At 39.2% G+C, this 262,295-nt stretch overlaps 1 protein-coding gene across 1 annotated transcript; it reads right to left on the bottom strand.

Annotated features, from left to right (window-relative positions):
* Nucleotides 1-105,075: 105,075 nt before the first annotated feature.
* efna3a (ephrin-A3a) lies at nt 105,076-242,427 on the bottom strand. The gene is made up of 5 exons (XM_057827925.1): nt 242,049-242,427; nt 118,520-118,821; nt 117,503-117,571; nt 115,881-115,958; nt 105,076-109,368 (listed from the first exon to the last, which is right to left on the bottom strand). Exons 1-5 carry the CDS (start codon nt 242,165-242,167, stop codon nt 109,247-109,249), a joined length of 690 nt encoding a protein of 229 aa, XP_057683908.1. The 5' UTR covers nt 242,168-242,427; the 3' UTR covers nt 105,076-109,246.
* Between the last annotated feature and the right edge of the window lie 19,868 nt (nt 242,428-262,295).

The raw sequence follows: 262,295 nt of genomic DNA, 5'->3' as shown, positions 1-262,295 counted from the left end.
TTAATTGTCTTAAAGCTTGGTTGTGCTCCTTTCAATTTTGCATTTCACATAAAATAAAAGAACTCCAATTCAAAATACTTATCAATATCAATATAATAAATACCAGGCAGGGCCGGCCCAGCCTATACGCAGTTTATGCAGCTGCTTAGGGACCCTGACCACTAGGGGGCCCCCAATCTGGCAATTGTTTAATTTATATTCTATTTTGTTTACTACAGTTTGCTTTATTTGACTTTTGATACTTGATTACAAGCTTAAAAAAATAAAAGTTCTTCCTTAACTTCTTTCTTTCCTCTTTTAGAAAAAGGTTTGGCGCTATCTACTGTAAGTACTAACAATCATTTGGGGTGAGAAGTTTGAAGTATGCAGTGCAACAAAATCTGATTAATATACAAAATATGGACGTATGGGTTGGATTGCATGTATGGGTTTCACAGTACACTGTGACGAAATGGTGGGCCAAAAATATGGGCCCCTTTGCATTATTTTGCTTAGGGCCCCAAAATTGCCTGGGCCGGCCCTGATACCAGGGGTCCTCAAATACAAATCTTGAAGGTCCACAATTTTCTTTTTCATACAAGCATGGGTCCATTTATTAATATCAGTCATGTACAAGGCAGGTCGAAGGTGGTAAAGGTGGTTTTCGTTTGACCAAACAAAAATACAATGTACATTCTAATTAAATAAAAATAAATTATCAAAACATTTTTTTGACTGAAAATAAAAATAGGAAAAAAAAAAAACATGCAAGTACAATGTTTACACATGTACATCAAATAATTGACAAGATTTGTCATTAAGGTGCAAACAATAACTATTGACAGTGCATTTTGTAACTGCTGGACAAAAAAGAAAACATGTGCAAGTAGTACAGTACATGTTCACTTGTTCAGAACATAAATTGCAAGCTCTGTCATTAAGGTGCAAACATAACAATTATTGACAGTAACTTTAACTGTAAAACACTGCTCAATGAGAGAAATGGCATTTGGGGGTCACAAAGCTGTTTACTCACATCATCAGCCAGTACTTCAGTGTATTTTGTGGTTGATGAATCTGAGAGTGAGATTTGTTTGATTTTTTTGGGTCATTTCCTCCTTTTCTTTCCCTTTGAACATTGCTGTCATCACTTCAGTCATGCACTCTTTTATTATTTCTCCATCAGAGAACGGCTTCTTATGTTTGGCCAACACCCACAACACGCTAAGTGAGCACTCCGCTGCAATTTGTTCTTGTGTCATAGACAGTGTTGGGAATAACACCGTTACATAACGGCGTTATTTTTTCAGTAACGGGGTAATCTAACTGATTATTTTTTCGCCGTTACCGTTACTGACAGTCAAAAGCGGTGCGTTACTTACTCTGAATAAATTAAAGAAACTACCAGCCGTAGCGAGTCTACTCTGCTCTGTTTGTTTGTCATCCAAGCCTTGGGGTGCGTTCAGGTTCGAGAATAGCGCACGTACTTCTTACGACTCCAGGCTGTTTCTCCCTGCTCATTCAATTAGACAATGCTTTCCAAAGAATGCTAACGTTTCTGTGTTTGCTACACCTGAATGCTAGCCAGCAAGAATGCTGCTTCCATCTTGAGGACGGCAAATGCTTTGAGGGTGACGGGAGGAGTAGGGCGACGAGGCTACCTGAATGCAGCGCCTGGATAGATGCGATGGAAGTGATTGTGATTGGCTGAGGATTAGAGTCATGTGTCATGGTAAGCCAATCAGAGCCGGTGTTTTCACACACAAACCGGAACAGCGTGTGCGGCAAACACACACGCAAAACAGATGCAGAGGGATATGATGGCAGAGCATTCAGAGGAAAATTTGTCCTTTATGAGGTGGAGATATAAACACCATTTCAAGTTGGTTTAAATTAAAGGAAAGAACGTGCATGTAATGTGTAATTTATGTACCGGGACAAAGCTTTTGTCGACATCTGTCGTAAGCAATTCGAATCTGTTTATTTTTGTTGCACTTCAAGTGTAGGATAAATCTGTTGCTGGTGAGGTGCAATGAATATTACAAGGTTCTATAACACAACTACCTGTCTGTTCTTCTCTATTCAACTGACTCGAATACTGCTCAGAAAATGTCAAATTCTTTAACATACAACAACTTCTTTTTAAAGTAACGGAAATAGTTACTTTCCCTGGTAATTAGTTACTTTTATTATAGAGTAATTCGGTTACTAACTCAGTTACTTTTTGGAAGAAGTAGTGAGTAACTATAACTAATTACTTTTTTAAAGTAACGTGCCCAACACTGGTCATAGATTTAACAATAACCTTGCTTGACTCTTGTTATGACTGCTTCAACCAGTTAATGTCTTGCCTTCTCAATTCTGATTGAGGAGGAAACTTTTCTTCAAAACAGCTGTGCTCTTTAACATAATGGCATTTCACATTTTCACTTTTTATCAGAGCAACTGTCTTTAAGCATATTAAGCACACAGGTTTGGTACTTGCAGTTGGTAAAATGGACGCATATTTGTCATTCCATTCCTTATTGAAACCGTGATTTTCGTGGTCCACTTTTCTTCTCTTGGTCAACTTTGAGCATACCATTTTGTCTTTTACTGGTGGCATGTAAACAAACAGATTGCAAAGTGTCTGGTGCGACTCGTGTTTCACACTGCTGCGGTCCGTCCACACTAGCTAGCAGCATGCAGGCTCTCTCAGCCAATCAGCGCATTGTTGTCAAAGAGATGACAACAGAAGTGGGAACATGGAAGATATTTGACTCAAAATGAAACAGAATTTAGCTATAGAATAGTAGCGCGTAGCGATAGATCGGCGATTCATACAAATATGTTGAAAAAAGTTTTTTTTTTTTCGTTTTTTTTTTTTTTTTTTTTCGTCCGTGGGTCCACAGAGGTGTGCTGTGGTCCGGTCGTGGACCATGGGCCGCCAATTGAGGACCCAGGATATATACAATATACTGTATATCCCTGCAATAGCATGATTGCCAAGTTCAGGGCCATTGACGATAAATGCACCTTCTGTAAGTCTGAACCAGAGACAATTATACATCTTTTTTACTTCTGTCTCGTGACAACTGCATCTTGGAGAGATTTTGGGCATTTTTTGGGGGGGTGAAAAAACTGAGCATACAATTGTCATTGAATAAAGTGTGATAACTGTAAGATTTAGGTCTGATGTTAAAATATTATTCTTTGCAGTTAATCTGATGTTGCTGCTTGGTAAATTTTACTTGCACAAGGGAAGAGTTCCAAGGTCCACGCCATATTTTCAGCTATTTCTTTTGGAATTTATTTCTTGATGCACTTAAGCATACAGAGAACACGAAGAGTATTCGTACCAGTGTTGTTTTTGGCAGCCCTTTTAAATTTGGTCTTAGTTGTTCGGACAATCATACTTCTTAGTTTTAGTCATATTTTTGTCATCTCAAAATGTGTTTGCCTTCGTCTAGTTTTTGTTGACGAAAACCCAAGACAAATTTCGTGTAGTTTTAGTCTATGTTTACTAAAAATGCTTTTGTCTGTAATAACAAATAAAATAAATAAATAAATAAATATTTTGAACTATTTCGAATCAACCTTGACAGACTGACTGGCTTGGTGATAATAAACACTCAGCCAAAAAAACCAGTACATTATTTTCAATTAATTATACCCACCTGGACGCCATTAACTGTCTGTAAAATAAGTTGTCCGAGAGTTTAAGAGGACGCTCACTGTTAGCATTAGGCTAATGCTAGCGTGAATGCTATGCTAATGCTACGAGTTACATTTAGTGTGTGATGATCACTCGGCACAAACCTTTAAAGGCTAAAGCAACATTACCTATACTCTCTGGGTAACATATGAAAAAAATTCTTACCATGTGTGCAAGCCATGAGAGGAGACGCTGCCGAGTTGAGGGTGGGGGCTCAGCACATCCCATGAGTGAGTGACACAACCAGACACTGCTACAATGCAGGCTAACTACATATAAAATGTCACACATTGTGAACATGTGACGGAAACTGTTGTGCCTCGTTAGACGTTCTCGTCTTGTCAGACGAAAACTAGCATTTGTCTCGTTATGTTTTAGTCTCCCAAAAACACGTTTTTACCTCATTTTGTTGTCATGGAAAAAGTGTCCGTTGACGAAATATTACTACATACTAAATACTACTACAATATCTCAGGGATTTGTCTATGATTGACTCTCAGTGTTGTGTATATTTATTGTTTTTTAAAATTTTGTTCTGCTTTACTAATGTGACAATTAAAGTGCCTTAAATTGAATGACAATGAAACAATCTTTCAATGCTAGCCACTGTAGTCTATGACTATCAATGGCAGCCAGTGAGTTAATATTACTAAGCATTTTAGAGGTTCCACCACATGAGTGTTACTTATGATTGAGTCATGTTTGGAAATTCATCTGCCACATAAATGCTGATCATATGATTTTTTTCCCCCCTGAGTGAAATGCAGAGAAATAGCAATTATGTGCAGTGAAATGCAAGTATTGAGCCATTAAGCAGAAGCGCGTGGTCGTCTGCTCACACTGTCACATTGACGCCGAGCCCCCGTTCTCATTTTCGCATCAGTTGACATGGATAATGTGGTGAGCGCGAGTAACTTATAAAGCCGTCGGGTTAGTTTTACCAAACATACTTCTGCTTGACGTGACGTTTTATGTGCCGTGGCATTCAAAGGCAACTGACCAAACAACAACAAAGGAAAACAGAGCTAACTAATTCTTATGAAAACACGTTTGAAGATGAAACTGACTCAAGGCGAGGGCCTATTTTTTTCAAACTCCAAGCACAACTGGTGCAGTTGATGTCAAATGCTTAACTTTGATTTTATCTGACCAAAGCATTTTTCCCTAGCCTTTTCGGAGTCATTTAGCTGTAACTGGCAAAAATGAAGGACAGTACAAAATCATCACTGACTGGTAAGTATTTTCATTTGCGAATAAATAAGAACAGCTGGTGAATGTACTACTGAAAACGATAATACACGATAACAAAATCACACACTGCTGTTGTGTTCTGTGCCTACCCTGGAAAGAACAATTCTCGCTCTTTCACTTATCCATTTGGTTTTTCAACCATTTGTTTATTTCATTTTTCCTTGCACAATTCGCCTGTTTGGACTGTCCATGCGAGCTAAGGGTTTTATTTAAACTTCGTTGTGGTTCTAATGAAAATATTTTCTGACTCTTAATAGTACTACTGTCCCTTTAACTAATCATTAAGGCTACGTCTACGGTATGACGGATAATTTTTTGTCTTTTAATTTAGACAATAGACCCTACCCACGTGACGTCACAACTCCGCTCTCCTGAATGGTACCGCCCAATTGTCCGTCAAAACATAGTGTTAACCTGTTACGGCTACGTACATTCCTCCTATTTACGGCGTGTTTTTCTGCTCCTTAACATTAATAATCAAAATGGTGAAGGCATGTGTGGCTGTTGGTTGCACTAACAGAGAAGATGGAAGGAGAGACTTGAAGTTTTACCGTATTCCGAGGGATCCAAAGAGGAGAGCGAAATGGACGGCTGCAATTCGACGTGAAAACTGGGCACCAAAAAATCACCACAGACTATGTAGTAGTCATTTTATATCCGGTAAGATGCATTTAAGATATACTTAGAGTGTTTTGGGCTGACAAATAACCACAATTAAGATCATTGCTAGGCTAATCGCCGACAACATACACGTATGTATGTAGTGAGAGTGCTATCGCTAAACCATATAAACATTAAAAGCCTTAACTCCATTGACAAACGACATGAAATACATTAGACTTGACAGTGGATGTTAGCAATAACAAAAGATTTTGAATTGAAAATTTCGTAACTCACCTTTCCAAGCACAAGATAGATTCCTGCCGAATTTTCGTGGACGAGGACCTGTTTCACCCAACCAGCAACGAAGTATTTATAAGCCTCCAAGCTCTTGAAGTTTTTCAAATTTTCGTGAGAATAGGCTGATTTTGTGTGGACAAGATAATTGTAAATATCAGCGTAGCAGATGTCAGGCAGACAGGGCGAAGACAGTGGGTCGAAAAACATCGATTTGGGCATCAAATATGGATCTGGCGACTGTATAGAACAAAGCTTTTCCACATAACGCCTTTTATGCAACACATCCAGTGAGTTTACGGCATCAGAAAGCACCGGGGCTTCCATGAAATGCATTTTAAATTCCTCGATCAATTGAAACCAATGCTAATACAGAGACAAAATGACGGACAAGTGGGCGGAACCATACAGCGAGCACGTGGTTTTGTGACGTCGGTGGGTAGGGTCTATATTATATAACTGTCCACACTATGTTTAAGCTGTGTTTGTATACGCCATGCTCCTGCACAGGCCGCCTGCATTTGTGCAGACTAGGCATGCGCAAAAAGGAGTGGATTCGTGTGTGCAGTCATCGTCGGCGCGGGTCACCTCATAATCTGAAACTTATCATTTTTTGACGATGTTCGATGTCTTCTCCAGACATATTCAAGAATAAGATTTACAAGTATTTTTAGTTGTAAAAAGAGGAGCAGGAAAGCCGTGTCCGTACCAGTAGCCTCCTTTGTGTGCAATGCCGTAATGCCACACAAAAAATGGCGATGGCGTCACTTCCTTTGTATCCAATTATTATACTGATACTCGGCTATACTCGGTGGCGGGTCTGTAGGTTATGAAATTACACGTCCGTCTACCCAGTGTAATAAAAAGCTTGTTTTTCGCGCTTAATGGGGACCAGAACCCGCCGCGATAAGAGAAAAAACGCGAAGTAGTGCCCAATTTCCCACCCCGCTAAAAAAAATTTATCAAATTTAGCATTGGAAAGAGATACAGTACATATAAGAAGGACAAAAAACTAATTAAAAGATATTTTTTTAAAACCGTATGTATATATAATTTAATAAGTTGTTTTTAAGCACTTCAAATGTAATTTTGTGATTATTATAATTTTTTTCAACATGTTACTGTCCCACTGAATTATTTTTAAACAAGAATAAACATGCTTGTCTTTATTAAATGCTTCATTGAGTGAGTCCACTCAAATCCGCTCAAGCTGCTCATCTACAAACAATGAGTTGCCACAGCAACTGTTTAACAAGTTAAACGATGATTGACGTATGAGGTGCTTTGAAGTTTCTCTTGTCGACTTCCTCTAGTTTTCTTCCGGTTTCACAACAATGCCAACGGAAATGGAACACTTGAATGTGGATCTTCAGCTCATCAACATTGAACAACAAATGTTGATCATACAAATGTTGAGGCACAGGCGACGCAGAAGACAGCAAACATGTACACAATAAATGATAAAGTGCACCAACCAAAAATACGACAGAGTGATAAAAAGCTGACAGTTTTTGGCCGATTGGGTCACCGCTTCGTGTGGCCATTCGCTTCTGTACACACACATACTTGTCTCGGAGGTTCATCCATTTTTTTTGTGCAATCACTGACCTGCAGCCCCATATTTTCAGCAATCTCCTTCCACGGATTGCTTACCATTTGGCAATCTTTATAATGTCTTGACGAGACATTGTAGAGGTTGTCATACTTGCGGACCTCTTCGATGACACTCTCGTTGGCTTGGTCCATTTTTGCGTGTCGCACAACAATGTTTCAAAATGGCGGTGATTTTGCGCTGAACCGGAAACAACATTTTGAGTGGACCAATCACAGTCCATTTGCGTCACGTCACTACGCGTTGAAGTGACGGCCAGTCCGGATTCTGTCGAGGTGCACACCAGTTTGAGATGGAGGGTCGTAAATCGGGTCTGCCTTGACGGCGTAGGTCACCCGCAGAAGCATAAACCACCCTTGAGACTATGTGATCGGATCGGGACATCTCATCTCTATTTATTAATTTATTTTTTGATTGAAAAAAAAAAAAAGAAAAAATCCGTGATGGACTGAGGGTGCAAAGTTCCAAGTGTGAAGTAGCGAGGGATCACTATTGTCTAACTAATTACACTTTTAAGGCCATTATTCGTACTAGTATAGACGTAGCCTCAGAGTACAAGAAAAAAAATCACAATCATTGCACAAAATCAGTTATCACGATCTTTCAAATCAGTAACCAGGGGTGAAAGTGGCTAGAATTTCTTGCCGGTGTAGGTTCACTATCCTCTTCCCCTCACTATCCACTGGCTCTCGCTATATGATTGGCCAAAGAGTCGAAATGCTCTCCCGTGAAATGCCTGTTTAAAAATGTTCCCGTTGTTACTTCTTGCGTTCACTTAAAAGTGCCCATTTAAAAAGTAAAAGCGATGGATGATACTACACACAGAGCGTATTATTAACAAATGTTAAAGTTGTATAATCATATAGTGAGAATAAGGAACGTCACTGACAAGCGCAGGCCCCCCGAGTGGATAGTGAGGGGAATAGGATAGTGCACCTACACTGGAACTCCCCGATGTGAAGGTCACCATGGAGCCAGAAATGTTATTTAATATTATTATTTTTTTCTTTCATTTTATTTATTTATTTTTTAAATGTTTTTTGGGGGGAGGGGGATAACACTTCTTAAACTACTGAAATGCAAAGAAAAATGTTTAAACGTAGTTATTTCTATAACACATACAAAAACTGATTTTCATTCAAAATTGTATTTTTTTCAATGATTTGCAAAATAAAAGTTAACAAAAACAGCAATAACCCCAACCTCCATTTTTATTTTCCCTCATTGTCTCACATACTAAATGCCAGATCTCAATCTTAACTACTTAAGAATATAGCATGTATCTTAAAATCGAATTTAATGTAAACATTTCCTTTTAAAAAATATATATATTTTATTTTTTATAATAAAGATATAAGTAACATACATTCAGAAAAATAAGTACAAATTACTTATATTATGGAGAGTGAAATGGAATATATTTTGAACTGCGCAAACATTGACTTTTTTTGAATGAATAAGTAGACTAACATAAATGAACAAATATAAGTCCAAAGTTCACATTGACAGCTAAGATGTTCTGAACCTCCCCATCAGAGCAAATAAAAACAAACATGATAAATAAGCCTCCTCAACTCTTTCTTTGCTATTAAAGATTTGATCCATTTTATGTTGCATTGCCCTTTTTTTGTCGCATCAATTCAACAACCAACGACAACTTTTTTTTTTGCTGTTCCAGAAAACATGCCCATTTCAGTACGTCAGCCAATTGAACGATAAATGAGTCCAGGCATTTTGCTTTACTGCATGCATTCGCATATTGACGTGACTCATCATTGTCAGACTCAGATAACTGCAGCAGCTGGGGAAACCTCCATGCCGTCCGTGGAATAAAATAAATAAGAAATATCGGTGGAAACGGATTATGCTACACAAGCACTTTATTATGCTTGTTGTTAACGCTTGTGTATGTAAATCTGATGTTGGTAGATTGTTTTCTTCTTGGAGATGAAATGCATGTGTGGCTGCTTAGCATTTTTTTTTTTTTCCCCATAGCGTTTTGACAGTTGCTGTCTTATTTTCGGAATCAAAGCACCGTGTACCGGAACAGCATTCCGGCCCTGAATCTTATACAGGAACCGTGTTCCTGACCGTTCTGGCCCACTTTCACCCCTGTCGGTAACCAACCTCTATGAAGGCTTCCTTGTAAAATCTACTGACCTGATCACTAAAATCATTCTCACTGATGAGTTTCCTGACATCAAGTAAGGTGAACATATTTCACGTTCAGCACAATCGAAGCTTAATTACCCATAAGAATCAGAAGAGCAAACACATTTGAGGGCATGCAAAATGAGTGAAGATTTATCGTCATTGACTGCAGTAGAAATGACCTAACTGAGGTAGAATGTGCCCAACATGTTTTTTTTTCTAGAAAAACTTGATTCTGGGCAAGTTTTTCATGCAAGTTTCTTGCTTTTGCCGGCATATAGGAAATATCTTGATTGGCAGTCTGCTATTTTTGTGTAAATGCTGCTTGTCCGCTTTTCGCTTGAACTTGTCAGTTGTCACCCAGCCTTTTGTTACACAATCCAATAACGTGCAAGTCTACAATTTTGTCCACGACATTTTTGACAGCTTTTTAGTCTTGCCAGTGACGGAAGCGAGACTCTGTTGTAAGTACTGCAGTGATATTTCTATAACAGCCAATTTCTGTGAGTCAGAATTTTAGCTGAAACCTTAAACAAGCATTCATCGATTCATTTAATGAAGGAAACTACTTGGAAAAGTAATCTTTATAATAGTAGCTCTGATGAATCGCAGGTGTCCGAAACAAAATAGTTGAATTTATGTCAAACAGTTATTTTTCTCCTCTTCGCAATTCATGCGGGTAACACATCCAACTGCCATTGTCGAGGACACATATTCAATGCTTAGGGGGCTCTCCATTTTCAAATATTTATGTAATCTTCAATCAGAAAAAGAACAGACAAAGCATTGCAGCAAATGCAGAAAGACACATATATATATATGCTAATTGCACACTATTGGATGTCAAGCGGGTCAACGCAAGTAATGTGTTTGTATTCCGAGGGAAAAGCGCTTATCCCTTGCGGGTCCCTCGCCGTGTCCAATTGTTTTCACAAGCTGAAGTGGGAAGATGAGAGGATGAGAGGCAGCACGGGGCGTAATTGTTATTTGCGCTGCAATCAAACGGAATTGTGGCGGAAAAGCTTTCCGCCACAATGGACAGATTGCTTGTTGGAACCCATATCTGCAGGAATGGACTACATTTATAATTGAACAGCCTATAAAATATGGAATATAAATGTAAAGTCAGACCAAACCTGGCAGCAGACATACTATCATTATTTCCTAGCCTTTAAACTCATAAAATCCATTCACCTCAAACCCTTAAAGTGTTCTGCGGTTCAGAAATAAGATGATAAATGTAGGTTAGAGAAACGTGACAATCCATATGAATATAGTATTTTTTTCTCCATTTAAACCAGTCATCAGATGATGTCATCGACTTGCACTCTCAGTGATCCCTACGTAGGGTTGAGTAAAATACAGTTTATCTACCATCTGCTGTCGTACCCCCATCTTAAGCATTAGGTCCTTTTAAAAACAACCCGAGAAGATTTAAATGTTTTTTTATTTTATTTTATTTCATTTATTTATTTATTTTTTCTTTTTTTTACAATTTTTAAAGCAATCCCTGTAGAGTGGAGAAGGAAAATAGAAATGTTTAAATGTGCATGCTAAGCCACTAGAACTCTTCCTTTAGGTTTCGCAGTCTTTAAAGGGAACTACGGATAAAAAGACTTGTAGTTCTTAAAAGATAAACGCTGATAGAAAACACTGGGTTACGCTGCCGGGCTTCCAGAGTATGACTCTAGCGACATAAACATCTCATTTGTTGAACCCTTTCAATTTGAACCCGAGAGGAACATTAATGAGCATGACAGCACTGTCGATATTTCACAAAACGAACAGCAAAACCAAAATTAACAGGAAAGACAGGATGAGACGAGACGAGAGTAGGACAAAACCTGTGTGCTATAGGAAAATACTTAAACGTCGTAATATCAAATAAGAACAATTGTGGCTTGTTAGAGCCTACAAGTCTTTAAGTCCAAGGTTCTCTTTAAACATACCATAATTTTCAGACTACTGTATAACAAACTAGTGTAAGTCAAATCAGACAAAAGAGCCACAATGACGACAAAAAATGCACCCCTTACTTTTCTGTGAAATTTGACCGTCGACCAAGCATTCTGTGAGGTTAAAAAATTGTTCAGACAGTAGGCACACACTTTTTCTCGCGACCTACCTGTGCATTATGTCTCGGTCTTTCTGTCTGTGAAGCCTGTTTCACTTCCTTAGCCAATTAAAGCATGAGTTGGCAATTGGCTATGCATAGCACAGTGGCTAGGCAATGCTTGACAAGCAGTTGGGACAATCTGAGAAACGAACATTTGATTGGCTAACATAGTAGTCGCATTAAAAAATATCTGGCAATGGCTATTTTGCCACTTTCTGGGACACATTGGCTTTTTCTTGTCTTCCCTATTGAAAACTAAAACTAAATTCGGTGTCATTTAACTTTATTAAACAAGATTCTATCCGCTGGGGTGCACTTGATCAAGATCTTGCTCTTTAATGAAACATAGTGACAGTTATTCTGATAACTTGCGCTTCAAACTTCGCACCTTCAATCCATTGCAGATTTTTTTTCGATACAATTAACAATACTTTTTGTTCGTCAGGCATTGTGGCACTGCACTAGAGTTGCTTAATAAAGTTAACGATGTTAACACGAACTTTAACTCATTTGCTCCCAAATCCGTATAAATACTTTCTATTTTTAATTGTTTCAGTGTCCCAAAGACGTATTTATACGTCAATTTTTTTTTTTTTTTTTTTTTTTTCAAAAAAGACATCTCTGAGTCGTGATTCAATTGGGCTCCAAAGCACAAAGCTGAAAATCCATTTGAAACCAATATAACTGGCCACTGGAGGTCAGTAGCGCATTTGGTAAGACACGCAACCCGATTCAACGGCAACGAATGGCCAAGCCGCATGGCAGGGCGCCAGGGGAAGACAACCGAATGGATGCCAGGCGGCGGACGACCGAGCAGAACAAGCGGTAGGACGCCCGGGATGCCAGGCGCTGGATGACCGAGCAGAACGAGCGGGACCACTAGTGCAGCGGACGATGCCTTTGAGTCCGTGCTGCTCGCGAGCATAGCCCACAGAGACTAAAAAAAAAAAAATCATCTTTGTGAGACAGACGTTTAACCGACTGTCGCAGCCAGAAAAGAGTCATCTTTCAGTTAGTTATGTGTAAATAAATTGTTACTTTGCGATCAAAATCTCTATTTGTCTTGTTTTTCTGTGTTATTTTGTAAAAGGAAAACATTATTCAGATGTTTGGGATGTAACTAAAGCAAAAAATAGCTGTGTAGAAGTCAAAGTTATGTTTGAAATGTATGCTTTAATTTTTAAATTTAATTTTACTTTAGCAATGTCTTTAACCACATTAGGGCCGAGCATCTCGCTGACAATGACTTTACAGACAGGTAATATTAATGTCCCTGCTACAGTATGGGACATTTTGGATTTAGCAACAAGTTCAGCAACATTTACCTTGTAGTTCTTCTCCAAAACGTTGCCTATTTCTCTGTGTTTTCACAAAGGCGAACAAAATAGTCCATAGTTTGAAGTGACGGGTGTTTCGTTTGGAGATGATGTTTAACCTTGCATGGCACCATGGAGCTGTTGGCTCGTGTCGCGTTCAAGAACTGCTTGGATTTCTAGCCATCAGCCACCTTGCACAAGGGAAGGATTGACGGTCATCACATATGGAGAAAATAGAAAGGACACTTTTGTGTATATCGACACTTGACGAGTCTAATCAAATGAAATGATGTACAGTAGATGTGCTGGGTGGTCGCGGATAGCAAGGTGGCTGATGGCTAGATATCTGAGCAGTTTTTGAACGCAACACGAGCACTACCTCGCTCATCTGCACACGACAGAGAACATTCTACCTGCTCCTTCATTCCTACTGCAACTCCACCCAACGATGGAAAAAAAAAAAAGTGATATTGGATAATTTTTCGCAGCACACCTGACGATCTCTCGCGGCACACTACTGTCCTGATACATGGATACGGGAATTTTATGTTCATGAAGGCAGATGTGGAACGAAGACAGTGCCACTCCAAAGCAATAAAAGGTACAATTATGTTTCTATTTGACTACAATTCTGTGTGTTGCATCACAGCTGAGACATCATTAGCTTTGCTAGTTGTAGCTATACAACAATAAAGAAATGGAAAACAAACACTCATCTACTACAAGTCATGCATGGACATTTTTTTGTTCGTTTGCTTACAGGTGGAAAACTCTGTTAGGCAATGAAAGACAACTTGATGTGCCTTACAACAACACTTATGTTGATGGATGTATATCGAGACTACGTGCATTCTACCTTGATGATGGAAGGCTCGATTTATGCTCCACCTTCGTTAATATTTTTCTAATAAATTTTTAAATTGCTATTTATTGACCTGTTTTGCACATGCACCAATTGTTATAAATAAGAAAGGGAATCATGTTGTCCAAAAGTTTTATTGCGATCAATATCTGCAAATTAAAAAGAATGACATACTATTTATGCTTACATGTACATGTGTGATGAGCTCATAATACCATAACTATAATCTAACCAGGTGAAAAATACCTTGTGGTATTTCCTTGTAACAACAAAATCCGTGTCAGCAGTTCTGCATTCGGCAACTGTAGTATTATTTGTAATTCTGCCTCATTTTGGTCAGTCAAGTGGCCGGCGTATCAATCTATACCTCATGTTGACACAGGCTGCTCAGATTGTTAGAATTTTGTCCATGAATGATGGGCGAAGTGCAAGGCTGGCCCAGCCTATACGCAGACCATGCAGCTGCTTAGGGCCACCACTAGGGGGCCTCCAATCCGGCAAGAACATTTTATACGTTGTTAATAGAGCATCGTGAATAATGTGGCGCGCATTGATGTTTATCTATGCAAAAATCCATTTTCTTGTCATTACAATCTGGCAACCTGGGGAGTGAGGATGAACTTGCTTTGCGATGATTGGTGCTCAAACTTGATTGGAAAATAGATGCACGAATATGTCGAAGAGAATTTATCCTTTGGAGCAGAGAAACGAAAGAAGAAGAAAATCAGAGAAGAAAAGAAACAACAGTATCAAGGTAATATAGCATAGCATGTTGTTGAAGTTGTTGTTGTGCAAGACACTTCGACTTGAACGTTGTTGTCAGCTGAGCTTGTCAATATGTCGTACTGGTAATTGCCATTAGCCGCAGTGCCCCCGCCGCCTACGCGCCGCCTAATATGGACTGCTGTCACAGTACAATATTCGGATACTCAGCAAGGGACGTCATGCCGTCGCTGTTTTTACTGCGGCATGACAGCATCGTAAACAATGGAGGCGGACGATCACGACGTGGCATTCCGGCTCTTTTCTTTTCCACATATTTTTATTATTAAACGCACCTTAAATGAAGTGTGGAAAGGTAAAAAAAATAGTCGGCAAAATACCCTGGAGATAATTATCTGTCTCATTGCATTTATATCGCACATTATCATCAAGTAGTATGCCATGTATCAGCCTACGGTGAATCTACTTAATTAGTTGAGCATTCCCCACAGTACCAGTTTTTGATGACGAATATTTTCCTGGGCTGAATTTTGTTCCACGTAATCATATGTTGTACTTTGGATGATTCAAAGGAGCTATTGAGAAGTATCTCAGTTTGGAATTGGAGGTGGAGTGCCGTCCTCTTCACAAGATGATGATTTTCCCAAATGTACAATTCAAGGTAATGCTTGGCAATGTCGTGTACATAGTTAAGAGATCAAGAATCAAGAAAGATGCAAATAAGGTTACAAGTTTAATACATTTTTACAAAAATATGGGCCCCTTGTGATTATTTTGCTTAGGGCCCCCAAATGGCCTGGGCCGGCGCTGGCGAAATGATAAGAACAAACATATAATCTTTTAGGTGGATCCTTTAACTTTAAAGCAGCAAGCCACATCTTTAACTGATGGCTGATCAAAACATTCCACTTCCAACCATATATATAGGTTCTTCCAGGAGTTTACACAACAACGCACAGCACAGAAAGTCGTGGAGCCTCATCTACGTCGTGCTGAATCCATTTTTGGAGATGCCGTGGGTTCCTCTGGTTTGATTTTGCAGTTAAACTACACTATCTGCACACTGCTAACTTCAACCGCACTTCATGTTGTTCTGTCTAAACCGGAAGTCCATAGCAGAAAATGTCAAAGTTGGTACCACTCATGTTTCGCTCAAAAAACTTGTCTATAGTCAGGAAAATCTAAACCTATTCCAAACAAATAGTGAAGTAGTACCTCTTTAATAAACTAGCTTATTTCTATTCACCACCATGCCTTTTGTGTAAACAGTGTTGGAAAATTGTGATTAAATCGTTTAATAGCTCAGCCCTACACTTCACATGACATGAGTGATTAATTCATTTCTCACGCTTCTGTGACAGTTCGTTAATACAAAGCATATTGTGAGCTGGGCCAATAAGGTAACAATGTACTGTGACGGAAGCTCGATTTCTTGAATGGATTCATTCAATTTCCATTCATTTTTAATAGGGGGAGAATTAATTTCAAATCAGAACATGTCAAGTTAAAAGTACTCTGTAATTAGACTTTCCTCCACCGCCATGTAAACACGCTGACTCTGTCCTCCATTTATGCTGCAGAAGCTTGTTTTCACTTTCCTCTCGCTTGCCTCTCAAGTTGGAACAATTATAGGAGAAGTGGTGGAGTCTTTTTGGCACAGGAATACAAACGAGGGTTGTCGTGTCGCCCTGTCATTACGCTCCCATCCCCAAACAATCCCGCCTCGTATTTACATGAACTGCGTGGCTACCTGGGCCGCCATGCAGTGCAGTTGTTCATTGTTAGTCAATGCCAGCTCGGCGGGACGTGTTGCAGCGACTCGGAGTTCTTTTCTTTGCCAACAATACCCGTCAAGTGTTTCCTGTAATTAGCATTGCACATGTCTGATTATAAAATCGAGGTTGTAATGGAGGTTTGCCATTGCTTTTGATAGTAAAATTTGAATTGGATACATGATGTTGCATGGAAAACAAGGTTAATTAAAGCTGCAGGCAGAGATGAATGTTCCCTAACACCCCCCCCTTTTTTTTTTTTTGGCCAATCTCTGAAATGATCATTAAACTTTGACGCTATGCTTTACCCGCAATGAACTGTAGAGGCAAAAAAGCTCGGCAATTTTGCATCAGCCATCTGTCAGGAGTCATGACAATGTTTCCCAGCCTTTAATGAGCCTATTGCTAATTTCTTAATATACAGTAAAGCCTTCCAAATCCTCAAACTGGTCAAATATGTGCGTCATACCCAACCCACATTTATTGGCATAAAAAAGCTTGGGAATTGAGCATCACGAGCTCAGCTAGGCAAATTTTCTTGTCAGAGCATGCCAAAGTACAAAACCTTTAAGTCGCCCAAAGTGGCTACTTCAAACCTAAACTTCCTTTTCAGTTTCGGACATTGTTTTTAGTGAAAAAGCAACTGAATCTTTTGGAATTTCTCATATTTCTGCATAAAATCACCAAATGTGACCGAATCTTTGTCAAAATCACACAGATGAAAAAACATATCTGCTTTAAGTAAAACCACCCAAACCTTTATAGGTTTTCATATTTTCACGAAGATAATATGCAAACAATGAAAGAAGGGGGAAAACAAATAAGTGAACTATCACATTTAATATTTTGTAGCACCCAAATAACTTCAAGTAGACACTTTTTGTAGCTGCAGACCAGTCTGGCACATTGATCAGGACTAATCTTGGCCCATTCGTCTCTGCAAAACTGCTGTAGTTCAGTCATATTCCTGAGATGTCTAGGCATGAAACGCTGTCTTTAGGTCATGCCACAGCCTCTCAATGGGGTTCAAGTCTGGACTTTGACTTGGGTACTCTAGAAAGTGTATTTTGTTCTTCCGAAACCATTCTGAAGTTGATTTACTTCTGTGTTTTGGATCATTGTCTCGTTGCAGCATCCATCCTCTTTTTAGCCTCAACTGTTTTACAGACGGCCTCAGGTTTTCCAGCAAAACATCTTGATGAACTTTTGAATTCATTCTTCAATTAATGATTGCAAGTTGTCCAGGCCCCGAGGCCGCAAAACAGCCACAAATCATGATGCTACCTCCACCATACTTCACGGTGGGGATGACACCATTCTTGGCCATAGTTTTACATATAGTGGATGTGTGCACAGAGATACTGGACTGTGCCAGTGATTTATGTAAGTCTTTAGCAAACACTCTAGAGTTCTTTTTTACATCTCTGAGTATTATGCGCTGAATTTTTGGTGTCATCTTTGGTGGACGGCCACTCCATGAGAGAGAAGCAACAGTGCCAAACTCTCTCCATTTGTAGACAACTTCTCTGACTGTCAACTGATGAACATACAACCCTTAAGAAATGTTTTTTTCTATCCTTTCCCAGGTTTATACAAATCAACAATCCTTGATCGCAGGTCTTCGGATAGCTCTTTTGACCGAGCCATGATGCACATCAGACAATATTTTCATCAAGACAATTCTTACCAGGTGTGTGTTTTATAGTTGACAGGGCAGCTTTAAACCACTAATCAGTGATTGGGCACTCACCTGACTTAAATTGTTCGGTAAAAATTGGTTTGAACTGTTCTTTAAGTCTTAGGCAGAGGGTTCACTTATATTTCCCCCTTCTGTCATTGTTTGAATGCTATCCTCATTAAAATATGAAAACCTTTAAATGTTTGGGTGGTTTTAGTTGAAGCAGACACCGTTTTTTCATCTGTGTGATTTTGACAAACACCCGATCACATCTGATGGTGATTTTATGCAGAAATGTGAGAAATTTTAAAAGATTCAGATACTTTTTCATCCCGCTGTATCGCTGAAAAAAATATACATTTTCATTAATTTAAGATAGTTAAAAACAATGGTTAAAAGAAAAACTATAACTAATTGAAACTGTATTGTTTTCACTGAGCTAACCAAAACACATTAAAATCAAAGACAATAGTCTCTGTTATTTGGTATTTTATTTTGAGAGTCAATTATGCATGTCAAAATGACAATAAAACAAAATTCAAAATGACTAAACACACAAAAACATAAAAAAACAAAACAAAAAAAGTTTTGTTAAATTTTCTCAATCCTGCACCCGACAATAACCCAATGTATGAACAAGCATGAATGTGCAACATGCACACTAGAAACTATTGGCAAACTCAAAACCTAAAGGCAACATTGGCACCAATAAGTAGGCAATTGATTAATCAGCCCTAATATATATAAAAAAAATAAATAAATAAAAATCGAGCTCTGAGGATCGATAGTTACTGGCCTGTGCTACTTAGCTAAGTTTCAAGACACTAAATTCATGGATTACGGAACAGTATGACTTTTAAATTAGTGTCCACAAGAACAACAGCAACCTGTGTAGTGACTTGACAGGCCTTCAACCTGTAAAATCAAAAACTAATACAAAACTAAGAAAACTAAGGGGGGAAAAAATAGAATATGGGGCAAAAACGTCTAAATCCAAAACTATTATAACCTTCTTTCGTACCACTATAATCCATCAAATTTCACCAGAATACATTCATTTGCTAAAATTAGCATGTTCACAACCCCAAAGGTGATTTACAGCTTCAAATGATTAAAAGGAGGACTTGTAAAGCAAAAAAACAAAAGGTCAGTAAAGGTGAGTAAACAAGAGTTTAGAGGCTAGCTGTTAATTTACTGTTGTTAATTATGGGAGTTGTTGATTGGCACAAATAACATCAGTAATGGCTGGAAACTGAGGGTAGTGGCTTATACGACTGCTTGAGCATTTTAGGAAAGTGCACACACGCAGACACACGCACACACACATATATATTTACTACTCTACATCCGCCAGTACGAGCCAAGCCGAGAGACAAAGAGCAGCTGAGAAGGAGGCGGAAAAAGAGGACGGGAAGGAGGAGGAGGAAGGAACACACATTAGATAACAAGAAAAAGCGAGGAGGCGAGCAAAGACGAAAGCAAAGAGCTTAGTTTGAAAAAAACATTGAGTTAAGACAGGCGATATAAAACCAAACGAGGTGGAAAATAAACAAAAATCAGCTTTTTTGTCCACTAATTAGTCAACATGCTGACCGGTGACCCGTCATAATTGCTTCTTCTTTAAGGCAATTTAGGGTTTTCCGTCATGCGATGAATCATTTTACTGAGACGAATGATGCGATGAGGCATTCACAAACAAGTGCCGCAATGTATTACACCCCAAAGGTTGTATATTTTGAAAAACAGAAGACAAAGTTGTTGAAATGCACGACAAAACTCAAGTAAATTTATATTATTCATAGAGTACTGTACAGTATGTGGTGTAGTAGTTAGTAAAAGAACATTTACAATAAAAACACCCTTTAACAACAATATAAGTCTAACACATTTTGATTGGGAGGGGCTTGCAGCGATCAGCCGATCTGCCCCACCCTCCCAGTCGAAAAGGATTGGACGTCTAACCACATTGTTAAGACACCATCAAAGGATGAACTTATTCCATTTTTAAAAATACTTATACAATGGCAAAAAGTAAATATTGGAGGTACGATACAAGAATAAAGAAAAGCACCGAGAGACAACAGACTATTGCCTAAGCCAGGGGTCAGCAACCCAAAATGTTGAAAGAGCCATATTGGACCAAAAGAGCCATATTGGACCAAAAAAAAAAAAATGTCTGGAGCCGCAAAATATTAAAAGCCTTGTATAAGCCCATAATGAAGGCAACACATGCTGTATATTAGCTATATTAGCCTACGATCAAAAAGACTAAGTTGGCTACAAATACATAATGAGCCTTCATGATTAAATGCTTATTTTCCCAGCAGTGCATCCTATAGAGAAAGACACACCACATGGCTACTCTGTTGTACGATGCCGCCTCAAGTTAAACTTCATTACAATACTAATGAATCAGAATAATGTTTGTGTCATGTTTGTCCTCTTACAGAAACCATATTAAAACAAAAATATATTTCACATCTTTTTCCATTTTCTCAACATTTTTGAAAAAGCTCAAGGGAGCTACCAAGGCAGCCCTAATGAGCCACATGTGGCTCTAGAGCCGCGGGTTGCTGATCCCTGGCCTACGCAGTCAAATTCAAAGCTTTGCCATATTTGGTCGAGTGGGCACTCCCGTTAAGTATGAAACAAGTTCATGCAAAATTTCTTTTCTGGCCTTTGACCACATGACCCCAAAATTTAATCACCTATAGACAAGTTTCCTGAGCGAAATATGGGCGGCGCCATCTATGAAAATGTCTGCTCCGAACTTCTGATTTAGAAAGAACAACATGAATTGTGGTTGAAGTAAGCAGTGTGTTCACAACGTTAAAACTGCAAAATCAAACCAGAGGAACCCATGGAATCTCCAAAACTGGATTCAGCACGATGTAGATGATACTCCAACACTTTCTGTGCTGTGCGTCAACTCCTGGAAGTGCCTATATATACAGTCCCTGACATAAGTCTTGTCGCTTGTTCATTTTGTAGAAACAATTGCTAATAACCTGACTTTTAATTATTCAATTGGTTTCAGACATGGCTCATATGAAAGACCCTCCCAAATGATGTAGAATTTACAAAAATATATTTGTTTCACTGAAAAAAGATTGCTCATTTAATGAAGACATGAAGGTCAAATTTTGGCAAGACAAACGTTTTGTCGCCTACAGAAAGTAGTGTGAAAATTGACCAAAAAATGTACTTCAAATACAAAAATGTGTTACATAACACAAGCGAATTAAGTAGTGGTGCTGTGAAATCAAAATTGAATATTTTGTATGACTTCCATGGGCTTGAAGGACTGCATCCATGCGGTTTGGCAAGGATTCATACAATTCATTGATGAATTCATCAGGAACGTCAAAGAAAGCAGTCTTGCATTCCTTCCAGAGTTCATCAACATTTTTGGGTTTCGTCTTCCATGCTTCCTCTTTCATCCTACCCCAAACATGCTCAATGATGTTCATGTCTGGAGATTGGGCTGGCCAGTTCAGGAGGATCTTGATCTTTTTCCACTGCAGCAGAGCTCCACTAGAACTTGTCACCTGAAGTCCCTGTGTCAACTGTCAACCAGAACAGTCTGTCGAATTCTGTCTAGAAATGGCCTCCATGGTCGAATCAGTGCACAGAAACCAGCATTAAACAAAAGACAATTAAAAAAACATGTGGCATTTGCCGAGGCCTACAGCCTGTCAAAAGGATGGATGCTGGAAAAGTGGCAAAAAGTGGATTTTTCAGATGAATCTTTCATTGAATTACACCACGGTCACCGCAAATATTGCAGGAGACCTACTGGAGCCTGCATGGAGCCGAGATTCACTCAGAAAATAGTGAAGTTTGGTGGTGGCAGAATCATGGTCTGGAGTTACATCCAGTATGGGGTGTGCGAGAGATCTGCAGGGTGGAAGGCAACATAAATAATCTGAAATATCAACAAATATTAGCTGCCGCTTACATTCCTAACCATAAAAAGGGACCAATTCTGCAGCAGGATGGTGCTCCATCGCATACTTCAATCTCTACCTCAGAGTCCTTCAAGGCAAAGAAGATCAAGATCCTCCAAGACTGGCCAGCCCAGTCACCAGACATGAACATCATTGAGCATGTCTGGGGTAGGGTGAAAGAGGAAGCATGGAAAACGAAACCCAAGAATGTTGTTGAACTCTGGGAGGCATGCAAGACTGCTTTTCTTTGATGTTCCTGATGACTTCATCAATAAATTGTATGAATCCTTGCCGAACCGCATGGATGCAGTCCTTCAAGCCCATGGAAGTCATACAAAATATTAAATTTGGATCTCACAGCACCACTACTTAATTCGCGTATGTTATGTAACATATTTTTGTATTTGAAGTATATTTTTTGGTCAAAATTTCACACTACTTTCTGTGGGCGACAAAACTTTTGTCTTGCCAAAATTTGACCTTCATGTCTTCATTAAATGAGCAATCTTTTTTCAGTGAAACAAATATGTTTTTGTAAATTCAACATCCTTTGGGAGGGTCTTAGCTTTCATATGACCCATTTCTGAAACCAACTGAATATTATAAAGTCAGGTTATCAGCAATTGCTTCTACAAAACGGATAAGCGACAAGACTTTTGTCAGGGACTGTATATGGTTTGAAATGGAATGTTTTCATCAGCGACCAGCTAGTAGCTACAGTGCGCCAGTGTAGATCTACCTCGCCATACGCCTTAAATCGAAACCAGCTGCAGACAAGAAGTTAAGGATGTGATTTAAACCTAAGGATATTCCTAAAAGATTGTATGATTGTTCTTATCACTTTGTTGATCATTCATGGAAAAAAATTATAACAATCTGTCTTGTGTTGACATGAAGTGTAGATTGATACGTACTGATTAGCAACAGGCTAGCAGCCACAGCAGTACATTAGTTGTATTAAATAACATTAAAGGTCATCATAATTACAAACATCATCATAATAACAATTTCAAAGGCAACAAGTCGTTTTATGTGAAAGATTTTAGCTTTAGTATTTTTTGAGCACCGGACACATGACAATGCAGGGATAGGAAGAACATATATTCCATAACACAGAGGCAACATGGCTACAAAAACACCTGGTCTTTGTGGTGGGATCAGCTTGGTTCCACATCTGCCTTCATGAACATGTTGTCCCCCCCGTCGTAATGATGGCAGATGAATGCAATATTTCCAAATCGTCTTTTTTAAGGGATTTTGATGTTTAATATTACTCCAGCTCCACCGTTGTTTTATAAGGAGAAATTCTAAAACGGAAGTTGCTAGCAGACATGCGGAAGTACCTCGAAAACTTATCTATTCTGTTTCATGTTCCAAACATATCCTGCACTTTTTAGGCTCTGTTTATATGGTGACTCTACGATACTAAGACACAGCGATTGGGTTGCGGAATGGCCTCGCCTTTACACGGTGACGGTGAAAACGGAACTTTGATTCCGGCCTCCAAAGCAGAACGATTCGATTGCGGTGATTGCTCCGCAACCATATGAATGGAACGCTCTCGCTCTGATGACATCAGCTCTCGCACAAGTCACTTTGGGCATGCGCAGTGGCTGCTACTAAACATTCAGAATAGCAAACATGGTCGGCTTTAATTTACTGTTTTTATAATATATCTAATTCCAAATTTATTTTATGTTCGTGTTTCTGTGTCTTTTGAAGCAAAGGAAAAAATGGTGTGGACGCCATTGCTTCGAGTGGCCGGGTATGTTGTCTTCCGGGCTGAGGAAGTTGTTGTCAAGGAAGTGCATCATTGGCTGTCACCTTGTAAAATTGCACTGCCACCTAGGGCCAAGCATGAGTAGTACGTAGTTTTCAAGCAAAATTATGACATTATTCGAATAGAGACGGAACCAAGACAGAACCATGTAAATGCAAACATGAAAATCTCTTATGTTTTTTTTTCTTTTCCTTTTTTTAACCTCTTCTTTGCTTCAGCTTCTTTGATACGGAGAATGCGAACATGAGTGTCCTTCCGATCCGAACAGTTTTAATGTATCACATTGGAGTATGATATACTCCCGTTGTGATTATTCATTGTGTTTCATTTATTAGGAGAAAGCAGCAAGCAGGAAGGGGTCATAGGGAAACAGAAAGGAAAATAGAAGAGGAGGGACAGTGGAAGAGAAGAACAATCTCTTGGGGCATCTTTAACACAATTTTTTTAGAAAATAAACAACGACCAGAATAAAGTCTGTAAATTGTGGAAAATCAGGGATTTGTGCTGTGCATTTTTTAAGTCAAAATGATTTAATTTGGTTGAGGAATGACGACTTTGTGATCATTTGAAAATAAAATACATTTATGTAAGGGCTCTGGGTGAGCAGGGGACCAGAGCGCAGAGAAGGGAGCAAGGTGGCAGTGGTAACTGTAGTTTATTGCAGAATATGGAGGTCGTCTGAGTCCAAATTATCAGGCAGGCGAGCTATGCAGAAAGTAAGGTGAGCTGAATTGAAGCAATACAATTCTGAGAAGAAAGTGATCACTAGAGTCACAAACTCGTGGAGTACAGTTGTTGATTTGGCGATGAAGTGAGACCAGGGACTGACTTAAGTAAGCTGTTAACGATGATCAACTTCACCTGGTCCCAGGCTCACCCATCTGTCCAATCCTGCAATCAGGACACACAAGGAGGAGAAGCAGGGCTCAGGGGTCCTAACAATTTCTTTCCAATTAGGCTTGTTTTTCCCGTAGAAAATGTGGCGTTACAGGCAAGCAGGGCCGATCTTAAGAGGGTGAAAACACAGCAAGGCCTGGGCCTCTAAGGCAGGGGTCCCCAAACTTTTTCCTGTGAGGGCCACATAACTTTTCCTTTCTCTGATGAGGGTCAGTTTGCAACAGAAAAAGTGTGACAATTGCAGGAGTGCCTAAATGTAAAAAAAATATTGTTTTTGAGAAAGCCACAATCAAATAACCCTTTCTGGATTCTTCACAGAACAAAAGTAAATAGAATAAAATTAATAGTATAATAATAATAAATAAAAATAACACTATTAATTAAATAGATAATCACCAAATAACCCTCTCTGAGTTCTTCACAGAAAAAGGCCAGGAAATAAATAACACTATTGAGAAAAAAAAAAATTCAAAATGCTCTCTGGTATTGTTCAGGGGACCGGACCAAATGTGGAGGCGGGCCGAAGGAGTTGGGTTTGCGGGGGTAAAGTGGGGGTGGTTGGGCGACGGAAGGACTAAACAGAAAGGTAAAATGATGCACAGTGCTGAAATATAATGTTTGAGTGTTGGACGATTGTCTTCAGGGGACCGCGAATAATTGTCCCGCCCTATTGGACGGTCAACTCGTGGATGGTCTAGGATTGTTCCGATCATGTTTTTTTGCTCCCGATCCGATCCCGATTGTTTTAGTTTGAGTATCTGCCGATCCCGATATTTTCCGATCCGATTGATTTTTTTGCTCCCGATTCAAATCCAATCATTCCCGATCATTTTTCCCGATCATATACACTTTGGCAATGTATTAAGAAAAAAATGAATAAAACTCGGACAAATATATACATTCAACATACAGTACATAAGTACTGTATTTGTTTATTATGACAATAAATCCTCAAGATGGCATTTACATTATCAACATTCTTTCTGTGAGAGGGATCCACGGATAGAAAGACTTGTGACTTTGTATATTGTGACTAAATATTGCCATCTAGTGTATTTGTTGAGCTTTCAGTAAATGATACTGTAGCCATGCCCCAATGCATGATGGGAAGTGGAACCATGACTGTGCGTAGTGCTACCAATTGATATATCTTCTCTGCGTTGGGAAGTAACTTAAGGTGTTAAGAAAAAGATAATTTGCTCCCTTGCTTCCCCACATTGCTTCCCATGATATTTCTAATCATAGGGAGAGGGATTGTAAGGCTTTAGCCAATTATAAAAAGGCTCCAAAGGCTGCCAAAATTCACTCGACTCATTTTACGCTGCCTTGTATCTCTCTGTATAGGTGAGACGGCACCATTACAGATTGAGCTCGACAATACGTGAGTGGCTCGTGAAACGCATGCATTAATTGCGCTAAATATTTTAACGTGATACATTTTTTAAAAAATTAATTACTGCCGTTATTGGGATAAATTTGATAACCCTACCTTATACCTAATCTAAAGACTCTGGATGACTGTAACATATTATGTCCGTAACGTTAAATACAATTAGAAAACAATTTAATTAAAATATATATAATATATTAAAAAAAGGCATGGCCGATATTTTTTTGCCGATCCCGATACTTTGAAAATGACGTGATCGGACCAATCCCGATCGATCGGGACATCTCTAGTTTGTGCTAATCGCACCCCAGCAATGTTCAAATTTGTTCTGCCACTGCAGGCAAGAAAAACACTGTACTGAATAAGCACAGCATTATGATGACATTGATTTGATTTTGTGAAATTAAAAAAAAAAAAAATGTCAGTATGGAAAAGTAGTTATTTTTTAAAAAGAAGGACGTTTTTTTTAACATCCAACAAGGTTGTTCGATTTGAATTATTGGTGAATTTTGATTTAAATTTCAATAAGGAAAACAGAAGATTCTAATTCATATAACTAATATGGAGTCAAGAGTTTCAGGAATGTGAGAAAGATTTTAAAAATCAGCAGCATAATGCTCCTCGGCATCCACACAATGATACGACGCCCAGATGAAGCATAAGAGGATATAAAGGTGGAACGGAATCATAAAAGAGGCAGTAGGCAGAAGGCTGATTTGGAGAGCGGCAGCAGATTATTACTGTGGCGCTTTTGTAAGATGAATCAAAAGTTATGCCTGAATGCGGGGAGACGCTGCATTCGGAATCTGTGGGAGAGTCGGGCTTCGAGTGTTTACAAGTTCCTCTCTCCAAAATAGGAGCCTTCAAGGCACAGAGAAACGGTGTGAGAAAGTGGGCAGGTGGGAAAAGCGGCGAGAAACACAAGTTGAATGGTGAAACAAGTTTCTCTTTTTAAAGGACAAAATGTGAGCAGAAAAAGAAAAAAAAGATTGACACTCCAGTGTAAATAGACGGACGAGGGCGGACGCGGTGAAAGAGGCAGATTCGCTCAAAGGGTCCTTCAATATGTATGAGGGCTGATGAAAAAAAAGAGGAAAAGAGCCCTTCTGCTGTCAGTGGACATGTGGACCGTTCGTTCAGAGAAAAGAAGACCACCCAAAGACTTGTGTTTACCACCAAAAAACAACAACAAAACAACACACACAAAGGAAATGAGTGGCAGAAAAGAGTCACTTGACAATCTGGGAATTGCATAAAATGCGTACAAATTAGGGATTGCGCTGACAGTCAATTTCACTAATCGATGTCTAATGGCGGCACGGTGGCAGAATGGCTAGCATGTTCGCCTCACAGTTCTGTTCAAACCCGGGCTCCGGCCTTCCTGTTCGTAGTTTGCATGCGTGAGTTGCCTGCGTGAGTTTCCCAAAAACATGCATGGTAGGCATATTGGAAACTCTACCGTAATTTTCGGACTATAAGGCGCACCTGATTATAAGCTGCCACCCACCAAATTTGACACGAAAACAGCATTTGTTCAATTCAATTCAATTCAATTTTATTTGTATAGCCCTGGATCACAATAACGTTGTCTCAAAGGGCTTTGCAGAGGCAATATGATACACAATCAGAAACAGCAAATGAAGCAACAGAGATGAATAAATAAATTCAAGTCCTGGGTTTCCCCCATCCTTAGACCCTCCATGTCGGCAAGGGAAAAACTCCAAAAACTCCAGAGTCTTCGGGAGAAAAATGAGAAACCTTGGGGAGTACCACAGTCAGGAGAGATCCAGTCCCAGGACGGATAGACAGGAAGCCCCAGGACCGCTAATGGGAATTAGCAGGCAAAATTACAGTCCGTAAAGATGCAGTGGAGTAAAGGAACAAGAAGCGGTCCATCTAGCCAGATGAGACGGGGGTAGCAACGAGGACGTCCATCCAGCTTGGGGTCCGGACAGTCAGGAGGCTGCAGCTGAAAAATAGCCCCTCCCCAGAGGGGAGGTGGGAAAGGGGACACCGGGTGACTAGTGATGAAGAGACTAGACAACTAGATATTAACATTGGAAAATAGAAATAAAGTAAGAGAAGTGGTAGGGAGAGTGAGAAAAAGGAGATAGAACTCAGTGGCTGTACTTCCCCCAGCTTTATAGCTTCTAGTGCAGCTTAGACTACACTTTGAGTCTACTCCGACTTCAACTAGCCTGACCATAAGCTTTGTTGAATAGGAACATTTTTAATCTAATCTTAAATGTGCAGACTGTCTCGGCTTCTTTAATATTAGCTGGAAGCTGATTCCATAAAACAGGGGCTTGGTGGCTAAAGGCTGTAGCTCCGACAGTACTTTTAGAAACCCTGGGAACTACCAGTGTCTACTGGTAGTTCCCAGGGTTTCTAAAGGGTTTCTGCATTCTGAGAGCGGAGTGTTCTGTTGGGGCGGTATGGAACCAGAGCATCGGTGAGATAAGAACCCCAACCCATTAATGGTCTTAAATGTAAGAAGGAGGATTTTAAATTTAATTCTAAACTCGACTGGAAGCCAGTGAAGGGCCTGGAGCACAGGGGTGATGTGCTCTCTTCTATTGGTTCCTGTTAAAAGTCTTGCTGCTGCATTTTGGACAAGCTGAAGACCTTTTAGAGAACTTTTAGGACAAGCTGCAAGTAGGGCGTTACAGTAATCAAATCTCGATGTAACGAACGCGTGAATTAATTTTTCTGCATCGCTTTTACATAAAATATTTCTAATTTTGGCTATGTTGCGCAGGTGAAAGAAGGCCGTTCTGCAGGTTTGTTTAATGTGAGCTTTAAAAGATAAGTCAGGGTCGAATAAAACTCCTAGGTTTTTAACTGTGATGCTGGAGGCTACACTTAAATTGTCCAGAGTGACTATCTGGGCAGCTAAAGAGTCTCTCATACTTTTGTTCATAGATAAGCTGCACTGGACTATAAGCTATACATTATATATTTAAACCAAAAGAAATTAACCGATAACACTTTGACAGTGGCATCATAAGAGCAAATGAACCACCATGAAGCTTTGAACCAATTGGCAGCAAAGCTCCATTGCTTCAATATGCTTCATTTGACCATCACCGCTCCCTTGGGTGAGACAGTCAAACTCTGCTACCACTTGCTGTCAACACTGTTGTTGTCCAACATGCCTCCCAGCATGCATTGCCGTGCAACCGATGTAAATAACAATCAAAATTCATGTTCTGTGCTAATTATTTCTTGAGTTACTGTTCCAGTTGTTTCATTAATTGCTAGTTCTGGTATGTGGTAAACTTTATTTGACAGTGGCGCCATAAGACTGTCATTAGACAATCATAATTATGATATGAAACTGTCTTGAGCATTAATGAATGCTTATAACAGAAGTCATTTAGTGTTATCCATCAAATTATCTCATTTTTAAATAGATGTAACGGATCCAAGCTGGACATAAATGGAGTTAGCGACATAATTTGCCAGATGACACTTGATTACATCTGTCATCAGCATTTATTTATGCCCATGATTGTGTCATCATTTGATGTAACTAACAATCAAAATTCATGTTCTGTGCTAATTATTTCTTCAGTTACTGTTCCAGTTGTTTCATGAATTACTAGTTATGGTATTTAGTAACACTTTATTTGATAGTGGCGCCATAAGACTGTCATAAGACCATCAAAATTTTAAAATGACACTGCCATCTAGCAAGTTATCGGATTTTTGAATAGATCTAAAAGATCCAAGCTGGACATAAATGGAGTTAGCGACACTTAATGATATCTGTCATCAGCATTCATTTATGCCCATGATCGTGTCATATCATAATTATGATGATCTTATGGCAGTGTTATGACGCCGCTGTCAAATAAAGTGTTGTCTATTAACCCAAATATATTAATCATCTGACTATAAGCCGCATGATTCAAAATACAGGAAAAAAATAGTTTTATAATAAAAAAATTACGGTGTATTGTCCCTAGGTATGAGTGTGCGTGTGAATGCTTGTCCGTCTCCTTGTGCCCTGCGATTGGCTGGCAACTGATTCAGGGTACCCCGCCTACTGCCCATAGTAAGCTTGGATAGGCTCCAGCACCCCGGTGACCCTCGTGAGGCTAAGCAGCACGGAAAATGAATGATTGAATGGATATTTAACAGATAAAGTCAACTCATGTCTAATTATGAGTTTTCGGAATCGTTTTTAACCACAACATTTGGCCCCGTCAAATTTTGGCTAGCAAAACAATCAGCAGCTTGTAACTGGAAAAACTGCGCTCGATCTGCATTACAACTACTGAAGGAGCTTTTTAAAACAGCTGAGCTCTTCTCAACCCAAATGTGAGCTGACCAATAAAGACGGCCTCGTTACGCTCGCCAGCACAGATGCACCTGAGCCTCTCGTCAACAGAGTGAACTCACGCCGTTCAAGGCGCTAAAGGCGGCCATGTTTGCTAATGGCCTAGAGCGAGGCGCAGTGAAAGTGACAAGCTCCCCAAAGAGAAGCGACGTGTCCAGAATGCGATGACCTTCCGTCACTGACAGACCCCGAGGGGCTACCGTGAGGGGGTGTTGTTTGGAGCGTTCCCAAAATATAGCGGCATTTCGACCCAGCTGTCATGTTGCGCGGCAACAGCAAGTGATGCCGATGCTAACGAGGTATTGCCCTCTGCGTGAACATTTACTAGACGGCGCGCAAGTGCTGCATTACATTTTTTAGATTGTGTGAAACGAGGTTAAAATTGACATTGAACACTGTGCTTAAGCCCACCAAATTTAGACACACATCACCTATTAATGAATGACTTTTATGATAATTTATTCATTAGTAAGTAATTGGAAAATGCTTGTGTATTGGCATAAAAAGACAAACATTAATGTAAAAATAAAAAGCAAAATTAAATGATTGAAAATAATAATGAGAAAAAAAGTTCCATTAGCATAACAATAGATGTTACAAATACAATTTAAAAAATATAATACAGAAAATAAATAGGAAATAAAGATTAAAAAAAATAAAATGTAAAATTAAGATTCATTAAAAAAAAAAAAAAAAATCAAGATTCGCTCATTGTTTACCAAGAAATTACAAAAATGATGAAAAATGCTTCAACGTATTGAAAATAAAATTCAATTAAAAACAATAAAATATGAATACAATACAATACCAAAATGTTGTCATCAGTGTTGTTTTCGTCAATGACGACTATATCGAAAATATTTTGTCAACGAACTATTTTTTCATGATGATGACAATACGTGAAATTTTCATATTATATGTCAGCTTGCATCGTGGCAGTGTTTGGGTCATGTCAATCACGTGAGATGTGCTGCCTCTCTCCCTCCTCACCGGATTTTTTGGATGTGTCTCCAGCTAGGCTGCCCTCCAGCTTGCTTGTTTGGAACACGGTAAGATTTGTGTTCTTATCTTGGCAAGAGAGAATATACAATGTTGCTTTAACCTTTAAAGGTCTGTGCTAAGCGATCATCAGACACTAAATGTAACTTCTAGCGTTAGCGTAGCAATCGTGTTAGCATTAGCATAAGCTTCAGAATGACGAGCGTCCTCTTAAAACACTGGCCAGTCTAAAGCAGAATCACTTGGCTTTTCTGGTCCGTAAGTCTAAAGGATGTTAAACAATTTATTTTTCATTTATTTATTTATTTTTTTTAACATACCGTTCGTGACATTAGGTAAGTTTAATTGAAAATAATGTAATGCTTTTCCTGCTGAGTGTGTATCACAAAGTAGATGATGTCCTTGTAGACACTTCATTATGTGCTCGTTCGTCTATTCAAAATTGTTGCAAACCTTTATTTTTGGACAAAAACTTTGAATTTGAATTTTACAGACAAAAAACATTTTGAGTAAAGGCCGACTAAAATCAGACGAAATTTGTTTGAGATTTCGTCAACAAACTAGACAAAGATGAAAACATTTTGAAATGACTAAAATAGACTAAGAATTTTCATCCAAAAGTCTAAGGCAAAAATTAAAGGGCTGCCAAAAACAACACTGGTTCTCATTAACTTATTTGAAAAAGCCGGGGATTTTTAATTGGTTAAACACTATAAGAAGATATGTAACAACAGCAGCAAGACTAAAAATGAAAGCTACAACTAATTTCAATTAAATACAATTTTTTTCCTGGTAGGAGTACACTGAAAAGTAATTTTACACTCAATCAAATCAGAAAAATATAAAACAAATATTTCCATTTGCAATACATCGATTGATTTTTTTGTTTTTGTTTTTTACATAAAAGGACCCCTGTCCTTGTCCTCATCAGAATGTCCGAGGGGCCTTCCAGCTAAATGGCGACAAAATATAGCTGAGCTGGAAACTATGCAGCGTAATGGTGTGAACGTATAAACATAGGAATGTGTGTGCGTGAATCTCATGAGGTATCGACACAGATTGTGTGTGTCTGTGTGGTCCGCAGCATGTGTGTGCCAGAGTGCACCACTGCAAAAAAAAAAAAAAATCTGCTCTGGAGCAATTACTCCACCCTCCATTGACAACGGCACATGCTCCCACTCTGTGCTCCTTATAATGCAGGCAATAACAGGCCTCAGACCCTCTTTTCCATATGAAGAGGCCACCGCACTCTGCCAGCTCCTGAAAACCCCAAATAAGGACTTTGTAAATGAATTTTACAGCCCCGCTGGACAAAAGACAGCAGTTGCAGACTAAAAAGTCCTGATGATGCATTCAAGGACCTTCTGTCAAACAAAGCAACTGGTGGCACACTTCTCCACACACGTGGATTTTACAAGCTGATCCACATGCCAGGAACGAAGGAGAAAATCCATTTTACGGTACCCCGCGGCCAATAAAGTGGCACAGTGCAGGCTTGAAAAACAAAAAAATCAATTTTAGCTCGACCCCCAAAAAGCATGGTGGTGCATTCACAGGCACAGGTGGTGGCGGCTTTTGTACACGTGCGAGGCACACTTCTTCAGCCCGCATGCGAGGGGGCGTCACGAAAAGGTCACTTAAGATAACAGGCCCTTCTGCTACCACGCCTCTTCTATGAGATAAGATGAAGTCATTAGTTTGGAATTGTTCCCCCCCTTCGTCCTCCCACCTCTGTGCCTTTCCCCTTGCGGACTGTCCAAAGGGTGAGCAAGTTTGTTTTGCCCCTTCTTTAACTTTGATAAGTGGAAAAGTCTGATGCCTCTCAATGGGAGGTGAAACACTCGACATTTAAAGAAAATGTAACGCAAAAAAAAAAATTTGTAAGAGGAATTCAGATTTAGATAGCAAACAAATTCCTTCTGAAGAAGGCATGACAAGGAAAGGTGGAGTGATGTCTAGAGTTGAGATAATTGGAAATGAGATGATAAAAATGAATACTTTTGATATGTCAATGAAATTGTTTCTACTTTCGAAAACACGCACTCCTGATAAAGGCATATTAAGGAATTTTGGCCCTTTTTTCAAGTGGCAGAGAGAAGTGATGTTTTAAGCAATGTTGTTTTTGGCAGCCCTTTTGATTTTTGTATTAGTCTTTTGGACGATAATACTTATTGAGGCTGAGTTATGCTTCTGCGGGAGACCTGCGCCGTTAAGGCAGACCCGATTTACGACCCTCCGCCGTAGCCTGCCGTGCAGCTCAAAAAAATCTTGACTTGTGCAGTGTGTGACTTGTACATTTCGCACTTCAATTGAATGAGGAATAAAGCACAGGTTTGGTGTCAAAAGAGTTGTTTTATGTTTAATTTTCAACAACAGTCAGTTCACACACTTGATACATCATCACTGATTGAGAGTGCCTCGGTGCTTTTATGATAACGTGTTTACCATCAAGGCTTCCAACGCAGTTTGGGAAGTTCCATAGCCGCCAGAACTCTGCTATGGCTTCCCACTGGCTGGTTGTATGACACGGCAAAACAATTGGGCTGGAGGGCTGTCCACAATGCTTTGCTGACCTCGGACAAAATGCTGGACACAGTGCTAGATGCCAGTTTGAAGCTAGCCGCCACAGCTTGCTGGCTTCCCCCCGAGGCTAGAAGTCTCTTTGCGGCATGGACAGACCACCTCCAAAACAGTCTTCCGCGTCGCCTGCACCTCAACATTTGTATGTTCAACATTTGTTCAATTTTGATGAGCTGAAGATCCACGTTCAAGCGTTCCATCTTGGATTGTTTTTTTTTTTTTCTCCGTTGGCATTCTGTAAGCGGAAGAAAACTAAATCTCGTAAAGACATTATAAAGATTGCCAAATGGCAAGGTTAGCGATTGCATAAAAAATGGAAGAACCACCGAGACAAGTATGTGTGTGTTCGGAAGCGAATGGCCACCCGAAGCGGTGACACAGTCGGCCAAAAACTGCCAGCTTTTTATTACTTTATGTCATATTTTTGGTTGGTGCACTTCATCATTTTGTGTTCAGTCCCTGACAAAAATCTTGTCGCTTATCCATTTTGTAGAAACAATTGCTAATAACCTGACTTTTAATTATTCAAAATGAATGATTCCAAATGATGTTGAATGTACAAAAATCTATTTGTTTCACTCATTTAATGAAGACATGAAGGTCAAATTTTGGCAAGACAAAAGTTTTGTCGCCTACAGAAAGTACTGTGAAAATGAACAAAAAATGTTCTTTAAATACAAAAATATGTTACATAACATAAGTGAATTAAGTAGTGGTGCTGTGAGATCCAAATTTAATATTTTGTATGACTTCCATGAGCTTTGGCAAGGATTCATACAATTTATTGATGAAGTCATCAGGAACATCAAAGAAAGCAGTCTTGCATGCCTCCTAGAGTTCATCAACATTCTTGGGTTTCGTCTTCCATGCTTCCTCTTTCATCCTACCCCAGGCATGCTCAATGATGTTCATATCTGGTGACTTGGCTGGCCAGTCCTGGAGGATCTTGATCTTCTTTGCCTTGAGGAACTTTGAGGTAGAGATTGAAGTATGCGATGGAGCATCATCCTGCTGCAGAATTTGTCCCTTTTTATGGTTAGGAATGTAAGAGGCAGCAACTATTTGTTGATTATTTCAGACTATTTATGTTGCCTTCCACCCTGCAGATCTCTCGCACACCCCCATACTGGACGTAACCCCAGACCATGATTTTGCCACCACCAAACTTCATCCATGCGGGCTCCAGTAGGTCTCCTGCAATATTTGCGGCGACTGTGGTGTAATTCAATGGAAGATTCATCTGAAAAATCCACCTTTTGCCATTTTTCCAGCGTCCATTCTTTTGACAGGCTGTGAGCCTTGGCAAATGCCACACGTTTTTTTAATTGTCCGCATCCTGAGAGATAAACAGTCTATGGTAGTATGGTAGTCTGAAGACTACCAACACATTTTGCAGCATAATGTAGGGCCCAGTGTGAGAAAGCTGTGTCTCCCTCAGAGGTTATGGGTCTTCCAGCAATAATCCAAAACACAATAACCCAAAACACACTTAAAAAAGCACTAGAAAATGGTTTGAGAGAAAGCACTGGAGACTCCTAAAGTGGCCAGCAATGAGCCCAGACCTAAATCCCATAGAACACCTGTGGAGAGATCTATAAATGGCAGTTTTGGAGATGGCACAGTTGGCCAAAGAAGAATGATCTAAAATTCCAGCAGAGCATTGTAAGAAACTCATTGATGGATACCGGACGCGGTTGTTCGCAGTTATTTTGTCTGAAAGTTGTGCTGCCAAGTATTAGGCTGAGCGTGCCAATACTTCTGTCCAGCTCATTTGTGGTGTTTTGTGTAAAATGATAATGATTTTTTTTTTTCATTCTCTTTTGTGTTTTTTCATTGCAAGCAAAATAAATCCGAAAATATTACGACCAAAGCATTTGTAATCGAATCATTTTCTGGGAGAAATTGAGCATTATCTGACAGAATTGCAGAGGTGCCAATACTTTTGGAAGCAGTGTGACATGGGGTGAGGTGGTAGCAAGGAAGTGAAGGAAAGATATTTTGGCCTGAAATAATAGTGTGACAAGAAAAATAATCAAACTCTGGAAATATCAAGTGATGTTTTGGACTGGTGCAACGTGGTTGAGGGTTTCTATTCAAGCACACAAGTTCTTTCCAATAAAGGAATATTAAGGAGTGTTCTCTAATGTAAGTAAACTAACCATGCACATTTCTTAACAACCTATTAGAAATTTTAAATGCTATATTGAAAAAGAAAATCTAATGGCGTGGCCACCAAAAAAATGGTGATTAGCGATTGCTACTTGAATAAAAACTGTTAGAATCTAATTATTTTAAAGTAATTATTTGCTGTTTTGATGTTTTAAATTTGATCCCTGGCATGATGATGTGCCCACAACCTCTTTTACATGGCTGCACACATATCTGCTGCCCAGATGCTACCCACTTGCATAGCCCTCCCCGCTCCCACCCATCTGACTTCTCCAGCTGCTTCGCCTCCACTTGTGGGTACCTTGCAGCCCTCACCGCCGCTATTCATTAACAGCTTCTTAATGCTCCCAGATGGGACAGCTGCAATTTACGGTGGCCTCAGTGTCTTTTTAGGGAGCAAGTCCTTCTTGGAATCTCTGTTTATTACAATTCTTCGACAACATACCTGACAATGTAGTCTGAAACACAACAGGAAATCAGCTATTTTGGTTTGAGGTGGACCTTTTGCACACATTTCTAGAATTAAAGATTTGGCGAATTCACCATGGAGAAGAAACAATTTGACATGAAATTGGGTCGCCATGTCTACCCTTATAGAATGCATGAAAAACTCACAAGAAGCAGAAATTCAACCATTTTAGTTTGAAGCAAACATCTTAAATTTGATTTGAAGATCATTTGAAGGCTTCACCATGAAAAAAATCATCAGTTTCACAGATTGAACGAAATTGGGTGAGCATGTCCGTCATAACAAGATGCATGAAAAAGTCTTAAGGACCCATTGCAGAAATTTGTCTTGAAGCAGACATTTTATGTTTTCCTTATTACCATCTGAAGGCTTCACAATGAAAGAGAGTGGGAGCAGCTTGCAGCTTTATTTTCTTTTTTACATTTGTTTGCAAGTGAGAGCCTTTAGCCGTAAAGTCTATGCATAGCAAGCCAGACTTGTTTATATGTACAACTGATTATCTTAATTCAACGACAGCGCCTCCATCCAATTCCCGCTCAAGAGCAAACATATGCAAAATATGTCGAGCGTTGATTTCCCCGCTCGCCCCGCGCTTGACACGGCGCGGCGGCACGTATCTCTGAAAGGGCAGAGCGAGGACAGCAGATGAAGGCGCGCGCACATACTTCAGGTTTTGACAGGGCTGGCCTCCAAAACCTGACCTCAGAGGAAGGCTTTTCCACCGCTACTTTTTGGTGAATTAAAATGTCATGAGCCCAAATGGGAAGTCCCCCCGCATCCAAATGACAACATGTGTGCTGCTGCCGTGCTGACGTACAAAAGTGTTTGCCAAACCTCAGTATACGGAGGCGCTGTATCGATTGGTTGCTTTTTGCTCCGGGAGAACGAGGAAGGATGGAGGTGGAGGTTGCAATGTGAATCCTACAAATGGGCAGACAACTGCAGACGGATATGAAAACAAAAAAACAAAAAACAAAAAAACCAACAACGCACACTCAGTTTGATGATTAGATAACTGAAACACTACAAGAGCTGAAACACTGCATAACCCTTCAGAGCATATTACAGCAGTCAGCATTTTTGGATGAGTGAATCTCACTATTTGCAGTTTAACTCATTGGCTGCCTCCCAGTCGAGAGGGATTGGATGTCTATCACTGTCAATAGCACTAATACATGATTGTTATATGCAGGCCACGAGTGGCTAATCGGGAGGATCGGGACGAATCCCGGTGGGCAGACCGGCCAATCCGGGTTTTACACATTTTAAATACTGATATAATTTTTTTGTTTTGTATTTATTCATGACTGTGAGTATTACTTACTTACTTACTTACAGTTGTGGTCAAAATTTTACATACACTTGTAAAGAACATAATGTCATGGCTCTCTTGAGTTTCCAGTTATTTCTACAACTTTGATTTTTCTCCGATAGAGTGATTGGAACAGATACTTCTTTGTCACAAAAAACATTCATGAAGTTTGGTTCTTTTATGAATATACATACAGCAACACAAATTAGCAATTTCTTGTGAGTGATTATTGACTTGAACAATCATTGACTTGAATAAGTCAGGAAAGTCACTTGGAGCCAATTCAAAGCAGCTGCAGGTCCCAAGAACAACAGTGCAAACAATTGTTTGTAAGTATAAAGTGCATGGCACTGTTTTGTCACTGCCACGATCAGGAAGAAAACGCAAGCTATCACCTGCTGCTGAGAGAAAATTGGTCAGGAGGGTGAAGATTCAACCGAGAATCACCAAAAAGCAGATCTGCCAAGAATTAGAAGCTGCTGGAAGCGTGTTTTGCATCTCCATGGACTGAGAGGCTGCCGTGCAAGAAGGAAGCCCTTGCTCCAAAAGCGGCACCTTAAGGCTCGACTGAAGTTTGCTGCTGATCACATGGACAAAGATAAGACCTTCTGGAAGAAAGTTCTGTGGTCAGACGAAACAAAAATCGAGCTGTTTGGCCACAATGCCCAGCATATGTTTGGAGGAGAAAAGGTGAGGCCTTTAACCCCAAGTACACCATGCCTACCGTCAAGCACGGTGGTGGTAGTATTATGCTGTGGGGCTGTTTTTCTGCCAATGGAACTGGTGCTTTACAGAGAGTAAATGGGATAATGAAGAAGGAGGATTACCTTCAAATTCTTCAAGATAACCTAACGTCATCAGCCCGAAGATTGGGTCTTGGGCGCAGTTGGGTGTTCCAACAGGACAATGTCCACAAACACACATCAAAAGTGGTAATGGAATAGCTAAATCAGGCTAGAATTAAGGTTTTCGAATGGCCTTCCCAAAGTCCTGACTTAAACCCCATTGAGAACTTGTGGACAATGCTGAAGAAACAAGTCCATGTCAGAAAAATTTAACTGAACTGCACCAATTCTGTCAAGAGGAGTGGTCAAAGATTCAACCAGAAGCTTGCCAGAAGCTTGTGGATGGCTACCAAAAGCGCTTAATTGAAGTGAAAATGGCCAAGGGACATGTTACCAAATATTAGCGCTGCTGTATGTATATTTTTGACCCAGCAGATTTGATCACTTTTTTCTGTTCACCCATAATAAAGTTATGAAAGAACCAAACTTCATGAATGTTTTTTGTGACTAAGAAGTATCTGTTCCAATCACTCTATCAGAGAAAAATCAGAGTTGTAGAAATAACTGGAAACTCAAGAGAGCCATGACATTATATTCTTCACAAGTGTATGTAAACTTTTGACCACAACTGTACTTGCTGTTACCGTTGTCCCTGTGGACCATCTTTAAAAAAATAATATATATTTTTTGTTTTCAGACGCATCCTGATTTGTGCGGGTAAAAAATAAAACATGCAGCTTCTCCCCGTTATTCGGAGTCTGTTTTGAGCCAAATTAGCTACTAGCTCAGTGCTTGGATAATGGATAAAAAGAGCAAGAGTTGAGCCGAAAAAATAAGAACTACAAAGAAAAAAACACTCGTAAAAGACGCTGAAAAATGTGCAAAAATAGCATTTTTTTAATGCAACGAGCTTGCTGCCTCAAAGGACAGAGCATTACAACAAAAGTGGTAAGAATGCAAATTACACTATGCGATACGACAACAACACGTAACTGTGGAAACTTTGGCGTGTAGCACCTCACAGGTGCAGAGTAGGCAGGTAGGATTGCCATGTTCAGTGAGTGAATATTAGAATTAATATCATCAATTACGTGGTGTCTTTAAAGTGCCATAAAATTGACTTGAATTGATCAGAATGCTTCGTAAAAAAGGGAAAAAAAGAGAAAGGGTTGGGGGTTTTGTTACGTTACTGCCTTGGAAACTATATGTCTGGAACTGTAGTTAACTAAAGTATTTTAAAACATCTATGTGTGTTAATAAGGGGAAAAGCTATATGAACAAAATTTGTTAACTGGTTGTGCTGGATGGAAGCTCACCTAAAAGCGCAATATAAGTATAACACCATTTACCATCTACCATTCTATACTTATAGCTTGTAGCTCAAGTGAAGTGTGGCGTCTACATGGTATTTGTATACCGGCGTGCATTGTGCAGTTGTGTTGAATGCATGCATGCATGTTTTTTTGTTACGATTTCACAAACTTACTCCACATAAAAACAAGAAAAGACCAGGCCTTATGTTTTATTGGAGGACATTCAATGTTAGCGAGCTGTTGGGCAGTGCACATGGAAACTCACTGTTTTGGACAGTACACTTATATATTTTTGTATTTTTTAAGAGCTAAAAGATAACAAAATAATCCAGAAATACAATGGCATTTCCAAAAGAAAAAAATATATACACGTTTTATCCTCTGCAACACTCCCAGAAAAAGAGGGAGAGGAAGTACTGTAAAATGGTTGGAACTTTTGTTCAAATTTTTTTTTTTTGTATCGGATCCGGATTCTTTATCGGCAGACTCTCAAAATCAGGGGACTCAGTCGCAGATGCAAAAAAAACCATGCGATCCCTATTTTAAATAATATACAGTGAAGCAAATAAGTATTTAGTCAACCACTAATTGTGCAAGTTCTCCCACTTGAACATATTAGAGAGGGCTGTAATTGTCAACATGGGTAAACCTCAACCTTGAGAGACAGAATGTGGAAAAAAAAAACAGAAAATCACATTGTTTGATTTTTAAAGAATTTATTTGCAAATCATGGTGGAAAATAAGTATTTGGTCAATACCAAAAGTTCATCTCAATACTTTGTTATGTACTCTTTGTTGGCAATAACGGAGGCCAAACGTTTTTTGTAACTCTTCACAAGCTTTTCACACACTGTTGCTGGTATTTTGGCCCATTCCTCCATGCAGATCTCCTCTAGAGCAGTGATGTTTTGGGGCTGTCGTTGGGCAACACGGACTTTCAACTCCCTCCACAGATTTTCTATGGGGTTGAGATCTGGAGACTGGCTAGGACACTCCAGGACCTTGAAATGCTTCTTCCAAAGCCACTCCTTTGTTGCCATGGCTGTGAGTTTGGGATCTTTGTCATGCTGAAAGACCCAGCCACGTCTCATCTTCAATGCCCTTGCTGATGGAAGGAGATTTTCACGCAAAATCTCTCGATACATGGCCCCATTCATTCTTTCCTTTACACAGATCAGTCATCCTGATCCCTTTGCAGAAAAACGGCCCCAAAGCATGATGTTTCCACCCCCATGCTTCACAGTGGGTATGGTGTTCTTCAGATGCAATTCAGTATTCTTTCTCCTCCAAACACGAGAACCTGTGTTTCTACCAAAAAGTTCTATTTTGGTTTCATTCATAACACATTCTCCCAGTCCTCTTCTGGATCATCCAAATGATCTCTAGCGAACCGCAGATGGGCCTGGACGTGTAGTGGCTTCAGCAGGGAGAGACGTCTGGCAGTGCAGGATTTGAGTCCCTGGTGGCGCATTGTGTTACTGATAGTAGCCTTTGTTACTGTGGTCCCAGCTCTCTGTGGGTCATTCAATAGGTCCCCCCGTGTGGTTCTGGGATTTTTGCTCACCGTTCTTGTTATCATTTTGACGCCACGGGTTGAGATCTTGCATGGACCCTCAGATCATGGGAGATTATCAGTGGTCTTGTATGCCTTCCATTTTCTAATAATTGCTCCCACAGTTGATTTCTTGACACCAAACGTTTTACCTATTGCAGATTCAGTCTTCCCAGCCTGGTGCAGGTCTACAATTTTGTCTCTGGTGTCCTTCGACAGCTCTTTGGTCTTGGCCATAGTGGAGTTTGGAGTGTGACTGACTGAGATTGTGGACAGGTGTCCTTTATACCGATAATGAGTTAAAACAGGTGCCATTAATACAGGTAACGAGAGGAGCCTTGTTAGACCTTGTTAGAAGAAGTTAGACCTCTTTGACAGCTAGAAATCTTGCTTGTTTGTAGGCGGCCAAATACTTATTTTCCACTCTAATTTGGAAATAAATTCTTTTAAAATCAAACAATGTGATTTTCTGATTTTTTTTTCCACATTCTGTCTCTCATGGTTGAGGTTTACCCATGTTGACAATGACAGGCCTCTCTAATCTTTTCAAGTAGGAGAACTTGCACAATTGGTGGTTGACCCCACTGTAAAGTGGGCAGGTCAAAGGCGTGAAATTCCCGGGATGAAAATGAATCCTACTCCGGCCCTAGATACTGTATATGTAGGCCTATTGCGATAACAAATTTTCGTAGGTGATATATTGTATCATGAATTATTGCCGATATGTGATATTATTGTCAATTTTTTCTTAATCAATTCAACCACTAATGTAGTGACAATACATCCTAAATATATACATACATAAACAAATAAATAAATCACCCATTCAAATGCAATAAACTGTTATTCTTAAATAAAACACAAACTATATTAAAAATAATATTTAATTTTTTTTTTAAATCAACACAAAATTTATAACGAATTATTTGAAAGCTAGCTAAGCACGGAAAATGAAATAGGTGAGAAACCCAACGCAATTTTTGTTCTCAGCCAATCAGAGCTCATCAAGTGTTTATTTGATCCAAAATGACAGTCATCTTGTCCTGCAAAGTGTGCATGTTAGCAAATTTGAAGGCAAATTATTCAGTGCCAATCAGGTTTTTCATAATGCGTGTCATTTTAAAGCTATTTTTTTTGTGTAGAATCTGAAGAATATGAGATAAACTCCAGAAATCTTTATTTACATGTTGAATTTTACGTGCTTTTATTTTGAAATGTTCTCCTGAAGTTTGTTCGCACAGCCACTAACCATAAGCTTTACACTCAGTTATTTAAAAAAAAAAAAAAGGGTGCACTTGTCCATTTTCGTCATGCATGTGGTGTCAGTAATAGATTTTTTTTTTTTTTTCCCCGCATTGTTTGCAGATGCTGTAAACCAGCGAGTTTTGATGTTTGAAATGTAACCTTGTGACAGCAAATTTGCATTTTGGAGAAGACTGCCAATCTTTTATAGCAGGCTAAAGTTGGTACATTGTCTTTTTTTCATTAGCCTCAATGAAGCAATGCTAATATTTTACAATGGTTAACATAGGTGTGTCTGAACAATAATTCTACAGTGTTGATGACCAATAAACATCTGTGAAAGGAACTGGATTCTCATATGCAATCAACACGCACGTGTGCTGAGTGAACGCAGTGCACGCAAACACACGCACGCGGCGATAAATCGCAGCTGGGAAAATTACCGACCTCATTTTTATTTAACGTACAATTAAGTGGCATATCGCAACAGGCTTAGTTATATGCCAGCCATCTTATTGCTGTCAACAGCAGGGAATTTAACTGCATGTGTGTAAATGCGTGACTCAGGATTTTCAGCATTTTCACATTTTTCCACAATGATTGCTTGATCCGCATCATTTACACATAATTTGGTCCATTGAATGTTCGTTGATTTTATTATACTCTCAGCATTTCCAGGAATTTTGTATACTACAGCAGATTGAAGGCTATATTCTCAGCATTTTTTCCAATTTAAGGCACACAGCCAAATGCTTAATGTCCAAATTGCTTAATTCCCAGCAATTACATACACTTGTGAGTTGACAGCATCATTAACATTCTGACCGTGGATGCTTGATTCTCAGTATGAGGGTTTTTGTTTGCCTACACACTATTTGCGTGTTATTTGATGACACACCAACACAAACTGTTGCCATGTCAAGAGGCCGGCGTTGGCCTCTTGTACTTCCCAGTCCTCGCTGTCCTGCCTCTCCTCGTGGAACTCATGGCGGGGTTAAAAATAACTCGTCGGCCGCTCTCTTCGAGGCAAAACATAGGGTGCCCGCACCCTCCAGCGCCACCATTTCTATTTGGGGATACGTAGCCGCTCCAGGGGTGGGAATTGTTGCCTCACAACGTGGCCAAAAAGCAAAGATGGAAACAATCTTTTCAGAGCGGGTGAGGGTGTTAGTCTTGCACCTCTGAGCACTTATTTCAAATGATCCATATGTCGGTAATAGTTAGCAGGCGTTAGGTGACAACGGCGCTGATACATGAGGACAATGCTACCTTCACACTGGAATGGCTTAGCAAGAAAAACAGATGGAAAACCACATTCAAGGACATGATGCAAAAGACTCCCAGTCATTTTTTTTTATATAGAAAGCAGGCTTCAGAAGACATTAGCAAAGCTGGAAAGAATATTGCTACCAGCATTTTTGGGTGGCATATCAAGGGAAAAAAATGGAATAGGAAGATTAGGGCCATGACACTGAAGACTGAGTCTAATCACAAGTTTAACATAGTTAACAGATGGGAAGTGACACTGGTGATGCCAGATGAGGACATGCCTACTGCATACATGGGTGGCATATCAAGGAAAAATAATAGAATAGCAATTTGAGGGCCATTTAACAAGAAACTATGAGTCTAACTGCAATGTTGCTAATAGTTAAACAGGCATAAAGTGACATTGTTGATGGCATCCCGACTTGCACATTTGGGTGGCATAGCAAGGACAACAGTTGGAAAAGCAGGTTCATTGACATGAAGCTGAACGGAACGCAAACAGACTGATTTTTTTTGGGTATTTTCTTTTCTTTCTTTGCTTTCACCCGCACTCCGACACACATGTGTGCACACAGGCCAAGTATGTCCTCATCGGCAGCATAAGTATAGGTGTGTGCGTCCTCCAAGAGGCGACCACAATGCACAGCTGGCAAGGAGCGAGACCCCAGTGTGTCAGTAGTGTGGTCAAGTCAGGGGCCCCCGTCTCTCTCTCGTTCCTGCCTTGTTTTCAACTCTCTCTCAGTCACATCCTGGCATGTTGACACGTCTGTCTGCCCGACTGCTCCAGACAACGGCTTTTCCCAGCACATTTCCCAAAGCAAACTACTTCCAAAATGTCATATCTTATATATTACAACAGATGTCATAAAATGTCTGCTTCAAACCAAAATGGCTAAGCTCCTGTTTGGTTTCCGGCATGGGTCCTTGAGAATTTTTCATGAGACTGCTACAATACGCAGAGCCAACCCATTTCATGTTGATAGGTGAAACTGGTATTTTAATTTCAGATCAGCCCACATTAAATTCCAAAATAAAAGTACTTATCTCAGCTGTCTCCGACTACTGCGCTAATGGGATTTTCCGTAGTTATAACTTAATTTGCCCCACACAACCTCATGTCTATAGACAAGTTTCCTGAGCGGGAAACATCTTGGAAAATTTCTGCTCCAAACTTCCGGTTTAAAAAAATGTCATGAGTTGCGGTTTGAGTTAGCAGTGTGGGACTTTCTGTGCTGTGCGTTGCTGTGCGAACGCCTAAATATATGGTTTGAAGGGGAATGTTTTTATCACCGACCAGCTACAAAGCGCCACAGTGGATGTACCCCACCTTACGCCTTACAGTGGTATGAAAAAGTATCTGAACTTTTTGGAATTTCTCACATTTCTGCATAAAATTACAATTAAATGTGATCTTATCTTTGTCAAAATCACACAGATGAAAAGACAGTGTCTGCTTTAACTAAAACCACCCAAACATTTATAGGTTTTCATATTTTAATGAGGATAGTATGCAAACAATGACAGATGGGGGAAAAATAAGTAAGTGAACCATCGCATTTAATATTTTGTGCCCCCCTTTGGCAGCAGTAACTTCAACTAGACGCTTTCTGTAGCTGCAGATCAGTCTGGCACATCGAGCAGGACTAATTCTTCTTGAGTTAAGTCTTCCATTAATGATTGCAAGTTGTCCATGCCCTGAGGTAGCAAAACAGCCCCAATTCACGATGCTCCCTCCACCATGCTTCACGGTTGGGAAGATGAGGTGTTGATGTTGGAGAGCTGTTCCATGTAGACAACTTACCTGACTGTCAATTGATGAACATCCAGACTTTTAGAGATGGTTTTGTATCCTTTCCCAGCTTTACACAAATCAACAATCCTTGATCGCAGGTCTTCAGACAGCTCTTTTGACAAAGCCATGATGCATATCAGACAATGTTTCTCATCAAGACAATTCTTACTAGGTGTGTGTGTTTTATGTTGGGCAAGGCAGCTTTAAACCACTCACCAGTGATTTGCGCAAACACCTGACTTAAATTGTTTGGCTAAGCCTTCAAATCATTAGTCCAACTTTGACGCCATACACCTAAATTTGATGATTTAGGCAATTTTTTCCTTTGGGCAAATAGGGCGATTTGAAGTTGGGGACAAAATGGCCGCCTTCATGTAAATTTTTTTTGTGCTGTCATGCAGTATTATTATATATATACTAATAGTAGCGTATTTTTCGGACTATAAGGCGCAGTTTTTTTTAATAGTTTGGCTGGGGGTGCGACTTATACTAGGGAGTGACTTATGTGTGAAATTTTTAACACGTTATAATATCATTTCACATGTTATTTTGGTGATTTCGCTCACACGCCAGAAGAAGACGGACAGCTACGCAGCTTGAGTGAGTGGGCGAGTTAGCGAGAGAGAAACACGGCTGTGAACCTACGTTCGTTGTTTATGCTAGTAAAATATCTCTACAGAGGCAACGCCTGTGTGTATCATCTTTTCTGTTGTTGTTGTGTGTTTTCCACCCGCGATCGGACACTTAAAGCCAATTGTGTGGTTGTTTGAACGATGTGCTAATGCTATCGAACGCATGCTAACCGTTTGTGTCATTGCTGTAACAGCACCTAATTATCATTTATTTACGTTGATGCAAACCTGTTTGGTATTTAGGACGAAATTGATTCCGCAAATTATACGGATGTCAAGCATTGTCATTTGGGAGTTTAGCTTGATGTATAGCCAGGACCGAGCCGTAGCGTCCTGGTGAGGACAGTGTATTCGCATTTCGTTGTTCATGCACTTTACACTTATTCAGCATGTTTTCTCTATTGTATTTTGATATTAAATTGCCTTTCGAGATGACAGAGCTGTTCTACGTGTTGGATTTTATCAAGTAAATGTCCCCCAAAATGCGATTTATACTCCGGTGCGACTTATATATGTTTTTTTTTTTCTCTTCGTTGGGCATTTTATGGCTGGTGCGACTTATACTCAGGTGCGACTTGTAGTCCGAAAAATACGGTATGTTCCTAAATTATTATAAGCATTCAGACAAAGACCCTTTACGATTCCCCAGTACTTGCAAAGATGAATATGTACTAAAAAAGCCGAAAAACGCGGAAGACGTCAAATATAGCTGATCTTGCAATTTTTGCCGTGGGACTCTTGTCATGCGAGCGGCCACATTACAAACTCCTCAAACTAAACAGACGCAGTGTAATACAGAACTCACATGACCACAAGACACTGCAAAGCAGCATGTCTAAATAAAGGCAGGTCAGAACTAAATGGCCGGGTTCTGATTCAACAATGCAACACAGGGGGGTCACAAGTGGACAAACTGGACTACATTTGTGTGAACGCAATCCAACAATGAACAATGGACTACAGACTATTCTTTACACAGCATATTTTATGCATGAAGTCTTTTCAAACATGTTTTTTTGGGCCCAGACTATGCCTCAGGCCAATTGAAAAATAAATAAATAAATACCATGACAGACCATACACAAATCAGATTATACTATAAGAAAATACGATAAATTGCCCATGGCTTTGTGTCAGCGCACGTCAAATCAATGAGAGCCGATGGTCTAAAAAGTCATTAATTTGTCAATTTGAGGTTGCGAGGGTGGCACAAGGACACAAGCTCAAAGTCAGCAGCTTTCACTCTTTACAGAAAGAACATTTTTGAATTGAATAAATGTGACTCAACTCTTAATCATAGCTCCCTGCAAAGAATGCAAAGAACTCTACGTTTGCTAATCCAAAAGACCTAATAAGATAGCCACAAAGCTAATAATTTACTGCCTTTCTTGCTATGTGAATTCCAAGTTTCTACTAAAAAGCCTATTAAATATCAACTCTCTGACAACAAGCTTGGATGTGCCACGAGGAAATGGTCACATCAAATCTAATTAGCCCAGACGTTTTTTTAGCTAGGAGCGAACCACGAAAAGATCCCCGCTGTCAGCGGAATGATTTATTCACATCCGATTACAAATCATGCCTTGCCAAACATTTTTTTTTCGTCCATGGAATGACCTTAGCGAGGAAATTAATTGGCTGTATGTGGTCAATTGTACATGGAAACAAACTGGATACGCTATTAAGTATGGAGAGTGCAGCATTTGGGCTATTGGACATTTTCTATTTTTTTTATTTTAACTTTCACAGATGTGTTGAACATGATGGACACATGCTAGATGATGATTCAAGAACTTCCGAGAAATACATCATAATAATAACGTGGTCATACTGGTATTCTCTGACTCATCTGTGCAGTAGTTCTAACATATACACAGTTGCTCTGTAAATAGACAGCCGGGTTGATAAACATCACGAATGTGTGAAAACAAATCTGTCACCAAAAGTTGGGGGAAAAAAAAAATCCTCTGCCAATGTTGTTCTGCTAACAAGTAGATGGACTTTCATTTGTCCGTCAATATGTTGGCACTTGACTCACAGGCGGAGTTTGACTTTTGGGGCAGGGGGGGGCACAACATGTTGATGACCCCGAAACGCAGTGTCAGCAATAAAATTAACTTACAAGAATATTTATAATAATAATAAGTTGACAATGAGCGTTTTTTGTTTCCCATCATTCTTGAGGGGAATTCTAAATCATGCTGCTTAGGCAATACTTTTCGCCAAGATCGTCATCCATTGAAAATGGTACGCCCGCCGGTGTCCTGCCAATGTAGTTACCCCAGTTATATGGGGTCATATGGAGGTAGATTTGTGTCTTTATTATCCAATCAAAAAAAAAAGTTGCTTCAATAAAAAAGGTGCTTCAATCAAAAATTCAAAATATATATTTTCAATAAAAAAAGTTGCATCAATCAAAAAAAAAAAGTGTTTGAATGCAAAAATAAAATTGAAACTAAAAAAAAATGCATGTGAAAGCTATTTTTCTTTTATTTTTTATTTTTTATTAAAGCAACTTTATTGATTGAATAATGTTGATTTGTGTTTGGGCCAAATTTTGGCTAGGATGTTTTTGTCTTTATTATTCAAGCAAAAAATAAGTTGCTTCAAAAAAAACAAAACAAAAAAATTCAAAAAGAAAAATCACTTCAGTCAGAAAAAAAAATCAATCATAGAAAACATTTTTGAATGCGAAAAATATTTGAGGTTGAAAAATTTGAATTTGAACACTTGATTTTTCATTGAAAAAGTTTTCTTTGATTGAATAAATGATTTTTGTGTTTGGTTCATACTAGTGGTAGGACATTTGTGTCTAAATCATTCAATCCCCCCCAAAATTTGCTTCAATCAAAAACAAAAAATATTTTCAATCAAAGAAAAAACAAAAATCATTTGAAAAACAAAATTGCCCTACCCTAATTTTTTTTTTTTTTTAAATGAAAATTATATGCAAAGCAAATGACCGTCTAATATGTAAGACATTATCTGTTCGAAAAAACAATTTTGACCCATTATGAAAATATATTTTTCTGTTAATTTCATTCATTTTTGTTGCAGTTTTACTGCTTTACAACTTTTATATCTATATAGGAAAGTCAATTTCATGCAATGACACTTTCGGCCACCTCCCCCTTAAAATTCGCCTATGATGTGACTTCCTGGTTAACCAAGAATAAAGTAAACCGGCAGGGTTGTACCATTTTTTTTTTTTTTTTATTGTGGGTATGTAGTTCCATTGAAACTACAAAACTGTCATAAAAGAAAACAACGTGACACTATGTAACACATATTTAGTTCCCAGGTTCTAAGTGGTTTTTCCTAGTTTGTTTCGTCGCATTTACATATAAAAACACTTGTTTCCCAAAAAGTTTGGGTTTGTGTTCACGACTTTGAAATTCTATTTTCCACTCTTCTTTACTGTTTGACTTTCTAATGCTTATATATGCACATTTTCCTCCTTATTTTAAAGGTTTAGTTTAATGTGAAACAAAGAAATTACATTTAATATAAATATTTTCTGCATAAGCAGGACGTAAAATCAGAAATTATGAACATCGCCTCTAATTTTGGCAAAACCAGACTTTTACCTTTTTAGTTGCACTTTTTCTTTAGTTTGGACCCAGGCGACACAAATAAAATGATTACAAGCCAGGAACCATTTTTTCCCCCTGTAACATAAGCCCCTTTCATATATACCTGAACACCGTTTAAATCCCGGGAGTTAAACGGGCAGCCCTTATACAGTGCCTTGCAAAGTATTCGGCCCCCTTGAATCTTGCAACCTTTCGCCACATTTCAGGCTTCAAACATAAAGATATGAAATTTAATTTTTTTGTCAAGAATCAACAACAAGTGGGACACAATCGTGAAGTGGAACAACATTCATTGGATAATTTAAACTTTTTTAACAAATAAAAAACTGAAAAGTGGTGCGTGCAATATTATTCGGCCCCTTTACTTTCAGTGCAGCAAACTCACTCCAGAAGTTCAGTGAGGATCTCTGAATGATCCAATGTTGTCCTAAATGACCGATGATGATAAATAGAATCCACTTGTGTGTAATCAAGTCTCCGTATAAATGCACCTGCTCTGTGATAGTCTCAGGGTTCTGTTTAAAGTGCAGAGAGCATTATGAAAACCAAGGAACACACCAGGCAGGTCCGAGATACTGTTGTGGAGAAGTTTAAAGCCGGATTTGGATACAAAAAGATTTACCAAGCTTTAAAGTTTGCCACAAGCCACCTGGGAGACACACCAAACATGTGGAAGAAGGTGCTCTGGTCAGATGAAACCAAAATTGAACTTTTTGGCCACAATGCAAAACGATATGTTTGGCGTAAAAGCAACACAGCTCATCACCCTGAACACACCATCCCCACTGTCAAACATGGTGGTGGCAGCATCATGGTTTGGGCCTGCTTTTCTTCAGCAGGCACAGGGAAGATGGTTAAAATCGACGGGAAGATGGATGCAGCCAAATACAGGAACATTCTGGAAGAAAACCTGTTGGTATCTGCACAAGACCTGAGACTGGGACGGAGATTTATCTTCCAACAGGACAATGATCCAAAACATAAAGCCAAATCTACAAAAATAAACGTATCCAGGTGTTAGAATGGCCAAGTCAAAGTCCAGACCTGAATCCAATCGAGAATCTGTGGAAAGAGCTGAAGACTGCTGTTCACAAACACTCTCCATCCAACCTCACTGAGCTCGAGCTGTTTTGCAAGGAAGAATGGGCAAGAATGTCAGTCTCTCGATGTGCAAAACTGATAGAAACATACCCCAAGCGACTTGCAGCTGTAATTGGAGCAAAAGGTGGCGCTACAAAGTATTAACGCAAGGGGGCCGAATAATATTGCACGCCCCACTTTTCAGTTTTTTAATTGTTAAAAAAGTTTAAATTATCCAATAAATTTTGTTCCACTTCACGATTGTGTCCCACTTGTTGTTGATTCTTGACAAAAAATTAAAATTTTATATCTTTATGTTTGAAGCCTGAAATGTGGCGAAAGGTTGCAAGGTTCAAGGGGGCCGAATACTTTTGCAAGGCACTGTATGTGAAGGCAAGGCAAGGCAAATTTATTTGTATAGCACATTTCAACACAAGGCAATTCAAACTGCTTTACATCACATGAAGATCATAAAAATCACATTTAATCAAAAGAACGTTAAAGGCAATCGAAACTGGAAATAAAATTATACATTAAAATCACATTAATTTGAAATCAGAAATGGAAATAAAGCAGAAAAGGAAAAAAAGCAAATAGCTTGAAATATGTAGACAGTTATGGATATGCTGTGATAAACAAAAGCATTTTCAGCCCTGATTTAAAGGAGCTAACAATTTTGGCACACTTTTGACCTTCAGGTATTTTGTTCCAGAGGTGAGGAGCATACTGTAATAACTAAATTCTGGCTCACCCTGCATGGTTTTTGTTCTTGGAACATACAGTAGACCGGTTCCAGACGACCTTATGGGTCTAGATATTTCATAGGTGTCCAACAAATCAAGCATGTATTTTGGTCCAAGGCCCTTAAGTGTTTTGTAGTTGAGCAGTAGTATTTATAGTCTATCCTTTGACTCACTGTAAGCCAGTGTAACAATTTCAAAACCAGTGTAATGTGGTCCAATTTTCTTGCAACAGCATTGTGTACTAGCTGCAGCTTCCTGACTGATTTTTTATCAAGACCTGTAAATTTACCGTTGCAATAGTCCAATCTACTGAAAATGAATGCATGCATAAGTTTTTCCATGTCTTGTTGAGTCAAACCCCTTAATTCTGGCTATATTTTTAGGTGGTAATAAGCAGATTTAGTGATAGACTTTAGATAGCTATCAAATTTGAGGTCTGAGTCAATAATACCGCCAAGATTTTTGACTTGATTTGTAGCTTTAGTTGACATTGTCCTGAGGTGCGTGCTTATCTTTGACCTTTCCTTTTTTGGCCCAAAACACTTCTGTCTTGTCCACATTTAGCTGGAGAAAATTCTGGCACATCCATTCATTGATTTGATGAATGTATTTACTCAGGGAGACTAAGGGACTATAATCATGTGGGGACACAGAAATGTAGAGTTGTGTGTCATCTACATAGGTGTGATAGGAGATGTCATACTGTTCCATGATCTGAGCTAGGGGAAGCATATAGATGTTAAATAAGAGTGGTCCAAGGATGGACCCTTGAGGGACCCCACACGTGAATTTGGTTCGTTCTGACTGATGGTTTCCAATTAACACAAAGAAATCCCTAACATGTAAATAAGATGTGAACCACTGAAGAACAGTGTCAGTGAGCCCTACCCACCGTTCCAATCTGCTTAGTAGTATGTTGAATGTATGTGAAAGCAATCTCCCTGGTGGACTGACACGGAGATGACGCGGACATTTACCGAGTCGGGTCATAGTATAATGTCCGGGACTTTCCCGGGAAACTGTGTGTGTGAAAGCAGGCGTTAAATTCACTGGTCACAGCACGATGGCTGTTGACGTAAATATCATGGCAGGCCAATTATTATTTACTGTTTCTTCGCAGTAAGAAGAAAAGCGGCAAACAAACATCGCAATTATCAACATAGCAAGCTGGAAGTAGCTAAATGAAACTGAAAACATAACAAAAGTAAGTTTCTTAAGAGGATCCATCGTCCATCTTTGGAAATGTGTGGTTTATTTTGTTGCCGATGTGAGGTACAAGGTTGTACCTCAAAGCAGAAAACAATGGAGGGAAGCGTTCAATGGTTTATTAAATACAAACAAAAATACACGCGATCGCGGAAAAGGGGGAATAACACAATAGGTCCGTGACAATAGGTCGACAAGGAATCAATAATTTTAACCTAAGCGGTAGGCAGAGAGCTGATAAGACAACAAAACACACTCGAAAATCAGCATAACGAAGGGGATTTCAAAACAAGGGCGTCAGACGAACAAGCTAGCAAATGCACGAAATTCTAGAGTACAAGGTGTCGAATGGCGGCCAGCAGGTTAATATCTTGGTGCCGTTCTCTTGAATCGGGCTTAAATACAGTTTTAATGAGCTTGAATTGGCTGCAGATACAATTTCGGGAACGCTCCCACAACCATCTGTAACAAAGGGCGATTTTACCAACAGACAGCTGATGCTGACCAAAAATGACGTACTGTCCGGGTCATAAAATCGCGCCAGCAGCCCTCCCCGCACAGAGAGTGTCCAACCTGCGTCATTCCCGGGATATCTTTTGAAGTCAGTATGCATCTCGCCTGATGCAATCATGTCCATAAATGGAGCTGTTTTTGACAGAAAAACAGCTGACAGTTAGTTTTGCCTCAGATAATCTTGGACTTTAACTGCCAACAATAATCATGGACTTTTAACTGCCAACCGGCAAGGCTCACGACCTATTTTGTAAGATGAGTTAATCACCAAACAGACACACCTCCTTTTACGTACAATATAAGCAACGCTGAGCTCTCTGTTCGGTGTGCATTCCTCTACACAGCTTTGTTCTGTCATTGAATGCACCCAGAAATTTCTGAAATTAACACAGCGCAGTAACGATCTCTTGCCTCCAGGGCCGGCCCAGCCTATACGCAGACTATGCAGCTGCATAGGGCCCCTGACCACTAGGGGGCCCCCAATCTGGCAATTGTTTTATTTTTATTCTATTTTGTTTACTACAGTTTGCTTTATTTGACTTTTGTGAGTTTTGATACTTGATTACAAGCTTAAAAAAATAAAAATTCTTCCTTAACTTCTTTCTTTCCACTTTTAGAAAAAGGTTTGGCGCTATCTACTGTAACTACTGACAATCATTTGGGGTGAGAAGTTTGAAGTATGCAGTGCAACAAAATCTGATTAATATACAAAATATGGACGTATGGGTTGGATTGCATGTATGGGTTTCACAGTACACTGTGACGAAATGGTGGGCCAAAAATATGTGCCCCTTTGCATTATTTTGCTTAGGGCCCCCAAATGGCCTGGGCTGGCCCTGCTTGCCTCCAGTCTTTTACTTTGCAATCGAGTCTAGCCGTCTCACCTGAATTGAAGACGAACACGTGGAGGACCTGAAAAACTGCCTCCAACACTCTCCATGCGTGAAAGCAATGACGTGAGTAAATCCCTCGTTATCATACACAGAAATTTATCTGGATATGTGTGTGTAAGGGACTTTAGTGTTATATTCATACTAAAATAAACCAAAAACACTAAAAATAACTAACTAAAAAAACAGATTAGCATGAGTGCTTGCATCAGTTGCCCATTTTTTAGTTAGCAGGCCACTGAATGATATAATCCAGTTTTCATTGTTGGTCGTGGTTGAATGGTTCAATCAAGACTAAAACAAAAATTCCTGACATTGATAAAATGGAGCCTCATATGAATCTGTGCTTGTTTGCTAGCAGGTAAGTTCCTGGTGAACAAAGGAAAGAAATGACAGAATTTTGTTCCAGGGGGTTAGAGGAATGGTTCCACCGAGACTTAGTTGGCAAGGACATTTCCATTGGGACAAAAATGTCAAACTATGGAAATAACTATAGCAAACTGAGTTCAAAGTCAAACAGAAGCAAGGACTTTTAGAAACATTCCATGTTATTTGGGTCATACAGTTATGATTTAATGACATTTTCCCCTTTAGGCTGCTGGGCAAACCATTATGAAATCAACACAGTTTAATTTTCAGACTTTATTTTAGTTCTATGCCAGATGAAGACATCTTTTGTCAGGGCTTGATTTAAACACTCAAACGAGGTGCTGTTGAGTTATCGAGACACTTTGCTTGTAAGCAGAATCTATTAGCCTGAGGCAATTATGCTGATCCAGGAAGAATCGAATTCTTATTTTAGAGATGCGATGCAGCAGCAGTGTGCCAAAAAGACCAAAAAAAACCCTACATTAGCAAGTCTTGACTTTTTCAAATGACACATAGTATGTCAAGTCATGCAGTAGGATCGCTGTTGGTGATGATTGTTTGTTAATGAGGGCAGCGTATACTTAATACCCCCTCACGCGTAACCCACTTTGAATCAACGGCTGACCTACTTCTTACGCTTGACCTGCCGGCGCTAACGGCATCGCCACGCTAGCTTTCGTTTCCTACACCCCCCTACACACACACAGCACACTTGCACAAACGTGTGATTAGATGCAAATCCGGTCGAGGTGAAAATAAGCGATGCGTTCAAAAGTAAATATTTCCCACAGCGTTGAAAACATACTCTATATGCAGGGGTCTGATTAGTTTTGTAAACATTGAATGTCACATTACATTACGCGCTACACTCAGTGACCCCAACGAAACAAGAGTTTAGTAGAATCTGATTAGAAAATAACACAAAATGATCACAAAACCAATCATATGTCGGCTATCTTTGTGGAATTTCCTTATCGGAGATCCAGGATTTTGATTTATTTATCTTTTAATTGAGTCACTGACAACTTTTGTAGGCCAAATCCATTCAGGTCTTTTTGCTGGAGTAATGTAAAATGTTATGGATGCTCGTAAAACTTGAGTGCAATAGTGGTCAAAGTCCAAACATCCGTCAAATCTATCAATATTTCTTGAAAGGTACTAGATAACATTAACATATGCTGTAAGTGTTGAGTGCAATAATGGAATGATCCTTGTATGTCAAAACTTAACCTCCATTTAGACTATAATAAATTTGAAAGATTTGCCTTTTGTCTATTTGTTTCTGCTTTTAAATTAAAAATGACAGCTCTTTGGCAAATTCTGGTATCATATTTAATTGTAAAGTTCTATAAATTAGTCCAAGGGCGTAGGTTTGAATCGGGACGGTAGGGACATGACACTACAAACTTTTCAGGATACTCCAGTTGTCCCCACCAACGTTTAGGCAACTTTGTGTTCATGTTTAGACTTACATTTACCCCTTTTCTCTTGCTGAATGTGCCAGTCCATTTTTCCCCTCAAACGCACGTTTGATTGGCTGATGACACACTCACACGGAGCCGATAGAATTACATGTTGACGACATGCTGCCTCCTCCACCCCCGTCGAAGAGGAGGGATAATACACGTTTTTTTTTCCGCCCAGCAGCAGCAGCAGCAGCAGCAGCAGCAGCAGCAGCAGCAGCAGCAGCAGCAGCAACTGTTAGTAATGTAAAAAGACGTCAATGTTGTGGAGGTGGGGAACACACCACCATAGACTTCATAATGATATTGATGGGACACGGGGCGCGGGATCCCTGAATTCTTTATAGATATGGACATAAAAACGTCTCTATTCTTGGTTAAAAGCAAAAAAAAAAAAAAAAAAAAATCAAAAAACGTGCAGTTAGCATTCATTTTACGTAAATATGTAGAAGTACGATGCTAGTCTGTCAGTCAATGTGGCCGCCGCTATATGTAAACACAGCTTTTCCGGTGAAAATTCTTGTGAATAAATACTTAGATTCCCATTCCCAAATTCTTTATAGATACAGTATAGACGTAAAACTGTCTCGATTCTTGGTTCAAAGCAAAAAAAAAACAAAAACGTGCAGTTAGCATTTATCTTAAGTAAATATGTCGAAGTACGATGCTAGTCTGTTAGTCAATGTGGCAGCAGCCTTACAACATAGAGCTTTTTACGTTGAAAATTCTTGTGAATAAATGCTTAAATCCTCAAATTCTTTATAGATATGAATGTAAAACAATTTTGATTCTTTGTTAAAAGAGCCAAGAAACGGGCAATTAGCATTTATGCATTTATTTTACGTAAATATGTCGAAGAATGATGCTAGTGGCCGCAGCTTTACAACAAAGAGCTTTTAACGTTGAAAATTCTTATGAAAAAAAACGACAAATATAATAATTAGCTCTAATCCTCGAACAAATCACTCCTGAGACAATCCTTCCTGTTTGTATGCGGTGCAGCTTTCGAAAATTTTCAACATAAAATCCGGCGTTGTATCACCGCATGTGTCACTGTGACTGACTGAGAATAACTGAAGCGGATTGTGGGATAGCCCCGTACTTGAAGGCGTGGCGCATTGAAGGTCAAATCTGACTCGTTAATATCATTATCATGTCTATGACACCAGTAATTTTGCTATTTTAAAATCTGACCTGCATCAGAGTTAGCATAACATTAAACTGTGTGAATTTGCTAACCTGCAAAACCTGAGTAGAAAGCTGCTTAGAGAGAAGTGTCCTCCTGTATGTGTTTTTCTACTGTTAACATTAATGAAAATGTGAGTAATCTAGTGAACCAAGGTTTACCCCCTTTTCCCCAATTTTCATTTTTATTTTATTGTTGTTATTGTGTAATAATCTAAAAGTAACATTTATTTTTTTACATGATTTAATGCATTTTTATGTTTTATAAAAGATTTCAAATCTGAATTATGGGGGGGGGGGGGGTAAAAACGGATTAAGGGATTTACATGGAAAACGTGTCTCTACTTATTGAATTTTCAGTTTACGAAACCACTTACAGAACCAATTAATTTCCTCAGTAGAGTTACCACTGTATGGCTTTTTATTTTTTCTTTGTTTTGTCCTCTACTGTATATGGTGGAAAATATTCAGGTGACTTGAAGTTCCACTCTTAGACCCCCAATTTGGCCAAATTTCAAAATAGTCCGATATGCATGTGTGATAATACATCATTGGAAAGCTTAAAATCTCAATTTCTGGGGGAAGAAAAATTTTGGACAGAAGGGCATTTAAAAAAAAAAAGAAAAAAAAGAAAATTATTTTAAACAGCAAAACCCTAGCTGGAGGTGAGAGCACACGAGAGCAGAATTACAGACACCATGACTTATATATTGCGTATATTATCGCGTACTTACCTTGTTTCGATCCAAAAACTCCATCTCGCATGTATCACTGAGTATCGAGACATAGCTGTGAATGGCCACAGCTGTATTTTTGGGAGATTTTATGGGTGAACCATGGTAATATAACAAGGCAGATGCAGAAATCGTAGACATGAGGGAGTGGTCGAGATTTTCATTTTCATATATTTAACCTTTTAAGAGTTTTTTTTTTTCAATTTTTCTTTGTTTGGATCAATTATTTATCATCTAACATATCGGGGGAAATGCGACAGTAACAAAAAAATACAATTTAGCGATAGTAATGAGGTAGATATCCGTGACTTTTTCACAGATGCCATTTTTTTCCATTGTGACGTAATTTGTTTAAAAAGTTTCAAATATGCGAGTGAAATGTTTTTTTAAGTCGTTTTTTTTTTTTTTTTTAATTTATTTATTTTTTTACAAAATGTTAGACATCAATTAATGATTCTAAGCTAAAATTGACAGACATTTTGAATAATAAATGTAATTACTTACCTTGTTTGCATGGCTGGGTTGAAACAAAAACGGTTGCGCGACGTCTGTAAACGAGGGTTTCCAGGGTAAAACGGGCAAATTAAAGATAGTTTGGGGGCTTAATGTGCCATGAATCTGATATGGCAGCATATAGACATATTGTTCTATCAAACATAACAGTTGTTTTGGCTTAAAATACAGCAGTTTTTAAAGAGGAGTGCAAGAGCAGAAACTGCTTTTTCAGTCTTGTCTGTGTTTTCCGCCATATACATTACTGTCTCATGTAGGACTCAGTTTGAAAAACACAATGGATGGTTCTGTCATTAATTGAAGATATGTGAGCAAAATGCAGCATTTTCTGGGAAACTACTATTTTAGCACATTTTAAAATGTTAATGTTTGTGGAATGCTTTGAAGCTATTGTTGCTTGGATTTTAAGACACATTGTGAACACTGACTAATAATGTGGACTTTGCACAATTACCCAAATCAAAGCTCGACATGACCAACATCTGCATCCAGTTATGCACATACTGTATACAGTATATTTAAAACCTTTTGTCTGACTGCTACGAGGTTAAAATCCGCAGTCGTAAGCGGAGACGCATCACTGTCGTAGCTCACTACTCTCCAACCTGCTGGTGCAAAGTCATAAATCAGCCTAAAGGCGAACGCTCGCTCATGAGCTCATTGCTTTCATCTGTTTGAGGAAGTATTAGTCGCTCGTACAAGTGCTGTGATTGCTTATAGAAACAGATTTATGTCCCAAAAGAGGACGGCGGCATTGACAGCAGCTGGAAGCTAAAGGAAATATTATTGTGGAAGTTTGCAGAAAAAGGGGCCGCAAGGAGGAATTTAAAGGATGTCGGCCCACAGTTTTGAACTGTGAGATTTGTTAAAGCCAAACTAATGTGCTGTAGGTCAGTTTAGACACCCCAGAAGTTGAAGGAAAACCAAAGCATTGAGAAAACATCAATGCAACATCATTCAAACTCAATTACTGAACTGTCCCTCCATCCCTGCCAAATAGGCGCTGTAGGGTCTCTCCAGTTTGCACGCGAGTGCGCAGATGTATGAACGCTACATCCATACATACACATACAGTCCATCCTTGTTTGTGTGCATGCGGTGGGCGTGTTGTCACGTTGCGTGCTTCTCGAGAGTCCATGTTATTCCGTCTCCTCCTGGCCGCCTGGTTTACGGAGCTATTCTGGGAAAATCCAAATGATAGTCTTTCAGCATGTGGTTGGCCCGTTGCGGTTCCGTATTTGTACTTAAAACTCGGAGCCTCCTGACTGTGACTTCCCGCCCCGCTCTTCTTTTCTGGTGCATTCTTGATGTGACTTTTTGTGAATTGCATTTACAAAATTGAATTGGAGTGGGCAGTGCTTTACACTAGTGTTGCACACCCCGTACCCATTCCGAAACCTGGCTTTGTGGCATCGGCAGATGGTGATACTGTACAGATACATTTTTTGAAAAATATTTCCGAAATAGTTTTTTTTTTTTTTTTTTTTTTTTTTTTAAATAAAAAAATCTAATACTAAATTACTCCATATCCACTTGAATGTAAAATAATTGCTATCTTGGCTTAGACACTGCTTAAAATCCTATACCACATTAGTACGTTAGCTTAGCTCATGTGCTAATCACTTTTGCTGGCAGACTACACAAGTTTTCTAGCCTACTTCTCCCAGTTTTTTTTTTTTTTTTTTTTTAATAGTTGCTAATGTCAATGTCAGTGTTCTTAAAATGTAAAATTTTGGCTGACAGTACATTTATCCACCATGCACATTTAACCACCATATATGACCGCTTAATGAGCAAAATAAAAACTCCTCTCCTTTGCTCAAAACAACACAGGATCATTTTTCATCTAACCAAATGATATTCAACAACTTTTAGCAAATTTTTTTTCTACTGTTTTTGCATTGTTGTAATTTTTGTAATCGGCCATCTTAGGAAGGACTCTGCTTCTTTTATGGCAACGTTCTTGACCTTCGGGTTAAGGCGACGGGTCAAATTTTAACACATCTCTTCAAACACATCTTTGAAATTGTGATGTTTTTTTTTGTTTTTTTTTATCCATTTGGATGTTTATTCACGGAGGTCAAATTGACCTGTTTTTTTCCCCTATTCTGAATAGTTTAATGTTTATCTATTAAAAAGATTTTAACACATATTTTGCATTGAAATTATTAGTATCAGGATATTTAGTCATTGAGGTCAAATTGAACCATCTTTTTGTAAAAAAAAAAACAAAAAAAAACTAATAATAATAGTAACAATAAAATAAAAAATAAAAAGGTATTTTTGGGGTATTAAACGTGTTTTGCTGGTCTTAATAAGCAGGGGTCCCACAACCACAGGTCCACGGACCGATACACGAGCCACTGACACTCCATTGACACTCAAATATAGCGATCAGGATCCAACGGCACACTGCACCTTCGGGTTGCCAGATCAGAACTCTACAGCCAAATCACAGCCTAAAGATAAAGACGTTGGGGGACAACTCTACCACTGACCCACGCCATCCCCATGCACGCCATCCCCTATGCACTCACTTTGTATGCTCTCTTCATACAAAAAATATGACAGCACACTGTGAGTACATTTCAAAAACTCTTTTTATTTCCGTACCAGCGCCCTGCGAAAGAAGGAGCAACCTTGTGTCATCGTCCCGGTCACCTCTAAACCGGAAGCTTATCATTTTTCGGCATTGTTCGATGTCTTCTCCGGACATATTCAAGCGAAAATTTACAAGCTTTTTCAGCAGGAAAGCCTCATCTGTACAATTCGCCTCCATTGTTCACGATACCGTAATGCCACACAAAAAAATTGCGAAGATGATGATGCAGATTCTTTTGTGAGAGAAATCAACACGGGTTTCAAGAAGGTTAGTGCAGTTGGTGAAAAAAAAAAAAAAGGTGACGCTTAGTGACGCTTGAAATGAAGATGGAAATGATAAAAAAAATATGAGCGTGGTATGCGCGTGAACTTGCTCGACAATACGGCCGTAGAATGAAATCTCTTGAATCTCGACTGTCCTCCTCCGACCTCCATTCGCCAGTCTTTATAAGTTAAGGTGACAATGGCGTACCGCAAGCAGCACGTCACTTTTGCTCATTAATATTCATGACTTTAGCAACATCCCATTTGTCCCTAATAGTAAATGAATGGAAATAGCGTACGAACAATATTTTTACTGCGCTAAACCAACCAATTCTGCCCGAAAATGATGTCCCTGGTGCCAAATTCACTGGTAAGGATGTTGAAGAACATACACATGTTCAGTTAAACAGATGGCTTGAGTGTTGAGGGCTGAAAATGAGCCGACCTGATCCAGAGTTAGCTTTTTTATCGACACCTTTTTCTTGTGTGCATTACCTTACACCACAGACAATGACATTCTCCTGTTTCAACATTCTATCCTTCACCACCATATGCCCTGTCTTTCTTATATATTATATCCACCAGTTGTCTTACGTCTCCGACCGTTCTTGTGGGCAATTTACTTTGCTATTTATGTGGAGCGATCGCAAATGCTACTCGGTGACAGCCAACGAACACTTAGTTTTTTCATTAATAACAAATCTTAATTCTATAATTTATTTACACTTCCCCCTTACTAAAGCTGTTTTTTACAACAGAAAAGGTAACAGTGGCAGTCAGATACCATTTTAATTTTTTTCAGGTCATTCATTCTCAGACAGAAGCAGCACGGCAAAACGTCACGCTAAAAAGATAAGTAAAAATATCAAAATGGCTTACCTCCTCGTCCTCTGTAGGACAATAGCCCCCAACAAAATGTTTACTGCATATGAAATGTGAATGGCTTCACCTTGCTGGCGTTAAACTGGTCTTTTGGACGTCCGCGCAAGTTGATCCATTCTTCACATTTTTTCCTCCGAGTTTTTCGTTTCTGGAAACGTATGAAGAAAACATCCTTCATATGTCGTGATGTCTAGATTCGTTTCTACAAGTTTCATGGCAGCAGTGTTTGATCGGCATGTTCTTTTTTTGAAAGATTACCAGAGGAAAAAAGCAGAAACAAAATGGTCTGTATGCCAGGGCGTGTCTATAATGTACCACTTCCGCGTTACGATAGCGACGTCACGGTCTAAAAATAGCATTCGTGCTGTACGCTATTATTATTGTGGTAACATTGCCAAAGAAATCACCAGCTTCGTCAAGTTTTTAATCGTTTATTTTAGAACTTGTGCAACACAACACGCCTACTGTCTGCCGCAGTTGACGCCAACATCAAAACATTAAAAAGTAAAATCTGCACCACACCTTTCTCTGTCTGTCACGTCAGCCACGTGGTGCATTCAGATACAACACGCAAAACAAGTCCGCCACATTAGAACCCGTTTCGTCACATGACTACAGGAATTATTATTATTATGTTATTATATTGATTTTTATTTATAATATATTTGTTTTGCTATGTGTAAACGCCTTTTGTAATAGTACCAGCACTATTTATTAGGGATCCAGTGTAGGTTTTCGGGCTGTGGAACAAATTAATGGAATTGTAATGTATTCTTATGGGAAAATCCTGCTCGACATACAAGCATTTCGACTTACAAACAAGGTCCCGGAATGAATTAACTTTGTTTGTAGAGGTACCACTGTACTTGTATCAATGCAACATTACTTTATACGCCAAGCAGGGGTGAAAGTGGGCCGGAACGGTCAGGAACGCAGTTCCAGTATAAGATTCAGGGCCGGAGTGCTGTTCCGGTATAAGATTCAGGGCCGGAATGCTGTTCCGGTACACAGTGCTTTGATTCCGAAATGATGACGGCAACTGTCAAAACGCTATGTAAAAAATATAATAATAATTTAAACTGCCACACATGCATTTCATCTCCAAGACGACAACAATCTACCAACATCAGATTTACATACACAAGTGTTAGCAGCAACCATAATAAAGTGCTTGTGTAGCGTAATCCGTTTCCACCGATATTTATTATTTATTTTATTCCACGTTTCCCTGGAGTCTGACGATGATGAGTCACGTCAATGTGCGAATGCACGCAGCAAAGCAAAACGCCTGGACTCATTTATCCGTCCAATTGGCTGACATATTGACATGTGATAAGCCGAGATAGTTAGCTCTGATTGGTTCAAATGTGCATGTTTTCCGGAACAGCAAAAAAAAAAAAAAAAAAGAGGCAATGCAACATAAAATGGATCAAATCTTTAAAAGCAAGGAAAAAGTTGAGGAGGCTTATTTATCATATTTAGTTTATTTGCTCTGATAGGGAGGTTCAGAACATCTTAGCTGTTAATGTGCACTTTGGACTTTATTTGTTCATTTATGTTAGGCTACTTATTCATTTCCTTATAATTTAGAAAAGTTAATGTCTAATGTTGCCATTTTCAAAATATATTCCATTTAACTCTGCATAATATAACTCATTTGTACTTATTTTTCTCAATGTATGTTACTTATATCTTAATTATTAAAACAAAAACAAAAAGTAAATGTTTACATTAACTTCAATTTTAATATACATCCTATGTTCTTAAGTTGTTAAAATTGAGATTTGGCATTTAGTATGTGAGAACATGAGGTAAAAAAAAAAAAAAATAGGAGATGGAGGTTGGGGTTATTGCTGTTTTTGTTAACTTTTATTTTGCAAATCATTTAAAAAAATACAATTTTGAATGAAAATCAGTTTTTGTATGTGTTATAGAAATAACTCTGCTAAAACAGTCTTCTTTGCATTTTAGTAGTTTAAGAGGTTTGACCCCCCCCCCCCCCCAAAAAAAAAAAAAAACAATAAAATAAAATGTATAGACCCTACTCACATGACGTCACAACCACGCCTCCGCGCCATATTGTCCGTCAGCTCGTCGGGTTTAAGCATTACTGCTACGTAAATTCCTCCTATTATGGCGCGTTTTTCTGCTCGTTAACATTAATAATCAAAATGGTGAAGGCGTGTGTGGCGGTTGAATGCAATAACAGAGAAGATAGACGGAGAGACTTGAAGTTCTACCGTATTCCGAGAGACCCGGAGAGGAGAGCGAGATGGACTGCTGCAATTCGACGAGAAAACTGGGCACCAAAAGATCACTACAGATTATGTAGTAGTCATTTTATATCTGGTAAGATGCATTTAATATATATTTAGAGGGTTTTGGGCAGACAACCACAATTAAGATCATTGTGAGGCTAATCGCCGACAACATACAGTTTCAAATTCAAGATGCTTATTTCTTCCACCATCATTTTTTTTGGGATAATATTTAGCTGGTACCAAGTGAAAGAAGTTAAACAGGTGTGTCCGTACCTTTTGCAAAGGGGGCCAGATTTGGTGTGGTAAAAATGCGGGGGGCTACCTTGGCTGATTTACATAGAACAATATATTTAAACAAATTTTAGCAAGCCCTTCTGTGTGTCACATTTGCTTTCTAATTTTTTAAAATCATAATTTCAACAATCTCGTCTTTGTGGCGTTCTCTTTTGACACTCGGGCTCTTGCGAAATACTGCTGCTGTGAAATTAAACTAGCTTCAAGTTGCTATAATTTCTCGCTGAGTATCTTCCCTGTAATGTTGTCGTTCATGTCAGCGTGTCTTGTTTGGTAATATTGCGTCACATCGAACTCTTTGAAAACAGCGACCGTCTCTTTGCAAATGAGGCAGACACAGTTGTTGCATATTTTATTGAAGAAATAGTCCAATATCCACCTATCCTTGAAGCATCGGCCATCGCAGTCAACTTTTTTTTTTTGATTGATTTGTCGCCATTTTAGAAAATTGGAAGTAAAGGGTCACACGGGGTAATGTTGCTTAGAGTGCTGCTCTTAAAGTTTTTCAAACTTTCGTGAGAATAGGCTGATTTTGTGTGGACAAGATAGTTGTAGATATCAGGGTAGCAGATGTAAGGCAGAGAGGGCGAAGACAGGGGGTCGAAAAATATCGATTTAGGCATCAAATATGGATCTGGCAAATGGATAGACTGAAGCTTTTCCACATAACGCCTTTAATGCAATGCATCCAATGAGTTTACAGCGTCTGAAAGCATCGGAGCTTCCATGAATTGCACTAAAAATTGCACGACAAATTGAAACCATTGAGAATACGGATAAACACTGACGGACAATATGGCGGCCGGATACAGCGACGCGTCATTCTGTTACGTTGGTGAGTAGGGTCTATAGCTCCGTGGCGACCTTCATATTGGGGAGTTCCGGCAAGAAATTCTAGCCACTTTCACCCCTGATGCCAAGTGAGTAAGAAGCAAACAGGACAGGATGGGACAGGACAAAAAAGCCTTCACCTTCACCTGGACAAAATATAGTGTCAAAGCTGATCTCGCCTGACAGTGCTACACTCAGTGAGAAAGGGATGTGACAAGTAGCAAATAGAACAGGATGGAAAAGGACAGAACAGGAGGAGTGAGCCAAGCACTCTGTCTTTGTCCTGTCTCAGCCAGTGTTTTTGTGCACATGGAAGTCCCGAACGCATCTAAAAACATACTTAAGCACTTCCTGTCTCTCCCTCCAGGCCTTTTCTGTAATTGCTACCTTCACCTATGAAGCAACCAGAAACATTTTCGCTCCGTTTGACTAAAGAATGAGGCAAATGAGTCGAAAATCACTTTGAAATCTGCTCAGCAGTATGAAGTATCAGTCAGTGGATGAAAACACGCAGGGAGTGCACCTCCAATGTGCCGTCAGAGTCATTTGGCAGCACTCTATATTTTGAACTTTTCATCCCTTTTCACTTTGACCAAAAATACCAAGATGGATCACGCCGACTTGTTTGCGCTTCCCTCACAGATGTGGTAAACATGTTAGCGTTCAAAGGAGAGCGCACTCCGCTTGTCAAAACTGAGATCATCAGCTTTGATTTAGCTGCCTACCATATGTGCATCCTATACGCGCTAGTTTTCCCTCTGCATATACTATTTTATGCACACGTTGCCATTTATAGGATGAGGAGTCTTATTTGGTCACTTCAATGGCTGCCACGTCCCTCGCTATATAGAACACAGTGATTCCTATGGCCAATCAACAAAGATAATACAAACTGTAAAGCTATTTTAAAATATAATGATAACAAACAAACAAACAAACAAACAATTTGAACAATTATAACACATAAGTAAAATATTTTTTAAACATTTCATTGAGACAGATTTATACTTGTATGCATGCATATAATATACCGGTATCTAAACCACTTTCATAAAGATTTATCGAATAAATGGATACAAATGAATCACATCATGTATACAGTCATGTGAAAAAGTTAGAAAACACACAGGCTTTCATAGGGTGTCCTAACATATTTGGTCATACGGATATTTAATATAAATTTTAACAATCTTTAAAAATTCTCTGTAAAATGTCATTTTAAATAAATGCAATTTCTGTTGAAGAATAAATTAGGACACGCCCATATTCAATCCCACTTAAAATGGCTAAAATCACACAAGGGGTATCACATCAGGTGCAAATGATTAGAACATCATTACCCAGTGTTTTGAAGGAGGCTTGCCTTATTTAAACCTCACATTTAGTTTGGTGTGCCCCTGACTGTTAAAGTGAGAGAAAACACCACGGTGAGATCAAAGAAGCTGTCTGAGGCCTTCAGAAAGAAGATTTTAGATGCTTATGTGTCTGGTAAGGGATTTCAAAAGATCTCAAAAGAATATAAGCCATTCCACTCTCAGGAAAATAGTCTACAAGTGCAGGACATTCAAAACAACTGCCAGCAGAGCAGACCGCAAGATGCTTAAAGAAGTCTCAAAAAACCCTAAAATGTCATCACGGGACCTACAGCAGGCTCTTGCTACTGTTGATGTGAGAGTGCAATCTACAATCAGAAAGATACTTCACAAGTTTAATCTGCATAGGAGGTGTACAAAGAGGAAACCTTTGCTCTCCAAGAAGAACATGAAGGCCAGATTGAAGTTTGCCAGAGTGAATGTAGACAAAGACCAGGACTTCTGGAATAATGTTCTATGGACAGATAAATCTAAATTGAATTATTTGGACACCAGAACAGAGGACAAGTTTAGCGTAAACCCAATACAGCATTCAGGAAAAGAACCTCATATCAACTGTGAAGCATGAAGGAGGAAATGTCATGGTTTGAAGATGCTCTGCTGCAGCAGGACCTGGCCAGCTCACCATCATAGAATCCACCATTAATTCTATCGTGTATCAGAGGGTGCTTGAGGAAAATGTGAGATCATCTGTGAAAAAATTTAAGCTGAAGCGTAACTGGACCCTGCAACATGACAATGACCCAAAACATACCAGTAAATCCACAAAAGACTGGCCGATTCAATAACAACAATTCAACTTTGGTTTCATCAGTCCACAAAATATTCTCCCAAAACTTTTGGGGAGTGTACAAGTGCCTTTTTGCGAACATTAAACATGCAACATTGTTTTTGTTTTTTTGACAGCAGTGGCTTCCTCCGTGAAGTCCTCTCATGAACACTATTCTTGTCCATAGTTTTACATATAGTTGATGTGTGCACAGAGATATTGGACTGTGCAGGTGATTACTGTGTCTTTAGCAGACACTCTAGGGTTCGTTTTTTTAACTATTCTGCGCTGAACTCTTGCCGTCATCTTTAGTGGACGGCCACTCCTTGGTAGAGAAGCAACGGTGCCAAACTCTCTCCATTTATAGACAACTTCTCTGACTGTCGAATGATGAACATCCAGACTTTTAGAGATGGTTTTGTATCCTTTCCTAGCTTTATACAAATCATCAATCCTTGATCGCAGGTCTTCAGACAGCTCTTTTGACCAAGCCATGATGCACATCAGGCAATGCATCTCATCAAGACTATTCTTACCAGGTGTGTGTTTTATAGTGGGCAGGGCAGCTTTAAACCACTCATCAGTGTTACGCACACACCTGACTTAAAGAGCAATTGAAACCAATTTTTACAAAACAATTTAAGTCTCCTTAGGCAGATCGTTCACTCACGTATTTTTCCCATTTCTGTCATTGTTTGCATGCTATCCTCATTAAAATATGAAAACCTATAAATGTTTGGGTGATTTTAATTAAAGCAGACACTGTTTTTACATGTGTGATTTTGACAAAGATAGGATCACATTTGATGGTGATTTTATGCAGAAATGTGAGAAATTCCAAAAGGTTCATATACTTTTTCATACCACTGTATGTACAGTTGTGGTCAAAAGTTTACATACACTTGTGAAAAACATAATGTCATGGCTCTCTTGAGTTTCCAGTTATTTCTACAACTCTGATTTTTCTCCGATAGAGTGATTGGAACAGATACTTCTTTGTCACAAAAAACATTCATGAAGTTTGGTTCTTTTATGACTTTATTATGGGTTAACAGAAAAAGTGATCAAATCTGCTGGGTCAAAAATATACATACATGGATCTGAAAAAGCGAATCATTGACTTGAACAAGTCAGGAAAGTCACTTGGAGCCATTTCAAAGCAGCTGCAGGTCCCAAGAGCAACAGTGCAAACAATTGTTTGTAAGTATAAAGTGCATGGCACTGTTTTGTCACTGCCACGATCAGGAAGAAAACACAAGCTATCACCTGCTGCTGAGAGAAAATTGGTCAGGAGGGTGAAAATTCAACCGAGAATCACCAAAAAGCAGATCTGCCAAGAATTAGAAGCTGCTGGAACACAGGTGTCAGTGTCCACAGTCAAGCGTGTTTTGCATCTCCATGGACTGAGAGGCTGCCGTGCAAGAAGGAAGCCCTTGCTCCAAAACCGGCACCTTAAGGCTCGACTGAAGTTTGCCGCTGATCACATGGACAAAGATAAGACCTTCTGGAGGAAAGTTCTGTGGTCAGACGAAACAAAAATCGAGCTGTTTGGCCACAATGCCCAGCAATATGTTTGGAGGAGAAAAGGTGAGGCCTTTAACCCCAAGTACACCATGCCTACCGTCAAGCACGGTGGTGGTAGTATTATGCTGTGGGGCTGTTTTGCTGCCAATGGAACTGGTGCTTTACAGACAGTAAATGGGATAATGAAGAAGGAGGATTACCTTCAAATTCTTCAAGATAACCTAACATCATCAGCCCGAAGATTGGGTCTTGGGCGCAGTTGGGTGTTCCAACAGGACAATGACCCCAAACACACATCAAAAGTGGTAATGGAATGGCTAAATCAGGCTAGAATTAAGGTTTTCGAATTGGCTACCAAAAGCGCCTAATTGAAGTGAAAATGGCCAAGGGACATGTTACCAAATATTAGCGCTGCTGTATGTATATTTTTGACCCAGCAGATTTGATCACTTTTTTCTGTTCACCCATAATAAAGTCATAAAAGAACCAAACTTCATGAATGTTTTTGTGACAAAGAAGTATCTGTTCCAATCACTCTATCAGAGAAAAATCAGAGTTGTAGAAATAACTGGAAACTCAAGAGAGCCATGACATTATGTTCTTCACAAGTGTATGTAAACTTTTGACCACAACTGTACATATTGTGATGTAGAGAATAAGAGAATAAACTTGCATATTGTATTGTTGTTTTGACTGCTTGATTAAATACATTGTATCATTAATAAGGGTGCCTAAAACATTGAAGAAATTTATAAAAAAATGTCCGTATCTGACATAACAAAGGACATATCAGTGATACTATCTGGAAATGTGCCTTGCATTGCATTGCACTTTGAAGCATTGTGGACAAAGCTGAACAGAGTGATGACCACTTGGGCTGCTTTGCATTACATCATCACCAGGCTTCATCCCAAAAATAGTCCCGCAGAATCTGCCTGACACGTCTCATCGTTAGAGAAACTAATTTTAGAGCCTGTAAGGCGAGATTAATGGACTTTTCCCCCCCCCACCTCACATGAAAGCTCTCCTTAAATCATACAAATGTGTTTTTAAATCTCCCGTTCATCTCCACTGTCATCATCCGTTTCACTCTTTCCTTGCGTGTCCACGACTTCCTGTGTAAGCGTTTGGCCTCGGACGAAAACCAAACACCAACACAGGCTGACATTCTGCCACGGCTCGTTTTTGCGTTGATTTTTTTTAAAGGCCTCGTCTCCTTCCTCCTCCCTGAGCTACTAAAAAAGCCACTCTTGGTTCAGTTGCATGGTTACACACGATAAATAAATAAATATGCATAATTATGTAAGATGCCTTTGGTTCAACAGCGACCAGGAGTGCCACTGCCAGTGAAATGCTTTCAAACCTCGTTAAAATGGCATCTAGGGTTTTGATACAGAGTGCAGTTGAAATTGTCAAGTTGATGTACGTCAAAATAATCGTGAGATATGATCAAAATGAGTTGAACCACTTAGAACCAGTTGTTTTCATTTAGCAATAAAGTGATTTATGATTTCAGTTTTATAGCTGTTTTTGTGTGTTTTGTCAGATAAAATGATTTTCGACTTGGATCATATTGTTTTTATCCACAACTGACATACAGTGCTTGCATAACTTTCACTTTTAACAGGTGGATCCAGGTCCGTATCGTTTAGTTAACCTGAAATAAAAGAATCAAACTGATAAAAACACATTTGTGTAATACTGATCAAAGTCCAAACATCTGTCAAATATATCAATATTTCATGAAAGGTGATTCACATTATTCACCTGTACTAGCATGCAGATGGCAACACATGAATTGGAAATGGAAATTGGCCCAGCTGTTGCACTGATTAATGTAAAAAGAGTGCTATGATGGACTGCTAAAATTGGGAGTAAACATTGATTAGACTCTGATAACGAATTTCCCCGTTGTGTGGATAAAACACACATGATCTTATTTCTAAAGTGATGATCCTCAATGAATTGCCATGTAGAAAGCCACTGTTGTTCTCCAAGTTATCAATTTCTATACAAAACATAATTTGAAAAGTGTTTTACTGTGTTTAATAAACTTAACTTTGATTTGAACTGTCTCGTAGTCATTGAGAGCTAGTGTGGGCTAACTCAATTTAGTCATTGAAAAGTGAAAAGTATACATAAAATTCAGAAATTTGAATTTTATTCTAATCATTTTTTCGTCCCTATTTTGACTGGCTTCCTTATTGCACTTATGCTAATTTTTCAGTGCAACACTGGGCCAACTGCAATTTCCAAGAAGAAACCCCATGAAAAAAATCCAAGAAAGTGCACTCAGAGATTGATAGACGTCTTGTTTTCATCAACAAAGACGATAACGAAAATATTTCGTCGGCGAACCAATTTTTTCATGACGATGACAAGACGATAACAAGCTAAAACGTGTCTTGGAATACTAAAACAACATGAGGAATGCCCGTTTTCGTTTAACGAGACAACAAAGAATTGTAGCCATTGTTGGTAATAACGGCGTTAGGGTATAACGGCGTTATTTTTGTCAGTAGTGAGTAATACAGTGCCCTCCATATAGCTTCTAATATTTTTTTTATTCAAATAATATGGGACCTTAATGGAAAAAAAGAGAAAAATCCAACCTTCAATACAAGTGCATTCATTCAGTGGGGAAAAAATCCCACATAAAGAAACAATTATTTGACATCAAATAATGTGTGTCAGAATTATTAGCACCCCTGGTGTTGATACTTTGTACAACCCCCTTTTGCCAACAAAACAAGCTCTGGGGACTGAGATGGCCATGGAAGGAGCTTGATTTTGTGTCTGGTGAACCATTTCTGTGTAGATTTGGCCATATGTTTAGGGTCACTGTCTTGCTGAAAGACCCAGTGACGACCCATCTTCAGCTTTCGGGCAGAGGGCAACAGATTTTGATTTAAAATGTCCTGGTATTTCAAAGCATTCATGATGCCATCCACCCTAACAACTCAATCTTGGTCTCACACAAAAAATACACACGGTCCCAGGCTTCAACTGTGACCGTGTGCTTTGGTCAGATGAGACCAAGATTGCGCTTTTTGGCAACAAACACTCTAAGTGGGTCTGGCGTGCCATGAAAGATCGCATGCTGAAAAGCACCTCATACCCACTGTGAAGTATGGGGGTGGGTCAGTGATGCTGTGGGGCTCTTTTGCTTCCAAAGGCCCTGGGAACCTTGTTAGGGTGGTCTCGTGTCACATATGTTTTGGGATTGAAGGCGTGGGCCAGGCGGGTGGACATTGGAGCCGAGTGTTGACACGTTGCGAGGGAATGTTGATCTGTGGATATCCATGACTGAAGGTGAGTATTTTTCCTTCATTCTGGAGGGTATGAGCAAAAGGTTGGACTTCCTACATGCGCGGCCGTTTCGTAGCTTTGCTGTAGCAACGACAGCAGTCATCGCTCCAAGTTGGCAAGTTTTGTTCACATCATATGCCTGTTGCATTTATGCCATGAGGTGATATGTTCGTTTAGCATCAGTGGGATGTGTTGTAAGTCCGATTGAGTGTAAAGTGCTTAGTTGCCGCCACGTTTTGTGGCCAAATTGACCGCATGTGTGTTGAGAGGAGTACTTCCGAGTTGTGGACGCGCATCTGCGCCCGCCATCACCTTTGCAATTTTGTGCATTCAGTTTGCATTGTTTTACATTGGAACTGATATGCTGTTAACCATAACCCGAAATTCAGAAGTTCTGACATTATGCTTAATATTAAGGTTAGCGGGGTTTAATTGGTCGGTGGAGTTGATTTCAACAAATTCCAAGCAGTTTGTCAGATATTTGTTAGTTTCAGGGCTCCGGAGTGGCTAAGCTAGCGCGAAATTCTGACATTCCCCTTTAAATTCAATCATCGGAAAGTCAATTACATGTGATGACATTTTTCTGTTGTCATTCTTATGTTGAGGCGGCAAAGGGAGAAAAATGGGTAAAAAGTAACTGACAGATTACTTTTGAAGTAACTTAGTTACTTTGATAATGAAGTAATCAGTAAAGTAACTAGATTACTTTTTTGAGGCGTAATCAGTAATCACTAATTACATTACTTTTTCAAGTAATCTGTGACAACACTGACCTCGGTACGGGGGACACGTATCTGTCATGTTTATACTTTCAGTTGTTCTTTGTGACATGTTTGAGTTCTCAGTTGTTCTTTTTGACACATTAAAGAGCACACTGTCTTTATGACGCATTAGGAGCGCGCTGAATTAAGGACGCCTGGGTCAATCATCTGTATCGAGCGATTAACTTGCTTGATGCTGTGTGTGCCCTGTCCAACGTTTCCTCCAGTTTTATCCTACTTTGATCATTTTGGGTTTTTTTGTGCTCTATTTTCTATTGGACTTTGTTAAATTCGCGATCTGTTTGGCATGCTTCTTTTATTGTACTTTTTATTAAATACAAGATTATTCGCTATTTCTGGTCTCTGAGTCTGTGATTGAGATCCACATAAATGGCTTGCCGTTCATCACAGGTTCAGAGTGGGTTCAGTAACACAGGAAAATCTAAAAGGCTTGTTTTTCACAGCATTTGAAAGATAGTTTGTATACCACTACACTCTTATATAGGGGATTTTTTTTTTTTAAATGTAAAAAGGGTGAACTTTGTTTTTTTTAGGGGGAATGAAAAAGACAGTTCAGTTCAATCATTAATAGACAGTTCAATTCAATCATTAATATGACGTAATATGATAATGTGGCGTACTGCACCCTCACTCCGGTGTCTTCTCCAGGTTCCAGGCTTTCTTGTCTTGAAACACATGGTAAGATTTGTTTCTTTCTTTCTTTCCTTCTTTCTTTCTTTCTTTCTTATCTTGGCAAGAGAGTATAGGCAATGTAGCTTTAGCCAATAAAGCCTTTAAAGGTATGTGCTGAGTCACATCACACACTCAACGTAACTCGAAGCGTTAGCATAGCAGTCGCGATCTCATTAACATTAGCATTTAGCATGGAGGGTGTCATCTTAATCTCTCGACTTGGGCAAATTTTTTTTTTTTTTTTTTTTGCATACAATTCGTGGCGTCCAGGTGGGTATTATTCATTGAAAATAATATACTGTTTTCATGCTGAATGTGTATCATGTATCATGTATCATCACCAAGTCGGCGTACTCCTTGTACACGCCACAAAATGTGCTCGCCTGTCAATGTTAGTTCCAAATTTTTGGAAACCTTTATTCATTTATTTATTTATTTATTTATTATTTGACTAAAACTTTTTAATTTTACAGACTAAAACATGATGCAGTATGCGTCAACTAAAGCTAGACAAAGTTTTCGTCAGTGAAAATGACACCAAGACCAATACATTTTGAAATGACTAAAATATGACTAAGACTAATAAGTAGAGATGTCCCAATCGATCGGCATCCTGATCGATCAGGTCCGATCACATCATTTTCAAAGTATCGGAATCGGCAAAAAATATCGGCCATGCCTTTTTTTAATATATATATATATTTTTTAATTAAATCGTTTTCTAATTGTATTTAACGTTACGGACATAATATGTTACACTTACCCAGAGTCTTTAGTTTAGGCTTAAGGTAGGGTTACCAAATTTATCCCAATAAAAGCGGTAATTAATTTTTTAAAAAATGTATCACGTTAGAATATTTAACGCGATTAATGCATGCGCTGCACGACCCACTCACACATTGTCTCGCTGAATCTGTAATGGCGCCATTTTGCCTATATAGAGAGCTAAAAGGCAGCGTTAAATGAGTAGAGTGAATTTTGGCAGCCTTCGGAGCCTTATTTTAATTGGCTAAAGCCTTACAATCCCTCTCCCTACGATTAGAAATATCATGGGAAGCAATGTGGGGAAGCAAGGTAGCAATTGACCTTTTTCTTAACACCTTATGTTATTTCCCAACGCAGAGAAGATATATCTATTGGTAGCACTACGCACAGCCATGGTTCCACTTCCCATCATGCATTTGGGCATGGCCTTCAGTATCATTTACTGAAAGCTCAACAAATACACTAGATGGCAATATTTAGTCACAATATACAGAGTCACAAGTCTTTCAATGCGTGGATCCCTCTCACAGAAAGAATGTTAATAATGTAAATGCCATCGTGAGGATTTATTGTCATAATAAACAAATACAGTACTTATGTACTGTATGTTGAATGTATATATTCGTCCGAGTTTTATTCATTTTTTTATTAATGCATCGCCAAAATGTATATGATCGGGAAAAATTATCGGGAATGATTGGAATTGAATCGGGAGCAAAAAAAAGCAATTAAATCGGGAAATATCGGGATCGGCAGATACTCAAACTAAAACGATCGGGATCGGATCGGGAGCAAAAAAACATGATCGGAACAACCCTACTAAGTATTTTCAATCACAAGACTAAGACAAAAATTAGAAACAACGCTGGTGCCAGTCTGTCCACATGTTCATGTTGTTGGAAAAAAATATCATCTTTATGAAATATGAATTGATTTGATGATGTCTGGACCCAGACCAATGATGTGATGGACTTGTTTTTTTCTAATCCCAGTTTGGTTCTTTTATCTGAGGATGATGACAGCACCTCAGTTGTGAATAAAAGTGCAAGCAATATGAAATTCCAACATAACTCAAGTCCAAAATTATGGCACTTGGCAAAATCCCCAAGTTTAGAACAAACCACGCATTCTGTAAAAACAAGAATGCAGTACAAGTACTCATTGCTGTATAAATCTACGTGACATACAGTGCGATCCCCCCATATTTTTTGGCAACCATAAAACTTTAAATGACTTAAGAAAATGGAGTTGCCACACTCCTGTGCTCAGCGCTCAAACACTAGTCAAAGACAAAAACAGCCAAGAAGCATATTGAAAGCAACAGACGAGACAGTGACATTTGGGATAATCCTCACAAATGCTAGTTTGCGTGCGGAGGAAAAGGTCAAAATTCTTTTTTTCCTTTTCTTTTTGAAAAAGCAGACGTTTTCGAATATACCCGCATCGCGCGATCCAACAGGCTGGAAAACAACGAAAGAGACAAGACCTTCTGTCTGCCCGATTTCGCTCATCTCGGATCAGCGGACGATGGAATCGAGCGTTATTCGCCTCCAGAACATTCCGCTCCTCTTTTTTTTTTTTTTTGCCTTTCCACACTTCCCCCTGCCTCTGGTGCGTGTGTGAAAGGGGGCTTTATCAGAGGGTCTGAATGGCGCCGATCCACATGGAGCCGCCGACAATGGGCCCATCATCAGAGGCGAGCAGAACCCGTGAAAAGAGGAACAAAAGAGCCTTTGCTTGAGAGGGGCCCTCACTCGCCACTCTGTGAGCAGGCAGGTGCACCCCCTTGGAATTCATACAGTATGGATTTGCCACCCCAAAACGCCTTCATTTTGGGCTATGGTTGCAAAATGTATGCTCCTGAAGGCCATGTATGTGTGTGTCGTGTACAAGCGACTCCTCCCCCCGACATGCCCCTCAGTCAACGTCGGGTTAGCGGGTGCGCGCTAGCTCCCGTCTTTGGTTACCGACATGACAAAACATGCAAACCGTCACGGATATGTCCTCCTTCTCCAAGGGAAGAACTTTCAAAACAAGCGTGTGTTTATCTTTTTACATTTTCCAATACAACCAAGGATCCTGTTTTCTTAGGGAAAGCAAAAACATGTATAGCAAACTCAGTGAAGTTTTGACATCTTCCCTAAATGGCACCCGATTCAAAATGAAACTAGATGGGAATTTCTATGAATTTTTGTCGCTTTTAAACTTCTTAAAATTGATCATATGTTTAATACAGCAATCCCTCGCTTATCGCGGTTAATGGGGACCAGAACCCGCCGTGATAAGTGAAAACGGAGTTTTGATGCATCTGCTGTCATCTTGTGAGAGCTGGTGTCAATGACAAATAAATCTCTGAATCTGAAAAACCGCAAAATAGCGCCACCCCCCACCCAAAGAAAAAAAAATTTTTTTTTTTTCTTTTTATTGTGTGTTCAATGTACCGTATTGGCTCGAATATAAGAAGGTGTTTTTTGCATTGAAATAAGACTGAAAAAGTGGGGGTCGTCTTATATTCGCGGTCTAGACGTAATACCGATTCACGACGCTAGATGGCGCCAGATATCATTGAAGCGATGTTCTGTCATGACCAGGGGTCGCGTTTACCGAATATTTTCCGTCGTTGACCGGGTTTTTTAAATGGTGACGGAAAAAACTGAAGTCCATCCATCATTTTGACAGGTTGCAATTCACACCCCAGACCACAGGATGGCGAGTGAGCATATTAATAAGCTATTGTCTCTCTTGATGCATGACGTCGCTGGCCTTACTCGGAAAAATGTCCGAACTAGCATTCAGGTGTAGCAAACACGGAAACGTTAGGAAGCTTTGGAGAGCATTGTCTAAGGCTACGTTCATTCTACAGGTCTTAATGTAGGAATCCAATTTTTTCGTGTTTTTCCGACTCGAGTCAGGCATTAATTTGACGGTCTGAACGGGACAAATCGCATAGAAGTAGACCATTTCAAATCCGATCTGGGTCATTTTTTTATGTGGTTCAAATCCGATCTGGGCCACATTTTTCCAGACTGTCGCGGCGGTCTGTACCGTCCAGTGTCCCAAATCCGATTTCAGTTGTGCGTTATTAGCGCCTAGCTTGCAGTGAACATGGCTTTTGGGGAAGGGCCGGGCTTGACAACAGTCATAAAAAAATAAAAATGGGTTGAGGATAAGCATGAGAATGATTGGTTTTCTCTCTGCTCTATGTGAGCTATATTTCAACATTTCCTACACGGCCGAGAGTCGGGAGAGGGGTCTGGCTGCAGCCCGTCTTGAAGCGTCAGGGCAAACTGCCCGTATGTGTGTGTGACATGCACGGACAGTGCGTGCATGGTATCGATCCATATAAACTGTGAATATAAGCCTAAGCGGGGATTATTTATGTCTGTTATTTGTGTCCTCCTTTTGAAAAGCAAAATATGATAGCCCTGGAATGACGGATGACTTGTCATTTGTTTTGATGCTTCTGCGCACCGGCGCGTGTCGGACTGCGAATTAGAGGCCATGCGTAATACTTGAATGGTCTCAATGGACAAAGGCAGTCTGAACGGGCACGCCAAAAAAACGGATATGACAAAAAAATCGGATTTGTGCATTAAGACCTGTAGTATGAACGTAGCCAAATTGAATGAGCAGGGACAAACAGCTTGGAGTCAGAAGTACGTGCGCTATTCTCAAACCTGAACACACCCAGAGTCTTGGATGACAAATCAACAGAGCAGAGAGTAGACACAACATGGCTGGTAGTTTCTTCAATTTATTCAGAGTTGAGTAAGTAACGCACCACTTTTGACCAACACTGCTATTGAATATGTCATTATTATCATTTTTAAAATTTAAGTGACGGGTAAAAATAGATCATGACCGGATTTTTATGACCCTGTCAGTCAAAATGACAGACAACGAAAAAGTCTAGCGCAACCTCTGGTCATGACAGATCTCAGCTACTCTCAAGTTTAACTAGTTTGCATTATTTTATTGCAATGTTTTTCCTTATTCAGATTTGTTTCAAGACTACAGTTAAAGTTAGACTTCACTTTGATGGTTAATGCAGTTATTGCAATTTTTTTTGTTTTATCACAATAGATTGGTTTATTTACATTTCAAAAACCAGAAGCCATTCATTTACGAATGTGATTGCACTTTAGTTTACATATTTAAATGTTCAGATATTAAGATTTGAATGAGGCAAAATACCATGCGTTTTCTCATAAATATATTGATATAATCATTTGTTTCAGATGTTCTGTAATTATTTTCTGTATACAAATTAATTTGGTGTTCAAAAAGTCGTTTTTCAAACTTGAGTCTTGAAAAAGGGGTGGTCGTCTTATAATCAGGGCCGTCTTATATTCGGGCCGATACTGTATTTATCCAGATTTAGCATAGGAAAGAGATACATATAAGACATAATTTTTCACTTTTTCCCCAAAGTATAATAATTAAAAAAAAACAAAAAACTTTAATGTATATACTATATTTTAATAAATAGTTTTTAAGCACTCCAAATATAATAAATATAAGTTTTAAACATGCAACTGTCCCACTGAATTACTTTTAAACAAGAATAAAGTAGAAAAAATGCTTGGCTTTATCAAATGCTTTATTGAATGAGACCACTCAAATCTGCTCAGGCTGCTCACTTACACACAATGAGTTGCCACAGCAACTGTTTAAGAAGCTAAACGATGATTGACGCATGTGGCACTTTGAAGTTTCGGCTTCTAAGCATCTATGACAAGATCAAACCTTAACATCTGTCAATCATCGTTAACTTTAATAAGCAACTCCAGTCCAGTGCCAGACCTTAACGTCTATCAATCATCGTTAACTTTAATAAGCAACTCCAGTCCAGTGTCAGACCAAGAAAAGCAGCTGGAGGGAGAGGGAGACTCCATGATCAGATTGGGACAGCTTATTTGTATTTATTTATTTATCTTTTTAATTGGAAAAAAAATCCGCAATGGACTGAGGACGCGAAGTTTGAAGTGCAAAGTAGGTAGGGATCACTGTATATAAAATTTTTAGTATTTTTTAGACTATAAGTCACAGTTTTTGTCATAGTTTGGCCGGGGGTGCGACTTATGTGTCAAGACATTATTAAGGCCGTTTCAAACTAGCGCCAGCCTAGTGTGAAGGTTTTCAGCGGCAATCCATTCTTTGTCTATTTGGGAGGGAACATCTTTGCGAAAGTCAGAGGTAGATGGCCAGTTTGGGTGGAAGTTTGAATGAATTTGCACCGAGAGGTGGGCCCCTCTGACGTCAACAATGCATCCAATACCACAAGGGCCACCGTACAGATATCTGTGCTATCGGGCTGCTTTGGCAGACGGATATACTGTACGCGAACCACGGCTGGTGAAACCTTGATAAATGCGCTTTTTTAAAGTTTCGCGAGCTCTGGGACACTAGAAAAATAACTCTCATACCTCTCCTTGCTGAGCTAAATGGTACTTCGATGTGCGTTAATGGGGCAATGTAGTTAACGAACAACAACAAAAAGTATTCACCTTCTCACTGAAACTAGTAAAACTTTTCATACGGCTTTTATAATGCCCCCTACTCCTTGAAAAGTTGCTCTTTTCTTGTGCAACGATTAAAAATAAACGCATTGGTGATTGGGACTTTAGCAGTGGTTCTTAACCTTGCTAAAGGTTAAGAACCCTATGAGTTTCCCACGTGCATTAACTGAACCCTTTGGAATTAAAAATAATTTTTTCCCCCAAATCAAAATCAATATATAAGCTAGCAAGCTAAAACCTAACTGTATTTCCATTCAAAATTCTTTCTCATTTAGACAGCATGTTTTTAAAGTAGGCAAAAATTTATGTTCTTATCTTGATGCCTGCAGCATCACCAGACCCTTAAACCAGGACTGGCTAAATGCACATGTCTTACAATTTTTCATTCAAATTTGGAGGAATAGTTGTATTAACCTTGACCGTGCAGTTTCTTTCAGTTTCAAATTTAATGAAACACCCTGCACAAAATGATCACCAAATATGTACACATTGTCCTTATGTTAAAAACATATCTATTAATGTTCTCAGAAATCCAATAAACAGTGTGATTTCCCAATAAATATTTTTTCCTTTTCATTTTGCTTTTCACATTGGAAAATGAAATTAAACTCGATTCATTTCACACTGTTTCTTTTATTTTTTCATGTCGACTTTTTCATTGTATCGCATCCATGTCTCACATACTGTTTTCACGGCGTAAAATGTAACACAAATGTTGTTTTTTTATGTCAATGAAGTGCGCGCCACCTGTAAGTCTATTGTAATTCCTCATACCAAGTGAGAGTCAACCATCCACTGAGCAAACCAGGTTCTCCTCCCGTTTGATAGAGGAATAGAAGAATTGTATTAAATCCTGTAAACTGGAGACTAACCAGTCCAAAACCTGGTCTAAAACGCCACTTTGCCTTGAAGTCAGCGTTCAAAAATATGGCCTTGAGTGTCATAACTTTCACCAAACTCCTGGGGTTCGATCAAACCCAGGTTACGAACCACTGGAATATAGTATATATGCTTTTCACTTCCTGACAGCATCTACGTCAGGCTACGTGGCTCCGTTTTGCCGTGGACCGCTCTTCACACTCGGCTAACGCTAGTGTGATAAGCCTTTATATCATTTCACATGTTATTTTCACACTAAACCGCAAGAGGGCGCTCAAGGCCTGTGTTTCGACGTAATAGTGATGCTATGTTAAACATACCGTGCGTGTTCTCAGTTCGTCATTGGTGCGCCCTGTAACGTTAGCATAACATAAACTTATTCAGCCTATTGTTCTCTATTCTATTTTTATTTATAATGGCTTTCAAGATGACATGTCTGCTCTTGGTTTTGGATTTTTCAAATCAATTTCCACCAAAAATGCGACTTATACTCCGGTTCGACTTCAATATGTTTTTATACTCTTCATTGCGCATTTTTTGGCTGATGCGACTTATACAGTCGGTAAAATACATTTATATAATATTTCATACAATATGATGTTATATACTATTTTTCGCTGTTTGTTTTTAACAGTTTAGATATTGTTTTTAATTTTTTTTGCTCATCAAATCATTGGAGCTGCTTCCTTCATGCTTTTATTTCCAATTAGCGTTCTTATTTTATAATTTACATGCATTAATTAAGATTCATGCCTGTCCCCATATATAATTTAAGACTTTTCATAATATCATAATCCGATTAGTTTCTCAACTCAGGAACGAAAAAAAAAAAAAAAAAAAAAAGACATGGTCCAGCTCAGTTATTAAAACCGGTTGCTTTCTTGTTGAGGTATTCCTGAACACACAACAAGACCTCAACACAATGGGACGCTAGTCATCTGCACGTGACCCTTGGGGTCTTGTTTTCATTTTTTAAATGGTCATCTGTTAGCTCCAGCGACGTCTAATCCTCGCCGTTCGCCGCACAACTGGCACAACAGCTGGATGTCCCGTTTTCAGCCTTTTCCTGACCCCCCCTCGGCCACATATGGACACCATCGAGGATGATGGATTCCTCCCGGTGGGCTTTAGCGCGCGTACATTAAAGCTTTGTTCATGCCGCTCCAAATCATTACACTTGACTGTCGAAAATGGCATTAGCTAAGGATTAATCTGGAGTCCATGTTGGCCAGTGGGCTAGTAGGACTGGGGATGCTTCATAAACCATCCTGGCTGCTGACCTGCTATGAACAGACTGCGGCTGACTGATAAAAGCAGTGAGCTTAACTCACGTGCAAGGAGCAACTAATCAGGTCAGCAATATGTACAGTATGTATAGTAGTTATCAAAATCTATATTAAAAACAAATTGACATCTAGTGTCATCAGTGGTAGGCGCAATGAGTCCTCAAATTTGGAGGCATCAACATGAGCAAGCGTAAATGGCCTTGAGGCGATAAAGCGATGATTGTGTAAGCGGCGCTCTGCCAGGACAAGCAAAGACAGGTTCACTCGTTTGTTGATAAAGTGATTCTTTTAGCACTCATACACACACATTGTTTCCAATATCAATTTATAGTTTAATCTATGCTGTAACATGAATGTGTGTGCACTGTAAAATTTACCTCCCCTTGATCCCACTCTATAAAATCAAAGACAACATTAAAGCAGCTTAGCCACATGGGCACAGGTCACAGCAGCTGCAAAGCAACCCCCCAGTCTGACACACCCTTTCCTGGCTCACACTCCATATCTGGAGGGTCATATTATGTACAGTACGCTACGATATGGTGCTGTCTCTTTAAATCCAAGTGTTGTAACTTTCTGACTGTAAGCCGCTACTGTTTTCTAAACGAGCTTTGTGTTTTTTGTTCCGAATTTGTAAAAAAATGACCTTTTATTTTCATTTAATTTTGCCTTGTTGTGCTTCATGATGAACTTGCCATTTGAATCATAGTAGCTAACAATGTTCCATTATGACTAGTGTACTGATACAGCACTAAAATTACGTTATCAGTATCGGCCGGCAATACGAAGAAATAACACGCCGACTCCTCAAGATCACCCTCACCCTGAACAAGATGGCTGCCAGCTAGGCATGTGCCGGTATGAGATTTTCACGGTACGATAACCGTGAGCAAAAATACCGCGGTTTCACGGTATCACGGTATTGCAATTATAGCTCCAAAATTTTGAGATGTATGGGTTTAAAAAAAAAAGAAAGAAAAATCCATTGAGCAGGATTTTTTCAAAACATATTTGCAAATTGGAACATGAATATAATGTGAAAATAAATAAATTAACAAAAAATAACAAATATTATATAAAATTAAAATAAATACAACCTAGACTATACCCACAGCCACAGCTCAAGTTGCTCAATATTAGAGTAAGAACAAAATAATTGCTATAAAAAGTAAAAGCACTTCTAAATAAAATTACAAATATATACTGTATGACTTTTTTTTTGAGGGGGGAAGCTCAAGTGAAGTTTCGCCATTTTCAGCCACTGTGTCAACTCTAGTCTACATGATGCCATGCCTTTGTGTTAAAAAGAACAAAGAATTCATAAGTTAATAAGTTAGTTAAAATGTAAATATTGTTAAGGAAAGGTTTCATCTAAAAAAAAAAAAACAAAGTGAGGAGTGAGACCTCCTCTCTCAATTAGCGATCTTTGACGCGATTCTTTTTCTTTCCCCACCTCAGGCATGCTTTTCTCTCACTCAGCGGCTGTGAGACATAAAAGAAGCTGCTCTCCCAGTTTAGCCTAGGCTAACATTCGTCTTTGTAAGTTTTAGTTAGTTTGTATATTGAATTTGAAAGGAAAATGTGTGTTTTGTTTTTGGCGAACTTTTTAATGGTGCTACTGCTATCCTGTTGAAACTAATCACACGTGGAAAAATACAATTGTACAACGTTTTAAATGTTTTTATTTGTATATTTCACCACGATTTGAGAGCTCAATAAATTGAAGAAAAGTACGCCTTGTGTTTGGAGGATTTGTTTTTGGGTTTGCTGGCTGTTTAGTGACACTCACGGCAACAAACGGGAAGGGGTGAGCGGTGCCGCACCAAGCCACTTCGGCTGCATTTTGGCACATGAAAAATAGCGAATACCGTACTAAGGTGTGACGGAAAATTTTAGTGGTTTTGAAACCGCGACGTTTTCACACCACGGTAAACCATGAAACCGGTAACCGGCACATGTCTACTGCCAGCTACAGATCGTTGCACCATCAATGGCAGCAAGGGTGTAGATTTGGTCTCAACATTGGTAAGGGCGATATAGCACAGCATAACCTGCATGTACACTTTTTGCAGGGGACGGGATATAAATAAGACCCAACAGATTATTGAATAGGGGGTCAGGACTACATTTCACACTTCCAGTAGCAAAATTAGTGGTGTTTCCTCTACCTCCACAACATTGATATGTTTTTACAATACTTACAGTGGCTGCTGCTGGCCCAAAAAAATTATCCCACCTCTTCAATTGGGGCGAAGGAGGCGGCATGTTGTTGACATGGATCTGTCGGGGCGATGTGAGTATGTGTGTGTGTCTTTGTGGCGGGGTGGGGGGGGACTGGGCAAGTCATCAGCCAATGAAACATGCGTTTGAGGGGGGAATAAAATGGACTGGCACATTCAGCAAGTGAAAAGGGATAAATGTAAGTCTGGACATAATGAAAATAATTCACTTAATAATGGTAGGGTCTATTCTATCGTTACAACATATGCGAAGACAATCTAAATTACTTATATATCTGAAATCATTATATAATGCAAATAAAGTTGCTTAAAAGCTGTTGAGGACAAGTTGAGCATCCTGCAAAGTTGGTAGTAATATGCCCCTACTGTACCTATGCAAACTTACACCCTTGAATGGCAGCCAATGGGTTGAGCAGTGTTTCACCAAGTGATGATAGCATTTACTTCACATTCAAGTGAGTATGCAGTAATTTAGTATTAAGAGATTTAAAAAGTATGCATTTTCAAAAAACAGTCAGATTCCTGGAATGTCTGGCATGAATTGGAATCATGCCGCAGCATCTCAATGGAGTTCAAGTCTGGACTTTGACCAAGCTACTCCAGAACGTGTATTTTGTTCTTCTGAAACCATTCTGAAGTTAATTTACTTCTGTGTTTTAGATCAATGTCTTGTTGCAGCATCCATCCCCATTTTAGCTTAACTGTCTGACAGACGGCCTCAGGTTTTCCTGCAAAACATTCTGTTAAACTTTTGAATTCATTCTTGTTGTCCAGGCCCTGAGGCAGCAAAGCAGTCCCAAATCATGATACTCCCTCCACCATGCTTCACGGGGGGTTGATGTTGGTGAGCTGTTCCATTTTTCCTCCACACATGACATTGAATGTCACTCCCAAACAATTCAACTTTGGTTTCATCAGTCAACAAAACATTTTGCCAAAACTTGAGTGTCCAATTGCCTTTTTGCCAACATTAAACGAACAACAATGTTTTTTGTAGACAACAGTGGCTTCCTCCGTGGAGTCCTCCCACGAACACCATTCTTGGCCATAGTTTTACATATAGTTGATGTCTGTACAGAGATATTGGACTATGCCAGTGATTTCTGTAAGTCTTTAGCAGACACACTAGTTTTTTTTTGGTGTGTTTTTTTTCACCTCTCTGAGTATTCTGCGCTGAACTCTTGACGTCATATTTGGTGGACGGCCATTCCTTGGGAGAGAAGCAAAAGTACCAAACTCTCTCCATTTGTAGACAACTTCTCTGACTGTCGACTAATGAACATCCAGACTTTTAAGAGATGGTTTTGTATCCTTTCCCAGCTTTATACAAATCAACAATCCTTGATCGCGGGTCTTCAGACAGCTCTTTTGACAAAGCCATGATGCACATCAGACAATGCTTCTTATCAAGACAATTCTTACCAGGTGTGTGTTTTATAGTGGGCAGGGCAACTTTGGACCACTTATCAGTGATTGGTCACACACCTGACTTAAATTGGTTGTTAAAATTGGTTTCAATTGCTCTTTACTCCTTAGGGAGAGGGTTCAGTTACTTATTTTTCCCCTTCTGTCATTGCATGCTATCATCATTAAAATATGAAAACCTATAAATGTTTGGGTGGTTTTAGTTAAAACAAACAAACAAACAAACAGTTTTTTCATCTGTGTGATTTTGAGAAAGATCAGATGACATTTGATGGTGATTTTATGCAGAAATGTGAGAAATTCCAAAAGGTTAAAATACTTTTTCATACTACTGAACTGCAGTATTATAAATTTTGTAATCAGTTTGCCCATCTTAGGTTCATGATTAGGTGCCCATGGCTGCATTCTGCCATCCAATGTACGTATGCCTATGACTGGTATTGGATTGTCTGTGTACACATTTGCGGCACCATTTTTGTTGAAATCACACTCACAGCCACTGAATAAGGCGAATTGTGTTGACAAATGTATGTTAACTGGGAAAGCATTATATACATTATGATAAACTGTTTTATGGCAACATTTATGAAGGAATGACAATAAACAACCTGAATCAGTTGCACATAGTTTGAATATTTTGCTAAAATTGAGACCTGTTCTTAGAGTATTTTAGTGGAGGATTTCCGTTTTTTAAGTCCTGTTTGCAAATCAGGCATGAACTTAGTCATGTGTATATTTTTAACTCCCAGAAAGACTTCCTTTGATTTTATTTGCGCTCATCTGCAGCATGACATAACCACTGTTTTTTTCTTTTTTTGGATAACAGTCATTAGTTATTCTTGGGATTAAGTTTTGACCAGATGCCCAAAGTGTGGGCACATCTGCGCATACACATTGAAGGGAGGGGATTACTGTTAAATCTGCATGGAGAGGAAAGAAGAGGGAAGAGGAGGAGGCGATTAGCGAACATTGCGGTGACTCTCGGGAAGGAAACGACAGAGTTGATAATAAAAGGGCTGACAGGAAATGGAACCTTGTCATAGAAATATGGCGCTTGACAAGCAGGACCATAAGTCAAGAAAGCCTCCTTGACAGTCTTCATATTAAAGCTGTTACGTGTTCACGATCCTAATACCATAGCAGTTTTTCCCCTATGAAATAATATTATTACTTTATTGTTGTGGTATGTCAAATGTTACCACAGTATATGTGTTGCATAATTTTATATAGTCATAATTTGATTATTCTTTTCATTTTTGTAGAACGATTAGGCATTTTCCCCGCTGTCATAGTTAAATTTTATCTTGATAATACTTCAATATTATGGGTGTATAGATTATATATACACATGTACATATTTCATGAACCTATCCTCATTTTATTTCTGTAAAATGACAAATTTTTCTACCTCTTGATGGATAACATGGTTTTATTTGTGTTTTATTTCAACCTCAGTGCATCGCAGATTAAAAACATATAAATATTATATCAAAGTTCTAAAATATATTTATGTACTTATTTTTTACATCTACATATGTATGTACACTTACACCGCCCCCCCAAACACACGTATCATATGTGAGAGAGTGACTGAATGTACAATATGAATTATCTATATTATTTATACATGATTTCATGTATGTTATTTATATAATTAATATTCTTATTTACGTTTCGAACTGTTCTTTAAGGCTCTAATGATAACATATGCATTTACATATTACATAAAAGAGTTCTAAAAACATATGTACGTACTTTTTACATCTACAGTGCGTATGTATACTTACACACGTGCATGTAATATGAGAGGGAGTTAGAGAATTAATGTACAGTACATATTATTTATACATTTTTGTAAGTACGGTATGATATTCAAATTATTACTATTATATTTACATGTTTCAAACAATCCTATAATTTTCTAATAATAACATATGCATTTATAGGGTTTCATATACACTTACTAATAAAATATATACATAAATAATGTATGTTAAAGACTGTGTTGGATGCGCTACTTCGCGGTTTTTCACTTTACGCAGTCAGTTCTGCCCCCAATAATAGCGATAATTGAGGGATAACTATATTATCCTTGTTCTTACATTTAGTAGTTTCATTTTATTGATTTCAATTTGTGATATACAGTATATATACAGTATATGTGTGTGTATATATATATATATATATATATATATATATATATATATATATATATATATACTCCCCCATAATTGTATTGTACTATTCTTTATTACTATCCCTCCCACGTATTATTAGAACTATAACATTAAAAAACATTAATACATTCTTTTAATGGTTTTATATCAGAATCATTTTATTATTTTATTACACATAAATCATTAAATTATAATATATTTGTAATATTTCAATTATCTTATGTAACTTTATTCTCAATACACAGTGGTACCTTTACATACGAAGTTAATTCGTTCCAGGACCTTGTTTGTAAGTCGAAATTGTCTTATGTCGAGCAGGATTTTCACATAAGAATACATTATAATTCCATTAATTTGTTCTACAGCCCGAAAACCGTCACTAAACCCTTAATAAATACTGCTGGTACTAATGCAAATAGCAATTACACAGAGCGGAAAAAAAAAGATGAATAAAAATAGGAATGATAATATAATAATAGCAATAATAATAATAATAATAATAATGTAACGAATCGGGTTCTAATGTGTTTTGCGTGGTGTACCTGAACGCATCTCGTGGCTGACTTGACAGAGTGAGATAGGACTTTTTAACTTTCATTTTTCATGTTCAGCTGCAGCGGACAGTAGGCGTGTTGTGTTGCACAAGTTGATGGAATAAATGATTAGAAACCTGATGATGCTGGCGATTTCTTTGGCGATGGTACCACCATAATAATTGTAACCTAACTTATAACGACTGGCGAACTGAGGTCGAAGGAGGACCGTCGAGAGTAGACATTGTACGGCCATATTGTCGAGCCAGTTCACGGATGCGCATGCCACAGCATTTTATCATTGCCATCTTCATTTCAATGGTTAGCATCACCTTTTTCCTTTTTTTCACCACCTGCACTAACATTCTTGGAACCAATGTTGATTTGTCTCACAAGAAAATCCGCCCTGCGTTCGTCTTACGGGAAAACAAACTGAGGTGCTGTCGAAAATCGTCATATTTCGAGCATTTCGTCAGATGTAGAAACAAATGGCCAGTCAAATTGTACGTAGCATGTCGAAGAGATCGTGTGTCGAAGCAGTCGTATGTTGAGGTACCACTGTATTTCTTTTCAGAACCCCCACCCAAATGTTTTCTTCATATTACTTTTATTATCAATCAGGCGAGTTCTACAAAAGTCATAATAATTGAAAATTAAAGGAAAAAAAACTTTTATTTGAATTGAACATCCGAAATTTTCAAATGAAATCATATCTCTGCTCTGGGGCGGAACTTAGAGGGTGCTGGGGGTGTGACCGCAGCTAGGCCCGGACCTCTTAGGGGCCCGGTTTGCGGGCGTAAAGTGGGCGTGGTTGGGCAAGGGGAGGGTTAAACAGAAAGGTAAGATGATGCGCAGAGCTGTATAATAGTGTTTAAGTGTAAAAATATCTAGTTCTTTGGAGGGGCCCGCAAAAAAATTTCCACATGCACCCCTCACACACACACACCAAATGATCGTCTTGAGGGACCTGCGAAAGTGGAGTTTCCAGTGTTGTTAATCTTACTTTTAAAAAGTAATTAATTACAGTTGCAAATTACTTCTCCCAAAAAGTATTTGCGTCAATAACTCAGTTACCTGAATGTAAGAGTAATTAGTTACTCGGCAAAGTAACTGGTGGTAATTTTCATGACCCCCCCCCAAAAAAAAAAAAAAAAAAAAACTGGTTGCACAATGTGAAGTTTAAAGGCTTTTTTAGGACAATTGGCTCTAGCCCAATTCTTTACCCTAAATTTAACTAGACACAGTCGTATTGCGGATATTGTGATAACTAGATCGTAACCTTTGCTATGCGTGGAAGTCATTTAATGTTGTGAATCAACCGTTAAAGTTGTTAAAATTGCCCCCGTTATTGCATTAGTTCCCTTCTGTCTACTTTTGACATGTGTAAGTTTTAAAACTATTTCATCATTTAAAGATAGATTTAAGTCAAGATTTTGCCGATTTAGGAGCATTTTAGATAAAAAGTTACTAGGTTTGCTAGGAAGGTTCTCTACAACGGAGCCTTCCGGAGAAGTCTACTGCTTTAACATGGCGGCTGTTTACTAACGCATCTAGTTCTTTATTATACATGTTGCTAATGCAGCCGTGTCTGTCATTTGCATCTAGTTCTGTATATATGTGATATCTACCGAAGCATCATGTGGGCGTAGTTTGTAGGCTATCGGCTTCAGTCAGGTATTATTGGCGCCATCTAGCATAGTAGCATCGCGTTTGCAACGGCGTCACCCTCCCTTGCCACCTCCCCACTCCTGCTCTGCTCTCTCGTCTCCGTGAGTCAGTCTTTCTCAGACTTTTCTCGCGTCAGTCAACCAACATAGTAACGCACGCCTTTCCCGCCTCAGTAACGGTAATGGCGTTGCCAAGATGAGAAAAGTAATTAATTAGATTACTCACTACTGAAGAAAATAACGCCGTTAGTAACGCCGTTAAATTCAAACACCGTTATTAACAACACTGACTGTAATACTGTGTGATACAAATTGTCACGAGTAAACCCCCCACCGTTGGAGGGTCCACTCGGGGGGTCCCGTTTATGCACATCGCACCCGGGCCCTGCTCACTTTTGTTCTGCCACTGGCTCTGCACCTTCATTACGCAAATTAACACCGTTCTTGGATTGGCTCTTCTGTGAGCTAAGGATAAATTTAAAAAATAATATGAACTAGGCCTGCAAGCAGGACTGAACGGGCCCTCGCAATCTAGCGCAACTCGGACGTCACGCAACTCGGACTGTGTGCAGGTCAGGGTGGTGGCAGATCCTCCTCTCTAATCATCTCATTAGAACCTAACATGCTCGAAAGTCGCCTATTTACATTCCCACACCCAAGAGATAAAAACCCCTATTGGAGAGAGTACTACAAAAAAGGAGCCGCTACTGAGCTGTGCAGCCAAGCCCTTATTCAAAACCTAAATTAATCTTCTAACTGGGCCAATTCGACCAAGTGTGCCAACTATTGTGGCTCTATAAGCTCCCTGAGTCTCTGAAAAAAAATATTTCCTTTAAATGGCGGACAAAGGGTCGTCACGGCAACAGACAGAGACACGTGGACATGGGCCGTAAAAAAGTATTTTAATAGGTCTTGAAACTACAATGACCAACATGAAAAGAACTGGACATGTTTTGGAAAAACGAGTGACTTTATATCGCCACTAGTTGGCGCTGTAGGGTTGATGCAAATGACCCCTACAAGGCCCTTCAGGGTATGACTCTCAACAAGCACGGGAAGTTTGGCGCAGATATCTTGTATATCTGCCGAGTTATGACTGTTCAAAGTTTTTGGAGAGAAAAATTGTTGACAGTCATTTTCACTTTCCTGTTTGGACCCCTCCGCTTCAACGAAACTTCAATATTTTTCATCAGGCACCTGAAGACAGGTCTTAAGGTTTCCCTTATGCAGGTTTGAAGTAGATTGATTTTTTCCCTTTAGAGGAGGAGTGTGTCCCGTAAAAAAGGGCATTTCCTGTTCCCACTAGGAGGCGCCAGGCACAAATGGTAAATTTTCAATCCAGTCCTGCTCAGGCTGGTATACCTCACACACATGCCAGATTTAAAATAGATTGAACGTTGTATGAGGGAGTTATCAGTCATTTTCCGAATTCGGTGTTTTGGCGAAAAAATGGAAGAATTTGGCGCCCCGCCCAGGTCAGGCCCGTGAATGAAAACACACCATTTTTATAACTTAAGATTTCATATGCCTCATGAACAGTCTCACCAATTTTGAGAATGATCAAACTAATTCCCTAGGTGCCAAGGTGTAAAATGTGCACACTGTAAATCGATAAAAAGTTCACATTCAATCCAAAATACCCGATTTCCTGTAGGATTTGGAATGTGTGTGCAAGAGACTTTTTGGAGCAGTTTTGCACAAAGTTTTGACTCTCCAAATTTCATCACTCTATGTTAGAAAAACCTAAATGGAGAGGCCTTTTTGAAAATTTCAAGGGGGCGCCACTGAGCCATTTTGTTAAATTGTTTCGTAACGTTGCAAGATTATCGAAGGTTATCCAAAGCCGCATGTATGTGCAAATTTTGGTGAGTTTTTATGCATATTCAAGCCTCCAAATGTAAACTCTTACTGTGAACCCATGAAAATTTCACATTCGACCCAAAATACCCGATTTCCTGTTGGATTTGGAATATGGGTGCAAGAGACTTTTTGGAGCAGTTTTGCATAAGGTATCTACTCCCCAAATTTCCTTGCTCTATGTTGAAAAAACCCAATAGGAAAGGCCTTTTTTAAAACTTCTTTCTGTCGCCACTAGTTGGCACTGTAGAGTTGATGCAAATGACCCCTACAAGAACCTTCAGGGTATGACTCTCAACAAACATGGAAAGTTTGGCGCAGATATGTTGCATATCTGCCGAGTTATGACTGTTCAAAATTTTTGGCGAGACAAATTGTTGACGGTCATTTTCACTTCCAGTTTGGACCTCTCCGCTTCAACGAAACCTCAATATTTTTCATCAGGGACCTGAACACATGTCTTGAGGCTCCCCTGAAACAGGTTTGAGGTCAATAGATTTTTTTCCCTTGGAGGAGGAGCCTGTCTCGTAAAGAAGGCCATTTCCTGTTCCCACTAGGGGGCGCCAGGCCTAATGGGTAATATTTCAATGCAGTCGTGTTCAGGCTGGGATATCTCATATACATGCTAGAAATGAAAAAGATTGAACGTTGTATCACGGAGTTTTTAATCATTTTCTGAATTTGGTATTTTGCCCAAAAATGGCCGACTTTGGGACCACGCCCAGGTCAGACCCTTGAGTGAAAACTCACCATTTTGAAAACTTAAGATCTCATATGTCTCCTGAATAGTCTGACCAATTTTGAAGATGATCCAACTATTTTCTTCAGCGACAAGGTCTCAAATGTAAATCGATAAAATTTCACATTTGATCCAAAATTTCTGGCTTCCAGTTGGGTTTGGAATATGGGTGCAAGAGACTTTTTGGAGCAGTTTTGCACAATGTATCGACTCGCCAAATTTCATCGTTCTACGTTGAAAAAACCTAATAGGAAAGGCCTTTTTGAAAATTTCAAGGGGGCGCCACTGAGCCATTTTGTTAAACTTTTTTGTAGATTATCAAAATTTACGCAAAGTTGCATGTATGTGCAAATTTTGGTGAGTTTTCGTGCATGTTCAGGCCTCCAAATGTAAACTCAAACTGTGAACCGATAAAAATTTCACATTTGATCCAAAATATCCGATTTCCTGTTGGATTTGGAATATGGGTGCAAGAGGCTTTTTTGAACAGTTAGGCATAAGGTATCTACTCCCCAAATTTCATTGCTCTACGTTGAAAACCTGAGAGGAGAGGCCTTTTTGAAAATTTTAAGGGTCAAGGGGGCGCCACTGAGCCATTTTTTGACATTTTTTCAAAACGACACAAGATTATCGAAATTTACGCAAAGCCGCACGTTTGTGCAAATTTTGGTGACTTTTCGTGCATGTTCAGGCCTCCAAATTGGCCATTTTCATTTGCCCTGAAAAAAGAAGAATAATAATAATAATAATAATAATAATAATAATAATCCTTTGCAAAACAATAGGGCCTTCGCACGCTTAGTGCTCGGGCCCTAATTATGAAGTTTCTACATTTTGTGGATTTTTTTCCCACGCCTTATAAAGACCCTTCATACGAAGCCCCTGGGTGCCAGGGTAGAAAAAAATATTTTTCATAGTTAATCTATACACACAGTTTAGTAATTTGTAGGTACAGTTTAGTAATCTGCGGGTACAGATTACTATCATACTCCATATGAAGGGACTTTATAAAGCGTGGGAAAAAAATGCACAATATGTAGACACTTTGGTAGTAATGCAATCACTTCCTTCTTCCCATGTGGAGCAACGATGTCAGGAAGCTCCTGCCAGTTGACGTGACGTTTTATCGCTTGACTGGTCCAAATTTACAACAGCTGTGCTTTGAATCCATGCAGAGATTGAAGGAAGTTGCTTTAATTTACCCCTCAGAGCTGATAATTGCCACCGCCGGCGATGTGAGTCATGCTTAAAATGTAAATATGTGTACAGCACACGACAACGCTGTTGCCGCCCGGACACGTTGTTTTATGTGTGGGAATTAAATCAATCCTCCTCCAGGGGATTCCAATTCATTTCGCTTGACTGTGGCGTCGACGGGTGGAAGGAAAATTTACGGGCGAGTGCTGCGCTCGCATTGGCCTGATCTACAATTTTTAACTCATTCACTGCCATTAATGACCAAATCAATTTTAATCAGTTGGGCTGGCAATGATTATTTACTGTATCAAGGGAATAAGGTTATAATTTTGGGGTTTGGGAATAAGAAGTCAGCAATGAACTTTAGCAAAAAGAAAAATACAGCGATCCCTCACTACTGTGCGCTTCAAACTTTGCGCGGATTTTTTTTCAATTAAAAAAATTATAATACCAATAAGCTGTCCCTAGCCGATCGAGTAGTCTCACTTTCGCTCCCTCTCTCCTCTCCCTGCTCTCTGTTGGTCAGGCATTGAGTGCACTGGAGTTGCTAATTGAAGTTAACGATGATTGGACTTGCCAGAGAAGTGGACTTCAAAGCGTTGCATGCGTCAATCATCGTTTAACTTTTTAAACAGTTGCCGTGGCAACTCATTGTGTGGAAGTGAGCAGCTTGAGCGGTTTTCAGCGGACTCACTCAATGAAGCATTTATTACAGCCAAGCATTTTTCTGGCCTATTCTTGATTAAAAATAATTCGGTGGGACAGTAACATGTTTAAAATTTATCATGATTATTATATGGGGCTCAGATAATACGTTTCTTTTTTTTTTTCTTTTTTTTTTTTAAATGCGTTTCTTCGGCGCGCCGCACAGCCTTTGACTGATCGGCACCGTTCAAATATCGATATGACCAGAATTTTTGAGCGAAACAGGGACTTTTTTGAATGACCCCGAAAAATATTCCTTTCTCCTGTATGTCAATTCTATTGATGCCAATGTACTTTGATTCCATTGACGCATATGGAGGTCGATGCCATTGACGGCCATGGACGTCCAAATTTCACCATTCATTTTTAATGGCAAAAAAAAAACAATATCCCCAAATAAACAGGAAATGACCAGATATCAATAGGACGTGTCATCCAAATATCCCCGATTTTCCATTTGTTTTCAATGGCAAAAAAAAAAAAGTGTTCCCAAATCAACAGGAAATTACTAGATATCAATAGGATTTGTCCTCCAAATGTCCCCGATTCCATTGACACATCTGGAAGTCCATGCCATTGACGGCCATGGACGTCCAAATTTCCCATTCATTTCCAATGGCATTTACTTTGGTTAATGCCATTGATGGCCATGCATGTCAATTCTCTTGATGCCAGTGTACTTGGATTCCATTGACGCATTTGTCAGTCAATGCCTTTTACAGCCATGGACGTCCAAATTTCCCATTCATTTATCAACAGTACCTGTCCCCAAATCAACAGAAAGTGACCTGATATTGTCCCCGAAATGTCCCCAAATCAAACTGGGAGGGGCCAAGATCTGTATACCCCCCACAGCAAAGCCCCGTAGAAATTTCTCCAGAAATTGCAGTTTATAGTTACATTGGAAGTGCTTAACTCATTCACTCCCAGCCATTTTCACCGGTGCAACCCCCTTCGTTCCCGGCCGTTTCACTGGATTTTGACTGATTTTGCGATATCTTTTTCCATTCTTTAGAAATCAGCATTAGAAAATAGCTTAGTTTGAGCAATTTTTCAATTTCTGATGAAAAAACAGAGAAACTGAGCTTTTTGTGAAAGCACACATTTCAAACATAACTTTGACTTTAACACAGCTATTTTTTTGCTTTAGGTACATCCCAAACATCTGAATTTTGCAAAATAACATAAACAACAAGACAAATAGAGCTTTTGATAGCAAAGTAACAATTTATTTACACATAAATAACTGAGAGATGACACTGTTGTGGCCGCGACAGCTGGGTGGGTACACTTTTCCCTCATCGCCGCCTGTCTCATAAAGATGGATTTTTTTTAGTCTCTGCGGGGTCTGCTCGGCGAGCAGCACGGACTCAACGGCATCGTCCGCTACACTGGTGGTCCCGGTCGTTCTGGTTGGTCGTCCAGCGCCTGGACTCCCGGGCGTCCTCTATGTTGTTCTGCTCGGTCGTCCGCCGCCTGGCATCCTGGACGCCATTCGGTCGTCTTCCGGGGGCGCCCCGGCCGTGCGGCCCGGCCGTTCGTAGCCGTTAAATCAGGTTGTGGGTCTTATCAAATGCGCTACTGCCCTCCTGTGGCCAGTTTTATTTCTTTAAAATGGATTTTAAGCTTTGTGCTTTGGAGCTAAATTGAATCAGAACCTAGAGATATCTCGTTTAAAAAAAAAAAAAAAAAGAAAGTAAAATAAATAAATAATAATAATAAATAAATACATCTTTGGGACACTGAAACAATTAAAAATAGAACGTATTTATGCGTTTTTGAGAGCAAATGAGTTAAAAACCATTCATTTATACATATATACATATATAATTTTTTTTAATTATACTTTGGGAAAAAACGTAAATTTTTTTTTTAATGTCTTGTTTATATATCTCTTTCCAATGCTAAATCACAGCCCAAAAAAATGGGGTTGCTCTACTTTGCGTTTGTTCACTAATCGCGCCGGGTTCTGGTCCCCATTAACCGCGAAAAACAAGGGATCACTGTATTTGCAAGTGTGCGAGGAAAAAGAAAATTTTGATAATTTTTAAAATTAATCAATGTATTTATTTATTTTTGTTACAGAGGTAAATGTATTTAAAAATATTAAGTTTTTGACGTGAAACACTCCTAATTTAAAAGCTTAGTTAATTAAATGTTCAGAAATTATAGATGAACCATCAGGAAAAAAATGTTATGATAATAATGTCATGTAATATTGTAAATGTAAAAATAAAATCAACTAAGTCATTTGAATATGAAGAAAAGTTGAAAACTCAAAATATAAGAAACAAACAACTTCTTCAGTGTGCCAGTCTTTAAAACAACATGTGAAGGAGAATCTCACACTCGGCGCAAGAAAAGCAAAGAGGAACAAAAATAGCTGCGATTAGAACGCCGCCTCAGCCTTTGACTGGACTACAATCCCGGGTCAGCTCATCATTGCTGGATAATAACATTCTTTTAAGTTATTTTTAGGTTCACATCATGGCCCTGACAAATCTTTGCCGGCTTACTTCAATGAATTTTTGTATTTGTTTTATTTTTTCCCCATACCAGTTAAAGCTCATGATCTACATTAAGTCTGCCCAGCAACAAACAACAATCATTGGCTTTAACCATTTCATAAACAATTTTTTATTTATTTTTTTCCTTAAATGTTTTTGTTGCATTCATATTCACCTGTGGTCTAAAGTTTTGAGACACTTCCAATTGTATTACAGGTAGTTCCTGGTTTAAAACGTACTTGACTTAGGGTACTCACATTATCCTTTTACTTTATTAATACGACACGTTCTGTCCTCACTAAACGTGAAGTTGTTCGGCTTGACAGACAGCAAACAAGGCAATTGTGGTTTTTGAAGCTTTAGACTTCCTTCACTTTTGACAATTTGTAAAGCTGTAACGCACATACTGTATGTACACTTATGTTCAAAACGACATGCATTTTAACTATTAAACACTCGACGCAAAACAATTGGTGTTCAAACACCCATTCAGTCTGAACAATATGTAAATTTAGTCCATTAAATTAGCCTAATTTGCCTAATAAAAGTTCGCTAGCTTAAATGCTACGAATGTTAACGTATTTAGTTTTGATAGCAAATTACAAATTACATTCACTAGTTACACACACTTACTGGACTGTCTCAGAAAATTAGAATACACAATATTCTAATTTTTTGAGACAGTCCTGTGTATATATACAGGACTGTCTCAGGAAATTAGAATACACAATATTCTAATTTCCTGAGACAGTCAGGAAATTAGAATACACAATATTCTAATTTCCTGAGACAGTCAGGAAATTAGAATATTGTGTATTCTAATTTCCTGAGACAGTCCTGTATATATACACAGGACTGTCTCAAAAAATTAGAATATTGTGTATTCTAATTTTCTGAGACAGTCCAGTACATATACTACATACACAAACATATATTAGCTGAAACAACTTACAGCATTATGTGGGCCAAACCAGAGCACAGCTGTCCTTTACCCATGTCAGACGAGAGTCTGCTCCTCAGTCATAAGGCAACAGTCCAACAAGACCCGATGCTGTATACCAGAGGGCAGTGTATCCTCTATCATTAAACATCATAAAATACTTTTGGACTTTCGGATTGTTATTTTTGTATTTAAAGGGTGAATTCCAATTTACGCAGAAATTCAGGTTACGTCGCCAGCGTAGGAACGGAACTCGTTCGCAATCTGTGAACTAACTGTATTAGTATTATTCTTCCAAGTGTGTCAGCGCTCGACATTCCGCAAGGAGGACGGCAACATGACGTGCTTGTGGCACGCCGCCAAATGAATTTGTTCCCTCCTTTAAGTTTGGCACTTGCTGGCATTCATTTCATGTGACTCACACTCCATGGTTGTTTGATTGCCCCACTTTCATAGATCAACAATATTCCCCAACCTGATCCCATCTATGAGTTTAAACTTGTTTGACGACCGTTCTTGTGCAAGTTTGGTTAACTTGGAGGTCGAGCCTTGATTAAAAGAATAAACGCAACACTCCAAAGAACACGACGGCATTCTAATTTAGGGCGCCGTTAAGTGTGAGATCGGCCATCTGCGAGCGGTCTGAGAATTCCCTGGACGTCTGGTCGCCGACGACGGAAACAGATGGTTTGCTTGTAAATAAACCGTGTTTGACGCTTGCAACAACATGAACTCAGTTTTTCTATTGACTTTTACATATTCAATTTTATGAAACAGCACATAGGTGATTTTTTGTTGTTGTTGTTCGTTAATTTATTCTCAAAGTGTGGTCACTCGAATAGACTCCCTATAGTGCGGGTGTCAGCAACACGTTATGAGAGCCGCATGCGGCTCTTTAGCGCTGCCCTAGTGGCTACCTGGAGCGTTTCAAAAATGTTTGAAAATGGAAAAAGATGGGCGAGGGAAATATATTTTTTCTTAGAACATGGTTTCTGTAGGAGGACAAACATGACACAAACAATCTTAAAGTTTTCCAATACTGTAAAAATGTGCAGAATTAATATTACATTTCAACATTTCTGTCAACGAAGATTTGCGTCATAGCAAATCAGGGCGGCTGTTGTAAACAAACCGGCGGCTATAGGAAAGGGGAACGAGAAAAAAAAAACGAGAAGAGATGATTCAACGTCTCTTGGGCTGAATCAATTGATGGTGACTGGGAAATGAAGGTGTCATTCATCAATATATCAAAACACCTATTTGCAGACTTCAAAAACAAAACCGAGATCATACAGAAAATCAAATAAATGCCTCTCCCATTAAGACAGTGAAGGAAAGAGGCATAAAAATGGCAGGCAACATCACCAATCAGCAAATAAGGGACATTAATTCAGCAGCAGCATACCTGTGATGAGTCATGTGATGTGATCGATATTGAACACCCTTGCGCTTTATGCAGGTACGTGAACTTCAATTATATACTTTACCTTTTCAAAAGGGTGCTGTTTTTAAAAAATGCAGGCTGTGTTTTGTTGCACTATGTTTTTTGCCCAGATAAGGGGTACGCTTTTAATTTTTTGCTACTCCAAAAATATGAGTTTTTTGTTATTTTGGCCGAATATGGCTCTTTCAACATTTTGGGTTGCCGACCCCTGCTATAGACCCCAATCACGTGGCGTCACAACTCCGCCCCCCTGACTGGTGCCGCCATATTGTCCGTCAGCTCATAGTGTTTACATATTACCGCTACGTACATTCCTACTATTACTGCGTGTTTTTCTGCTTGTCTAAGAAATCACCACCTAGTAAACGAACCCAAAAACCTTCCTGACAATCGTTAACATTGATTAATCAAAATGGTGAAGGCATGTGTGGCGGTTGGTTGCAGTAACAGAGAAGCTAAACGGTCATTTTAGTAGTTGCTGTGTGCCCATTGTTAAAAGGGCAAATCTCGAAAGCAGCACGGTTTGTTATTCTCGGTCCATGATGCGTTTGTGTCGACAGCCGTTAGACAGCGGCGAAAACATCAATATCATGCCAACACGATCACAGACATCATCAGACGGAGACTACGAAGCTCGTCGCCACAGTCGCACAGCAAGAAGGTGAGCACAACAACAAGTGTTGTGCCGAAAAATAGCCGCCTTGCGGGAAATGTCCCCCCCTGACGGCAGCGGCCACACGGAAACGACTTTCTTGGACCGTGAATATGTATTATTTTACTCTGCTTGAACTAATAAATATAACCTGTGTGATTGTCATTGGGATATGGTCGTGAAAACCTGCAGACTAATACATTTCTGTTCAAAGATGGTTATGTGGCCCAATCCACGATTTGTTACTAAAATACATTACTGATATTTTATGTAATTTAATTATTTATAACTGATCTTACAGTCATAAATCCATTACTGTAATAGGTCCATGAAAACATTTGATGTTTTCACGTCAATAAAGCGATATAAATAAGCGCTCCCGGCAGTGGGAACATTTCACGCGGGGCAGTTATTTTTCGGCACACACCGGCCCGCTGTCGATCAAATTTCATTTTACAATCGTGACAACGGTGACGCTCAGCTGACCAAATGTCGGTTTATATTCGGGCCGGTGCCGATTTTGGGTACCCTACTCCTCATCGTGACATAAACTGGAGTATGATTGGAAATTTTGTGGTCTCAGGATGAGCTCTGATGCACAGGACGGGACCGTACGGGAGGAAACATCGGTTTGGGCATCAAATATGGATCTGGCGACTGGATCGACCGATGCTTTTCCAAATAACCGCTTTTATGCAAGTCATCCAATGAGTTTACAGCGTCTGAAAGCACTGGGGCTTCCATAATTTGCAAGGGAATCCACCTTTACAAACTACGATCATTGACAATACGACACACAATGACGGACAATATGGCGGCACAATACAGCGATCACGTGATTGTGTGACGTTGGTGATTGGGGTCTATAGTGGTACTTGAAAGAGACACTAGGACAGAAGGAGCCATATGCAAAGTTGGTGGCCAAAAATGGTACTGCAACCAGGATCAAAATATTGATAACTGTTATCATCATGTTGTTGTATGAACCGGACGTCAAAAATTGTATCCCCTGGGCGGAGCCACTGCGCTGCACTGATTTGCTTGATTTCCGTGTTTTGGTATTTTACTTATCTACGAGGTTTTAAATAATGGCCCATTTATAAAACATAAATGAATACATAAATAAACTTTTTTTTTCAGTCGTATAACGTAACATACATACTGATTTTTTTTTTTTTTTTTAAAGGCAATGTTTTACTGTTTTACACGTACGATGACCTATAACTAAGTCCTGTGTAAGTCCTGTATTGAGTTTCTCCAGTTTGATAAACATCGATGTCCAAAATATATAACTGTGGTTCTTTTCTGGCTTCTGGCCGGGGGATTAAATTTTTGACGGGGGTAACTACATTGGCAAGACACCAGTGGTGGCCTTGTTGTACAATTAACGTCTTTAGTGGGACAAACTGAAACTCTGCTCACCAATTTGGCGGTGCTCTCCGGCGTTTCATGGTTCACATCTTCACTCCTTGGTTGTCGTTCAGTAGTTGTAGTTACTTTTAAAAGCTTAGGTTTAAAAAAAAAAAATGTATCTTGCCTCTTTGTCCTCAGGTGGTTTTGGCTAAGCATAGCAAATGACCGTCTCTAAGGTGCTAGTCACATGATCTGTTCAAAAAATAATTTTGACCCATTATAAAAAAAAAAATAAAAAAAAATAAAATTTGTTTTGTTCATTTCAGTCACTTTTGTTGTTTGTTTTATTGCTTTACAACTTATGGACAACATTTTACCGGCAAAGTCTTAATTTTAAATTCATATATAGGAAAGTCAATTACATGCAATGACATTTTCGGCCACCAGGTGGTAGGTATATCTCCGCATATGACGCCTAACTACCAATTAGCAAGTGGTAAGAATCACTTTTTCCAGAGCACATGAAGACAACATATTACTAAAATTGGATGTTTAGGGGGATGCACAATACTGTCCTACACCCTTGTTCAACGGTTTTGCGACACTATCTCAACCAATTACATTAAAAAGTGTATAAAGTATAACAAGTCTCTCCTTTCCTACATTTTCCTTTTTTGCATTTCTCTTTTAATTTAGACATAAAACATTTTTTTAAAAACTTTTTTCTCGTACTAGTACTATGCATTTTCTTGCACTTCATGTGAACATAATTAATTTAAAAACTTCCCTTAAAAGTTAATATTCTTGTAAAAAATGTCCTTGTATTATTCATATTCTATTCTTCACCCGAAATAATTGTCCTCAATATTTTATTCATTCTGTGACTTATTCATGTTTTTTTTCGCTGTAAATTAAACATTTTTGTTCCGTTTATTCTAATCAGTCTTACACCTTTTTTAAATCAATTTCTGTGATTGTTTTCGCATTTAAAGACTCATTATCGTTTCATATTGTGATTGTTGGCCTCATATTATCAGGAATCTAATTTAAGTAAAATAAACAGGAGTATTTTTTTCTCATTAAAAGTGTCATAATCCCACTGTTCCTGTCACTTCGTAATACTTTCGACACCACTTCAAAAAAGGGCAAATGTCAACTGTTACACAGGTGTTAAAAAAAAATACACAATAACATCTTAGTCCATTTGCAAAACGACTTTAATCGTCATTATTTTGCTCATTCTTTGATCCATTTACAGTCTTTTTTTTTTTAAAGTCATTCAAGGTAAACACATTTCTGGTGGTTGTCGTCAACATCGGTAAATGCTTTTCATCCCTCCCCTCCCCACTATTAATAAGAGCACATTCTTTCGCTTGCATATTAAGATCCTACAAACGACTCATTAACAAATTTCTAAGTGCCACAAACTGGAAAAAGCGTGGACGATTCACGCGCGCACATACATACACACAGTGCACGATGATGATGCATGTGCAGTAAAAATCCCCCCAAAGTGGACATAAAATGGCACAGTAGCTTGTTGCGCAAAAAGGCCTACACAGCATGTGAACAATCACGAAAAAAAAAAAAAGAATAAATAATGTTAAATCAGTTGATATGTAAACACATTTTTTTTCACATTCACGCAACAGCCGAAGCCTTACTTTGTCAGTCAAAGTAAATAATACAAAGTAAAATCTCCTCAGGCTGGATGATGGGCTGGTTTCCACGGCAACCGGCCATCAAGCGGCCGACTGGCCGAGCATCTCTGTAGGCAGGTACGGAGCGGAGAGTGATTGGGCCTCGCCGAAATGAAGTAAAATGACGTTACAAGAATGAACGATTTTCTTGTTATATCACAATATTATTTTCATCATTTAGAAAAAGCACAGCATTATGACAAAAAGAGGATTGTTTTTCATCATTTTTTCTTGCCAAGTTTGTTCGTATATATTTTTTGTCATGATTTGATTTTTAATCCCATAAACATTTCTTATATTTCCAGTGGCGGTTGTTATTTTTGACCCAAGAAAACTTAAAAATAAACAGAAGGTGACCTGGAAATGATCAAAAATCAAGCGGAAGTGCCCCAAAATCAATCAGGAGTGACCCGGAAATGCCCCAAAATCAAAAGGAGGTGAAGCAAAATAAAAAAGAGTACATGGTATTGTCCCAGAATCAACAGGAGGTGACACAGAAATGCCCCCAAATCAACAGGAAGTGACCCAAAACATACAAGTTACACATTAAAGCCCCAAAAATAATGTCAGGTGACCAATAATTAACAGAAAATGAGACATAAATGCACCATAATAAACAAGAAGAGACCTGGAAATGCACAAAAATCAAAAGGTTGTAACCCAAAAACGATAGGGAGTGTCCCGGGAATGCCCCAAAATTAACAGGAAGTGAAATAAAATGAACAAGAGTGACATGCGATTCTCCCAAAATCAACAGCTGACACGGAAATGCTTCAAAATCAACAGTAAGTGACTGGAAATTCCCCTAAAATCAACTTAATTGACCCAAAATGAACAAGTTACCCATAAACGCCCCAAAATCAACATCAAGTGACCAATAATTACCGGATTTTTCGGACTATAGGTCGCAGTTTTCTTCAGTCTGGCCTGGGGTGCAATTTATACTCTGGAGCAAATTATTTGTGAAAATATTGACATATTACAGCTACTCCCCGTGTTACGACGTACGTGATTTCAACTTAACTACTCCGGAGTCTCGTCCTCCATTTTGTCTCCAGTCGTTTTTTTTAAGTCGCGTAAACAGCACCTTATTTTACCTCTCAGTACCTTATGTTTTTGCTGTAATTTATCACTGTTCTGCCCTTTGGCAAAATGGGTATTTGATTATGATGTTGACTTTTGTTTTGTGATCCATGCTTTTATTTTGGCGCAGGAAGCGTAGACCAGGTAGTACTTCTTCACATGAGTAAGAGCGCATGTACAGTACACACGAAGAAGAACGTATTTGTGTACACACGAAGAAGAGAGCATTTGACCCTACAAAGAAGTCACGCAGCTGAGTGAGGGAGGGAAAGATTACAGCTTAGCTCGCTGTCTAGCTAGCAGTGTTGTTCATCTTACTTTTAAAAACTAATTAGTTAGTTACAAAATTACTTCTCCCCAAAAGTAATTGCGTTAGTAACTCAGTTAGCTCATTGTAAGAGCATGTTCTACATGTTATTACTAGGGCTGTCAAAATTATCGCGTTAATGGGCGATAATTAATTTTAATTAATCACGTTAAAATATTTGACACATTTATCGCACATGCCCCGCTCAAACAGATTAAAATGTCAGCACAGTGAAATATCCACTTGTTACTTGTGTTTTTTGGTGTTTTGTCGCCCTTTGCTGGTGCTTGGGTGCGACTGAGTTTATGGGTTTCAGCACCATGAGCACTGTGTAATTATTGACATCAACAATGGCAAGCTACAAGTTTATTTTTTTTATTCAAAATTTTACAAATTTTATTAAAACGAAAACATTAAGAAGGGTTTTAATATAAAATTTCTATAACTTGTACTAACATTTATCTTTTAAGAACTACAAGTCTTTCTATCCATGGATCGCTTTAACAGAACGTTAATAATGTTAATGCCATCTTGTTGATTTATTGTTACAGTAAACAAATACAGTACTTATGTACCGTATGTATATATCCGTCTTGTGTCTTATCTTTCCATTCCAACAATAATTTACAGAAAAATTAGGCATATTTTAGAGATGGTTTGAATTGCGATTAATTACGATTAATTAATTTTTAAGCTGTAATTAATTTGATGAAAAATTTTAATCGTTTGACAGTCCTTGTTATTACGTTACATTCTATACCATTTTTCACGTCAACATTCTTTAACATTTTTCATTTTTCACATCAAATATGTTTATATCAGGGATGTCAAATTTATCGCGTTAACGGGCGGTAATTAATTTTTAAAAATAAATCACGTTAAAATATTTAACGCATTTAACGCATGCTCCGGACAACCTACTCATGTATTGCCGCAAACAGACTACTATGGCGCCGTTTTATGTATATTGAGAGCTAAGAGGCAGAGACAAGCGAGAGGAGTGGACTCAGGCATTCATTGGGGCCGCGCTATTTATTGGCATAAGCTTTGGCATCTCTTGCACAACAATTATTCTACACCACTTCGCTTGCCACAATAGTTATAACAGGAGATCTTTTTCTTAACACCCTGTATTGAACACAACGCAGAGAAGATATACCATTTGCAGCCACCACTGACAGTCATGGTTGCCCAACTTCCCATCATGCATTTGAGCGAAACAGGGTTAAGTCGCTACAGTATCATTTACTGAAAGCACAACAAAAATAATATTCCTATCTCTCTAAAAAAAAAAATGTTCACAAAAAGAAAAGCGCCCAATGCAAAGAGAACTGGCATTCCCAGTCAAAATAGCTACGCAAAATAATACTCAGACTTTGGTCAAGCAAACATTTCATTTAGCTCAACAAATACACTAGATGGCAATATTTAGTCACAATATACAAACTATCAGAGGTCTCGTATTTTGTGAAGTCAACACTCAATTGAACGTAAAGTACAATGAACCCAGAAACTACGGCGTCAGTTCAGGGTCAAAACGCACTAGAGCTAGATCTTTAATTAATTTAAAACTCGCCCTTGACACCTTGTGGTGTATTTCAATCACTACCTTCCACAATGGCAAGCTATTCGTTTATTTTTTGATTGAACATTTTACAAATTTTATTAAAACGAAAACATACAGAGGGGTTTTGATATAAAATTACAATAACTTGTACTCACATTTATCTTTTAAGAATAACAAGTCTTTCTATCCATGGATCGCTTTAACAGAACGTTAATAATGTTAATGCCATCTTGTTGATTTATTGTTACAATAAACAAATACAGTACTTATGTACCGTATGTATATATCCGTCTTGTGTCTTATCTTTAATTTCCAACAATAATCTACAGAAAACTATGGCATATTTTAGAGATGATTTGAATTGCGATTAATTACGATTAATTAATTTTTAAGCTGTGATTAACTCGATTAAAAATTTCATTCGTTTGACAGCCCTAGTTTATATCAACTGATTGAATGGAACTGATTTTTTCATTCGAAAAAGAAACATAGGTCACACGTTTTCCTTTTTTTTCTATTTCTTTTTTCTATTTCACCTATATAAGAGTGTAATGGTACATAAACCTATAACATTCAAATGCTGTGGGGAAAAAAACCTTTTTGGTTTTCCTGTTGTACTGAACCCGCACTTGTGTGTATCGTCACACCGCTACTATATATATATTTTTTTCAATATGCAGGTGAAGCTCTGAATACCCTGCATCTTCTGTCTTTGTTGTTTTGATTTAAAAAAAAAACACACAAGGTTCATTGATACGTCATTCAAGAAAAGTTTGGGGCAAGTGACTATCTTTGGTAATAATAATAATATATATATTATCATATTGTAGCATCTACAAGGACAACACCAACTTGGTGATGATAATGCATACTCAACAGGAATACAGTACCCAGCTGGACGCCACGAACTGTATGCAAAAAAAAGTTGCCCGAGAGTTTAAGATGACGTTCGCCACGCTAAATGATAATGCTAACAGGAACGCGAATCCTACGCTAACCTCCTAGCATCGCGTTTGCAACGGCATCACCACCTATTTCCCTCCTCCTCCCTCCCGCTCTGCCTCCTCCCAGGCAGCTGTGACAAAATTAGACAACAAGCGGTTCATTCAACCAAATTGTAGTAACACCCCAAACGCGCCCCTTCACATCTTTAGTAACGGTACTGGTGTTGCGAAAATGGGAAAAGTAATTAGATTACTCGTTACTGAAAACCATAACGCCGTTATACTCTAACACTGTTATTAACAACACTGTTAGCTAGGACGTACTGTAGCTCCAATGTCTCCAACGAGGACAGTACAGTGACGTAAAATACTTGTTTTCGGATAGTTAGTTATTTTGAGATATAGAGGGTATTTAGGGGTACTTAAAGGGTTCATTTCTACTTAAGCGGAAATTCGGGTTACGTTGCCAGCGTAGGAACGGAACTCGTTCGAAACCCAGGGACTACCTGTCATATATAATTTCACGTGCTTTATTCACACCAAATTTCCCCCCAAAACGTGACTTATACTTCCGTGCAACTTTTTCTTGGGCTGGTACGACTCAAACTAAGGTTTGATTAATAGTCCGAAAAATATGGTGATAGGAAATGAGACGTAAATTCACCAAAATCAACAGGAAGTGACCCGGAAATGTCCCAAAATTAAAGGATTACGTGAAATATGGGTGTTTGTTGACTAGAAAAAGAGCAGAAATTCCATTTTTTAGTTTCTTATGATATTTGAAGTTTATAATTTCGCAATCGTGTCATAGAAACCAGGTTTTATAGTAATTTCATGGGAAAAAAATATTTTTTTCATTCCTCCCAGTTATCAAAGAACTTTATTTTTTACTTCTTTTCGGGATGGCCCTTAAACACCATTGTAGGCAGGAATAGGGTTAGGGCCGAGTGGTCTTGAGGTGGGGAAAGGGTAAACGGGGCGAACATTCGTAAAAGACGGCGCTGCGACCAAACACGTACGTTATCAAGCACATCTACTGCACGGTGGCTACGGAAGTGCCATCATCCAAAGTGTTCTCAAGTCGTGAAGGCAGGAAACAGGCAGAAAGGACTACGACAGCGCTCGCTATCCTCTAAGAAAGTAAATATCGAGAAAAAAGGGAGAAAGGGCACGTAGCCCTAATTTTTTTTTTTCGTTTCAAAGAATCTCCCATGGTCACCGTCCTCGACATTTGTAGTCGCCACGGTCCAAAGTCGGCGTAAAACACGCTTAAGCCATCCCGACGCTTGCATCCGGGCGGGTTTCCACGTTGCTTGAAATGTCACGTGACCACAACCGATGAAGTGGGGGGAATAGTTTGTCGATTTGGATTTCAAGCCGTGATTCCGCTAGGACAGAAAGGGGGCGCTGGAGAGCAGCATGGCAGCCACGGTGAGCAGAAGGCGGTCGCGCGACGGGCTGCTGCCGCTCACGCTCTTCTCCAGCTTGGGAACTTCGGGGTTAAACTCATCTGGGGGCGTAAAAAAAGAAAAAATGTTGGGCGCGTGTGTGACATTATTAATTCATCAGCGCGACGCATGCAAATGGCGCTTCGCAGACATGATGCAATGATCAACTAAGTAGCAATTATCATCAGTGTGTTGGGAGCGTCTCCAGTGTGTTTTCTGTTTTTTTCCCCCTTCGTCGTAATGATGTTTTGTCCTAAGAGCAGGGGGGGTTCAATCAGGACGAATTAGCGCAGCCTCGCTATTGATTAGACCCAACGAGAACATTAGCCGCGGGCCAAAAGAGCTGTGAGAGGACGTCTTGAGTTATTCGGCGGCGGTCGTTATGCTCGCTTCGCGTTACGTCCGGAGGCTCATTAAAGGAAATGGGTATCAAAGCGGGTCTTCTTATTTCCTGTATTGCACGGCCATCAAAAGTGCGGCCCAGAGGCCAGATTCAGCCTATGACATCGTTTCGTGTGGCACTCGAAAGTCAGTCATGTGCGTTAACCAATTCTCGCTAAAGCAAAATGTACGTTTTTTTTGTCCTAATTGATGAATCAGAAACCTCAGAATATTTAGTTTTTTCCTTTGAAAAAAAAAAAAATCATCAAGAGAATAACTTTTTTGTTTTCTTTTTAATTACAAACATAAAATATGTATTTACATGATTTTTTTTTCTGTTTTAGTTTGGTTTTATTTTTTTTAAGAGTCATTCAATAAAAAAATTATAAAGCCGAAATGAAAATTCTATTTTTTTCCATTTTTACATTAAAAGAAATTTCAAAGAGATTATTTTTGTCCTTTTGTATTTCAAAACAAAATATATAATTACTGCTTCCTTTTTTAAAATCTGCTTTTGGTAAAAAAAAAAAAAAAAAAAAAAAAAAAAAAATGAAAATCAGTAACAACATAAAAAAAATTAATTAAGAATTTTAATTTAATTTACCATAATTTTCGGACTATAAGCCACTACTTTTTCCCCTCATTTGCAATCATGCACCTTATTTTATGATTTATTTGTGTTAGAAGGTAACGCTTTGTTTGAAAGTGAAGTCATAAGACTGTCATAATACCGTCATAAGTATGACATGACACTATCATCGGCATTACAAAATGCTTATGACAGATGTCATAAAGTGTCATCCGGCAAATTATGCCACTAACTCCATTCATGTCAAGCTGAGATCTTTTACATCGATTCAAAAGTGAGATAATTTGGGATTAGATGACATCTTTTATAAGCACTCATTAATGCTCATGGCAGTGTCATGTCATAATTATGTTTATGTATTGACAGTCTTATGGCGCCGCTGTCAAATAAAGTGCTACCAAATACAGTAACTAGCAATTAATGAAGCAACTGGAACAGTAACTGAAAAAATAATTAGCACAGAACATGAATTTTGATTGTTATTTACATCTGTAGTGCTTCAATGCATGCTAGGAGGCATGTTGGACGACAACAGTGTTAACAGCAGGTGGCAGCAGTGGTTGACTGTCTACCCCAAGGGAGCAGTAATGGTCAAATAAAGCTTATTGAAGTAATGAAGCAGACAAAGCTTCATGGTGGTTCATTTGGCCTTATGACAATCTTATGATGCCGCTGTGAAATAAAGTGTTACCGTTTAATATATTTTGGTGTAAATATCACATTATACAGTGAGGACAGATGCGGCTTATAGTCCAGTGCGGTTTATCTATGAACACGTGTCGTTTTCCTGTCGAATGTGGTGGGTGCGCCTTATAGTAAAAGATTTTTGTGTTTTTTTATTTAATAAAGGAAAAGAAAATATTTCCTTTTTTGTCTCCTTTTTTAAGAAGTCGCTCAGCAATTCATCCATGATCAACATTCATTTGATAGTCGATTAGCTATCAGACTTCACCCTAAGATATAAAACATTGGCTGCGATAGATATCTAATCCATTTGAATTAGGAGCTCTCCCAGTTCAAATGGATTGAACGTCTATCGCCGTCAGTGGCAAGTATTGAGAATATCGCATTTGTGCCTGACATGCCTTGCTGCTCTTTTAAGGACACGTTTGACTTAATGTGCTTGAAAGTCCTCACTGAGAGACTGTGAGGCATTTTAATGTTGACCTTTTTGTGCTTTCCTAAAAATAAAAATAAAAGACCTCCGGCTCCTCTTTTCTCTTCAACCGTTTGACCTTTTCCATCCTCAAAACTTCTCTTGTTCTTGTCACCCATGAGCCCCGCAAGCTGCCAACCTCTATTTTGGTGCGCGTGTAAGTTGTGTTTGCATATGAATGAGTGATCCTCTTACGCCGGCCTCCACAAATATGCGGCGGCGGGGAATTCGCTAGTTCGCGACGCTGCTGTCGGGACCTGGGAGCGTCTCGGTGGCGGCGGCGAGTGTCTACGCGCGTTTTACCGCCTACGCCTCGTGCGGTGTTTTCTCTGCGTAAGCTTGTTTCCCCCGGAAAATCCATAAACATGCCTGTGACTTGAAACGTGAATCTTTGAATTGATGCTACGCAGACTCCACGTAGTAAATGCCAGTGGGCGAGAACAGTCAGTCAAGGCTGAAGGAGGGTTACTTTGGTCATAATGAGTCTTTCCAAAAACAATTTTGGGAAGAAATGGCTGCAATGAAGTGTTTAACTATTAGGCGATGCCTCGAAATAATGATGATTACACTATCAGTGCGTTCAAAAATATACTCTGCATATCCATTTGGTCTGTCAAAGTTAAAAGTTTATAAAGTTTAAACTCTATCTTCGGGGTCAAAGCTGATAGCAGTAGTCAAGTTGTAAAGATTTTTTGTACTATAATTCATTGCACATTATGTTTATCCTTCTGCTGTTAGCATTTAAGGATTCAAGGTAATTATTATATTTTTCGTACCATGCGTGCATTTTGAAACGTGAAAAAAAAAAAAAAGGGAAAAATTTGCCGCTACAGCATTGGCATTATACTTCGCATTATCTATGTAAAATAAATGCTACCTGCACGTTTTCTTTGCTTTTAACCAAGAATCGAGACCGTTTAACGTCCATATCCATCAGTCAATGTGGCGTAAAATAAATGCTAACTGCACGTTTTTTTTTTTGTTTTTTTTTGTTTTTATTGCTAATTCACAAGAATTTTTACCGGAAAAACTCTGTTTACAAATGGCGGCCGCCTCATTGACTGACAGATTAGCACCGTACTTCGACATATTTACGTAAACTAAATGCTACCTGCATGTTTTTTTTCTTTTAACCAAGAATCGAGACTGTTTTACGTCCATACATATAAAGAATTCAGGGATTTAAACATTTATTCACAGAATTTTCACCGGAAAAGCTCTGTTAACAAATGGCGGCCGCCACATTGACTGACAGACAAGCAACGTACGTCGACATATTTACGTTACCGAAATGCTACCTGCATGTTTTTTTTCCTTTTAACCAAGAATTGCGACTGTTTTATGTACATATCTATAAAGAATTCAGGGATTTAAGCATTTATTCACAAGAACTTTAACCGGAAAAGCTGTGTTTACATATGGCGGCTGCCACATTGACTGAAAGATGAGCATCATACTTCGACATATTTACGTAAAATAAATGCTAACTGCACAGTTTTTTTTTGCTTTTAACCAAGGAGTGAGACTGTTTTAAATTAATATCTAAAAAGAATTCAGGGATTTAAGCATTTATTTATAAGAATTTTCACCGGAAAAGCTCTTTACAAATGGCGGCCGGCACATTGACTGACAGACGAGCATCGTACTTCGACATATTTACGTAAAATAAATGCTAACTGCACCGTTTTTTTTTTTTTTGCTTGTAACCAAGAAGCGAGACTGTTTTACATTAATATCTATAAAGAATTCAGGGATTTAAGCATTTATTTATAAGAATTTTCAGCGGAAAAGCTCTGTTTACAAATGGCGGCCGCTACATTGACTGACAGACGAGCATTGTACTTCGACATGTTTACGTAAATTAAATGTTAACAGCACATTTTTTTGCTTTTAACCAAGAAACGAGACCGTTTTACATCCATATCTATAAATGATTCAGGGATGTAAGCATATATTCACAAGAATTTTCACCTGAAAAGCTCTGTTTACATATGGCGGTCGCCATATTGACTGACAGACTAGCACCGTACTTCGACCTATTTACGTAAAATAAATGCCAACTGAACAGTTTTTTTGGCTTTTAACCAAGAATCGAGACTGTTTTACATCCATATCTATAAAGAATTCAGGGATTTAAGTATTTATTTACAAGAATTTTCACCGGAAAAGCTCTGTTTACAAATGGCGGCCGCTACATTGACTGACAGACTAGCATCGTATTTTGACATATATTTTTGTAAAATAAATGCTAACTACTAGACTGTTTTACGTACATATCTATAAGAATTCAGGTATTTAAGCATATTCACAAGAATTTTCAACGAAAATAGCTTTGTCTGTGATTCCACTCGGTCAGCTTTGATGGCCACGCCAACAATGCAGGCCCCCTGTTAACTGGCCCCGCGCCCTGTGTCCCTTCAATATCATTATGAAGTCTATGTTATATAATTATGTTTAAATTCAAAATTTAACTTGATCTAAACTGTTTTCCCAATTTTTTGTTGTAATTCAATGGACATTATGCTGCTCCTTGGGCTGTGTGCACCTGAGCCACATGAGGGCAGTAATGGAAAGATATACAAATACACAGAGCCAGTAACAACTCCTCAGTAAGCTTCAAAGGCTCCGTTCATACCGCAGGTCTTTTGCACAAATTCGATTTTTTCATGTTTTTTCGACACGAGTCAGGCGTTAACTTGACTGTCCGAACGGGACAGGTCGCATAAAAGTGTACCATTTAAAATCCGATCTAGGTCACTTTCGTATGTGGCTAAAATCCAATCTGGGCCACAGTTTTCCAGAATGTGGCTGCGGTCTGAACTGTCAAGTCCCCTAAATCGGAATTCATGCAGCAATTACGTCAACAAAGACCAAGAGAGACACGGCGCTATGTTAGCGATGGAGCTGTGTTTAGCGTTAGCAAATAGGTTGAACACTGTTTTAGGGAAGAGGCGTGCTTGACAACAGTCATAAAAAAATAAAATGGGGGGAGGGGGATAAGCCTGAGAATGCTTGGTTTTCTTTCTGTGCTCCAAGTGAGTAATACTTCAAAATTGCTTAAACGGCCGAGAGTCGGGGTAAACTGTCCGTATATGTGTACGTCCATACTATTAAGCCCTATTAACTTTGAATATAAGGTTAAACTGGGATTATATATGAGTGTTACTTGTGTCCTCTTTTTGGAAATCAAAATATGATCACCGTAGAATGGCGTTGAGGCAGCATTTGTTTTGAAGCTCCTGCGCATGCGGGTCAATTAGCACAGCGCATCTCTGACTGCGAATTAGTGCCAATGTTTGATACCTGAATGGGCTCAATGGACAAAGGCAGTCTGAAAGGGCACGCCAAAAAAAAACCCCACATACGACAAAAAATCAGAATTATGCATTAAGACTTGCGGTATGAACCTAGCCTTAGTAATAGGTTGGTCTTTGCAGAGGATAAAGAATCTATGTTTAACAGATATAATTGTTGTCCCTTCCACGTTTTTGTTCAAAATATGTGCAACTTGATTAATAATAAAACCATAATGGTCATCCTATTTCTTCACATTTTTGGCTTTTTGCATTGTTTGTTAGCATTAAAATAAACATATGGTAAAGCAATGTTTAGTTTGATAGTGAACTTCAAGTGGGAGTGGCATTAAAGACCTTAAATGCTCTTTTCTGTGGAATTGTTCTCTCAAAAAACAACCAAACAACAGCTTGCATTGCAAAAAAAAAAAAAAAAAACTCAAGTCAACTAGAATCAGTGCAAGTCCGGGAGAAACAAATGTAGGCTAGTGCTACTGATTTAGGAGAGACAGCCTTTCTGTCCCTGACTGACTGTCTAAAGGCGAAAAATTGCAACTTCATACACAAGCCCTTCTTTCAAAATAGGTGAGGAAAATCAGCGCGAAAGGGGCTCCTCTTTGTAATGTTCTGTCGGTCTGCTATTGATTTCCCCAAATAGACTGCCGCTCCCCTCGCCCAACGCTCGAGCTAACGCATCCAATCACGGTGACATGTTGTTTTACGCCTCGCCGCGAGTCCACGGCAAGATTTATCCGAGCGGACGGCCCCCTTTCTCGCCTATCGACTGATGTGTCTTGTCTCGCCCGCTGGGGGAGGGGGTCAACGCGGACATCGCCCGCTCGTCTCACGCTTGGTGAAGTCCAGCTCGATTTCTGCGAGGCACCGTTGCCTTGCCATGTAACCAGTCTTTATAGCGTGTCATGACCTCAGGCACCTCAACAACTCACACATCTGCGGGAAAGGGCGATGTTTATTATAGTGTATGATGAGCTTTCTTGCTGTCGTTCAATGGCACATATTCTTTATCCTCCAATCCAGCCTTCAATCATTTTAATTGGGACGTATGATTTGGAAGTGTTTTAGTCACAGAACGAACTGACGTGTGGCTAAAATAGGAAAACTTTTCAAAAAATGACACTGTGGTAAGTCACTCACCAATGTTATGTATCTTGATGCTCGGCCTCACCGTGTAGGCGCTTGACGTCTGACTAGAGTCGTCGTCCGAGTGTGCGACTGGGATAGAAAATGAAAGTGAGAGGCAATCAAAGCAGCGTAGACTTTATACAGAAAGTTCTTATTGAGAGGTTGTGAAACTGCTAGTCATTTGAGTAACACCTGCTTCCAATTGGGAATTACCGTATAGCCCCGAATATAAGACGGTGTTTTTTGCATTGAAATAACACTGAAAAAGAGGTGGTCGTCTTATATTTGCATTCTAGACATTATACCTATTCACGACGCTAGAAGGCGCCAGATATCATTGAAGCGATGTTCTGTCATGACAGAGATCTCAGCTACTCTCTCCATCTACAATGCTAGATGGCGCCAGATGTCATTGAAGCGATGTTCTGTCATGACCAATCTCAGCTACTCTTTTTAGTTTAACCAGTTTGCATTATTTTATTGCAATGTTTTTCCTTATTCAGATTTGTTTCAAGACTACAGCTACAGTTAGACTCCACTTTGATGGTTAATGCAGTTATTGCAATTTTGTTGTTTTATCACAGTAGATTGGTTTATTTACATTTCAAAAACCAGAAGCCATTCATTTACGAATGTGATTGCATTTTAGTTTACATTTTTAATAGGGCTGTCAAAATTATCGCATTAATGGGCGGTAATTAATTTTTTAAATTAATCACGTTAAAATATTAACGCACATGCCCTGCTCAAACAGACTAAAATGACAGCACAGTGTCACAATGTCCACTTGTTATTTGTGTTTTTTGGAGTTTTGTCGCCCTCTGCTGGCGCTTGGGTGCAACTGATTTTATGGGCTTAAGCACCCATGAGCATTGTGTAATTATTGACATCAACAATGGCGGGCGACTAGTTTATTTTTTGATTGAAAATTTTACAAATTTTATTAAAACGAAAATATTTAGAGGGGTTTTAAAATAAAATTTCTATAACTTATACTACAGTAACATTTATCTTTTAAGAACTACAAGTCTTTCTATCCATGAATCGATTTAATAGAATGGTAATAATATTAATGCCATCTTGTTGATTTATTGTTATAATAAACAAATACAGTACTTAAGTACCGTATGTTGAATGTATATATCCATCTTGTGTCTTATCTTTCCATTCCAACAATAATTTACAGAAAAATATGGCATATTATATGATGGTTTGAATTGTGATTAATTACGATTAATTAATTTTTAAGCTGTAATTAACTCAATTAAAAATTTGAATTGTTTGACAGCCCTAATATTTAAATGTTCAAATATTAAGATTTGAATGAGGCAAAATAACATGCTTTTTCTCTCAAATATATTGTTATAATCATTTGTTTTGGATGTACTGTAATTATTTTCTGTAAAAAAATTAATTTGGTGTTCAAAAAGTATTTTTTCAAACTTGAATCTTGAAAAATAGGGGGTCGTCTTATAATAAGGGCCGTCTTATATTCGAGCCAATAAGGTATTACAAAAAAAAAAAAAAATCCCAATTTAGATTTTAGTACCGAAATTTGCTTAAAAAAGCTACATTGTCCAAGGATGTCTTTCTAACATTCCCTCTCGTTCTAGCTTGTTGGCATTGCTACTGACCAGTCGAGCAGCAGACGTAGACTCTCATCCTTAGGCAGCTGTGGCCGTGGTGGTGGTGAGTGGGCGTGGCTAAAGAACAGGTTGAGAGTGAGTGACAGCCCATAGAAAAAAATGGCAGAGAGGAAAGCAATAATGATGTCACAAAATAATCACTAAGGTAAATTCCATGACGTGGTTTGACAGGTTGACTATTTAGTGGGCTAATAGCACACTTTAACGTTAACAATCCTTATGTGTGTAGCTCAAGTTTGAATTACCTATAAAAATAAAACTAGTATCATTTAAAGCAACACTAGGTAACTTTTCAACGTTTATAAATTTTTTTCATTACATTTGTGATTATATGTGGACTGACTAGTTGAATGACACCTCTTTCATATCTTGAGGAGGTCTGTATCACATTCACCGGCACTAATTAACGTGCGAATTCTGCAAAGATGGCAGAGCAACAGGAGACAAAAAGTTTTGTCTGAAAAGGAAAAAAAGAGAGGCTACCAAAACACACAGAATAAACATTAGCCTGGCTTTAACTTGCTGGCGTGACACCGAAATCCTCAGAGTTCAGAACTCGTAGTTAGCCACACTACGCCACACGGCTGCTAACCGTCATATGCTATTGTTTAGCCACAAACTCGACACATTACCTTATTACTATTCATTTTTCATACAGTCGCTGAAAAGAGAAATGTTGTTTATTCCACCTGCAGGCAACCAGGAGATTAATTTTTGATTTATTGATGATTTTACGACACTGTGTGTGTGTGTGTGTGTGTGCGCTGGTCCTCATGGGAAACGCAGCGCTGGTCTTCAGAAGAAACTCAGTCTTCCTTAAGGCAAAACACTACTGCATTTGTCCACCGGCGTTGCTAAAATCGAACAAAACTGAAACCTACCAAGTGTTGCTTTAATTCCATTTAACGCTCTTTAAAAAGACTAATCATGATTTGGCGTCACATAATTTATTGTTATGACACAATTAGCATGTAGCATGTGGAGCGCGCGCGTGTGCGGACTGACATATGTAGTAGTATTCTTGCCCCACGGTGAATTCGTAACCCAGCGAGAAGGCGCTGTAGCGTTGGAACTTCTCGGAAAACTTGATGGGTGAGTGCGGCGCGTGTGGCCGGTTGCACTCCCAGCGCTTGAAGCCGTTTCGCGGGTCGCAGGTGAGGTAGCCGCGGTAGCTGACCATGTACAGGATGTACTGCTCAGCCACGCTGCGCTCCAGTGTCCCCCGTAGACTGCTGTTATAGTGTGGGCAGTAGATGTCCAGGTAGTCGTTGACGCTCACCTGCACCGTGTAGCCTTCGCGCCGCAGCCTAAGTGGGGGTGGAAGAAAAAATTGCAAAATGTTTACAATTCAAATTATGGCACCAAAGGATATTTTTTGGGAGTATGCACTGTAAGCAGGGGTTAATTTGTGCATTATCCGGCACCTCTTGATTACGGCCTCCCTGTGTTCTGGGACTTATTTTGGGTACAGAAAATAATAATAATATAATATAAAATAAAAACATGTTTTTAAAAAAAGTATAAAGTCAAATAATAATATGCATACACTCATTTACAGAAAAAAATCCCAAGAATTGCATGTTGTTTATAAAAAATTAACGTCATTTGAAAGAGTCGGGAGATTTGTTGGTGCACTGAAAAGCTGGACCAACAAATCACGCCCCTGACATTAAAAAAGAAAAAAAAAATTGGGAAATTTGTGGCATCTGGGCAGCAAGCAGCCAGGATCAAACGGTATTTCAACATGTCAAAATGACAGTTCCATTAACTGTCTTTTTTCAAAAAGAAGAAAGATGGTTCAAAACGAGTCAGAAAAGCAACAACCAGGGCAGCTACAGCAATGCTGCTAACTGGCAGGACCGGGTACAGCAGGAGGCTAGCGCCGCAGCAGCTAGCCAGGTTCACGGAAAGCCAGGCAAGCTGGGGCAGGAGGCTGCTACCGTGGCAGCAGCTGGTCAGATTCAGCGCCACCCGGAGTGGGGGCCTGCTACAGCGCCAGCAGTCAACCAAGTGGACCACCAACAGCTGGAGCAACAGGTCAGTACCCTTATGGAAAATTCGGGTTTGGCCTGCACAATTTGTAAGGCGGTGGGAACTTTGGGGCCAGAGAAGACGGGGGGGTGGGTGGGGGGTGGGGTGCGGGGTGAAACTCTCAAAATAATGGGTTTGTGTTATTTATTGTAATCTCAGATTTTTTTTAATGTTTTACAAGTTAGACCTATTAAGAAAGTAATTGCTGAGTACGTACTGTAAATCCCACCTGTGGTTATGTGGGCAATGCCCGTGCTGTGCAGTGTATAGCCTAAATAATTGTAAATTGTTGTCATAACATTTATACCATGGATATTATCTGAAATGGAGGCTTGTAAGTCCCACAGCATGGCAAGTGGGCATTTGCGTGTTGTTTTCAGCACCATTTTCTGCGTATCTTCCGGGACCTGTGCCCGTCTCGTCATCCCTGTGCTGTCATATGTACGTTCCGGTCCCTTATGATTTACAAATTAAGCACTGACTTTAACGTCTAATAAGAAAAAAAAAAAAATTTGAACTCTAAAAAAATGACAAAAATTCCAATACTAGATCCAATACTACTACTAATGATCATAAACATGAACATCTAATAATCTAATCTCGTCCTGCACTGCAAAGGGAGATGCTCCACAGTTTTATTGTACAACTGTATAATGACAATAATGGGCTATTCTATTCTATTCTATTCTATTCTATTCTATTCTATTCTATTCTATTCTATTCTAAATTTGTAAGTATCAAGTGAAACTAAGAATACTATAACATGTAAATAGTAATCACTTTTTTTTAATGATAATTATTATACATGTGCTTCAATTTGATACACTTAAGTGAGACAAATATTACATTTGACAATGTTATAATAATCCTGAGAAAGAAAAGAAAAAACAGCATCAAATAAAAACATGGCAAATAAAGTAAATGGTAAAACATTTTTTTACAATAAAAAATAATTCTAAAAACAAAACTGAATTAAAAAAAAAAAAACAATACCTTTACTAAAAAGCAAGAATATCTTTTAATTGCGTCAACACTAGTCATTTAAAAGCAATAATGCCGCTTCAAATTAGATTGCAGTTGCAACGACTCTGTTAAACCACGAGATGGGAGTATTGTGCTACTGTAACAGCGACGCTGCCACGCCTCGGTCTCCCTCACTCACTTTTTATGCATCCTCTTTGATAAACAAAAGAGGAAACAATCTGCATTCATCTACACTTACACACATACACACAAACTGGGTTACACAAGCGTAGCCGTGTTATTAGTAGAACCCTCAAGAGACGTGCCTATTTAATTAGAAAATGAGGAAGGATAAATTTCACACCTTGATCCCGATCATCTTTCCAATCCAAGCGTAACAACCCACTTTTTTGTTTTTACCACCTACTCATTCATAGCATCAAAAACAATTGCAGATGAATATCAAATGTGGAACAGTGGCAATTTGATGCGGAACAATAGTCCACACGTTCATTGACAAAGTTACAAGGTCATTATTCCATGAACAGTCTTGTATTTTCCACAAAAAAACACTGGAAAGACTGGAAAATGCCATTTTACACAAAAGGTTTACAATGAAAAATAAAAGCATTCTTTAACAACATTTATTCTTCATTTTACATTATCTAGCTTGTGTGACTTATAGGCTGAGTAATACTATACTCATAACTTTTTCCTATAATGTTCTGCCTATACTCATTAATAAATTCCCATAAAACTAGCACGCTTTAATGTTTAATTTTTGTACGATTTCCTACTAAAGTCATGCCCGTGTGGTTAAACGGCCAGGAAGGTTTAACGAACAATGGGTAAATACATAAAAGCTAATGATCCTCAATTTCAAGACTGGTGGTGGTAGTGTTTTAGGTGCTTATGGAACAAAACGACGGATGACTCCCGGCGGCCTCGTATTAGCGAGGGCCAGACTTGCCTCAGCACTTCTTCAGCCTGCCCTCGCGTTCCCGATCGAAACGTTGTAAAACGGACGCTTAATTGCGGCGCTAACTCAATCAGCAAAGACTCGCGGAATGTATGTGTGCGCAGTCTAACGAATAATGAGTTTAGGGAGGCTAACTTAGCTTGTTGCCACCCTGGGAGATTCATTGCAAGGATCCTGTTGAACTTTTTCTGTGCCGCCAATGATGATAGATGTCCAAATCGTCCAGCTCTTTTCTTCCTTCAGCTTTAAATTTAAACAAATTTCGAACATCTATCATCATCAATGATAGCCAATGAGTTAAAGTAGACAATTGCCGTAATCATTTTAGCAATTAGCCACGCTTTTTTCATTTGTTAGTAGTTGTGTTTTCGTCAATGATGACGATAATGAAAATATTTCGTCAACGGACACTTTTTCATGACGATGACGAGACGATAACGAGCTAAAAACATGTTTTGGGAGACTAAAACATAACGAAACTAATGCCAGTTTTCGTCTGACAGGATGAGAACAAGATGAAAGTGTGCAATAGTTTTCCATCACATGTTCACAATACAGTATGTGACATTTTTTGTGAAGTTAGCCTGCATCATAGCAGTGTCTGGATGTGTCACTCATGTGATGTGCTGCGCCCACCCCCCACTCACCAGTGATGTGTACCCACACACACACACACACCACACGGTAAGATTTGTTTTCTTATCTTGGCCAGAGAGAATATGCAATGTTGCTTTAGTCTTTAAAGGTCTGTGCTGACTGATCACCACACACTAAATGTAACTCGTAGCGTTAGCATAGCGTTCGCGTTAGCATTAAGTTAAGGCTGATGGTGATCGTCCTTTTAAACTCTCGGACAGCTTTTTTTACATAGCGTTCCTGGTGTCCTGGTGGATATAATTAATTGAAAATAATGTACTGTTTTCCCGCTGAGTGTCTATTATCACCAAGTTGGTGTTGTCCTTGTAGACGCTAAAATATGTTCTCGTTAGTCACTGTTCATTCGAAATAGTTGGAAACCTTTATTTTCGGAGTAATTTAAAAAAAAAATTTACAGACGAAAACATTTTTGTAAATGTCAACTAAAACTAGACGAAATTAGTCTTGGGTTTTCGTCAAAAAAAAAAAAAATAGAAAAAGACAAACACATTTTGAGATGACTAAAATATGACTAAGACTACTAAGTATTATCATCCAAAAGACTAAGACTAAATTAAAAGGGCTGCCGAAAACAACACTGTTGGTGAGTTAATAGCTACTCACTCTAGTTTAATCCGTTCCTCAAGTTTTGCCACACTCATATCTCTAAATAAAGATCAACCAATATATCAGCTTACCGATAAATCAGGCAGATATCTGGATTTTTTTTTTTTTTTTTTTTTTTCAAGACCAGCCATTGGCTGATTAAAAAATAAAAGGCCAATAAATCGGATAACTGTTATGTTCACTGTTTGGGTAATGACTTTTGTTACTTGCAATATTGCACCAACTGGGAAGTAGTCAAAGAAAAAGAAGAAAAAATACAGGTTACAAGTAAATGAGCTTCCAAGAAGCAAGCCTTTCAAAAGTTTGCTTGTTTCATTCCTTGTTCAAGCATAGTCTGTAAGTAAGCTCTTAGACATACTTTTTATAGTCCCCAGGTTAAAAATGAGTTCCGTTCCTACACTGGCGAAGTAAGTTGAATTCCCGCGTAAGTCTGAGTTAACCCTTAAGTACCCCTGAATACCCTCTAAATCTTAAAATAAAAATCCCAAAACATGTATTTTATATCATATTAAAATAAAGTAAAAAATAAAACACTGAGGTACAATAAGGTACTGTTTATACGACTGGAGACAAAATGGCAGACGAGACTCCGCCGTCATAAAGTCGAAATATATGGGTGGGTACATCGCATCACAGGGATTACCTGTACTTAAAGTTCAGTTTGCAGTACTATTGGTGTATTTAATTCCCAATATATGCATTTACATAGTGAGTGAAATCCTATTTAGACATCGTCGATCAGCCGATTTTTGTTTTAATCGGCATCGGCCTTTGAAAATCCTATATTGGTCGACTTCTAATCATTAGCATAATTAAATAACGTCTAAGGAAATAAACCATATTTTCACTTCAATTCAATGGACATTGTGCTTCTCCATCAGGGGTACACGCCTTGGCCACCTGGGGGCGGTATAACTCATACATCTGGATGTATTACCTTTCAGTAAGCTACAGTAATATCAGGCAGTAGCAGCAGGGCCTGCGGGGTGATGTGAGACGGTGCCTGCCTGAGTTCCCACATGCGTTTCAGGAATTAAACAGTGTAAAACCACATAAAAAAATAGGGATAAGTCAACATTTATCTTCATAATTTTTAGCCCAAAAACAAATCCTGGTGTATTCTGACTTCCACTTGGCTTAATTAAGCATCAGTTGGAGGTGAGAACATCAAACAGAGACAAAATACCAAATGCCAGCGTGGCGTATTAAACCTCTGACTCCAAGTCTTTTCATGAGATAAACACAATAAAGAGTTTTTTTCCTCCTGCTTATTAGAGAGGAATATGACTTGAGCGAAGATAATTGGACACTTGGACTCAAAGCAAGCTGCTGAAAAAAAAAAAAAACAGTCTCACTAGAATAAAATCCAGTCATTAGGCGCTACTTTTAACCGCGACCGGTTAGCTCTCGGAGGCCCACCGGGCTCTCTAATGTGATTGATCACAGGCCGTCTCGGCGGGTGATTGATCTCGCGTCAGCGCCGCGACGAGGTCCATCTTTCACGAGCTGAGACGTTCATTTTGATCATTACACGAAGCAACAAGCTGACACGTTTTCATACCGGGACGTCTTTGCCAGCAGGTCGCAATGTTAGGTAAAGACAGAAAAAAATGTGTGTGCGTGTGTGTGTGTGTAGGGGGAAGTATCTACTGAGAACTAAAGTGGACTAATTCCATATTTGCCATTTTTATGTACAGATACTGTATCAAAAGAGAAAGTTGCTAATCTTTTAGGTCTATTTTGACATGCAGAGTATGGGGTAGTCTATCATTTCACTCAACACTTTTCCTAATTAAAAAGTGCAATACTGACAACAACATCATTGTGAGGTTCCAAGATTGACAGGAGAAAAAGTAAGTAGTGCTCTGTCTTGGGTGTCAGTGCAGCCGCATGTCAGCACAAGTAAATGTCATTCATCATCAGTGATGAAGTATTGATATATTTGACGGATGTTAGGACCACAATTCACCCAAAAATGGTATTTTCTGATCCCGATCAGTCCTATTGTTTCATACAATTTCAATGATACTGACCTGAATTTATTTTATATATCATAATTTTCGCACTTGACTATAAGCCACACCCTCTAACCCCACAAGAAAACTTCATATATAAACCTCTATGGACTATAATCCCCAGATATCCACATTTTACATTTCGTAGATATTTACACCCAAAGACATGTAGCTCATTAGCTTGTAAAAATCCGTATATTAGCCATGCTAAAATAGTAGAAACGTCTTCCAATCCAAGGATAACTGTAAAATCTCAAAATGAATTCTTTCCTTTAAAATGACAACTTAGAATGGAATAGAATGGAATTAGAAAGCCTTTATTGTCATTGTACAGAGTATAACCAGATTTAAAAGTTCTCAGTGACTCAAAAATAGAGATGTCCCAATCCGATATTTGGATCGGATCAGACGCCGATATGGGCAAAAAAATGTGCATCGGTATCGGATCGGAACACGGAAAAATGCCGATCCAGACATCCGATCCAGTTTTTTTTTTTTTTTCTAAGCCCGGTCCGGGTTTTCCAGCGCACCGATTTACATAATCCATTCCAGTTTTTGCTTCGTTTTCCCTAAAATCCGATCCGCATTTTACGGCACACCTTCAACACACTACATTTACATTACCGTCTCCCAATTTACCGAGAGACTTTATCGGTAAAAATGTCAGCTGTGTGAGATCATTTCACCTTAAAGGACGACAAAGACGAAGAGGCAGAGTGCAACATATGCCACAAGTCAAGCGTAGTGGTAAAGCTGTAAGAAGTTTTAATACAACCAACCTAATCAAGCATTTAGCGAAATACCACCACAAACAATATGAGGTGTATGTTAAGAAAACCGAAAGCCAAAAAGAAAGGTAGCAAGAGTCATTGCCGAAGAATTCATTCTGGATGACGAGCCATTATCTTACGTGAGTAAAGACGCACCATCCAACACTTAGAACAACGGTACAACATGCCCAGCCGTCATTACATCCTTGAGCGATTCGGCCGTGGAAGATTCGAGAACGATTCACAAACATCCAAATTCTGATTATTGAAATATGTCAAGTAAAGCGGAACTAATACACAGCGCGGTCTTCGGGACGCAATGAGAAACTGACCGCATTGCGTCCCGAAAGTAAACATAATGCTTGTCATAGACCCGGGTAATGCCAATGCTCAACTCACGGCTTTAGCTCAACTCATGCCGCTGGATAAAAAACACAAGAATACCTGACTGCTGCTGACAGCCGCTACAAACTACGTCAACGTCGTTTTACTGGAGATAATAGCTATCATATGTATATAGAACTAGATGCTACACGACAGACTCGACTGCGTTAGCAACATTGAAGTATTGAAAACCAGATGCATTAGTAAACAGCCGCCATCTTAAAGCAGAAGACTTCCCAAGTAGGCTGTTGTGAACCTTCCAAGCGAACCTAATTAACGTTTTATCTAAAATACTCCTAAATCGGCAAAATCTTGACTTGAATCTATCTTCAAAACAGTTTTAAAACTTTCACATGTCGAAAGTAGACAGAAGGGAAATTATGGAATAACGGGAGCAATTTTAACAACTTTAACAGTTGATTCGCAAAATTAAATGAATTGAATGTAGTTTAAAGCTGCTGATACAGAATGGGGACTTGAGTATTTTATTTACAGTTTTAAAATGTTAATTTCATACTGAAATAGTCGTTTATTTAAACCTGAGAGGCTTTTTATACAATTTTTGTAACTAATACACATAACATTAAAAGCATCTAATAGCTTGGGGGATTTGTGGGATTTTCCACTGAGGTTGTTGGTGTGTTTTGCTTTTTTAAGACAGTTTACAATATACACGTTTTACTGACTGACTGTGCCATTTCTGTTTGTTATTTATAATGTTTTGTGTTCGTCACTGAATAAACAGGTCAGTTTCTTGTTAACAACCGTTGTGTGTTATTCAAACTCACCTAATTCAGCTGGCTAGTTGTTATCAAGAGTACTAAAACCTTTTTCATCATGAGTAAGTAATGACCAACCAACCAAGTAAGGAGGCTAAATAACTTTAAACTTTAACACATGCTCAGATAGGTCGGCATCGGTATCGGCCAGTATCGGTATCGGATCGGAAATGCAAAACAATATCGGTATCGGATCGGAAGTGCGAAAACCTGGATCGGGGCATCCCTACTCAAAAATATTAAAATTCTACCAGAATAAAGACAGACAGAGTGGTACCTCTTCTTACGAACAGTGTTGGAAATAACGCCGTTATAAATAACGCCGTTACACAACGGCGTCATTTTTTCAGTAACGGGGTAATCTGTTTTTCCGCCGTTACAACGCCGTTATCGTTACTGACGTTCAAAAGCGGTGCGTTACTTACTCTGAATAAAATGAAGAAACTACCAGCCGTAGCGAGTCTACTCTGCTCTGTTTATTTGTCATCCAAGACTTGGGGTGCATTCAGGTTCGAGAAGAGCGCACGTACTTCTTACGACTCCAGGCTGTTTGTCCCTGCTCATTCAATTAGACAATGCTTTCCAAACCTTGCTAACGTTTCTGTGTTTGCTACACCTGAATGCTAGCCTCGTTCTCATCCCCCACTGTAAGCCAGCAAGAATGCTGCTTCCATCTTGAGGACGGCATACGCTTTGAGGGTGACGGGAGGAGTAAGGGGACGAGGCTACCTGAATGCACCCCCTGGATAGATGAGATGGAAGTGATTGTGATTGGCTGAGGGTTAGAGTCATGTGTCATGGAAAGCCATGTAGAGCCGGTGTTTTCACACACAAACCGGAACACACACACACGCAAAACAGATGCAGAGGGATATGATGGCAGAGCATTCAGAGGAAAATTTGTCCTTTACGAGGTGGAGATATAAACACTATTTTAAGTTGGTCGAAATTAAAGAAAAGAACGTGCATGTAAAGTGTAATTTCTGTCCCGGGGCAAAGCTTTTGTCGACATCTGTGGTAAGTAATTCAAATTTGCTGAAGCACCTAACAACTACACACGCTACCACAAAGCTAGTGGCGGAAAATCTTACTGTTTATTTTTGTTTCACTTCAAGTGTAGGATAAATCTGTTGCTGGTGCGGTGCAATAAATATTACAAGGTTCTATAACACAACTACCTGTCTGTTCTTCTCTTTTCAACTCTCTTCAATACTGCTCAGAAAATTTCAAATTCTTTGACATACAACAACTTCTTTTTAAAGTAACGGAAATAGTTACTTTCCCTGGTAACTAGTTAGATTTACTATAGAGTAATTCAGTTACTTTTTGGAAGAAGTAGTAACTAATTACTTTTTTTAAAGTAACATGCCCAACACTGCTTACGAACGTCTCTATATACAGAATTCGCAGGTTACGACACATCTTAACTGGAAAATATTGCCTCTTGTTAATGAAGCGAATAGTATCTTTTCTCGTATTTACTGATCGACTGTTTGTATTACTCTAACACACTTAATATAATGAATCAGGGAATAGTATCATTTCTTGTATTTACTGTTTCACTGTTTGCATTACTCTAACACACCCAATATAAAATAAATAGCACTTATACCATAGTTTAAGGAAAACAAGTAGAATATTGGGCATAAGAGATACATGACGCCCTCTTATCATGGAAGCCCAGCGTGTGCGTCATGCAACTGACTGAGCAAGATTGACGCTGATGAGGCAAGACATCTACAAGCCCACGTCTGCACCAACAACTCTCGCAATTAGTTCTTCCGGACAGTCAAGAACAAATGGCGGGACGTCCTGTCCCAACACAAGGAACACTGGAGAACGCCCAATATCCAACTGATAACACGACTGATAAGACTAAAAGAGCCCCTTGGATGCTGAAGTGGCAAAATTCACAACCCTTGTACATGTCATTGACTAATTATGCGGTACAACGGCCTCAACTTCAGAATTAGCTTCTGATCACTGGTTACAATGCGGCTTATTTTTCATTCATTCGCACAACTTCACAGTCCTTTAAACAGTGTGAAAGCTGTGCTTCTCCAGAGTTGAGAGTGCATTTTTTCACCACAGTCTATGGGCAGTGGCTGGCCAGGACAGCACACTTTATGCATGATGATTGGATGATCTGTCTGAGGCTGAAACCCTTTTTGATTGACAGCAAAATGAACGAATCAGTGACCTTGTCGTAACATCCGCAGGAGGAATTTTTTAAAAAATGTGCCTTTCGTTGATTTGAGTTGAACCAGAGACTTTCATAATCATTCTAACGACACTTGCTTTATTAAAAACAACCAGCAAAAAAAAAATCAAGCTTCTATTTCTGGTGTGTTTTTCTATTGTACAGTAACTGCCTGTATCTGAAGACTTGGTTTCTGGCACTATAGTTTCTTTCCCTACCAAGCCCCACCGTCACAAAGCACTCACAGGCAGAAACACTTTGAGCTTCCTCTCATTGAAAGACCAGCAGCCGCCACTGGTTTGACATTCAGAGATTACTTAAACTAGGGCTGTCAAAATTAACGCTTTAACGGGCGGTAATTAATTTTTTAAATTAATCACGTTAAAATATTTAACGCAATTAACGCATGCGCGGAACGACCCACTCAAGCATTGCTGCGAACAGACTACAATGGCGCTGTTTGAAGTATATTGAGAGCTAAGGGCAGAGACAAGCAAGTGGAGTGGATGCAGGTGTTAGCGGCACCCGCCAAGGGGGCCGCTGTTATTTTCAATGTGACCAGCATTGTCAGATTGAGCAGTGAGGAAGAAAGTGGTCGAGCGAGGGAGGGAGCGAGAGAATAGAGAAAGTGTGCAGTTACCGCAGGCCCGAGTGCTGCGTTCCCCACATGCTTTTGTTTTGTTAATTAAAGTATTCACAATAAGCCATCTAACGCCTCTCGGTGTTTATATGTTCGCCGACGTCTTCCTTAGGATGTAATAGGATGAACCGAGCCATCTGACGACAATGAGCCAACATGATTCTCCGGTCCAATGGGGTCCATAGCACTACCAATTTCCTAGCAGAATGAAATGGTAACGCAGACATATATTGAAGCCGCGCTATTTAATGGGTTACGCAGTAGCATCTCTTCCACAATTGTTATAACTATTGTGGCAAGCAACATGGGGAAATATAACCAGAGATGATCTTTTTATAACACCATGTATTGTACTCAACGCAGAGAAGATATATCCTTTGCAGCAACCACTGTGACTCATAGTTGCTCGAATTCCCATCATGCATTTGGGCAGTTAAGAACATTTAAATCGCTACAGTATAATTTAGTGAAAGCACAACAAAAATAATATTCCTATCCCTCAAAAATAAAATAACGTTCACAAAAAGAAAAGCGCTCAGTGCAAAGAGATCTGGTATTCCCAATCAAAATAGCTATGCAAAATAATACGATATTCAAACATTAAGTTTCGCTCAAAAAATACACTCGACGGCAATATTTAATCACAATATACAAACTATCAAAATTACTATAACTTGTAATCACATTTATCTTTTATGAATTAAGTCTTTCTATCCATGGATCCCTTTCACAGAAAGAATGTTAATGTTAATGCCGTCTTGTGGATTTATTGTTATAATAAACAAACACAGTACTTAGGTACAATATGTTGAATGTATATATCCGTCTTATCTTTCCATTCCAACAATAATTTACAGAAAAATATGGCAGATTTTAGAGATGGTTTGAATTGCGATTAATTGTGATTAATTACGATTAATTAATTTTTAAGCTGTAATTAACTCGATTAAAAATTTTAATTGTTTGACAGGCTTACTTAAAACCTGACAGAAAGAGGAATAACTTTGTATGAAATGTTCAAACAAACATTACAAAAGTATGGCTGCTAACCTATACACTGCAGGCCAAAAGTATTGGCACCCTTGCAATTCTGTCAATTAATGCTCAATTTCACCCACAACATGATTGCAATTACAAATGTTTTTGGTAGTAAATTTTCATTTATTTTGCTTGCAATGAAAAAAATATTATATTATCGTTTTACACAAAACTCCAAAAATGGGCCGGACAAAAGTATTGCCACCCTCAGCCTAATACTTGGTAGCACAACCTTTAGACAAAATAACTGCTGACAACCGCTTCCGGTATCCATCAATGAGTTTCTTACAATGCTATGCTGGAATTTTAGACCATTCTTCTTTGGCCAACTTCTCCAGGTCTCTGAGATTTGAAGGGTGCCTTCTCCAAACTGCCACTTTCATCTCTCCACAGGTGTTCTATGGGATTCAGGTCTGGACTCATTGCTGGCCACTTTAGAAGTTTCCAGTGCTTTCTATCAAACCATTTTCTAGTGCTTTTTGAAGTGTGTTTTGGGTCATTGTCCTACTGGAAGACCCATGACCTCTGAGGGAGACGCAGCTTTCTCACACTGGACCCTACATTATGCTGCAAAATTTGTTGGTAGTCTTCAGACTTCATAATGCCATGCACACGGTCAAGCAATCCAGGGCCAGAGTTAGCAAAGCAACCCCAAAACATCAGGGAACCTTCGCCATGTTTGACTGTGGGGACCGTGTTCTTTTCTTTGAAGGCCTTGTTTTTTTTCCTGTAACCTCTATGTTGATGCCTTTTCCCAAAAAGCTCTACTTTTGTCTCATCCGACCAGATATCATACTTCCAAAACGTTTTTGGCTTTCTCAGGTAAGTAATGGCAAACTCCAGCCTGGCTTTTTTATGTCTCTGGATCAGAAGTGGGGTCTTCCTGGGTATCCTACCATAGACTCCCTTTTCATTCAGACGCCGACGGATAGTATGGGTTGACACTGTTGTACCCTTGGCCTGCAGGACAGCTTTAACTTGTTTGGATGTTAGTCGAGGTTCTTTATCCACCATCTGCACAATCTTTCGTTGAAACCTCTCATCGATTTTTCTTTTCCATCCACCTCTTGGGAGTTTATCCACACTACCATGGGCTTTACACTTACTAATGACACTACGCACGGTAGACACAAGAACATTCAGGTCTTTGGAGATGGACTTGTAGCCTCGAGATTGCCCATGCTTCCTCACAATTTTGCTTCTCAAGTCCTCGGACAGTTCTTTGGTCTTCTTTCTTTTCTCCATGCTCAATGTGGTACACACAAGGACATAGGACAGAGGTTGAGTCAACTTTAATCCAGTTTAACTGGCTGCAAGTGTGATTTAGTTATTGCCACCACCTGTTATGTGCCACATTTAGGTAACAGATGCTGGTAATTACAGAAATGAAAGAAGCATCACGTTTTTTTTCAAAGGATACTTTTGTCCAGCCCATTTTTGGAGTTTTGTGATAATAATTTTTTTTTTGTTCCCCATTCTCTTTAGTGTTTTTTCATTGCAAGCTAAATAAATGAAGATATTAATACCAAAGCATTTGTAATTGCAATCATTTTCTAGGAGAAATTCAGCATTATCTGACACAGAATTGCAGGGGTGCCAATACTTTTGATCAGCAGTGTAATGCAAAACTAAAAATCAGGCTGTGAAATTAGCATTTTTATGTCCAGTAATTACAATCCTTCCGTCAAGCACTACACTACAACACACACACGCTACCACTGTCAAAAACTTTATCATCACCCCTATTTTTTGGAGAGTGCGCATTGAGTTAGCCCGAGCAATAGAAGTGGAGACTCTTTCTGCATCAGCTAGTGAAGCTTCTTCAGCAGTGCACTGACACCTCACAAGCCGCATACATTATGCAACGCTATCTTTGCCATCTTCTGCCACTCTCGCAGTCTTTATGTTGGGGTGTATCTGCGTGTGTGTGTTTGTGTGGAGCTACACTAGTACTCCATCAGAAATACGCAAATCACTGCCTTTTCTGTAGTTTGCTGCATCGGAAAAGTTTATTCATTATTATTATTATCATCTATTACTGCCATTGATGACGATAGACGTCCGATTTTCTATCGCCGTCAATGGGTATTTTAAAGGGATCCTCAATCTTTAAGACAAGTCATTCTTAAAAGATAAATGTTAGTATGAGTTATAATAATTTGATATTAAACCCCTCTTAATGTTTTCGTTTTAATAAATTTGTAAAAATATTTTAAGTGATAGGTCGCCATTCTTGTTACGTCGCAGTGCGTGACGTCACCGGGCCCGTTGCCGAACTTTCAGCGTGTCACTCGTTAGCTACCACAACATGTCGTCGGTTCTACCCTTCAAATTTGAACCAGATCAGAAATGTGAAGAGCAGGACAGCACTGTCGGTCGTTCACAAGACGAGCAGCAAAGGCCAAATGAGAACAGAAAATACAATACCTGATAAGACAAGAATTGGGAAAAACTGGTGATGTACGGAGGGAGAGAGTGTATGCTGTTAAGAACTCCGGTTTTTGTCAGCAAATCTTCAAGGTAAGCTATTGCGTTTTCAAATTCATCCCAGTATAATTATTAGCAGTGCAACGGTTTGCGGTTCAAAGCCGAACCGTACAGTTCGCGCTGTACGGTTCAATACGCCTTTATGAACCGCGCCTTTTCGGTTTTGCAATTAATTTATTCCGAACGCTTGTGGAATGAATTGGTCGAGCTCTGTGTGCCTGTATGTGACGGGAAGCACAGCTGTGGAGAAATTCCCACCCCGCAAGTAAATGTCCGATCGCTGTCAAGCACCTGTGTAATAGAAGCTGAGTATAGCCCTCTCTCGCTTACGAGCGAAGTGTAAGTGAAACAAGAAAGAAAACAAAAAGCTATGGCGAGCGGAGGAGTGGAGAGACCGAATTTTGAGGAACCACCGGCTTCTTTCAAATCTGCGGTGTGGCAACATTTCGGTTTCCCCGTGGACTACAATGCGGAGGGAGATAAAATATTGAGAAAAAAAAAATAAAACAATATGCAAGCATTGCTCAGCGCTTGTTCCCTATGCTAATGGCAACACTTATAACATGACTCAGGCACCTCAGCAGGCATCACCCACAGATATCACTTTCTAAGAGCAGGACAACCCCGAAGATGACGCCAGTGAAAACACACGGCGGGCTTTGTTAATTTATTTGCAACGCTTGACCCGCGTTACAATGTTCCCTCGCGGACATATTTCTCCAACAACGTAATCCCCCACATTTATGAAATGGCACGCAAAGCCATCGAAGATTATTTTGCTAAAGCACATAGCTTCGCCCTCACCACTGATAGTTGGACGTCCCGTGCTACAGAGTGCTACTACTTAACTGTGATGGTCCACTACAATTCATACCTGTCAAGTCGTACGATCTCTGCGTAATTTGTACAAGTGAGCACTGATTCTTAAATGTGCACGGCGTACATTACGTTCAAAATCTGTACGTTTTTCGTGCATTCCTTTTTTTTTTTCCTCCGTTCGGATTTTGTTACCGTTTCGGCAACGAGACAATGTGTGTTAATACGTTTGTTGAATGACGCGAGAAAAGTCAGAGAGACTGAGAGGGAAGAGTGTTTGTTGTGACGCTGTAGCAAACGCGATGCTAGGCTAGGTGGCTCCAATATTTCCTGACTGTAGCCGACAGCCTACAATCAACGCCTAGATATCTCATGCATATAGAACTACATGCGAAATGACAGACTCGGTAGTGTTAGTAAACAGCCGCCATTTTAGAGCAGGAAACTTCTCAGAAAGGCTCTGTTGTAGTGAACCTTCCTAGCGAACCTAAGTAACTTTTTATCTAAAATACTCCAAAATCGGCAAAATCTTGAGTCTATCTTTAAAGGATGAAACAGTTTTAAAATTTTCACATGTCGAAAGTAGACAGAAGGGAACTATTGCAAAAACGGGAGCAATTTTATCAACTTCAACGGTTGATTCACAACAAATGACCTCCAAACGTAGCAAATGTTACTATGTTTTTTTTTTGTTTTTTTTTTTTTTAAATGGAAAAAAAAAAAAACATGAAAGGTAACACCAGTTACTTTGCCGAGTAACTTTTTTACTACTGTGTGTGTATTTGAAAATGTTTACATTTTAAGTGTTTATTTCATTTTCTTGAAAGCAAAATAAAGGCAGTTTTGTAAAAAAAAAACAAAAAAAAACGCAAACCGAACCGAACTGAAATCGTGATCCCAAAACCGAGGTTCAAACCGAACCGTGGTCTAACTGAACCGTTGCACCCCTAATAATTATGTAGATTGTTAGCATCGAGAGCTGTCGTGTGCTTTACATACAGTACAGGCCAAAAGTTTGAACACACCTTGTCATTCTTGCATTTTTATTTTCATGACTATTGACATTATAAACTTCACTGAAGGTAATAAAGCTATGAATGCACACGTGTGATAGTCAGGATCGGAGTCGTGTCGTGGCTGACTGTCCTCGTTAAATTCGTCATCTGACGGGAACAAATCCTGGAATCGAGTGTAATCCATGTCTTGTACATTGTAACGCGTGGCAGGTAGGATACGAGCATAAAAGTAGCAAAAAGGGGAGAAGCTTCCAATTATGCACATTTATCCACAAAAAATATTTTCACCTTGACCACTCGTCACTCGGGAGCTCAGCTGTATGCACACACGCGTTCCCAGACTAACTGCAACATAAAAGTAAGGTCCATATCAGATTCACTGTTGTCACTATAGCGTGCCATAGTGCTTTAATTATTTGGTACGATTTGGAGAAAACTCCCACGAAGAATAGTCCACAAAAAAAGATAGCAATAGTATTAGTATAATATAAGATCCAGGAATTAGACAGATCCCATGTCAATGTTGCAGCCACGATCAGGCCATCGAATCAAGATAATAGACTGATCCGAAAAGCCGCCGTGGGACCGACGAATCCAAAAAAATAGATCCGAAACCAATATTGCAGCCACGCTGGGACCGTCCGATTCAGAAAATAGACGGATCCCTAACTTGACTGAAGATCCAGGAAAAATGTTCGGGCGCCAGTTGTAACGCGTGGTGGGTAGGATAAGTGCATAAAAGTACCAAAAAGGGGAGTAGCTTCCACTTCTGCACATTTATTCACAAAAAATAATAATTCCACCTTGACCACTCACGTCACTCGACTTGTTTAAATTTGACTGGAAATTGCATCCAAAAGCAGCACATCGTGGCATTTTACTTTGCGAGTTAAGGCAGCAATACGCAATTGTTGTACACATTTAGAAACATCTCATTTATGTAATCACTGCGAGCCCGCAAAACATGGCGCCAACTACTGGTCAAAATATGTACTAAATATTATAAAATATTGCAATTGATTTACCATTTTATGTGTTTCTAGCAATATATTTTAGTACAAGAGAACAATTGTGGTTTATCAGAGCCTATATGTATTTAAGGTAGAGGATCCCTTTAAATATTAATGTTGTTTTTGTTTCATTAACTACCACAGCACATACTCTGTGATCTTTTGTGTTTGAGCATTTACAGTAACATGAGCCTGTTTATAATGAGTTCAGGTTCGGTACTTCTGCTGCTGTTTTGATTAGCAATTAATTTCAAATAAATTGTAGTTAACTTCCACATCCGTGATTACAGTCGCTACCCGTTTTTTTTTTTTTTTTTTTTGATAATGATAAAGTGCAGGACGGAAGTGTTTGATGCCTCTCAGAAGTCACCTTCAGTGGGACATCACTATTTTTTCCCCGAGTACGCGCTGGCTGACGTTAAGGCAAAAGACGAGAGAGCGAACAAAGTCAGCAGGCGGCAAAGACCAAGGCGAGATGAAGCAAAGTTAGCGGCAGGTGAGATTGGGACGAGGCCGAGTCGCCTCCGCGAGCGCCAAGTGGAATAATCTGCTCTTTTTATGTGGCGGCAACGTGGGCACGGAGCCCATCTGAAGGAAGCCAAACACACTTTTCAAAGGGGACCTCAAAGCAAAGCAAGATGCAACACTATTAGCCTGCACGCTGCATTTGGTCCAAGGGAAAAAGGCACTGGCATGAGCATTTAATGACATTTCCCTAATCTGTTTTTGATTTGAATGCTAACTCCAAAATATTTTTTAATAACAGAAACAAAAAATAAAAGGCTAAACACTGCATTTGGATAGGAGAAATTCTTTTAATTAAGTCTATTTCTTCATGTTTGAAGAATAGTTTTACGAAAGATTTATTCAGCGAGTGAGCTAGGCAGTCCATACATTGGTTTTATTAAAGCAAAATGGAAGAAAACCCTAAATTTAAGGTTTTTCCCCCAAATAATATTAATTTTAAAACAAAATAGGAGGAAATATCAATGTAATCAGTTCATGTTTTAATGTTTATACTCATTTCAAGTGGCAAAAAATGCCATGTTTGGAAAATAATCAAATAATGTTTCTTTTTAAGTAAATAAGAATACTAATTTGATCGTAAAATAGTTTTTTCCCCCTTTAAAAATAGTTTTCGTCAAACTAATTCCTTGTAAATGATTAAATATACTCTTTAAAAAAAACAACAACAAAAAACATTTTGTGTGTGTGATCAATTATTTTTATATTTTTACAACATCCACAATATTAATACATTTTCTACTAATTTTTGCCATAACTATTTTCCATTTTCATTATTACAAATTTCGACCAAAATGATTGCTATATCTTTCTTTAAAGATAAAATTACCCATAAAATAAAAAAATACATTATTATATTATTACATGTGAACTGTGTAAATTAGGCCTGCAGCTTTGGGTTATTTTAGTAGTTAATTAATATATGAAGGAGTTAGTTCTAATAATCGAGTAATCGGATTAAGAAAATAAAAAAAAACTGAGTTTAGCCTAAAATGGTATAAAAAAAAAATAAATAAATAAATAAATAAAAGAGGATCTAAGTACAACAAAAAATTGGCTAACTTGCATAGCAAATGTCCGCCATCTTAAATGCTATATGTCTTTTTTTTTTTTTTTTTAAACAATGCTCTTAACAAATCATTCAAACACATATTCCCACAACAAACAGCTAAATATACCTATAAACTAAAGTTACGAATGCATTAGAATCCACCAAAATCTATCAAAATAAATGCAAACACTTTCAAAACAAGCCATTACTCCACTTTAATTAAACAAAAACTCGAAGCAGCAACTAATCGTTGTCATTTTTCACGGGAACCTTTTGTTGAAATGTGATCTGGTGAGCCTGGAACGAGTCTGCCTCCTCGCTTGGGTCTGTTGCCGTTTGATCGCTGTTGTTCTGAATAAATTGTCAACTTGTGTTTCGAAGCCTTTTTCCAGCTTTCAAAATAGAGTCAGTACAAGGGGTTAAGACTAAGCTGAATGTGCGGAGTTTGGCCTTATGGCCGGGTTGTCGGAGTTTCGCCGGCCCAATTCGTTGGAGCTGCGCCAGTCAGATTCCTTCAAAGCTTTTTTTCTAATCAAATTACTCTATTTAATTAAGTTACTTAATCAATTAATCGTTGCAGCACTAATATTATAATATTTCAAATTTTTTTGGACAATATTTTGTCACACACATTTTATACACATTGATCACTTTTTTGAATTAGTGATCAAAAAAGAATTTTAAAACATTCATTTCCAAGTTATTATAAAGGCAGTGTTTATTTTAAATGTCTTACAAACTGTGCAACAACATGACATAATGAAGACTTAATAAAGTCAGTTTTCTCAGTTATTTTCATCACAATTTTACGCAGAAAAAAATCAATCATCAAACAATGAATTATGAAAGAAAATAAAGTACAAACCCAAACAGACTAACATTCACACGCCAACTCACAAACACATCCCAGCAGCGGCCTTCATCAATAATTTACCCCTTTTTTTTCTTAAAATAACCTGTCATCCTTTTCAAATATATCTCTTCTCGCGTCTTCTTTGTGCAAACAAGCCTGCGGCTCGGCCGGCGGAGTGGTCATGGAGTAATTATTTACACCTTTCACCAGGGACCACTGATAAGGAGCCCACACGGGAGACGGCAAGGTGGAGGGATGCGGAGGTGTGTGCGTGGCGCCCCCATTAGACGCTCGCGCCGGAGCGGGGGTGTTCAAAAAGAGCTCCCCGGGTACAATGGAGGCCTTTTTCTTGTGAATAATTGACCGGCCGTAGCTCAAGGTTGCTTCGTATGCTTTTGCGTCACCTGTATATTCTTCTCCCTGTGCATTTACTCAGTGCTTTCAGATTGCAAAAGCGTACGATGCATATTGTATATCCTCAGATACCATCCAGGGGCACAAATGCGTCCATGTCAAGTGAAAGTGGATTTGAAAGCGCACAAAAACAAATATGTAGAGTAAAAATATGAGCTGCTGAGACCGAGAGCGGGCCAAGTCCATTTTTTTTTTCATTACACTTGGCAATAAATTCAAAACAAGCTGTTTAGTTTGAGGTATTTGAGCTTTTTTTTAACTAATTTTGGGATGCGAAATCCCAAAAGTGATCTCACTTTTTCCGTTAAATTCACTTATTGGTTGCAGATGACAGCAATAGATGTCTAATCTATTTTGACTTGAAGGAGCTTGCAGCGATTGTTCAATGTCAAGAATCCCAGTTCAATGTTCTCAAGTGTTATAAGCAAAGGTGGGTAGAGAAGCCAAAAGTTTTACTCAAGTAAGAGTAGAGTTACATCAAAATAATATTACTCTAGGAAAAGTAATAGTAATCCAAAAATGTACTCAAGTACAAGTAAAAAAGTAATCGGTGATAAGAATACTCATTGATATATTTTTTAACAATGTTTTTTTTTTTTCACAGCGCATTGTCATCTATATGAACGGTTACTATTATACTGTACTATAACCTATTACATGACCAAAGGAATACACAAAAAATCATCGAAAATAGACTAGAAACATCACCCATCCAAAGAGCATGAGTGCCTTCTAGAGAAGAAAAAAATATGATTGTTATAATTTCATGGTAGGAAATATATCTCCGGTTTTCCGTGGCCTATCGATGCCAAATGAGAACTGGGAGAGAGGTTCAAATCTGTCTCTCAAAATCTGTCACATAAAGACGCAACGTGGTGCAGACCAGCATAAGCATAGGACTGCCAAGCTTGAGTGTGATCATGTGACTATTACGTCTGATTGGTATAATTTATTCATATGATTATTGGTGTGACGTCTCATTAGCGAAACTGGTAAATCCCGTGTCGGTATCTCTGGCAAAAATAAAATCGAATACGTAGAACTAGAAACTGCAATTTCTGGAGAAATTACTCTGGGTCTTTGCTGGGTGGAGATACAGATCTGGGCCCCGCCCAGGTTGGTTTGGGAACATTTCAGGGACAATATCAGGTCCTGGTCATTTGTGGACATTTGGGGAGGCGTGTCCTGGTCATATCAGGTCATTTGGGGACATTTGAGGGACGTGTCCCAGTCATATCTGGTTATTTCGTGTTGATTTATAAAAAGGTCAAAATTTGTAGGCCTAGATACATTTTTAAAATGTGTTTTTTTTCTCAAAAAAAAAAAAAAAAAAAAAATCGGTGAAAAATCGGCGTTTACGGGCGAACGGAAAATTTTTCGGGGTTGTTGGAAAAAATCACCTGCGCCGCGTAAAAATTCCGGTCATTTCGATATTTGAACGGTGCCGATCGGTCAAATGGTTCCGGCTGTGCGGCGCGCCAAAGAAATCCCTTTAACAAAAAAAAAAAAAAAACAATAACGCTATCTTTTTCAAAGACACAGATAGTAAATAGGAAAAATGTAGCGACGCTTATGTAGCCCAAAATAGTGGCATAAGAGTAGCATTTCTTCTTCAGAAATCTACTCAAGTAAAAGTAAAAAGTATGGCGTGGTAAAACTACTCTTAGAAGTACATTTTTCTCATGAAGTTACTCAAGCAAATGGAAAGGGGATAAATGTAACATGTTACTACCCTAGGCTTGCCACCCATCCCTTGAAATACGGAATCGTTCCGTAATTGGGAATTAAAAGTTGCGTTCTGTATTGAACCAATACGGAACGCAGTTTATTCCGTATTTCACAATTGTCCCATGGGTCGACCCCGCGCGACCCGCGGCTCCTGTGTGTCGGGCGGCGGTGCGCCCAGCCCATGCACATCTGTCACACACAAACACACACCTGCGCTCATGAGTGATGACTGAGCCAACAATAATGAACAAAAAGGGTAGGAGATATTAAAGACAGCAAGATAGTTATCTGCCTGCCCGCTGCTGTCTGCCCTGCACTGTGCTCCACTTCCGGGTTCGTTGCCTAGTTACCTCGCTCTCTCTGCTCAGTACACTACCCAGCGCGTTTTTAAAACTAACATGTCTCTTCAACATTAGAAGTTCAGGACACCCCATGTCATTCTCAAAAGGGGAAACGTCTCCAAAAATTAGACTGGAGTGGCTTGATAGAGTCACTGATGATGATTATAACGCGAACTGCAAGACAGGCAGGAAAGTTTTTTCAGTGTCTCACGGAAGTGTAAAATAGCATGCTGCAGGGGACCTCCACAAACGGAATATAAGATCCCAGAAGAGCCTTCGTCACAATTCTTTGTACCTGAAACCTCCCCTAAGCTTGATTTGGTATGTTATTATGCTCTTGTATATGTATAACATATAGGCTATATTTATATTTACCTTCATACATCTTGCATTGATTGGAGCATAGCTAGGCTATTTCAGTTGCTACTATGGTCGATTATTTTTTAGGAATGTACAGTGGGGAGAACAAATATTTGATACACAGTCAATGGGAAAACCCATTGGCAGTGTATCAAATACTTGTTCTCCCCACTGTAGATTTTTTTTTTTGAAACATGCATTTATTATCAGTCAATATGGAATGAATTTATGTACCAATAAAGAACATGTTATTTTGTTACGCTAACTAATGCTACTTATTCGGAATTATTCCTAATAGAGTAACAGCAAATAAACACTGGATAAATAGTCCTACTGCAAATATATGTTATCTATTGACTGATTAATAGTGAATTTGACATCATCCCACTCCTACCCTCTAAATTACTGCAGCTGAGGTGACACAGGTATACCACACAGTAAAACGTAGTCAGCCAGAGCTACAATAGTGCTGACTGTGGACACAGGCTCAATCAGAAGATTTTTACGTGATTCCAAAATGGTGAAGAAAATGACTTTGGGGAGAACAAGCAAGAGGCACTGTTGAAACAAGTCCTGGGTCCAAAGGCAGTGGGTGATGTGCTTAAGATCTTAACGTCACCCATCCCATTGTCCATACAGACCGATGCCTCGAATAAATTGAGCAGGAAGATGTTCCCCTTGCTGTCCAGTACTTCTGTCCAGAGTCTGGGCTCACCAACAAAATGCTGGACTTCATAGAGAATGTAGACGAGTAAGCTGCTGGAATTGTAGCTATCCTGGAACATTCCCTTAAGAAATTTGGCTTGTCAATGCATCACGTGACCGGATTCAGTGCCGACAACACAAATGTTAATTACGATATTCACAACTTCGTTTTCACTAACCTGCAGAAAAAAAACAAAAAACAATCTGCTGCAAGGAGACTGCCATGCCCACAAAGTGCACAATACAGTTTTCTCATCTAAAAATACATACATTTCTATGCATTTTAGGAGTTTTGGGGATGCCCCTTTTTTTCGCCCGTAAGGCTTTGGGCGCGAAGGGGGGCGTCCCTTATTTCTATTTCTGAAAGGTGGCAACCCTATACTACCCACCTCTGGTTATTCGACTCATCACTTTTCCCCTGACTCTTCAATGCAACACTGGAGTATAAACATGAAACCAGGCATTACTTATTGCAGAAAACATGTTTGTGATACTACAGGTACCGTTAAAGGCATCAAGTTAGCCTACTAGCTAACTTGTTGCCTACAGGGAACACAGGCACTGATAAGTCCATGGACTGTGAGTACATGCCCTCTGCTGGCAAATTCCTAATTTACAGCATGCTGCCCCCTAGTGTGCTGACTTCTAACTATAATTCTGCAATTAATTAATCCACCCTGATACAAAACATCTTGCTCTGATGCTCAATAGATATTGGCCCATGCTACATAGCTACTAGGCCTGAAAGGATCGATTATTTTAGTAATCGATTAATCTATCAACTAATTAGTTAAAACAAAGGCTTGCTAAGATTGCACTTTCAAATGAGCATTAAATGTGAATACAAAGTACAATTCCAGAGTGTTTCTTCAAACTATGCAGAATTACACTTTCATGTAAAAATACATTAAAATACCTCAGTTTAGCCTCAAATGCTATAAAAAAAAAAAAAACAAATAAATGAGGATATACTGTACATACAACAAAAGAACAGATTGCTAACTTGCACAGCAAAAGACCGCTAGCTAAAATGCTATAAAATGCTAACTTTTTTTTTTTTTTACAATGCTCTTAACAAGTCGTTCACATATTCCCACAAAAAAACTGCTAAATATACCTACAAACTAAATTAAAAATGCTTAAAATAAAGCATATTAGCTCAAACAAAAAAAAAAAAAACTTTATGTTGGTCTTAACACGTAGCAGCTGGATTCAGCCATGTAAAATGAGTTATGTCATATTCACTTTTAGCGTATCCACCCAAATCAATACAACGAAATGCAAACACTTTCAAAACAAACCATTGCAACACCATTCTAATTAAACAAATCCTCAAATCAGCAAAATTTGATTCAAAGCTTTTTTCTAATCGAATTTTTGTAGCACTAATAGCTACCAAGGTTTAGAACGATCATTTGACGAATGAGGGAGAAGTAGGTCTTTAAAGTTAGTCTCCACAAGAACAAAAAAAACTAGATTACAGCCTTGACAGGCATTCAGTCTGTAAAAAGCTGTACTGCAAATATGTAGTGTACGTGGATGTCAATTAGGAGCCTTGACAGGCATTCAGTCTGTAAAAAGCTATACTGCAAATATGTAGTGTACGTGGATGTAAATTAGGAGTGGGAACCTCTTGGTACCTCATGATACGATATGCGATACAAAGCTCACGATAACGATGATCTGACGATATAGCGATACAACGATTATCGATACATTGGTCAGGAAATCATTCTAGGATATTCTCCAAAAAAACAAATAAACAGAAAAACAAGCTTCTGCTGTGAATTGGAATGAGTTTACCACTAGTAGACGTCCAATCCATTTGAAGTGGGAGGGATGGCAGCGAATGAACGAATGTTCATTCGCTGCCACCCTCCCACTTCAAATGGATTGAACGTCTATGGCAATCAGTGGCAGCCAATGCCAAGCAATCAGTAATTTTGGGCCATTTAAGGTCAGTTACCTGTTCAGTTACTTCCTGTTGATTTTGGGGTATTTTATGGGTCACTTGCTGTTTATTTTGTGTTACAGAACAGGAAGTGACCTGTAAATGCCCTAAAATGAACAGCAAGTGACCTGTAAACAGTGTTGTTAATAACGGCGTTAGAATTTAACAGCGTTACTAACGGCGTAAAATTTTCTTCAGTAGTGAGTAATGTAATTAATTACTTTTCTCATCTTGGCAACGCCGTTACCATTACTGAGGCGGGGAAGGCGTGCGTTACTATGCGTTACAATGTTGGTTGACTGACTCGAGAAAAGTCTGAAAAAGACTGACTCACTGAGACGAGAGAGCAGAGCAGGAGTAGGGATGAGGCAAGGGAGTGTGACGCCGTTGCAAACGCGATGCTACTATGCTAGGTGGCTCCAATAATATCGAGAGGATAATATCTGACTGTACGCCCACATGATGCTTCGCTAGATATCACAAATATACAGAACCAGATGCAAATGACAGACACGGCGGCATTAGCAACATGTATAATAAAGAACTAGATGTGTTCGTAAACAGCCGCCATCTTAAAGCTGTAGACTCTCAGGAAGGCTCTGTTGTAGAGAATCTTCATAGCGAACCTAAGTAACTTTTTATCTAAAATGCCTAAATCGGCAAAACTTAACTTAAATCTAGCTATAAATGATGAAACAGTTTTAAAACGTACACATGTCAAAAATAGACAGAAGCGAACTAATGGAATAACGGGAGCAATTTTAACAACGTTAACAGTTGATTCACAAGATTAAATGAATTCCACACATAGCAAAGGTTACCATCTAGTTATCGCAATATCCGCAATACCCCTGTGTCTAGTTAAGTTTAGGGTACAGAATTAGGCTAGGGCCAATTGTCCCAAAAACCCTTTAAACTTCACATTGTGTGACATGTTTTTATTTATTCATTTATTTATTTATTTATTTTTTTTTTTGAGGGAAAAAAAAAATCTGAAAATTATCACCAGTTACTTTGCCAAGTAACTAATTACTCTTACATTCTGGGAAATTACTTACTAACACAATTACTTTTTGGGAGAAGTAATTTGTAACTGTAATTAATTACTTTTTTATAATAAGATTAACAACACTGCCTGTAAATGCTCCAAAAATCGGACCAAATGACTGAATGCTCTGGTTTTGAATGAACGAACGTTCCCAGTTTAAATGGATTAGGTGTCGAGCACGGTCAATGGCAGCCTTTTTTTTTTTAGTTGACACCTTTTTAAAACGATATCTCGATTCTTGACAGGAGCATATCGATAACCTTTTGGGATACAAAGTATCACGATATATCACCATTTCGATATTTTGTCACACCCCTAATGTTAATCCTTCTTGAAATGGTGATACATTTGTTGGACATACATGGATGTATAATTAGCCCAGCTTACTGCCTGTAGTTAGCTGGGATAGGCTCCAGCACCTCCGCGACCCTCGTGAGGAAAAGCGGCATGGAAAATGAATGAATGAATGAATGAATGCAATAAACAGTTCCAGAATACACGTACAGTGCCTTGCAAAAGTATTCGGCCCCCTTGAATCTTGCAACCTTTCGCCACATTTCAGGCTTCAAACATAAAGATATGAAATTTAATTTTTTTGTCAAGAATCAACAACAAGTGGGACACAGTCGTGAAGTGGAACAACATTTATTGGATAATTTAAACTTTTTTAAAACTGAAAAGTGGGGCGTGAAATATTATTCGGCCCCTTTACTTTCAGTGCAGCAGACTCACTCCAGAAGTTCAGTGAGGATCTCTGAATGATCCAATGTTGTCTTAAATGACCGATGATGATAAATAGAATCCACCTGTGTGTAATCAAGTCTCCGTATAAATGCACCTGCTCTGTGATAGTCTCAGGGTTCTGTTTAAAGTGCAGAGAGCATTATGAAAACCAAGGAACACACCAGGCAGGTCCGAGATACTGTTGTGGAGAAGTTTAAAGCCGAATTTGGATACAAAGAGATTTCCCAAGCTTTAAACATCTCAAGGAGCACTGTGCAAGCCATCATGTTGAAATGGAAGGAGCATCAGACCACTGCAAATCTACCAAAACCCGGCCGTCCTTCCAAACTTTCTTCTCAAACAAGGAGAAAACTGATCAGAGATGCAGCCAAGAGGCCCATGATCACTCTGGATGAACTGCAGAGATCTACAGCTGAGGTGGGAGAGTCTGTCCATAGGACAACAATCAGTCGTACACTGCACAAATCTGGCCTTTATGGAAGAGTGGCAAGAAGAAAGCCATTTCTCAAAGATATCCATAAAAAGTCTCGTTTAAAGTTTGCCACAAGCCACCAGGGAGACACACCAAACATGTGGAAGAAGGTGCTCTGGTCAGATGAAACCAAAATTGAACTTTTTGGCCACAATGCAAAACGATATGTTTGGCGTAAAAGCAACACAACTCATCACCCTGAACACACCATCCCCACTGTCAAACATGGTGGTGGCAGCATCATGGTTTGGGCCTGCTTTTCTTCAGCAGGGACAGGGAAGATGGTTAAAATTGACGGGAAGATGGATGCAGCCAAATACAGGAACATTCTGGAAGAAAACCTGTTGGTATCTGCACAAGACCTGAGACTGGGATGGAGATTTATCTTCCAACAGGACAATGATCCAAAACATAAAGCCAAATCTACAATGGAATGGTTCAAAAATAAACGTATCCAGGTGTTATAATGGCCAAGTCAAAGTCCAGACCTGAATCCAATCAAGAATCTGTGGAAAGAGCTGAAGACTGCTGTTCACAAACACTCTCCATCCAACCTCACTGAGCTCGAGCTGTTTTGCAAGGAAGAATGGGGAAGAATGTCAGTCTCTCGATGTGCAAAACTGATAGAAACATACCCCAAGCGACTTGCAGCTGTAATTGGAGCAAAAGGTGGCGCTACAAAGTATTAACGCAAGGGGGCCGAATAATATTGCACGCCCCACTTTTCAGTTTTTTATTTGTTAAAAAAGTTTAAATTATCCAATAAATTTTGTTCCACTTCACGATTGTGTCCCACTTGTTGTTGATTCTTGACAAAAAATTAAATTTCATATCTTTATGTTTGAAGCCTGAAATGTGGTGAAAGGTTGCAAGGTTCAAGGGGGCCGAATACTTTTGCAAGGCACTGTACCTACTCAACTAACGTGATTTTGACTTTATGATGCCAGTCTCTTATTATTATAATTTATTTATTTATTTATTTATTTTTTAGTAGCGTAAACAGTACCTAATTTTTTACTTTACTTTATTAATATGACGTGTTCTCTCCTCACTAAATGTAAAGTTGTTAAGCTTGACAGACAGCAAAGAAAGCAATTGTGTTTTTTGTTGTTTTTTTTTTTTAAGGTTTTTGACTTCTTTCACTTTTGACAATTGGTAAAGCTGTACCACACTTATGTTCAAAACAACACGCAATTTATCAATAAAACACTTGACACAAAATAGTGTTCAAACGTCCATCTAGTCTGACAAATATATACATTTAGTAGATTAAATTAGCCTAATTTGCCTAACAAAACTCCGCTAGCTTGAATGGTACGAACACTAACGTACATATATTTCTCATAGCAAATCGCTCACATGTAACTCCACAAACTGTAGCTCTAAACTTAATGACAAATGCATACACAAACATATGTTAGCTGAAACAACTTACAGCTTTATCTGGGCCTAACCAGAGTGCAGCTGTACTTTATCCATGCCAGACAAGAGTCTGCTCCTCCGTCATTAGGTGACAGTCCAGCCAGACCCAACGCTGCCACCAGAGGGCAGTGTATCCTCCATCATTAAACAAAATACAATACTTTCGGACTTTCTGGATAGTTATTTTGAGATTTAAGACTATTTAACGAGTTCATTCTGACACACGTAAAAATTCAGGTTACGTCGACAGGGTAAGAACCGGTTCGTGACGTGGGGATTACCTTGTATACTGTACGCACTGATGCAACCATGGTGTACAGTAACAGAACGTTGTAAAGAGCGAACCAAGTGTTCAGCATGTCAACAGGCAGAAGAGATGATCCTGTTATCATGTTGGGGAGCATACCAGGAGATTGAGAGAAGATTTGACGGCTGAGGCGGTGGAATACAGAGCAGGCTTCAACAGGATTGACTCGGGGATGGAAGGAGGCTTGTTAACAACCACACTACAAACTCCATCGGCTGCATCAGCCCATGTCGAGAGAAAGAAGAATGGCTTTTCCACTCAATCTGCTGGGATACATTTATGATTCAATATTCCATTCTAGAGGTGTAACCATGAATCAACAAGTAGTTGATTAACAAATTGATGGTAGGTATTTTTTTCATTCAAATTATCATTTATTAAACATTTAACTCATTTGCTCCCATTGACAGCGACTACTACTACTACAGCGATTACTATATTAAATCAATTCCTTTATTCATTCATTCGTGTCTGTATTGATTCTAGGGCTGCAACCAACAATTATTTTCATAATCGATTAATCGGATAATTTTTTTTTTTTTCAATTCCCTTCACAATTGACCTTTCAGTAGTTTTAGGCATGTTTTAACAATGAAGACAAAATGGATGACTATTTCCTTCAAAAATAATATTTTATTACAGCTTCCTGACTTAACTGTATTCTACAACTGTTTCGATTATCAAATTCGTTGGCATCTTATTTATTAATCGGTTAAATTGATTAGTTGTTGCGGCCATATTACGAAGCTAGTTTAGATAGTAAGATGTCTGAAAATTGGCAAAAATGTGAATTGTTGTTTTCCAAAGTCAAAGCAGATTTGTGTTCATGTCCTACTCTGACTTAACATAAATATAATGAAGAAATCTGATAATACTTACAACTGTGAAGTTATATGTATGTTATGCTTTCAAGAATTTAGACAAGTTTAAGGTGAAGAAGGTCCTAAATGAATAATTGGTTATCAAAATAGTTGTCGATTAATTAGTAATCGATTAGTTGTTGATTAATAGATTAATTGCTGCACCTCTAATTGATTTATATAATTTAACAATTACCGTATTTTTCGGACTATAAGTCGCACCTGAGTACGTCGCACCAGCCATAAAATGCCCAACGAAGAGGAAAAAAACCATATGCTAGTATAAGTCGCACTGCAGTATAAGTTGCATTTTGGGGGGATATTTACTTGTTAAAATCCAACACATAGAACAAATATGTCATCTTGAAAGGCAATTTAGAATAAAAATACAACAGAGAACAACATGCTGAATAAGTGTACAGTATGATAATGTTACAAGATGCATGAACAACGAAAGCGAAAGTGGTCAGTATGTTAACGGAACATAGCTATTAAGAGTTATTCAGATAACTGTAGCATAAAGCACATGCTAACAAGTGTACTAAACCATCAGTGTCACTCCAAAACACCAAAATAACATGTGAAATGTGAAATAATAATTTCACACAAAAGTCGCTCCAGAGTAAAAGTTGCACCCACAACCAAACGATGAAAAAAAACGACTTTTAGTTCGAAAAATACGGTAATTAATAATTATTTTAGGAATCTTTTTTGATTTTTATGTCCAAAATAAAAGTATAATAAAGGTTATCTTATTATAAGTATTGTATAAATAACAGATGTTTAGCTTTTCTTGAAATAGTGATTTAGACTAGTGTTGCACCGATACCATTTTTTGGGCCCGATACCGATACAGATACCTGGCTGTGCAGTATCGGCCGATACCGATACAATTCCGATACCACTGTTTGCAAAAAAAAAAAAAAAAAAAATATATATATATATATATATATATATGTATGTATAAGGGATGCAACGATACAGTTAAGTATGTATAAGGGATGCAACGATACAGTTAAGTCACGGTTCGGTACGATTTTCGATACAATTCAATACATTTAATGCTCTGAAACAGAAAATACCACTATTATTATTATTTTTTTTTTTTTGGTAACAAGCAAAAATAACAGTGCCATCATATAAACAAGCATTTTAGTGCATAATATTTATGTGCCCACTTCTTACTGATCTGAAGAAATTTTGTATACAAGTGCTGAGAACAATCTTTACTGTTTGTAAAGTGGGGCACACTGTTGATTGCTGCAGCTCTCTTAGCAGCTATATTTACCATATAAGCAAAACATCCTATTTGTGGTCCGAGTCCATCTGTAACATGTGCTGAATTAACAGTATTTGCAGCATTATCTATAGTCACTGGTATGGATTGATTTGGCCTGCTTAACTTCCATTCAGTCATGGCGGTTTCTAATTCATCAATGGACAATATGGCGTCGCTCTGGGCTCACGCAGCTAATGGCATGGGATCTAATGTAGCACATCTAGGTTGCTATTTGATGATATCTAGTGTGTGCGCGCGCGAGAGAGTTAGCATGGGATCTAACATAGGACATCTAGGTTGCTATCTGATGATATCTAGTGTGCGCGCTGCGCCGCTTGAGTGTTTTCTGCCCACAGAAGTCACTTATGCTCATTACTGCACAGCACCAGCATATGAGAATCGACTTTCATAAACAGGACGAGTTTGAAGTACGGCGCTCTTAATTTGCCACTCATTGTTTATCATGAAACCATGAGTTTGCTTAGTCTCTCACGGTCTTAACCTTTCTGATCCCATCGGCATTCGAACAGCGGGCGTTAGCTTACGCATGCTAATTGTTTGTGAAAGCCATGTTATAAAAGCAGCGTAACATCGCGGATATGCATTGTAATGAACATCCTGAATATTGAAGACGAAGATGATATTTTCGTTTGGTAAATTCAATACAAAAACATACAGATGTTATGCATCGGGATTTGGGAAGTTAGCTCACGTGGGGAAGACAGTTCATTTGCGCTCAAGTGACGCCAGTAGATGGTATCGGCGCCCTAAATGTTGGTACTCGTCGATACCGATACCACCAATTCGGGCCGGATCGGCGCCCCCTGCCGATACTGGTATCGGTATCGGTGCAACTTTAATTTAGACCACCCAAAAGATAATCACCAGATTTTTTTTCATTAAATAATAAAAAAAAAAAAAAGATTTAATATTCTTTTGTCTAATCCTACCTTCATAATTCGAGTTCCTTTTATTCATCATTTTGTTTTCTACTTCAGAAACTATTAAGACGCTACAAACCCACCAACAAAAGTTTTATATTATCATTTTGGCACCAAGTCTCAAGTTTGACCCAAGCAAATTAAAGCAGTAATGTGAAGTAATTTCTTCACATGCCAAATAGGGTCACAAGTAAAGTAATTAAACATTGTCCAACAAATAAAGCATGAAAAAAATAATTTATATGTTGTATATTTGACAAAATAATTGCGTTTCCGAAGTTCGAGCCTGAAAGGGGACGAACCCGGAAGTGATACGTCACACCGGGAACGCGATGGCACCTCCATACATACGGCCCCCATACAAAGCCCTTCAAACAATGATTCAAACAGCGATATAAGCGATAGATCAAGCGCAAGGGAGGAGATCCAAGTTTTTGAAGAGTTGGAGGAAGAAGAGGAGATTGGAATTTTATGTTATTAGCCAGACACTAATCAGGATGCAAACAATGTGCCTAGACTTCCTGACATTGAATGGATACAAGACCCATCGAGATTACAACATTGGTAAGATATAGGCTGTTATTATTTTCATGATTTAAAGATGCAGGCATTTGCACATAATTTTATGTTTTTGTCTGATGACATTGTTAAAAAAATAATAATCAGACTTCATGTTCATTTTGGCAGATCCTGCAGCTCTCGTGCATATAAAATAATAATATAAAAATGTTGGGGGGAAAGAAGGAGATGAGTCGTTGTTATATCTTGACCGAGTGACCCACACGACACCTTTATTGGCTTTTACAACTTTACTCAACGTCTTGCCAAGTGACTCTGAACAACAACTTTTCTCTTTTAGTGAAGGAGTAAGGCACAAACAATAACACATCTAAATGACATGCGTACACTCTACTGGTGAACTCCCGTATTACAACTAAATAATATCCACTATATCACAGTCGCCGATGGCTTTCTCCACTTTATTGTGGAAAAATAAGAAAACAAAGTGGCGTCTAATGGCGTGAGGAAATGTAGTTTTTTCACACAAGCGAACAGATTACAAAGCACCACTTCAGTGTTGTCCCGAGACTACATTTCCCATGATTCACTGCGTGGCCTGCGCGCGCGCTGATTCGCTGCCAGACATTAAAAGCAACACTTGTCACCTGTCAGCGGCTCTCGCGAAGCGGCGAAACACATACTAGAAGGCTATCAAGCGATCACCGTGAAAGAAACGGCGAACCGTACAAATGCAATGCAATGCTTGAAGCATGAAGGTGGAAAGACATAATACAAATACAAATAAATGTGCAAAAACTCACCGGCGGTGTGTGTCTCTTACTGCAACGTGACCGTGAATTACCGCGACGCCGACCCGCTTATGTGCACATCCACACCCCTTTCCCGATTGACAGTGGATTAACCCTTTCGGACAAGATCGTAGATGACGCACAATTCAAACACGCTTAACCTAGCGAATGCAACAACAACTATGATCGGTGATTGCCACGAGTTAGCTTTCGGCTAATGTCGCTAGCTTCTACTGCTCATTCCACAACAGTTGGCAGCTCTGCTTTGACAAAGTCATCAGTCATCTATCCAAAAATCACACTTACTTTTTGGCAAATCCTTGATCATAAGCAGACCGGTTAAGGAAGCAGGCATCTTCGAAGTGTTTGCAGCAGAGAACACTACTCGATGATGGCATGAAATTAATTCGCTTCGTGCGAACGAAAGATGTCCATTTACGTGCCCTGCTATCCTTTGGCCACTCATACAACTTTTCATTTGAGTGACAACAAAACATCGCCACACACCGCCGTGGCATCTTACCGAGAAGCAATGCAACAAACAATACTGTTTTATGGCGGACTTCCCTCGCATTTCCCGGTGTGACGTAATTTCCGAAGATTGCCGAAGAAAAGCATTTTCGTTGTCAAGGGCGTTGCTATGGGTTAAACAAAGAATCTGGAAGGGTTGCATTTTAAAAAATAATGAAAATATGCTTATAATTGTTTAGCCATTGATATTATTCAAAAACATGGTTGGCCAACCTTAGTTCACATTTCCTCTTTAAAGCTTGTTGCCTGTTGTTACACCCTCAAACCATAGGCTTAGCTGCACTGTGTTTGTTTGCAGTCTGTACAAATTCAACTGTATCTATACTAAAACCAAAAGGCAGCATGACAAATTTGGCATCTCAAGTATTTACAAGCACAGATTGACAAAAAGACAAGCGCACACATGAAAAATGTGAAACAAAAGCCTTCTCACACTCCACTACACATGCATACTTGATATAACTCTTACATTGGACCTGAGAATCGCTCTCTATTCTTGTCTTTGGCTCTCGTTCTTCCTGTCTACACTCATCTCTCTTCCCAATGATGGGCTTGGCGACCTTTCATAATTCATGAAGTTGTTCTTACGGCCAGGGAGGGGACGTGTCAGGGGAGAAAACGCGAAAAAAAAGCTAAGTTGAAACGTCGCACAACGTCTCGTGAGCATGTAACGTGTGACACACTTTGAAACGACACATTTGAGCATTTCATCAGGTACACTTTTTTTTTTATTCAAATGTAAAGTGCTGAGTAAAATCAAAGGGTCAGCATTAAAACGTTCCATGATGCCAGATGCTCACTTTGGAACACATTTTGTCCACAGCGTACATCAAGACGATCCAGTTAACTCTGCTGAACTTTCTCAAGCGCAGCGAAAAGTTGCAGACACGCCAATAGAATGAAAAGAAGACTTGTTAGCCTGGTTAATCCATGTTAATCGCGGCAGACTGTCAAGACTGCGGCTGTCTGGAAGAAAGAGGGGAATGCGACTATATCCAAATACTCATGTACAGTGGAGTATTTGACTTCTAACGCTGGCTGTCAATGGCAGCCAATGAATTAAAAAGATAATAAAAATTAATGAAATCAGTGAAAAAAAGAATAGTTACGAGGGATGTCCCCAATCCGATCACGTGATCGGGTTTCATCGGCCATGAAGCCCACCGAACAGAATGCTACAAAGACGCCTGCACCTCTGCTATAGGCATGCCTGTCAAGTTGTACGGTTTCGGCGTAATTAGTACATGTAAGCACTGATTTTTAAATGTGTACGCCGTACGTTCAAGATCTGTACGTTTTTTCGAGCATTATGTTTTTTTTTTTTTTCTCCGTTCGGATTTTGTCACCGTTTTAGCAACGAGACAATGTGCGTTACTACGTTGGTTGAATGACGCGAGAAAAGTCAGAGACACAGAGAGAGAAGAGTATTGTGACGCTGTAGCAAGCGCGGTGCTAGGCTAGGTGGCTCCAGTATTTCATGACTGATTACAATCTACGCCTGGATATCAAATGCTTATAGAACTACATGCAAAATGACAGACTGCGGCGTTAATAAACAGCCGCCATTTTGAAGCAGTAGACTTCTCAGAAAGGCTCTGTTGTAGTGAACCTTCCTAGCGAACTTAAGTAACTTTTTATCCCGGCAAAATCTGATCTGTTGCCGACCATTACGGTACATGACGTCACCATTTAGTTTCGGTAATACTTGTTTCGGTAATACCACTCTGATTGGTCGAATGATTCCGTCTGTGTTAAATTCTGCTTTTTTCACTCTTCATAAAGCACAGAATTTAGTTTCTTGAACTCATTTGAGTCAACGTTTATTGCAACTCGGCAACTCGGACCATAACAAACGTAACACAACACAGACTTCCTGTGTCCGTCAACTATATCTGTCCCTCGGGAAACTCAAACCCAAATAACATTAGGTCCTCTTGTTACACACAGCGATGCTCAATCCATGGAAGAAACATTTATTCATCATAATGAAACGGGCAACTTATACAGCAGCCTTTAAAAGAAAAGTCACATCTGTTTTGTTTTCTTCTGGATTCTGGTAAGTTGGATAAGTTGTCAAATCATATTATTACCGTACATATTGTCAGTTTACGGTAATGTTTTTAACTACCAATGTGCTATGCTTGTGCTGTGTTTCGCCAGTCAGTAAAATGAAATTTCTGTATCTGTACACGAGCTCTGTTTTCTTGTATTCTTCTACTATTTATTGGTGCTAAAATTAGGGTGCGCGTTATAAACGGGTACAATAATTTCCCCTACATTTTACAAGTAAATTTGGGGTGCGCGTTATATTCGGGAAATTACGGTATTTTAAAAATTGAGTTTTATTTTTGTTTCATATTGCACACTATACACAACGTTCTAAGATTAGTCACCAATTTGTATGGGCATACGTCGCTATTTGTAAGATTGCCAACGGCCTCGGGTTGACAGGTATGTATAGGACGCGTTAGTTGGAGGGACTTACGATCTGCCAGTGGGTTGTCTCCTGTCATCTTTCAAAATTACAACTGGGTGACGGCGCTTTAGGCATTGAAGAGACAGGACACAACAGTGCACATTCCTTTGTTTCGTTGAAATGAATCAATGCTTTGGCCACTCTGGTGTGCTTTTTTGGCTTTGTGCCGCTTTCCCCGCTTGCATACCGAGGGTCCAACATTCTCAATTTTCCACGTATATATTTTTTTAACCCTTCAATAACCGTCGACGGGATGTTGTGCTCGTCGACGCATATACAGTACGTCATCGATGATGTCGACGTGGCTTACTTATGTTTTCGCCCTTCTGTAATTTCATACTATCCTCATTAAAATATGAAAACCTATAAGGCGGAAAACATTCAGGTGACTTCCGCTCTGAGACCCCAATTTGCAATTTGGCCAAATTTCTAAATTGTCCTATATGCATGTGTCATACATCATTGGAAAGCTAATTAAATTAAAGACTCCATGATTTTAACGAGATATTATCGCGTACTTGCCTCTTTTCGATCCAAAAACTCCATGAAGCATGTATTGCCGAGTGTCAAGACACAGCTGTGAATGGCCACAGCTGGATTTTGCGGGGATTTTATGGGTGAAACATGGTAATATAAAAAGGGTCGCAATGCAGAAATCGCAGACATCAAGGAGTGGTCGAAATTTTCTTTTTTTATATATTTACCGTTTTAAACTTTTTTTTTTCTCCAAATTTTCTTTGTTTGGATCGATTATTTATCATCTAAATTATTGGGAGAAAAAAATACAATTAAGCAACAGTTATGAGGTAGATATCCGTGACTTATTTACAGACGTTGTGCTCGTTGTGACGTAATTTGTTTAACAGTTTAAAATATGCGAGTGAATAATTTTTTAAAGTAGTTTTTTTTTTTTTTAACTAAATATTAGACATCAATTAATTATTCTAAGCTAAAAATGACATTTCGAATAATAAATACGAATACTTACCTTCTTTTTATGGCTAGGTTGAAACAAAAGCAGTTGCGCGACGTCTGTAAACGGTGGTCTCCAGTGTAAAACCGACAAATTAAAAATAGTTTGGGGGCTTAATGCACCAAGAATCTGCTATGGCAGCATGTAAACATATTGTTGTATCAAACACAACAAACAGTTCTTCTGGCTTAAAATACAGCAGTTTATTTTTAAGAGGGGTGCAAGAGCAGTAACTGCTATTTCAGCCTTGTCTGTGTTTTCCGCCATAAATATTTGCGTGGTTTTAGTTAAAGCGACACTGTTTTTTTCGTCTGTGTGATTTTGACAAAGATCAGATCACATTTGATGGTGATTTTATGCAGAAATGTGAGAAATTCCAAATGGTTCCGATACTTTTTTTATACCACTGTGCTGCTTTTTTTCCCATTCAAAGTGGATTGGACATGAGTTAATATAGCCACTCTATTGGAAAGACCAAATTGAGTCAGTGGTACTGTATGTAAATGTAAAAAAAAAAATACTACTAAAATTGTTTAAATGTTAATAGTACCAACTTTAGAATTGGAAAATCACAACCATCATTTATCCTCATTATTCATATTTTTATTTACTCCCACACAAATGCATTCTTTGAGCTTAATATTTCTGCTATTCGTTTAAAAAATGCATTTGCTCTTATGAAATTAGAATGTTATCTTGGTAAAGCATGGTTGTTGGAGATTTGGCGTGCATCGGTTCAATTTCAGCCAGGAAGTAGCCGGGAAGGCAGATAGAGCACAAAAATGTCCAGGAAAAACCAGAGATGAAGGAATATTAAGGCAGACCGATAAGAATTGAGCCAAAAGGTGGAAAAGCCAGGAAGGGAAATTGAAAGATGAGAGCAGAGATTACAAGGAGGAGGTGCATAATGCAAACACAGGTGGCTACAAAGTAAGTTGAGCTGCTGAATGTGGGGGTAAAGACCGTATTGAAGGTCCACAGATTTGGTTTATCAATATGCCGATGTGGGTTAAGCTAGGGGGGAATGTTGTGTGAAAGTGCTGTGGCCTTCAAGGTTTTAAAGTGAAACTTTAGTGCAAAGCTTTGCCATTTGTGCAGTCTGCCGGCGGGCGTGCAGGCGGAATAGTAATGACTGCGAGCTGCTGATTAGAATTACAGAGAGACACGCTCTCACACAAAAGCTGTGATTGGCCTCAGGTAGCCCCCGCATTCCAAATGTGACCTTTAATGGAGATATTCTATCTTGTCTGTTAAACTGTGCCTTGAGATACGAGTGGAATTCATTCCGTGACTACGCCCGTAACTCAAAAACTAACTCGAGACATACTGTATTTTATCATTGAAATCACTGGAAATGTAGTAAATAAAAAAGTTCTGACAACCTGATTTGACGTTAACTCATTCACTCCCAGCCATCTTCGCCGCAAGGCCCTTCGCTCCCAGCAGTTTTACTGGATTTTGACTGATTTTGCAAGGCCCACAGAAAATCCTGTTCTGTTGCTATATAAACATGGAACCCACCAAAAGAAAGACTCTTCTTTCAGCAGGAAAAAAAAGTAGGAAATATCTTTTTCCATTCTTTAGAAATCAGCATTAGAAAATAGCTTAGTTTGAGCAATTTTCCAATTTCTGATGAAAAAACAGAAATTGAGCTTTTTGTGAAAGCATACATTTCGAACATAACTTTGACTTTAACACAGCTATTTTTTGCTTTAGTTACATCTCAAACATCTGAATAATGTTTTCCTTTTACAAAATAACAAACAACAAGACAAATAGAGCTTTTGATAGCAAAGTGACAATTTATTTACACATAACTAACTGAGAAATGACGCTGTTGTGGCCTTGACAGCCGGGGAAAACTTTTCCCTCATTGCCGCCTGTCTCTGCTTGGCGAGAAGCACGGACTCAACAGCATTGTCCGCAGCACTGGTGGTCCCGGTCGTTCTGCTCGGTCGTCCAGCGCCTGGCATCCCGGGCATCCTCACGGTTGTTCTGCTCGGTTGTCCGCCGTCTGGCATCCTGGACGTCCATTCGATCTTCTTCTGCCGGCGCCCCGGCCGTGCGGCTCTGTGTCATGCCGAAAAACATCCGTCCCGCGTGCCGTTGAAGCGGGTCTTACCAAATGCGCTAATGCCCTCCTGTGGCCAGTTTTATTGCTTTAAAATGGATTTTCAGCGTTGTGCTTTGGAGCTAAATTGAATCAGAACCTAGAGATGTGTGACGTGGAAAAAAAACATAAAAGACGTATAAATACGTCTTTGGGTTACTGAAACAATTAAAAATAGGACGTATTTATACGTTTTTGGGAACAAATGAGTTAATAAAAAATAAAGTACGGTTTTCCCACTGACTGTGTATTACCAAAGTTGGTGTTGTCCTTGTAGACGCTACAATATATGCTCGTCTGTCAATGTTCATTCAAAATTGTTGGAAAACCTTTATTTATTTGTGGACTAAAACTTTTTAAATTTTATGACAAAAACATTTTTAGTCATCGTCGACTAAACCTAGACAAAGACGAACACATTTTGAAATGACTAAAATATGACTAAGTCTTTTGCACGAAAATACTTCCAAGTCTAAGACGAGAATTAAAAGGGCTGCCAAAAACAACACTGTTCAAGGCACAACTATATGTAACTCGACTGTAAAAATATTAGAAACAACTATCTTTGGCATTGTAGTATTTCCTAAAAATAAAACGCTTGTTTTTGGGGGAGGGAATGTTTTCCATACATCTGTAATTGACAAAATACTGTAAATATGAATGCAGTAAATGTGGCTACAGCAGAAATTTTAACTTGTACCTTTGCATGAGGGTCAAGCTTACGAATGTCACATCATATTAAACACACACACACCTAGGTGATGAGTAGCAATGACGGCAAGGAGACAGCAGGAAGAAAAGAGGAAGAAAGGGCGATTTAGAGATTGCAAATGAAAAAAGTGAAGGAAAGACAGACAGAGAGATAAGAGGATAACCACCCCAATACTCCCCCCCAACCCCCAGTCTCCCCTCCCTGTCACCCTTTATGATTGTCTCCCCTCCCCCTCGCTTCAGCCGCTCGGTAACCTTCAGAAGAAGAAGAAGAAGTGGAGATGATGAATTGCGAAAGGACGCAGATTAGCAAACATGGATAGGATGATGAAAAATGACAAACAAGGAGGAGGGGGCAGGGGGGAAGGTGACATTGTGAAGGGGGCGGCATGGGGGTTGAAGTGGAAAAGCCGGCGGCTTTTAGTAGCTGGAGGACGGCCACGGGATGACATCGGAGGAGCACACTTTGACTGCTTCCTGCTGGGAACACGCACGCTCACGCAAAAGGTGCTGGCTAACCTGCGGGGAGCCTCCATCTACGCACCGGAACCTCCAGTCAAGGTGGTGCGCCCGGCCTGATAACCTTCACGCCACGCCGGCTCAACAAACCCACGCTCAGGTGGAAGGTGTGCGTTCAGTGGAGCTGCAAAAACAATGATAACTTTGCCCTGCCCGAGGCAAAAAAAATATTCCAGGTAGCCACACTGGAAGGTTTTATTTCATTTATCAGATTTTACCAGGGCGGATTTTAGTGTTAATCCTGTGAAATGGTGTTGAATTGGGGGTTTGGTGTGAGGATTATAACTCATAATAAACAAATTTTTTATGCAAATGAGACATAATGCTCCCCGTTTGTGACTCTGATCACATAATACAAGTGCACTCATATACATTCCGTAATTTTTGGACTATAAGGCGCACCTGACTATAAGCTGCCACCCAACAGTATTGACACGGAAACGGCATTTGTTCGTAGATAAGCCGCACTGGACTATAAAAAACAGCTGTCCTCACTGTATTATGGGATATTTACACCAAAAGATATTAACACGTCACACTTTATTTGCAGGGGCATCATAAGATTTAGGGTTGTTCCGATCATGTTTTTTTTGCTCCCGATCCGATCCCGATCGTTTTAGTTTGAGTATCTGCCGATCCCGATATTTCCCGATCCGATTGCTTTTTTCTGCTCCCGATTCAATTCCAATCATTCCCGATAATTTTTCCCGATCATATACATTTTGGCAATGCATTAAGAAAAAAATGAATAAAACTCGGACAAATATATACATTCAACATACAGTACATAAGTACTGTATTTGTTTATTATGACAATAAATCCTCAAGATGGCATTTACATTATCAACATTCTTTCTGTGAGAGGGATCCACGGATAGAAAGACTTGTGACTTTGTATATTGTGACTAAATATTGCCATCTAGTGTATTTGTTGAGCTTTCAGTAAATGATACTGTGGCCATCCCAAATGCATGATGGGAAGTGAAACCATAACTGTGCGTCGTGCTACCAATGGATTTATCTTCTCTGCTTTGGGAAACAACTTAAGGTGTTAAGACAAAGATCAGTTGCCACCTTGCTTCCCCACATTGCTTCCCATGGTATTTCTAATCATAGGGAGAGGGATTGCAAGGCTTTAGCCAATTAAAGAAAGGCTCCAAAGGCTACCAAAATTCACTCTTCTCATTTTGCGCTGCCTTTTATCTCTCAATATAGGTAAAATGGCATCATTACAGATTGAGCGCGACAATGAGTGAGAGGGTCGTGCAACGCATACATTAATTGCGTTATATATTTTAACGTGACACATTTTTTTAAAAATTGCCGCCGTTATCGGGATATTTTTGATAACCCTACCTTAAGCCTAAACTAAAGACTCTGGATGAGTGTAACATATTATGTCTGTAACGTTAAATACAATTATAAAACGATTTTAATTAAAATATATGTATATATATACTGTATATTAAAAAAAGGCATGGGCGATATTTTTCTGCCGATTCCGATACTTTGAAAATGACGTGATCGGACCCGATTGATCGGGACGCCGATCGATCGGGACATCTCTAATAAGATTGTAATAAGACCAAATAACCACCATGAAGCTTTGAACCAATTGTCAGCAAAGCTTCATTGCTTCATTTGGCCATCACTGCTCCCTTGGGGGAGACATTCAACCTCTGCTGCCACCTGCTGTCAACACTGTTGTCGTCCAACATGACTCCTGGCATGCATTGCGCCGTTACAGATGTAAATAACAATCAAAATTCATGTTCCGTGCTAATTACTGTATTTCTTTAGTTACTGTTCCAGTTGTTTCAATTGTTAGTTATGGTATTTGGTAACACTTTATTTGGCATGAGCATTGATCAATGCTTATGACAGATGTCATTTAGTGTAATGCTGCAAATTTTCTCTCTTTCGAATCGATGTAAAAGATCTGAGCTGGACATAAATAAGGTTAGTGACATAATTTGCCGGATGGCACTTAATGACGTCTGTCATAAGCATTCATTAATTCCCATGATAGTTTCATGCCATAATTATGACGCTCTTATGGCAGTCTTATGACGCCACTGTCAAACAAAGTGTTATTTACTTCCCAAATAAATCAACAAATAAGCCGCACTGGCCTTTAGGACGCAGGATTCAAAATGAGGGAAAAAAGTAGCGGTCTAACATCCGAAAATTACGATATACATTTACACATACACATACATATACCGTATTGGCCCGAATATAAGACCGCCCTGATTATAATACGACCCCTTCTTTTTCAAGACTCAAGTTTGAAAAAAGACTTTTTGAACAGCAAGTTAATTTTTATACAGAAAATAATTACAGTACATCTGAAACAAATGATAACAATATATTTAAGAGAAAAAGCATATTATTTTGCCTCATTCAAATCTTAATATCTGAACATTTAAATATGTAAACTAAAGTGCAATCACATTCGTAAATGAATGACTTCTGGTTTTTGAAATGTAAATAAACCAATCTATTGTGATAAAACAACAAGATTGCAATGACTGCATTAACCATCAAAGTGAGGTCTAACTGGAACCGTAGTCTTGGAACAAATCTGAGTAAGAAAAAAACATTGCAATAAAATAATGCAAACTGGTTAACTGGAGAGTAGCTGAGCTGTATCATGACAGAACATTACTCCTCAAGTTCAGCATTCGCTTCAATGATATCTGGCGCCATCTAGCGTCGTGAATGAGTATAATGTCTAGACCCCGAATATAAGACGACTACCACTTTTCCGAATATAAGACGACTACCACTTTTTCAGTCTTATTCCAAAGCAAAAAACGCCGTCTTATATTCGGTCAAATACGGTACATACTGCATATACAGTGGGGCAAAAAAGCTTTTAGTCAACCACCAATTGTGCAAGTTGTCCTACTTGAAAAAAAATAGAGAGGCCTGTAATTGTGAACATGGGTAAACCTCAACCATGAGAGACAGAATGTGGGAAAAAAAAACGATAATAACATTGTTTGATCTTTAAAGAATTTATTTCCAAATTAGAGTGGAAAATAAGTCTTTGGTCACCTACAAACAAGCAAGATTTCTGGCTGTCAAAGAGGTATAACTTCTTCTAATGAGGTCTAACGAGGCTCCACTCGTTACCTGTATTAATGGCACCTGATTTAACTCATTATCGGTATTAAAGACACCTGTCCACAACTTCAGTCAGTCACACTCCAAACTCCACTATGGCCAAGACCAAAGAGCTGTTGAAGGACACCAGAGACAAAATTGTAGACCTGCAACAGGCTGGGAAGACTTAATCTGCAATAGGTAAAACGCTTGGTGTAAAAAAATCAACTGTGGGAGCAATTATTAGAAAATGGAAGACATACAAGACCACTGATAATCTCCCTCGATCTGGGGCTCCATGCAAGATCTCACCCGGTGGCGTCAAAATGATAACAAGAACGGTGAGCAAAAATCCCAGAACCACACTGGGGGACCTAGTGAATGACCTACAGAGAGCTGGGACCACAGTAACAAAGGCTACTACCAGTAACACAATGCGCAGCCAGGGACTCAAATCCTGCACTGCCAGAGGTGTCCCCCTGCTGAAGAAAGTACACGTCCAGGCCCATCTGCAGTTTGCTAGAGAGAATTTGGATGATCCAGAAGAGGACTGGGAGAATGTGTTATGGTCAGATGAAACCAAAATAGAACTTTTAGGTAGAAAAACAGGTTCTCGTGTTTGGAGGAGAAAGAATACTGAATTGCATCCGAAGAACACCATACCCACTGTGACGCATAGGGGTGGAAACATCATGCTTTGGGGCTGTTTTTCTGCAAAGGGACCTGGACGACTTATCTGTGTAAAGGAAAGAATAAATGGGGCAATGTATCAAGAGATTTTGAGTGAAAATCTCCTTCCGTCAGCAAGGGCATTGAAGATGAGACGTTGCTGGGTCTTTCAGCATGACAATGATCCCAAACACACTGCCAGGGCAACAAAGGAGTGGCTTCGTAAGAAGCATTTCAAGGTCCTGGAGTGGCCTAGCCAGTCTCCAGATCTCAACCCCATAGAAAATCTGTAGAGGGAGTTGAAAGTCTGTGTTGCCCAACTACAGCCCCAACACATCAGTGCTCTAGAGGAGATCTGCATGGAGGAATGGGCCAAAATACCAGCAACAGTGTGTGAAAAGCTTGTGAAGAGTTACAGAAAATTTTTGGCCTCCGTTATTGCCAACAAAGGGTACACAACAAAGTATTGAGATGAACTTTTGGTATTGACCAAATACTTATTTTCCACCATGATTTGCAAATAAATTCTTTAAAAATCAAACAATGTGATTTTCTGTTTTTTTTTTCACATTCTGTCTCTCATGGTTGAGGTTTACCCATGTTGACAATTACAGGCCTCTCTAATATTTTCAAGTGGGAGAACTTGCACAATTATTGGTTGACTAAATACTTCTTTGCCCCACTGTATACATATATTAAAACCACTATATAATTACAAAAATATCATCATGCGTAATATACTAAATAATATTTGGTGGGTTTTTAGCTTCTTTCCCGTGATTTTAGCTCGGCGGTCAGCACGCTTGACTTCCACGGAGAAGGCACATGTTCGATCCCAGGGGCAGGGTGTGAATAAAAAATGACAACAAATAGTAAATTTTAACAATGTGTTCACTTCTAATGTCCTTCCACAACACTTTTTTTTCTTACAATAACTCGTCAATTGCTGCCAGGTAATTACTATGATTTTCCAAAAGCCATTCTTATCGTGTATCTAAATGTGAAATGTTTACACTGCATTTTTTTGTCCTGTATCAACAATGTCAGCAGACGGTTTCTCCAGTGATGCTCGATTAGACTACATATGCCAAAAAAATGAATGAAATGAAGGATGACTCATTCACTGATGAGAGGCGCTTTCGTCTCATTTTGGGGCCAATTACCTCCACTTTCATATAAGACACCTGAACACACACACATAGACACATCGCCTACTCAGCACAAACCAGCCGAGTGACAGACATGGCGAGCCAATGGGCCGCCTCCCCCGGGAAGCTAAAGGCACTCATCCATACTGATCTTAAAACAACATCCCCCTCCTTCCTGCCTTCTATCACCATCACTGTCAACCTCTCTCAACCTTATTGTCACTTTATCCAAATATGATCCTTCATATTTTTTTTGTCAATTCATCTCTCCATTTGATCACCCCATCATCAGCCGTCAAAATCCGAGACGTATTCCTAACCTTGTAGTTATTTGCAATGCTCACAAAAGGATATGTTTTATTTATAATCAAAGGTTTTCATATTCTCTCAGATGATTCACACATTTCAGACTTTTTTTTTTTTTTTTTTTTTAAGACTTTCGTGCATCGCGTCGTGACAGATGGAGGTAACCAATCTAATGTCCATCAGTGAAACTGGTGTCTTTTTCATCACTAATCCATGTCTACTTCAACCTAAAATGGCAACCTTACTGTTCAATTTCAGACATGGGTCCTTGGGACTTTTTCGTATAACCTGTTATGATAGACCATCAAATTTTATGTCAATCAAATGGTGTCAGGGCAATAATATTTTCCCAAGTTTCCAGAGGGAACTACTGAGTAGGTTTTGTGAGATTTTAGGGAATCCTAAACAAATATGAATTTCAACCAGGATAAACACAGCAGAAAGTTTGCCATTTTGGTTTGAGGAAGAAATCTTCCCAATTTCCAAGACATCTCTTGAAGACAAACTACAGGTAGTCCCCGGGTTACGAACGAGTTCTGTTCCTACGCTGGCGACGTAACCCGAATTTCTGCCTAAGTCGGAATTAACCCTGTAAAATTCGGAAAAAAACATATCCAAAAAGTCCAAATTTATTGTATTTTGTTTAATGGTGAATGATACACTGCCCCCTGGTGGCAGTATTGGGTCTGGCTAGACTGTTGTTCAATAATGCTTCCTATGGAGGAGCACTCAGATGTCTCACATGGATAAAGGATAACTGCGCTCTAGTTTGGCCCACATAAGGCTGTAAGTTGTTTCAGCTAATGTATGTTTGTGTATGTATTTGTATGTAATTTGTAATAAACCTACAGTTTGTGGCATTGTGTGTGAGGTGATTTGTTATGAAAGTTGTAAATACGTTAACATTCGTAGCATTTAAGCTAGCCAACTTTTGTCGAGCAAATTTCATCTACTAAATTTATATATTGATCAGACTAGCTGGACGTTTGAACACCAATCGTTTTGTGTCGAGTGTTTTATTGTTAAAATGTGTGTCTTTTTGTACAGACGTGTACATATTTGTGTTACAGCTTTAAAAATTGTCAAAAATGAAGGAAGTACAAAGCTTCTAAAAGCACACTTGCTTTGTTTGCTGTCTGTCAAGATGAACAACTTCATGATTAGTGAGGACAGAACAATTGATGTTAACATAGTAAAGGAAAAAATAAGATATTGTGAGGTAAAATTAGGTAATGTTTGTACGACTAAAAAAAAAAAAAAAAGAAGAAGACTGGAGACAAAATGGCGGACAAGACTCCGCTGTCGTAACATCGAAAATCGCATAAGTCAAGTAACCCAGAGACTACCTGTACTATATATTTTGGACTATACGTCGCAGTTTTCATAGTTTGGCCGGGGGTCCAACTTATACTCTGAAGTGACTTATGTGTGAACTTATGAACACATTTTATATCATTTCACATGTTATTTTCCCACTGCAAATTCAGGGTGTACCTGGGCTTGGCTCCAGCATCTCCGCGACCCTCGTGAAGAAAAGCAGCATGGAAAATGAATGAATTTTCCTACGAAACTGCAAGAGGGCGCTCAAGGCTTGTGTTTCAACATTGGCGATAACTAACAATAGAGAAGGGCTGAACAAAATGGCACCTACTGTAAAAGAAAATTATATTTTGCAGATTTCAGGCTGCAAGTAGTGATATATGCAGTTGAAAACAGTAATCGAGCAGCAAAAAGAAAGTTTGGAGTTAGCAAGAAACTTATTCAGCCTGTTGTTCTTTACTCTATTTAATTTCCTTTCAAGATGACATGTTTGTTCTTGGTGCTGGATTTTATCAAATAAATTTCCCCCCAAAATGAGACTTGTACTCCAATGCGACATATAAATGTATGTTATTTTACCCCTCTTCATTGCGTAGTTTTTGGCTGGTGTCACTTATAGTCCAAAAAATACGGTACCAATTTAATTTTGTCCGATAGCTCTCGAATTACAACTCTAATAACTCCGCATTTATGTAGATGTAAAGCAATTTAAGAAAATTTTAGCACCGAGTGCTTGATACAGGTAGTCCCCGTGTTACGACGTACTCGACACATGCGATTTCGACTTTATAACACCGGCGTCTGGCTTGCCATTGTCTCTAGTTTTTTTTTTTTGTTTTGTTTTTTTTTTTTTAAAGCTGCATAAACAGTACCTTATTGTACCACACAGTATCTTATTTTTAACATTATTAATAATTACGTGTTCTGTCCTCACTAAAAGTGAAGTTGTTCAGCTTGACAGACAGCAAAAAAGGCAATTGAGGTTTTTGAAGATTTTTACTTCCTTCACTTTTGACAATTTGTAAAGCTATAGCACACATACATGGGTATGTACCATAAGTGGATTTTATGGGGGGGAGGGCCCCCCCTGGTGTCCGAAAAGTGTCATTGCATGTAATTGACTTTCCTATATATATATATATATAAAGTTGAAAAGCAATAAAACTGCAACAAAAATGAATGAAATGAACAAAAATATATATTTTTATAATGGGTCAAAATTATTTTTCAAGCACCTTAGACAGTCATTTGGTTTGCATATAATTAAAAAAAAAAAAAAAATGGGGGGGAGGTATTTTAAAAAATGATTTTTTTTTCTTTGACCGAAAAGACCTTTTGATTTTGTCCAAACACAAAAGGATTGCTTCAATCAAATGAAACGTTTTCAATTAAAAATGAAGTGTTCAAATGCAAATTTATCAAAAAAGTTGCTTCAATCAAAATAGCTTGACTTCAATCAAAAATAAATAAATAAATGAAGAAAATAAAAGAAAAATAAAAGAAAAGAAAAATGGCTTTCACGTGCATTTTTTGGGGGGGGTCTTTTGAGTTTCAAATTTCTTTTTGCATTCAAACACATCTTTTTTTTTTTTTTATTGAAGCTACATTTTTTGGGTTGAATAATAAAGACACAAATCTACCTCCGCCCAGGGGATACAATTTTTGACTGGGCTAACTACATTGGCACGACACCGGCAGGCGTACCATATTCAATGGATGACAATCTTGGCGAAAAGTATTGCCGAAGCAGCCTGATTTAGAATTCACCTTAAGAATGATGTGAAACAAAAAATGCTCATTGTCAACTTATTATCATAAATATTCTTGTAAGTTAATTTTATTGCTGACACTGCGTTTCGGGGTCATCAACATGTTGTGCCCCCCCTGCCCCAAAAGTCAAACTCCGTCTATGGTATGTACACTTATGTTCAAAACAATAAAACACCTGACACAAAACAATTGGTGTTCAAACGTCCATCTCATCAGATCAAAATTTAAATTTAGTAGATTAAATTATCTTAATTTGCCTTGCAAAAGTCCTATATCTTAAATGCAATGAACGCTAACGTGTTTACAATTTTTATAGCAAATCGCTCACATATAGCTCCACAAACCTCAGCTTTTAACTTAGTTACAAATACATGCACAAATATATATTAGCTGAAAAAACTGTGGGCCGAAGGAGAGGGCAGCTGTCCTAAATCCATATCAGACGAGTCTCCTACTGAGTCATAGAACCCAAGGTGACAGTCCAGCCATATCAAACTCTGCCAACAGAGGGCAGTGTGTCCTCGATCATTAAACGAAATAGAATACTTTTGGACTTTTGGGATAGTTATATTTAAAGGGTAATTCTGACTTGTGCGGAAATTCGGGTTACGTCGCCAGCGTAGTAAAAGAACTCGTTCGTAACCCGAGGACTACCTGTAAAGCAACATGAAATTCGACATACTCTCTATAATCACATTAGATGCACAAAAAAAGTTTTACCAAGCCACGTGAGGAAAACAACAAGTCAGCCATTTTGTTTGGAATTGGCGATTTTCGTTGTGAGTTTTCATCAAGTCATGTTAGCGGGAACTTCGATGACTCGCCTTCAAATCTTCCTAACATGAGTGCTTTACCATTAAACCATTAGACGGGAGTACTCTTCCATCTTTTGTCTATTTCCTCCTCATACTAACCCTCCATTGTCCAAGATTCCACTTAAGAATCAATTTTGGGAGCAGAGGTGCTCAAGCCCCTGTAGTCATTGTTTTCTAGCCAGCCCCGCATTTAAAAACAGCAACGGGCGAGGTTATCTTCCACCAGCCAGATTCTTATCTCCGCTCCGTTGGCGGAGAAAGCTTTTTTTTTTTTTTTTTTTTTTCCAATTCTTCCAGTCCAGCGTTTGACAAACGAGCCAACAAATAGACTGCTAGAAAGCAACAAAACACAACAAATAAACAAATCTCTCTTAACGAAATGAAATGGCGCAGTGGAGCATAGTAAGGCTATTACCAATGATTCCGGCAGCGCGCCTCATCTCATCTGTTCGTTTCCGTTTTGGTTCTGTTCCCGGTGGTCTTTGCCGTCGTGCCACCCCCCACCTTGGACGCTACATTGACCCTCAGTCTGCAGCCAACAGGGGGTCTTGTTCTTCTGCGGCGCTTCACTGCACATGGCTGCAAGGCCTCCTTAAGGGAGCACTCAGAGGAAGAAGATATTCCTCCAGTGTATTACTACTATTATGATTACTGGATTTAGCATTTCAGTCACCGTGGCAACCACGCCCGAGGAGCGCCAAGGAGGCAGGAAGGTCATCGGCCAGAAAAATGACATTTTCTTTTACGATGAAAGACCGCTATTGGAATTTATAGTAAATTAGCAACTATTGATGTTGAAGATGTGGCCTTGCTTTTCACATGAAATGTTTTTCTGTGAATACTACCGTATTATTAGGAAGGGTCAAAAATGAAACAGCAATTTGAAGTAGCTTTTGGTGAAAATTGGAATCTATTCAACGATGTCTATATTCATTTCTATCTTTGTAACGTCTACCCATCCATTTATGGATTTTACCATTAATCTGGTCCTCGGTCTAATCATCTCCACCTCAGAGAGACTTTTCCTATGGGAGGTCATGCTAAAACGGAACATCCCATTGCCAGATCTAAACAACAGACAATCGCAAACTGGTGTGAAAGCAATCAAAGGGCACTGGGGAGCGTCTGCACAGCACCCGCATCCATGTGAGTTTATTACAGCGAGACGGAGGGCAGTTCAAAGGGTGGATGCCCTCCATTACACTGATGCCGCTTTAACAGCGCCTGATAGTCAACAGTCAATACAAGGCTGGAGCATTGGAGCGCAACCACAAGGGAGAGGTAGGGCTAGGGAGTATGAAAGAGGGGTGAGGTGGGGGGGGTTCTGATTGGACCAGAACGATTCAAATGATTCCAATTACACTTACAGCAAGTGATCAATTAGCCTGCGACAATGGTTCAATTAGTGGCGGCTCAGTGCAAATGGAAATCGGCACGACTCTATTCGGGATGTGTGACCAGTCAAACGTGGAGGTGTGAGGAAGAGGGGCATGATGGGAAAAAATGAACAGCCTATTAATCAACACTGTGTAAATCAACATATTAGGGCAATGTGTGGCTTTAATGTGGTTATTTGGAGCCTCTGCTATTATAATAATCAACTTGACTGTGGTGGATACCAAAGCCATAGGTTTGGTCTCAACATTGGTAGGGATGATATAACAGCATAACCTGCATGTACACTTTTTGCTGGGGATGGGACATTAATAAGACCAGGCAGATTGGGTGAATAGGGGTCAGGGCAACATTTCTCATGAATATGAACCAAATTCATTGATAGGCAAAATGATCAATGCAATATACATATGTACCAGTGTTGTTAATTTTACTTTTAAAAAAGTAATTAATTACAGTTACAAATTACTTCTCCCAAAAAGTAATTGCGTTAGTAACTCAGTTACCTGAATGTAAGAGTAATTAGTTACTTGGCAAAGTAACTAGTGATAATTTTCTTTTCTTTTTTTCTAAAAAAAAATAAATAAATAAACAGGTCACACAATGTGAATGCTCCCATTATTGCATTAGTTCCCTTCTGTATACTTTCAACATGTGTAAGTTTTAAAACTGTTTCATCATTTAAAGATAGATTTAAGTCAAGATTTTGCCGAGTTAGGAGCATTTTAGATAAAAAAGTTACTTAGGTTCGCTAGGAAGGTTGTCTACAACAAAGCCTTCCTGAGAGGTCTACTGCTTTAAGATGGCTGCTGTTTACTAACACATGTAGTCCTTAAAACATGTTGCCAATGCAGCCATGTCTGTCACTTGCATCTAGTCCTATAATATGTGATATCTACCGTATCATTTGGGCGTAGTGTGTAGACTATCGGCTACAGTCAGGTATTATTGGAGCCACCTAGCATCGCGTTTGCAACGGCGTCTACCCCACTCCTGCTCTGCTCTCTCGTCTCCGTGAGTCCTTCTCTCTCAAACTTTTTTTATTCAACCAACTTAGTAACGCATATTAACGCACGCCTTTCCCGCCTCAGTAACGGTAACGGCGTTGGCAAGATGAGAAATGTAATTAATTACATTACTCACAACTGAAAAAAATAACGCCGTTAGTAACGCCGTTATATTCTAACGCCGTTATTAACAACACTGATCTGTACTGACGTATACTTACATTCATATGTATTGGTTCAGGTGATACACCGTTCCATTCAAACCATTGTTTTCAAAAATTACTGAAGAAACAGTTTGAAAATTTACAGACTAAATGTCAGGATTTAATTTGCAAATTTATACACTATTTGAACTAAAACTCAAATTATATTAAAATTCACAATAAATACAAACTTGTTAATAATCCCTTAACTATCCTGGGAATGCAAAAAAGAAATATTTGACTTAAGACCACTCAACATTGTTGAGAAATTAATAAAACATATGTAATATATAAATATATAAATTAAATATAACTGAAAAAAACCTCTTAGTCAGGGAATAACAAAAATAAATAAAAATTCAGCATTCCTTTAGGTAAGACAGTACTGCTTTTGTCCACAAGCACAGCCAAAATGAAAAAAATTAAAGCGCCTTTGGGCTGCTTTAAAATCACATCAATAAAATAAAAATTGTCACTAGTTTTCTCACAGTTTAATTAACGTTAACAGTAGAAAATACATACAGGAGGACACCTCTCTAAGCAGCTTCCTACTCAAGTTTCAGGGTAGCAAATTCACACAGTTTAATGTTATGCTAACGTTGATAGAGGTCGGACTTTCAGTAGCAAAACTAGTGGTGTGTTCCCCACCTACACAACATTGACGTATTTTACATTATGTACAGTCGCTTCAGCTGCTACTGGTCGGACAAAAAAAAAAAAAAGACTTCTAATCTCCCTCTTCTTTGAAGGGGGTGGAGGAGGCAGCAGGGGGCTGGGAGTGCAGGTGTGTGTGTGTGTGGGGGGGGGGGGGGTCATCAGCTAATCAAACGTGCATTTGAGGGGGAAAAAATGACTGGCACACTCAGCAGTGAAAAGGGGTAAATTTAAGTCGGATCATAATGAAAATAATTCAATTCTGCCCTTACAACATATGAGAAGACGATCTAAATTACCTATGTAACTGAAGTCATTATATAATGCAAATAAGGTTGCTTAAAAGTTGGTGGGGACAATTTGACAATCCTGAAAAGTTGATAGTGCTATGTCGCTACCGTCCCTATGCAAACCTACACCCTTAGTGGATACCTCTGGCTTTGACTTTTAATACAGTGCTTTTAATACAGGTTTAGGAAAGAAAGTCTGTTTACTGTTTCTAAAAATGTTTGCAGCGGACAGCAGGAATCCAAATCAATTAAGACGTAACTTAAAGACATTAGACCCCAATCACATTGTTAAGCCGTTATAATTTTGCCAGTGAAAACATGCCGAATATCGCCACTAATTGTCAGTTTTACATCAGTAAACCAGCCAGCACTGTTAGCATCATATAAAGTGGCATACCATGTTGCTCAGGGTAAAATAACCCCACACCAAAGCAAAGGAGCTGATGCTGCCCGCAGCAAAATAAAAGTCAAATGACACTGTCGTTTTTGTTCTATTTTATTTTTGTTTTTTTCAGTCAAATTGTTTGGCATATTATCCTCATGACTTAATGTTGCTAATCAATTTGAATATATTATTATTTATTGATTTTATAAAAAATTTTCATATCAAATGGTCAAAAAATGTATCTTCAGTTACAGTTTGGATGTGACTTTTTTTATAATTCAGGCAAATTGATGCGCTTTAAGTCTTTTCTCTTACAAACAAAACAATGGTAATAAAGTTATACTTTATTGTAAGTTGATGTACTGTATATTACTTTTTTCTTTAATAGTAAAAAAGACAATCTTATGCAGATGTGTACTTATAATAATAATTTTATAGACAGATGACACTATTTATAGTGGCGGCGCGAAACGTTTACCGTAAATCTTCCTAGGGTGGGGGGGTGCGTAACAGAAAATAATTGATAAGCACTGAGTTAATGTTAAGGAATTGGTTTAATTGGATATATTTTTTGAAGGGTGCACACTTTAACATTACACGTTAACATTTGTCAGAATGTTTATTTTTCATTCTGATTTCAGGTACCGACCATTTAGAATAGAACAGAATACTTTATTTGTCATTATACAGTGTACAATAAGATTAAAAGTAGCAACTCCCAATGCCTCGCACAATGAATTAATGTTATTCATAAATGTTAATCAATCGAAATTTTATAAAGTTAATTACGTATCTGATTGGTAACGTTTTGATTGTTAATTTAAATGCAAATTAGTTGACTTATTGTTTGGTGTTAATGTGTGTAATTTTGCTATTTGTTGTTAATGTGTGTAATTTTGCTATTTGTTGTTATCTAAGTTTAGGTTCATACCGCAGGTCTTTATGCACGAATCCGATTTTTTCATTTTTTTTAACGACTCGAGTGAGGCATAAACTTGACTGTCTGAATGTGACAAGTCGCATAGAAGTGGACCATTTCAAATCTGATCGGGTCACTTTTGTATGTGTTTTAAATCCGATCTTGCCACATTTTTCTAGAACGTAGCGGCGGTCTGAACTGTCAAGTCTCCCAAATCGGGATTCATGCAGCAATTACATCAGAAAAGAGCGAGAGAGACCGGGCGCTATGGTAGCGGTGCAGCTGTGCATTAGCGTTAGCGCCTAGTTTGAACGCGGCTTTTGGGGAAGGAGTGGACTTGACAACAGTCATTAAAATTAAATGGGTTGAGGACAAGCCTGAGAATCCTTGGTTTTCTCTCTGCTCCAAATGAGAAATATTTCAAGATTGCTTACAGAGCCGGGAGTCGGGCAAACTGTCCGTATGTGTGTGTGTGCGTCATGTGCAGTCATTTGTTTTGATGCTCCTACGCATGCAGGTCAGTTGCTCAGTGCGTCTCAGACTGCGGATTAGTGCGCATGCTTGATACTGAAACGGGCTCAATGGACAAAAGCAGTCTGAACGGACACGCACAAAAAACATACAGTATGACAAAAAAATCGGAATTTTGCATTAAGACCTGCAGTATGAATCTAGTATAATAAAGTTGGTAATGTTTAGTTTATTTGCTATCATACCTCCCTTAGGTGATCATTTGGGAAAATCCTCCCTTATTTAAACGGCAACAGATAATTGTCTGGAGGTCAACCTGTTATTGTTGAGTTGACCTCTTAAGTTGGGCCCTACAATTTTGGTTAAACTTCTTTTGAGACTTTTTTAAATTGAATTTTTGTCCTAAGTTGAAACACCTGTGTCCTTGTGTATGTTTGGTCCACTACATTGATATGTGATTCGGTGGATGTGCCATAGAACCAAATCAGAAGCTGGTATCCTGGACTGATGTGAGACACATCAATGTAAAAGACAAAAAAAAAATTGCAAAATTTCATAACCATTTGAAGGTGTAACCATGAAAAAAGACAAGTTTCACCAATTACATGTAATTTGGTGGTTGTGCCGATCATGGTAGGATTGAAGGATTACAGTCAGCCATTTGACATTTCGCTTGACTGGTCTGTCATTAGAGCAGGTACTAAAAATGATGAATACCCTAGGCGCGACCTATTTTGAGCATCAAAGTTTGCCGATCATTCGGCAGTCTCGAGATTTCATAATTTGACATTTGACATTTGGTGGTCGTGGCTTTCATGACAGGACAAATGAAAAAAAAAACTATATATATATATACAGTATATATACTGTATATACTCACCGGCCACTTTATTAGGTACACCTGTCCAACTGCTCGTTAACACTTAATTTCTAATCAGCCAATCACATGGCGGCAACTCCGTGCATTTAGGCATGTAGACATGGTTTAAGACAATCTCCTACAGTTCAAACCTAGCATCAGTATGGGGAAGAAAGGTGATTTGAGTGACTTTGAACGTGGCATGGTTGTTGGTGCCAGAAGGGCTGGTCTGAGTATTTCAGACACTGCTGATCTCCTGGGATTTTCACGCACAACCATCTCTAGGGTTTACAGAGAATGGTCCAAAAAAGAAAAAATATCCAGTAAACGGCAGTTCTGTGGGCGGAAATGCCTTGTTGATGCCAGAGGTCAGAGGAGAATGGCCAGACTGGTTCGAGCTGATAGAAAGGCAACAGTGACTCAAACACCCGTTACAAACAAGGTAGGCAGAAGAGCATCTCTGAACGCACAGTACGTCGAAGTTTGAGGCAGATGGGCTACAGCAGCAGAAGACCACGCCGGGTGCCACTCCTTTCAGGTAAGAACAGGAAACTGAGGCTACAATTTGCACAAGCTCATCGAAATTGGACAATAGAAGATTAGAAAAACGTTGCCTGGTCTGATGCGTCTCGGTTTCTGCTGCGACATTCGGATGATAGGGTCAGAATTTGGCGTCAACATCATGACAGCATGGATCCATCCTGCCTTGTATCAACGGTTCAGGCTGGTGGTGGTGGCGCAATGGTGTGGGGAATATTTTCTTGGCACTCTTTGGGCCCCCTTGGTACCAATTGAGCATCGTTGGAACGCCACAGCCTACCTGAGTATTGTTGCTGACCATGTCCATCCCTTTATGACCACAATGTACCCAACTTCTGATGGCTACTTTCAGCAGGATAATGCGCCATGTCATAAAGCTGGAATCATCTCAGACTGGTTTCTTGAACATGACAATGAGTTCACTGTACTCAAATGGCCTCCACAGTCACCAGATCTCAATCCAATAGAGCATCTTTGGGATGTGGTGGAACGGGAGATTCGCATCATGGATGTGCAGCCGACAAATCGGCACCAACTGTGTGATGCCATAATGTCAATATGGACCAAACTCTCTGAGGAATGCTTCCAGCACCTTGTTGAATCTATGCCACGAAGAATTGAGGCAGTTCTAAAGGCAAAAGGGGGTCCAACCCGTTACTAGCATGGTGTACCTAATAAAGTGGCCGGTGAGTGTATAATATATACAGTGCCTTGCAAAAGTATTCGGCCCCCTTGAATCTTGCAACCTTTCGCCACATTTCAGGCTTCAAACATAAAGATATGAAATTTAATTTTTTTGTCAAGAATCAACAACAAGTGGGACACAATCGTGAAGTGGAACAACATTTATTGGATAATTTAAACTTTTTTAACAAATAAAAAACTGAAAAGTGGGGCGTGCAATATTATTCGGCCCCTTTACTTTCAGTGCAGCAAACTCACTCCAGAAGTTCAGTGAGGATCTCTGAATGATCCAATGTTGTCCTAAATGACCGATGATGATAAATAGAATCCACCTGTGTGTGATCAAGTCGCCGTATAAATGCACCTGCTCTGTGATAGTCTCAGGGTTCTGTTTAAAGTGCAGAGAGCATTATGAAAACCAAGGAACACACCAGGCAGGTCCGAGATACTGTTGTGGAGAAGTTTAAAGCCGGATTTGGATACAAAAAGATTTCCCAAGCTTTAAACATCTCAAGGAGCACTGTGCAAGCCATCATATTGAAATGGAAGGAGCATCAGACCACTGCAAATCTACCAAGACCCGGCCGTCCTTCCAAACTTTCTTCTCAAACAAGGAGAAAACTGATCAGAGATGCAGCCAAGAGGCCCATGATCACTCTGGATGAACTGCAGAGATCTACAGCTGAGGTGGGAGAGTCTGTCCATAGGACAACAATCAGTCGTACACTGCACAAATCTGGCCTTTATGGAAGAGTGGCAAGAAGAAAGCCATTTCTCAAAGATATCCATAAAAAGTCTCGTTTAAAGTTTGCCACAAGCCACCTGGGAGACACACCAAACATGTGGAAGAAGGTGCTCTGGTCAGATGAAACCAAAATTGAACTTTTTGGCCACAATGCAAAACGATCTGTTTAGCGTAAAAGCAACACAGCTCATCACCCTGAGCACACCATCCCCACTGTCAAACATGGTGGTGGCAGCATCATGGTTTGGGCCTGCTTTTCTTCAGCAGGGACAGGGAAGATGGTTAAAATTGACGGGAAGATGGATGCAGCCAAATACAGGAACATTCTGGAAGAAAACCTGTTGGTATCTGCACAAGACCTGAGACTGGGATGGAGATTTATCTTCCAACAGGACAATGATCCAAAACATAAAGCCAAATCTACAATGGAATGGTTAAAAAATAGACGTATCCAGGTGTTAGAATGGCCAAGGCATAAAGTCCAGACCTGAATCCAATCGAGAATCTGTGGAAAGAGCTATAGACTGCTGTTCACAAACACTCTCCATCCAACCTCACTGAGCTCGAGCTGTTTTGCAAGGAAGAATGGGCAAGAATGTCAGTCTCTCGATGTGCAAAACTGATAGAAACATACCCCAAGCGACTTGCAGCTGTATTTGGAGCAAAAGGTGGCGCTACAAAGTATTAACGCAAGGGGGCCGAATAATATTGCACGCCCCACTTTTCAGTTTTTTATTTGTTAAAAAAGTTTAAATTATCCAATAAATTTTGTTCCACTTCACGATTGTGTTCCACTTGTTGTTGATTCTTGACAAAAAATTAAAATTTTATATCTTTATGTTTGAAGCCTGAAATGTGGCGAAAGGTTGCAAGGTTCAAGGGGGCCGAATACTTTTGCAAGCCACTGTATATATATATACATATATATATATATACATATATATATATATATATATATTATACATATACAGGTCTTTTTCAATCATTGCTTGTGGCTTAAATTAACTTTGTACCCAATGATGTTTTCTCTCTCTGTAGAAACACAATGTTGTATTTGTTGTGTCTCGAACCTAATCTGACATGTAGCATCACTGATCAATAAGAGATGGTATCGAGGATTAGTGGAGCCTGCGGCGTGGCATCGAGGAGGGATTATCAAACGCAACCTCCCGCCCCACTTTCACTTTATTTTGCTCACAGCAGCCTCTAACTTGTGAATTAAGAGCAATCTACTTAATATGCTAATTGTGGCCTTTTAAATGAATAATCCATCATTTTTCACGTCAAGCCCCCCGTTGCTTAAAACACCGTCTGTGCCCCTGTTGAAACAAGTCCAAATGTATTTTTTTCTTTTTTTTTTTTCCCCATTCTTATCTTGTTGCCAGGTGGATTTTATACACGGCATTGTGGACAAATTGCACTGTGGCCAATGTGGAACAATGAACGGCGGAGTGAACAAATACACCCACGCGGCGATTGCGGCCACTTGAGCCGGAGCCGCAATGCAATTTGTGCGCAAATAATTACCCGCCTGTGCATAAGTAGCTGCGGGAAAAAAAAGGCCTCAACAAAGAATATACACGAATAATAGAAAATGAACTTAGCTCTACCCCAGCATACAAAGCTTTTCTCTTAATTAAGATGTATTATTTCACAGCGCAAAACATTTACGACTCACTTACCTATACAACATTGCTTTGGCATATAACAAAATTGTTTTGCCGTTAATAGCAGAGTTCCACCAAAAAAGTAGCATAGTAGCTACCATTGCACCGTATTTTTCAAACAATAAGTCGCAGGTTTTTTTTTTTTTTTTTTTTTTTTTTTTTTTCATAATTCGAACGTGGGTGCGACTTTTATTCTGGAGTGACTTATGTGTGAAATTATGAACACATCATTATATCATTTTACATGTCATTTTCACACTAAACCACAAGATGATGGTTGGTAAACTTGTTAGCATGTTCTTCAGGGGCGTCACTAGGTTTTAAGAACAGGGGGGGCTTAGCCCCCAGGATATGCACAGGATGTACGGACTTTTTGGACTATAAGTCGCACCAGCCCAAAAATGCGCAATGAAGAAGAAAAAATAGCATATAAGTCGCACCGAAGTATAAGTCGCATTTTTGGGGGATATTTACTTGACAAACTCCACCACATAGAACAGATATGTTCAAAGGCAATTTTAAAATATAACTGATTATAAATTATTATAAGACGACCCCCTCTTGTTCAAGATTCAAGTTTGAAAAAAAGACTTTTTGAACAGCAAATTTTTATACAGGAAAATAATTACAGTACATCCGAAACAAATGATTGTAACAATATATTTGAGAGAAACAGCATGTTATTTTGCCTCATTCAAATCTTAATATCTGAACATTTAAATATGTAAACTAAAGTGAAATCAAATTCGTAAATGAATGGCTTCTGGTTTTTGAAATGTAAATAAACCAATCTATTGTGATAAAACAAAATTGCAATAACTTGATTAACCATCAAAGTGAAGTCTAACTGTAACTGTAGTCTTGAAACAAATCTGAATAAGGAAAAACATTGCAATAAAGCAGCTGAGATCTGTCATGACAGAACATCGCTTCAAAGATATCTGGCGCCATCTAGCGTCGTGAATGGGGAGAGTAGCTGAGATCTGTCACGACAGAACATTGCTTCAATGATATCTGGCGTCATCTAGCGTCGTGAATGGGTATAATGTCTAGACCGCGAATATAAGACGACCCCCTCTTTTTCAGTCTTATTTCAATGCAAAAAACACTGTCTTATATTCGGGCCAATACGGTACAACAGAGAACAACATGCTGAATAAGTCTACAGTATGATAATGTTACATGATGCATTAAAAATTAAATGAGAACGTGGCCGGTATGTTAACGTAACATAGCTATTAAGAATTATTCAGATAACTATAGTATAAAGAACATGCTAACAAGTTTACCAAACTATCAGTGTCACTTCATAACACCAAAATAACTTGTGAAATAATATAATAATGTGTTAATAATTTCACACGTAAGTCGCTCAAGAGTATAAGTCGCACCCCCAGCGAAACTATGACAAAAACTACAACTTATAGTCCGAAAAATACGGTAAGTGAACGTAGCTTACAAGCACAAAACTTCAGCTAACAAAGAGTTATACTTTATTCATTATTATTGTTGTTGTTGTTTTTTTAATACAGTAGAACAACAGGAAAAAAATGCCTACAATTAGATGGAAGCATCAAAAGAATGCCCTCTGTTTTTAAGGGTTGCAAATCATTCTATCTCTCTGCTCTGACTCCTACAGGTCAATAAAGGTTGTGGGGTGATTATTATTAGTGTATTATTACTATCCACTGATTATAATCATATGTGATTGAGCTCAGCTCCTGTGCTCATCTATGTGTAAAGTGAGAAACACAGCTGATACTCCAGAAGGAAGTCACCCCAAAGATAGTGGTATAAAGAGTAGACACTTCAGAGACGTGGCGGTACTCCATATTAACAAGTAGAATGGATTGGATAACGACGCACTGAAAGGAGTCTCTACCTTACTCTATGAAGTGAGGGGACACTGACAGATTTATGATCATAGTTATGTTAACGATGATAGTTTAAATCAATAATCATATAACCTAATATTCTGGCAACTTCATAGTGAATATGCCAGCAAGTTTTTTAATAAAACACCAAATTATAAATAGGGCAAATGACGTTCTTTATGCAATAGTTATCTGAATAACTCATAGCTATGTTACATAAGCATAATGTACACGTATTCAGTTCTCTACTCTATTTTCATTTTTAAATTGCCTTCCAAGATGACATGTCTGTTCTTGGTGTTGGAATTTATCAAATAAATTTCCCCCAAAAATGAGACTTATACTCCGGTGCGCCAATTTATTTATTTATTTATTTTTTGGTGCGACTTATGTAAAAAAAATACGGTAAATCACTAAAAAATGTGCCCATGCTATCTACTCTTTGAGTTTCCAACAACCGATCGCCCTTCCTAAGATGGTCGGCAGTTATTAAGAGGGCTTTAAAAGAAGCAGCACTTGTTCTAATTCCCAAGACAGCCATCGAATATAATCGCTGCTGAAGTTTTTCTGAGCCGAGGACAGTTTATATTCTAGTAAGTGTTGGGAATTGTGCTCCTTTAGCAGTCACATTTTCAAAGTATGGACCTGTACTTTAAATGGAGGGAAAATGTACATATCAAACGGTAATACGAGCCAGGATTAGAAGTTTTATGAACACTGACATGAGCATCTAAAAAGATGTTAACTTTGTTGGGAAAACAGCTAACAGTAGGCTAGCGAACCTTTGCCCTCCGCTAGCATATGTGATTAGCATATGAGTTAAGCTAATGTACTAAATTGATACCAAATTGAACAAACAATTTTTTTAAAAAAAACATATTGGCTTTTGAGAGCATTTTAAGTCTCACGTTTTAGAGTTCATTCATTTTTTGTCACCCATACCAGGTTGGCACAAACACTTTAAGCGGTGTCTAACCATGCAACTATAGATTTTTATTTTTATTTTTTTTTACATTAAAGTGAGTATGCAGTTATTTAGTAATAAATGGAAAAAAAGATATAAACATAGTATCGGTACAGTATCAGCATCGACCGATACCACAGCCGTGTAGCAGAATCCGAAAAAATGGTATCGTTGCAAATGTACTGCATACAGAATAAAGAGGCATCGTGCTCACACGAAGGGGCAGATGGACATTTTGAGTCACAAGCAGTCAGGCAATCTGGTCCACTTTGCAACCAGTCACTTGCACACAAAAAGCTGCTCAGTGCATTATTGCACTCAAATGACTCCCAGCTAAAACGAGTCAGCATCAAGACTTTACTCCACTAACTGTATTGCTACTGCATGTGTCTTATTCTAATGGCGAGTTTTAAGACGTAATGCAAGTTTTGGTGTTCCAATTGCAAAGTAAATGAACGTGAGTCATTTTGTCACACAATTACCACTCTGGACAACTTAGTTCCAGCCATGTTACCCCTGTTCTTTCCCTGCTGTGTTTTGCAGTTGCCATGGAAACAGTGTAAGGCTGGATGAAAAAAATAAGTGCCGACTTTCGTACCTATCAATTAAGTAAATATAGTCTTTTTTAGGGGTTTAAACCACCAATTTCATGACAATACGATATCAATTCTTTGGATGAGATAATATTAGGTGATATTATAAAGTCTGGCAGTGCCTTCGATCAATTTAAGATAATACTGTATGTACACATTTAAAATCAATGAGGTTATCTTTTAGTTTACCTCGTCTTTTTTAGACTATTTTCTGCGAACACATTTCATTTTTAAAATTAAAAAGGATTATCTTAAAGATGAAGATATTACATTGGCTGCATTGATGGCGATAGACGCCAAATTCATTTTGACTGGGAGAGTTGGCAGCGATCATTCGAACATGTTCACATCATGTGAACGTGATCACTTAATGTCAGCCTTCCTAGTTTAAATGGATTCGACATATATGACTGTCATTAGCAGTTAATCAATGTTTTGTGTTTTGATCGATTTTGATTTGACTAAGCTTAACCAACTGATAAATCGATTAGAGCTGAAACGATACTCGAATAATTTGAGTACCGGGTAACTCGATCAAAAATTAATCGAGGAATTTACTCCACCTCGAGGAATTGCTTAATTTTGCCAGCTCGAAGCATGACGTTTTGCCCGGACTACATTTAACGCGGCACAACGCCCTGACGTCAAGTGTGTAAAGGGATAGGACAGAGGTGGCGGCAAGGGCGTAGGTTTGCATAGGAACGGTAGGGACATAACACTACCAAATTTTTAGGATGCTCAAATTGTCCCCACCAACTTTTAAGCAACCTGATTTGCATTATATAATCAGTTCAGTTATATAGGTAATTTAGATTGTTTTCCCGTATAATGTAAGGGTAGAATTGAACCTATCATTATTAAGTGAATTATTTTCATTATGTTCAGACTTACATTTATCCCTTTTCACTTGCTGAATGTGCCAGTCCATTTTTTCCCCTGAAACGCAGGTTTAATTGTTTGATGACTTATACAACATGCCGCCTCCTCGACCCTCTTCGAAGAGGAGGGATATTAGAAGTTTTTTTTTGGCCAGCAGCAGCCACTGTGAGTAATGTAAAAAGACATGAATGTTGTGGAGGCGGGGAACACACCACAAATTTTTGCTACTGAAAGCCCGACCTGCATTTGAGTTAGCATTACATTAAACTGTGTGAATTTGCTAACCCAATCTGTTTGGTCTTATTAATGTCCCGTCCCCAGCAAAAAGTGTGCATGCAAGTTATGCTGTTATATTGTCCGTACTAATGTTGAGACCAAACCTATGCCCTTGGGCGGCGGATACATTTGATTTCAACCAGGCATGAATGTAGAGGTTAAAACGAAGAAGCTGACGAAAGCGAAGAGAATGGCACCAAGAAAAAGCCGAAAATGTCAAAAGTGTGAGAACATTTCAAGCTGGACAGCGAACACTGTTTCATGCTTTCAATGAAAAGACAGCGCTTGCATAACACTACACCACGTTTTCAATGCTGCAGCTCCACCGAAGGCACCACGTTTACTCCGAGAGCGGAGGAGCGATACTTGGGACAAGGTGTAATTGAGTTAACGTAGCGCTAATAAATAAGATTAACGTTACTGTACCTTGCTAACGTAACGTTATCCCTGCAGAGGGCTACGTTTCTATTAATCATGACTACTGCCAATGAGTGGCTAACATGTCTTTCATACAGGCTTTATTTAATCTGTAAAACACAGCACTGTAGAGTGATGAGGGTGTAAAATATAAACATAATAAAGCTGAAGTAATCTGACCTTTTAGCTAGTCTGCAGAATTAAGCCAGCCATAGTGCCGGACCCGCGCTGGCGCAGCTCCAACGACCCGGGCCGGCCAAACTCCGTGCGTTCACCTTAGTCTTAACCCTTTGAACTGACTCAATTTTGAAAGCTGAAAAAAGGCTTTTGAAACACAAGTTGACAATTTATTCAGGTTGACAGCGATCATACCCGGCATGGTCATCATATCACAAGTCAACAAAAAGGTTCTCTAGAAAAAAAATGACAATGCTTAGTTAAAGATTCAGTCTTTTGAAGGCTCTCGCTGGGCGGGCCATGGGCAGTAAGAAGGGTGTGTTTGGGCGTTGTTGAAGATTATTGTCAGTTTGTGGATTGGACAGGAGGATTAGGGAGTTCCTGTTATCAGGGCAACGAGGGTTGTGGATTTTGCCACCTCAGCGTCAAAGGGGCTCTTGGAGTCTTGTCAGTCATGTTATCAGCTGGATATCGGGCGTTCTCCGATGTTCCTTGTGTTGGGACAGAGCGTCCCGCCATTTGTTCTGGATTGCTTCGAGAACTGATTGCAAGAGTTGGTGGTGCAGACGTGGGCTAGTCAGCATCAATCTTGCTCAGTCAGTAGCATGACACACACGTTGGGCTTCCGTGATAAGAAGGCTTCATGTATCTCTTATGCCTATATTTTGCTTGTTTTCCTTAAACTATGGTAAAAGTGCTATTTATTTTATATTGGGTGTGTTTGAAAAAACAGTCAAACAGTAAAGGGTTAGGGTTTATGATATTATGACATTACACTATCATGGGCATTACTGAATGCTTATGAAAGATGTCATTAAGTGTTATCAGGCAAATTATGTCACTAACTCCATTTATGTCCAGCTCAGATCTTTTACATCCATTCAAAAGTGAGATAATTTGCTGGATAATACTAAATGAAATCTGTTATAAGCATTAATTAATTCTCATGACAGTGTCATGTCATAATTACTAACAATTAATGACAGTCTTAAGGCGCTACTGTCAAATAAAGTGTTAATAAATACCATAACTAGCAAATAATGAAACAACTGAATCAGTGACAGAAGAAATAATTAGCACAGAACATGAATCTTGATTGTTATTTACATCTGTAGCGCCACAATGCATGCTAGGAGGAATGTTAGACGCAATGACAGCAACAGACGTCCAATCCATTTGGACTCGGAGAGACTGGCAGTGAATTATTACTAGTTCAAATTGGCTGAACGTTCACTGAATAAGTTAGGTCCATATTGCAGCTTTTCACCTGTTACATATGGGTCTGGACTATATCCAAAATCCATTTCAAGCCCTGTAGAATGCATCAGAGCCAATGAAGCCTCGACAACCCACCAGCCAGGTGAAGGCTCGCATCCCCGAGGGCACCGCGTCTGCAACCGAGGAGGCTTCGCAGACCAGACAAGCGTCTGACAGACAGGTTTTGCGTGGCGTACACAGAGCGCGTGTATACGCCGCATATTGCCCTATAAGCTGTCAAACTGCTGCACCAGGCTGACATTGTGTTCCTGTCGCTTCTCCCCCGTTGCCGCCGCCTTCAACTTCCTGAGGCGCACGGCACTTTATTTATTTTTAGGAAGGAAAGAAGAAGAGGGTGAAAAAAATGCAATTACTGGTAAATACAGAGTCCCCCGCTGTTGCCAATGCGCCCCGGCTACTGGGATGATTCCTCACAAGGTGTATTTGTGTCTCACTAATCCTCCTCACCAGCACCAGGATGTCTCGGAGTGAATATGACTGCTGTTCCTGATGCCCACGCACGGTCTCCCACTGACCTTCGTCGGCTCTCCGGCACAAAAGCAGTAAAATAAAACTGGTGCTATAAACCAATGGTTCTGGAATAGGGATCCACTAGCTGCAGCTGAACCGATTACGCTGTTATCGCTCATATCAGCCATTACAAATAAAATATTATTCAAACACAAGTACTATAGGCCTGTCCTGATTACGATATTTTTAGGACAATATATTTCCCAGAAACTATCGCATTAAAAAATCGGATCTGTGACTTGATTTTCTGTGGGCATATTAAATGAATCATCACAGAAATACTTGAAGATCATGAGAAATGTGATTTTGAGATTTTACGAGGTCTACAGGTCTACAGCAAATATTACTGTACATTGTATCTGTATCAGTGATGTTGGCTCATTAGTCAAGGGAAAGGCAGCGCGAATAAATGTTAATGAAACCTAAATTATTATTCCCTGAAAACAAAAAAATGCTGTCAATTTCCTATATGCAATGGTACCTCTACATAGAAATTTATTCAGTTCTAGGACCTGGTTTGTAAGTCGAAATGGTCGTATGTCGAGTGGGATTTTCCCATAAGAATATATTAAAATTTGATTAATTTGTTTCACAAACCAAAAACCTATGCTAAATACCGCAGGCACAGTTACTAATAGTCATTACACATAGCAAAACAAATAAATTATAAATATAATTCAGAATAGTAATATAGTAAGTGTAATAATGTATCAAATCGGGTTCTAACGTGGCGGTTTTGATTTGCATGCTGTTCCTGAACGCACCGTGTGACTGACAAGAGTGAGACAGGTGCGAAAGAGTGCGATGTTTTTCCTTTCTCTTTGTTGTTGTTGTTGTTGGCGTCAGCTACGGCGGACAGTAGCTGTGTTCACAAGTTCTGAAATAAATGATAAAAAACCCTGACGAACCTGGCGACTCCTTGCTGATGTTACAATAATAATATAATAAATCGGAAATAAAGCGTTTTTATTGTCATATTGTCGGGCCAGTTCACACCTTGCTCATATGTTTCTATCATTTCCATCTATATTTCAATGGTAAGCATTAGAGGTGATAATCATTGGGCACATTGGGTTTTGCACATTAATTCCAAATTGTTCAAAATTCCTCTCAGGCTAAACCAAACTACTACTATTTCAGTATCAAAGTTCAAAACAGTAAATAAAATAATCAAGGACCCATTCTGTATCTGCAGCTTTAAACTACATTCAATTAATTTAATGTTGTGAATCAACCGTTAAAGTTGTTAAAATTGCTCCCGTTATCCCATAATTTCCCTTCTGTCTACTTTCGACATGTGAAAGTTTTAAAACTGTTTCATCATTTAAAGATAGATTCAAGTCAAGATTTTGCCAATTCAGGAGTATTTTAGATAAAAAGTTAATTAGGTTGGCTACAACAGAGCCTTCCAGAGAAGTCTACTGCTTTAAGATGGAGGCTGTTTACTAACGCCGGCAAGTCTGTCATTTCGCATCTAGTTCTATATGCGTTGTTTGTAGCGTCTGTCTGCCGCAGTAAGGTATTATTGTTTTTTTGGTTTTTTTTTTAATCTAGCGCATGAGTTGAACATGATATTTACGCTCGGTCCGTGATTATTGCGTCCTGAAGACCGCGCTGACTGTGTTTTAGTTCCGCTTTACTGACATATTTCAATAATCGGAATTTGGATGTTTGTGAATCGTTCTCAAATCTTCCACGGCCGAATCGCGAATAATGTAAGAATCGGAAAGTTCGCACGCCTCTAGTCTTTTTTTCCATCACTCGTACTAACCTTCTTGTGACCCATGTTGATTTCCCTCACAAGAAAATTCGCTGTGCGTCCGTCTTCCGGGAAAAAATTGGAACGCTGTCATAAATCGTAGTATTTCGAGCAGGTCATCATATGACGAGTGAAATTTGACGTTGGATGTCAAGGTACCACTGTATGTATGTATGTATGTATTCTTCAGCCCCTGCAAATATTTATACTGAAACTACAAATTGAAAAAGCATCTACTGTGTTTAATCATCCAATCTTTGTGTAGAATGTCTGTATGTATTATTCAATATCACCACCTGCTCAAAGAATGATCTTTTTTAATGACATTACTGGTTTTTTAGTTTTGTTTTTTGGGTAGGTGTAATACAGTAGAGTACTAAAAAATACAACCAGAAGTGGGTAGAGTAGCCAAAGATTTTACTCAAGTAAGAGTAGAGTTACCTCAAAATAATATTACTCAAGTAGAAGTGCAAGTAGTCATCCAAAAAAACGTACTCAAGTACAAGTAAAAAAGTACTTGGTGAAAAGAATACTCAAGTAATCTGTAACATCGTAACTTTTGTTTGATTTTTATTTTTTTAAAACAAATGTTTTTTTTTTATTTTATTTTTTTTTTTAATCTATATTAAATGTTGTTATAACGATACTACAATAACCCAAGATTGAACCCAGTAGCGTTAGCATTTTGTCTATAGGTCACTTTAAAAGTTCAAGAAAGATGACTGCAAAACCAAAATACAAGGGATGACCAAATGAAGAAATTAACTTGACGGACTACAGCGATAATTCAATTAGCTGGTTATGTGTACAGAGGCTAGCCTGTGAGTTAGCCAGCTAATGATATACAGTCAGTTAGTGATTAGTATGTTAGCACGAAAATGCACATTTTGCCTTGTTGGAAAGCAAATACCTGGCACTTAGCGATGAATATGTTAGCAACAGATCTGGGTAGAGTAGCCAAAAATTGTACTCAGGTAAGAGTAGTGTTACTTCAAATAATATTACTCATGTAAAAGTAGTCATCTAAAATATGTACTCAAGTAAAAAGGTATTTGGTGAAAAGAATACTCAAGTAATAAGTAACACTGTGAATAACTGCTTATAAATTTGTTTGAATTTTTTCTCAGCACAATCTATATGAACTGATGTTACAATGATACTGTACAATAACCCATTACATAACCACAATTAGTCAAAAAAAAGAAAAAAAACTTGAATTCCAAGGAGAGAAAAAAAATGACAGAAATGAAGGATTATTCGTCCAAAGAGCATGAGTGCCCTCTAATGGAGAAAATAGTTCCTAGTTTCATTGGCGCAAAGTTTCTTCATAGTTCCTATTATGAAATTAAAAGGATCATATCTCCACTTTTCCATGGTCAATTGGTGCAAAATAAAAACTGGGAGAAACGTTAAAATCTGCGCTTTCAAGTCATTTTGAGGGCGGCGCTCTAGTTCAAATACTTCATTTTTTTTACAGTGCTTTAAAAACGCCACGTGATTGAACAGGCTGGTGTGATCATAGAACGGCAAGCCTGTATCTGATTGGTTCAATGGAGCCATGTGATTTTTGTTGCGACATCTCGTCGGTGAAATTGGTAGAGCTGCGATCTAATTAGTAGAATAAAGAGGAAAAATGTAACGACTTGTGCAGCGTAAAGTACCAGTGTAAAAATAGCTTTTTTTTTTCTTTACAAATCTACTCAAAAGTAAAAAGTATGGCTTAGTAAAAGTCTTAGCAGTACATTCTCTTATCAAGTTACTCAAGTAAATGTAACGGTGTACATGTAACACGTTACTACCCATCTCTGAATCTAACTTTCATAACATTTCAACTCTGAGCAGATGTGTAAGCAGGGCCGGCCCAGGCATTTTGGGGGCCCTAAGCAAAATAATGCCAAGGGGCCCATATTTTTGGCCAACCATTTCGTCGCAGTGTGCTGTGAAACCCATACATGCGATCCAACCCATACGTCCATATTTTGTATATTAATCATATTTTGCTGCACTGCATACTTCAAACTTCTCACCCCAAATGACATGTAATGACAAGAAAATTGATGTTTGCATGGATAAACGGCAATACGCGCCACATTATTCGCGATGCTCTATTAACAATGTATAAAATGAGGTTGCCAGATTGGGGGCCCCCTAGTGGTCAGGGGCCCTAAGCAGCTGCATAGTTTGTGTATAGTCTGGGCCGGCCTTGTAAGTGGCACAAATGACCAATTAAATGTCCTCTTCAAACCAATGTAAGAGACTTCCCATGTCTTTTCAGCCGTGGCTTCCTGAGGTTTTTTTGTAAGTCAACTCATGATAGACACACCGACCAAATTTCTTGTTGCTATGTGAAACTGTCTTCAGGGACTGATTTTTTTTTTTTTTTTTTTTAAAGTTCCTCAAAATATAAACTATGTCCTTTGCTCTTGTATATTGATTTTTCCTGCCTGTATATATTCACGAGGAGCAAGGACAGCGGATAATGTAGATTTCTTCCCACTTTCTCTTCAACCTTAAGCGCGAGTCCGTTGAATTCTAATGGAATAATTAAGGAGCGCCTGGTATGTGGCACGTCACCTCCGCAGTCATTTGCGCTGCCTTCACAATTCACCTTGCACACTGCGCATTGGATACACTTGTGTGAGTGTGTGTGTTGCATCGAAATAAAACACATAGCACAGAGGGGAGCAACAAAGTACATATAATTATCCACACACAAATGTTACATTGCTTTAATTTACTATGAAAATGAATGGATGAAATAAACAGCAGGCACACCAATCATATATTGATAGGTGACAAGCAGGTTGGGCGTTTATGGGTTTCTAACACAACAACACACTGTGAAAAAAAGGTGTTTATTGGATTTTTTTTCTCTTTAATAGAGCTTTTGCAATCAGTGGCATTTGAACAGAATGCACACTGTGATTGCCAATTGTACTCCACAAAGAAATAAGTGGTCCAAATATGTATTTGTTTGGCTGCAATGCAACACAGCAAAGCTTTAATGACATTACTCAAGAGTAGTGCTTTTGTGTTTAAATCTGAATAGATTTCAGATTATATTTTTTTGTAAAGAGAAACAACTTAAACATCTTTACTTCTGTTGCGTTACGCTATTCTCAGAAAATTCTGTTATTCGCTTTGCAAAAATATGACTGACCGTATTTTCTGGTGTGTAAGTCACACCCTTTTCATAGTTGGCTGGGCCTGTGACTTATACTTTTAACATGTTTTAAAAGAACAGGGTTTCCCCTACATACAAAAAGATTGTGGTGCACCGCCACACCAAAATAAAAGACGCCACGTTTGTTTGTTTTTTTTTTCTAAAGGCCGTTTCAAACTGGTGGCAGCCTAGTGTGAAGGGTTCAGCGGCAACCTATTCATTGTGTATTGGAATATCTGAAACTATGCGCGGCCCCCTTAAAAGAGACGATTGGATTTGGGAGCTGTGACGGACAGTGAAGCGAGTAGGAAGAATGGGAGTACGAGAGATAGCGGTCACATGACATGGCAGCCCACTGTTATTTTGTTATTGTCTTTCTTTATTATTGTTGCCACAATAAAGTGGGTAAGCCAATACTGACTCCTCTCCTTTTTCCCCCCATCTGGGGCATTACAGTATTTTGAATAGGACTTTTCGTCGAAAGTGAGCGGTGGACCGCCGTCTTGGACGGAATGGCAAGTTTGAATGAATTTGCACCAAGAGGCGGGGCCCAAAATTGAGCCTTGCATCCAATAGCAGAGGGGCAGGTGTACTTATATCTGTGCTATCAGGCTTTTTCGGCAGACGGATATACGCAATCACGGCTGACGAAACTTGGATAAATTAACTTTTTTTTTTTCAAGTTTCGCAAGCTTTGGAACACTCGAAAAATGACTCTCATACCTCTCCTTGCTAAGCTAAATGGTACCTCGATGTGCATTTGTGTGGAAATGTAGTTCACGAACAACAACAACAACAACAACAAAAACTATTCATCTTCTCATTGAAACTAGTAAAACTCTATATACGGCTATTAGAATTTCCCCCTACTCCTTGAAATGGGTCCATTAACAAAAGTACTATATTTGTTGTGGTAATGTAGTATGTATAAGTGGCAAATAAAAAGGAAAAAGAAGGACTACGAGATGTAAGCCGTAGTATTGATACGAGAAAAAAAGTTGTAGTATTACGTAGGGTAATGTGATCAGCTAAGCAGTTTAAGTACATGTACCGTAGCTGAGAGCTACGACATTAGCCTGGCTAGTAAAATATTTCAACTAGATCTTTGTTATACCGTATTTTTCGGACTATAAGTCTCAGTTTTTTCTTTTTTTTTTTTTTTTTTTTCCTCCATAGTTTGGCTGGGGGTGCGACTTATACTCAGGAGCAATTTATGTGTGAAATTATTAACACATTATGATATCATTTCCAGTGTTGTCACGAATTACTTTAGTAATTTATTTACTGATTACATCTAAAAAAAAATAAAAGTAATCTAGTTACTTTACTCATTACTTTATTATCAAAGTAACTAAGTTACTTTAAAATAATTTATCAGTTACTTTTTACCAATTTTTTTCCTTTGCTGCCTCAACATAAAAATAACAGAAAAATGTCATCGCGTGTAATTGAGTTTTTCACATAAGGGGGGTTTAATTAGTCGACCACCATTAACTCACCCTAGCTTAGCCATTCCGGAGCCCTAAACTAACAAATAACTGACAAACTGCACAAAATGTGTTTAAATCAACTCCAACGACTAATTAAACCCATGCTAACTTCAAGATTAAGCCTAATGTAAAAAATTCTGAACTTCCCCTTTGAAATAAAGACCTAGCCGTTAAAATGTTGTCTCTAAAAGTTGTAAAGCAATAAAACAAACAACAAAAATTAATGAAATGAACAAAAATCCTACAACGTAAAGTTTTCATAATGGGTCAAAATCATTTTTCGAACAGATCACGTGACTAGCACCTTGGAGACTATCCTTTGCTTTGCTCAGCCAAAACTACACCAGAGGAGGCAAGATGGATATTTAGAATTTCTTTAAACCTAAGCTTTCAAACACTGCCAACAAAAACTTGAACAGTTGATTGAACTCGAACAGTGTCAAGATGTGTATACACAGTATTGGCCAAAGGTTTGGGGACACCTCAAAAGGTGGATACTTTGAAGAATGTAGAACACAAAACCTGTTTTCAGTTATTTGACTTTTTTTTGCCATTTCACATGTCCGTTCATAGTTTTGATGTCTTCAGTGAGAATATACAATAGTAGTGAAAATATATAAAACGCAAAAATCATGAAGTGTGTCCAAACCTTTGACTTTTGTTTCAGTCTTCAACATGCTTTTCCCCTAGTCCCACAAATGTAAAACTTCGCCTATGATTACATAACTATAAAATGTACATAATTACACATATTATAAAGGCTGGTTACAAACTGTAGAAGTGCTGGCTGTCTCGTCACCTGTCGGCTTTGTTTCGAGTTTTTTCGCGTTGTGCTGTAATTCCGAGTGCTTCCTTGTTGAATTGGATGTTGAGTTTTTAGCGGTCGACAGTCTTTCTGAGCCAGCGCAGAGTTTGCAACGCACGGAGATATTTTTGTCATCGTTACTGGACGGATATGTGAAGTAATGGCTGTATCTCCAGTGAGCAAATGCAGCCGTTTGTTGTATCTCTCCGGCTCCTTTACTGTTGGCATCCTGATAGGTAGCCACTAGCCAGGCTATGTTGTTGACCGCCGTGGCAGACGGCGCGCGCACAGGCAGCATGGTAATACACGTGACCCGTTTTTTCCCCCCGATGAGAAAATGTGAGATGTGATGTCACTCCCAAACTCAAGCGCAGTATTTTCTTTTCAAATGCTCTTTGTACATGACTACAATATTCTTCATTCTACATACAGTATGAGGCAACAACAAAATAGTAACGCACAGGCACCGAGGAAACTAACTTTAATCCGATTACTGGCTTGGAAAAATAAACGCGTTACATTGCTCGTTACTGAAAGAAAGTAAACAGATCATTTAAACACATGAAACACTGATCATTTCACACATTTTGGTGTTTTGGAGTGACACTGATGGTTCGGTAAACTTGTTAGCATCTTCTTTATGCTATAGTTATCTGATTAACTCTTAATAGCTATGGCCACATTTGCGTTCTGCCTTTGGCAATGTGTATTCAATTGTATTATTGACTTTTTTATATTGAAATGCATGCTTTTAGTTTGTGGTGCTTTCACGCCCAAGTGGGGGCGCACTTGTTTACGCGAAGAAGAGCGCTCACACACCAGAAGAAGACTGACAGCTACGCATCGTCTCTGAGCGAGTGGGGGAGAGAGAGACACCGCTGCGAACCTACGTTCATTGTTTATGCTTGTAAAATATCTCTACAGAGGCAACACCTGTGTGTATCATCTTTTCTGTTGTTGTGTGTTTTCCACCCGCAATCGGACCCTTAGAGCCAGTTGTTTGGTCATTTGAACGATGTGCTAATGCTAGCGAACGCATGCTAACTGAGTCATTGCTGTAATAGCACCTAATTATTTATTTACGTTGATGTGAACCTGTTTGGTATCGAGGACGAAATTGATTCAGCAAATTATACGGACGTCCAGCATCAGCAAATTATACGGACGTCCAGCATCGTCATTTGTGAGTTTACCTCGCTGTATAGCCAGGACCGAGCTGTAGCATCCTGGTGAGGACAGTATATTCGCATTTCGTTGTACATGCATCATGTAACATCATAGTGTATACTTATTCAGCATGTTGCTCTCTATTGTATTTTGTATGTTAAATTGCCTTTCAAGATGACATATCTTTTGTATGTGTTGGATTTTATCGAGTAAATTTCCCCCAAATATGCGACTCATACTCCGGTGTGACTTATATATGTTTTTTTTCTTCTTCGTTGGCCATTTTATGGTTGGTGTGACTTATACTCAGGTGCGACTTATAGTCCGAAAAATACGGTAGTTGTTCTTGGGGGGGAAAAAATCTCATTTATCGTGATATGACGCAATTTCGCCGTGGCATTACATGATGAGGCTGTCCGACTCCGATGCAGCCCACCACCAGAGCTTAAAAAAATCCTCGGGGAAACCCTGGAGAGTCTCCATAGAAACACAGAAAACATGATTAGGCTATTTAGTACACAAAAATAAGATTTTACTCTTTTTAAATAAACCTTTTCACTGTATAAAGTATGGCCATGAATTTCCCTGACTATGGGAATACTTGAATGATGACATTTTATGACTCTGTCCATCCATCTTTTAGCTCTTCCAAAAAACTTCCAACACAAACAATCCAGTCAATACTTTATAAAGCACTGAATTAATAAACCTTTAGTGCCAAATCAGCAAAATGATGAAGACAAGGCCTTTATGCAAAGCAGCTCCGGCAGCACGGGTGCTAATTTGTCATATTACCTCGACTGTCAGCATGTGGCCACACGTCACGAAGAGGTCGTGCATTTTTACGCAAATTTTAACGAGCCGGGCGATACGTCGGCCTTCGCCTTAAGCTGTCACTCAAAAAAAAAAAAAAAAAAAAAACTCATCCCCCTGCTCACACATCTGTCTCCTGAAGTATCCTCCAATATCAATCACAAAGTAAATCCTCACAGTTTTCCGCCAGATAATTAAGAGGAGACGGCAATGCCGGGCGAGCGTTCGCGATCAATCTGCAAATCAGCGGACCAGATTACACCCAAAATCCGATTCTGGTTTGGCAGATGGCGAACTAAACGGGCCCAAACTGATGTAGACGTGTTTGGACGGCAAGAGACAGACACCCGCCGCGTAATTGGGAATTAATGGGACGGTAAAACTTTTAATTCCGAGCCTCAGCCCGGGGGACAAACACACAAATTTGCATACAAATGAACACAATTTCCTGTTTGTTTCGCTGTGCAAATACAAAAGGAGGGAAGATAGGAGGGAGAGGACTCAAAAAAGCAACAGAGCGAGCACTTCAAACACACTTTGGCTTCAGATAGCACTTTTACACCCAGCACATCCTCAAGTACCGCAAGATTATGCCTTTTCGCGTGAAGTACAACTTCATTCATGTAACATTTTGGCTTCTCATTGGAGAAAAACATTTTTAAACAAGATATTTCTTTCATTTGCATCTACAGCCAACAAGAATTGGAAGTTAATATTGGTCACACTTTAACAAACAAATCCCCACACAAAAACTAACATAATGTGATGTCCAGTCACTGAACTTAACTCAGAAAAATCTGTTGCTTAAATAGAAAACCCCGCCTACTCTCAGCTTACCTGAGTCAGGTGTGCAGCTCCACACAGGTGGCACACATTCTCTAAATGAGCAGCACTAACTCAAATGGATTCCCCCCAAAAATAAAACAATAAAAATAAAATACAGGTAGTCCATCGCTTACAATGAACCCGACTTACATGATTATGACACGGAAGTCTCAGCTGCCATTTTGTCTTCCGTTGTTTTTTTTTAATGTGTTTTTTAACCCCTTCAGACCTGAGCATGCTGCTGAAGGACATGAAGTGTTTGTGTCTCTAAACCAATAAATACACTAAATTTAATTGCTACTGCCATTTCTGGGAGATGAATGGACGAAACTTTACCCACCGAAATGAAATCCTGAGGTTTAGCACGCCCTTTTTGCTATTTTGGGCTCTTTGAAAATGGCTAAGACTTCAAAAAGGCTCATTTCTTATCAAAAACACATTAACATGAACATTAAAAATGACCAATAAGAGCATGAAATATCCCTGACCAAAAAAATTGCACTTTGTTCTGGTGTTTGAGTAGAGTAAAAATCAGCGAAGATTTTTTTTTTTTTTTTGCCAAGGAGAAAAAAATGCAGGTCTCAAGGGGTTAATAATGTTGACTTTTGTTTTGTGATGCATAATTTTATTTTGGAGCATGAAGCATAGAGCAGGTAGTAATTCCACACACAAGTAAGAGCGCATGTACACGCAAAGAAGAATGTATTTGCGCACACAAAAAAGAGCACAGGCGAGGAAAAGCGTATTTGCTCCCACGAAGAAGCTCCCCGAATGAGAGAGAGTGGGGGGGGGGGAATAATAATAATACATAAATGAAACATAAATAAATAAATAAAAATATAGTACTGCAGCGATTAATCGATTAACTCGAGTATTCGATTAGAAAAAAGTATTCGAATTAAATTTTGTTGCTTCGAGTATTCGTTTAATTAAAATGGCATTGTAATGGTTTATTTTGAAAGTGTTTGCATTTAGTTTTATTGATTAGGGCGGATACACTGCCCTCTGGTCTGCTTCGTTTCGCATAGCTGAATCCAATTGCATCCTTTAAAGACCAACATAAGCTAAGTTTTTGTTTCAGCTCATGTTTTTTAATGCATTCATAATTTAGTTTATAGGTATATTTGGCAGTTTTTTTGTGGGAATATGTGTCTGAACCATTTGTTATGAGTATTGTAATGTATATATATATATATATATATATATATATATATATATATATATATAGCATTTTATAGCATTTAAGCTAGCGGACGTTTTTCTATATAAGTTAGCCAATTGTTCTTTTGTTGTACATAGATCCTCATTTTTAATTTTTCATGTTCCTTATCCGATTACTCAATTATTCGAACAATCTAGTCCATCGATTAATCGACTATTAAAATATTCGATAGCTGCAGCCTTAAAAAAAAAAAAAAAAAAAAGAGGGAGAGAGGGGAAAGTCTGCAATCCCATTTCCAGTACGATAATAATAATAATAACAATACATTTTGTTTCTAGAGGTATAGACTTCAGAACCTATTGACATGACACAGGAAACGGGGCCGATTCGTAGGGGGCCTATTTTCAAAAACTTCAAATTCAAATATTTACAAAACCAAAGCTGCTACTGACCTAAAACCAAAACAGGCACCTACCTTAGCCATATATGAGTCTTCATGAGCAGCGGCATCAAAAAATTCAAAAGTCGTTCCCCTATAAAATCCCGATTAATTATTTGTTATAAAAGTATAACATAACTGAAAATGGCTATAAAAGTTTCAGATTTTACACTAGATGCACAAAAATCACCAAATGCAGAGACAATCACCTATATTTTCAGAATCAATAGCAATATTTAACATATCATGTAAGTTTTTGACCAAAATAGCAACTGTTTTTTTTTTGTTATGTACTGCGACAGCCCCAAAACATCACTGCACTAGAGGAGATCTGCATGGAGGAATGGGCCAAAATACCAGCAACAGTGTATGAAAAGCTTGTGAAGAGTTACAGAAAACGTTCGGCCTCCGTTATTGCCAACAAAAGGTACATAACAAAGTATATAGATGAACTTTTGGTATTGACCAAATACTTATTTTCCACCATGACTTGCAAATAAATTCTTTAAAAAAATCAAACAAGGTGATTTTCTGTTTTTTTTCCACAATCTGTCTCTCATGGTTGAGGTTTACCCATGTTGACAATTACAGGCTTCTCTAATATTTTCAAATGGGAGAACTTGCACAATTAGTGGTTGACTAAATACTTATTTGCCCCACTGTATGTACACAATAAATGATGACGTGCACCAACCAAAAATACGACATAAAGTAATAAAAGGCTGGCAGTTTTTGGCCGACTGGATCACCGCTTCGTGTGGCCACTCGATTTCGAAGACACACGTCTCGGTGGTTCTTCCTTTTTTTTTTTTTTTATTAAATTGCTGACCTTGCCATTTGGCAAACTTTATGATGTCTTGACAAGACTTGCTCTTCGATGATACTCCCGTTGGCTTGGTCAATTTTTGCGTCTAGGAGAATAATGTTTTACAATGGCGGTGATTTCACGCTGAACCGGAAACAACAGTCTGAGCGAACCAATCACAGTCCATTTCCGCCACGTCATATGCGTTGACGTGACGCTAGGGTTTGAAAAATCAGTAGGACCGCGTCAGGCTACGGCGCAGGGTGGTAAATCGGGTCTTCCTTGACGGTGCAGGTCTGACGCGGAATTATAACTCGGCCTTTACAGTGGTTTTGTTAGCTCTCGCGTTGTCATGACACGCCCGTGACGATCGGGTAATGACGGCGACTACTAGCGGTTCTGCCGAAATGCATGATGGGAAGTTGAGGCAACCACGACTGTGAGTGGTGCTTGTCCATATTATATCATGCATGCGGTCACACTCCAAGTGCACTGTGTGGTGCATGACACAAGCGCAGCATGTGAAGTAAAAGCTAATTTATTTTCACAATGAGCAATGACTTGTACTAGGCACTAGTTGTCGATTCTTGTGCTCATAATAGCCGAATCTTATCTCTACTATCGGATTCTTGAATATTTAATGGCTAATTACTGTCAAATGGTAACTTTACTATCGATACAGTCGTATCGCTCACCTGTAAAACCGGATATCCAGTCATATCGGTTTATCGTTGTCAAGCTTCGTGAAAGTTAATAAATTCTATATACAATCACAACTGAATATAGAATAGAATAGCCCTTTATTATCATTATACACTATATATTGTTAGCTAATGAGGCTAGCGGCCGCCTGGTGTAACAGGAGGTTTTCTGTCGAAAATTCTTGTGAATAAATGCTTAAATCCCCGAATTCTTCATAGATAGGGACGTAAAACAGTCTCAATTCTTGGTTAAAAGCAAAGAAACCGTGCAGTTGGCGTTTATATTACGTATATTGACAAAGTACAATGCTACTATTTTAGCGAATGAGGCATCCGATCCGATACAGGGGAAAAGAAGTGTTTTTTTTATTATTATTTGAAGAAAAGTTCCAAACATGTAACACTACTGTAATATTTATAGTAGTGCTGCAACGATTAATCTATTAACTAGAGTTATCCTATTAGACAAAAGCTTCGAATCAAACTTTGTTGCTTCGAGGATTTGTTTAATTGGAGTGGATTACAGTGGCGTTGTGGTGGTTTGTTTTGAAAGTGTTTGCATTTAGTTTTATTGAGGGGTGGCGTGGCTCAGTGGTAGAGTAGTTGTCACCCGAACCAGAGGTTGTGGGTTCGATTCTCTGCCCTGATGAACTTGTCTAAGTGTCCTTGAGCAAGATACTGAACCCCACATTGCTCCTGGTGCTGCGTCACCAGTAGGTAGATGGCGAGATAGTGTAAAGCGCTTTGAGCGCCTTGAAAGGTGGAACAGCGCTATATAAGTATAACACCATTTACCATTGATTTGGGTGGATATACTGACCTCTGGTGGCAAGAGTGAATATGACATAACTCAATATTAACATGGCTGGATCCATCTCCTAAGATCCCTGTTAAGACCAACTTGAGGTTGTAAATTTTTGTTTGAGCTAATATGATTGTTTATGAATTTGTAATTTAGTTTAGAGGTATATTTAGCAGTTTTTTTGTGGGATATGTGTTTGAATGTTTTGTTAAGAGCATTCTTAAAAAAAAAAAAAAAAGTTAGCATTTTATAGCATTTAAGCTAGCGGACTTTTGCTATGCAAGTTAGCCAATTGTTCTTTTTCAATCCTCGTTTATTTATTTATTTATTTATTTTACCGTTTGAGGCTAAATATCATTAATTCATTTTTAAATGCAGTCATTGCTCTTGTGAAGTGAAAGAGCAATTCTGTGTTGTTTGAAAAAACACTCGGGAAAAGTATTTTGTTTTCGCATTTAATGCTCCTTTGAAAGTGCATTCTTAGTAAGCCTTTGTTTTAAATCTCCTAAAATTTATTCTGCAACACATTAAATGTTCCTAATCCAATTACTCGATTATTCAAACTAACTAATTGACAGATTAATTGATTACTAATACTAATTAATAATCAATAGCAGCAGCCTTAGTGTACAGTACTTCCTCTTCCGCTTTTTCCAGAAGTGCTGCGGAGTATAAAACGCGTATTTTTTTGTTTCTTTTAGCAATTACATTGTATTTCTGGATTTTTTTCTTACTTTTTAGCCCTGGAAGAAATTTAAATATATACATAAGTGGCGCGATCGGCCCGATTTCCAATCACCTGATCAGATCAGGGACATTCCTTCTCATATCAGTATCATAATCATGACAAGATTGAAACTTTGTTCTGTTTTTACAATCACAACTTTTTCCCCCTCAAAATTATGACTCAATTGTCCTAAAACCATGACTTTTCCCCTTCAAATAAATACCATTGTACTCAAGCCAAATGAGAGCGGCTTCTAGGACATAACGATCTTTGGGCCGCGCTCCAAAAAGCGCCCGGCCGATCACTTCAAACGTATTCTCTCGCTCGCTGTCTGTTTGAGATAGCGCATTTGCTACTTCAGCGCTCTCATGGGTGAACCTTTCTTTTCGCTGCTCTCATTTACACCTGGAAATAACAAGAGAGGGGGAGACTCTCTCCCAGCTCAAGAGCCAATTAAAGTGGACTGATCAGAGACGGAAGAAGACAGAATGACACTCATCCCAGGGGTAGGAGGTGCACAAATGCTAATAGTAAAAAAAAAAAAAGAGAATCGTTTTGCAGTGTAATTAACAAATAGTGCCTCTGAAGACCTTTTTTGAGGAAGGGCGGGAGTTTCCTGATCTTTCTGTGCTTGCACAAGCGCTTTGCATGTCAATGACTTGCAATCACGTTGCTATTATGCACGGAACACCAATGTCAATAACTAGCGCGGGCACGCAGCAGAGCAAAGAACTGCCGCCAAGGTTGAACCCGCTAGCGTTAGCGTTTTGTCTATAGGTCACTTTAAAAGTTCAAGGAGGATGACTGCAAAACCAAAGCACAAGGGATGGCCAAATGGAGAAATTACCTTGATGGACTACAGCGAACATCTTTAGCTAGAGCTGTTTGCAGCTGAGTATGAAGCGGTTGGGATGATGATCAGCACCTCCAAATTGGAGACCATGGTCCTCCGTCAGAAAACGGTGGCATACTCTCTCAGGGTTGGGGATGAGATCCTCCCCCTAGTGGAGGAGTGTAAGTATTTTGAGGTCTTGTTCACGAGTGAGGGTAGGAGGAAGCAGGAGATCGACAGGTGGATCGGTGCAGTATCTGCAGTGATGCGGACTCTGCACCGGTCCGTAGTGGTGAAGAAGGAGCTAAGCCAAAAGGCGAAGCTCTCGATTTACCAGTCGATCTACGTTCCTACCCTCACCAATGGTCACGAGCTGTGGGTAATGACCGAAAGAACAAGATTGCGGATACAAGCGGCCGAAATGAGTTTCTGCTGCAGGGTATCCGGGCTCTCCCTTAGAGATAGGGTAGGAACCTCGGTCATCCGGGAGGGACTCAGTGTCGAGCCACTACTCCTCCGTGTTGAAAGCAGCCGGTTGATGTGGCTCGAGCATCTGATATGGATGCCTCCTGGACGCCTCCTTGGAGAGGTGTTCTGGGCAGGTCCCACCAGCGGGGATGACCCAATACACGCTGGAGAGACTATGGCTACGTTCATACTACAGGTCTTAATGCACGAATCCGATTTTTTCGTGTTTTTCCGACTCGGGTGAGGCATTAACTTGACGGTCTGAACGTGACAAGTCGCATAGAACTGGACCATTTCAAATCCGATCTGGGTCACTTTCGTATGTGGTTCAAATCCGATCTGGGCCATATTGTTCCAGACTGTCGCGGCGGTCTGTACTGTCCAGTCTCTCAAATCGGAATTCATGCAGTAATTACGTCATCAAAAAGCGAGAGAGACGCTACGGTAGCGGTGCAGCTGTGCGTTATTAGCGCCTAGCTTGCCTTGAACACGGCTTTTTATGAAGGGTCGGACTTGACAATAGACATAAAAAAATAGAAATGGGTTGAGGATAAGCCTGAGATTGATCGGTTTTCTGTCTGCTCCATATAAGCAATATTTCAACATTGCTTACACGGCCGAGAGTCGGGGCAAACTGCCCGTATGTGTGTGACATGCACGGACATTGCATGCATGCTATCGATCCATATAAACTTTGAATATAAGCCTAAACGGGAATTATTTATGTCTGTTATTTGTGTCGTCATTTTGAAAAGCAATATATGATATCCCTGAAATGACGGATGACAGCCAGTATGTGCGGCCATTTGTTTTGATGCTTCTGCGCATGCGGGTCTTCTTGCTCAGCGCGTGTTGGACTGCGAATTAGAGCGCATGCGTAATACTTGAATGGTCTCAATGGACAAAGGCAGTCTGAACAGGCACGCCAAAAAAACGGATATGACAAAAAATCGGATTTGTGCAATAAGACCTGAAGTATGAACGTAGCCTACGAACGCCTTGGGATCCCTCCGGAAGAGCTGGTTGAAGTGACTGGAGAGAGGGAAGTCTGGGCTTCCCTGCTAAAGGATGGATGGATGGATGGACGGACGGACGGACGGACGGACGGACGGACGGACGGACGGACGGACGGACGGACGGACGGATGGACTACAGTGGTAATTCAATTAGCTGGTTATGTATTAAGAGGCTTGCCAATGAGTTAGCCAGCTAATGAGACAGTTAGGAATTAGTATATTAGCAAAGACAGATAAGCCTAACAAAAGTAGCGCCAAATTGCACATTTTGCTTTGCTTGGAAAGCAAATACCTGACACTTAGCGATGAATATGTTAGCAAGGACGGAAAAGCCGATGGCCTGAAAATGTTAGCACCAAATTGCTTATGTTCATCCTTGGTAGGAAAGTGATACCTGACACTCGGCATAGATAATGAGCTTAGCTGTACTCAACACCGTGTGATCTTCTCAATCGGTCCGACCTTACTTAAAACTACAGCAGACGTCAGAATACTCTACAAACAGTTAGCAACTTCTCATTAGTAAGCTGTGCAGCGGCGCATGGTGAAGGTGACACAGCATACGGATGCCTTTGACGGGGCATCGGGGAGCCATAGCTCATATCACAGCAGAGGAAAAGGTTGCAGACGTTTGGGAGGAAGCAGGGGGGCCACTGTGGGGGGTTTGTGGGGTTTTTTTCTTGCTTGCCTTGTGGTCCTAAGCTGCTACAGTATATCTCTTTGTCAGTCCACAAAAAACGATTAACGGCAAGTTCAGTCAGACATGTTTGTTTGTCTTTTCTGCAAATCTAGAGACCAGAATAGTCAGGGATATATCAAGCAAACCAGTTAATTAGTCTTTTGTAGAGTAGTTTTTTTTTTGTATGGTTAGCCAGACACTTTGCTATATAATTATGTGAAAGGACCATTTTTCAGGGAAAAATTCAAATTGAGCACGGATGGATAGTTCCAGTCCAGGACATTTCAAATAAAATCTTGGGCCCTCGTCGCCCAAAGATGGAAAGCAGCGGACCGGCAGTTTGCCGTCACCACGGGGCCTCCGATGGCCGCCGTTCAGCACCGACCTCATCATATTGCATTTTCAGCGCTCTGATTAAATCTGTATTTAATTGGACGGGATCTGGTCGTGATGGAGCGCTCCCCCCTCCGTTTAACCCGCGGTTCGCTCTGTCAAATCAGTCCGGGGAAAGTCCGGCGGGGGAATTACGAGTAGGGAAATGAATACCAATGAAGCGGACTACCACACCCACAAGGCTTTACTATCGAGACGGAAGTGGACTGCGTCGGACGATACGGACACGGCCCTTCTTAATTAGCGCTCGTAAAGACACTAATTAGGTTGATTAGTTGTCTTTTAGAGTGCACAGCAGCAGACTGGCTAATCAAAACTTTAATCAATTTACCTTCTGGGCAAGGGTCGAACAATCAAACGGTGCAATGAGGTGTCTCACGGACTCTGTAGAGTTCTGTTTATGATTACCATGTTTTGTGTGTATATACAACTTTCAGAGTCATCTGTCAGCTATCAAGCAAGCAAGTTAGTTGTTGTTATTTAGCCTTTTAATTAACGAGAAAGTCATTAAGTTCCCGTAATTTTCTGACTATATACCTACTTTTTCCCCTCATTTTGAATCCTACAGCTTAATGTCCAATGCTTATTTGTTGATTTATTTGGGTTAATAGTAGGGTTGTTCCGATCATGTTTTTTTGCTCCCGATCCGATCCCGATCATTTTATTTTGAATATCTGCCGATCCCGATATTTCCAGATCCGATAGCTTTTTTTTTTGCTCCCGATTCAATTCGAATCAATCCCGATAATTTTTCCCGATCATATACATTTTGGTAATGCATTAAGAAAAAAATGAATAAAACTCGGACGAATATATACATTCAACATACATTACATAAGTACTGTATTTGTTTATTATGACAATAAATCCTCAAGATGGCATTTACATTATTAACATTCTTTCTGTGAGAGGGATCCAAGGATAGAAAGACTTGTGACTTTGTATATTGTGACTAAATATTGCCATCTAGTGTATTTGTTGAGCTTTCAGTAAATGATACTGTAGCCATGCCCAAATGCATGATGGGAAGTGGAACCATGACTGTGTGCAGTGCTACCAATTGATAGATCGTCTCTGCGTTGGGAAATAACATAAGGTGTTAAGAAAAAGATCAACTGCTACCTTGCTTCCTCACATTGCTTCCCATGATATTTCTAATCGTGGGAAGAGGGATTGTAAGGTTTTAACCAATAAAAAAACGCACCAAAGGCTGCCAAAATTCACTCTACTCATTTTACACTGTCTTGTATCTTTCTATATAGGTAAAACGGTACCATTACAGATTGAGCGCGACAATGCGTGCGTGGGTCGTGCAGCGCATGCGTTAATTGCATTAAATATTTTAACGTGATACATTTTTTAAAAAATTAATTACCGCCATTATCGGCATAAATTTGATAACCCTACCTTAGGCCTAAACTAAAGACTCTGGATTAGTGTAACATATTATGTCTGTAACGTTAAATACAATTAGAAAACGATTTAATTAAAAAATATACTGTACATATATTAAAAAAAGGCATGGCCGATATTTTTTTGCCGATTCCGATATTTTGAAAATGACGTAATTGGACCCAATCAATCGGCAATAGGTAACACTTTACTTGACAGTGGCGTCATAAAACTGTCATAATACCATTATAATTATGACATGACAATATCATGGTCATTACTGAATGCTTATGACAGATGTCATTAAGCGTCATCCGGCAAATTATGTCACAAACTCCATTTATGTCCAGCTCGGATATTTTACATCCATTCAAAAGTGAAATAATTTGCCAGATGAAACTAAATGACATCTGTTATAAGCATTCATTAATGCTCATGACAGTGTCATGTCATAATTATGGTTGTCTTACGACAGTCTAATGGTGCCACTGTCAAATAAAGTGTCACCAAATACCCTAACTTGTATCTAATGAATCAACTGGAACAGTAACTGGAGAAAAAAATAGCACAGACCATGATTTTTGATTGCTATTTACATCTGTAGTGCTGCAAATGCTAGGAGGCATGTTGGATCACAACAGTGTTGACAGCAGGTGGCAGCAGAGGTTGAATGTCCCTCTAAGGGAGCAGTGATGGCCAAATGAAGCATCTTTAAGCAACGAAACTTTGTAGCTAATCGGTTCAAAGCTTCATGGTGGTTCATTTGGTCTTATGACCGCCTTATGATGCCGCTGTCAAATAAAGTGTTACCGGGTAATATCTTTTGGTGTAAATATCCCTAAATACAGTGAGGACGGCTGCGGCTTATAGTACAGTGCGGCTTATCTATGGACAAATGTCGTTTTCGTGTAAAATTTGGTGGGTGGCGGCTTATAGTCAGGTGTGCCGAATAGTTTGAAAATTACCGTAAGCTAATTAGCTAGTTAAATTGGAAATGACCCAGATGGCGGTTAGCATAAAAACCATGGGGAGACTTTCATTTGAGATTAAAACGAAATTGCTAATTAGGTATTAAAACCAGTTTGATGGATTATTGCAAAATGTGCACTCAGCGCACATTGAAGACAGCTCGACACTCATTTTCACGAGCGCACATCAAATGAAAAACCACACCAGCCAGAGATTTAAATAAGATTATCTGCAGTCTATCATCTCTCTATGTTAAAATGATGTGTTACAATGTGTGCTTTAATGGCACCGGAGGCTCCGTCTGTGGAAACACACCAGCGGGTATTAGAGCAATTTTCACACCAGGAATCCATCTTTTGTGTCACACTTGCTTTTACCGCCATAAACAACAACCTAAGGCTGTATGGAATATTGTCCTCGCCACGCTGCTGGACTCCTAACAGGCCGGGCCTCGCTGCCTACCCTACTGTAAAAAAAACAAGCCTTTATTTCCTCTGTCTGTCACCTGTGGCTTGTGCTATCTGTGAAGGATGGGCTCTTCCTGGGAAAGTGGGAAGATTTTCACTCTCTCTGCCATCCATTTCCTTCCAATAAAGGTATATCTCTAACATTTACATTAGGATCCTGGCAGTGACAAAATACAGATATTAACTCATAGGATGGCGATAGACGTCCAATCCGTTTTGACTGGGAGTTAAAAATGACATTTGGCTGCACGTTAAGTGCCTGTGACACAAAAAATTGTGTTAATTCATATTACACGGGGAATTTAATGTTCCTGAATGATAAGGACCGCTTGGATGAGTGTGGAAGCGATTTATATATTTAATTTAATTTTTTTAATCCCGCGCTACGAAAATGACAGACTTCCGGCCACGGTCTTGAAATAAGGAAGAAGGCGAATGTGACGTCAGCGGACTAATCATTTTCAACAATACAGCCATTACTACCATATGCAGAAGGACTGCGAATTCAGCTGATTTTGCGAATTAATTAGTTTATTTTTTGCGTAACGCCAGCCCAATGTGCCGCAGGCTTTTGTTGCTACACCAGGGAGAGTGGTGTGAGGCTTTTTGGATTTCCAAAAGATCCTGTTCACCGCCAAGAATGGGCACGTCCGACAATCTAGAGACCATTGGACGGATGACAAAGTGAGTAAGCTACGTGTTTTATGTCATGTCAAATACTGGGATCATGGCAAACGTTTTCATAAGGAGGTGGCTTGCATTATGTGGGTGGCAATGCTTCCTGTCCACCAAGAAGGCCACTCGGCCGACGACCGGCGGCTTGTCGCACACTATGGTCGCCGGCCGATAAAGGCTTCCCGGGCCCAAGCCGAGGGTAGTGCTCTATAGGCTATAGAGCACTACCCTCGGCTTGGGCCCGGGAAGCCCCCCACTCTCGTCTCTGGTTCTCGGTTGTGTAGACTTCCAACCCCCTCGGTCCTCTTCGTGTGCCTGCCTATAGAGAGCTATACTAGGCTTATCGGGCAGCTACGCGCTCCAACGTTGGCCGGTTTGTCCACCAAGAGTGCGCTATTTTCGGCGTTCATTCCCCGATGATCAGAAACTTGCTCGCCGCTGGGAGCTGGCCGATCGGTGAAGACAATCACCCCCGCCGCCGTGTGTAACATAATTCAAGGTAGTTTTGTGTGATTTTAGTTTTCGAAAAGCGAGAAAGAGACTTAGAAGAGATGCTCGGTACAGGTTAGCATGTCGCCTAGCTATCACGCCTCCTGTTTTGTTTACGCTCTTTCCTCCGTCTCCGAAGCCGGGGCAGGGAAATGACAAAACCCGGGCAAACTCCAGTGGCATAAAATACCGTTCTGGAGTTTTAAGAAGTCGGCAGTTTTGACCATTATGCAGTAATTTAGTCCTTTCGTACTGTATAAATGCATTTCATATTCCAATTAGCACAAGACTGTCATTTGTCATGACCATACAATTTATTTAGCAATTGGTGAAAAATACTTAGATAAAACGAATTTCCTGTAAAAATATTTGAGTAGCGAGATTAAAACAATGATGACATTTAGCTTCTCTTGCATTTTCCTCGATTTGAATCTTCCCCCTCAATGGGCTGTATTCTAAATGAGCTCAAATTATTACTCTGCCGATGTCATCACCTAGATGGAGGCGCTAGAGGGCTATAATGACAGGCTTGAGTAAACGACAGATTAAAAGACTCATTTCTCGTCATCTGCGCTTTGCCAAATTGTTGTATAGTTGAATTGTCTCAAAATATTATTTTAATTCACATAATAATGTTTATGGTGTCACAGGCACTTTAATGCACATAGAGCAAAAAATAAAAATGTAATTCCAAAGTTCGTTTTAACACAAGGCGTTGATATATACATCTCCACGCTTTCTTCCTCACTCTTGCTTACTACGATCATTACATACTGTATTTTATTTATTTCTGTCTGGTAATACATCTTGCTTTACCTCCTCCAGGGAAGTGGCACAGAATCCCTTTAAAGTTGCACAAAGCCTCTATTTATCATCCCTGTGTACATGGAAGCAGCAATCTGTTACACTGTGTAAAAGATTTAAAGGCACACAAACACACGCAGAAACACACACGTAATGAGACAGTAGATTCGCCATGAATGAGATGGAGGGCAAGCGTCTGGGGCCCGCCCACGCACGCCTTCCATCTTGCCATTGAAATGCAGCACGGACGTCCGCCGGGACGCCCTGCCGATGCCTCGAAAGGTGAGGAGACGGCATTCGGAGGAATGCCAAGCCGGAATGCCAAGCAGACTCAATGAATGAGGTACGCCAAAATGGCCGTCACTTGACAATCACAAAATACACAATGTGAACCTGCGACATCTAATACAAGGGGTTAGCATCATTTTGTGTAGTAAATCATGTGCATCAACTTCGTGTTCCTCGCTACAATAAAATTGAAATTAAAGCCTTTGGTATTTCATTGAATCAGGGTATTTACAGCAAAATGTATGATAAAAAAAAAAAAAAAGTCGAGGTCAAAAAAGAAAATCGTAACCAAAAAATTCAATTTATTACATTGGATTATTCGTTATATAAGCTTATTTATATAAATCAAAATACTGTAGTTTCTAACATTGATTTCAACATTTTGTTCGGTTTTGACCCCTGAGCTAATGGAGAGGCAGTGTTTAAGTGACTAGCTCCATCTAGTGTTGAAGCTGATAAGCGCAGCAGGTTGTAGGCTGAACTCAAGCTTCTTGTGCTGGCCATAGACCCTACTCACCTACGTCACAAAATGGGCGTGTCGCTGTTTCCGGCCGCCATATTGTACCTCTTTTTTAGACCTATTCTCATTGTTTTCAATTAGTCGAGCAAGTTATAGAGCAATTCATGGAAGCCCCGGTGTTATCTGACGCTGTAAACTCATTGGATCCGTTGCATAAAAGGCGTTACGTGGAAAAGCTTCAGTTTATCCATTCGCCAGATCCGTATTTGATGCCTAGATCGATGTTTTTCGACCCGCTGGCTTCGCCTGACATCTGATATCCTGATATTTACAACTATCTTGTCCACACAAAATCAGCCTATTCTCACGAAAGTTTGAAAAACTTTAAGAGCTTGGGGGCTTATAAATGCTACGTTGCTGGTTGGGTGAAACAGGTCCTCGTACACGAAAATTCGGCAGGAATCTTGTGCTTGGAAGGTGAGTTACGAAATTTTCAATTCAAAATCTTTTGTTCTTGCTAACATCCACTGTCAATTCTAATGTATTTCATATCATTTGTCAATGGAGCTAGGGCTTTTAATGTTTATATGGTTTAGCGATAGCACTCTCACTATATACATATATAATACGTAATAAATATGAAGTGCGATAGCACTACTCTAAATTGTCCCTAGTTGAATTTATTTTTTGGCTTTTGACCTCAATAGTGAAATTGTAAATTAATTGTATGACAACTGTCTGATTATCCTCTTATAATTATATATTTTCAGGTAGTTCATTCACAACGTCTGAGTGTATGTTGTCGGCGATTAGCCTAGCAATGATCTTAATTGTGGTTGTCAGCCCAAAACCCTCTAAATATATATTAAATGCATCTTACCAAATATAAAATGACTACTACATAATCTGTGGTAGTCGTTTGGAGCCCAGTTTTCTCGTCGAATTGCAGCAGTCAATCTCGGTCTCCTCTTCGGCTCTCTCGGAATACGGTAAAAATTCAAGTCTCTCCGTCTATCTTCTCTGTTTTTGCAACCGACCGCCACACACGACTTCACCATTTTGATTATTAATGTTAACGAGCAGAAAAACACGCCATAATAGGAGGAATTTACGAAGCGCTAATGCATTAACATGACTAGTATCCGGACAACATGGCGCGGGGGCGTGGCTGTGACGTCACGTGAGTAGGGTCTATATTCAATGATATTCTCATAATTTTCAGCGAGCAGTTGGCCCACAGGTTGTAGTTTGACACCTTTATTTTACAGTTTTTAGAAATAAATAAATACGTTTTTAGAAATAAATAAATAAACATTTTTCAAATTTAAAAAAAATAATAATAATGCCGTTTTTAAATTTTCCCATAAGCATACATTACAATTCCAATAATTCGTTCCACGGCCCAAAAACCTACACTAAATTCTTAATAAATACTGCTGGTACAATTACAAATGGCAATTACACATAGAAAAACAAATAAATTATAAATCAAAATTGGGAATAGTAATAATAATAATAATGATAATAATTCCTGTAATTAATTAGGGTTGCGCATCAAGAATTGATGGGATCCGGGACTAACACTGCGCGTCTCCCAGAACCGTTCAAATTTTTTCAAAATTTCGATTCCAAGTTTCGATGCCCTCCCGGAGAAAATAACCTTGTATCAACGGTTCAGGCTAGTGGTGGTGGTGTAATTGTTAGGGCCTCTGCCACTTCCCAGGTGCTGGCAATGCCAATCAGCCATCCATAAAAGCCAGTGGACGCCGCCACCTCGTCGCCCAATCAACTCGTCTGTTTCCCACGTCAGTTGTATCTCACATTCTCATATGATATCTTTGCTCACTGGCTTACGACTACCTTGCTCTCATCCCAGGTCCTGTTTTCTGCGCGCCCCTCGTCGGATTCCACGTCTGACTTCCTTCCGAGCCTCCCCGTCTTACGCCAGCTCAACTACCCCGAGCCAAGTCATCAGCCCTTGCCACATTCTTGTGATCACCAATAAAGGATGACTCATCTCACTCCTGTGTGTCTGCTCTGGGATCCCCTCTTGCTCACGCAACCTTAACAGTAATGGTGTGGGGAATATTTTCTTGGCACTCTTTGGGCCCCTTGGTACCAATTGAGCATCGTTGGAACGCCACATCCTACCTGAGTATTGTTGCTGACCATGTCCATCCCTTTATGACCACAATGTACCTAACTTCTGATGGCTCCTTTCAGCAGGATAATACGCCATGTCATAAAGCTGGAATCATCTCAGATTGGTTTCTTGAACATGACAATGAGTTCATTGTACTCAGATGGCCTCCACAGTCACCAGATCTCAATCCAATAGAGCAGGGTTCACTAAATCCGGACCTCGGTGCCACATTTCCTGTCGTGTTTTCCATGTCTCCCTCTTCCAACACACCTGAATCAAAATAATCAGGATCATTATCAGGCTTCTGGAGAGGTTGCTGATGACTTAATCATTTGATTCAGGTGTGTTAGGGGAGAGAGACGTGGAAAACACAACAGAAAAAGTGGCACCGAGGTCTGGATTTAGTGAACCCTGCAATAGAGCATCTTTGGGATGTAGTGGAACGGGAAATTCACATCATGGATGTGCAGCCGACAAATCTGCACCAACTGTGTGATGCCATCATGTCAATATGGACCAAACTCTCTGAGGAATGCTTCCAGCACCTTGTTGAATCTATGCCATGAAGAATTGTGGCAGTTATGAAGGCAAAAGGGGGTCCAACCCGTTACTAGCATGATGTACCTAATAAAGTGGCCGGTGAGTGTATATGTATGGGCGGTACGGTCTCTCCTTTCAAGCTCGGGTCCTCTAACAGAGGCCTGGGAGCTTGAGGGTTCTGTGCAGGATCTTAGCTGTTCCAAGGATTGCGCTCTTCTGAACGGAGATGTCGGACGTTGTTCCTGGTATCTGTTGGAGCCATGCACCCAGCTTGGGGGTTACTGCCCCTAGTGTCCCGATCACTACTGGCACCACTGTTTCCTTCACTCCCCGCATTTTTCCAACTCTTCCTTCAACCCTTGATATTTCTCCAGCTTTTCGTGTTCTTTTTTCCTGATGTTGCTATCGCTCGGGATTGCTACATCTATCACTACTGCTATCTTCTGATGTTTATCCATCACCACTATGTCAGGCGGGTTGGCCATCACCAGTTTGTCTGTCTGGATCTGGAAGTCCCACAGGATCTTGGCTCGGTTGTTCTTGACCACCTTTGGAGGTGTCGTCCACCTTGACTCCAGGGTCTCCAGTTCGTACTCGGCACAGATTTTCCTGTACACTATGCCTGCTACCTGGTTATATCGTTCCATGTATGCCTTGCCTGCCAGCATCTTACACCCCGCTGTTATGTGCTGGACAGTCTCAGGGCCTCTTTGCATAGCCTGTAGCTGGGGTCCTGTCTGGTGTGATAGACCCCAGCCTCTATTGATCTTGTGTTTAGGGTCTGTTTTTGTGCTGCCATGATCAGTGCCTCAGTGCTGTCTTTCAGTCCTGCCTTTTCCAGCCACTGGTATGTTTTTCCCATGCCAGCTACCCCCTCAATTCGTCGGTGGTACATACCATGCAAGGGCTTGTCCTTCCATGATAGCTCCTCAGGGTCCTCCTCCTTACTGGGCTTCTGTTGCCTGAGGCATTCACCGAGCAGGTCATCTCTGGGGGGCATTTTCATGATGTACTCTTGGAGGGATGTAGTTTCCTCCTAGATAGTGGCTTTGATGCTCACTAGTCCTCGGCCTCCCTCTTTCTGCTTTGTGTAGAGCCTCAGGATGCTGGACTTAGGGTGAAACCCTCAGTCCATTGTAAGGAGCTTCCTTGTCTTGATGTTGGTAGCCAGCAACTTTTCCAGTGGCCAGGATACGATGCCAGTAGGGTATCTGATTACTGGTAGGGCATAGCTGTTAATGGCCTGGATCTTATTCTTGCCATTCAGCTGAATGTTGAGGACCTGCCTCACCCTCTGTAAGTATTTGGTTGTGGCAAACCTCCTAGTTGCTTCCTCATGGTTCCCATTCACCTGTGGGATCCCCAGGTATTTGTAGCTGTCCTGCACATCTGTTATGTTGACCTCAGGTAGTTCAGCCCCTTCAGGTGAGATCATCTTCCCTCTTCTGGAAACCATTCGCCCACACTTATCTAGTCCAAATGACATCCCGATGTCATTGCTGTATATTCTCGTGAGGTGAATCAGGGAGTCGATGTCACGGTCGTTCTTGGCATACAGTCTGATATCATCCATGTAGAGGAGGTGACTGATGGTTGTTCCACTTCAGAAATGGTACTTGAAACCACTCTTGGTGATGATCTGGCTGAGGGGGTTTAGGCCTATGCAGAACAGCAGGGGTGACAGAGCATCCCCTTCGTAGATACCGCATTTAATGCTCACATGTGCAACTGGCTTTGAGTTGGCTTCTAGAGTTGTCTTTCACATCTCCATTGAGTTCTGGAGGAAGGTCCTTAGTGTCCTGTTGATGTTATACAGCTTCAAGCATTCCAGTATCCATGTGTGTGGCATTGAGTTATATCACTACCTGATTACCATTACACACAAATTGACATATCTCGAGCAGTTCCTTGTTGTTCCTCTGCTGATTAAGATACTCAGTTTATTAAAACAACAAACTTTTCAGAATATTCTAATTTTCTGAGTAGCACTGTATATGGAAAAATATATATACTGGACTGTCTCAGAAAATTAGAATACACAATATTCTAATTTTCTGAGACAGTCCTGTATATTGTTCTATGTAAAGGACGTCAGCCAAGGTCGCCCCCCCACATTTTTACCACGCCAAATCTGGTCCCCTTTGCAAAAAGTTTGGACACCCCTGCTTTAAATGGTGGATTAATGTACAGGACTGTCTCAGAAAATTAGAATATTGTGTATTCTAATTTTCTGAGACAGTCCAGTATATCATGTCTACCCCTACACATGTACCAATAGAAATGTCCTGTGAAAGCATACATATTGAAGGTATCCTCTCAGTTTACCTCCTACTGTGGTGTTTGTAATGAAACCCTTTGACAATATAACCGAGGGATACGTTATGTCGCAGAAGGGGGGCATCAGAGTGTATTACTGAAGGATTTCAATTTGCATCAAATATTCTCATTACGGCTGCCAAAAGGATCTTGGGCCTTCGTATAATTAGATCTTCAAATGGGGGGGGAGAAAAAAAATCTCAATTATACCAAAATAGCTAATTACTGTGCACCTCGTACTCGGAAATTGCCCTTGTGGGTAGAAAATATGACTTCCTGTATGTGCCCATATTTGGACATTTGGTCAAGATTCATGCATAATTCAAAGCAAAATTAAGGAAAGTATGTTTTTGGGCTAACTGTACAATGAACTAGATGAGAACTGGCTTGCTAAAGAACTGGGATAACTGTCTGAATAGCTGGTCATCCAATTTGTATCATTTAACTACTTTAAGGTCGTTTTCCACATTGAATTAATGGATTTGGGCAGTATAGGAAGGACCCCGCTAACCTGTTAAAGGTCTCGCTAAGGTGGAATGCCACAATGTGGAAAGGTTATAAAGACCCGCGAGAGAGAAAAATTCTACCTCTGCTGCCTATCTATTACATAGCTGATTAAATGCTTCCACCAGCAGCATATTAACTACCTTACTTTTAATTGAAGGCTAAATAAGCAAGAGCAGGAGCCTCTGGCTTATGTAGCGATTTGATAAAGTGGAGGAACACATCTTTTTTAACAGATGAGAAACTAAAAAAAACTGTACGATTTAAGTCAATCGCTAGCTACGGAAAGCTAAACAGGAGATGGAAGCCTTGTCACCAAGTTAGAGAGCATTTCAGACTGTTTCTAAACGCAAAACTAGCATCTTTTTCGGACTTTAAGTCACAGTATTTCTATAGTTTGGCCAGGGGTGTGATATATATTCTGGAGCGACTTATGTGTGAAGTTATTAACACATGATTATCAGTGTTGTTAATAACAGTGTTAGAGTATAGCGGCGTTACTAACCGTGTTATTTTTGTCATTCATGAGTAATCTACTAAATTACTCTTCCCATCTTTGCAACGCCATTACCGTGACTGAGGATGTGAAGGCGTGCGTTACTACAATTTGGTTGAATGACGAGCGAGATGTCTGAGAGACATGGAGAGAGCAGAGCGGAAGGGGGTGGAGGGAAGGGGGTTGTGACGCCGTTGCAAACGCGATTCAAGGTGACTCGAAGTGTTAGCATAGCAATCGCGTTCTGGCTCGCATTAGCATTTAGTGTGGTGAGCGTCATCTTAAACTCTCGGGCAACATTTTTTTTTACATACAGTTCGTGGCGTTCAGGTGGATACAATAAATTGAAAATAGTGGACTGTTTTCCTGTTGAGTATGCAATACCATCACCAAGTAGGCATTGTCCTTGTAGATGCTACAATATAATAATAATTAGGGGCCGAGCACCCACTAGCGCAACAGTCCTATTGGAATACAAAGGATTTTTTTTTTTTCATGGCAAATGAAGATTGCCAATTTGGATGCCTGAACATGCTCAAAAACTTGCACATACATGCGGCTTCAAGTAAATTTTGATAATTTTGCAACCTTGCGAAAAAAATGTAACAAAATGGCTCAGCAGCGCCCCCTTGAATTTTTAAAAAAGGCCTTTCCTAACAAGTTTTTTCAACATAGAGTGATTAAATTTGGGGAGTCAATACGGTGTGCAAAACTGCTCCAAATAGTCTCTTGCACCGATATTCCAAAACCAACAGGAAATCGGGTATCTTGGATCGAATGTGAAACTTTTATCGATTTATAGGGTGCACATTGTCGCTTCGGGAGTTAGTTGGGTCGTACTCAAAATTGGTGAGACTGTTCATAAGACATATGAGAGCTTAAGTTAGCTAAATGGTGAGTTTTCATTAACAGGCCTGACCTGTGAAGTCAGCCATTTTTTTGGCAACACGACATATTCAGTAAATGACTAATTACTCCCTGATACAAGGTGCAGTTCTTTTCACATCTGGCATATATGAGAGGTATACACGCCTGAACACGACTGTACTAAAATATTACCCATTAGGCCTGGCGCCCCCCCTAGTAAGAACAGGACACGCCCTTTTTTACGGGACAGGCTCCTCCTCCAAGGGAAAAAAAATCAATTGACCTCAAACCAGTTTCAGGGGACCATTAAGACGTGTGTTCAGGTGCCTGATGAAAAATATTGAAGTTTCGTTAAAGCAGAGGGGTCAAAACAGGAAAGTGAATATGACCGTCGCTATTTTGTCACGCCACAAATTTTGAACAGTCATAACTTGGCAGACATACAACATATCTGCACCAAATTTCCGGTGCTTGGTGAGAGTTGTACCGTAAAGGGTCCTGTAGGGGTCATTTGCATCAACCCTACAGCGCCAACTAGTGGCAAGAGAAAGTCGTTCATTTTACATATATATGTCCAGTTCTTTTCAATTTGGTCATTGTAGTTTCAATACCTTTTGTAATACTACATTTTAAGGCCCATGTCCACATGTCTCTGTCTGTTGTCGTGACGACCCTTTGTTTGCCATTAAAAGGAAGTTTTGTAAATTTTTCAGGGACTTAGGCAGTTTATAGAGCCACAGAATTTGGCACACTTGTTCGAATTGGCCCAATTACAAGATTCATTTTGGTTTTGAATAAGGGCATGGCTGCACAGCTCAGTAGCGCCCCCTTTTTTGTAGTACACTCTCCAATTGGGTTTTTTTCTCCTAGTTGAGTGAATGTATTTCTAATCCCAAAAACAGAGGTGAGTTTTGAGCATGTTAGGTTCTCATGAGATGATTAGAGGGGGACGATCTGTCACCGCCTTGACCTGCGTGCTGTCCGAGTTTGCGTGATGTCCGAGTTGCGCCAAACTGCGAGGGCTTATTCAGTCCTGCTTGCAGGCCTAGTTTGATTTTGTTTCATATTACCATAAATAATCACTTGCCCTAAACTTGAACGACGTATCCACAAACCTTGTGTGATTTTTTCAAATCATAAGAACTAGAGCAATGATAGGAGAGGGAAGAAAGTCGGAGCCTCACCTGCATGTACGGGGGTCACGGTTCGGTGCGGGTTCAGTACACCAGGAAAAATGGAAAGGCTTTTTTTTCCTTGCAGCATTTGAATGTTAAAGTTTGTATAGCATTACACTGTCATATAGGTGAATTTTCATATTTGACCTGAAAGACGTTCTAGAATGCAACATGTAGTAATGTGTAGAACATGAAAAATAATGTCAGTTACTTTGCCGAGTAACTAATTACACTTACACTGAGATAACTGAGTAATTCAATTACTTTTTGGGAGAAGTAATTTGTAACTGTAACAAATTACTTTTTTTAAGTAAGATTAACAACACTGATGATTATATCATTTCACATGTTCATCCTAAACCGCAAGAAGGCACTCAAGGCCTGTGTTTTAACATTGGTGGTAACTTATGAAACACACTGAGAAGGACTGAACAAAATGGCACTGAAAAGAAAATCATATTCTGCAGATTACAATCTGCAAGTAGAGAAATATATAGCCGAAAACGGTAATCGAGCAGCAGAAAAAAAGTTTGGATTTAGCGAGAAACTTATTCGGCCTGTTGTTCTCTATTCTATTTTTGTTTTAAATTGCCTTTCAAGATGACATGTCTGTCCTCAAATAAGTTTCCCCCAAAGATGCGACTTATACATGTTTTTTACTCTTCATTACGTATTTTATGGCTGACGCGACTTATGTTCAGGTACAACTCATTATAAAAAAATATAGTAATCAAGATGTTGATTTACTGGCCGTCAGTAGGGTTGTTCGGATCATGTTTTTTTGCTCCCGATCCGATCCTGATCGATTTAGTTTGAGTATCTGCCGATCCCGATATTTCTCAATCCGATTGCTTTTTTTTTTTGCTCCCGATTCAATTCCAATCATTCCGAATCTTTTTTCCCGATCATATACATTTTGGCAATGCATTTAAAAAAAAAAAATGAATAAAACTCGGACGAATATATACATTCAACATACAGTACATAAGTACTGTATTTGTTTATTATGACAATAAATCCTCAAGATGGCATTTACGTTATTAGCATTCTTTCTGTGAGAGGGATCCACGGATAAAAAGACTTGTAATTCTTAAAGGATGAATGTGACTTAGTATATTGTGACTAAATACAGCCATCTAGTATATTTGTTGAGCTTTCAGTAAATGCTACTGTAGCCATTTAACTGTTCTGCCCAAATGCATGATGGGAAGTGCAACCATGACTGTGCGTAGTGGTACCAATTGATATATCTTCTCTGCTTTGGGAAATAACATAGGGTGTTAAGAAAAAGATCGACTACTACCTTTCTTCCCCACATTGCATCCCACGATATTTCTAATCGTTGGGAGAAGGATTGTAAAGCTTCAGCCAATTAAAAGCAGTCTCCAAAGGCTTCCAAAATTCACTCTACTCTCATTTTACGCTGCCTTTTAGCTCTATATATGGGTATAACGGCGCCGTTAAAGATTGAACGCGACAATGCCTGAGTGGGTCGTGCAGCGCATGCATTAATTGTGTTAAATATTTTAACGTGATGAATTTTTTGAAAAATTAATTACCGCCGTTAACGCAATGAATTTGATAACCCTACTTTAAGCCTAAACTAAAGACTCTGGATGAGTGTAACACATTACGTCTGTAACGTTAAATACAATTAGAAAACGATTCAATTAAAAAATATATCGATTCCAATACTTTGAAAATGACGTGATCGGACCCGATCGACTTCTCTAGCCGTCAGTATACATCTTTGAAATAATCTTGTCATATTTTCCAGTTGTCCAAACTATAAAGAAATATTGCATCTGTAATTTGAATTCAAACTTTTTTGTATTCTTTTTGTCCATAGTGATCCAAAACAGAGAATTAAAGCAATATACCTTAAACAGTTAATAATAAGTAACCACACTTTCATATAAAACTGTCAAAAAGAAGAATATATGACATGTTTTTACGACAATTTGTTTGTCGGCCATGACTCCGGCGAGGTCTGGCTCAGTGCAGGTATGTTATTGTGAATGCCCGACGGGGGGCAGCGACTGACAAGCTCTATGTATTAAATCAATTCAAGCGTGCTGTACCCAAGGCGATAATTGCACGGGCGAACCCAACGGAGCCGCCGATACGTTTGATGGAATCAAATTAAAAATACATTTGGACACCATGTGCCTCCATCGATCCCCACTCACAAAGCAACCTTGTTGTGTGTTTTTGTCCGGCCGTGCACTTACGCTTACTCGCCTAGCCTTTTACCACACTTGGATCCATGCAAATCATTATTGATGCTTCTACCAGAGTAGTCACATGACTCTAAATAAGACAAAAAACCTTGGATGGGCGTTTGGCTAGATTTCCTTAATCGTTTAATTTGGGAAGGGTTGAAGAATTTATTAGTGGTTTCTTCTTTAGACAGACGCCATTTTGTCAACAAATGCTGCCAGGAAGCTGTTAACATTTTAAACAAATTTTGATTAATTTTGGCATTCAAAATTTATATTAAATTCATTTTGTTTGCATTTAACAAAAATAGCACTTTTGTATTTTTTGAAATGTGTTCTCTTAACATACTCAAAGTGAAATGAACTATCGGCATAAATTTAAGGTATGTACCCCGACGGGAATTTCACCTTGCCCTATGACAGAGTAAAACAAAGTCTTAAATAGCATTATTATGTGAATTAAAATCATATTTTGAGACGATTTGACTACCTACAAAAATTTGGCAAATTGCAGATAACGAGAAATCAAGTCTTTTAATCCATTGTTTAGCCCCGCCTGTCATTATAGCGCACTTGCGTCCCCAGCTGGATGATGACATAAACTGAGTTACGATTTCAGCAAATTTAGAATTCAGCCCATTGAGGGAGAAGATTCAGAACGAGGAAAATGTGACAGAGAGCAGCAAAATGTAATCATTGTTTCAATCTCTCTGATCCAATATTTTTACAGGATATTCTAAATATATTTCCCCAAATGCTAAATAAATTGTATGCTCATGACGAATAACAGACTTGTGATGAATGGAATATGAAATATTAAAAATGCATGTATTCTGTATGACAGGGCAAAGTTACTGCATAATGGTCAAAAATGTGGACTTCCTCCCGAACGGTATTTTATATTTTATAACGGAGCTAGTCAGGCTTTGTCATTTCCCTGCCCTGGCTCTGGAGACAGAGAAAAGAGCGTAAACTAAACAGAAGGCTGACAGCTAGCCGACATGCTAACCCGAACCAAGCGGCTTTTCCTAGTTTTTTCTCACCACCAAACTACCCCGACTTATGTCACACACGGCGGCAGGGTTGATTGACTTCACCGATCGGCCAGCCCCCGGCGGTGAGCAAGTTTCAGCTAGTCGCTCCCCTGCTGCGGGCAGGCGCGCTCGTTGCTGGGGAAGCAGCTGGAGAATGATAGCTGAGCGGCCGTTCCAATCTTTTTCGCCTTTTGAAAAGGAAAAATCACACAAAAGTACCCCGATTCATGTCACACACGGCGGCGAGGGTGACAGCCTTCACCGATCGGCCAGCCCTTGGCTGCGAGCAAGTTACAGCTCATCGTTCTGCTGCGCCCCGGCGGGCAGGTAGTGCTCGTCGCCGGGAAGAGAAGGGGGTACGCCGAAAATATAAACAAAACAGGAGGAGTATTATCACCCACAAATGCAAGCCACCTCCTTATTAAAACGTTTGCCATGATGATTATGATATTTGACATAATATAAAAACACACAAGCTTACTCACTTCTTTGTCCATCCAATGGTTCCACGGTTGTCGGACTTGTTTTGTCCATTGCAGCTAACAAGGATCTTTTGTAAATACAAAAAGCAACACACCACTCTCCCTGGTGTAGCAACAAAAACCTGCAGCACATTGGGCTGGCGTGATGCAAAAAATAAACAAATTAATCCACAAAATCAGCTGAATCCGCAGTCCTTCTGCATGCTCTATAGTAATGGCTGTTTGTGAAGATAATCTCTACTGCTGACGTCACATTCGCATTCTTCCTCAAACCGAGACTCATTTTCATGGCGCGGGATTCAAAAAATTGAATAAATATATCGATCACTTCCACACACATCCAAGCGGCCCATTTCATTCAGGAGCATAAAATACCGTGTGTAATATGAAATAAACACGCTTTTTGGTGTCACAGGCACTTTAACCTAAAATAACGTGTGAAAATGAGGTGTTTACTCACAAAGAACCGAATGAAATGGAGCAAGCAAATACACTTTGTTTTCAAAGCAAACAGTCAAAGATCAACTCTTTCGCGGTAAACATTTCCGTACCTCAGCAGGTTTTTATCATTTGGAGGCATGCAACGTTACGGCAACAGAGGGAGCCTTGTTTATATTACAGAGCTTACAGAGCTGTAGCCATTGTGTACAGTTTAATCTATACGCCTTGTAATTGGAAAAAGAAAATCATTTTGGAGCAGCCCACTTTTTGTAGCAAAACCATAGCAAAGCTGGTTGCTGCATTATATGAAAGAAGACCTTGCAAAAAGAAACGTGTAAAAGAAATGACGTATTTTGAAAATGAATGATAGATGTAAGCGTGCTCATTCTGTATGGAGTACCACAATAAACAAATTGTTGGTTAGGTTCCAATGCTTGGATTTGAGATTTTGATAGGCTATAAAATAACCCAAAACTTTTTTTTTAACCCCTTCAGACCTGCATTTTTTCCACAGGAAAAAGAAAAATCTGCTCAGATTTTTTCTCTCCTCAAACAAGAGAAAAAAGTGCAGTCTTTTGGTCAGAGATATTTCAAGCTTTTATTGGTTATTTTTAACTTTAATGTTAATGTTAGTGTTTTTAATGAGAAATGAGCACTTTACGTTATTCTTTTTGAAGTTGCGTTTGGTCAGACATTTTCAAAAAGCCCATAATAGAAAAGCGGGCGAGCTAAACCTCATGATTAGATTTCGATGGGTGAAGTTACATCCAATCATCTCCCACAAGTGGTAATAGTAACTAAATTCGGTGTATTTACAGTGGTATGAAAAACTATTTGAACCTTTTGGAATTTCTCAAATTTCTGCATAAAATCACCATCAAATGTGATCTGATCTTTTTGAATCACACAGATGAATATACAGTATCTGCTTTGACTATAATCACCCAAACATTCATATGTTTCATACTTTAATGAGGATGGCATCCAACAACAACAGAAGGGTGGAAAATAAGTAAGTGAACCCTCTGCCTAAGGAGACTTTATTAAAGAGCAATTGAAAAAACTAGGGCTGTCAAAATTATCGCGTTAACGGGCGGTAATTATTTTTTTAAATTAATCACGTTAAAATATTTGACGCAATTAACGCACATGCCCCGCTCAAACAGATTAAAATGACAGCAGTGTAATGTCCGCTTGTTACTTGTTTTTAGGTGTTTGGCGCCCTCTGCTGGCGCTTGAGCCCAAATGATTTTATGGGCTTCAGCACAATGAGTGAGCATGGTGTAATTATTGACATCAACAATGGTGAGCTACTAGTTACATTTTTTAATGAAAATATTACAAATTTTAATAAAACGAAAGAATTAAAAGGGGTTTTAATATAAAATTTCTATAACCTGTACTAACATTTATCTTTTAAGAACTACAAGTCTTTCTATCCATGGATCGCTTTAAGAGAATGTTAACAATGTTAATGCCATCTTGTTGATTTATTGTTATAATAAACAAATACAGTACTTATGTAACGTATGTTGAATGTATATATCCCTCTTGTGTCTTATCTTTCCATTCCAACAATAATAAAAGAAAAACATGGCATATTTTATAGATGGTTTGAATTGCGATCAATTACGATTAAATTAATTTTTAAGCTGTAATTAACTCGTTTAAAATTTTTAATCATTTGACAGCCCTAATTTAACCAATTTTTACCAAACATTTTAAGCCAGGTGTGTGCCCAATCACTGATCAGTGGTTTAAAGCTGCCCTGCCCACTATAAAACATACACCTAGTAAGAAAAGTCTTGATGATAACCATTGTCTGATGTGCATCATGGCTCAGTCAAAAGAGCTGTCTGAAGATGTGCGTCAAGGATTGTTGATTTGTATAAAGCTGGGAAAGGATACAAAACCATCTCTAAAAGTCTGGATGTTCACCAATCGACAGTCAGAGAAGTTGCCTACAAATAAAGAGAGTTTGGCACTGTTGCTTCTCTCTTAAGGACTGGCCATCCACCAAAGATGACGCCAAGAGTTCAGTGCAGAATACACAGAGAGGTTAAAAAAAAAAAAAAACTAGAGTGTCTGCTAAAGACTTACAGAAATCACTAGCACAGTCCAATATCTCTGTGCACACATCAACTATATGTAAAACTATGGCCATGAATGGTGTTCATGGGAGAACTCCACGGAGGAAGCCACTGCTGTCCCCCCCAAAAAAACATTGTTGCTAGTTTAATGTTCGCAAAAAGGCACTTGGACAGTCCACAGAAGTTTTGGTAAAATATTTTGTGGACTGATTAAACCAAAGTTGAATTGTTTGGGAGTAACACACAATGTCATGTGTGGAGAGAAATGGAATAATTCACAAAAAGGGGGGCGGGGGGGCACAACGTATTAAATGTAATGGTTCACTTACTTATTTTTCCACCTTCGGTCATTGTTTGCATACTATCCTTATTAAAATATGAAAACCTATACATGTTTGGGTGGTTTTAGGTTTTAGACAGTTTTTTTATCTGTGTGATTTTGACAAAGATCAGATCACATTTGATGGGGATTTTATGCAGGAATGTGAGAAATTCCAAAAGGTTCAGATACTTTTTTATACCACTGTATTGGTTTAGAGACGCAAACGCGTCATGTCCTTCAGCAGCATGCTTAGGTCTGAAGTGGTTAAATTGCTCGATCGATCAGCCTCTCCCGGTCAAATTGGATTGGACGTCTAGCACCACCAATGACAGCCAATAAGTTAAATTAATGCCCTATAAAGGGTTAAGGCACAGAAAAGTCTCAAGAAGCACATTTTGGTTTAAGAATTGTACTTTCACGTACTCCAACTAGGGAGTTTGTTCAAATGCTGCAGGCATCTTCTTAGGGTGGTTTAACAACAACAACAACAACAAAAACAGGTCACTTTAGTTTTCAGTTAATTAACAATATTTTTTTGCAATACAAGACCTTTCAGAAAATTTAAAACATTTTTAAAAGGGAATAGCTCAGGGTGGATTCCAACTCGAGCTGTCCGATATTATCCCCATAATATCAGCCGATAAAAGCATTTTAAAATGATATCGAATAATATTGACATCAGTTTTTCATGATCAGTTTTGGGCTAATATGTATCCAACCACTAATTGTGCAAGTTCTCCACTTGAAAATATTAGAAAGGTCTTTAATTGTCAACATGGGTAAACCTCCACCATGAGAGACAGAATGTGGGAAAAAAACAGAAAATTACATTGTTTGATTTTTAAATAATTTATTTGCAAATCATGGTAGAAAATAAGTATTTGGTCAATACCAAAAGTTCATCTCAATACTTTGTCATGTACCCTTTGTTGGCAATAACGGAGGCCAAACGTTTTCTGTAACTTTTCACAAGCTTTTCACACACTGTTGCTGGTATTTTGGCCCATTCCTCCATTCAGATCTCCTCTAGAGCAGTGATGTTTTGGGGCTGTCGTTGGGCAATACGGACTTTCAACTCCCTCCACAGATTTTCTATGGGGTTGAGATCTGGAGACTGGCTAGGCCACTCCAGGACCTTGAAATGCTTCTTACAAAGCCACTCCTTTGTTGCCCTGGCTGTGTGTTTGGGATCATTGTCATGCTGAAAGACCCAGCCACGTCTCATCTTCAATGCCCTTGCTGATGGAAGGATATTTTCACTCAAAATCTCTCGATACATGGCCCCATTCATTCTTCAGTCGTCCTGGTCCCTTTGCAGAAAAACAGCCCCAAAGCATGATGTTTCCACCCCCATGCCTCACAGTGGGTATGGTGTTCTTCGGATGCAATTCAGTGTTCTTTCTCCTCCAAACACGAGAACCTGTGTACCTACTAAAAAGTTCTATTTTGGTTTCATCTGACCATAACACATTCTCCCAGTCCTCTTCTGGATCATCCAAATGCTCTCTAGCGAACCGCAGACAGGCCTGGACGTGTACTTTCTTCAGCAGGGGGACACGTCTGGCAGTGCAGGATTTGAGTCCCTGGCGGCGCATTGCGTTACTGATAGTAGCCTTTGTTACTGTGGTCCCAGCTCTCTGTAGGTCATTCACTAGGTCCCCCCGTGTGGTTCTGTGATTTTTGCTTACCGTTCTTGTTATCATTTTGATGCCACGGGTGAGATCTTGCATGGAGCCCCAGATCGAGGGAGATTATCAGTGGTCTTGTATGTCTTCCATTTTCTAATAATTGCTCCCACACTTGATTTCTTTACACCAAGCGTTTTACCTATTGCAGATTCAGTCTTCCCAGCCTGGTACAGGTCTACAATTTTGTCTCTGGTGTCCTTCGACAGCTCTTTGGTCTTGGCCATAGTGGAGTTTGGAGTGTGACTGACTGAGATTGTGGACAGGTGTCTTTTATACCGATAATGAGTTAAAACAGGTGCCATTAATGCAGGTAACGAGTGGAGCCTCGTTAGACCTCGTTAGTCACATTAGAAGAAGTTAGACCTCTTTGACAGCCAGAAATTTTGCTTGTTTGTAGGTGACCAAATACGTATTTTCCACTCTAATTTGGAAATAAATTCTTTAAAAATCAAACAATGTGATTTTCTGTTTTTTTCCACCACATTCTTACTCTCATGGTTGAGGTTTACCCATGTTGACAATTACAGGCCTCTCTAGTCTTTTCAAGTAGTAGAACTTGCACAATTGGTGGTTGACAAAACACTTATTTGCCCCACTGTACATAGTATATAGTAACACACACTGTATGGCTCTTGTGGAATCATATTTTAAAATATGTTGGGTGTTTTGGCTCTATTGTTCAAAAAGGTTCCCGACCCTTGGTCTAATGACAGTGACAAACTACGTCATCACCCCAAGCGTTCAAAAAACATGACGCCCTCCGTAGGTCAAAACATGTACTAAATATTATAGATTTTTTAATCAATGTTCCTAATAACATGTCTTAGTAAAAGAGAACAATTGGGGCTTATTAGACCCTACATGTGTTTAAGTCTGAGGTTCCCTTTAAGTCCACAACCGCATTTATCAGTTCTGTTAAAGCCCCACAGCAGGCCTGTATGCCTTTTCCTTTTTTTCCCCCTCTCCCAGTCATCAGCACTCATTCCACACACCTGTCCTGCACACCTGGTCATTACCACAACCTCCCTACATAAGCACACACAGCCCTCTGCTCAATTGCGAGTTTGTTAGCCCTCACTGCAACTTACGAGCGTTTCTAGATACCCTGTCTTGCCGGATTTTTGATACACCTTTTGACCTTGTGGATTTTTGCCTCTAGCCTGCTCCTCGTCTGTGCCTCTGCCTTTTCTCTGCGACCTGAACCCTGCTACAGGACCGGATCTAGACGCATCCTGCCTGGGCCTTCGCCTTGCTCGTCCCCCCCTGCTCGAACAGCCTTCCGTGCCTCTCCAAGAGCCAAGACTTCTTCCTCTCATAACCATTGTTAATAAATCTGCTCTGAGCACTGCATTATGGGGTCCGTTTGTTCTCTGAGCCCTGTCAAGTTCAATATTGGTATCGGATTTTTGGAGTTATAATAATAATAACAATATAATAATAATAATATAATAACAATATCTGTATATCGGTTATAAAGTCATTATCGGTAAACTCTAATTCTAACCTAAAAAACTTGGTAAAATCATCCATAGTGCAGTTTTTACTTTTAACTAAGGGCATTCTGTGCCTGGAACTTTTCAAAAACTTACCCATTTTAACTTAGAATCGATGAGATTTCAGTAAACCAGATGAGGTTTTCTCTCTTACCAAAGGCCTTCCTCACAAACAAGCCAGATTAAACCCACAAGAAGAAGAAGAACACCCTGACATTAATCACGTTACACTGTGGAATATAATACAGACGAGAGAATTCAATTTAAAAAGTGAGGGGAAAAAAGCTTTTACAATATTCAATCAGTGCGATTCCGCTTGCTCTTGAATGTGTAGCCCTCATTGAGTGAGCTGGTGCGCTACAGTGAACACGAGGGAACAAAAGAGGCCGAGCTGCAGGTGGACCGATGTAATCAGGTAGCAAAGTGTATGCGGGGCTTTTGTCTCGGAGCAGCGGTGCACACGAATAAGCCGGCCTCGTGTCCACATTAGCGCGGCTCAACTCTCACCGGTATCATCTCCGCCTAAAACCGACTGCTCGGAAACAAAAGGCCACCCGCTAGAAGTCCCGCTTCCATTAAGCCCCGGTGCACTTTTTATATCCTTCTACGTCATTTGCCGTACTGAAATATCAAATGTTCTTGTCCAGCAGGGAACCACCTCCGTGTCTAGATGTGCCCACACAGCACAACAAACACCTGGCAGCCAGTAAGCAACAACACGGCTACATCAGCAGTAAGAAAAGCTGATGGTTTGCAGACACTTAGACACTTCATTAGGTACATGTGCACTGCCAAACAAGATCCAACAAGGTGGATGATTTACCATTCCGTGCAGAATTATTCCATGCATTGATTGAGCAGCTGCTATACACAATGAAAACAGTCACAACTGCTGAAGTAGGCTTCCTATTATAATAGCTGACAGTAGGAATGTCCCGATCACATATTTTTTTTTACATTTTTTTCAATACATTTTGTTGTCTTTTTAATAAAGAGAAGTAGTGTGAATTGAATGTTTTTTATTAGAGATGTCCCGATCGATCGGGTCCGACCACGTCATTTTCAAAGTATCGGAATCGGCAAAAAAATATCAGACATGCCTTTTTTAATATACTATATACTATATATATATATATATATACACTGTATTTTCTTTTTTAATTAAATCGTTTTCTAATTGTATTTAACGTTACAGACAAAATGTCTTACACTCATCCAGAGTCTTTAGTTTTGGCTTAAAGTGGGGCTGTCAAATTTATCGCGTCAACGGTGGTAATAACATTAAAATATTTAACGCAATCAACCCATGCGCTGCACTACCCACTCACGCATTGTCACGTTCAATCTATAATGGCACTGTATTACGTATACATAGAACTAAAAGGCAACGTAACATGAGTAGAGAGAATTTTGGCAGCCTTTGAAGCCTTTTTTTAATTGGCGAAAGCCTTACAATCCCTCTCTCAATGATCAGAAGTATCGTGGGAAGCAATGTGGGGAAGAAAGGTAGCAGTTGATCTTTTTCTTATCACCCTATTTTATTTCCCAACGCTGAGAAGATATATCAATTGATACCATTACGCACAGTCATGGTTGCACTTCCCATCATGCATTTGGGCAGAAGTTAAATGGCTGAATTATCATTTACTGAAAGCTCATAAAAATCCAATAGATGGCAATATTTAGTCACAATATACAAAGTAACATTTGTCCTTTAAGAATTACAAGTCTTTCTATCCGTGGATCCCTCTCACAGAAAGAATGTTAATAATGTAAATGCCATCTTGAGGATTTATCGTCATAATAAACAAATACAGTACTTATGTACTGTATGTTGAATGTATATATTCGTCCGAGTTTTATTCATTTTTTTTTCTTAATGCATTGCCAAAAAAATTTATCAGTAATGATTGGAATTGAATCGGGAGCAAAAAAAAAGCAATCAGATCAGGAAATATCGGGATCGGCAGATACTCAAACTAAAACGATCGGGATTGGATCGGGAGAAACAAAAAAACATGATCGGAACAACCCTATTTTTTATGCAAACGATTTTCTTCTTCTGCAGATACAAAGTTGCTATTTTTGTCTCTTAGTAATAACTTTTAAAGAAATACTAAACTAATGACAATTAATAGAGACTGACATTTCAGACTTTGTAATCTAAGAATAGTGTCTTCCAAATCTTGATTAAAATAAACATTGGATTTCCGTGTGGTCCTATTAATGTTCGTGTTTCCATTCAGTCTTCTTTCACCAGTTGAAAGAAGACTTTCATCTCGTTGAGCAGCGAACGGGGGAAAAAAACGATTTAGCCCAGAGATGTTTGCCACCTTTTCAATCTCGCTTCCCAGCTCTTCCATCCCGGTGGGAGCAAAATGACTTTTTAAAGTTAAATCCATTAGAAAAGACGGCACTTGCTTTGAAGAAGTCGTGTATTTATTTATTTCTTTTTCGATTTTGGCCAACCAATTTTGGAGAATGGGCATCCAAGCCTTGCTGTCATCATGGAATCGTACTTACTGTACAATGTGCTTGGTTAGAAATTATAATTTATCATTCAATAGCAATGATACACTGTTATGAAAAAGTATTTGAACCTTTTGGAATTTCTCACATTTCTGCATAAAATCACCGTCAAATGTGATCTGATCTTTGTCAAACTCACACAGATGAAAAAAACAATGTCTGCTTTAACTAAAACCACCCAAACATTTATAAGTTTTCATATTTTAATGAGGATAGCATGCAAACAATGACAGAAGGAGACTTAAATAGCATTTGAAACCAATTTTTACCAAACAACCGCCCAATCACTGACGCGTGGTTTAAAGCTGCCCTGCCCACTATAAAACACACACCTGTCTTGATGAAAAGCATTGTCTGGTGTGCATCATGGCTCGGTCAAAAGAGCTGTCGGAAGACCTGCGATCAAGGATTGTTGATTTTTTATAAAGGTGGGAAAGGATACAAAACCATCTCTAAAAATCTGGATGTTCATCAATCGACAGTCAGAGAAGTTGTCCACAAATGGAGAGAGTTTGGCACTGTTGCTTCTCTCCCAAGGAGTGGCTGTCCACCAAAGATTATGCCAAGAGTTCAGCACAGAATACTCAGAAAGGTAAAAATGAACCTTGGAGTGTCTACTAAAGACTTACAGAAATTACTGGCACAGTCCAATATCCCTGTGCACACATCAATTATATGTAAAACTATGGTCAAAAATGTTGTTCATGGGAGGACTGCACAGAGGAAGCCACTGCTGTCTAAAAATAACACCCTTGCTCGTTTAATGGTCACAAAAAGGCACTTGGACACTCCACCGAACTTTTGGCAAAATATTTTGTGGACTGATGAAACCAAAGTTGAATTGTTTGGGAGTAACACACGTCATGTGTGGAGGAAAAATGGAACAGCTCACCAACATCAACACCTCATCCCCACTGTGAAGCATGGTGGAGGGAGCATCATGATTTGGGGCTGTTTTGTTACCTCAGGGCCTGGACAACTTGCAATCATTAATAGAAGAATGAATTCAAAAGTTTATCAGGATGTTTTGCAGGAAAACCTGAGGCCGTATGTCAGACGGTTGAAGCTAAAAAGAGGATGAATGTTGCAACGAGACAATGATCCAAAACACAGAAGTAAATCAACTTCATAATGGTTTCAGAAGAATAAAATACACGTTCTGGAGTGGCCAAGTCAAAGTCCAGACTTGAACCCCATTGAGATGGCATGACCAAAAGACAGCGATTCATGCCAGACATCCCAGGAATCTGACTGAACTACAGCAGTTTTGTAGAGAAAAATGGGCCAAAATTAACCATGATGATGCAGCTACAGGAAGTGTCTGGTTGAAGGGGGGGCACAAAATATTAAATGTGATGGTTCACTTACTTATTTTCCCCCTTCTGTCATTGTTTATATACTGGACTATCCTCATTAAAATATGAAAACCTATAAATGTTTGGATGGTTCTAGTTAAAGCAAACAGTTTTTTCATCTGTGTGATTTTGACAAAGATTACATCACATTTGATGGTAATTTTATGCAGAAATGTGAGAAATTACAAAAGCTTCAGATAGTTTTTCATACTGTATACTGTATATATATTTTTTTTCGGTATCGGATCGGGACTTTTTATCAGCAGATTCTCAAAATCAGGTGACTCGGGTGCACAAATATGCGACCGGGACATCCCTATTTTAAATGATATAAAGTGGGCTGGTCTGAAGCATGAAATTCCCGGGCTGAAAATGAGTCCCACTCCGGCCCTGGTTACTAGCACGTGTTTACAATTAGATACAATTTTTAAAAATTGAGTTTCTGACACGTTTAACTCTCATTGCCATTAACGGCGATAGACGTCCGATCCATTTAGACTGAGAGGGGTGAATAAACGAATGTTCCAACCACTGCGGGATTCCTACTCCTATGGGAAGGAAGGGAACGCAGCCACCTTGGCTTTTAACACAAAGTCCCCACTAACATAAGTAAGTTGTCTGCAAGTTGACATTCAACGGTCAATTAGGAAACAACGTGGATGCACACCTGACGGGGGGCAGAGTTGGCGTGGGGCGTGAATCGCCTCAAAGGTGAGACCCACCCGGAGATCGCATGCTCTCAAGATGTTCCACATTTCCCCCCTTAATTGGCAGATGGCCTCCGAAGCGAGATGATTTAATGGCCTGCCTGTGTGTGTGGATTTGCGTGCGTGTGTGTTTTCCCGCCTCCGTCAGCCATTAGCAGGGACATCTGTAACAAGTTGGCCAGTGACGGACCTGGGCGATAATCAAAGCATTTCCAGCAACAGTTCATGTTTGATTCGTGGAGGCATTGTTTTTTGTTTTTTCTTCTCAGTAAAAGAAAAAAAAACCCTGTTCTTTAATGGGGGTACATTCCAGACCAGACTTTGATACTAAGAGATCATATACATAAAAACAAAACAATTTATGATAGTTTAACACCAGCCACATACTTATGAAAACTGTTTTAAAGTATTAGAGACTGTTGTCACTTAACTCATGCTTGTTAACTGTTTCAGTGCCATTGTGATGTTAGACATCCAATCATGTAGCTCTTAAACCCTCAGGAGTCAACGTCCAATCCATTTGAATATCCAGTTCAAATGCATTGGACATCTATCGCCGTCAATGAGTCACTGAGTTAAGAAGCAAAGTATGCCTGTAGATGACTAGACAAAATACAAAACTCTCAGGCTTGTATTCTTTATCCTCTGCCAAAAAACACTTTATATTAAAGTGAGCAGTTGTGAGCGACCATCTTCTTTATGTAGAGAGTAGCCAAAACTTTCACTCAAGTAAGAGTTGCGTTACTTCTAAACAATATTAATCAAGTAAAAGTAAAATGAATAATCCAAAAATGTACTCAAGTACAAGTAAAAAAGTATTTGTTAAAAAGAACACTCAAGTAACGAATAACATTGTGAGTAACTGCTTACAATGTCTTTTTATCATGGATTGTTTTTTCTCTCTGCAAGACTTCATATATATGAACTGTTATTATTATACTCTACCATATACAACCTATGACATGACCAATATTAGGCCAAGAAGATGACACAAAAATCATATAGTTCAGACCAGAACAACACTACGAAAAGTCACCCATCCAAAGAGCATGAGTGCCCTCTAGTGGAGAAAAACATTGTTACCTCTAAAACTTAGTATAACAGAGTCATGTGGTTATTGTTGTGATGTCTCATTGTTGAAACAGACGGCCACTGTCAACAAAAATTTCCGTATTGGCCCGAATATAACACGGTGTTTTTTGCATTGAAATAAAACTGAAAAAGTGGGGGTCGTCTTATATTCGCGGTCTAGACATTATACCCATTCACGACGCTAGGTGGCGCCAGATATCATTGAAGCGATGTTCTGTCATGACAGATCTCAGCTACTCTCAAGTTTAACCAGTTTGCATTATTTTATTGCAGTGTTTTTCCTTATTCAGTTTTGTTTCAAGACTACAGTTACAGTTAGACTTCACTTTGATGGTTAATGCAATTTTGTTGTTTTATCACAATAGATTGGTTTATTTACATTTCAAAAACCAGAAGCCCTTCATTTATGAATGTGATTGCACTTTGGTTTACATATTTAAATGTTCAGATATTAAGATTTGACTGAGGCAAAATAACATGCTTTTTCTCTCAAATCTATTGTTATAATCATTTGTTTCAGATGTACTGTAATTATATTCTGTATAAAAATTAATTTGGTGTTCAAAAAGTCTTTTTTCAAACTTGAGTCTTGAAAAAGAGGGGGTCCTCTTATAATCAGGGCCATCTTATATTCAGGCCAATACGGCAAGTTAAATGTAAAATTAAGAGGAAAAATGTAACAACACTAGTATAGCCCAAAGTTGCGTAGTAAGAGCACTTCTTCTTTACAAATTTACTCAAGTAAAAGTAAAAAGTATTGCGTGGTAAAACTACTCTAAGTAGTACATTTTTCTCTTTTTTTTAACCTGTTCTGTTAAGCTGCCTTGACATGGAGAATGGAGATCTGGGTGTCCAATTGGTCTGAACAGTTTCAATGTATCACATGGGAGTATGACATACTCCCATTGTGCTCATTCAACGTACCTCATTTAATAGGAGAAAGCAGCCAACAGGAAGGGGTTATGGGGGAACAGAAGAAAAGGAAGCCAGACAAAAGAAGCACAAACAACAACAAGAAATACATTGAACGCCTATACTAACTATGAATATGTTGGTGCTATCGTTAGCTAGTTGTATTTCCGGTTGACACCATGTGGGGGGCCTGATGATCAAGGAAAGGGGGGGGGGGGGGGGGGGTCTGAAAGAAAGTGATTAGGAGGGGTGGAGTGTACACAAATCAGCCATGTAATCTAGAACCCAGTATTTGTGTAAATCCCTTGGGAGTGTGAGTATAATGGCATCCTATCCTGTGCTGTCTCATCGCTAATCCTGACACAGAGGTTTTCAAGTTGTCTGTGTCTAATTGCACCTTGTCATGCGTGAATTTTTCTCAAAAAGTTACTCAAGCTAATGTAACGGAGGAAATGTAACGCGTTACTTCCCACCTCTGCCCCTTAGTGGCCGAGATGTGCACACGGCAGAAGAGCTGCACAATTAACGTTTGAAATCATGATGCTGTCAAACCATTATCCATTTCACTGTTTTTGAGTTTCAAATTATGACTTTTGTGCTAGGAAACTTATGTTGTCGTAAATTAACGAACTTCATTTAGAATGTGCATTGTCGCCATCCTGTGGTATCTTAGTGTTAATGAACTAAGTTGAAGTGAGTTTAGAGATAAAAACATTTGAAAAATAGCAACAAATTTACATTACATTTCATATACATGATAGTTAAGTATTTAACACTGAAATTACGCATGTCATCTTTGAAGCCTTATAACACTGTAATTCCATCACCACATGCTGCTGGTTGGTCTCATTGGAAACTGTGGATGTTGAGGTCCACGCCCGTTTTTACTTGAAGTCAATCAACCAAGTAAAACGTGAAATAATGCCATTTGAGTTTTATATATTTATTGCCCTCATAAATAAGCATTAAAACGCTGAATGGACCATGTGTTCATGTCCATATTTCCATCATTTCTTGTCGTTTTTAAAAACTGAAAGCACCACGAAAGACTACATATCCCTGGTGTTTCCACAATAATAATTGTCACCTTAACTTATAAAGACTAGCGAACGGAGGTCGGAGGAGGACCGTCAAGATCGTAGACATTCTACGGCCGTATTGTCGAGCCAGTTCACGGACGCGCACACCACGCTCATATTTTTCTATAATTTCCTTCTTCATTTCAATGGTAAGGCTCACCTTTGTCCTTTTTTTTCACCACCTGCACTAATATTCTTGGAAACCGTGTTGATTTCTCTCACAAGAAAATCCGCCGTGCGTCCGTCTTGTGGGAAAACAAAGAAACTGCGGCGCTGTCATAAATCATCCTATTTCAAGCATGTCGTCGGATGTAGAAGCAATTGGCGTGTCAAATTTTACGTCGGATGTCGAAAAGAGCGTGTGTCGAAGTGATCGTATGTTGAGGTACCACTGTATACTGTATATATTATATATATTCACTATTTTGCACTGTTGGTCTATTGTATATAACCTGTTTTGACCATAGTATGTGTAAAGGCCAAAAATGCCAATGACCATACCTGCTGTTTGTGTTGAATTGTCATTTTTATTTTTTTCTGTTGAATGTTTATCCTAACAAGTTGAATAAATATTATCAAGCTTCAAAACGGTTCGTCGACCATGTTTGTTTGTCAATAGGACATAAATATTACAAATTTTGACAAAAGATTTTGGGAGTTTTTTGTCTTTTGGGGTCCAAAATGTTGATTATAAATCGTCAGTGAAGAAAACAACAGTTTGGACATGAATGTTATGGTGTCCTGAAAAAAGGGACCCAACCACGCCATTGTGAACATTTTTTTTCTTTGAAATATACAGTGGGGCAAATAAGTATTTAGTCAACCACCAATTGTGCAAGATCTCCAACTTGAAAAGATTAGAGAGGCCTGTAATTGTCAGCATGGGTAAACCTCAACCGTGAGAGAAAGAATGTGGAAAAAAAAAACTGAAAATCACATTGTTTGATTTTTAAAGAATTTATTTCCAAATTACAGTGGAAAATAAGTATTTGGTCATCTACAAACAAGCAAAATTTCTGGCTGTCAAAGAGGTCTAACGAGGCTCCACTTGTTGCCTGTATTAATGGTACCTGTTTTAACTCATTATCGGTATAAAAGACACTTGTCCACCACCTCAGTCAGTCACACTCCAAACTCCACTAGGGCCAAGACCAAAGAGCTGTCAAAGGACACCAAAGACAAAATTGTAGACCTGCGCCAGGCTGGGAAGACTGAATCTGCAATAGGTAAAACGCTTGGTGTAAAGAGATCAACTGTGGGAGCAATTATTAGAAAATGGAAGATATACAAGACCACTGATAATCTCCCTCCATTTGGGGCTATATGCAAGATCTCACCCCGTGGCGTCAAAATGATAACAAGAACGATGAGCAAAAATCCCAGAACCACATGGGGGGACCTAGTGAATGACCTACAGAGAGCTGAGACCACAGTAACAAAGGTTACTATCAGTAACACAATGCGCCACCAGGGACTCAAATCCTGCACTGCCAGACGTGTCCCCCTGCTGAAGAAAGTACACGTCCAGGCCCATCTGCGGTTCGCTAGAGAACATTTGGATGATCCAGAAGAGGACTGGGAGAATGTGTTATGGTCAGATGAAACCAAAATAGAACTTTTTGGTAGAAACAGGTTCTCATGTTTGGAGGAGAAAGAATACTGAATTGCATCTGAAGAACACCATACCCACTGTGAGGCATGGGGGTGGAAACATCATCTTTTGGGGCTGTTTTTCTGCAAGGGGACCAGGACGACTGATCTGTGTAAAGGAAAGAATGAATGGGGCCATGTATCGAGAGATTTTAAGTGAAAATCTCCTTCCATCAGCAAGGGCATTGAGGATGAGACGTGGCTGGGTCTTTCAGCATGACAATGATCCCAAACACACAGCCAGGGCAACGAAGGAGTGGCTTTCGTAAGAAGCATTTCAAGGTCCTGGAGTGGCCTAGCCAGTCTCCAGATCTCAACCCCATAGAAAATCTGTGGAGGGAGCTGAAAGTTAGTGTTGCCCAATGACAGCCCCAAAACATCACAGCTCTAGAGGGTATCTGCATGGAGGAATGGGCCAAAATACCAGCAACAGTGTGTGAAAACCTTGTGAAGAGTTACAGAAAACGTTTGGCCTCAGTTATTGCCAACAAAGGGTACATAACAAAGTATTGAGATGAACTTTTGGTATTGACCAAATACGTATTTTACACCATGATTTGCAAATAAATTCTTTAAAAATCAAACAATGTGATTTTCTGTTTTTTTTTTCCACATTCTTTCTCTCACGGTTGAGGTTTACCCATGTTGACAATTACAGCCCTCTGAAATATTTTCAAGTGGGAGAACTTGCACAATTAGTGGTTGACTAAATACTTATTTGGCCCACTGTATAGGCAACATTAAAGACATCCAAATTCAGACAAAATAGGCTAAGGTGTCAAACGGTTAAATAGAATGTACAAGAATAATGATTTTGTGTTTTAACTCATTGGGTAAAACTATTTTAAGACAAACAGACTGGAACTAGTGTTTTATATACAAGTATACACTTCAAAGAAAACATGTCATCTAGGAATTATGTAACCTCTGTGTAATGTTGGACCAGGAAAAACTGCAAAAAGTCTTCACTCCTGGAAGTCAAGGCTTTAGAGAGCAACAAAAGCCCCCCGAAAAATAAATCAAAAGAGCACATAGCGACATCAACAGTGAGTCAAAGCAGCTTTTCGTCATTCCCGGCTGTGCGTTATCATAAAAAGCCATTTTCACGACGTTGGCACACACAGCTTGGCTTCGCCGTGATCTCATTTCTTGCAGCTGTGCCCGAGCCATCTGCAGTATGCTGCACCGTGCTGCTGTGCTGCAGGCTCCAACATTAAGTCCCCGACTCGCTGTTTGGCCCTCAAGGTCTCTCCCTAGCTTTTTCTCCCTTTCTGCCTTCTTTGGCCTGGTTTCCACCGCCCGAGAGTTTGTATCTCCAAACAGAACGAGGTGAGAGGGAAAAGGGGCCGCATCGTTAAACAAGCGAGGACTTTAGCAGGGCTCACCTCAGGATTTTTTTTTCCAAATCTCGAAGGCCATCCCCGTTTCCCGACATAACCTCCCAGGATTTGTCTGCTTTTGCAAACTGGGTCACTTTTTGCATTATTTTACTCGCTCACAGTAGTCTGAATTCATTAGCGTGAGCACTTTCTTTATCACCTCGCCATATAAATGTCCATTCAAAGCCACAAAACGATGTGATGAACGGCGGCGCGAGGCAACAATACCCATTCTTGACACCGCCGAACACCTAATTAAAATCGACAGATAGGATGAATACGGAGGAGATTTAACACACTTTTTATGGCTACAAAACGAGGCTAATTTAGCCAAGGACAAGTCGTGAGTGGAAAAGTAACCCTCATCAAAGAACGATGAAGAACTTCTCAGGTCGGAACGCCACGCCATCGGCAATTTGCTCACGTTTTAAAGCCATCAATACTGAAAGTAATCAGTTCCACCGTCAAACTGTCATGGCTGAACTTTAACGATGACTGAATACAATGTAACTTTGCCTTCTTTTGTTGAGTTTAATCTACTGCTGTCCAATATTTCAAATTTTTGGTTATTTTGTATATTTTTCCTGCTTTACACTCAAATATTAATTTCTACGGCTGCAGTAATCGATTAGTTTAAAAGTCAATTAATCGATGAACTAGTTAGTTCAAATAATCCAGTCATCGGACAAGGAAATGAAAAATTAAAATACCTGAGCTGAGCCTTAAACCGTATAAAAAATAAATAAATGTATGAGCATCTAAGTCCAACAAAAGAACGATTGGCTAACTGAAATAGCAAACGTCAGCTAACTTGAATGCTATAAAATGCTAACTTTTTTTTTTTTTTTTTACAATTATCTTAACAAATAATTCACATATTCCCGCAAAAAAATGGCTAAAAATACCAATAAACTAAATTACGAATGCATTAAAAAAAACATTAGCTCAAACATAAACTTAGCTTATGTTGGTCTTAACAGGGAGCAGTTGGACTCAGTCATGTGAAATGAGTTACGTCATTTTCACTGTCGCCACTAGAGGGCAGTTTATCCACCCAAATCAATAAAACTAAATGCAAACACGTTCAAAACAAACTATTCTGTAATTTTAATGATGTATTGTTTGCAGCATGACTTTTTAACGTTATGTTTATGATATATTTAACATAACAGCCTACAAATGTTCTTTTGTTGCAGCTATTGATGTTTTGCACTATTTTATTTCACTCCCATTTTTCAAAATAATGTATATTAATTGTATTTTCTTGGTACTAGTTTTTAAATTTTTTAAATTGCCTAATTCATTTTAGTTATTCTATTCTATTTTGTGATCTTTACATCTTATATTTCTAATTATATATTTTGTATTCATGTATTATGTTCATTTTGCTGTTTGTATAATGTATTAATTGCATAAATTTTGCTGAGGCTTTTGTCTTTACTATCTTACATTTTTATGTATTTTTTTCATTGTATTTTCGATCGTATTTTTGTTTTACTTTTATTATGTATTTTCTAAAATGTATTACATTTGGATTTATGTTTTTATTTCATTTGGGCAGTTTGATATTGTATCAAATACTGATTATGTTATAAAATAGGGATGTCCGATTGCATATTTTTGCATTTGAGTCCGAGTCAGACTCACCTGATTTTGAGGATATGCCAATAACGAGTCCCGATTCGATACGGGGGGGAAAAGTAGTTGTTTTTTTAAAGTTCCAAACATGTTATAGACTACTACAACTACTACTTAATTAAAGAGGTGGGAAGAGTAACCAAAAATTTTTAATCAAGTAAGAGTACAGTTACTTCAAAATAATATTACTCAAGTAAAAGTAGTCATCCAAAAATGTACTGAAGTTCAGGTAAAAAGGTATCCATTGAAAAGAATATTCAAGTGAATAGTAACATTGTGAGTAACTGCTTACATTTTTGTTAGATTTTTTTTTTAAACAAGCGTATTTTTTCTCTCGCAACACAAACTCATTTACATGAACTGTTGTTATAATGATACTGTGCAATAATTCATTACATAACCACTTTAAAGCCAAAGAAATAAAAAAAAAAATAATAATAATTGAATTCCGGCGACAGAAGAAAAAAATGACAGAAATGAAGCATTATTCGTCCAAAAAGCATGAGTGCCCTCTAGAGGAGAAAATAGTTCCTAGTTTGATTAGTGAATAGTTTCTTAATAGTTTATATTATGAAATAAGAAGGATCATACCTCCGGTTTTCTGTGGTCAATCGGTGCCAAATAAAAACTAGGAGAGAGGTTTAAACCCGTGCTTTCGAGTCATGCTGAGGGGCAGCGCTCTATGTCAAATACTTCCTTTTTACGGTGCTTTAAAGACGCCACGTAATAGAACAGGCTGGTGTGGTCATAGAACGGAAAGCTTGCGTCTGATTGGTGTAATGGAGTCATGTATTGTTGCAATGTCTCATCGGTGAAATTGGTGGAGCTACTCTTGGCATCACTGGCAAAACATAAATAAATCTAATATGTAGAATAAAGAGGAAAAATGTAACGACTCTTGAGTAGCTCAAAGTAGCGGAGTAGAGTAGCGTTTTTTTCTTCACAAATTTACTCAGGTAAAAGTAAAAAGTATTGCTTAATAAAAAGTACATTTTTCTCAAACAGTTACTCAAGTAAATGTAACGGAGTACATGTAACGCGTTACTACCCACCTCTGCTTAACTCGGTGTATTGTAGACACAAAGGGCCATTGGGGATCTTTTACTTTAGTTCCATGAACAGTAAGAACCAAGAACTTAATTATTTTTTTGGTGAAAATGTGCCTTTCAGAGACATATTTTCCCCTCCCAATCTCTAATTTAGAGGTTCCATCAACCCAAAAACACTCGTCCGCCGCATTCAGACAATCCCTAATATGAATCATCTGCCGTATTTGTACTCCCAGCTGAGTAGTTTACGGGGTTTGCAGGGAGCAGATGGAGCTTTTGGTAATGAGAAGCAGGAAATTAAAAGAAGGGGGAATTGAGAGGGACGGCCCGTCTGGCTTGAGAAGCGGCAGAGAAAAAAAACAAGAAAATAAGCAAGTATGAGATGGAGGCGGGCGATAGGAGGCGAATACAAATGGACACCGTTCGGGGGGGGGGGGGGGGGCGTGGATAGGCGGGGGGCTGCGAGGAAAGGGAGGGTGGGTCGTCGAGGTTGTGTGAGGAGAACGGATAAAAGAACGTGAGAACCCGCGACTGGCAAATAATGAGACAAAGGCGGCCGAGTCCACATCGATCTCGCCGCCGAGCGGTCGATCGGACCTTGAGAGGCACACAGTGGATGGTGAAAGTCACTGGCCTGAGCCCAGACCTAAATCTGACTGAAAATCTAGTGGACAGTGGGTCACCAAGTCAACACGCTACATGAAGACAGGGTGAAAGTTTGATCAATGTACCTAAACATTGAAAAACAGTTGTTAAATATTCAATGGAATTTACTTCAAAGTTAAACACAGCTGAACTGTACTTAGCTCATTGTCTACCATTGACGGCAGTAGACGTCCAACCTATTTTATTTTGTCAAGATAGATTGGAAGTTTAACCAAAAAAAATCATTGAATTCCAGCGACAGATGAAAAACATGACAGAAATGAAGCATTATTTGTCCAAAGAGCATGAGTGCCCGCTAGTGGAGAAAATAAACCTATTTTATTTTGTCAAAATAGATTGGACATCTCATATTGTCAATGGCAGACAATGAGTTATCAAATCTACTGTAATTAAATAAAAAACAACTAGCATGATGATGCAGTTTGAATATTTAATTCAGTGATAATTTGTATACCACTAGAGGGAGCCCATATATTAACGTATGAATCAATATAATTTGTACATTTAAAAGTCGATTAGGATTCAAGCGGCTATGGTCTAATTGTGTGTGTGGGGGGGGGGGGGGTGTTATGACATTATAAACAATCATGTCCTTGGTTTTAGAATGAAACAAACATACAAGGTTTTTCTTACCATAGTCGTCTTTTTCTATTAGTTGTAATAATGTTCAAAAAGAGCTAAACACACTTTAACACTGTGAACGACTTGTACCTTGAGTGACACGTGTCTAACTATACAAGACTTTTATTTATTCCTCAGTTGAATTGTAATTGAAAAAGACCCTTGAAACAATTTATAGTGGTCCATTTTTACATTTACATCAGGGAAAAACTGGTATTATGATCTAATATGCGGTTCATTTTGTGGAAAAGACTACCTTTATCCTAATTTTAAATACAATTTAAATTCCAATGATTTTGAAATAATAAAACCTATAAATAAAACCTGCTATTTCAGGACACATTTAGTACCCACGCACCTCAGGTTGCCCACCCTGTGAATCAAACCAATGCACGTTTTATTCTCAAGGTAGATAAAGACTCCCGTAGTGTGAATGAATGAGCGCTCTACTATGACAAACAAAGAGCACCACCCACCCACACAATGTATTCATTCCAATGGGCTTCACTTACAGTAGGTTGGAGCTGTTCCAGTACACCGCATGCCGGTTGCTGCCTCTGGACGGCTCCAAGTTGGACAACACCAGCGTCATGATGCTGAGGGAGAACGCGGCCAACGCCATCGTCATCATCGTAGTAAGAAGAGAGAGAAGGTGAAGAATAATCCACGCGTGCGCTCCGAGCTCCCCCTTTGACGCGCCACCAGCCGGACAATTTGCACAGTAAGTAGTTCACCACGTCCGAGTTACGTGTTGTTCAAGTCCAAAGCCATGGCGTACCTTTACTTTCTGGCTTTGTTTTTTTGGAACAGGTGCACGAATTGACCAAGTAGTAGAGGCGAGGTTTGATTTGGTTGTTTTGTGGAGGAGCTCAGCTGCTACCTGCCGGTCCGCTTGGCTGCATCTCTTCCATTCAGCAGCGCCGCTGACTGGATGCGCGCTCGCGCTGGCGCTGTCGCCACCGACACGCCCTCTCGGTGCACCCACGTGTCCATTTTCTTCAAGCACGCGCACGCACAGTTATGCCGCGTTTTTTTTTGGGGGGGGGGGGGTTTGTTTCTTTTTTTCAATTCACCATAAAGCAAGGGCGTAGGTTTGCATAGGGACGGTAGGGACATAACACTACAAACTTTTCAGGATGCTCAAATTATCCCCACCAACTTTTAAGCAACCTTTATTTGCATTATATAATGACTTCAGTTACAGTGGAATGGAAAAGTATTTGAACCTTTTGGAATTTCTCACATTTCTGCATAAAATCACCATCAAATGTGATCTGGTCTTTGTCAAAATTACACAGATGTAAAAACAGTGTCTGCCAGGGGCGTTACCCGGGGGGGGGGGGCATTGCCCACCCACGGACACGCCCTGACCACCCAAAGAAAACTGGATGCAGTACTAATGGCAGTCTGGGCACCGCGTATGTGCACAGGTGTCAAACCGATTCCAGAAAGGGCCAAGTGGGTGCAGGTTTGCTTTCCAACCAATGAAGATCTTTTACATGTGTAATCAGTTGAACTTTGTCAGGTGCTGCTTGTTTCAGCAGGAAGTTCATTGGTTAAACTCTCTGCGTTGTATTGGTTGGAACAAAATCCAGCACCCACTTGGCCCTTTCTGGAATCGGTTTGACACCTGTGGCGTATGGTATCCCATTCATATAGAACTGATGTGTTCTAAGTTTTAACCTTTGCCTTGTTACCTCCTCTTTCACCTTAAAAAAAAAAAAAATGAAATGAAATGTTGGTTTTGTTCCTAGGTGGCGCTACACACATTTACGCATATTTTGATTTTTTTTTTTTTTTTACATTTTCTCAAAGTCAAAGTTTCCACCAGTGTTCACCTGGCTGTTGAGTTTGGTGAGTTTTGAAGCATTCTGAGGGGGTCAAATTAGGGCTCAAAGCGTCGGCAGGACAAATAATGACTGCTAGGGGGCGCTACCAGGGGTGAAAGTGGGCCAGAACAGTCATGAACGCAGTTCCGGTATAAGATTCAGGGCCGGAACGCTGTTCCGGTATACGGTGCTTTGATTCCGAAAATATGACGGCAATTGTAAAAACGCTATGTAAAAAAAAAAAAGTACAAAGCTGCCACACATGCATTTTATCTCCAAGAAGAAAGCAATCTACCAACATCCGATTTACATAAACAAGTGTTAACAACAAGCATAATAAAGGGCTTGTGTTGCGTAATCCGTTTCCACGTTTCCGGAGGTTCAGAACATCTTAACTTTCAATGTGCACTTCTGACTTCATTTATATTATATTATTGATTTCCTTATGATTTTAAAAAGTCAATGTTTGCGCGATCTTCAAAATAAATTCCATTTCACTCTGCATAATATAAGTTATTTGTACTTATTTTTCTGAATTTATGTTACTTATATCTTTATTAAAAAAAAACACACACGCACACAAAAAAGTAAATGTTTACATTAACTTCAGTTTTAATATACATCTTATGTTCTTAAGTAGTTAAAATTTGGCATTTAGTATGTGAGGAAATGAGGGAAAATAAAAATTAGGAGATAGAGGTTGGAGTTATTGCTGTTTTATTTTGCAAATCATGAAAAAAAAAATACAATTTTGAATGAAAATCAGTTTTTGTATGTGTTATAGAAATAACTGACCAAAACAGGGTTTTTTGCATTTTCAGTAGTTTTGATCCCCCCCGACCCCATTTATTTTTTTTTTTAATTTATAAAAACATTTATATGTTTTAGAATTTTTTTTTATTTCTATTTATTTATTTTTATTTATTTATTTTTTTTTATGAATAAAATTTCTGGCTCCGTTGCGACCTTCACGTCTAGGAGTTCCCGCAAGAAATTCTAGCCACTTTCACCCCTGGGCGCTACATAGTGTATTTGGAATTTTTCTTCACACAGTATCAAAGATTGCACCTGTCTTGACCTGCCTGCCGATTTTGGTGCATTTTGAAGCATTCTAAGGGGGTCAAATTGAGCTTAAAGGGGCTGCGGAACAAAGAATAACTATAATAATAAATAAAACTGAGGAACCACAAGAGGATACCTAAAAAACAACATTGTCACCTGCATGTCCATACTGTTCAGTTATGGATCTGTTCTAGGTCAAATCAAATCAACTTTTATTTGTTTTGACCAAATCATAACAACAGTTACCTCAAGGAGAAAACATGTTTTAAGGTGCAGTAGCCCTACGCTGGTTTTCGACCCACTTGAGCATTTTTATTTTTGTTTTTTTGCCCCCCCAGATAAGACGAATGTCCACCCACACCTGGCATCCTGGTAACACCAGTGGTGTCTGCTTTAACTAAAATTACCCAAACATTTATAGGTTTTCATATTTTAATGAGGATACCATGCAAACAATGACAGAAGGGGGAAAATAAGTAAGTGAACCCTCTGCCTAAGGAGACGTAAAAAGCAAATGAAACCAATTTTTAGTACCAAACAATTTAAGTCAGGTGTGTGCCCAATCATTAATGAGTGGTTTAAGGCTATCCTGCCCACTAAAAAACACACACCTGGTAAGAATTGTCCTGATGAGAAGCATTTGTCTTGATGAGAAGCATTGTCTGATGTGCATCATGGCTCGGTCAAAAGAGCTGTCTGAAGACCCATGATCAATGATTGTTGATTTGTATAAGGCTGGGAAATGATACAAAACCATCTCTAAAAGTCTGAATGTTCATCACTCGACAGTCAGAGAAGTTGTCTACAAATGGAGAGAGTTTGGCACTATTTCTTCTCTCCCAAGGAGTGGTCGTCCACCAAAGATGGTGACAAGAGTTCAGCGCAGAATACTCAGAGAGGTTAAAAAAAGAACCCTTGAGTCTCTGCTCAAGACTTACAGATATCACTGGCACAGTCCAATATCTCTGTGCACAACTATATGTAAAAACTAAACTATGGCCAAGAATAGAGTTCATGGGAGGACCCCACGGAGGAAGCCACTGCTGCCTAAAAAAAAACATTGCTGCTAGTTTAATGTTCGCAAAAAGGCACTTGAACACTTCACAGAAGTTTTGGCAAAATATTTTGTGGACTGATGAAACCAACGTTGACTTGTTTGGGAGTAAAATACAACATCATGTGTGGAGGAAAAATGGAACAGCTCACCAACATCAACACCTCATCCCCACCGCGAAGCATAATGGAGGGAGCATAATGATTTGGGGCTATTTTGCTGCCTCAGGGCCTGGGAAACTTGCAATTAATGGAAGAATGAATTCAAAAGTTTATCAGGATGTTTTGTAGCAAAACCTGAGACTGTCTGTCAGACAGTTGAAGCTAAAAAGAGGATGGATGCAGCAACGAGACAATGATCCAAAACACAGAAGTAAATCAACTTCATAATGGTTTCAGAAGAATAAAATACACATTCTGGAGTGGCCAAGTCAAAGTCCAGACTTGAACCCCATTGAGATGCTGTGGCATGACCTAAAGGCAGCAATTTATGCCAGACATCCCAGGAATCTGACTGAACTACAGCAGTTTTGTAGAGAAGAATGGGCCGAGATTAGTCCTGATCGATGTGCCAGACTGATCTGCAGCTACAGGAAGCGTCTGGTTGAAGTTATTTCTGCCAAAGGGGGGGCCCTAAAATATTAAATTTGAACGTTCACTTAATTATTTTCCCCCCTTCTGTCATTGTTTGCATACTATCCTTGTTAAAATATGAAAACCTATAAATGTTTGGGTGGTTTTAGTTAAAGCAGACACTGTTTTTATATCTGTGTGATTTTGACAAGGATCAGATCATATTCGATGTTAATTATGTGTGTGATTTTGACAAGGATCAGATCACATTTGATGTTAATTTTATGCAGAAATGTGAGAAATTCCAAAAGGTTCAGATGCTTTTTCATAGCACTGTATTTGCATTATATAATGACTTGAGTTATATACTGTAGGTCATTTAGATTATCTTCCCATATGTTGTGAAGCGAATATTATTCTTTCCTATATTTACTGTTTGACTGTTGGTATTACTCTAACACACCCAATATAAAATAAATAGCATTTTAGAAGTTTTAGAAAAGCAAGTAGTATATATTTGAAAAGTTGGGACTTGGAATGATTGAAATTTGCAGCGTCAAGACAACGGGCAGATACAGGCATAACAGATACAGGACGCTTTCTGACCACTGAAACCCAACACGTGCGTCATGCAGCTGACTGAGCGAGATTGACCCCGACAAGCAGGTGATAGGCAAGACATCTACAAGCCCACGTCTGCACCACCAAATCCCGCAATCAGCTCTTGCGGACAGTCCAGAACAAATGGCGGGACATCCTGTTTTGCCACAGGGAAAACCTGACAACACAAAGACTCCACGGCTGAGAATTTGAACACTCAGCGCTGAGGCTAACAAAATCTCCAACTCTGGTTTCCTTGGCAACAGTGACGCACTGTTAAGGATCACGCAAGGGTTGGGAGATCCCAACGTAGACAAGAGGGAACGTGAGTGGGAAGATGCCAAGTTTATTGAACATACGAGGATTGCTCAGACGGAAAGAGGAGTTGTTGCGGAGGGGCACCGTAGATGCCAAAGTGGGTTGCCAGTGGTTGTTGGGTTGGCGGTTAAAAGAATAAGCGAAGGTTTCCGACGAGGGGTGCGCTCATCAGGTCCTGGAGGTGAGAAAAAGATGTCATGAGCCGAGAGTTAAAATCAATTTATATAATAGGAGTGCGGGATACAACAACTGAGAAGTGTGACAAATTGATCTGGCGACATGGTGGTGCATCCGCTGGGCTTTTAAAGATGGCTGATAGTAACTGCTCACAGCTGTGGCCACTCCACCCGTCTGACCTGTAATCAGGCAAACCCCCCTCACCTGATGTAAGGCTCTGGAAGGAGGGGGCAGAGGCCCCAACACGCACTGACTCATCGGCCCAGAAAACTACCCTAAACAATGACCAAACACACCCTTCTTCTGGACCACAGCCCACCTCACCAGAGCCTTCAAAAGACTGAACTTGCGCTTATGGCACCCAAAGGGGTGCCGTTCATTTGTGCTACGTTTGCGTTATTTGTTGGGACAACCCTCTGCTATTGAGAGAGTTTGTACGCTTAGTCAGCCACGACGGAGGTGCTGCGAGTCCATTTTGCAATAAATATGGGGGTGCATGACGTCATCACTCAAAATTAATACCTCAAAAACGATAGCAGCACAAACCAGCACAAACGATTGACACAATTTTTTGCCATTTTTAATAAAAGTGGGGGGCCGGTTGATTTTAGATGGACCTATAAAAAGATTGTTAATATCTTAAAAACAATAGCTGCACTAGATAGAGGTGCACGATAATTATCGGTTCGATAATTATCGGTCCAATAATAGGAATTATGACATCATCCCAATAAATCCAATAACATTATTAATAAGCCCGAAAATATACTGTATAATGTTTTTGGCATGGTGTTGGTGGATTGGGATGTGTGCATTTGTTTCCACCACTGTTTGCCAGGTGCAAAGTATTGTTACTGGTCTACAGGTCGTATTTCTCCATCACTGAGTGATAAACTTTACTATGGGAATTAGCAAATGTTTGCATTTTACAGTGTTATGTTTTCAAGTTGTTGAGAGGCCTTTTGGTTATTGATAGGCTTGCTGTCCTATAATTGCCTTGTTAAGAAAGTTTCATGGGCCAAAACCACAAAAGTCTCCTCTCCTGTTGCACCAAAAGTTTTATCTGCTGACAAAGCACAATACCTGTTGGGTTTATGTTTGTTTTTGTCCAGTGCTCATTGTTCAGGGGAACACATCGTCAATCACATTGACTGTTTGTGATTGACTCAAATTACTAGTCCTTCTCAAAAAATTTGCATATTGTGATAAAGTTCATTATTTTCTGTAATGTACTGATAAACATTAGACTTTCATATATTTTCGATTCATTACACACAACTGAAGTAGTTCAAGCCTTTTATTGTTTTAATATTGATGATTTTGGCAATAAAGTCAAGAAAAAACAAAAATCCCTATCTCAAAAAATTAGCATATCATGAAAATGTACTATAGAGAAGCTACTAACCTAATCATTTGAATCAACGAATTAACTCAAAACCCCTGCAGAAGATTCCTGAGGCTTTTAGAAACTCCCAGCCTGGTTCATTACTCAAAACCGCAATCATGGGCAAGACTGCCGACCTGACTGCTGTCCAGAAGGCCATCACTGAAACCCTCAAACAAGAGCCTAAGACACGGAAAGAAATTTCTGAGCGAATAGGCTGTTCCCAGAGTGCTGTATCAAGGCACCTCAGTGGGAAGTCTGTGGGAAGGAAAAAGTGTGGGACACAACCACACAACCAGAATAGGTGACTGCACCCTGAGAAAGATTGTGGCCGATTCCAGACCTTGGGGGACCTGCAGAAACATTGGACTGAGTCTGGAGTAGAAACATCCAGAGCCACCGTGCACAGGCATGTGTGAAACAGCGGCAGAAGCGCCTGACCTGGGCTACAGAGAAGCAGCGCTGGACTGTTGCTCAGTGGTCCAAAGTACTTTTTTCAGATTAAAGCAAATTTTGCATGTCATTCGGAAATCAAGGTGCCAGAGTTTGGAGGAAGACTGGGGAGAAGGAAATTCCAAAATGACTGAAGTCCAGTTTCAAGTACCCACAGTCAGTGATGGTCTGGGATGCCACGTCAGCTGCTTGTGTTGGTATGTGTTTTATCAAGGGCAGGGTCAATGCAGCTAGCTATCAAGCACTTCATGCTTCCATCTGCTGAAAAGCTTTATGGAAATGAAGATTTAGTTTTTCAGCATGACCTGGCACCTGCTCACAGTGCCAAAACCCCTGGTAAATAGTTAACTGACCATGGCATTTCTGTGCTCAATTGGCCTGCCAACTCTCATGACCTGAACCCCATAGAGAATCTTTGGGATACTGTGGATGAGCTTAAGGCCGCTATTGAAGTATACTGGGCCTCCATAACACCTCAGCAGTGCCACAGGCTGATTGCCTCCATGTCACGCCGCATTGAAGCATTCATTTCTGCAAAAGGATTCCCGACGTAGTATTGAGTGCATAGCTGATATAATTAATTGAAGGTTGACTTTTTTTGTATTAAAAGTATTGAAGGTTGACTTTTTTTGTATTAAAAAACAGTTTTTTGTATTGATCGGATGAAATATGCAAATTTTTTGAGATGGGGATTTTTGTTTTTTCTTGACTTTTTTTGCCAAAATAATCAATATTAAAACAATGAAAGGCTTAAACTACTTCAGTTGTGTGTAATGAATCTAAAATATATGAAAGTCTAATGTTTATCAGTACATTACAGAAAATAATGAACTTCATCACAATATGCTATTTTTTTTAGAAGGACTAGTATATTTATTTGAAAAAATAAATATGGGCACTTTATTTGAAGTCAAAACTATTCCTGTCTTTGTTTTGTTCATTATAACAATGTTCATGTCATCATGAACAGTCTGGTTAGGTCAAAGGCAAATCTATGCTGAATCCACCACTAGTATTTTTGACCAACAGGTGTTCAAAAACTCAGGTGAATGTACAATTACATATGTACATTATCTGTTATCGTATCAGTATTGGTCTCGAGGAGCAGGAAGTTATCAATATCAGTATCGGGATTTTTTTTTTGTTTTTTTTTAAAAGGATATCGTTCACTCCTAAGCAGCACAAACTTGGCACAAACGAATGACATAGTTTTTCAATAAATTTGCATCTAATGGGGGGCCAACTTCACGGAGGTCTATATTTCTGTCTGCATCCTGAACGACCGGATATTAAATCTGCAACAATAAACACTTCTAATTCTCACAGCTGGAAATTATGCTAGTGTGAAAGCAATAATTCATAGTTTTCTCCGCTTCCTGTGAATTAACATGTGTTGTGATCCCTTCCCCCTTTCCTTCATGTATCTCGGTTCGTAGTACGAGCTTCCACCTGTCAGTGTGGCTGTGAAGCAGCAGACCGGGCCCGGGCTCAATCTGGATGCACATTAATGATTCAACAGGAGTTGGAGTCGGAGCACGGATGCGTGTTCTATTGTCTGCTTGCTCCATTTTATTACTCACGGCTCAGATCGACGCCGGGTCGGTTGTTTGCTGCCGTATTTGTTGAAGCCTCCGGTCGCCGTGGTAACGTCACACACCAAAATCACGCCGCACAACTCTCGGTTCGCTTTGAAAGTTTATGGGGATGCGGCTAAATTATAAATTACGTATTGTGCATAATCAATGCAAATGAGAAAATAAACACACCTCACCTGTATGAAAAATGTTTTTTTTTTATTAATAAAATGTACTCTGTTTTTATATTACGGTTGAAATATGGCTATTTTGGTACTGATGATTTTTCTTGTTAATCTGCTGTTCCCACATGTTTGGGGAGATAGGAAATTGCAATGGCAATCTAGTAGTGGTTGGAGGTTAACCAAGATTTAGATTATTTTAATTATTGGTTAATGGAAAAAAACTGCAAATACGTATAGCTCCATGTTTAGTACTGAAATAGAAATGGAGGAAGGGTGTATTTGGAAATTTTAATTAACCTGTTTAATTCCGCCTCTGGTGGTTGAAACCACTCTATCAGCCATGCTATATTAATATCTCGCCTAATTCCAAATAATAAGCATCTGCCTAGGTTTGATTAACTCGGCCAATTTCGTATCCGGTAATAGTGTGCCTTATTTTCCCCCACAGCCAGAAGCTGGAGAAACATCGGGACGATCCTCTACAAGTCTACATCATTAAATGAAGTCTGCCAGTGCAGTACTGTCCAGTTTACATGTTATCTGGGGTGAAAAACCATTTGTAGGCATAAAACATTGTGACTCAGGTCATTGTTATGTATAGAAATTGTGACAAATGATTCTGTTAAGCACATCATCGACATCAAGATGAAGGCAACAATAATTTCTGGAAAAACGCTTCTATGGACTTTCTGCACCCACACTCGTATTTACTGTATATTGCCATGTGTTCCATTGGTGGCAAAGGTTGGAATGTGCCACATATAGACCTTTGCCGATAACCGGTTTCAAAGTATACAGTGGTATGAAAACGTCATGGTTTCAAACTTTCCGTCATACCGTCCCTATGGTATTAGCTATTTTTTTATGTCCCAAAAAATGCAGGAAGAAATCCTTCACTTGCAGCTGCAAGGCTCAACCCTCCCCAACCGTTTGTTGCTCAGTGTCAGTGAGTCAGTTGTGCTACACGATGGCTGGAGGAGGTGAAACTTCTGAACTTTTTCCCCCCATCGAAGAAAACGAAATAGTTGGTATGGGAATACTTCGGCAAAAGAAAACTGACAGACGGCCGCGGTTTAGAGGAGGAGGGCCAACCGACATGTAAAACACGTCCGCGGAAGGTGGCTGCCGACGACGCAATACCTCCAATATAATTTCACATTTATACAAAATTAAAGGAATGACTGACTTACATTGCTAAAGGAAAACAAAAGAATTTGTGAATTTTTGGGACACATACTGTATATGTACATTGTATTTTGCCTGGCACGGTCAGACTGTTCTCCCTGTATTTTTCAAACACTGAGAGAAATAGTCTGGAAACCATCCCATTAACGGCCTCTCGAGCAGGTACAAAATCATTCGACAAATCAGATTTGTTTATTTGCGTGACGTGTTCTTAACGAGCAACGTCACTCTTGCGCATCGGAAGTCGTCTCCTCAACAACACAGATGGTGAAGAGGAGAGCCGAGAATATGTTCCAATCCACGGTAAAATCAGTTTTAAATTACCAAAAACACATCGACACGAGTCATTGACAACAGTCCGTCTCGCGCTAGCCATGTTGAATAAACTCCGTTCTCCTCGTATGTTTACTTCCGCGCGCAAGTCCCTCGTCCTGCCCTCGTCGTTTTACTAACGTCACGTCTGCCCGTCGCTGATTGGTCCACTCTGCTGTCTGTTTGCTGTGGCTTGCTCCGCCCTGGAAATTGTATCCGCTGAATGGTAGCCAGACTCAATAGCTGAAACAGCGGTGAGTCTGGTGTACCAGGCAACATTGTATTAACACTCTAAAGAAATCTTGGAATGTATTTACATCTTCTATATAGACCCCAATCACGTGACGTCACAACTCCGCCCCCCTGACTGGTGCCGCCATATTGTCCGTCAGTTCATCGTATTTACATATTACCGCTACGTACATTCCTACATATTCCTGCGTGTTTTTCTGCTTGTCTAAGGAATCACCGCCTAGTAAACGAACCCAAAAACCTTCCTGACAATCTTTAACATTGATTAATCCAAATGCTGAAGGCATGTGTGGCGGTTGGTTGCAGTAACAGAGAAGATAAACGGTCATTTTAGTAGTTGCTGTGTGCCCATTGTTAAAAGGGCAAATCTCTAAAGCAGCACGTTTTGTTTATCTCGGTCCATGATGCGTTTGTGTCGACAGCCGTTAGACAATGAAAACATCAATATGATGCCAACACGATGGCAGACATCATCAGACGGAGACTATGAAGCTTGTCGCGCAGCAAGAAGGTGAGCGCAACAACAGGTGTGCCAAAAATAGCCGCCCTGCGTGAAATGTCCCCCTTGACGGGGGCTCCCACACGGAAACGACTTTCTTGTACCGTGAATATGTATTATTTTACTCTGCTTGAACTAATAAATGCCATACCTGTGTAATTGTCATTGGGATATGGTCGTGAAGACCTGTAGACTAATACATTTCTGTTCAAAGATGGTGATGTGGCCCAGTCCATGATTTGTTACTAAAATACAGTACTAATATTTTGTGTAATTTAATTATCTAAAACTGATCTTACAGTCGTAAATCCATTACTGTAATGCGTCCATGAAAACATTTGATGTTTTCACGTCAATAAAGCGTTATAAATAAGCGCTCCCATCAGGGGGGACATTTCACGCGAGGCAGCTATTTTTCGGAACACACCGGCCCGTTGTCGATCAAGTTTCATTTTACAATCGTGACAACGGTGACGCTCAGCTGACCAAATGTCGGCTTATATTCGGGCCGGTGCCGATTTTGGGTACCCGACTCCTCATCGTGACATAAACTGGAGTATGATTGGAAATTCTGTGGTCTTGGGATGAACTCTGACGCACGGGACGGGACCAGACGGGAGGAAACATCGGTTTGGGCATCAAATATGGATCTGGTGACTGGATCGACCGAAGCTTTTCCAAATAACGGCTTTTATGCAACTCATCCAATGAGTTTACAGCGTCTGAACGCACCGGGGCTTCCATAATTTGCAAGTGAATCCACCTTCAGAAACTACGATCATTGACAATCCGGACACACAATGACGGACAATACGGCGGCACAATACAGCGATCACGTGATTGTGTGACGTTGGTGATTGGGGTCTATACAGAAGTATTTTTCATTTTTGTCTGTGCAAGCTGTGTGAATGTGTATAAGATTTTCTTTTTTTTTTTATTTAATTGGGTTGCGAAATATGACCTTGTGGTCATGCTTTGAACTTTCAGTTTTTGTCTCTTATAGTTTTCAGTTTTTGAAAAACAGTTAAAAAGGGGGGGGTTAAAGGTTAGTAAACACTGTCATGAACGTTTTTCACCAGCTACGAGAGTTAACTCCAGTGGGTTTAGTGTGTCTAGCGATAGTAAAACGTGTTCTTTTCTCTCTGGCAACTGTCTGTGCTTTGGTCTTTTAGTTTCTGTCTCTTTTATTTTTTGAAAAACAAAGACAATATGGGGGGGGTTAAAGGCTTGTAAACACTGTCATGAACGTTTCCCACCACCTACGAGAGTTAAATCCAGTGTGTTTAGTGTGGCTAGCGATGGTAAAACATGTGGTTTTTTTTTTTCTATCAGGCAACTGTCTGTGCTTTGGACTTTTAGTTTTTGTCTCTTTTATTTTTTTGTAAAACAAAAACAATATGGGGGGGTTAAAGGTTAGTAAACACTGTCATGAACGTTTCTCACTAGCTACGAGAGTAACTCCAGTGTGTTATGTGTGTCTAGCGATGGTAAGACATGTGTTTTTTTTTCTCTCTGGCAACTGTGTTTAGAAAGAAAGTGTGTGTATACTGTAAATATGATACGAGTCATACAGATGTGCCTTTTATGGAAAATAATTCAATTATTTTTGTTCTGATGGTAATAATGTTGAGCTGTAGGTTTACGCTCATTTAAAGGACTGCGTTTATTTTAATTTTATTTAGAATATTTCATGTTTTTACATTTATTTTAACATAACATTATACTTATGATCCAATTTGCTAATATGAATTGAAAAATATAAATCCTGTTCAATGGGAAAAAAAAGTTTTTTTTAATCCCAAATATCTCAAAGTAATACATTTTAGAGCTGCAATTGCAATACCGTGAAATTTCATGATATTAGATCTGAGTTGCTGCCATGTATGGCGTTCAAAGCCCAGATGCCAGAGAGGGTGAGTGATAGGCTAAAATGGGCTCTGGCAAGGTAATGGTCAGCTTTAAGAGGAACTTTGACTAATAGAGCAAATGGCTATTATGCCACACATTGGTTTGATGGCAATTTTCAACTGCACAAGCATGTGATCATTATCCCACGTATTGCCTTGAAATGGGTTTTGACTACAAAAACATGTGGTATTTCTGCCACACAAGGCTTTCAAAGAGACTACACAAGTAGGTGATTGTAATGCCCAACATAATTTTAAGAGGAAAGACTAGAAGAGATTAAAGGTGTTATAATTCATTTTAATCGGGAAAATTGATTTCAAATAGAGTATTACCACATTGAGTTGAACTCTTGGTCACGAAACAGATTTAAAAAATTGGTCATGGTTCCACCGTACCACCACAAGCATACGAGTAGCCAAGACGCCCACTAGCCCGAGGCTGAGCTGCGTTGTTTTTGTTTACGAAGTAGCGAGTACACTTACCACCCGATGATTCCCTGAGGGCCAACGTTAACTGTCTCATAGTAATATCTCGCTTTGACACATTCTCCGGGTTGTTTTTGTCAGACTCTTTTGGGTGCCCTCCAGGCCCGTTGCCATGGCGATGGAGAGCACAGTATCATCCCTATCCCGTTTGTCCTACCACGTATGGCTGAGTCCCCTTCGTTCTGGCACGAAGACATTTGTCATTCTCTTGTCGCCTTCCCAACCCAGAAGGAAAGTGACAGATATACTGTATATAACACAATATAGACGGAGCATATTCTGCGGTTTGCCTGTAAACTGATGATGTCTTGCTTTCTGTGCCACAGCGCGCCAATGAAAGCGAGATGAAATTATGGAGAGTGACATTTAATATGTTTCCAGGACCCGGCGAAAAGCAGCAGAGGCCGGCGGATGCATATTTATGATGTGTGCTTTGTGCAGTGGTGAAGCTATGCCAGTGTCATAAGTTATTGAAGACATTTGTTCTTAGTATATGCGACACTGCTTATGTACGCCTAATGCCTTCCCTGCATGAACCTTAATTTGTCAACCTTTGACTGTATTTGGGAGAAATTCATAAACACAAGCAGGGCACCAAAGTGTTTATTATGTAGATAATTGGACATTATCAATCAGCCTCAGCGCTTTCTATCCTTGACTGGCCATTGATTCCCTGACCAACTTCATTCTGTGTAAGCATTATTGACAAAGGAGAAAAAATCATCCTCTCCTCAGTGGGCTTCCTCAATTCCTTTTCTTGTTGTTATCGCTCATTTCCTATGCTAATCTCTTCCTCATTTTTATTGTTAATTAACATGCACTTGATTAAACTGGATGTGTGGTGTCGCCGCCGCTAAACACTGATCTATTTTATTCATCCGCAAATCACGCCAAATGTCAAACTTTGAATATTAAACAAATGCGAGAATGGCAAAAATAACAACAGCGGAGGCAGAAGCGGCGACGGCGGCCTTTTGAAGTCAAAACAGATGGAGACAAATGAACATGTGTTCAAATAACAGCATAAAATGAATTTCTGTCTCGCAGTGCACTGCCTTCATCCCCTACAGTTTTGCATCCTCTGCGATGGAATTAATCATCGATGGTCTACCGGTTTATGACAAGTTGTTTACAAAAAGAATGGCTAGATAGTTGTGGTGAAAGTCTTTGAACAGTAAAATAAGTAATAACAATAACAATACCCTCATGTAGTCAAAGCAATCACTTTTTCAAGCTATGCATGGCATGAAAATCACACACATATACAGTATTTCAAACAATGACTATCCAATGCTGTCTTTGGCATAACAACCGTGTGTCAAAATCACAGTCAAAACTACTGGACTGTCTCAGAAAATTAGAATACACAATATTCTAATTTTCTGAGACAGTCCTGTACATTAATCCACCATTTAAAGCAGGGGTGTCCAAACTTTTTGCAAAGGGGACCAGATTTGGCGTGGTAAAAATGTGGGGGGCCGACCTTGGCTGACGTCCTTTACATAGAACAATATACAGGACTGTCTCAGAAAATTAGAATATTGTGTATTCTAATTTTCTGAGACAGTCCAGTATGTATGGTCCAACAGTCACACACTCAAGTAGTCAAAACTGCCCGCAGCATATCAGTCGAATCATACTATTGATGAAATCACTCGCACAACTGTGTGGCATAACAATCACACACTTGTGCAGTCAAAATTACTCTTAAAGATCTGCTCGGCATAAAAATACGTATGTACACATAAAATACACATAATCGTGCTGTTGAAACCATTCATAAAACTGTGGTATTACAATCCCACACCTGTGTAGTCCATATTTACTCCCAAGGCTATGCATGGCATAACAATCACACACTTGTCTAGTCAAAACCACTCTCAAAGCTATATGTGCCAAAATAATTACACTACTGTGTAGTCAAACTCATTCTCAAGGGAATGCAGGTCATAACAATCACATAAATGTGTTTTTGAAATGACTCTTGCAGCTATAAATGGCATAGCAATCTACACTCATTGTGTCAAAATCCCTCTTAAAGATGTGCTTGGCATATAAATGACATAATTGTGTTGTTGAAATCATTCGTAAAACTGTGACATAACAATCACACACTTGTGTCATCATAATTACTCTCAAAGCTATGTGTGGCATAACGATCACACACTTGTCTAGTCAAAACCACTCTCAAAGATAAATGTGACAAAATAATCACACCGCTGTGTAGTCAAAATCCTTTTCATGGACAATGCATTGCATAACAATCACATAAATGTCATTTTGAAATAACTGTTGTAGCAATGAATGGCATGACAATCACACACTCATGAAGTCAAAATCACTCCTAAAGACCTGCTTGGCATAAAAATCACATAATCGTGTTGTTGAAATCATAATCACACACTTTTCATATTAACTCCCAAAGCTATGCGTGGCATAACAATCACACACTTTTCTCATCAAAACCATTCTCAAAACTATATGTGCCAAAATAATCATACCACTGAGTAGTCAAAATCCTTCTCAAGGACATGCACGTCATAGCAGTCACATAAATGTGTTTTTAAATCACTCTTGTAGCTATGAATGGCATAACAATTCCACACTCATGGAGTCAAAATCACTCTTAAAGCTCTGCTTGGCATATAAATCACGTAATTGTGTTGTTGAAATCATTCGTAAAACTGTGGCATAACAATCACACACTTGTGTAGTCATATTCACTCCCAATGTGTGGCATAACAATCACACACTTGTGGAGTCAAAACCACTCTCAAAGCTATATGTGCCAAAATAATCACAGCACTGTGTAGTCAAAATCCTTATCATTGACATGCATGGCATAACAATCACAAAAATGTAATTTTTAAATCACTCTTGTAGCTATGATTGGCATAACAACCCCACACTCATGGAGTCAAAATCACTGTTAACTCATTTGCTCCCAAAAACGTATAAATACGTTCTATTTTAATTGTTTCAGTGTCCCAAAGACGTACAGTATTTATATGACACATCTCTAGGTTCTGATTCAACTTAGCTTCAAAGCACAAAGCTTAAAATCCATTTAAAGCAATAAAACTGGCCAATGGAGGACAGTAGCGCATTTGGTATGACCCCCAACCCGATTCAACGGAACGAACGGCGGGCCACATGGCCAAGGCGCAGGCGGAAGATGACCGAATGGACGTCCAGGATGCCAGGCAGCGAACGACCAAGCAGAACAACCAGGAGGATGCCCGGGATGCCAGGCGTTGGACAACCGAGCAGACCCACCGGGACCACCAGTGCAGCGGACGATGCTGTTGAGTCCGTGCTGGAAACACAAAAAAAAAATCCATCTTTATGAGACAGGCGGCACTGAGTGAAAAGTTTACCCTGGCCTCCGCGGCCACAACAGCGTCACCTCACAGTTAGTTATGTGTGAATAAATTGTTTCTTTGCTATCAAAAGCTCTATTAGTCTTGTTGTGTATGTTGTTTTGTAAAAGGGAAACATTATTCAGATGTTTGGAATGTAACTAAAGCAAAAAAAATAGCTGTGTTAAAGTCAAAGTTATGTTTGAAATGTATGCATTTACTGGACTGTCTCAGAAAATTAGAATACACAATATTCTAATTTTCTGAGACAGTCCTGTATATTGTTCTATGTAAAGGACGTCAGCCAAGGTCGGCCCCCCACATTTTTACCACGCCAAATCTGGTCCCCTTTGCAAAAAGTTTGGACACCCCTGCTTTAAATGGTGGATTAATGTACAGGACTGTCTCAGAAAATTAGAATATTGTGTATTCTAATTTTCTGAGACAGTCCAGTACAAAAAGCTCAATTTCTTTTTTTTTCATCAGATATTGGAAAATTGCTCAAACTAAGCTATTTTCTAATGCTGGTTTCTAAAAAATGGAAAAAGCTATGAAATAACTTTTTTTCCTGCTGAAAGAAGAGTCTAATCTTTCTTTTGGTGGGTTCCATGTTTATATAGCAATAGAACAGAATTTTCTGTGGGCCTTGCAAAATCAGTCAAAATCCAGTAAAACGGCCAGGAGCGAAGGGGGGTTGCACCAGTCAAAATGGGCGGGAGTGAATGAGTAAAAGATCTGCTTGGCATAAAAATCAAATAATCGTGTTGTTGAAATAATTTGTAAAACTGTGGGATAACAATCACACACTTGTGGAGTCATATTCACTGCCAAAGATATGCGTGGCATAACAATCACGTTTCACATGCTTGTGGAGTCCAATTTACTTTCAAAGCTAAAGTGCCAAAATAATCACACCACCTTGTAGTCAAAATCCGTCTCATGGACATGAATGGCATAACAATCGCATAAATGTGATTTCGAAATCACTTTTGTTGCTAAGAATGGCATAACAATCAGACACTCACGGAGTCAAAATCTCTCTGAAGGTTATGCTTGGCATAACAATCACACGTTTGTGTAGTCAAAATCACTCTCAAAGCTATACATGGCAGAATAATTACACCCTTTTGTCGTCAAAAGAATTCTCAAGGATTCGCATGGCAAAATAATTACACTTTTGTGAAGTCTCATGAGTCTCAGGGTGAAAAAATTACTAGAATTGAGTTGTAAATAATACTGCAAAAAAAAAAAAAAAAGATCTTCATTACTCCCTCTTTTAGTGCTGTATCTTTTTGTGGAGGTAAGAAATGAGGCGAACCCTGGGGCCACACAGTCAGTTTGCTGGCACAGCAAAAACTGAAAAGTTCATGAATCAAAAGGGGAAGGTTATAAAAATGGCCAACAGGAGGGTCAGTGACGTGGATGCATTAGGGAAAATGGAAGCCTATGAGGGCCCTTTAAGTGTCCTGAGGGTGGTGGGCGTCCATCATGTTGTCCCCTCGAGTGCTGCCCGCACTTAACCCATCCCACTGTTGCAAATGGCTAATCTAATTGTGATGATACAAGCGGAGGATAATATCATCTGCGCGGCAATCAAGAACAGTGCTCTTGAGGGATGAAATGCACTAGAGAAAGCACCTTGGAGGGCGGACAACAAGGTCCGGACCAGAGAGTGGATGATGGCCACTATGGGGCTGAACTGTTGTGACAAAAAAAAATGAAGGGGAAAAAAAACACTTGGTGTTATGATGCAAATAGATGCCAGAGGCGTGTAGGCTGATGGCTGAACACTGTTGTGGCTGCCAGAAAGATATGAAATACAGAGAATAGATGCACTTGCATGAAATATTGAGGAGACATTGAAGGGGAGAAAAAAATGACAGAGCAGTTGTGTTCTTGCGCGTAAACAAACTTGCCTACTATTTGTATTTGTTGTATTAGTGGGAGAAGGATTAGGATGGGTGTGTGAAGAAGTAGTAGTAATAGTACGAGTGAATTAAGGAATAGTAACAGCATAAAAAGTCATGAACAAACAATACCACTTTTCCTATCAGTGGAGTGCCCATATTTTTTAATTTTTTGGACTTATGTGCTTTAGAATACAATTTTCCTTTTGTTTTTCAGTCTGGAACAAGCAACATGTAGAAGCCACATCCTGCCAAGTATTTGGCAAGTACGACTCAGTATCGACAAGCCTGAACTACACTTTTTATGTAGTTCTCGTAGTGCGATGTTTATTGCACTCTGGTACAAAATGTTTTGTTTTTCCCTGCCCTGACTTAGTGAAGCTGGGAGATTTGTAGCACAAGGCAAACAACAGCTGAGTCAATAAGAGCGCCGCCCTTCGCTTGCTGCGGGATGAGCATCGATTGAGGAAGCAATTAGGTTAGCTTTTCGATGTTTTCAACCTAAAAACCTCCCTTTTTCCGCTCTCCTAGCGCATCATCCTCACGCTACCTCTACTCTCTCCCTAAGTGAAGCTATCGTCTTTCAGATCTGGCTAATCGTCGGGCGAAATGAGTTCAGTAAACACAGCTCCGAACAGTCACGTTGAGTTAAAGATATAAATAGGGTGGGTGTTAACTTAAATGTGGAGGCTACGAGGTGTTCATTTAAATCAGTCAGTCACGTTGGTCGGCTGTATGAGTCAGCAAAATAGTTAATAAATCAGTTAGGTTAGCTGGTTGTTTGTTGCTTTGTGAGGCAACCTGTTGATGAGGTCAGTCAGTCGCAAGTGAGGAAGCATGATGTGATATCACTTGACTAGGTAAGTCAGTCAATCAATCAGTCAACTGACTCAGTCGATCATTTAGTCACTAGCTGAAATACTGTAGTTTGTTTTTTATGAAAGGGAACTTTGAACTTAAAGACTTGTAGGCTCTAATTAGCCACTATTGTTCTCTTACACTAAAATACGTTATTAGAAACACATATATTACTGCCATTGATTGACGTTTTGACCTACGGAGAGTGCCATGTTATATGCGCGCAATGCACGCTGGGGGTGATGATGCGGTCGGACTGGACTGGGAGAATAGCTGTGCCAGCTAGCAAGCAAAGCTAGTATGACGACTGGCATGATTCTGTCACATTCTGCTGTTGGTCAGATTGTTTTGTTACAGAGCTGTAGGACCAATTCCCAACGTTGTACATGCATCCAATTCCAGCTCATCAGCAGCTTCTTTAAACCGATCCTAGGCGGCTTGCCGAGGTATTGACTTGCTGCTATTTTTTTTAAACCTGTCCTGTTCAGCTGCTTGACACCAAGAATGGAAATCTGAGTGTCCGATTGGTAAGACAGTTTTAATGTATCACATGGGGTATGACATACTCTATGTGATACATTAAAACTGTTCATGATCGTGAAACGTGATCATTCAACATGCCTGGTTTATTAGTAGAAAGCGACGAACAGGAAATACTTATGGGGGGACAGAAAGAAGGAGAGAGAGAGAGACGAAGAAGTACAAACAACAAGAAATACATTGAACGCCTACACTAACTATGAATATGTTGGTGCTATCGTTAGCCATTTGTATTTCCACTTGACA

The sequence above is a fragment of the Corythoichthys intestinalis genome, chromosome 22 (assembly GCF_030265065.1).
Source record: "Corythoichthys intestinalis isolate RoL2023-P3 chromosome 22, ASM3026506v1, whole genome shotgun sequence".
NCBI classification, from domain to species: Eukaryota; Metazoa; Chordata; class Actinopteri; order Syngnathiformes; family Syngnathidae; genus Corythoichthys; species Corythoichthys intestinalis.
Note: the sequence above shows the minus strand (reverse complement) of the source record. Positions and strands in the feature narration are given on the sequence as shown.

Bases quoted from the DNA above. Each gene is read 5' to 3' on its own strand.
- efna3a (XM_057827925.1), bottom strand. From the start codon at position 242,167: ATGATGACGATGGCGTTGGCCGCGTTCTCCCTCAGCATCATGACGCTG. The intron at 118,822-242,048 runs GTAAGTGAAGCC...ACCCCCACTTAG, and splicing joins TGGAACAGCTCCAACCTACT to GCTGCGGCGCGAAGGCTACA. The intron at 117,572-118,519 runs GTCAGTCCGCAC...CCTGTTCTTTAG, and splicing joins GCAAGAATACTACTACATAT to CCACGCCCACTCACCACCAC.